Genomic DNA, 241531 nt, shown 5'->3' on the forward strand with positions numbered 1-241531 from the left:
GGAGGATTGTCATGCGGAGATAGCCTCGGATACTTAGTGAGGCCCTTGGCAACTCAGTGAGACCCTGTTTCAAAATAGAGAATAAAAAATAGGGCTGGACGTTTAGTTCAAAGGTAGAATGCCTCTGGGTTCCATCCCCGGTACCTAAAAAAATAAAAATAAAATAAAAATAAAAAAGGAGCCAGGCATGGTGGCACACACTTGTAATTCCAGTACTTGGGAGGGTGAGACAGGAGAAGTGCAGGTTCGCAACCAGCCTCAGTTACTTAGTGAGGCCCTCTGCAGCTTAGACCGTGTTTCAAAATAAAGAATAAAAAATAGGGCTGGGGGGTGTAGCTTGAAGGTAGAATGCCCCTGGGTTCCATCCCCAGTACCACCAAAATAAATTAATTAATTAAAATGAAAAAAGGCTGGGCCTATTACAGCTCAGTGATAGAATACGCCTAGATTTAATTCCCAATACTAAGCCGGGTGTGGTGGCACATGCTTGTAATCCCAGCACTTGGGAGGCTGAGACAGGAGGATCGCACAGGTTCGAAGCCAGCCTCAGCTACTCAGTGAGGCTCTCAGCAACTTAGTGAGACCCTGTTTCCAAATAAAATATTAAATAGGTCTAGGAGTATAGCCTGGAGATAGAAAGCTCCTGGGTTCCTTCCTCAGTACCACAAAAAATAAATAAAAAATAAATAAAATAGGACTGGGGATTTGGCTCAGAGGTAGAATGAGTTTGGGTTTAATCTCCAGCACTACAAACAAACAAAAACAGATAAACAAAACAAAACAAAAAAACTGCTAGTTTTCAAATGAATTTTTTTGTGTGTGTGGAATGAGGGATTGAAACCAGGGTAATTTTACCTCTGAACTACACCCCCAGCCCTATTTTATTTTTATTTTGAAGCAGTGTCTTGCTAGGTTAATGAGATTCTAACTATTTGCCGAGGCTATTCTGGAACCTCTGATCCTCCTGTCTTAGTTTCCTAGGTATTGGGATTACAAGTGTGTGCCACCCAGCTGGCTCCAGATAAATTTGTTATGAGTGCATTTTTTGGTCATCCTTAGGTGGAAGGCTAGACTAAGATCTGGACCTTGTTAGGAATTTTCAGAGGCTTTTAATTCTGTTTTTTAGTGAGAGCCCAAAATGTACTGAATGAATATGTACATGAATTAAATAAGGATTAAACCAACATGGAAACGCCAATTTTGAGAGAGCTTTTGGAAATCTTATTCTTTGAATAGGGGTTCTTGGAAAGCCTGGCTACTTTTGGCATTAACAATAGGGGTTAGGGGACGAGGAAGAAAGTTCTTAGCCAACTTCCTACCTGACCTGTTGATGCCTCTGCCTGCACCTCTAGCTAACCCCTTTATTTTCCTGGTTGGTGGAAGAGGGTGCCAGCAGCCTGCCAAGCATCTTTCTGCCCAAGGGAGAGAAACCAGGTGATGCATGTTGTGAAAGATCGACATCTTTGCTAGTTTTTGTAATAAGGCTAAAGGTAAGCTATCATATGTGTTACATTGACATTTTTCCATTTGTGACTCTTCCAGTTGCAGTTGCCAATACCTATGCCTGTAAGGGGCTAGACAGGATCGAGGAGAGACTGCCTATTCTGAATCAGCCAACAGGCCAGGTGAGTGGGGGTCACAAGGGCTGAGGCTTGCCACCTCGCCTGCCTGCTTTCATGTTTTACTGTTTGGTGCAGGCCGTGCATGCCATACACTGGTGAATACTTACTTGTTCCCTTACTCAGCATCCAGGTCAGGTTGTCCTCCGCTGTGGTACTGGGGATCGAACCTAGGGATATCCTACCTCTTAGCCATACCCCCAGACCTATTTTTATTTTGAACAGAGTCTCACGAAGTTGCTGAGTCTGGCCTCAACCAGTGTTGCTCCTATCTCAGCTTTGTAAGTACTGAGATTACAAGTATGCGCCACTATACCCAGCTGGATCTATTTTTGAGAGACTAATGGCCTACTTACTTACTTCCTGAACCATTGTTGGGTGAAGTCCAGGAGGCAGAGAAGAAATGGCCACCTTTGAGTAGTCTGATCTCTTTTCAGTTTGTGACTTTGTCCCTGCAGAGGCAATGACTCTGTTCAATGACTGTCAAATAACTAGTTCCCAAGCCGGGTGTGGTGGCACAGGCTTGTAATCCCAGCATTCAGGAGGCTGAGACAGGAGGATCGCGGTTCACGGACAGCCTCAGCTGGATACAAAGTGAGGTCCTTTCCAACTCAGTGAGACCCTGTTTCAAAATAAAGAATTAAAAACTAGGGCTAGGAGTGTAGCTCAGAGGTAGAATGCCCCTGGGTTCCATCCCCAGTGCCACACACACAAAATAAATAAATATAAATAATTAAATGAATGAATACAGTGTGGGAGAAATCTGGCTCTTTATCTTCTATGATTTAAGTAAATAAGTCCAGTGTATACGTGTAGAATGCTTGTGTGCACATATTTTAAATTTTCACTTATGTTGCTTGAGATCATTATTACTTTGACAGTCATTTTCCATTTGGGGTATTTTCTTTTCTTTTTTGGTGGTAGTGGGGTGGAACCCAGAGGCTTTCTACCTCCGGGCTATACTCCCAGACCTATTTTATACTTTATTTGGAAACAGGGTCTCCCTAAGTTGCTGAGAGCCTCACTCAGTAGCTGAGGCTGGCTTCGAACCTGTGCGATCCTCCTGTCTCAGCCTCCCAAGTGCGGGGATTACAAGCGCGCACCACCATGCCTGGCTGACTTTTTTTTTTTTTTTTTTTTTTTTTGGTGTGTATGTGTGGTACTGGGAATTGAACCCAGAGGCATTCTACCACCAATCTACACCCCAAGCCCTATTCAGCCTCCCAAATACAGGGATTACAAATGTGCACCACCACACTATGCTCATATGACCGTGTTGTAGGCCAGTGTGAGCTGCTCTTAGTATAAGCATGCCAACATGGGAAATGCCATTCTACAGTAGAGCACATAATTAATGGTTTATCTAGTTAAAACAAAACCAAAACAACTACCCTTGACAAATTAACAAATTCATGTCTGTACCTCATTTGCACCTGTAACAGTCCTTGAGGAACAGTGTTTATAAGACTTTAGACATGGACTTGTCCACACATTTCTCAGTATTCAGTTGATCTGCTTTTGCACTTGTAGGTTGTTGCCAGTGCCAGAGGTGCTGTGACAGGGGCAAGGGATGCTGTGACGACCACTGTGAGTGGGGCCAAGGATTCTGTGGCCAGCACCATCACAGGGGTGGTGGACAAGACCAAAGGAGCAGTGACAGGTGGTGTGGAGAAGACCAAATCTGTGGTCAGTGGCAGCATACACACGGTTCTGGGCAGTCGGATGGTGCAGTTCATGAGCAGTGGAGTAGAAAACGCACTGACCAAATCAGAGCTGCTGGTTGACCAGTACCTGCCTCTCACCGAGGAAGAGTTAGGTGAGGCAGAATGTTCTTTCTCTGTGTGTGTGGTACTGGGGATCAAACCTGGGTTGCTGTACCACTGAGCTACACCTCCAGCCCTTTTATTTTTATTATTTATTTATTTATTTTATTTATTTATTTATTTTTGCGGTACTGAAGATTGAACCCAGGGGCATATTACTTCTAACCTACATCCCCAGCCAGATTTTATTCTTTATTTTGAAACAGGATCTCACTAAGCTGTGGAGGACCTCACTAAATAGCTGAGGCTGGTCGTGAACCCGGATCCTCCTCTCTCAGCCTCCCAAGTACTGGGATTACAAGCGTGTTCCACCACGCCCGGCTTGTTTGTTTGTTTGTTTAGTTAGTTAGTTTTTTGAGACAGGGTCTCAACTAAGTTGCTGAGGCTGGCCTCAAACCTACAATCATCTTTCCTCAGCCTTCCAAGTACTGGGATTCTAGGTGTGCTTCACCATACCTGACTAGGAAATCATAATTTTCTATTTTAAATGAATCTTTTGAAACAGTTACATTGAGGTAGATTTTTTTGGGGGGGGGGGGAGTGTGGGAATACTGAGGATCAAACACAGAAGCAGTCTACCTCTGAGCTACGTCTCCAGCCCTTTTTAATTTTGAAACTTTTTCTTTTGGTGCTGGGGATTGTACCCAAGGTCATTCTATCTGCAAACTATACTCCCAGTCCTGTTTTTTAATTTTGAAACAAGGTCTTGTTAAGTTGTTGAGGGTCTTACTAAGTTGCTGAGGCTGGCCTGCAACCTATCATTCTCCTGTCTCAGCCTCCCAGGTACTTGGATTATAGGTGTATCATTTGCTACCACACTGGCTAAAGTAGATGGTGTGTGTGTTACTGGAGGTGGAACTCAGGGACTTTCTACCTCTGGGCTATACCCCAGCCCTATTTTATTTTTTTATTTGGAAACAGGTTCCCACTAAGTTGTTGAATGCTGCCCTAAGTTGTTGAGGCTGTTCTCAAACTGGCAATACTCCTATCTCAGTCTCCCAAGTACTGGGATTATAGGCATGCACCACTGCACCTGGCTATAAAGTTTCCTTCCTAAGGCATTCTTAAGTTTTATATTGAATTGTACATAGTAGGTTTTAAAACTTGAGGAGAAATTGCCTTGTAAAACATTTTACATAAATGTTTTGTATTTATTAAGCTGCTTTGCAGAATCATCACTTAAAAGAACTATCACACCGGGTATGGTTGGCATATACCTATAATCCCAGTACTTGGCTGAATCGGAAGGATCACAGGTTTGAGCAGCCTCAGCAACTTAGTAAGGCCCTCAGCAGCTTAGTGAGACCCTGTATTAAAATAAATAATAATAATAGGGATGAGTGTGTAGCTCAGAGATAGAATGCCCCTAGGTTTGATCCCCGGAACCAAAAAAAACCCTCACTAATGAAGACACATTAGTGCTTACTGGGAAGAAGCATGCATAGATACATGTAATATATATATCAGATGCAACAATGGTGGATAAGTCCATCTGCAGACTTGATCCTCCTAGTGAAATAAGAATTTACTTGCTAGGTGGGTAGGCAGGATCCACAGTAAGGGTATGATATGATGTAGCTCAGTGGCAAAGCTTGCCTTGCTCCAAAATGACAAAGAGAGATAGAGATAGAGATAGAGATAGAGATAGAGATAGAGATAGAGATAGAGATAGAGAGAGAGAGAGAGAGAGAGAGAGAGAGAGAGAGAGAGAGGAGAGAGAGAGAGAGAGAAACGTTTGCTGGGTGTGCTGGTGCACAAATGTAACCCCAGTACTTGGAAGGCTGAAACAGGAGGATCACAGGTTCGAAGACAGCCTCAGCAATTTAGTGAGGCCCTCTGCAACTTATTGAGACCCTGTTTCCAAATAATAAAATAAAAAGAGCTGGGGATGTAGCTTAGAAGTAGAATGCCCCTGGGTTCATCCCTAGTACTATGGAAAAAAAAAATTACACTGTTAAGACCCAATTTAGAGCTCAGGCCTGAGCAAGGTAGCTATGATCCCATAAGGCTTTTGTTCCTTTTTTCTCACTACAGAAAAAGAAGCAAAAAAAGTGGAAGGCTTTGATATGGTTCAGAAGCCAAGTTACTATGTTAGACTGGGATCCCTGTCTACCAAGTTCCGCTCGCGTGCCTACCAGCAGGCTTTGGGCAGGGTTCGAGAAGCAAAGCAGAAAAGCCAAGAGACCATTTCTCAGCTTCATTCCACTGTTTACCTGGTGAGTAAAGCTTCACTTACGATATCTAAAGTATTTATTTATTTATTTATTTATTTATTTTTTTTTTTGCGGTACTGGGGAAGGAACCCAGGGGCATATTACTTCCGAGCTACACCCCCAGCCCTATTTTTTATTCTTTATTTTTTAAACAGAGTCTCACTGAGTTGCAAAGGACCTCACTAAGTAGTAGATGTGGCTGTCTGCCAACCACGATCCTCTTGTCTCAGCCTCCCAAATGCTGGGATTGTGGGCGTGTGCCACCACGCCCAGCTTCTGAAGTGAGTTTTTATCTTGAGGGCTGAGAGCAAATGTAATCACAAAATCTTAAGAATTACCTTACAAACAACCTAATAGGAAAAGAAAAAAAAAGGACAAAGTATATGCATAACTCACAGAAAATATAAATATCTGAAAATGGGAAACTTGGTAATCTTACTCTGAGGTTCTAATACAGATACCTTTCTTGTCCTGTTGCTCTAGCAAAATTTGATGTTGGTAGTAGAGAAAGAACAATACTGTGTACTGATGGAAGAGTCAAGAGTGAGACCATCTGAGTGTAGTCTCACATGCCTGGAATCCCAGTACTTGGGAGGCTGAGTTTGGAGAATGCCAGGTTTGAGACCAGCCTCAGCAACTTTTCGAGGCCCTCAGCAATTTAGAGAGACCTTGTTTCAAAACAAACAAACAAACAAGCAACAACAACAACAAAAACAGACTAAGGCTAGGGATATACCTTGGAGGTTGACGTCCCCTGGGTTCAATTCTCAGTACCACATACACAAAAATAGAATAAGACTAGGTGGGTGCTGTGGCACACGCTTATAATTCCAGTTCTTGGGAGACGAGATAGGAGGGTCACAAGATGGAGGCCAGGTTTAGCAATTTAGTTAGATCCTCAGCATCTTAGTGAGACCCTGTTTTAAATTAAAAATAAATAAATAAAAGGTCTAGGGTGTAGTAGTTCTGAGATAGAATATTCCTAGTACCAAAAACAAAAAAGAAGAAAATGAAGAATAGGACTCATTTAAAGACCATTCTAGGAAAGTTGTAAACATACCTATATGAGTTCTTCTTTTCGGAATTTACAGATAAATTTTACTTATATTTGTTTAGAGTTGGAAGAGTCAATAGCCTATGTTAACTCTAGGGGACTAATTAATTCAGTACATCACAATAGATGATTGTGTAGCTCTTAAAGACTGCCAGATCATGGGACATTATGTACTGTACTGCTGTCAGAAAAACATTCCTTCCTGGAAGAGGAAATAGGTGGCTGGCAGCAGGGAAGAGGAAGGTTAAATTTCTATTTTCTTCCTTTTTTTTTTTTTTTTGTGTGGTACCTCAGCCCTTTTTATTTTTTATTATCTGTGGTATTGGGGATTGAACCCAGAGGCATTCTACCTCCAAGCTACACCCCAAGCCCTATTTTATTTTGAAACAGGATCTTGGTAGTTTGATGAGAGTCTCACTACTTGGCAGAGGCTGTCCTCAAACCTGCAATCCTTGTCTCAGCCTCCCACGTACTCAGATAACAGGTGTGTGCCAGTGTGCCCAGCTCCTTTTTATTTTTTGAAACCAGTTCTTGGCTAGCTTGCTGAAAGTTTCACCAAGTTGGTGAGGCTGTCTTCAAACCTATGGTCCTTCTGTCTCAGCCTCCCAAGTACTGGGATTATAGGTGTGTGTCACCTGGCCCAGCTTTCTTTTCTTTTCTCTTCTTTTCTTTCCTCCTTTTTTCTTTCTTTCTTTCTTTCTTTCTTTCGGTACTGGGAATGGACCCAGGGGTATTCTACCTCTAAGCTACCCACTCAGCACTATTCTTTTACTTTGAAATAGGGTCTCCCTAAGTTGTGAATGGCCTCACTCCATTGCTGAGGCTGAGTGCTAACCTGAGATCCTCCTGTTTCAGCCTCCCAAGCACTGGAATGATTACAAGCGTGAGCCACCACAACCATTTACTTCCCTTTTTTTATAGTTTTTATTTAACATTCTTGAATGTACAAATTGTCTTACATGTGCTAAGCTGGAGGTAAATTTGGAATCAGTGGCTTAATAGTTAGATAGGGGCTGTAAAGAGCTACTGCTGTTTGTCTGAGTCCCATGTATTGACAGTAAACAGTGATAGTAAGGCCTAGGTATCATGAGCTCTTCTGAGGGTTCCTGGTTTGTATGTGGCTTATTTCCATCAGAGCTGGGGAGCAGCTAACACGAACGTCTGGCTGGCATGTTCTTTTGACTTACTTGCTTCATTCTCTTCTAGATTGAACTTGCCAGGAAGAATGTGCATAATGCCAACCAGAAAGTTCAGGACGCTCAGGATAAGCTCTATCTCTCGTGGGTAGAGTGGAAGAGAAGCATCGGCCATGATGATACGGACGAGTCCCACTGCACTGAGGTAATTGCCCGGGAAGAGCCATTTCCACAAGTTCTTACCAGATTCTTCATTTTAATTTCATTCATCTTTTTTTTCCTTTTCTGGAGATTGAACCCAGAGACATTCTACCTTCATGCTATCTATCCTCAGCCCTTTTATTTGTTATTTTGAAAAAGAATCTCACAGCCGGGTGTGGTGGCAAATGCCTGTTATCACAGTATTTGGGAGGCTGAGACAGGAGGGTCATGGATTCGAGGACAGTCTCAGCAATTTAGTGAGGCTCCCAGGGGCATTCTACCTTTAAGCTACATCTCCAGCCCTGTTTTTTGTTCTTATTTTGAAACACTAAGTATCTGAGCTAGCTGCAAGCCTGCAATCCTCCTGTCTTAGCTTCCAAAGTGCTGGGATTACAAGTATGTGCCACCACACCTGGCAGCATAGTGGTTTTTGACAGGATAAATATAGGTGCTATGAGACTAGATAAGAAAGCCACCTCGTGCAACCAGGGAGTGAGGTGGCTTCTGGAAAAGAGAAATGTAAAGTTGAGAACTAAAAGATGAATAAACCAGGTGAAGGGAATAAGGGGCTAATTTGCAGTCCTAAAAAGTTGTTCTTTTGTATTCTGAAAGCTAGTAGGCTTTCATATTATGTCATCTTATTTGAGGGAGGAATATCTAAATTACTCTACTAACATGAAGTATATTTTTATTCTGTCTGGTTTCCACTGCTTCTTAAATTTCTTCTGCTTAAGATGAACTGTGGAGACTCAGGCACTAGTTCAGATCCCCACTCAGCTCTTTTCCAGCTGTTACTGAGGCGAGTTAAACTCTAAGCTTCCTCTCATAGTTATGAAATACGATGACTGCTGCTGCATCCAGCATTATGAGACTTTAAAAGGTCAGAGGATCTGCATGTGTGATCTCTGGATAGCTGGGACACGTAGCCAGCTCACTGTGATTGAGCTCACGTAGAGCACTGTGGGAACCACTGCTAATTCTTAGGTTTGCTTTATTTTTAGCACATTGAGTCACGGACTCTTGCTGTTGCCCGAAACCTGACTCAGCAGCTCCAGACCACGTGCCACACCCTCCTGTCCAGCATCCAGGGGCTACCACAGAACATCCAAGATCAGGCCAGCCACTTGGGGGTGATGGCGGGCGACCTCTACACAGGGTTCCGCAATGCCGCCTCCTTCAAGGAAGTGTCTGACAGCCTCCTCACTTCTAGCAAGGGGCAGCTGCAGAAAATGAAGGAGTCCTTAGATGACATGATGGATTATCTTGTTAACAACACGCCTCTCAACTGGCTGGTAGGTCCCTTTTATCCTCAGCTGACTGAGCCTCAGAATGCTCAGGACCAAGGTACAGAGATGGACAAGACCAGCCAGGAGGCCCAGCAGTCTCAGCAAAAAACTCATTAAACTTGTTCTTGTCGCCAGTGTGGAATATAGCCAGCCATGTGACACCTTTTGTTATGTTGATATTAGCTTGCTAGATGACTGTGAATTGGAAAAGCAGCTAGCTAGGCACAAGGCCTCCAGTTGCAGTCACTTTCAGCTGGATTAGAAGCTTTAAAGTCTGGTATTAGTAGGTGTGTTCTTTTTACCTGGCTGGTATGCGATGAATTAGACTTGTCAGGGCCTTGCTCGAATTCACAAAAAGTTCAAGTGCACTTATGGTCTCATTCTATGGCTGTTGTGTTGCTACTGTTAATGTCTGTTTGTATTGAATAAAAACACCTTCATGTGGGCTCTGTACAAACTGGTGTCTGCTCCAGTATAGTCTGAGCAGGCTTCATTGTCCGTTTATCTCATGCTTGTACGACTTGATTTTAGTTTTTTATTCTATATGAGGAATGGTATCTTTGAATTCAATAAAGTCCGCGGCAGAATAGATCAGCTTCTCCATGTTCGTTCCATGTGCTTTGTGTGTGGCTTTCATCTTGTTGCTTGTTCTGTATGACAGTGTCGTTAACATACATATGTGAATTCTACTTCTCTCATTGGTGAAATTGGTGGGGCGATAGCATTAGAAGACTAATGTTACAACTGGACTTGATAACAGATTTCAAACCAATTGAAAATAATCTCAGTACTTGGGAGGCTGAGATCGGAGGATTTCAGGTTCAGTGACATCAGTGACAGCCTCTGCAAGTAGTGAGACTCATCAACCTAGCGAGACCCTGCTTTCAAATAAAAGTAAAATAGGGCTGGGGATGTACTTTAGAGGTAGAACACCCAACACCCTTGGGCTCAATCCCCAGTACCACCAAAAAAAAAAAAAAAGAAAGGAAGTTAATGTGAGATCAGGCACAGTGGTGTACCCCTCTAGTCCCAACTACTTAGAAAACTGAAATGGAAGGGTCACATGAACTTAGGCATGGTTGAGACCAGCCTGGACAACATTGTGAGACACCCACTTCCAAAAAGAAAAAGAAAAGGAAAAGGAAAGGAAGAAAGGTGCACATTAGACTTGTACTAGTGAGATGGGGATGGTGTACTCCTATATATAATCCCATCTACCAGGATAGCTGAGGCAGGAGTATCACAGTTTGAGGCCAGTTTGAGTAACTTTAGTGAGACCCTGTCTCAAAAAACAGGGAGGGTGTAGCTTAATAATAGAGCTCCCTGGGTTCCATCCCAGGGAAGGGGGAAGAGAAAAATTATTTATTAGGTGACAGTTTTTCCCTTCATTTTCTTTTTCTTTTTTGTCCTGGGGATAGAACCCGGGGGCATTCTACCTCTGAGCTATACCCCCAGCCCTATTTTTTATTCTTTATTTTGAAACAGGGTCTCACAGAGTTGCAAAGAGCCTCACTAAATAGCTGAGGCTGGCCGCGGACCATGATCCTCTTGTCTCAGCCCCCCAAATGCCCAGCTCTGTTTTTTATTCTTAATTTTGAAACACGGTCTCACTAAATTGCGAAGGGCCTCACTAAGAAGCTGAGGCTTCTGTGAACCTGGATCCTCTAGTCTTAGCCTCCCAAGTACTGGGATTACAAGCATGTACCATCATACCTAACTTCTCTTCATTTTCTAATTTGCTGGACCTCGGGGTAGAATTTTTTTTTTTTTTTTTTTGGTGGTACTGGGGTTTCTGGAAACCCTTCTTCCTCCAGGCTACACTCCCAGACCTATTTTATATTTTTATTTGGAAACAGGGTCTCTTAAGCCAGCACAGCTGGCTTCGAAACTGTGCAATCCTCCTGTCTCCGCCTCCCAAGCGCGGGGATTACAAGCGTGTGCCACCATGCCCAGCTCCTCGGGGTAGATTTTTTAAGCCAGTAGAAAGACCCAGTCATTGCCCACTATCTTGCTGAAAAGGAATCAGAACGGAAAGGAAATGAGTAAGGGACTATTTGCATCAGTTTCACATAAAGATAGTAGGTATTTATTGCCAAGGGGCTAATTAAAGTATGATTCATAAAGTGAGACAGTTCAGTGTCCACTCTCAGCTGTATTTGATTTACTGTATTGTCACATTGAGAGAAGAAATCAATTTTTGGTGAGGTACCATGGGACAATAATTAGAAATGAAAACTTTGGGTCCCCTATAGAAAAGGAATCTATGAGCCAGGCATGGTAGCTCACACTTGTAATCCCAGTACTTGGGAGGCCAAGACAGGAAGGATTGCAGGTTCGGGGCTAGCCTCAGCTACTTAGTGAAGGCCCTCTGTAACTTACTGAGACCCTGTTACAAAATAAAGAATAAAAAATATGGCTGGGGATATAGTTTGAAAGTAGAATGCCCCTGGGTTATAGCCCCAGTACTGCAACAACAACAACAAAAAGAAAGAAAGAGAGAAAGAAAGGAAGGAAGGAAGGAAGAAAGAAAGAAAGAAAGAAAGAAAGAAAGAAAGAAAGAAAGAAAAGGAATCTAGGGATCCTAGGAACCTAGGGTATCTAGACTTGTAACCCTTTAGTGGTTGATCACTCCTTTAGGACCAATCATGAATCTTCATCACAAAGCTTCAGTATGTCACACTGTTTCTTGAAAGGCAATTATAACCTTGTGAAATGGAGCTACGTGCTTCTGCTTGTCCTTGTTAGAAGGTGAGCAGAGCTGCCCTTCAGCAGGACTGAGGCCAAGTCAAGTGTGCCTTCTCTTTTTGTCCTTTTTCCTATGAAAACAAGGACCATGTGACTTTCATGCCCATTTGGTGTGAATGAGTCTCCTGAAGCCATTTACCAAATGTTTCCTCCACGTAACTGAAGGAACCAGTAAGCAGGTGAGCTGAGCTGGAAGGCAGGGACTCCGGGAGATGCCTAAAGCTGCTCTTTACTTTGTTTTGCAGTTAAGTAGCTTCTGGGTGTACTTTCATGTTAGATAGGCTTCCAGGGTGGAGCTACCATTCACTGTCCCAAGTGATTGGCATTTTCTCGACCCTATACCTATACTTAAAGAAATTCAGTCAGACATAGCCCTGCCCCTCTTTTCCTCAGATCTGCAAGACTGGTATTTATTGGTTTATTCCAGTTTTCTGGAAATTCATAATGTTATGGCTATCTGCATACTCTCCTAACTGGAACGTACACTTTTGTGTTTCTCCATTACATGAAGTATAGTGCTAACTAAATTGCCTATGAATAGAAGACTGGTCTGGATTCTGTTTATCCCGAGCAAGGACAGAATGCAATGCAGATGACTTTCAGCTTTCATAACACTACCAGCCCCTGCTTTTGCCATATCTGTGCAGTTGGCTTTGCCTGTCTTTGTGTTTCAAGATTGACTGCAGAAGCGCATTTCATTGCCTGTCACTGTGTGTTGCAAAATGGGTGGCGTCCTTGAATCAGTTAGCTTCATTGTTGCATACACATGCTGAAATTTTAGTCTAGCAGATTTCCTAAGGAGGCCTTTTTTTTTTTTTCCAGTACTGGGGATGGAACCCAGGGGCATTCTACCTTCAAGCTATGTCCCCAGCCCTATTTTTTATTCTTTATTTTGAAACCGGGTCTCACTGAGTTGCAAAGGGCCTCGCTAAGTAGCTGAGGCTGTCTGTGAACTTTTATCCTTCTGTCTCAGCCTTCCACATGCTGGGATTACAAGTGTGCACCACCAAGCCTAGCAAGAGGCCAAGTCTTTTGAGAGAAAAAACTAATAAAGCCTAACACAGTATCTGATCATGGCGGGTTAGCCCTGTGGCTGTGAGATGTCTGGCATGGTGTGCCTGAGTGTTCAGGGATGTTTCTTCCTTTGCATGCAATAAAAGTGTGAACTTTAGTTAGTACTGGCAAAAATATAAGGTATGTGGTGTACTGACCATTAATATCTGAGCCTTCATTTTCTCATTTTTACAGATCTTACTTCAGGTAAAATAAAAACTGCTTCTATGGGTAGAAGTGAAGTGTTAAGGATAAGTTTTTATTTTTCTTCTTTTTTGCAAAACTGAGGGTTGAACCCAGGGGCATTCTTCTACCTACACCCCCAGCCCTATTTTTTAAAATTTATTTGGAACTACATCCCCAGCCTTATTTATTTATTTGCAGTACTGGGGATGGAACCCAGGGGCCTTCTACTTTTGAGTTACACCCCCAGCCCTATTTTTAAAAATTTATTTGGAACTACATCCCCAGCCTTATTTATTTATTTGCAGTACTGGGGATGGAACCCAGGGGCCTTCTACTTTTGAGTTACACCCCAGCCTTATTTATTTTGAAACAGTGTCTCACTGAGTTGCAGAGGGCCTCACTAAGTAGCTGAGGCTGTCTGTGAATCTGATCTTCCTGTCTCAGCCTCCCAAATGCTGGGATTACAAGTGTGTGCCTAACATTATAGTCTTTATTTTGAAACAGGGTTTCATTAAATTGCAGAGGACTTCACTAAGTAGCTGTGGCTGGCCATAAACCTGCGCTCCTCCTATCTCAGCCTCCCAAGTACTAGGATTACAGGTATACACCACCACACCTAGGTTTTTTTTTTTTTCTTCTTTCTTTTTTCTGTCTCTCCTTTTTTCCTTTCTTTTTGTAATACTGGGGATTGAACCTAGGAGCATTCTGTTTCCAAGGTACACCCCTCAGCTTGCTAAATTGTTGAGGCTGGCCTCAAACCTGTTATCCTCTTGTTTCAACTTCCCAAGTACTGGGATTATAGGCCTGTACTGCCACGTTTTGGTTTTTAATAAAAAGTCTCAACATGTTTTGGGTTTTTAATTTTATTTATTTATTTATTCATTTATTATTTATTGTGGTACTGGGAATGGAACTCTGGGGGTTTTTACCATCAGGCCATATTCCTAGACCTATTTTTTTTTCTATACTTTACTTGGAAACTGGGTCTCACTAAGTTGCTGAGAGCCTCACTAAGTAGCTGAGGCTGGCTTCGAACCGGTGCGATTTTCTTGTCTTAGCTTCCCAAGTGCTGGGATTACAAGTATGTGCTACCACGTCCCATCTGAGTTTTTAATTTTTTTTCTGCGGTACTGGGGATGGAACCCAGGGGTATTCTACCTCCAAGCTACACCCCCAGCCCTATTTTTAAATTTTTAAAAATTTTTTTGCAGAACTGGAGATGAAACCCAGGGGCATTCTACCTCCAAGCTACACTACCAGCCCTACTTTTATTCTTTATTTTGGTTTTTTTTTTTTTGGTGGTACTGGGATTCCTGGAAGCCCTTCTACCTCTGGGCTACACTCCCAGACCTATTTTTATATTTTTTATTTAGAAACAGGGTCTCCTAAGCCAGCGCACGTGGCTGGCTTCGAACCTGCGCGATCCTCCTTTCTCTGCCTCCCAAGCGCGGGGGATTACAAGCGTGCGCCACCACGCCCGGCTTTATTCTTTATTTTGAAACAGGGTCTCACTGAGTTGCAAAGGGCCTCATTAAGTAACTGAGGCTGTCGGCAAATTTCAATCCTCCTGTCTCAACCTCCCAAATGCCATGTTTTTGTTTTTAAGAAATAATCTCAGTATGCTGCCCTGGCTGGCCTCAAACTCTTGACCTCCTTCAAAGAAACTGAAACCACAGGGTATAGGGAATCTTCCTCTAATTTGCATTAAGGGCATGGGCACACTGTCCTGTGGACACATGAATTATCTCTAACTTGCCAGTTCAGCTATGAGTACACAATACCAAGCCATGATTAGGAAAGAAACCCTCCTTTGATAAGGCATTCAAAATATTCAAGATCCTAATCCAGTACTTGTAGAGGCTGAGACAGGAGGATTGCAGGTTCATGGTGAGCCTTAACAACCTTGTGAGGCCCTCTGCAACTTAGTGGAACCCTGTTTCAAAACAAAACAAAAAAATAAAAAATAGTGCTGGGGCCAGGCGTGGTGGTGCACGCTTGTAATTCCCACGCTTGGGAGGTGGAGACAGGAGGATCGCGCAGGTTCGAAGCCCGCCTCGCCGGCTTAAGAGACCCTGTTTCCAAATAAAAATATATATTAAAAAAAATAGGTCTGGGAGTGTAGCCCAGAGGTTTCCAGGAGCCCCAGTACCACCAAAAAAAAAAAAAAAAAAAAAAGGAGTGCTGGGGGTATAGCTTGAAGGTAGAATGTCCCTGGGTTCAATCCTCAATACCACAAAAGTAAATAAAATAAATAAATAAATAAATAGCCGGGTGTGGTGGTGTAGTTGAGTGACTGAGGTAGGAGGATTGCAGGTTGTAGGACAGCCTTACCAAGTAGCGAGTCTCTCATCAACCCAGTGACACCCTGTTTCCAAATGAGAAATAAAATCAGAGGCCAGGCGTGGTGGCGCACGCTTGTAAACCCCGTGCTTGGGAGGCTGAGACAGGAGGATCTAGCAGGTTCGAAGCCAGCCTCAGCTACTTAGTGAGGCTCTCAGAAACTTAGTGAGACCCTGTTTCCAAATAAAATAGAAAATAGGTCTGGGAGTATAGCCTGGAGGTAGAAAGTCCCTGTGTTCCACCCCCAGTGACATACACACACAAAAAAAAAGAAATAAAATCATGCTGGGAGTGTAGTTCAAAAGTAGAATGCCTCTGGGTTCAATCCCTAGTACCACTAAATACATACATACATACATACATACATACATACACTAAAGAATAAATCCAGGCGTGGTGGCGCATGCTTGTAATCCCAGCATTCAGGAGGCTGAGATTAGAGGATTGAGGTTTGCGGACAGCCTCAGCTACTTAGTGAGGCTCTCTGCAACTTAGTGAGACCCTGTTTCAACATAAAGAATAAAATATAGGGCAGGGGATGTAGCTTGGACGTCAAATGCCTCTGGCTTCCATACCCAGACCCGCAAAAATAAATAAATAAATAAATAAATAATATAAAATAAAAAATAAAATGGGGGGCTGGGGTGTAGTATAGCTCAAAGGTAGAATGCTCTGGGTTCAATCAGTACCACAAAAATAAATAACAAAAATCTAAAGTTGTCAAGAACTAATGAAGTGAAAGGAGAAAAACAAATTTATTTTATACAAGACAGTTCTTTAGAATATCACTTAGAGCATGAGTTTATAATCTCAGTACTTGGGAGGCCAAGATAGGAGGGTCTCAGCTTCAAGGCCAGCTCCTGCAATTTAGCAAGATCCTTAACAATTTAGACTATTTCAAAATAAAAGAGGGAGCCGGGCGGGCGTGGTGGTGCATGCTTGTAATCCCCGTATTCGGGAGGCTGAGACAGGAGAACGTGGTTCGCAAAGAGCCTCAGCTCCTTAGCCCTCTGCAACTTAGACCCTGTTTCCAAGTAAAAGAATAAAAAACAGGGCAAGGGGTGTAGCTCGGAAGTTGAATGCCCCTGGGTTCCATTCTCAGACCTCCCCAAAAATAAAATAGAAAAATAAAAAAGATAAAATAGGGCTGGGGGTGTATAGCTCAGGGAGAATTTCATCCAGGAGAATTATTGTGTGTGGACCACACACAATAAATACATTAATTAAAAAATAAAAAGGGAGCCAGGAGTGGTGGTTGGTGCACGCTTGAAATCCCAGCATTTGGGAGGCTGAGACAGGAGAATTGTGATTCGTGGACAGCCTCAGCTACTTAGTGAGGCCCTTTGTAACTCAATGAGACCCGTTTCCAAAAATAAAGAATAAAAACGGGCTGGGGGTGTAGCTTGGAGGTAGAATGCCCCTGCGTTCCATCCCCAGTACTACAATAAATAAATAAATAAATAAATAAATAAATAAATAAATAAACTATAAAAAGGGCTGGGAGTGTAGCTCAGAGGTAAAACATCCCTGGGTTCAATCTCCAGTACCACAAAATATATAAATAAATAAAAACAAACAACTAGAGTGTCACAGCCAAGCGTGCTGGTACACATGTGTGATTCTGGTACTTGGAGGCTGAGACAGGAGTTCAGGTTTGAGGACAGCCTCGGCAAGTAATGAGACTCATCAACCTAGCAAGATCCTACTTCAAAATAAAAATAGGGCTGAGGGTGTAGCATGTACGTTTAATGCTCCTGGGTTCAATCCCAATAGCACACACACACACACACACACACACACACACACACACACGATATCACTTAGCTCATGAAGGAAGAAGACAGAGGACAGGTGTGGGCACAGATCTTTGAGACACTGGGCCTTTCTGATTACTGGGAGAACAGCGTGGGAAGAGCGAAAGGGGCCTCTGGCCAGCAAGACTCCTGGCTCTCATGGGCTTGGGATCAGGCCAGCTGGGCCTCAGGTCTGGTCCTCCTCCAGGAGTGATCCAGCCCTGAGGCCTGCACCGGTGATGAGTGAGAGGTTTGTCTTTGCCTCATGAGCTGAGGTATCTATTGCTTGTATCTTGCCCACCTTTCCAACAAGCATGCTGTAACAGAGGTTATCCTGTAATATTTCATAATAGCAACTGGTAAGAATGATATGGAATGCTTCTATTGTTGAGTATCTAAGTTCCCAGGATAACCTATAGCAGCCTGCTTCATCTGAAAGATAAGGAAAGCTGGTAAGGTTGTAGCTTTGGGCTGTTCAGAGAAGATCAAATAAGAAGCCTCCCCAGAAGCCGAGCATGGTGGCGCAGGTTTGTAATCCCAGCATTTGGGAGGCTGAGACAGGAGGATCTCGGTTTGCAGACAGCCTCTGCTACTTAGCAAGGCCCTTTTCAACTCAGTGAGACCCTGTTTCAAAAATAAAAAGACTAAAAAATAGGGCTGGCAGCCAGGTGTGATGTTGTATGCTTGTAATCCCAGCATTTGAGAGGCTGAGATCAGAGGTTTTGTGGTCCGCAGACAGCCTCAGCTACTCAATGAGGCCCTTTGCAATTCAGTGAGACTCTGTATCAAAATAAAAGGATAAAAAATTGGGCAGGGGGTGTAGCTCGGAGTTCAAATGCCTCTGGGTTCTATCACCAGACCCACCCCCCAAAATTTAAAAATTAAAAAAAATTAAAAAAAATAAAAATTAGGGCTGGGAGTGTTGCTTGGAGGTACAATGTCCCTGGGTTCCATCCCCAGTACTGCATAAAAAAAGAAAAGCAGGCCGGGCGTGGTGGCGCAGGCTTGTAATCCCTGCGCTTGGGAGGCGGAGACAGGAGGATCGCGCAGGTTCGAAGCCAGCCGTCCTGGTTTAAGAGACCCTGTTTCCAATTTAAAAAATATATTTGAAAAAATAGGTCTGGGAGTGTAGCCCGGAGGTAGAAGGGCTTCCAGGAACCCCAGTGCCACCAAAAAAAAAAAAAAAAAAAAAAACAAACAAACAACTCTCCAGGACTTCAGTCCGTTTAGGCTGAAGGTGATATTGTGTGGTGGTGCCCTTGCCTCCACATATGTCACACCTTCGCCCCCATGTTTCAGAAGTTACTAACTGAACCTTCATTGTGTAACCTCATTTATATTTTTAGGGGAAATCTGAGGGTTAGGTCTTTTAATGCACTATCCACTTGGGGTGGAGCTGCAAGCAGGGGAAGCGTACTCAGGGGGACAACGTTGACAGCGGTGAGGTGAGGAGACCGGTTGGCTTTGACAAGTGAGGCTGATGATTGACACAATGCTCCTTAGTTGTTGAGGCTGGCAATGAGCTGACTGTGAAGCGACAGGAAGGCAGAGTGAAAGGAAATGGGAGCCCGGCAGACAGCTGCTGAGTGTGCAGGAGAGAGAGAAATGGGCTATCATAGGATGAAAGGCCACACATCTTACAGAGGAGCCTCGTCTTGATACGAAATGCACACTCTAGGTTTTCGAGCATGGTCCTGATTTCATGAAAGTGCTATTTGAGAGACCCATATAAAAGACATCAGAGCCATACAATATTTACATTTAGGGCCACTATTGAAAAATCGACTTGGTATTTTCATTGGGTAGAGACAATATGGATATGTACGAAGCCACATTATTATTAGGAAAATAATTCAGTAGTGGAGTTTTTAATAGTATAAACATGAACTCTGCTCTGCTTTGGATGTGAGGAACAGAAACTGACCTCAAAGACTTCTAAAGTCTTAAAGGTTTGTCACTGAATATTCAAGTAATAACCTGATAGAACGCTGTTTGCTTCTCAACCTTAGTGGCTCAGGCAACTAATTTTTAAATTCCCTATCTTTTTTTTTTAATTATGGTACTGGGGATTGAACTCAATAGTGTTCTACTTCTGAGCTACACATCCAGCTGTATATTATGTTTTATTTTGAGATAAGGTAAGTTTCCGAGGCTTGAACTTGCAATCCTCCTGTCTCAGCCTCCCAAGTATTGTGATTATAGGTGTGTGCCACCATGCCTGGTCTAAAAATTTCTGGTTTTTTTTTTTTTTTTTTGTATTAGAAGCTGAACCTAGGTGCATCCCTATAAGCTATACCCCCAGCCCTTTTTATATTTAATTTTTTACTTACTTAATTGCTTATTTTGTGGTGCTGGGGGTTGGGGATTGAACCCAGGGGCAGTCTACCTCCAAGCTACACCCCCAAACTTAGTTCTTTTTTTATTCTTTATTTTGAAACAGGGTCTCACTAAGTTGTAGAGAGTCTTACTAAGTAGCTGAGACTGGATGGGAACCTGTGATCCTCTGTCTTAGCCTCCCAAGTACTGGGATTACAAGTGTGAGCCACCATGCCTATCTTAATTAATTAATTAATTTATTTTTGCAGTTCTGGGGATGGAACCCAGTGGCATTGTACTTCCAAGCTATACCCCCAGCCCTATTTTTTAGTCCCTTTAATTTTTTTTTGTGTGTGTGTCTGTGTACGTGTGTGTGTATGTGTGTGTGTGTGTGTGTGTGTGTGTGTGTGTGTGTGTTACTAGGGGTGGAACCCAGGGGCTTTTCTACCTCCGGCTATACTCCCAGATGTATTTATATTTTATTTGGAAACAGGGTCTCACTAAATTGCTGAGAGCTTCATTCAGTAGCTGAGGCTGGCTTTGAACCTGTGTGATCCTCCTGTCTCAGCCTCCAAAGCACTGGGATTACAAGTGTGCACCACCCCCGGTTTATTTTTATTTTTGAAACAGGGTCTCACCAGGTTGCTGAGGCTGTCTTTGAACCTTTGATTCTCCTGTCTCGGCCTCCTAGGTACTAGTATTATAGATGTGTGCCACCATACCTGGCTTTAAATGTTCTATTTTAAGAAGACCTCGGGGCTGGAAGCCGGGTGTGGTGGTATACACTTGTAATGCCAGCATTTGGGAGGCTGAGACAGGAAAATCACGTTTTGCGGACAGCCTCAGCTACTTAGTGAGTCCCTTTGCAACTCGTTGAGACCCTGTTTCAAAATAAAGAATGAAAAATAGGGCTGGGGGTGTAGCTCGGAGGTACAATGCCCCTGGGTTTTGTCCCCAGTACCACAAAAAAAATTAAATAAATAAATAAATAAAAAGAAGATCTCGGGGCTGGAGATGTAGCTCAGGTTCAGTGGTAGAGCACTTGCCTATGCTGAAAAATAAAAACAAAAACCCTGCTCCAATGAATCACATGCATAGGAATTAACATCGTTGAGTTTAATGCTGTACAGCAGATAGTTTAATTTTGTTGTGACCAGTGCTAACTTTCAACCTAGCCTGGGTTCTAATCCCTTTTTCAGACCTGTGGGACACAAGCAAGGCATTGATGTCCAAAGCATTCTTCTTTAGAGAGGGAATGTGCACCAGCCCACTCAGCTAGTCCAAATTGTTCATTAAAGGGGAGAGAGTAGAACACAACTAAGATGCTCCTGGCCCTCTAACTGCAAACACAGTCAAGCTGCATATGCGACCTATTAGAGACAGTGAGAGGTTTGTGTTAAAACCACTCTCACAAAACTTGGTCTTCACATTTTTGGTATTATAGCTAACCATTACTTCTTCTTCTTCTTTTTTTTTTTTTTTTTTGGTACTGGGAATTGAACCCAAAGACATTCTACTTCTGAGTTTTACATGCCTCCTCTGTAATCCTTTTTATTTTTGAAACAGGGTCTTAATTTTTTTTTTTTTTTGGTGGTACTGGGGGTGGAACCCAGAGGCTTTCTACCTCCGGGGTATACTCCCAGACCTTTTTTATATTTTATTTGGAAACAGGGTCTCACTAAGTTGCTGAGAGCCTCACTAAGTAACTGAGGCTGGCTTTGAACCCGTGCGATCCTCCTGTCTCAGCCTCCCAAGCGCGGGGATTACAAGCATGCGCTACCACGCCCGGCCTTATTAAATTTTGATGCTGACCTCAAACCTGTGATCCTTCTGTCTCAGCCTTCTAAATACTGAGATTATAGGCATGAGCCACTGTGATCAGATAATCATTGCCTCTTGCTCATTTCTTTTAGCCTTATACATTTATTATTTCTTTTATTTTTCTTTTTATCTTCTTTTTTTTTAATACAAAAGCACAAATCCACTTTTGTTAATTTTCCATTAAGTCCTTGAGGGGTACAGCATCACACGAATTCTGTGTCCAATGGCCTTAGCAGGAAGGTTGCTTCGGAATTTGGCCCGAACCATGCCGCTGTTTCCGTGGGCGCGAGTTACCTTTCCCCAGATTACTCTGGTTTTGTTTGGCTTGCCACCTGGAGTCACTGTGTTGTTTTTTGCTTTGTACACATAAGCACACCTCTTGCCCAAGTAGAACTCAGTTTCATCTCGGGCATAAACACCTTCAATTTTAAGAAGAGCTGTGTGCTCCCTTTGGTTCCGGAAACCACGTTTATAGCCAGCAAAAGTGGCCTTGCACCACAGTCTTCCAGACATATTTGCCTTTTAGAAGTCCTGTTCCCACCCAGCAGGCCCCCACCGGCTCCAAGATGACGGAAATTATTTTTCTTTTTTTTTTTTTTGCCGGTCTGGGGATGGGTCCCAGGGGCCTTTGACCTCCAAGCTACACCCTGCCCTATTTTTTATTCTTTATTTTGAAATAGGGTCTCACTAAGTTGCGGAAGGCCTCACTAAGTAGCTGAGGCTGTCCAAAAACCGCGATCCTTCGGTGTCAGCCTCCCGAATGTTGGAATTACAAGCGTGCGCCACTATGCCCGGCACCTTATACATTTAAATTACTTTTTTCATTTCATTATTTATACTGTATTTCAAAATAAATCATGTTTTCTGACCCCGTATCATATTAACAGCATGGCATGCACCTTTACCAGGAAATTGAATCTCCACGGATGGTGTTTTCCATTCCTGCAGTAGTCTCTCCTATCTGAGGCCCAGGGCTGCCACTAGCCCAGCTTTATGAAAAATTTAAAAAGGCATAACATAGTCAACTTGTTTAGTGCCATCTAGTGGAAATTTGTTATAATAAATATGTAAGCCTATGAAGTCCATGATAGGAAAGGTGCCCCATTTTCAGTTGCATAGTTACTAGCCAGCAAAATGTGTGCAGTGTCCGTGGTGATTCTAGCATAGTCACTTGGTTTTTTCAAAAGAATGTACTGTTGGCCAGGTGTGGTGGCGCATGCCTGTAATCCCAGTACCTGAGAAGCTGAGACAGGAGGATCACAGTTTTGAGACCAGTCTCAGCACTTTAGTGATACTCTCAGCAACTTAGTGAGACCTTGTTTCAAAATAAAAAATAAAACGGGGTTGGGGATGTAGCTTAGAGGTAGAATGCCCCTGGGTTCAATCCCTAGTACCACCAAAAAGGAAAAAAAAATGTATTGTGCTGGCTGTGATGGTGCACGCTTGTAATCTCAGTACTTGGAGGATGAGACAGGAGGATTGCAGGTTCGGGGCCAGACACAGCAATTAGTGAGGTCCCCTGCAACTTAATGAGACCCTGTTTCAAAACAATAAAATAGAGCTAGTTGGGCAGCTCAGAGGTAGAATAACCCTGGGTTTCATCCCCAGTATCATAAAAAAAAGTATTGCTGGCTTTTTGTCCTTGCAAGGAGCATCTATGGTCACCTTATTAGTGTTACAGTATGCATCTGACTCTGACTTTAACCTGCATCCCTGATAAGCATTCTTAGCCAGGAACCCTTTACATTCACACTTTGGCCGTCCATAACTACACTTGTTCATGTCAATGAAACAGGGATTTATTTTATAATCTGTGAAGTGATAGCTTTTGTATTCTACCTCTGAGCTGCATTTCCAGCCTTAAATTTTGAGCTGGAGCTGGATATGGTAGCTCATGCCTGTAATCTCAGTTTTTCAGAGGCTGAGAGAGCAATATTACATGTTCAAGACCAGCCTTGGCAACATACTGAAATTCTCAGCAACCCAGTGAAACATTATTTTAAAACAAAAAATTAAACAGGCTGGGGGTGTAGTTTGGAGGCAGAATGCCCCTGGGTTCAATCCTCAGTCCTCCCCGTACCACAAAAAAGAAAAAAGAAGAAGAAATTTGAGTTGGGCATAGTGACACAAATCTGTAATCCTACTACGGGGTGGGGGCATTGAGTAGGAGGATTCTAGGTTCGAGGACAACCTCAGCAGCTTACTTTAAAATAAAAAATAAGCCAGGCATGGTGGCAATTGTTTGTAATCCCAGTACTTGGGAGGCTGAGACCGGATGTTTGCAGCCAGCCTCAGCTACTTAGTGAGGTGCTCCACAATTTAGTGAGACCCTGTTTCAAAATAAAGAATAAAAAATAGGGCTGGGGTAAGTGTAGCTCAGAGGTAGAATGCCCCTGGGTTCAATTCCCAGTACTGCAAAAGAATGAATGAATGAATGAATGAATGAATAGGGCTAGGGTGTAGCTTGGTAGAATTCCCCTGAGGTTAATCCCCAGTACAAAAAAAATAAAAAAAGTATAGCTTTGAAATAGGGTCTCACTAGATTACTCGGCGCTTGCCTCAAACCTGCTTTCTCCTCTCCAGTACTAGGATTACAGTTGTGTGCCACCACCCCAAGGATTAGTTTTCATTTTAAGACAGTTTCTCATTCAATTGCCCTGGTCGAACTTGTCCTAGTTAGATTTGAATTGCAATCCAATCCTCCCGCCTCAGCTTCCTGAGTGGCTGATACAAGCGTGTGTCACCTGGCTAATAAACCAGTATTTAGGGTGTGTGTGTGTGTGTGTGTGTGTGTGTGTGTGTGTGTGTGTGGTACTGGGGATGGAACCCAGGGGCATTCTACCTCCAAGCTGCACCCCCGGCCCTATTTTTTATTCTTTATTTTGAAATAGGGTCTGAGTTGCAAAGGGCCTCACTAAGTAGTAGCTGAGGCTGTCCTTGAACGGCTATCCTCCTGTCTCACCCTCCCAAATGCTGGGATTACAAGCATGCACCACCATGCCCAGCTTGTATTGAGTAATATTATAATTCATGACCTTTCTTTCCCCTGCCCCCTCCTCTTTTTCTTCCCCCTACTTTCCTTCCTCCTCCTCCTACCCCTGCAACCTAGGGAAACCCTGTTTTAAAACAACAGCATTTGTGTGTGTGTGTGTGTGTGTGTGTGTGTGTGTGTGCATATGGTATTGTGGATGGAACCCAGGGCCTTCTACCTCCAGGCTATACCCCTAGACCTATTTTATTATTTTTTTAAATTTGGAAACGGGGTGTTTGTAAGTTGCTGAGCGCCTCATTAAGTTTCTAAGACTGGCTTTGAACCTGCAGTCCTCCTGTCTCAGCCTTTCCAGTACTGGGATTACAAGCATTAACCACCACACTCAGCCAACAAGAATTTTTAAGAGAGTATTAAATTGGCTTGGTTTAGCTGGGTTTGGCAGCTCTCCCTCTTAATCCCAATACTTGGGAGGCAGAGACAGGAGGATCACAGGTTCGCGGCCAGCATTAGCTACTTAGTGAGACCATCTGCAATTTAGTGAGACCCTGTTTCAAAATAAAGAATAAGCCGGACGTGGTGGCGCATGCTTGTAATCCCAGCATTTGGGAGGCTGAGACTGGAGGATTGTGGTTCGCGGACAGCCTCAGGTACTTAGTGAGGCCCTCTACAACTCATTGAGACCCAGTTTCAAAACAAAGAATAAAAAAAAAATAGGGCAGGGGGTGTAGCTCGGAGGTCGAATGCCCCTGGGTCCCATCCTCAGACCCACAAAAAAAAAAAAAAAAAAAAAAAGGAAAGAAAAGAAAAAGAATAAAATAGGTCTGAGAGCCAGGTGGTACACGTTTGTAATCCCAGCATTCGGGAGGCTGAGACAGGAGGATCTGGGTTGTAGGCCAGCCTCAGCTACTTAGTGAGGCCCTTTGGAACTCAGTGAGACCCTGTTTCAAAATAAAGAATAAAATATAGGGCTGGAGATGTTGCTTGGAGGTAGAATGCCCCTGAGTTCCATCCCCAGTACCACACACACACACATACACACACACACACACACAAAAAAAAAATTAGGGCTCAGGGTGTGGCTTGGAGGTAGAATGCCCGTGGGTTCAATCCCCAGTACGAACCCCCCCAAAATAATAAAAAAATAAATAAATAAAATTGGCTGGGTGTGGTGGCACACTCCTGTAATCCCAGTATTTGGGAAGCTAAGACAAGAAGATTGCAGGTTTGAGGACAGCTTTAGCAAGTAGTGGAACTTTCATCAACCTAGCAAGCCAAACCCCTATTTCAAAATTTAAAAAATAAAATACATTAGTGCTGGGGATGTACCTCAGAGGTAGAATGCCCCTGGCCTGAAGTCAATCCCCAGTACCAGAAAAAAAGTAAACAGATAAATAACTAGAAATACTTTATATCTAATATTTTCAAAAAAGCCCTTAATAAAGCTACCATTAGTTCATTTCTTTTTATTTATTTATTGGTGGTACTAGGGGTGGAACCCAGGGGCTTCTACCTCCAGGCCATACTCCCAGACCTATTTTATATTTTATTTGGAATCAGGGAATCACTAAGTTGCTGAGAGCCTCACTAAGTAGCTGAGGCTGGCTGTGAACCCGTGCAATCCTCCTGTCTCAGCCTCCCAAGTGCTGGGATTACAAGTGTGAGCCACCACGCCTGCCTTAGTTCTTTTCTTTTCTTTTCTTTTCTTTTCTTTTCTTTTTTTCTTTTTTGGTGGTACTGGGGTTCCTGGAAGCCCTTCTACCTCCGGGCTACACTCCCAGACTATTTTTTTTTTTTAACAGGGTCTCTTATGCCAGCACGGCTGGCTTCAAACCTGTGTGATTCTCCTGTCTCCGCCTCCCAAGCGCAGGGATTACAAGCGTGCACCACCACGCCCGGCTTAGTTCATTTCTTTTTTTTTCTTTTTTTTTTTTTTAATTTTTTTTTATTGGTGCAATGTATTCATACATCATAGTGGTATAAAGAAAATACTTTTGTGGACATACATGCACATCTCGCCCAGTTAGCCCCTACCCGATCCCCACCCCATTCCCTCCCCATCCATCCTTTCCACGCTTGGCTTACTGGTTGACATCTAGTATTATAGCAATTTATACAATATTAACATTGATAATCTCACATAACAGTTTCATTTGTCTGGTACCAAACTTTTGATGACTTAAAGATAACATTTCAATATTTCTTTTTGCTTTCTTTCTTACCAGAGAATATTTTTTTCTTTTTTTTTTTTTAGGTGAAACTATCATACATTTATTTATTTATTTTTCAGAAAAAAATCTATCCTGATATGGAATATGGACTCTAGATACCCAAAACAGTCTCAAAGAAGAACAAAGCTAGAAGATGTATATTTTCTGATTTCAAACCATATAAAGCTACAATAATTGAAACAGTGTAGTACTGTTATAAAGGCAGATATATAAACCATTGGAGCTAATTAAAAGCCTAGAGATAAATTCTTCCATACATTGTCAAGTTATTTTTGACAAGGTTTCCATGAACTTTTGGTGGAGGAAATACTAGTCTTTTAACTAAATATTGTTGAAAAATAATAATAAATGAAAAAGAATAAAATTGGACCCTTACCTAACACATATACAAATATTAACTCAAAATAGATAAAAGACCTAAATATAAATCTTAATACTATAAGCTTTTAGAAGAAAATCTGGGTCATAAAACCTCACAACATTGAAATTGGAAGTGATTTCTTGGATATGATTTCAATGGCACAGGCAACAAAAGATTAAATAAACTCCCTAAAAAATAAAAAAAATATTGTATATCCAAAGACAATGTAAACAGAGTTAAAAGTTACTGATCCTCTTCCAAGAGTTCCTCCTATGACCCATTTCTCCCTAACTCTCACATATTAGGGAAAGCATCTGATTTCTTATTTTTTGTGCCTGACTGATCTCACTTAGCATAAAGTCCTCCAGTTCCATCCATTTCCCTGAAAATGGTGTAATTGAGTTTTTTTTGATGGCTGAGTAAAATTCCATTGTGTACATATCCCACAGTTTTGTAATCCATTCATCTGTTGATGGACATCTTGGCTGCTTCCATAGTTTGGCTATGGTGAATTGTGCAGCTATGAACATAGATACACATGCATTAGTTTGGTAGTTTGGTTTCTTTTCTTTTGGGTAGATACCCAACAGTGGTATTGCTGGATCAAATGGAAGATTTGTTCCCATTCTTCTGAGGATTCTCCATACTGTTTTCCAAAGTGGTTGCACTAATTTGCAATCCCACCAACAATGTCTTTTTAAAGAAAAGTTTCCTTAGTACTTTTATGAGTGGGTTGTGGGAATAACTACAAACATCTTTTTTAAAGGAATAGCTTTGGACAAAGCAAGGTTCACCTACATGCAGTATTTAATGTCTCTAGGAGGTGGGTGAGGTTGTGCATACCTGTAGTCCCAGGTACTTGGGAATATGAGGTAGGAGGATCACTTGAGCTCAGAAGTTTGAAGCCAGCTTGGGCAACCTAGAGTGATCCCTGTTTCAAAATAAAGCAAATAAGTCAGGTGTAGTGGCGCACACTTGTAATCCCAGTACTTGGGAGGCTGAGACAGGAGGATCGCAGGTTTGCAGCCAGCCTCAGCTACTTAGTAAGGCCCTCTGCAACTTAGTGAAGCCCTGTTTCAAAATAAAGAATAAAAAATAGGAGCCAAGAGTGGTGGCACACACTTGTAATCCCAGCATTTGGAGGCTGAGACCAGAGGATCGTGGTTTGCAGACAGCCTTAGCTATGTCGCGAGGCCTTTCACAACTCAGTGAGACCCTGTTTCAAAAATAAAAAGACATAGCTGGGTGTGGTGGCGCATGTTTTTAATCCCCGCGCTTGGGAGGCAGAGACAGGAGGATCGCGCAGGATTGAAGCCAGCCGTGTGCGCTGGCTGAGGAGACCCTGTTTCCAAATTTAAAAAAAAAATGTAAAAATAGGTCTGGGAGTGTAGCCCGGAGGTAGAAGAGCTTCCAGGAACCCCAGTACCACCAAAAATTAAAATTAATAAATAAATAAAAAGACTAAAAAATAGGGCTGGGGGTGTAGCTCGGAGGTACAATGACTGTGGGTTCTATCCCCCGTACCACAAAACAAACAGACAAAACACAAACAAACAAAATAAACCCATAGTGTCTCCAGAAGCTCACATGGACCTGACTGTTCACTTCATTAGGTTTGTTTTAATATCCAGGATTCTTCTTTTACAGGTGGTTGATTTCACTACCATAGACTTGACATCTGAGACTGATGATCAAATTCCAGATATTATACCTTTGGAAGAGGAGGATGGAGCAAATCATTCCCATACTAGTGGCCCCGTTCCCTCAGGGAATAACTAACAAAAAAGTTACTTCTTTTGGATGCTATGCAGTCTGTATCACATTAAACTTCATGTTTGCTCATGTGTTTATTTCTGTGGCTTTGAAGAGTATTCATCTATTTTTGGGCTGCTTTATTGTAATTGCAATGAAACTGCGACTGATCTAAGCTTTTGTAAGAGATATTGTTCTGTATCGTGTATAATTTTATATAATTCTTCAAAGCTGAAATGCCTATCATAAAAATTGAGCTGTATTATCTTGGATCAGAGTATTTTTTTTTCTGAACATCTGTTGATTTTTGGCCTCAGGATGCATTACTGCTTCTAAAAGCAGCACACTTGTGTCTTTTGGGGGTCTCAGTGGGCCTGCTGGTCAAGGTTTTTAGCCAGGGGAGGGGCGTGTATACAAAAGCAGGTCATCTGGGAGGAAGCAAAGCATCAGGGGTAAAGGCTTAGACTAGTTTTTAATCTCTCTGCCACTTATTGTGTGACCTTGAGCAAGTTAACTTAATTTCTGTGGCTAAATTTCCTCACCTGTAAAATGAGAATAGTACTAGATTTATTATAAAGATGAATTAACATTTGTGAAAAACAGAGCAGTGCCTCCCACAAAGTCATATTAAATACTAGTTAAATAACTAAATTGGCCAGGTGTGGTGGCGCAGGCTTATAATCATACTACTTGGGAGGCTGAGACAGGAGGATTGTAGGTTCCTGGCTAGCAGCTACTTAGTGAGGCCTTCTGCAACTTAGTGAAACCCTGTTTCAAAATAAAGAATTAAAAAGTAGGACTGATGTAGCTACGAGGTAGAATGTTTCTGGGTTCAATCCCCAGTTCTGAAAGAAAGCAAGGAAAGAAAGGAGGGAGGGAGCGAAGAAAGGAAGGAAGGAAAGAAGGAAAGAAGGAAAGAAAGAAAGAAAGAAAGAAAGAAAGAAAGAAAGAAAGATATAGAGCCGGGTGTGGTGGTGCACGCTTGTAATCCCACCATTTGGGAGGCTGAGACAGGAGAATCACGATTCACAGCCAGCCTTGGCTACTTAGTGAGGCCCTTTGCAACTCAGTGAGAACTTGTTTCAAAATAAAGAATAAAAAATAGGGCTGGGGTGTTGCTCGGAAGTAGAATGTCCTTGGATTAAATCCCTGGTACTGCAAAAGACAACAAACAAACAAACAAACAAACAAACAAACAAAACAGCCCACTAAATTGTAGAAACAATGGCCAGGCAGTAACTACGAACACATCTATTGCTCATATTGTAGTCACAAAATGCCATTTTCCACTAAGGAATGAGGACTTCTTGGGAGAAATGGCTGATTTCAGGTCTGAGGCAGAAAATTTACAAAATGAGCAAAATAAGCCTTAAACTGTGTGTGTGTGTGTGTGTGTGTGTGTGTGTGACTAGTGTTTAAGCCCATGGGATTTGGCATCTGGTATTTGGCCCCAGCATTATTTTATTTTGACACAGGGTCTCACTAAGTTGCAGAGGGCCTTGCTAAATTGCTGAGGCTGACAACCTGTGATCCTCCTCTTTCAGCCTTCCAAGTATTAGGATTATAAGTGTGTGTCACTGCACATGGATAGACTTGAACTTTTTTTTTTTTTTTTTTTTTTGGTGGTACTAGGGATGGAACCCAGGGGTATTCTACCTCCTAGCTACATCTCCAGCCCTATTTTTATCCTTTATTTTGAAAAAGGGTCTCACTAAATTTCGGAGTGTCTTACCAAGTAGCTGAGGCTGGCTGGGAACCTGCGATCCTCCTGTCTCAGCCTCCTAAATACTGGGATTATGAGTGTGTGCAACAATGTTCGGCTTAGACTTGAACTTGAAAGTCAATTTGAAGAAGTTCCTACTGGCCAAATATGAGATTTTATTTTCTATATGGTAATAAATGTAACAGATTGAACCCCATAAGTATGGTTAAATCAGTGAATTCATAATTGTTTATATATGTGCGGGTGAACATTTGTGAGATATGTGGGCAAGCCTAAGAGCTCACTTGAGTTATTATGTTTTTTTTTTGGTACTGGCTTTTGAATGTAGAAACATTCTACCTCCAATATACACCCTCATTCCTTTTTATTTTTGGTTTTGAAAATAGGATCTCGCTAGGTTGCTGTGAGTCTTACTCAATTGTGGAGGTTGGTGTCGAACCTTTGATCCTCTTGTTTCAGCCTCCCAAGTACTGGGATTACAGGTGTGCCACCATGCCCAGCTGGCATTGAGGTTTTGCCAAGTAAATCTGGCAAAGAAAGTGGCCAGAGAGCTGATGTGTTCAATTTAATGATTATAAAGATATGAAGGGAGTAAGGCAGTAATGAGACAAAAGGGTTAGATGTTCTAGTGGTCCAAAGATTGTTGCAATAAGATTTATTTTGGGGGTGGGTACTAGGAATTGAAACCAGAGACATTCTACCTCTGAGATACACCTCAACCCCCCCCCCCCTTTTTTTTTGCAGTAGCGAGGATTGAACCTAGGGGCAATGAGCTACACCCCCCAGCCTTATTTTATTCTTTATTTTGAAACAGGGTCTTACTAAGTTTCAGAGGGCCTCACTAAATAGCTGAGGCTGGCTTCGAACTGTGATCCTCCTGTCTCCCAACTACTGGGATTTAAAGCATGTGCCACCATGCCTGGCTACCCAAGCCCTTTTTAATTTTTGTTTTGACAATGGTCTTGCTAGGTTGTTGAGAGTCTTGCTAAGTTGCTGAGGCTGGTCTTGAATCTGCAATCCTTCTGTCTCAGCCTCCCAAGTACTAGGATTACAAGTGTGCACCACCACACCCAGGTTGGAACAAAATTTACAGGGATTGAGCTAAAATGTTAGGAGAAGAAGGTTGAAAGTGAAGTTATGTAGGTGTTGCAGTATGATAATGCCTGTCTAAGGTTATGTTTTATGAGGATGGGTGGGTGAATATAATGGAAGACCAGGTTATTGGAGAGAGGGTCAATTAACTGAGAGCTCAGGTTATTGAAAAGGTTACCTAATCACCCCAAACTCCCAGGGACAATGCTTAAGAGACAGGGAATTAACATTTGAGTCTCAGAATGAAAGGGGTCGTGGTGATTTATGTTTGTAATCTCAGCACTTGGGAGGCTGATACAGAAGGATTGTAAGTTTGTGGCCAGTCCCAACAATTTAGTGAGGCCCCCCCCCCTTTTTTTAAAGTATAAAATAGGACTGGGGGTGTAGCTTGGAGGTAGAATGCCTCTGGGTTCCATCCCCAGTACTAGGGGGGAAAAAAATCTTTGAATGAGGTCCTGCTATCCAAATGTCTTCTAGGGAACCTCTGCAAGGAAAAGTTAGGGGTGATTGCACAAACTTCAAAGGAGCTGGTGGTTTTAGTGAGGCCAGAGGCAATCAATAATTTCCAGAAAAGGCAAAATGAGATAAGTAGAGTATGTCCCACTTCTAGGCCCTGTTGTATATGGAGTGTGCAAGAGAAAACAGTCATCAATTGAGTGCTGCAGGAGGAAACTTATGTTTGCTAGTTGGATTTCAGTTACAGTGAGATGAACATTCTGCATTTGAGAAGTGTGTGTGTGTGTGTGTGTGTGTGTGTGTGTAATTTTTTTCATTATCATGACAGGACGGCTCAAAGAGACTTGTTCACCAAGTGCATTTCTCATATGTGACAATCATCCTCTAAGGTTTTATCTGACTTAACAATCATGTATGAGTAGCAAGACAGGCAAACATTAAGAACTGGAAAGGTGAGGTGGGGCGTGGTGGTGCACTGTTAAAATCCCATTACATGTGAGGTTAGGACCGGAGGACAGCAGGTAACACAGGAGGTCCAAGGGCAGCCTCAGCAACTTAGCAAGACCCTCAAGAATCTAATGAGACACGGTTTCAAAATAAAAAAATATAAAAAGTCTGGCGTGTTGGCCCACACCTGTAATCCCAGTACTTGGGAGACTGAGATAGGGTCGCAGGTTCAAGGATAGCTTCAACTACTTGAGGTGAGACACTCGGCAACTTAAGACCCTGTTAAAAAAAAAAAAAAAAAAAGCCGGGCGTGGTGGCGCACGCTTGTAATCCCAGCATTCGGGAGGCTGAGACCTGAAGGATCGCGGTTCCCGGACAGCCTCAGCTACTTAGTGAGGTCCTCTGCAACTCAATGAGACACGGTTTCAAAATAAAGAATAAAAAATAGAGCAGGGGGTGTAGCTCGGAGGTCGAATGCCCCGGGTTCCATCCCAGACCCGCAAAAAAAATAGGATTGGGGGTGAAGCTCAGAGGTAGAATTCTGTCCACAGTCCTAAACCCAAGTACCAAAAAAGTAAAAATAGAGAATGAAAAGAGGCGAGGCCGCAGGGCCTCGGTAAAATAAACACAGAACCACCACTCGTGCGACACAAAACGCCTTGCAGCCTTTGTAGTTTCTCAGCAAGGCACGATGGGAAAAGACAGGAGGGCGCATTGCACGCCGGGAGGTGTAGGCGCCGGAAGTCCTTCCTTTCCCGGAAGTCAGGCCGCGCAGGCGCACACCGCCCTTCTATTAGCGCGGGAGTCTCGGTTTGTGCTGATTTCGCCGGGGCAGCTGTGCCCGCTTTGTTGTTAGAGGCTCCAATTTCCGGAGACCTCTCGGCCGCAACGCGAAACGGCCCCGGGCGAGAAAGCTGCGGGCGGTGGCACTGGAGGGGTCCCCGCCACCTCGGGCTGCCTGTAGGAGGGATCCTGAGGGCCCTTGGGGTCGCTTGGGCCTGCGCTTTCTTCCTGCAAAGTCGCCGTGCCTATCGCGAAGATGAGCTCGGCCTGGGTCTCGTTCGAGAAGCAGCATCTCTGGATGTACCTGCAGGCGCTCGGCTTCGAGCCGGGCCCGGCCACCATCGCCTGCGGGAAGATCGTGTCGCACACGCACCTGGGAGTGTAAGGAGGCGCGGGCCGGTGGGGAGCGGGGCGGCCGGCGCCTTTTTACTTTTCGAATTAGGAAATGAAGGCGTCCCACATCAGAAAACAGTGGAGAAGTTTTTTTTTTTTTTTTTTTTTTTTTTCCGGTACTGGGGATGGAACCCAGGGGCACTCTACCTCCGAGCTACACCCCTAGCCCTATTTTTTTTTATTCTTTATTTTGAAACAGGGTCTCACTGAGTTGCAAAGGGCCTCACTAAGTAGCTGAGGCTGTGAGCCCACCCGGATCCTCCTGTCTCAGCCTCCCAAATGCTGGGATTACTAGCGTGCACCACATCTGGCTGAGAAGAATATTAAAATAAAAATTAAAAGCCCCATTCCTTTTCAACTTCTGTAGTGGCTGTGACTCAAACTATATATTTTGCTTATGTTTTTGTGTCTAACTTCAATGTTTTTTCCCAACTGAAGAGAAAGAGGAATGTGGTATATGTTGTTCACCTCCTGCTCTCAACTAATTTGCTTTTTGTAAATTATATGTTATAGCTGGGCGTGGTGGTGCACGCTTGTAATCCCAGCTCTTGGGAGGCTGAGACAGGAGGATCGCACAGGTTCGAAGCCAGCCTCAGCTACTTAGTGAGGCTCTCAGTAACTTAGTGAGACCCTGTTTTCAAATAAAATATCAAATAGGTCTGGGAACATAGCCCGGAGGTAGAAAGTCTCTGGGTTCCACCCCCAGTACCCCCCCCCCCCATTATATCAGTTATTTTAGTTGCCTTTTTTGTGTGGTACTTAGGATTGTACCAGGGGTATTCTACCTCTAGATACACCCCGGGCCTATTTTTTATTCTTTTTTAAAATTTTTCCAGTTCTGGTGATGGAACCCAGGGTATTCTACCTCCCAGCTACACCCACAGTCTTACTTTTTAGTCTTTATTTTGTGAAACAGGGTCTCACGGAGTTGCAAAGGGCCTCTCGAAGTATCTGATGAAGTTTGTGAACCGTGATCCTCTGGTTTCAGCCTCCCAAATGCGGGGATTACAAGCAAGGACCACTACTTCCGGCTGTTATTTATTTTTGAAACAAGGTCTCATAAGTTGTAGAGAACCTCACTAAGTAGTTGAGGCTCACCTGTGATCCTCCTTTCTCAGCCTCCAAAGTACTGGGATTACTAGTGTGTGCCACCATGCCTGGCAAGTTGCTGTGTTTTTAAAAACACGCTTAGACTTCAATTTCTTGATTCATCAATCTCAAAAATAAAATTTTCTTCCAACAGTGCAATGAATATAGCTATGAATATAGCTATTATTTATTTTGTGGTACTGGAGATGGACTCAGGGTCATTCTATCTCCGAAGTACACCCCCAGTTCTATTTTATTTTATTTTATTTTATTTTATTTTATTTTAGCGGGTCTGGAGATGGAACCCAGGGTTATTTGACCTCCGAGCTACACCCCCTACCCTATTTTTTATTCTTTATTTTGAAACAGGGTCTCACTAAGTAGCTGAGGCTGTCCACGAACCACAATCCTCTGGTCTCAACCTCCTGAATGCTTAGATTTCAAGCATGTGCCACCACCTGGCTCCCAGCTCTTATTTTAATTTTACTTTGAAACAGGGTCTCCCTAGGTTGATGAGAGTCTCACTACTTGCTGAGGCTGTCCTTGAACTTGTGATTCTCCTGTCTCAGCCTCCCAAATGATGGGATTATAAGTGTCACCACACCTGGCTAAACCTGTGATCTTGTCTCAGTCTCCAGAGTACTAACTGGGGTTTTTGGCCTGTGCTGGTTCCCCTCTTGACTTTTTGTTTGTGTGTTACTGGGGACTGAACTCAGGCCATTCATTGTACCTCCAAGTTACACACCCAGCACTTTTTTTTTTTTTGTTTTGAAATAGGGTTTCATGAGTTGCTGAGGCTGACCTTGAACCTGTGACCCTTTTGTCTTAGCCTTCCAAGAACTGGGATTACAGGTGTGTGCCGCCATGCCTGGCTTCCTGAAGCATGAATCATATTTGCTTAAATATTGATTGATTGATTGATGCTGGAGATTGAATCCAGGGGCATTCTACCTCTAAGGTAAATCTTCAGCCCTATTTTATTGTTTATTTGAAAACAGGGGCTGGGTGTGGTGGCGCATGCTTGTAATCCCAGCATTTGGGAACCTGAGGATCGAGGTTTCTGGACAGCTTCAGCTACTTAATGAGGCTCTCTGCAACTTAGTGAGAACCTGTTTCAAAATAAAGAATAAAATAGGGCAGGGGGGTGTATCTTGGAGGTAGAATGCCCCTGGGTTCCATCCCAGACCCACACAAAACAAAACAAAACAAAAAAAACACCAAACTAAAAAAAACCCCCAGGGTCTTGCTAAATTGCTGAAGCTGTTTGTTTTTTTTTTTTTTTTTTTTTTTTTTGGTGGTACTGGGGTTTCTGGAAACCCTTCTACCTCCAGGCTACATTCCTAGACCTATTTTATACTTTTTTTTAAAGATTTGGAAACAGGGTCTCTTAAGCCAGCGCGGCTGGCTTCGAACCTGTGCGATCCTCCTGTCCCTGTCTCCGCCTCCCAACCACGGGGATTATAAGCAGGTGCCACCACGCCCGGCCTGAAGCTGGTTTTGAATTTGGCATTCTTCAGTTTTAGTCCCCCAGTAATGGTATTAAGGGCGTGTGCCACCATGCCCATCTCTAAATATACTCTGAACATAAGACCCAGTAATCCCATTTGCCCAAAAGTTTTGCAGTTTGGTAAAATCATACTTGGTTGCATTACTAAGGTAAAGGTGGGAATGGAAAAAATAGAGGTGATTAATTTGTTCATTCAACAGATATTTGTTTGTTTATTCATTGGTAGTATTGGGGATTGAACTCGGGGCATTCTATCTCTGAGCTACATCCCAGCCTTTTTTATTTTTTATTTTGGAGTTGTTGAGGGTGTCCTTGAATCTGCAGTTCTCCAGTCTCAGCCTTCGAAGTACTGGGATTATAGACATGTGTCACCATGCCCAAATTGTTTTACTGGGGATCAAATTGAGGGCATCTTGTAATTAAGTGTTCTGCCACTGAGGTACATCCCCAGCCCTTTTTAAAAACTGTAAAATATTTGAGACAAGGTCTCAATAAATTGTCTAGGCTGTCTTGGGATCCTCCTACCTCAGCCTCCCAAGTACAGAGATTATAGACATGTGTCCCCATATCCAGTTTAGGTGATTTATCAAATCAGTGCTGTTATACTTCCTAGTTGTGTGATTTTGGACAAATTTCTAACTTCTTTTAGTTTCCTCATCTATATAAGCATGATCAAACTACTGTCTAGTATTAGGATTAAATAAAATCATCCATGTTAAAGCAAATAGCATTGTACTTAACTTTAAATGATAATAATGAAGATTACATGAACAAGAATGGTGACATATGGCTGCAGTACTTGAGAGGTGTAGACAGGAGGATTGCAAGTTCAAGGCCAACCTCAGCAACATAGCGAGGCCCTGTTTCAAAATGAAAAAAATAAAGTCGCTGGGTATTTTGGCGCATGCTTGTGCCAAAATCTCAGCATTTGGGAGGCGGAGACAGGAAGATCCTCCAGTACTGCAAAAAAAAAAGGGGGGGGGGACTGGGGTATAGTTCAAAGATAGAACCCCTTTAGGTTCAATCCCCAGTAGCACTAAAAAAAAAAAAAAAAAGAGTAGATGAATTACTATCTGTAGAAGGCCTAATATAATGCCAACAGATAGGAAACTCAATAAATGTTAGCTATTTTTATTGTTTTTGTAGTAAATGTTGGTTGGTATCATTATTTTCATCAAATCGTATGGCATATCCTCATTAGGTTTTTTTTTTTTTTTTTTGTGGTACTGGAGGTGGAACCCAGGGGTTTTTCTACCTCCAGGCTATATTCCCAGACCTATTTTATACTTTATTTGGAAACAGGGTCTCACTAAGTTGCTGAGAGCCTCTTAATAGCTGAGGCTGGCTTCGAACTTGTGCGATCCTCCTGTCTCAGCCTCCCAAGTGCGGGGATTACAAGCGTGCGCCACCACGCCCGGCTCCTCATTAGTTTTTAAAATTTTTAAAATTTTTTCCTCATTAGATTTTTCTTCTTTTTTTTTTTTTGTGGTACTAGGGATTGAACCCAGGGGCATTCTACCATTGAGCTACACCCCCAGCCCTATTTTTTATTCTTTATTTTGAAACAGGGTCTCACTAAGTTATAGAGGGCCTCACTAAGTAGCTGAGGCTGGCCATGAACCTGGATCCTCCTGTCTCAGCCTCTCTCAAGTACTAGAATTATAAGCATGTTCTACATCGCCCAGCTGGCATTCATTTTCTATATGTTTTTATTGCAGTAAGAAACAAGACCAGTTTCTTTTTATTGGATCAATATTTGTGGAATCAGAAAATATAAACTTGAATGTTCTTAATTGATTAGAAGTGTATATGTATGAGAAAAATTAAAATTTAATTTGCCCTGGCTTCTTGAGAATGAAAAACTTAAATTGCATCAAACACCTATACTGTATTGATGATGTTTAATTTTAGTAATTATTTTCCTGCTTCTTTTTTATTTTAAACCACTAGGAACATGTTTGATAAGCAGAACCGAGATGCCTTTCACATTGTGTCTTACTTTTTGTTTCAAATGCTGGACCAGTCTCTCACAAAAGAAGTTTTCAAGTAAGAAAATATATATTTTTCAAATGTGAAAATGAAGTATGTCTTGATGTAAATCAGAATTTCCCCTTGGCTTTAACTCTTGCTTTAAATGGATGTCATAAAATTCAGGTTTAAGCCTTCAAAATTTAATGCTTAACCTTTATGTAGCTGAGTGATTTTTTTTTTTTTTTTTTTTTTGGTACTGGGTATTGAGTCCAAGAGCATTCTACCTCTGAGCTAACTGCCAACCAGCCAGCCAGTTAGCTTGCCTTCCTGCCTGCCTGCCTTCCTTTCTTCCTTCTTTCCCTTTCTTTCTTCCTTTCCCCTTTCTTTCTGACTGGGGATTGAACCCAGGGACATTCTACCTCTGAGCTACACCCTCAGCTTTATTTTATTTTTATTTGAAAACAGGGTTTCACTAGGTTGATGAGTCTCACTACTTGATGAGACTGTCCTTGAACCTCTGATCTTCTGCCTCAGCCTCTGATGACATTGCCTGGCTATTTATTTTTATTTTTTATTTTATTTTTTTTGTGGTACTGAGGATGGAACCCAGAGGCCTTTCACCTTCTGGCTTCACCTCAGCTCTATTTTATTTTACTATTTTGAACTGAGTTTTACTAAGTTGCTGAGAGCCTCAGTAAGCTGCTGAGGCTGGCTTTCTGTGATCCTCCTGTCTCGCCTTCCAAGTACTGGGATTACAGAGTGATCTTTTTTTTCATACCTCGAAATTACTGTATTTTGTATAGGCAATACAAATTTTATTTCATAAAATTAGTTTCTAATAATCTTCATGATCGTTTTGTTTTGTTTTGGTACTGGGAATTGAATCCAGGGATATTCTATCTCCAAATTACAACCCATTTCCTTTTTTTAATTTTACATTGTTTTTGTGGTGCTGGGGATTGAACACAGGGCATTCTACCTCTAAGCTACGCTCCCAGCCCTATTTTATTTTTTTATTTGGAAACAGGGTCTCGGTAAGTTGGTATAAGCCTCAGGGAGTTGCTGAGGCTGGCTGTGAACCTGTGATCTTCCTAACTTATCCTCCCAACTATTGGGATTACAAGTGTGTACCACCACACTTGGCCAGTAGATTAATTTTAAAGTATAGTAGTTTTGGTCAAAGCTGAAGTAAAACTTTATTTCTGTTTTTCTTACATGTTGTTGTTTAGGCATAAAACAGTAGCACTCACAGACTGCTATGGCTTATCTCTAGGAGTCAGACTATCATGTATTCCTTTTCCTCTGCTAATCATGTGGACCTAGAGTTTTCTTTTTGCCTAGCTTAATACACTAATTTATGCCATCTTTATGCAGTCGTCCAGTGATCCATTGATCACTTTAGTTTATTTTCAGTTTTAATAGCTGTTCATTCTCCTCCTCCTCCTCCTCCTCTTCCTCCTCCTCCTTCTCCTTCTTCTTCCTTCTTCCTTCTTCTTTCTTCTTCTTTGTGGTACTGGGGATAGAACCCAGGGATATTCTACCTCTGAGCTATACACCAAGCCCTATTTTTTTAGTCTTTTTTAAAATTTTTGGAACAGGGTCTCACTGAGTTGCGAAGGGCCTCGCTAAGTAGCTGAGGCTGTGGAGCCACGATCCTCTGTTCTCAGCCTCCTGAATGCTGGGATTACAAGCATGCACCACCATGCTTGATTTTCTTATTTCTTTAATTATTATTTTTAGTATTTGGGATTGAACCCAAGGGCATTCTACCTTCAAGCTACATCTCCAGCCCTATGTTATCTTACATTTTTCCTTTTTTTCCTTTTTATTTTTTGTGGTACTGGGGATTGAACCTAGGGCATTCTACCTGTGAGCTACACCCCCAGCCCTGTTTTAGTTTTGTTTTGAAACAGGATCTCACTAAGTTGAAGAAGGCCTTCCTAAGTTACTAGGCTGGCCCTGAACCTGCAATCTTCCTGTCTCAGTCTCATTACTGGGATAACACATTTGGGCCACTTTACCCAGTGTGCACACGTGTGTATTTTACTGGGAATAGAAGCCAAAGCATTCTACCTTTGTGTGACACTCCCACCCATTTTTATTTCTTGTTTTTTGAAACAGGGCCATGCTAGGTTGCTAAGAGTCTTACTACTTGCTGAAGCTGTCCTCAAATCTGTGATTCTCCTGTGTCAGTAACCCAAATACTGGAATCAAAGGTGTTTGCCACCATGCTTGGCAGCAGCGGTGGCTTCTCTTCCCTTCCTCCCTTCCTTCCCTTTCCTTTCTTTTCCTTTCCTTTCTGTCCGTTCGTCTGTCCGTCCGTCCATCCCTCCCTCCCTCCCTTTATTTTTGTGGTACTGGGATGGAACCCAGGGGCATTCTACCTCTGAGCTACCCCCTCAGCCCTATTTTTTATTCTTTATTTTTGAAACAGGATCTCACTGAGTTGCAAAGGCACACTAAGTAGCTGAGACTGTCCTTGAACCGCGATCCTATTGTCTCAGCCTCCCAAATGCTTGGATTACAAGCGTGTGCCACCATGCTTGACTGTTTTTCTATTTTTGGTACTGGTGATTGAGTCCACTAGTATTCTATCTCTGAGATATATCTCCATTCTTTTTTATTATTTATTTATTTTTGTGTAGTATTGGATATTGAACCCAGGGCTATTCTACCTCAAAGCAATATACCCAGCCCTTTTTATGCTTTTGTTTTGAATCAAGGACTTAAGTAGGTTAATTAGATTCTCATTTCATTACTGAGTTTGTCTTCAAACCTGTGATCGTTCTCTCTCACCTTCCCAAGTAGTGGGATTACAGGCATGTGCTATTATGCCTGGCTTGTAATTTTTATTTGGAAACAGGTTCGCTATGTTGAGAACCTTGCTGTGTTGTTGAGGCATTCTCAAACCTGCATTCTTCTTGTTTCAGCCTCCCAAATGCTAGGATTATATATAGGTGTGTACCACAATGCCTGGCTACATTTAATTTTTTTTTTTTTCCCTTTGGTGCTAGGGATTGAACCCTAGGGGCATTCTACCACCGAGCTACACCCCAGCTCAATTTTTTTTGTGTGGGTCTGGAGATGTAACTCAGGGGCATTCGATCTCCAAGCTACATCCCAAGTCCTATTTTTTATTCTTTATTGAAACAGCGTCTCACTAAGTTGTGGAGGGCCTCACTAAGTAGCTGAGGCTGAGGCCGGGCGTGGTGGCACACGCTTGTAATCCCCGCGCTTGGGAGGCAGAGACAGGAGGATCGCTCAGGTTCGAAGCCAGCTGCGTGCGCTGGCTTAGGAGACCCTGTTTCCAAAATAAAAAAATGTAAAAATAGGTCTGGGAGTGTAGCCCGGAGGTAGAAGGGCTTCCAGGAACCCCAGTACCACCCAAAAAAAAAAAAAAAAAGTAGCTGAGGCTGTTCGCGAACCGCTGTCCTCAGGTCTCAGCTTCTTGAATGCTGGAATTACAAGAGTGTGCCACTACGCCCGGCCCCAGCTCAATTTTTTATTATTTATTTTGCAACAGGATCTCACTTATTTGGGGAGGGCCTCACTAAGTAGCTGAGGTTGGCCATGTACCTGGATCCTTCTGTCTCAGCCTCCCAAGTACTGGGATTACAAACATGCGCCATCACGCCTGGCTACATTTATTATTAATTTATTTTTATTTTTATTTTTTTACCTTTTCTTTTTGTGGTACTGGGGGTGGAACCCAGGGGCTTTTCTACCTCCAGGCTACACTCCCAGACCTTTTTATATTTTATTTGGAAACGGGGTCTCACTAAGTTGCTGAGAGCCTCACTAAGTAGCTGAGGCTGGCTTCGAAACTATGTGATCCTCCTGTCTCAGCCTCTCTACGGCTTGGATTACAAAGGTGTGCCACCACGCCCAGCCTACATTTAATTTTTGAAACAGGGTCTTTCTAGGTTGCTGTGAGTCTCACTATGTTGCTAATACTGTCCTTGAATCTGGATCCTCCTATTTCAGCCTCTTATTTACTGGGATTATAGGTGAGCACCAACATGCCCAGCTTCATTCCTGTAAGATATATGTTCATTAGTTATTTGCATTAACCATAACTGAACTCTATAGAATATAAAGAAAAAGATTAAATTTCTCACAGATTGATGTCTGTCTAGCTAAAATCTAAGAATATTAGATTTAATCCATTTTGCAATTGAGAATGGTGGTATACCCTTGTAATCTCAGTACTTGGGAGGCTGAGACAGGAGGATTGCAGGTTTGTGGCCAGCCTGAGCTACTTAGTGAGGCCCTTTGTAACTTAGTGGACCTTGTTTCAAAATAAAGAATAAGAAACAGGGCTGGGGGTGTAGCTTGGAGGTAGATGTCCCGGGTTCATCCCCAGTACTGCAACAAAACAAAACAAAAAACTGTTGAGTCCATTTTGCTGTACCAAGTGTAGGACATAAATTGGCTGTGTTTTTAAATTTTACTGAGTTTGAGCCACACTTGTAATTTCAGCATTTGGGAAACTGAGACAGGAGGATTGTGGTTTGCGGACAGCCTCAGCTACTTAGTGAGGCCTTTTGCAACTCAGTGAGACCCTGTTTCAAAATCAAAAAAAAAAAAAAAAAAAAAAATATATATATATATATATATGGCTGGGGGTGTAGCTCAGAGGTAGAATGGGTTCCATCCCTTGTACTATAGGGGGAAAAATTTTACTGAGTTTTGATTTTTTTGGGTTTTTAAGTCTGATGCATTTATTTTGTTTTTAAGATTTTGCTGGCCTCCATTTGATCAAAAAAGTGACACTGAATTCCGCAAACAGTGCTGTGAATGGTTAAAAAAGATTTCTGTAAGTATTCTTCTTTTGGAAGCTGCAATTTTAAGTAATTACATACTATAGTGAGTCTTTTGAAAACCTTTATGCTAACAGAATATGCAAGAAAATATTAGCTAGAATATTCTTTTTGGAAACAGTCTCGCTAAGTTGCTGAGGCTGTCTTCAAATCTGTGATCATCCTGTCTCAGCTTCCTAAGTATGTGATTACAGATGTGCACTGTCGAACCTGGCTAAAATAATAATATTTGAAGCTGGGTCCAGTAGGATACTCACAGTACTTGTGAGGCTGAGATAGGGGAATAGAAGTTTCAAGGTTCAGTACAATTTAACTTAAGGAGACTCTTTTCTCTTTTTTTTTTTTTTTTGTAGTACTGGGAATGGAACCCAGGGGTATAATCCCTCACCCTATTTTTAATTTTTTTTATTTGGAAACAGGATCTTACAGAATTGCAGAGGGCCTCACTAAGTAGCTGAGGCTGTCCACAAACCGCGATCCTCCAGTCTCAGCCTCCCAAATACTGGGATTACAAGCGTGTGCCACCATGCCTGGCAAGGAGACTCTGTTTGAAAATAAAAAATAAAAAAGGCTGGGCATGTAGCCCAGAGGTAAAATATTTCTAAGAAACCAGCTTTGCTTTATATGTGTACTGAAAATGGGTTTTAGGTTCTAGGTAGTTCATAGCACTGTTTTTGTGTGAAGAATATTTTTTCCTTTCCTTTAGTACTTAGGATTGAACCCAGGAGTGCTATACTGTTGAGCTACATCTCCAACATTTAAAAAAAATTTTTTTATTGGTGCATTATATTCATACATCATATTGGGGTAAAAACTTGTGTGTACATACATGTACACATCACTGATTTAACCCTTACCCAATTCCCACCCTTTTTTTTGGTACTGAGAATTGAACCCAAGGGCATTCCACCTCTGAGATATACCCCAACCCCTTTTTATTTTTTTGTTTTTGAGTAGGACCTTGCTAGGTTGCTCATTCTTCTGCTGAGACCATCCTCCAACCTGCAATCCTCCTGTTTTAGCCTTTGAAGTACTTGGATTACAGGTCTGTACCACCACACTTGGCTAAACCTTTTTTTTTTTTGGTGGTACTATGGGTGGAATCCAGAGGCTTTCTACCTCCGGGCTATACTCCGAGACCTATTTTATATTTTATTTGGAAACAGGGTCTCACTAAGTAACCGAGGCTGGCTTCAAACCTGTGCGATCCTCCTGTCTCAGTTTTCCAAGTTCAGGGATTACAAGCGTGAGCTACCACGCCCGGCTTCGGCTAAATCTTTTTATTTTTGTGATTCTAGGGACTGAACCTCTGAGCTACACCCCCAGTCTCCCCTTTTTCTTTTAATTTTCGTTTTGAAACAAGGTCTCGTGCCAGGTGTGTTGGCGCACGCTTATAATCCTAGCATTCGAGAGGATCACGGTTCTCAGGCAGCCTCAGCTTCTTAGTGGAGCCCTTTGCAACTTAGTGAGACCTTGTTTCAAAATAAAGAATACAAAAAATGGAATTAAAATCTTATTTTTCACCATTCACAAGAGTCAACTGGAGATGGATCAAAGCGATGGAAATTAGACCGGAGACTTGGAAGTTACTAGAGGAGGCCATAGGTCCAGCATTCCAACATATAGGCACAGGTAGAAGCTTTTTCAGTGAGCCATCCAAAGCTCAAGAAATTAAAACAAGAATTAATAAATGGAGTGACATTAAACTAAAAGGCTTCTGCTCTTCTAAGAGAACCATCAAGAATCTAAAGAGAGCCTATAGAATGGGAGAAGATCTTGGCCATCTATCCTTCTGATGGAGGGCTAATATTTAGAATATACAGAACTTAAAAGAAGTAACATTAAAAATACAAATAACCCAATCAAGAAATGAATAAGCCAGGAGTGGGTGGCACATGCTTGTAATCCCAGCATTTGGGAGGCTGACAGGAAGATTGCAGTTCGTGGGCAGCCTCAGATACTTAGTGAGGCCCTTTGTTTTTTTTTTTTTTTTTTTTGGTGGAACTGAGGTTCCTGGAAGCCCTTCTACCTCCGGGCTACACTCCCAGACCTATTTTTAACTTTTTTTTATATTTGGAAACAGGGTCTCTTAAGCCAGCGTGGCCGGTTTTGAACCTGCGCGATCTTCCTGTTTCCGCCTCCCAAGCGCAGGGATTACAAGTGTGCACCACCATGCCCGGTGTTAGTGAGGCCCTTTGTAACTCAGTGTTTCCAAATAAAGAATAAAAAATAGGGTCAGGGTATATATTGGAGGTAGAATGCCTCTGGGTTCTATCCCCAGAACCGTAAAAAAAAAAAAAGAAAAAAAGAAAAAAAGAAAATGTTGGTGAGGTTGGAAAACTGGAACTTCTGTATACTGTTGGTGGGATTGCAAGTTAGTTCAGCCACTGTGGAGATCAGTGTGAGGATTCCTCAGAAAATTGGGAATGAATCTAGCATGTGATCCAACTATGCCACTCCTGGGTATCTTTCCAAAGGGACTGAAATCAGAAAATCATAGTAACATAAGTATATCCATGTTTATCGCAGCACAATTCACAATAGCCAAACTATGGAATTTGATAACATTATTTCAGCTTATTTTCCCAAATAGTACCAATAGTTGTAGCTTTATTATTATAATTATCTTTTGTGACCAAATCGACTTGAAGTTTAGAAAAACCTAACAATTCGATTTGTGGTTCAAAAGAATAATGTCCATCAACAGATAAATGAATTACAAAATTATGGGATATAGACACAGTGGAGTTCTCAGCAATAAAGAAGGAACAAAATTATGTCATTCGCAGGAAAATGGAAGGACCTGGAGAACATTATGTTAAGTGAGATTTGCCAATCACAGAAAGTAAAGGATCGTATATTTTCTCTAATTTGTAGAAGCTAGGGAGTAATTGGGATACCAGAGGGACTCCAGATAAAGAAGGAAAAACTTCAGTGGAGCCAGGGAGGTGGTCTAAGGGGGGAGTAAGAGAGGATCAATGAAGGAATCCTTTCCGTGGACATGGTCATATGTGAGAATACCAGTGCCAATCTCAGTACCCTGTATGGGGAAGGGGAGGAGAATGGGGGGGGGAGCCAGGGGAAAGCCTGCCAAGTGCTGTGTGCATGTAGGTCACTCTCACGATGATTTACATTATGCTATGAGACTATAGTACACCATTAAAAGTAAAAAAAAAAATAGTAAGACGTGAGGAGAGGGTGAGTCGAGGGTGCTGGCTGGCCAAGGCTTCACCCTTTGTCCATTTTCCACTCTGCAGTGAAATTGGACATATCTAAGCCACTGTGCTAGGAAGAGGGCTACTGGTGGTTAGTGCTAATGGTCAAGCTGTTGCTGCCCATACTGTCAAGCGCTTACAGTGTGCGGCCTCTATTGCAAGACTGTCACACTTTTTGGAAGACAGTGTGATATAAATATGAGATTGATTGCTGACATGGTCTTCATCTTATCTCTTCTCTTCACAGGCTGAATGTGGAAGTAGCTTTCCTCAAGTTGTTGGCTCACTGTTTCTTTCTCCTGGTGGTCCCAAGTTTATTCATCTTATGTATCACTTTGCAAGATATGTTGCAATAAAATATATAAAAAACAATTTTAAAAGTAAGTTAAGCATATAGTAGGAATATGTTTTCTTCAATTGTTATTGATTTTTTTCTTTCTTTTTTTGGTACTGGGGATGAAACCCAGAGGCTTTCTAACTCCGGGCTACACTCCCAGACCTATTTTCTATTTTATTTGGAAACAGTCTCATTATGTGTCTGAGAGCCTAAGTAGCTGAGGCTGGCTTTGAACCTGCTTGATCCTCCTGTGTCAGTCTCCCATGTGCTGGGATTACAAGGGTCTGCCACCACGCCTGGCTGATCTTTACAGTTTTAAAATCAAGAGATTTTAATAGAGCAAGATGAGGTTAAAACATTAATTTACCTCAAAAAGCAAAAGTTAATATTCTACTAGAGCTGTAGGTTGAATCTTCTCATGGTGAACCTTGGCTATTATAATAAATGTTTTGGGCTTTCTGGGCTACATAGTGCCTTTGTTGGATATTTCTCTTTATTTTGTTTTCATAGCCCTTAAAAAAATGTAAAAATCATTTCTACTGTGCTGGACTCTCAAAGATAGCCATTGGGCCGTATTAGGTTTGCAGATTAGAGTTGATCTCTTGAGAAATTTGTACTTTTTTTTGTTTTACAAGTAATTGGACCAATGGACATTCGACCTCTTAAGACACACCCCCACCTTTTGACTTTTATTATTTATAGTACTATACTTTGAGCTACATTCTACTTTGAGCTACACCCCCAGCCCTATATTTTATTCTTTTTTTAAATTTTTTGGTGGTACTGGGGATGGAACCCAGGGGCCTTCTACCTCCGGGCTACACTCCCAGACCTATTTTATATTTTATTTGGAAACGGTCTCTTAAGCCAGCTGAGGCTGGCTTTGAACCTGCACAATCCTCCTGTCTCAGCCTCCCAAGTGCAGGGATTACAAGCGTGTGCCACCACGCCCCACTTTTTATTCTTTATTTTGAAACAGAGTGTCACTGAGTTGCAAAGGGCTTCACTAAGTAGCTTAGACTGTCTACTAATTGTGATCTTCCTGTCTCAGCCCCTAGAATGCTGGGATTACAAACCGTGTACCACCACGCTCAGCTTTAGCTTTCTACTTTTAAGAAAGGTTATTTTGCTTTTGTTTATGTTCTGTCTTTTTTGTGTATGTGTCATAGTAGCTTTCATGAAGTTGTTATTTGCATGTTGCTGTTAATTTGTTGTTGTTTTTGTAGTACTTGGAATTGAATTTAGGGACATTCTACCTCTGAGTGATACCTCCAGATCTGTTTTATTCTTTTTTTTTTTTTTTTTTTTTGGTGGTACTGGAAGTGGAACCCAGGGGCTTTTCTACCTCCGGGCTATACCCCCAGATCTATTTTATACTATATTTGGAAACAGGGTCTCATTAAGTTGCTGAAGCCTAAGTAGCTGAGGCTGACTTCGAACCTGTGGGATTCTCCTGTCTCAGCCTCCCAACCATAGGGATTATAAGCTTGCTCCACCATGCCTGGCTCCTGTTTTATTCTTTATTTTGAAAGAGTCTCACTAAGTTGTAGAGGGCCTCACTAAGTAGCTGAGGCTGGCTGTGCATCAGTGATCCTCCTATCTCAACTTCCCAAGTACTGAGATTACAGGTGTGTGCCATCTTGCCTGGCTTAATTTCTTAAAATTAATATTTATATTAATATAAATGTATTAAAAATTTTTTTTTGCGGTACTGGGGATAGAACCCAGGGGTATTCTACCTCTCAATGACACTCCAGCCCTAATTTTTAATTTTTTATTTTTGAAACACGGTCTCACTGTGTTGCAAGTGGCCTCACTAAGAGGCAGAGGCTGTCTGCGAACCCAGATCCTCTAGTCTCTGCCTCCTGAATGCTGGGATTACAAGTTTGTGTCACCACACCTGGCCTTTTGGCCTTTGACTTGTTTTTTTTTTTTTTTTTTTTTTTCAGGTCTTGGGATAGAACCCAGAGGCATTTGACCTGTGAGCTACACCCCCTGCCCAATTTTTTAATTCTTTATTTTGAAACAGGGCCTCACTGAGTTGTGGAGGGCCTAAGTAGCTGAGGCTTTCTGTGAACCACAATTCTCTGGTCTCAGCCTCCCCAATGCTGGGATTACAGATTACAAGGGCGCGCCACCGTGCCCGGCTTTGATTTTTTAACACTGGTTTTTTTCTTTGTGTGTGTGTGTGTGTGTGTGTGTGTGTGTGTGGTACTGGTGATTGAACTCAGGGGCATTCTACCTTGGAGCTACAATCCCAGCCTTATTTATAAGTGTAAGGTCTTTCTAGGTTGATCAAAGTCTTACTGCTTGCCAAGGTTGTCTTCAATCCTGTGATCTTCTTGTCTAAGCCTCCCAAGTACTGGGATTACAAGTGTGCACTACCATGCCTAGCTCAACATTAGGTTTTACTGTGTTGACTAGGTTTGTCTTGAACTCCTTGGTTTAAGTGATCTTTGTGTCTCAGCCTTCTGTGTGCTGGTACTACAGGTGTGACCTACTGTGCCTATTTAAAATGTTTTTAGCTGGGCGTGCTAGTCCATGCTTGTAATCTCAGTACTTGGGAGGCTGAGATAGAAGAATCGCAGGTTCAAAGCCAGCTTCAGCTACTTAGTGAGGCCCTCTGTGACTTAGTGTGATCCTATTTCAGGATAAAGAATAAAAAATGGGCCTGGGGGTGTAGCTCGGAGGTTGAATACCCCTTGGTTCAATCTCCAGTACTAAAAAAAAAAATTAAACATTTTTGATTTTGGTTTTATTGACTTATAGGTCTGTTTTCTGTGATCTTGTCTTTGTAGATTCTCTGCATTTTGTAGAAACATTTAATGTAAAGCCACAAGATATGCACAAGTGCATTGCCAGATGGCATGTAGCACGCAACAGATTTTTACAAATTTTGCAAAGAGAAGATTGTATTACTAAAAAATATCAGGAAAATGCACAGTAAGTAAGTTTTAATAGAAAATAATTTTTTATTTTGTGAACAAATGTCATCAGTGTGACTTCAGTAGAAATAATCTATGCCTACTTTAAAACACTGGCTGTTATCTTTGCATTTAAAGCCAAGTAACTTCTCAATAAAATATTTTAAAATTTCAGGCATATTGTAAATGAAAATTTAAGGCAAAGGAAAAGATCATTTTAAGTTTTTTACTTGCTTTTTCTTTTTATATGGATTTAATTATTTAGTGGTACTAGGGATTGAGCCCAGTGGCACTTTACCACTGACCTACATTCCTAATCTTTTTTTTTTTTTTTTAATATTTGAGACAGGGTCTTGCTAAGTTCCTGAGGATGACCTTCAACTTGTTATCTTCCCAGCTTAGCATCCCCAGTAGCTGGAATTATATGTGTGCACTCTCAGAAGGCTGCAACTATTTATATTTTTATGCTTTTTTAAATTAATTTTTTAATTTGTGCATTATAATTATCCATAATAGTGGAATTCATTATGACATATATGTACATGCACATAACATAATCTGGTCAGTTTAATTCCCTAGTTACTCCCCCCCCCCCACCTGATACATCCTTCCTTTAGTCTACTACTCTCTCCTTTTTTTTTTTTAAAATATTTTTTGTGGTACTGGGTATTGAACCCCAGGGTCTTCTACCTTTGAGCTATACCCTCAGCCCTGTGTGTGTGTGTGTGTGTGTGTGTGTGTGTGTGTGTGTGTGTGTGTATATATATATATATATATATATATATATATATATATATATATATATATATATATACACACACACATACATACACATACAGGGCTGGCTTACTTTTTATTTTGAAAAAAGGTCTCAGTAAGTTGCAGGGCCCTCACTAAATTTCTGCGATTGATTGCTAACCTGTCTTCCACTCTCAGCCTCTTGAGTACTGGGATTAGAAACATGCACCATTGCACTTGGTCTTAGTGTATTATTTTAAGATCTAATAATTTGAGTGAGCCTTTTGTTAGATAGATATTAATTCCTTCAGGTAGGTATTCTATACTTTAGACCTTTCATAGTATTTTATATTCAAGTTCATCTATTCAACATTTTTGCGGAGTTTCTTTTCGGTGTGCCAGATATTCTGGGGCACAAAACAGTATCACAGCATTAAACAAGACAGACAGAGTTCTTATTCTCAAAGAACAGGTTATATATAAATTTTTACAACTTTACATTATTTACATTGTGCCCAGCTAAGATAACTTTGGAAATGATTGTTTTCTATTACTAAAACTATAGAATCCATTGAAATTTACCTTAAAATTGAAATGTTGCCTGACTGTATTAGATAACATTTAAGCTTACCACCTAGATATGTGAGACAAAAGGAAGCAGAGTAATTTTACTGACTTCCATTCCAATTTGAGAAGTCAGAACCAGGGATAGCATATGCCTGTAATCTCAGTACTTGGGAGGCTGAGACAGGAGGTTGGAGGTTCAAATCCAGCTTCAGCCATTTAGTAAGGCCCTTAACAACATAGTTAGTCCTTGTTCCAAAGTAAAATAGAATACAGCTGGGAGTGTAGCTTTGAGGTAGAATGCCCCTGGGTATAATCCCCAATACAATAAAAAGGAAAAAGAAAAATGTTTGAGAAACCAGGCAGGGTGTCACATACCTGTAATCCCAGTACTTGGGAGGCTCAGATAGGAGGATTGCAGGTTTAAAATCAGTCTCAGCAACTTAGCAAGACTCTGAGCAACTTAAGTTCCTGTTTCCAAACAAAAAATACAAATGGCTGGAATTGTAATGCCTGTGGGTTCAATCCCCAGTACCAAAAAAAAAAAAAGAAAAGGAAGAGAATATACTTGGTTCATTTCGTTAGTACCCTGCGTGTTCTAGTCTCATGCGATTGCTAAAGGCGTCTAGAGTCCTGTAGGTGGGTGACCACGGAGGTCTTGAGCAAAGATAGGAAGAGGGGAAGTATCAAACTTAGCTGTACTGGTTCATGATAAAATAACTATCGTCATTTTGTATGTTTTCTTCTAGGTTATGTGTTAAGCAGGTACGGAATTTGAGATCAGAATGTACAGGACTGCAAAACCAAATAAAAAAGTAAGTGACTTTTTTGGATCTGGAATTTGCCTTAGATATTAGTCTAGTTCATGTATTTTATAGGTGAGGAAAAATTCCCAGAAACATTAATCAAAATAATATTTCAGCTGAGACAGGATTGATCACAGGTTTGCAGTCAGCCTCAGCTACTTAGTGAGGTCCCCTGCAACTTAGTGAGATCCTGTTTGAAAATAAGAATAAAAAATAAGGCTGGGAGTGTAGCTTGGAGGTAGAATGCCCCTGGGTTCAATCCTCAGTACCAAAAAAAAAAAAAAAAAAAAAAATTAGTAGCTAGATGATGATAGGAATAGAGTACAGTTGTCCTAAAAAGTTATTATTGTGTGAGCTTAAATTTTAAAATTTTTTTTTTTTTTTTGTTTTTTGGTGGCACTGGGGGTGGAACCCAGGTTCTTTTCTACTTCCGGGCTATACTCCAGACCTATTTTATACTTTATTTGGAAACAGGGTCTCACTAAGTTGCTGAGAGCCTCACTAAGTAGCTGAGGCTGGCTTTGAACCTGTGCGATCCTCCTGTCTCAGCTTCCCAAGTGCGGGGCTTACAAGCGTGCGTCACCACACCCGGCTGAATTTTATAACTTTTGAATTGCAATGGCTATTAGTAGATTGATTGGCAGACCAATTAGTTTTTTGGATATTGCCAGGAAATTTTTATATGACTAATTGGATTATTTAATTTTTACTAGAATGGAACCCTGTGATGACCAAAGCAATATACAAGAGAAAATTCAAAAGGTGAGACAACTTTTAAACATACAAATTTAATAATTTTGAATTTTGTAATTTGCAGTGTTGGATTCTTTGGTACTGGGTGTTTGTCCTAGGTGCATTCTCCTGAGGTATACCTCCTAATTTATTTTTATTTTATTTTTTTGGTACTGGGGATTGAAACCAGGAACATCCTGCCCCTGAGTTACACTCACAGCCCTATCTTCCTTCCTTCCTTCCTCCTTCCTTCCTTCCTTCCTTCCTTCCTTCCTTCCTTCCTTCCTTCCTTCCTTTGTAATAGGGATGGAGCACAGGGGCATTTTTACCTCTGAGCTACACCTCTAGCCCTATTTTATTTTTTTAATTTTGAAACAGGGTCTCACTGAGTAGCAAAGGGCCTCAGTAAGTAGCTGAACTGTACACGAACTGCAGTCCTCCTGTCTCATAAGCATGCACCACTATTTTATTTTATTTTTTGAAAAAGGATCTCACTAAGTTGCAGAGGGACTTACTAAGTTGTTGAGGTTGGCCATGAATCTGTGATTCTGCTGTCAGCCTTCCAAGTACTGGGACTACATGTATGTGCCACCATCCTTGGATTGGACTCTCTTTTTAAATACTTTTTTTCCCCCAAAGAAATAGGATATTGCTATGTTACCCAGGCTGGCCATGAATTTTTGGGCTTAAGCATCCTCTTCAGCCTTTGGAGCAGCTGGGACTATAGCTCTGTACTACAGTGCCTCATAGCTGGACTTATATACTCTCTTTGCCATTTCCTTCTGTCTTACTATTACTTTTTTTAAATCCTCATATATAAGTGATATGTAAAATTAACATGCCTTTAAAACACTTGAATATAATGTAAAATCAGTTTATAATTTATAATATTATATACAGAAGTTATTTTATTTTATTTTTTTTGCTTTACTTGCGATTGAACCCAGGGCATTCTACCTCAGCACTACAGCCCCAGCCTGATTACCTATCTCTGTCTGTCTGTCTGTTTGTCTATCTATCAATTTATCTATCTATCTATCTACTTATTTATGTGGCACTGGGGACAGAACCTAGGGGCAGTATACCTCCAAGCTACACCCCCAGCCTTATTTTTTATTCTTTATTTTGAAATAGGGTCTCACTAAGTAGCTGAGGCTGTCTGCAAACTGCGATCTTCCTGTCTCAGCCTCCCAAGTACTAGGATTATAGGCATGCACCACCATGCCTGGCTTAGAAGTAGTTTTAAATGTGATTAATTTAAAATCCATTTCCAACAAGAAAAGTTCTGATTGTGACTTGGCCAATGATACTATTTTTTTCTAAATAAAATAAAGTACCTGAAGGGAGATGGTAAATATGGGAGAAAAATAAGGAGCCAAATTGAGTCTGGCTTGGCACTAGGGATGAGTCTGGCAAATGTAAAGTATTTGAAGCAGGCAGAGATTGGCTTTGATGTGGGAAAGTGTCTCCTTAAGCTTTCTTTTTATTTAGATGAAATCTCTCTTAAGCTCTTTATTGTGATTCTGTGGTTTCCAAGCTGCTTTGGAAATTTGGCTACTTTGTTAATTTGGCTTCCCAGGAACATTGGCACTAGAAAAGGTGCGTGCCTTCTTCAGGAAACGTTTAGCTATTCATTGAGTATTTATTGATCACTTGCTATGTACCAGGCATCTTTTAGATATTAATGAGGTTTGTAGCATTGAAGAAAATAGGCAAAGTCATTTCTTTCATGGAATCTTTAATTTAGTGAATAGGAGCATTCCTGCTATTGAATGTAGTATCTTGATTGTAAATTTAATAGTTTGCTACGAAACCTTTTAAAGTTTCTAGATCATTTTGTTCTGAATGTGACTAACAATCTAGTCAACTTTGAACCATTGACAGGATGAAATTCTAGTCTTGAAAAGTTTGAGAACCAGATGCTGGATGGTTATAAATTATCAGGGAAACACAATCCTGTCAGACCACCAAACTGCCACCCAGTGGTCTTTCTGTGGGGAGAGTAGTAGCTTGTCATGCAACACTTTAATCAGAGATATTCATTATCTTATTTCTATTGTGGGAAGACACAACTCTAATATGGGTATAATTATCACATCTTACTATCTCCTTCCCACTTTTGTAAATTCTGTTTAAACATACATATGTATATAAAAGCATGCAGAATGTAGCTTGACAGATTTTTACTTACTACTTACTTACTTTATGTATTTATTTATGTATTTTTATGTATGTATGTATGTATGTATGTATGTATGTATGTATGTATGTATGTATTTGTGGTGTTGGGGATTGAACATAGGGGCATTCTACCTCCGAGCTACATCTCTAGCCTTATTTTATTTTTTATTTTTTATTTTTGAAACAGGGTCTCACTAGGTTGCTGAGAATCTCACTTTGCTAAGTTGATGAGTTTACTTGCTGATGCTGTCCTTGAACCTGCAATCCTCCTGTCCCAGTCTCCCAAATACCGGGATTACAAGCATGTGCTACTACACCTGGCTGAAATTTTTATTTTAGTTGATACAGTGATTGTGTATATTTATGCAGTACAATTGATGTGTTTTCTACATTATATAAAGATTCTGTCAAGTGATAAATATAGCCATTGCCACACAACTGTATCATTTTTGTGATGAGTGATAAAAATTTAGTGATTTTGAAAGATACAGTATTTATAACTGGTCATAAATGCAGTATAATAAGATATTGAAGTTAATTCCTCCAGTCAAACTAAAAAACTTGGATCTGCCTCCTTTTGTGAGTATTTTTGTCCATAAATTTTAGGCACCATAAGTTAATATATGCATAAGAATTCTTATTTCTTTTTTTTTTTTGGTGGTACTGGAGGTGGAACCCAGAGGCTTTCTACCTCCGGGCTATACTCCCAGACCTATTTTATATTTTATTTGGAAACAGGGTCTCACTAAGTTACTGAGAGCCTCACTAAATAGCTGAGGCTGGCTTCGAACCTGCGCGATCCTCCTGTCTCAGCCTCCCAAGCATGGGGATTACAAGCGTGTGCCACCACGCCCGGCTATAAGAATTCTTATTTCTTATAGCCTGGGCATGATAGTGAATGCTTATAATCCCAGTACTCGGGAGGCTGAGACAGAAGGATAACAGATTTGAAACTAGCCTTAGCAACTTAGGCCCTTTGAACTTAGTGAAATTCTCTTTTAAAACAAAACTGCCAGGGTGGTGGTACACCCTTGTAATCCTAGTACTTGGGAGGCTGAACCAGGAGGATTGCAGGTTCCCAGCCAGCCTCAGCTATGTAGGCCCTCCACAACTTAGTGAGACCCTGTTCCAAAATAGATAATGAAAAAATAAGGAGCTAGAATGCCCCTGGTTTCCATCCCCAGTACTGTCAAAAAAAAAAAAAAGGAGCTGAGTGTCACTCAGAGGCAAGTGTCACTCAGGCAAAATGCCCCTGGGTTCAGTTCCTAGCCACCTCTTCCCCCCAAAAAAATAAATAAATAAAAAAAAGGACATATTCACATACATTTCTGAAACCTGAATGACTTAAAATTAATATTTTTTTGTCTTGAGATTTTTTTATTCTTCCTGAAAAATCTCTTATTAGATTGAAACAAGATAGAATACAAGAAATGTTTATTGTATCTTGGTATGGTATAAAGATTTCTTTTTTTTTTTTTTTTTTTTGTGGTACTGGGTTTCTGGATGCCCTTCTACCTCCTGGCTACACTCCCAGACCTATTTTTATATTTTTATTTGGAAACAGGGTCTCAAAAAGCCAGCAAGGCTGGCTACGAACCTGCGCGATCCTCCTGTTTCTGTCTCCCAAGCGCGGGGGTTACAAGCATGAGCCACCACGCCTGGCTTTGTATAAAGATTTCTTTGAAAATCATAGTGAGTTAGAGTCTTGTGAGAAATTCTTTAGTTTTCAAGCCCTTTTAGAAGTCGTATGAGGTTTTTTTTTTGGGGGGGGGTGACGTTGGATGGAACCCAGGGAGATTCTATCTTTGAGGTATAACCCCAGTCCTGTAATTTTTACTCTTTATTTTGAAGCCGGGTCTCACTTAGTTGCGAGGGCCTCATTGGGTTGCTGAGGCTGGCCGTGAACCTGCGATCCTCCAAGTACTAGGATTACAAGCATGCCTCACTTGCCCGGCTATATTAGTGCTATTAAGGGATCAGAATTTAGTATTTCTTTTTACCAGAATCAGCCCAGAAATAGTTATTTGTACTAGGGCTAAGCAAATATTTATTGCTTATGTTTCTTCAATATTTGTGTTGGTTATGTATAGATGTTTATACTTTGTCTTTTCAAAGGTTCGGTCTTTGTGGACTTCAGTGAATGAAACACTCATGTTTTTGGAAAAAGAGAGAGAAGTTGTTAATTCAGTCCTTAGTCTTGCTAAACAATATACTTTAGATGGAACTAATATTGCTATTAATATTCCAAGGCTCTTAGTTGACAACATTGAGAAGCAAATGTGTCAGGTAAGCATTTGATATTAAGGAAATTTAGCAAAGCATCCATTTGTTTAATATATTATGTATTGCTTTTCTCAAATGTTTTTCTGCTGTTTTCAAAAATAATTTTTGTGACTACATCTAGTTAAATCTTTATAGAGAGGGCACTGTGAAAGGTGGTTGTATTGCTGGGTGTGGTGGCACATGCCTGTGATCCCAGTACTTGGGAGAGTGAGACAGGAGGATTGCAGGTTTGAGGTCAGTCTCAGTAACTTAGGCCCTGAGCAACTCAGTGAGACCCTGTTACAAAATAAAAAAATAAACAGGCCTGGTGTTGTTGTCCAGAGGCAGAGTACCCCTGGGTTCCATCCTCAGTACCATAAAAAAATACATGGGTATATTTATATCCATTAACTTATATTTTGTTCATGCCTTGTACAGTCCTGCGTTGTATAGTTTAGAAAGGAAAAGAGTATTTACTTAGAAGATGTTCAAAGAGAACAACAGTGCTTTCTTGTTGTCAAATGTCCTTTTATTTATTTATTTTGGTGGTACTGGGAGTGGAACCCAGGGGCTTTCTACCTCTGGGCTGTACTCCCAGACCTATTATTTTATATTTTATTTGGCGCCACCACACCTGGCTTTAAACGTCCCTTTATAAAGTTTTCATTCTGAGCCAGGTGGGGTGGCACATGCTTGTAATCCCAATACTTGAGAGGCTGAGGCAGTAGGATCTTAGGTTCGTGGCCAGCTTCAGCTACTTAGTGAGGTGCTCTGCAACTTAGTGAGATCTTGTTTCAAAATAAAGAATAAAAACTAGGGCTGGGGGGTGTAGCTTGGAGGTAGAATGCCCTTAGGTTCCATCCCTAGTACTGCCAAAAAAACCACATTTTTTTTCATTGCTTTTCTCTTTTATCTTGCTGCTGTTCAGCATCCCCTTCCCCCCCTTTTTTTGATGGCAGTTGGGGAGGGGGTTGAACCCAGGGATGCTCTACCAACGATCTACATTTCCTTTTTTGTGCTAGGGATTGAACTCAAGGAGTTCTAGACTTCTGAGCTTTTCCCCCAGTCTGCTTAATTTTTATATTGAAAAGGGCTTTACTAAGTTGCTGAGGCTGGCCTCAAACCTACCATCCTTTAGTGTCAGCCTCCCAATACTGGGATTACAGTTGTGGGCCAAAACACCTGGCTTATTTTCCTTTTAATTTTGAGGCAGAATTTTGCTAAGATGCGAAGGCTGGTTTTGACTGTAATCTTAATGCCTCAGCCTCCCAAGCAGCTTTGCAATGTCAATCTCTCTGTTTCCCTTTGTTTTTATAGACTTCTCATTTGAGTTTTTCCCCACTGGTTTCTTTTTTTTTTTTTAATCTAGATTTTATTTGTTTTTTATTTTTTTGGTACTGAAGATTGAACCCAGTAACAGTCTACCTCTGAAGTACACCCCCAGCACTATATTTTTTAATTACGTAGTTTTTTTTTTTTTTGGTGGTGGTACTGGGGTTCCTGGAAACCTTTCTACCTCCGGACTACATACACTCCCAGACCTATTTTATATTTTTATTTGGAAACAGGGTCTCTTAAGCTAGCGAGATCCTCCTGTCTCCGCCTCCCAAACTGGGATTACAAGCGTGCGCCACCACGTCCAGCTCTACTTAGTTTTTGAAACAGGGTCTCACTAGGTTGGTGAGTCTCACTACTTGCTGAGGCTGTCCTCAAACATGTGATTCTCCTGCCTCAGCCTTCCAAGTAGTGGGATTACAGGCGTGGGCCATCACACATGGCTTTATTTTTTATTTTGAAACAGGGTCTAACTAGGCTTCTGAGTGTCTTGCTAAATTTCTGAGGCTGGCCTGGAAGCTCTGATCCTTCTGTTTCAGCCTCTCAAGTACTAGGATTACAGGTGTTTGTCACCACCCCTGGCTTTTATGTAGCTTTTAAATGAAAGGATTCTTGGTTGTTGTTGTTGTTGTTGTTTTTTAATGCCTGGGTTTCTTTCCCTGTTTACAAATTTATCTGTATTAGTAATTCCATGTCTTCAACATCTTCTCATACACTAATTTCACTGTTTTAGTCTCACTGCTAAAATCCAAAGACTTGACCAGGTAACTTAGAGGAAGGAAGATTTATTTGCTCATGGTTTCCTTGGGGATTTGGGGGTTCAGCCCGGGGACTGCAGATTTCAGGGCAGAACTGTGGGAAGAGAGCCAGAGAGAGCACAAGGCGCTCTGACATGAGGAGGCCGGAAGCAGGAGGGAGCAAAGGGAGGCAGAACCACATGTAATCCCCAAGGCTGCAGCCCCAGAGACCCGCCTTCTCCAGCCACACTCTACCAGCCCAGGCCACCACCAGGGAATCCATTCAGTGGATATCCATTGCTGAGATTACAGCATGCCCACTGTCAACATTGCTTGTTTCCTGAGGGCTATAGGGACATTCTGTTTCCAAACCATTACCATTACCAAATTGGTATTTCTACTTACTCCACTTCAACCTAAAGTCTAGGTACTTTTTCCATATATGTTTGGGACATTTCTATCTGGATAGTTTGGTTTTTTTCCCTTTAGTAAGCACAAGTTATTTAGCATCGACTATATATATGGTATTAATTTTAAGGGTTATAAAAATTGCCTATTGTTGTGACTCTGAAGAGCTTTCTCTTTATTTTTTGTATACTGGGGCCGGAACCTAGGGGCAGTCTACCTCTGAGCTATATCCCTAGCCTAATTTTTAGTTTGAAACAATATCTTGCTACGTTGCCAAGGATCTTGCTAAATTGCTGAGGCTGGCTTTGAGCCTGTGACTCAGCCTTCCAAGTACTGGGATTCCAGAAGTGTGCCACCAGGCAAGCTTTCACTTTAAAAAGTAACATGACTGGCCGTCAAATTCAGAGTACATACAAATCAATATGTTTAAATTCAGATTCCTATAGGGTATAAGTAGGTAATAGATATGTAACACATTAATAATGTGGAATGATAGGAGAAGGCAGAGAATGATAGTCTTCAGAGAAAATTTCTATAATATTCTTGTGAAATTTATTATTTAAAAATACTGGCAACTAGGGAGTAGGGATGTAGTTCAGTGGTACAGCACTTATATAGCATGCATGAGGCTCTGGGTTCAGTCCTCAGTGCCATGAGGAAAAAAAAAAAAAAAAAGTGAGCTGGGCTTGGTGGCACACACTTGTAATCCCAGGACTTGAGAGGCCGAGACAGGAGGAACATGGGTTCTTGGTCAGTCTTAGCTACTTAGTGAAGCCCTCTGCAACTTAGTGAGACCCTGTTTCAAAATGAATAAAAAATCGGGCTGCGGATGTAACTTGGAGGTAGAATGCCCCTGGGTTGCATCTCCAGTACCAAAAAAAAAAAAAAAAAAGCAAATCCAAGAATACTGCAGGCCACATAAACATGCCTCAAGTTATGATACGGCATTTAGGAGATTTAGGAGTCATTGATTTGCAACTTTCATTAAAAAATGAATTTCTCAAATCTGCTCTTTCTACTCAGTCTTTATTTCTCTTTTCATCTATTTGATTTCTTTTGTTCTAGTTTTCAACCTTTAATAGGATATAAAAATGTAGCATGAAGCTGGGTGTGGTGGCACATGCTTGTAATCCCAGTACTTGGGAGGCTGAGATAGAAGGGTCGCAGGTTTGCAGCCAGCCTCAGCTACTTAGGCCCTCCGGAACTTAAGTGTGACCCTGTTTCATAATAAAGAATAAAAAAATAGGGCAAGGGGTGTAGTTCAGTGATAGAATGCCCCTGGGTTCAATCCCCAGTACTGCTAAAAAAAAAAAAAAAAAAAAAGGTAGCATGACATTTAATTTTTTTAGTTTCACTTAATTTAAATTATATAATTTTATGGGGTAGTGGTAATTGGGCTTCTTTCTTTCTTTCTTCTTTATTTATTTATTTATTTTGGTGGTACTGGGGTTCCTGGAAGCCCTTCTACCTCCGGGGTACACTCCCAGACCTATTTTTATATTTTTATTTGGAAACAGGGTCTCTTTAGCTAGTGCGCTGGCTGGCTTTGAACCAGCATGATCCTCCTGTTTCTGCCTCCCAAGAGCGGGGATTACAAGCGTGCACCACCACGCCCGGCTCCCATTCTCTTTAAAGGTGGGATTTTTATATAATGGCAAGAAGCATAAATATATTTTTGTAACAGTATATTATCTGAAAAACCTATACTTCTCTTTTTTCCCTGTCTGAATTTTTAGTTGCATATAGGAAATGTTTATGAGGCTGGAAAATTGAACCTTTTAACAGTCATTCAGTTGCTAAATGAAGTCTTGAAAGCAATGAAATCTGAACGTTGTCAGGCTGGCCAAGCAAGATTGACAGTAGACCTTCACTACCTTGAAAAGGAGACCAAGTTACAGAGAGAAAGATTATCAGATCTGAAGCATATGAGGTATACTAGAACAATCTTCTGTTATTTTACTATGGGAGGAGAAGGGTGGTTTTCTCAGCAAAACTTTTGCATGGCTAAGAACTTTTCAGCTTTGGCAAAAAGTGTGAAATATTTACTAGTACTCAAAAGCCTTAGGTGATCACCTCTCAGAGAGATATGTGAAATAGAAAGGAAAGATAATGTAGTTTTCTCTATGGGAAATTAATTATTTGCCCTGAGTGGTAATTCTTAAAACTGAGTCTCAGAAAAGTGATTTATTGAGCAGATAGACTGGGAGTCATAGGCTACCCTTAGAAGTGGTCAGAGAATAGGAGTAGAAATCTGATTATAGTTTAGAGCCAGGAAATAAATTGCATTTAAAAATAAATGAAGTTTGATGACCAGCTTCAACTTAGTGAGAGGCCGTCTGCAATTAAGTGAGACTGTTTCAAATTAAAAAGTAAAATAGGACTAAGAGTATAGTTCTTAGGTAGAATGCCCCTGTATTTCCCCCAGTACTGGGGGAAATAAACAAAAATAAGTAAATAGGTTAGATGCTTTCTGGTTTTAAAAGGAGAAATATTTTTAATATTTACTTAGGGTATTTGGTTGATGCATGCTGATTTGGTTGAATTTTCAGGCGTATTTCCTTCCCATTCCCTGCTATTTATTGTTATTTCCATGCATTTTACTTCATACTTTTTTGTGTATTCATGTTCTGATTAAAGTTACTTTTATGCTATCATAGGCATAAAATAAAAGAAGATCTCACAACTGTAAGACATTCAATTGTTGAAAAGCAGGGAGAGTGGCATAAAAAATGGAAAGAGTTTCTTGGTCTTTCTCCATTCAGTCTGATTAAAGGTTGGACTTCAGTAAGTAAATTTCACCTGTCCTTTGGAGAGTAGTTTAATTTTTGAAGTCTTTGATTTACTACGTTACATATGACCTAGAAACATAACGATTATGTACGTTTGTTATCTGTAAATCTAAAGTTCAAATGTTTTGAACTCTAATTTTTCTAAATACGTAACAGAATTTTTATTAGGCTGATATCATTTATACTATATTTACATATACATTCATATATATATATATATTCATTCAGAGGGTTATAGTAAAAAGAAAAAGAAGCTGGCTATGGTGGTGTGTATCTGTAATATCAACTACTTGGGATCCAGAGGCAGGAGGATTGGGGAATTTGAGGTCATCCTGGGCAACACAGCAGAACTGTCACACACACACACAAAATAGAATTTATGTATGGCAGTGCATGCCTGTAATCCTAGAACTTGGGAAGCTGAGACAGGAGGATTGCAGGTTCACAGCCAGCCTCAACTACTTAGTGAGGCCCTCTGCAATTTCATGAAACCATTCCCAAATAAAAAATAAAATAGGGCTGGGGGTGTAGTTTGGAGGTAAAATGCCTCTGGGTTTAATCCTCTGCACCAAAAAACTCACACACACACAAAAAAAAAAAAACAACAAAAAAATGAGCTTTCCTTGAGATACTATGATGTTGTATAAACATAGTTGGAGGACAAATTAATTTCCTTGTTTCTAATATTGTACTATGGTTTATAAACTAACTGATATTCTCGTTGTTAGGCAAAAATCGTTCATGTACTATTTTAGCATTGTATTTGTAGTAACTAGTAAGTATGTTACTTCAAAATTGTGAATTCTGTGTTTTAAGGCTGTGGATCTTTTACCACCTATGTCTCCCCTTTCGTTCGATCCTGTCTCAGAGGAAGAATATGCAAGGAGTATTCTTTTTCAGTATCCTGCTTCACTTCCAGGTTGGTTATTTATCTATTTATCTTTTTCTCTTTTAAAACTCCTGTCTAGCCGGGTGTGGTGGCGCACACTTGTAATCCTCGCGCTTGGGAGGCGGAGACAGGAGGATTGCGCAGGTTCGATGCCAGCCGCGTTGGCGTAAGAGACCCTGTTTCAAAAATATAAAATAGGTCTGGGAGTGTAGCCCGGAGGTAGAAGGGCTTCCAGGAACCCCAGTACCACTAAAAAAACAAACAAAAAACAAAACAAAACAAACTCCTGTCTCTCATTATTTCTCATAATAGTCTTATATATTCATTGTTTTCCCCCAATTCTTTTTTATTGTAGAAATGCACATAACATAGTCATTTCAGTCACTGTAAAGTATATAACACAGTGACATTTAGTAAATTCAGTGTCGTTCAATTATCGCTCTTTTTTTTTTTTTGGCGGGTCTGGGAATTTGACCAGGGGCATTTGACCTCTGAGCTACAGCCCCTGGCCTATTTTTTATTCCTTATTTTGAAACCGGTCTCACTGAGTTGCAGAGGGTCTCACTAAGTAGCTGAGGCTGTCCGCGAACCGCAATCCTCCGATCTTAGCCTCCCGAATGCTGGGATTTCAAGCATGTGCTACCACGCCTGGCATCACTACGTTTTGTTCCAGAACATTTTCATCAATTTCAAAGAAAGCCCTTTATCCATTAAAGTAGTCTCTCCCCATTTCCTCCTCCTGTAGTTTATGGCAGCCACTATATACTTTTTGCTTTTGTGGATATTCTGGATCTTTCATATAAAGAGAATCATACAATATGTGGCCTTTGCGCTTAGCTTCTTTTTCTTGCAGTTTTTTCACTTTCTATGCAATTTTTCTAAGGTTTATCTATGCTGATTAATGTATGGCTGAGCCCTCATTTCTTTTCTTTCTCTTCTCTCTTTTATTTTTTATGTTTTGGTACTGGGGATAGAACTCAGGGACATTGTACCAAACTTTATTTCCAGCCCGCTCACCACTTTTTTTTTTGGTGATACTGGGGATGGAACCCAAGGGCATTCTACTTCTGAGCTATATTCCCAGCCCTATTGCTCATCTTTTTTTGTTATTTTATTTTGAAACATGGTCTCACTAAGTTGTAGAAAGCCTAAGTGCCTCCAGCCTGTGAGCCTCTTATTTCAGCTTCCCAAGAACTGGGATTACATGTACTACTACACCTGGCTCTTCCCAGTCCTTTTTTTTTTTTTTTTTTGGTGGTACTGGGGGTAGAACCCAGAGGCTTTCTACCTCTGGGCTATACTCCCAGACCTATTTTATACTTTATTTGGAAACAAGGTCTCACTGAGTTGCTCTGAGCCTCACTAAGTAGCTGAGGCTGGCTTCGAACACATGCGATCCTCCCGTCTCAGCCTCCCAAGCGCGGGGATTACAAGCGTGCGCCACCACGCCCTGCTTTCCCAGTCCTATTTTTTAATAATTTAATTGGAAACAGGATCTCACTAAGTTGCTAAGAGCTTTACTAAGTAGCTGAGGCTGGCTTTGAACCTGTGCAATCCTCCTGTCTCAGCCTCCCAAGCACTGGGATTACAAGTGTGCGCCACTATGCCCGGCTTCCCAGCCCTTTTTATTTTTGATTTTTGAAACAAAATCTTGCCAGGTTGCTCAGAATCTTGCAACATTGCTGAAGCTGCCCTTGAAACTGCAGTTTTCCTGTCTCTTTTTCTTTCTCCTCCTCCTCCTTCTCTTCCTCCTCCTCTTTCTCTCCCCCTCTCTCCTTCCCACCACCTTTATATCTCTTAGAGTTAACTAATTATCTTTTAGTTATGCTTAATTTGCCCTTTGACCTATCCGTGTGTGTGTGTGTGTGTGTGTGTGTGTGTGTGTGTGTGGGTGTGTGGGTGTGTGTGGTACTGGGGATGGAACCCAAGGAATTCTACCTACCAGCTATACTCCATCCCCATTTTTATTCTTTATTTTGAAACAGGGTCTTACTAAGTTGCAAAGGACCTCACTAAGTAACTGAGGCTAGATGAGAACTGTGATTCTCCTGTCTCAGCCTCCCGAATAGTGGGATTACAAGCATGTGACACCACGCTTGGCTTGACCTATCCATTTTTAATATTTAATACTCATTAATGTCTTCTTTATTTGCTTTTTAAAAACTATCTGATCTTTTTTATGGTCTTTCTTGCCTTTCATTATGGCTTTTTTCTTTTTTGCTAATAATTTAAGATGTATTGAGCTTATCTTTTTCAAGATTTTTCCTATCTTGATCAGTTATTTCTGGTTCTATGTCCTCTGCTTGATTTTCATGGTTGTTTCCTTCCTTTTGAAGTGCTTGGTTTGCCATGGTGGCACACACTTGTAATCTCAGTACTTGCAAGGCCGCCACAGGATTGCAGGTTCTCAGCTAGCCTCAGTAAATTGTGAGGCCCTCCAAAAACTTATTGAGGCACTGTTTCAAAATAAAGAATAGGCCGGGTGTGGTGGCACACGCTTGTAATCCCTGTGCTTGGGAGGCAGAGACAGGAGGATCGCACAGGTTCAAAGCCAGCCTTGCTGGCCTACGAGACCCTGTTTCCAAATAAAATATAAAATAGGTCTGGGAGTGTAGCCTGGAGGTAGAAGGGTTCCATCCCCAGTACCACCAAAAAGAAAAAAAAAAAAAAAGAAAAAGAATAAAAAACAGGGCTGAGGGTGTATCTCAGAGGTAGAATACCTCTAGATTTAATCCACACAATGTGTGCGTGCACACACATACACACACATGCACGCGCGCATGCACGCACCAAAAAGCAAAACTTTATTGTGATCTCAACTTTAGTGGTCTCTTTACCTTTAGAGGACTCTTGTGGGCTCTTTATAAAATAGCCTTTACAGAGTACCGTAGGGACCTAGATATTTCCTTTCAGTTAATGTCTGGTTTTGGATTCCTACAAGTAACCATTATAAATTTAGAGTTTTATATACCATTTCATCAGCTGAGGTTTTAAATTTCTTTTTAATTTTCAATTTTTTCATCCAGGTAGAAAGAAACTTCCTTGCTACTTTTCTGGTCCAGCTGGTAGAATTTTTTTTAAATTTTTTTTGCGGGTCTGGGGATGGAACCCAAGGGCATTTGACCTCTGAGCTACACGCCCTTTCCTATTTTTTTTTTATTCTTTATTTTGAAACAGGGTCTCGCTAAGTAGCAGAGGGCCTCACTAAGTAGCTGAGGCTGTCCGCGAACCACGATCCTCCGGTCTCAGCCTCCCGAATGCTGGGATTACAAGCATGTGTCACCATGCCTGGCCAGCTGGTAGAATTTTTATAATTTCCCTTTACAGGGTCAGAGCACCTGCAGTGTGCTGGGAAGCTAAGGTGTTCTTGTTAACTGGTGGGTGGGCATAAAGTCTCCTGTGTTTGGCCCCATAAAGCTTGAGATTACTATTCTGATTAAACTTTCTGTCTTTGGTTCTGGCTTATAATGACATTTCTTTAGGCAGTTTTTCCTTTTTCTTCCATTGTATTTAGCAGTTCTAGTGTATTTGTAGTAAGAGTTACTGTGTTTCTGCTTGGTTTGTTCTGCTGCAAGTTTCTTTTATTTACTTATTTTTTAATTTTTTACTTGAAACAGGGTCTCACTATGTTGCTAAGAGCTTCAGTAAGTTGCTAAGGCTGGCTTTGAATCTATGATCCTCCTGTCTCAGCCTCCTAATTATTAGGATTACAGGCATGCACCTGCATATCCGACACGTTAACTTTTAAATGCCTTGTTTTGTCTGTCCTTTTTTTCACATCTTATAGTATTAGACTTTAGTAGTAGTTGTTCTCCTCCTCCTCCTCCTCCTCCTCCTCCTCCTCCTCCTCCTCCTCCTCCTCCTCCTCCTCCTCCTCCTCCTCCTCCATGCTGGGGATTGAACACGGGACTAGCACATCACTGCTTGCTTGAAATTGTGTTCTAACTTGCTACTCTGTTTTCAATATTCAATTTATTCCATATTCCATATGACAGTTAGTGAAAGTTTCTGTAATGTACATATGATCCTTTTCATTTTTTATATAAAACACACAATGGCTTCCTATCATCTTTAGGGGCAAAAAGCTAGATATGTTTTTCACTGAATAGCTTTTTTCTTGCAAACTTTCTTACGTGCTGGAATAAACATGTTTCAGTTTTGTCTGCTAGCAACAGATGGTGTTTATAGTTATATGCAACAATTTGGTTTCTGATTTTCTAGTTTTGTGACAGAGTTGTAGTTGTGTTTTATTTGGGAGATGTTTTATAAGGAGTGGCAATTTCATTCAATTAACAGGTATAGAGGGTGTTGAAAATGTTGTAAAGTGGCATACTATCATGATAGATTTAAAGGATAACTTTACATAATATTTTTATTGGCTTCTTATGCAGTGACATTTTGGGCACATGCACATAATAAGGAAAGCCTTTCAGAAGCTAACATGTTAGAGGAGGAGGAGTCCTTGTAGCATCAAGTTTTTTTTTTTTTTTTTTTTTGCGGTACTGGGGATGGAATCCAGGGGCATTCTACCTCTGAGCTGCACCCCCAGTCCTATTTTTTATTCTTTATTTTGAAACAGGGTCTCATTGAGTTGCAAAGGGCCTCACTAAGTAGCTGAGGCTGGCCTTGAACTGTGATCCTCCTGTCTCAGCCTCCCAAGCATCAAGTCCTTTTTAACATAGCTGTGGCTTTCTTCACGTCTCCTTTCCCACCATACCTTCATGATATGTATTGCTACCAAATACTGTAGGACAGAATCCTCATGCCACAGTATACTACTTACTCTCTCCAGACCTTCATGCCTTCTTCCCTGGATGTCTCTCCTCTGCCTCCTTGCATTTTGTTTTTACTCTGTCATAATAATGTAGTAGTATAACAACACTTTACCCCTGGCTAGACTGACTGCTTCCCCATGGGTCATACAGTGGTGGCACACAGTTAATCAGTGGTAGAATAACAAACATATAGGATGGCTGATTGATATCTAAAACCTGTGCTCAGATATGCTATGTGCTGTAACTTTTTGACTTTGATGGCCTGTGTGTTAATTATAATCTATGCACTTAAACAGTTGTTTTAGATTAAGTTACCAGTCTTTTTTTTTTTTTTTATTACTGGGGATAGACTCAAGGCTGCTTGCATATACCAATCTTAAAAAGCCTCCTGCTCAGATATTCCCTAACTATTCTGCCTATCACTTTACCTTAAAAATTGGATAATTATCTTTTATTAGTATTTATATATATGTATATATATGTATATTATATATTTATATATATATATATATTTTTCCCCCCCCTCCTGTTTAGAAGCTATATGGGCCAAGAGGATGGAATACAGCTCAGTGGTAGAGTTCTTGCCTTGTATGTGCAAAGCCCTGGTTTGATTCCCAGAAAAAAAAAAAAAAGCCTCAAAATTTTAAAATCCTTGAATATTAATGTACAAACATAATTAGAGGATTTTTTTTTCTACTTCCTTAGATACACCTAAGCAACATAACCAAGAAAATGGTTGTAGAAGAGGCATTGATACTTTGGTAGCTACATGTGATCTAAACAACAGGTAAAACAAATTTGATATTCATATTGATTTTTTTTGGTATGGTACTGGGGATGGAACCCACGGGCATTCTACCTCCAAGCTACACCCCCAGCCCTATTTTTTATTCTTTATTTTGAAACAGGGTCACACTGAATTGCAAATGGCATCAGGAAATAGCTGAGGCTATCTGTGAACTGTGATTCTCCTGTTTCAGCCTCCCAAATGCTGGGATTATAAGTGTGCATCACCACATCCGGCTTCATATTGATTTCTTATATTAATTTTAGTGCCATCTTAAGCCAGTTTCCAAACTTTTGTACTATGGAATACTATATTACTTCCCCTTCTTAGGCAGATAGTATTTTTTCTAAATAGTTTTTTAGAAACACATTTTTAGAAAAGATTCAACACTTGTGAGCATGGGCATTTTTCCTTTTCTTTAAATATTGGGTTTCATGGAAGATTATCTGAATTTTAAAGAAAAAAATTATGAAAATTATCTAAGGTGAGTTTGGGAAATATATATTTATTTATTTTGTGTGTGTGTGTGTGTGTGTGGTCCTGGGGATTGAACCCAGGGGCATTCTACCTCTGAGCTACACCCCTAACCTGATTTTTAAATTTTTATTTTGAAACAGAGTCTCAGTAGCTCAGGCTGTCTGAGAACCTGGGTCCTCCTGTCACAGCCTCTCAAGTATTGGGATTATAAGTACTGTTTACCATGCCTGGCATATTTTTTATGCATGGTCTCATGCCAGGCCTCGTGGTGTATGCTTATAATCCCAGTACTTGAGAAGCTGAGACAGGAGGATCACAGGTCAGTGGCCAGCCTCAGCAATTTAGTGAGGGTGAGGCTCTCTACAACTTATTGAGACACTGTTTCAAAATAAAGAAATAAAATAAGGCTAGGGTGTAGCTCAGAGTTAGAACACTTCAGGGTTCAATTACCAAAGAAAGAAAGAAAAAAGAGAGAGAAAGAAAAAGAGATATGGGTGGACAGGAGGGGAGGAAGAAGAAAAAGGAAAGAAACAGGGTCTTTTTTTTAATATTTTATTTTATTTTATTTTATTTTTGGTGGTACTGGGGTTCCTGGAAACCCTTCTACCTCCGGGCTATACTACCAGACCTATTTTTATATTTTTATTTGGAAACAGGGTCTCTTAAGCCAGCGATGCTGGTTTTGAACCTGCGCGATTCTCTTGTCTCCGCCTCCCAAGCACGGGGATTACAAGTGTGCGCCACCACACCTGGTTGAAACAGGGTCTTTTAGATAAAGGTCTACTAGGTTGCTGAGGTTGGGTTCAAACCTGAGATTCTCCTGTCTCAGACATCCAAGTACTGGGAGTATAGGTTTTCATCAGTGTGTCCAATCAAAATTTTATTTTAAATGTGTGACTATAGCTGGGTGTGGTGGAGCCCACTTGTAATCGCAGCATTCAGGATCCTTCTGAAACCAGAGGATTGCGGTTCACGCACAGCCTCAGCTACTTAGTGAGGTCCTTTGCAACTCAGTGAGAACGGTTTCAAAATAAAGAATAAAAAAGGGCTGGGGGTATAGCTCAGAGGTAGAATGCCCTTGGCTTCCATCCCTGGTACCGCTAAACAAAACCCGGGTGTGGTGGCGCACCCTTGTTATCCCAGCATTCCGGAAGCTGAGACCGGAGGATTGCGGTTTGCGGACAGCCTCAGCTACTGCTTAGTGAGGCTCTCTGCAACTTAGTGAGACCCTGTTTCAAAATAAAGAATAAAAAATAGGGCAGGAGGTGTAGCTTGGAGGTCAAATGCCCTTGGGTTCCATTCCCAGACCCCCCAAAAAAAAAAGTGTGACTGTTATCCTGATGGAGATTATAGTTTACCATAGCATTACAGCACATATTCTGAGGTCAAACTGCTTCAACTCAAATACTGGCCCTGCTTTATTCTGTGTGATCATAGGAATTTTACTTGAGATATTCAATCTTAACCAGGCATGGTGGTTGAATTTTTATACTTTTAAGATTTTGGGGACTAATCCTAGTACCCAGGAGGCTGAGATAGGAGGATGGCAGGTTCAAGGCTTTTCTCAGCAATTAGTGAGATCCTTAGTCATTTAATGAGATCTTCTTTCAAAACAAAAAGTAAAATAGGACTGGGAGTAGAGCTTGGAGGTAGACTGCCTCTGGATTTTCTTGTGTGTGTACGTAAGAAAAAGTTGGGGGTTTTTGCACCTATAATTCTAGCTACTCCAGTGTTGAAGCAGGATTGCAAATTTGAGGCCAGCCTGGGCAAATTAGTGTGATTCTGTCTCAAAATGAAAAGGACTGGAGATATAGTTCAGTGGTAACACATTCTTGGGTTTAATTCATAGTACCAAAAAAAAAAAAGAGGAATTTGGGGGAACTTTGAAATTTAGTCTTAAGACTATATTCTACTTTAATTTTTGTTGTTATAGCTGCATCTGATTTGGCCTTTGCTGGTCCAACCGTTTCCCACTTAAGTCTGAGCAGCTCTTTCTTTTATCTGTATTTATGTAGAGGTTTTTGATAAACCACTTGATAAAAATTGTTGATACTTTGAAACTTTAAAAAATTTGGAAGACTTTGAGCCAGGCGTGGTGGCGCACGCTTGTAATCCCCGCCCTTGGGAGGCTGAGACAGGAGGATCACCCAGGTTCGAAGCCAGCCTCAGCTACTTAGTGAGGCTCTAGCAACTTAGTGAGACCCTGTTTCCAAATAAATTATAAAGAAAAATAGTGCTAGGGGTGTAGTCTGGAGGTAGAAAAGCCCGAGTTCCACCTCCAGTACCACCAAAAAAAAAAAAAAAAAAAAAAAAAAAAAAAAAAAAAAAAAGGGAAGACTTTGATTTACTCTAACCCCCAAATTTAATATATGAGAAACCTGAACTTGTTGGGCATAGTGGTGCTTGCTTGTAATCCCAGTACTTGGGAGGCTGAGACAGGAGAATCTCAGGTTTGCGACCAGTCTCAACTACTTAGGCTATTTGCAACTCAGTGAGACCCTTTCAAACTAAGGAATACAAAATTGGGCTGGAGGTGTAGCTCGGAGGTAGAATGCCCCTGGGTTCAAACCCCAGTACCGCAACCTCAATCTGCTGTTTTGACTTCCTTCATGAGTAGTTCTATTTTCTTTCTTTCTTTCTTTCTTTTTTTTTTTTTGCGGTACTGGAGATGGAACCCAAGTGCATTCTGCCTCTAATAGGTGAAGATTTCAAGACTGCAAGTTTGAAGAAACTTGAAAAATTGTATTTGCTATTATGTAAAATATTTGCATTATACTTCTGCCTCTGAAAAGAAGGTACAGCACCAATATGTTTAGTGTTGACAGTAGTTTCTGTGGTAATCCATTTTTTCCTAGGGTAGAAAAGCTTTTGGCCTTTCAGTTGAAAAGATCTTCCCAGATCAAGATAACATAATTTCAGGGCGTGGTGGTGCACCCTTGTAATCCCTGTGCTTGGGAGGCGGAGACAGTAGGATCACGCAGGTTTGAAGCCAGCCACGCTGGCTTAAGAGACACTGTTTCCAAAAATAAAAAAGTATAAAATATGTCTGGGAGTGTAGCCTGGAGGTAGAAGGGCTTCCAGGAACCCCAGTACCACACACACAAAAAATTATTATTATTATTTTTGGGGTTTTTTTTGGTGGTACTGGGGTGGAACCCAGAGGCTTTCTACCTTCGGGCTATACTCCCAGACATATTTTTTATACTTTATTTGGAAACAGGGTCTCACTAAGTTGCTGAGAGCCTCACTAAGTAGCTGAGGCTGGCTTAGGGAGTGACTTAGGGAGACCCTGTTTCAAAATAAAATAAGGCTGGGAGTATAGCTTTCAGGTAGAATGCCCCTGGGGTTAATCCCCAGTAAACACACACACACACACACACACACACACACACACACACACACACACACACACACTCTGCAGTAAATAAAAACTGAATAACCATATGACTTTACTGTATAGTATATATATTTGATAATACTTTGGGGATCAAACTCAGGGGCATTCTACCTCCGAGCTACACCCCAGTCCTATTTTTTGGGGGTGGGTGGTACTGGGGTTCCTGGAAACCCTTCTACCTCAGGGTTACACTCCCAGACCTATTTTATACTTTTTTATTTGGAAACAGGATCTCTTAAGCCAGTGAGATTCCTCCTGTCTACACCGCCTAAACGTGCAGATTACAAGCGTGCGTCACCGTGCCCGGCCCCAGCCCTATTTTTTATTTTTTTATTTGAATATTTGAAACAGGGTCTTACTGAGTTGCAGAGTGCCTCACAAGTAGTTGAGGCTGGCCAAAAATCTGCGATCCTCCTGTCTTAGCCTCTCAAGTACTGGGATTACAAGTGTGTGCCACCACACCAGCTTGTAATACATTTCAATAGAGCAAAATCCAGCATATAAGAAATTTATTTTGGAGATGTGAATACTTATCAAAAGGATTTTAAAGACTGCTACAATGAAATTCTGAATTCTGGACCTAGAGGACACTGTAATAATGCAATTCTAGCTAAATGAGTTTGTTTTTAAGCTATACTTAACTTTTTCAGTCAATATGCCAGTTAACCTTTTATTTATTTATTTATATTTTTGCAGTACTGGGCATCGATGGAACCTAGGGGCATTCTCCCTCCGAGCTACACCCCCAGCCCTATTTCATTCTTTATTTTAAAACAGAGTCTCACTGAGTTGCAAAGGTTCTTGCTAAGTAATAGCTGAGGCTGTCAATGAACTGTGATCCTCCTGTCTCAGCCTTTCAAATGCTGGGATTACAAGTGTGTGCCACCTTGCCCAGCTTGCCAGTTAACCTTTTTAAAGAATACTATTTCCTAGCCAGGCGTGGTGGTGCATGCTTGTATTCCCTGAGCTTGGGAGGCAGAGACAGGAGGATCACGCTGGTTCGAAGCCAGCCTTGCTGGCTTAAGAGACCCTGTTTCCAAATAAAAGTATAAAATGGGTCTTGGAGTATAGCCCAGAGGTAAAAGGTTTTCAGGAACCCCAGTACCACAAATAAATAAGTAAATAAATAAATAAATAATAAAGAATACTATTTCCTCAAAAATATATATAGCAAGTAAGCTGGGCACAGTGGTACATGCATGTAATTACATTACTTGTGAGACTGAGGCAGGAGGCCAGCCATAGTAAATTGTTTCTTAATAAGAAGTAAAAAGAGCTGGAGTTGTACTCAGTGGTAGAACACCCTTGAATTCCTTCTGCAGTACCCAAAAAATAGCAGTGTGTGTGTGTGTGTGTGTGTGTGTGTGTGTGTGTGTGCGCGCGCGCGCGCCCATACATGTATATATAGATCAAGTAAGTAAAATATTCATAATTGGGAGGCGGATACACAAATTGGGCTGAAATATTGCTCTAATTGTCACCATACCTCCCTAGATTAAAATGCCTTTTGATGACCGGGACGAATTGAGTGAAATCGTAACGGACAGATGCGGGGCAGACAATTTTATTTGGAATATTAATATATAGCAAGTGAAAATATTTTTAGAATATTCAGCCAGTGAATGAAATTCTTTCCTTCTTAGAACTTTTATTTGCAATTTTTTTTCCTTTTAGCCCTGCCTCTTTTCTGTTGCAGCCAGCTTCATCATCAGGTGGTAACCATGTTACAGTACTTGAAAAGGTACGTTCCAAAACAATGGTCAATTAATTCTGACTATACTAATTATAATAAAAAATTAACTTAGTTAGTAAATGTATATTTATATTTTTATATTTCCCAGTATTTGTACATTTTGTATTGTTTCTGTTTATATATTCTCTTTTGCATAGCGGGAATATTGGAATTACTTAACCCTGACAGCGAACATATAACCTCATCATAATAGTAACAACCTTTTATAGGTTTGTGATTTTGCATGAACCTTTAGTGAAGGAAGCTTTAAGTTGAACCGAGATTAAGGTTTTAACATTGCATGTCTGTTTTCTTTAGGATATGAAGATAAGTCCCAAAGAGAAAAATGAAACAACTTCTAAGAAAATAGCAGAATTTGAAGTGGAAGACTCTCCATTATTAGATGCTGCAAAGAATATAGAGACAAGTGCATTTGGAAGGTCTCTGCCTCTCTCTAAAAGTGATCCATTCCAAAAAGAGCAAGATCATCTGGCAGAAGAGGTTAGAAAAAGACTGTTTAAAAACATTCTATTTTCTCAGTGATGTTTGGATCAGAAATGTAGTACAGTTAATTACTGAGTAACTGGTTTAAGTTGGGGGAAAGAAGTGCACAGATAATTAAAATCATGGTTAAAGCAAACTTGACCACAGAAAAAAGTAGATTTCATATAAGCTTACCTTAGGATTACTTGATTACTTTCCTGTTTTCAAACCCTTTCCCCATTCTTTCTTTTTTTTGGGGGGTACTGAGGATGAAACCCTGGGGCATTCTACTTCCAAGGTGCACCCCCAGCCCTATTTTATATTCTTTATTTTTGAACAGGTTCTCACTAAGTTGCAGAAAGCCTCACTAAGTAGCTGAGGCTGTTTGTGAACTGCAGTCCTCCTCATCCTCCCAAGTACTAGGATTACAAGCGCACCCGGCTCCCTTTCCCCATTCTATAAATAACATCCAAAAGTATACAATAATGCTAGTGTTATATTTTGGGGATTCATCATTATGTGAATTGTCTCATTATTATATCAGTATTATATGTTTCTTGGCTTCCTCATTTTTGAGTATTAAAACAAAGGTATATAAAGCCGGGCGTGGTGGCGCATGCTTGTAATCCCTGGGAGGCTGAGACAGGAGGATCGCGCAGGTTCGAAGCCAGCCTCAGCTACTTAGTGAGGCTCTCAGCAACTTAGTGAGTCCCTGTTTTCAAATAAAATATGAAAAAATAGGTTTGCGAGTGTGTATTGGGGGTAGAAAACCCCTGGGTTCTATCCCCAATACCATACATACAAAAAAACAACAATAAAACAAAAACAAAGGATATATAGTATTATTACTGAGCAAAGATTTTGTTCTTTTTGCTTTCCAAATATTTTCTGATTAAATGCATTTCTGTGACCATGAAATTGATTTTCCTAGCTATCCCTGTTTCTTAATGGTATCCTGCTTTAAAAAGAAAACTTTTTAGCTGGGCATGGTGGCGCACGCTTGTAATCCCCACGCTTGGGAGGAGGAACGCTTGTAATCCCCACGCTTGGGAGGAGGAGACAGGAGGATCGCAGAGGTTCAAAGCCAGCCTTGCTGGCTTAAGAGACTTTGTTTCCAAATAAAATATAAAAAATGGGTCTGGGAGTGCAGCCTGGAGGCAGAAGGGTTCCATCCTCAGTACAACCAAAAAAAAAAAAAAAAGAAAACTGTCTTAGTGCATATTAATGTAGGCATCCGTGTTCCCTTCTTACCCTGATCCTGATCAGACTCAATGAGCATCATCCAAATGAGAGAACTGGGTTCTGATCATTTCTCTTATTCGTAACATGTTGACCAGTTTCTTGATCTCTCAAGTACTTTAATGTCTCTCAAGTTCTCTTGATTCTCATCGACTAACTAAAAGATTGTCAGTTTTTCTCTCCTTATTAATTATGAAAGTAAAGGCACATTTTGGATAATAGAATTTAGGTTAGCTGTAGAGTGGTATGGTATTAAAGAGGAGAGTCCTAAAATTTCATAAAACTCTGAAAGTAAGATAATTTTTTTTTTCTTTGTTACTAGGATTGAACTCACAGGCATTCTACCTCTGAGTTATACCCCCAGGCCTTTTATTTATTTTGAAACAAAGTCTCACTAAGTTGCTGAGGTTGGACTTGAACCTGAGATACTCCTGTCTCAGTCTCCCAAGAATATATTCTGACAACATATTTCTTTTTCAGAAACTTCATTATCATATCTAAAATAGCAAACAAAGAACAGGAATATATTCTAAAATAAGTGCAATATGCAAATAGCACTCTTAACTAAGTATCAATAAAACTAGAAAAAAACCTTGCAAATTAAAATCTGTGCCCCTTGAGATTACTAAAAAATAAACTTTCTGAAACTGTAATCAAATTTACTGAAGAAAACACTGGATGGCCCTTGTAGTAGTAAATACTATTAATAAAATTAATTTTTTTCTTTTTTTTTGCAGTACTGGGGATGGAAACCAGGGGCATTCTACCTCTGAGCTACACCCACAGCCCTATTTTTATTCTTTAATTAATTAATTTTTGTGATCCTGGGGATGGAACCCAGGGACCTCTACCTCCAGGCTACACTCCGAATCTATTTTATATTTTATTTAAAACAGGGTCGCTCTAAGTTGCTAAGAGCTTCATTATGCTAAGGCTGGCTTTGAACTTGTGCAATCCTCCTGTCTCAGCCCCCCAAGCGCTAGAATTACAAGCATGCATCACCATGCCCGGCAATAAAATTAATTTTAATTCAAGTGGTGGTGCATGCTCGTAATCCTAATATTTGGGAGGCTGAGACAGGAGGATTGCGGGTTCATGGCCAGCCTCAGCTACTAAATGAGGCCCTCTGCAACTTAGTTTCAAAAATAAAAAATAAAAAATAGGATAGTGGGTATAGCTTGGAGGCGGAATGCCCCTGGGTTCAATTCCCAGTATTGCAAAAAAAAAAAAAAAAAAAAAAAAAAGAAAAGAAAGTATGCAGCACAGTGTTACACACCTGCAATCCCAGTACTTAGGAGGCCGAGACAGGAGGGTATCAGGTTTCAGACCAGCCTCAGCAAATTAGTGAGGCCCTCTGCAATTTAGTGTGACCATGTGTCCAAATAAAAGAATAAAGTAAGGCTGGCGGGGGGTTGTAGCTTAGAGATAAAATGCCTCTGGGCTCCATCTCCACAGAAACAAACAAGGATAGTTATTTTGGTGGATGCAGAGTTGTTAAGGCCAAAGATGTGGTAGATATTAGCTTGGTCACTGTGCAGTTAACTGCCCCTGAATCTTTCCAACTGTTAAGAATTTTTATCTACTTTTTTCTTTGGATTTTTTTTTTTTTTTTGGCAGGTCTGGGGATGGAACCCAGGGGGGCATTCTACCTTCAAGCTATACCCCCTACCCTATTTTTTATTCTTTATTTTGAAAAAGCGTCTAAGTTGCGGAGGGCCTAAGTAGCTGAGGCTGTTTGCAAACCGTAATCCTCCAGTCTAAGCCTCTGCTGGGATTACAAGCGTGCGCCACCACACCTGACTTTACTTTTTACTTTAAGATAATGAAACACTCAGCTGAGTGGGAGGCTGAGACAGGAGGGTTGCAGGTTTGAGGCCAGCTTCAGCAACTTAGTGAGACCTTGCTTTAAGATAAAAAAAAAATAAAAAGAATTGGGACTATAACTTGGTGGTAGAATGCCCAGTACTCTCTCCCCCCCAAAAAAAAATTAATGAAAAAGTAGTTTTGTGTTCCATTTTACTTTATAGAATACCTAGATGTTGGGAGCTCCTTTATTGCTTGATTTTGTGCCATAGGAGGAGCTGCTAACTGTAAAGTGGTTTTTTTTTTTGGCCCTGGTACTTGGGAGGACTGAGCCCAGGGGCACTCTACCACTGACCTATATCTCCAATCGTTTCTGGTTTTGAGTCACAGTCTTGTTAAAGAGCTGAGGCTGGCCTCTATGTTGTAATCCTCTTGCTTCAGCCTCCTGAGTAACTGAGATTTCAGCGGTGCTCCTGTTCCTGGTTAGTTATGTTATCAGAGTTTTTGTTGTGTTTGACCAGTCAGCTTGGTAATTTTTTGCTAACTTTTCTGTTTTAGGTTGCCAGAGCAGTTTTATCTGATTCACCACAGCCCTCTGAAGGAAATGAAATAAAACTACAGGAATTAATTGACTCTCTAGTTTCTAACCCTTTTTTAACAAGGAAGCAAATTCCCAGAACTCCAGAAAACTTGAGTAAGTTAGTAATGCTTTCTGTCCCATTTCCTTTTTTTCTTCTCTTCTTCTCATCTGATCTTTTTTTTTTTTTTTAAATTTTTGTACTTAGGATTAAACCCAAGGGGCATTTTACCTCTGAGCTACACACCCAACCTATTCTTTTTTTTTTTAATTTTTGTTTTTATTTTGAAATAGTCTCACTAAATTGCTGAGTCTCACTGTGTTGCTGAGACTGGCCTCAAATTTGTGATCCTCCTGTCTCATTCTTTTTTTTTTTTTTTTTTTTTTTTTGGTGGTACTGGGGATGGAACCCTTCTACCTCTGGGCTACACTTCCAGACCTATTTTATACTTTTTATTTGGAAACAGGGTCTCTTAAGCCAGCACGATCCTCCTGTCTCCGCCTCCCAAGTGTGCAGGGATTATAAGCGTGAGCCGCCACGCCCGGCTCTCCTGTCTCATTCTTGTATTGGATATTACTACTCTTGGATCCATAGTTGGACAGATCTCCCTCCCTGCCTCCCTTTCTTTCTTCCTTTATTTGGTGGTACTGGGGATTGAGCCCAGAGTCATTCTACCTCTGAGGTCTATCCTCAGCCCTATTTTATTTTTATTTTGAAACAGGGTCTTGCTAGGTTGATGAAATTTCTCTAGTTGTTGATGCTGTCCTTGAACCTGTGATTCTTCTGTCTCAGCTTCTAAGTACTGGGATTAAAAGTGTGCTTTATCATGCCCAGCTTGGACAGATTTTTTTTTTTTTTTTTGGTAGTACTTGAAATTGAATCTAGGGTCATTCTACATCTGAGCCACACCACTTGCCTTATTTTTATTCTTGGAACAGGGTTTCACTAGGTTATGGAAGGCCTCACTAAGTAGCTGAGGCTGGCTGCAAACCTGTGATCTGGACTCCTGTCTTAGCATCCTGAGTACTGGGATTATAAGTAGCACCACCAGACCTGGTTTCAGATAAATCTTTTGAAAACAGATTTTAAAACTCTTTACTCTATCTTTCAGAGTAGTTGGCAGCTCTCTTTGTTCTGATATAAGGGAATTTTATTTATTGAAGTATTCAGTGTGGATACTCTCACTTTATAGCAGTCTTTCATCAGTATTATTTTGTGCCTTTAGTGTATTGATATATTGGTATAACTGGCCCTGGTAATACCCTGATAAACAAAACATTTTTGTGTGTTACTTGTGTATTTTTTTGGAAAGTATTTAATCACTTAGAAAAAATTTCTTCAGATCTGACCACATTTAAAGACTATGGAAGCTATATTCTCCTGGTCAACAACCAGAAACATTAGCCAGAAACCATGTGCACAAATCTTTAGCCCTTCCAAAATAAGAGTATCAGATATTTTTTTCCTATAGTTTGTATAGGCAAAGGTGTGTGTGTGTGTGTGTGTCACTGGGGATTGAACCTAGGGGCATTCTTCCTCTGAGCAACACCCCCAGATCTATTTTATTTTTATTTTGGAACAGGGTCTTGCTAGGTTATTGGAGAGTTTCACTATTTGCTGCAGCTGTCCTTGAACCTGTGATCCTCCCATTTCATCCTCCCAAGTACTGGGATTACAAGTGTGTGCCACCATGCCTAGCTGTAGGCAAAGTTCTTATTGGTTTATTTTTTTGAGACTGGATCTTGCCAAATTGTTCAGGCTGGCCTTGAACTTGGAATATTTCCACTTCAGCCTTCTGAGCAGTAAGGATTATAGTTATGTACAGTCATGCCCAACTGGCAAAATTCTGATATTGGTTTCTTTTTTTTTTTGGTGCTCGGGGTTGAACCCAGGGGTATTCTACTTCTGAGTTATACCTCTTGCTCTATTTTCATTATTTATTTTGAAACAGGGTCTCAATAAAGTTCTTTTTGGACTAATAGATTTAATTCAGGTTGAACTGAGCCACAGCCTAGATTGGTGGTCAGGAAACCATAGTCTGTGAGCCACAACTGGTCCTCCACCATGTTTTTTTTTTTTTTTTTTTTTTTTTTTTGCGGGTTTGGGAATGGAACCCAGGGGCATTTGACCTCTGAGCTACACCCCCTGCCCTATTTTTTATTCTTTATTTTGAAACCAGATCTCACTGAGTTGCAGAGGGCCTCACTAAGTAGCTGAGGCTGTCTGTGAACCGCGATCCTCTAGGTCTCAGCCTCCCAAATGCTGGGATTACAAGCGTGCACCACCATGCCTGGCCTTCCACTATGTTTTTGTAAATAAAACTGTATGGAACACAACCTCGCTTATTTGTTGACGTATTGTTTTGAGCTACTTCATGCTACCATTGTTGGACTGAGCATTGTGATCAGTCAGATGGCCTGTAAAAGTCTTTTTTCTTTTGTTTTACTAGGGATTGAATTTAGATGTGTTCTACATCTGACCTACACCCTGCCCTATTTTATTTTATTTTATTTTATTAATTAATTTATTTTTTTGTGGTATTGGGATTCCTGGAAGCCCTTTTACCTCCGGGCTACACTCCCAGACCCATTTTTTTATTTTTATTTGGAAACAGGGTCTCTTAAGCCAGCACAGCTGGCTTCGAACCTGCATAATCCTCCTGTCTCCGTCTCCCAAGCGCGGGGATTACAAGTGTGCGCCACCACGCATGGCCCTATTTTATTTTTTATTTAATTTAATTTAATTTAATTTTTCCAGGTCTGGGGATGGAACCCAGGGGCATTCAACCTCCGAGCTACACCTCCTGCCTTATTTTTTATTCTTTATTTTGAAACCGGGTCTCACTGAGTTGCAAAAAGCCTCACTAAGTAGATGAGGCTGTCGGCGAACCGTGATCCTCCGGTCTCAGCCTTCCAAATGTTGGGATTACAAGTGTGCGCCACCACGCCCGGCTTTTATTTTTTATTTTAAGACAGGGTCTTGGATGAGTTGCTGAGGCTGCCTTTGACTGCTATCCTCCTGTCTCAGCTTCCCCAGTACTGGGATTACAGGTGTGTGTCATTGTGCCCAACTGAAAAATAACTTCCTGGCCGGGCGTGGTGGTGCACGCTGGTAATCCCAGCATTTGGGAGGCTGAGACTGGAGGATCACGGTTCGTGGACAGCCTCAGCTACTTAGTGAGGCCCTCTGCAACTTAGTGAGACCCAGTTTCAAAATAAAGAATAAAAAATAGGGCAGGGGGTGTAGCTCAGAGGTTGAATGCCCCTCGGTTCCATCCCTAGACCCGAAAAAAAAGAAAAAGAACTTCTTAATGCCTGTAATTCATATTTGCTGTGTAAACGTATAGGCACGTTTTAGGAACAGCTTTTGTTTATACGTGTTTGTGTTTTATTAGTTAGAGATGGGAGTCCTTGGATATTGTTGGAGTTTGTTATATTGTTATCCTACTATAGTATATTTATGGAAAATAAATAAAACTAGTAGCTTTATTTTTTATTTTTGTGGTAACTGGGAATTGAGCCCAGGGGCATTCTACCTCCAAGGTACACCCCCAGCCCTATTTTTATTTTGAAACAGGATTTTTCTAGGTTGATGAGTCTTCCTCCTTGCTGAGGCTGTCCTTCAACCTGTAATCCTCCTGTCTCAGCTTCCCAAGTATAGTGATTCTGTAGCTTTATTTTCATTACTAGAAATAAAAGGTATTTCATATTCTGTGTTTGGGGATATTAGTAAATTTTGTTTTTCTTCCCTTTGTTTAGTAACAGAAATTAGGAGTTCCTGGAGAAAAGCTATTGAAGTAGAAGATGACAGAAGTATAGAAAAGACTCAAATGGAAACTGAACATAAAGAAGCACTGTCAGAGTCTGTACCTGTGGTGCATAATAAGCCAGGGGAATTTAGCATGGCCAGTTTTTTCTCAGATTTTGACCAGTCTCATTTGCCAGAAGAGAAGGTTGTTTCAGATTGCTTCAAGGATGTGCTTCAGAAACAGGTGGTGACCAGTCATAAAACTGAACCTCCAACAGAAGACCAGTCATATTTGTTAAATAAGAAAATAATTTGTAAGCAAGACCTAGAACATACAGCTTCACCAACCAAGCTTTCAGAAACTAGCCACGTAAAGACATTTTCCCCTGCTATGGGCAGTAGGCTAGATATAATGGGTAGAAGTGAAGAAGAGTATTCTAAAATATTGGACCACTCACAAGCTTCTTATAATGAACCTTCTATGCATAAAGCTACATTATGGAACTCCTTTCAAGTATCAAGTGGATTTAGTTCTAAGAGTCTTAAGGATATGGATTTTGGCATATTACATGAAACTCTTCCAGAAGAAGTTGGTCACCTAAGTCTTAATAGCTCTAGTAGTTCAGAGACCAATTTTAAACTGGTACAAAATAGTCCTGCATACAGTGGCATTTTTCCGGATGACGTGGCAGACAGACAGACAACTCCAGATTTAGACTTCAATTTACAGGCTATTCGCAATAGTTACGAGGCTCTGAAGAAATCTCTTTCCAAGAAAGGGGAAGAATCTTACCTCTCTAATCCTGAAACACTTGAAAAACACAAACCAGAATTGAGCCCTACACCTCAAAACATGCAATCAGATGATATGCTTAACCTTTTGGACACTCATGATTTGCTCATTGAGTATAAGCCATCTTTACGCAAGTCCCTTGGCGAAAGAAAACGGTCTTTATCACCACTAATTAAGTTTTCTCCAGTGGAGCAAAAATCGAGGAACACAGTTCCATGTAGTCTTGGAGAACTGCTACCTAATTTAAAAGGTAAGACTTAACTAGACCTGTGCATATTCACCTGTTGAAGTTTTGTCTCAATTTTTCATAAAAATAGTACACAGAGCCAGGTGTGGTGGCACACACTTTTAATCCCAGTACTTGGGAGGCTGAGACAGGAGGATTTGGGTTCATGGACAGCCTGGGCCCTCTGCAACTTAGACCCTATTTCAAAATAAAGAATAAAAAATAGGGTTGGGGGTATAGCCCCTGGGTTCCATCCCCATTACTGCAAAAAACAAAAAACAAACAAAAAAGTACACAGTGAGTGCTGCATGATCCTGGTTGTCATTGTGATAAAATATACCTATTTCTTCACCTAGGGTAAGATGAGTGACCCTCATTTTAGTGGTTACTTCCAGAGTCTGTATAGAGTTTACATTTGGTTTGGGTCAAGTCTAGAAAAAACCCTAAGCCCTTAGACTTATATTTACATAAATGATTGGAAGTGAACCCTCATCAAAATTTTGTTTGAAGCCAGGCATGGTGGTGCACACTTGTAATCTCAGCATTTGGGAGGCTGAGACAGGAGGATCATGGGTTGTAGGCCAGCCTCAGCTACTGAGGCCCTTTGCAATTTAGTGAGCCCGTGTTTCAAAATAAAGAATAAAATATAGGGCTGGGAGTGTAGCTCAGAGGTACAGTGCCCCTGGGTTTCATCCCCAGTACTGCAACAACAACAAAAAAATCTTGTTTGAAAGCCGGGCATGATGGTACACGCTTGTAATCCCAGTACTTGGGAGGCTGAGACAGGAGGATCGCACATATTCGAAGCCAGCCTCAGCTACTTAGTGAGGCTCTCAGCAACTTAGTGAGACCCTGTTTCCAAATAAAATAGAAAATGGGAAAATATGTCTGGGAGTGTAGCCTAGAGGTGGATAGTCCCTATATTTCCATCTTCAGTATCCCCTCCCCCTCGCCGACACACACACACACACACACACACACACACACACACACACACACACAATCTTGCTTGATGGAAAGTGGTTTTAAAAAGTTGAGAAACAACTGTTTTAAATATCACTGTTGCAAAGGTATAATGTCTGGGAATTTGCAGGAATGGGGAACAGAAATAAAACAAGGTTGGACAGTGTCTTGTTTCCCAGAGCAGTCATAACAGAGTGCCACAAACTGGTTTGAAGTCTGTTGTTTCTAGAAAACTAAGTTTTGGAGGCTTTAGAAGTTCAGAATCTAGGCCACCACTGGGACATGTTCTCTCTGAAGTTGTGGGCAGCGTATTCTTCTTTGCCTCTTCCAGTCTCTGGTAGCCTCCAGAGTTCCTTAACTTTGACAGCATAACTTTTGTCTTTGCTTCCATCTTTACATGGTTTCTTTCTTATATGTTTGTCTCTTCTTCTAAGGGCACTAGTTGTTTTAGTTAACTAAAGGCCCACCCTACTCCAGAAGGACCTCAACTTAGCTAATGGAATCTCCCAGCCCTATATTTTATTCTTTATTTTGAAACATGGGCTCACTAAATTGCAAAGGGCCTCACTAAGTAGCTGAGGCTGGCCTACAACCCATGATCCTCCTGTCTCAGCCTCCCAAATGCTGGGATTACAAGTGTGTGCCACCATGCCCAGCTTCAAACAAAATTTTGATGAGGGTCCACTTCCAATTGTTTATGTAAATAAAAGTTTAAGGTCTTAGGGTCTTTCCAGTTGTTACATTATGAGGTACTGGGTTTAGAATTTCACATACCTTTTTAGGGGATACAGTTCAATGAATAACAGTTAGCATTGGATTAATCATATTTTACTTATATATGTTTGCAAAGTTTTATAAAAGGGTTAAAATTGTTCTTATGGTATGTGAGGATACATTTGGATCTGGTGACATTCATTCCATATTGACTTGCCCTATAAGTAAACACTGGTAATTTGAAAAACATTTTAGGAGGAACATACTGATCTTTGGTGAGAACGTACTTCAGTGAGAAAAACAGTAATTTATCATAGTTTGAGTATTTGCAGAAATTGAACCTTCTGTAAAGAAATTTGCTACTGCTGGAATCTTTCCTATTTTTCTTTTTTTTTTTTTTTGGTGGTACTGGGGGTGGAACCCAGAGGCTTTCTACCTCCGGGCTACACTCCCAGACCTTTTTTATATTTTATTTGGAAACAGGGTTTCACTAAGTTGCTGAGAGCCTCACTAAGTAGCTGAGGCTGGCTTAGAACCTGTGCGATCCTCCTGTCTCAGCCTCCCAAGCGTGGGGATTACAAGCGTGCGCCACCATGCCCGACTCCCTGTTTTTCTTTATAATTGCTTATAAATCTTTATAATTGCTTTATAATTACTTATGATTGCTCATCTCTTTTTAAAATCAAATTTGCAGAAGGAGAACTCTTGAATAAAAGCCTTGATGCAAAGGAATCTGACTTGACAAGATGAAGCAGCACCCAGTTAACTTAACTATGATGCACTTAAATTGAAGCTACGTCCGTCACAAAAGACACTGATTATAACTCAAATACAAGTTGAAAGTATAAATCCTCTTTTTCAAGGTCTAAACAATCCTGAATTCCTTGTAGCCTCTTGTAATGTTTTTAGGTAAGGAAAGTATGTTTGGATTTTTTCTTTGTAGAGATAAGAGGTTGAAATGTGAAGTACTTGTAAAGTAAACATCAAGTTATGGAAAGCCATTTTGATTTCTTAAATAATTTTGTAAGCATTAAGTAAGTGACAAAAATAGTTTAATTTATTATGCTATAATTTCATTTAATAAGCATAAGGATGAGTAGTTGTTGATATACTTTTCACTAAGTGGTTAATATATAATAGCCACTGGATATACTCATCTTTCATTTTATAGAAGTAAACTACTTTTTTTGGTTCTTTATGGAACATTCTGGTATTAACAAAAAAAAGGATAAAAATAGCGTAGGAAGTATAGGCAGGATGACAAATTTAAAGATGTGAAAAGCTCTAAACGAGCTTAATAGTTTTTTAAGTAGGTGGATTCTCAGAAGTGATGCTTGGTGGAATAAAGTGCATGTGATGATGAGGTGAAGACTGGGCAGAAGACCGTTGTAAAAAAGCAAAAATGTGGAAGATGAACGAACGCTTTGTCAAAACTATAAATCCATTTAGTAGGCTGTGTAACAGATTTATATTTAGTCTATTATTAGACTGAGAATTTAATCCTAGTTTATATTTCAACAAAAATATAAATTAAAATTCATTAGACTATTTTATTGTTGTTGGTTTTTCTAGGGGGGAGGGGATGGGTGCTGTTTTGAGTAAAAGCAACTAGGTTTTCTTTTTTCTTTTTTTTTTTTTGGTACTTGGGGTTGAACCCAGGAGTATTCTACCTCTGAACTGTACACCCACCCCTATCCACCCCTATTTTTATTATTTATTTTGAAACAGACCCACTAATTTGCGGAGGATCTGAGTAGCTGAGGCTGGCTGTGAACCTGTGATCCTCCTGTCTCAGCCTCCCAAGTACTTGTAAGTGTGCACTACCATGCCCAGCAGAAAGCAACTAATTTTGATTGTGTTACTAAACTTTTTAGCTCAAAAAATCACTGAGTTCCTTAGTGCCTATAGAGTAGTTCCAAAATAACCTGAGAAAACTGCTTGGATTTAAATAATTGCCCCCTGACAGGAAATGGGCTTGTCTCTAACATCCAGGTGAGTACATCCCACTGCCTCTGTGAACCAGGAGGATCACCTTCAGTACTCTGTAGGGCTCCATCAAAATCATCTCTAGCCTCCAAGAAGCTGACAAGGAGAAAAGTTGAAGGGAGGAGTTCCGGAAGTAGATGGGCTTCAAAGATCACCTCCCTTCACCTACTTATCTAGTCTTTTTGTGAAAAGACAAAGCACAAAAATACTTACTTTGCTGTCTAAGGTGTCCTGTTCGTTAGTTGATAAATTAATGACTCTGCAAGTCTACTGGGAAACCATTCTCTAGTGTGCTTTAAGAAAACCTAGTACCTGTAAATCTTATAGGTACTGAGGATTCCTAAAAGTAGCATGTTAGGGAGGAAGCAGGACTATCATATTAGCATCTGCAAAGTGTCAGGGGCATCAGTGAGACCCTGTTTCCAAATAAAAAATATAAAATAAGCCAGGTGTGGTGGTGCATGCTTGTGATCCCAGCATTTGGGAGGCTGAGACAGGAGGATCGCGGTTCGCAGACAGCCTCAGCTACCTAGGCCCTCTGCAACTTAGTGAGATCCTGTTTCCCTGTTTCAAAATAAAGAATAAAAAATAGGGCAGGGGATATAGCTCGGAGGTCAAATGCCCTTGGGTTCCATCCCCAGACCTGCCCCCCGCCAAAAAAACCCCACACATACACACTGTGTGTGTGTGTGTGTATGTGTGTGTGTGTGTGTGTGTGTGTGTGTGTGTATGTATGTATGTATGTATGTATGTATGTATGTATGTATAAAATAGGTCCTGGAGTATAGCTTGGAAGTAGAAAAGCCTCTGGGTTCCACCCCCAGTACCACACACACAAAAAAATGATCTTCACATTTAGCCATGGGCTACTTTTAAGAAGCAGGCACATACTTGCATACATTCTGCTGTAAAGATGGTTAACTATTTGATGAAGAAGCTCAAGTTCCTATAAGGTGTGGGAAATCCTTAGTTAATGAGAATCAAAAGAGTAAATGTCTCTGGGCATTGCAGATTTATAAAATCTTAAGTTTACCTGTGATAGGCTGAAAGTTTTTGACATTCTTTTCCTTCTGTGCCAGTACTATACAAATCTAAAATTTTACTTACTAAAAAACCATCATATTTGCAACTTGTTACCTTAGACCTCTTCCTCCCTAGGTCCTCGACCATAAGGAACTGCTTTGAACACCTCATATCCTTGCTTCATCGGTAAGCCGGCAGTGTTGCACTCCTGTATTCCCAGTACTTGGGAGGCTGAGACCGAGATCATAGTGTCATGGCCAGCTTCAGAAACTTAGTGAGGCTCTCAGCAACTTAATGAAATGCTGTTCAAAAATGAAACAATAAAATAGGGCTGGGGTGTAGCTTGGAGGTAGAATGCCCTGGGTTCAACCCCGATTTGGAAAAAAAACAAACCGTACACATATACCCTATTGCTAATTCTAGAACTGATGTAAAATTTAAAGGCATATAAGATTTCCTACATATATTTCCTCTATTCCCTCTTCCACTGTGATACTCCCATTTTTTACTGAAATGCTTCGGTAAGCATGAGTCTTTCAAAATGATTCATAACCCTCTGAATCTAGAACACCTTACACTGTACTACCTTACTGCAGCTCTAGCTCCTTGAGGCTTGGAACAAATTTCACTTCCATCCTAAAGTCTTCATCTGTTCTTTCCATATCCATGTACCTATCCAGTCTATGAAATCTATGGTTTATCTTAGGTTTTTGTTTATCATTTCATTAACTCTTTTTTTTTTTTTTTGTGGTACTAGGGATGGAACCCAAGGGCATTCTACCTACGAGCTACACCCCCAGCCCTATTTTTTATTCTTTATTTTGAAACAGGGTCTCACTGAGTTGCAAAGGGCCTCACTAAGTAGCTGAGGCTGTTCATGAACTGTGATCCTCCTGTCTCAGCCTCCCAAATGCTGGGATTACAAGTGTGCCACCCACGCCTGGCTTGTTTCTTGCTGGTAAACCAGTTATATACATACATAAGTATGTAGATGTGGGGGGTATGCATGTGCATCCACACACATACCTACACCCCAAGGGCCACATGTCATCATTAGCAAATATTTAGGTTTGGAATTTTGTTTGCTTCCTACATGATGGAATAAAAGTAATGGTAAAGAAGGCTTATGGCTGCATTTTTTTCTCATCAGGATACACAGAATGTACCATTTTCACTGAAAGATACAAAGGTATATAAACTGATTTGTAAATCAAGCTGAAATTTTAGATAATGTCAATATGTCGCAATTATTATCATTTTTGTGGTGCTAGGGATTCAACCCAGGGCTTCACACATGCTCAACATACATTCTTCCACCACTGAGCTCTACATGCTTAGTTCTATTTTAAGTGTTTAGAGGACAAATATGTAATGTTAAGCAACACAAAAAATTATCAAGTAGAACAAAGAATAGTTGAAGGTAAAGAAAAATATTTTAGGGGAAATTAATTATAAAACTGATATATAGCCAGGTGTGCTGGCACACACTTGTAATCCCAGCTCTTGGGAGCCTGACACAGGAGGATCACATAGGTTCAAAGCCAGACTTAGATACTTAAAAGTGAGGCTCTCAACAACTTAGTGAGACCTTGTTTCCAAATAAAGTATAAAAATAGGTCTGCGAGTATAGCCTGGAGGTAGAAAAGCCCCTGGGTTCCACTCCCAGTACCACCAAAACAAAAGAAAAACTGATGGGTATTTCAAAATCTTTTCTTAGCTGAAGTCAATTTTATCTAAAGGAAAAATTGGAATTTTTGAGACCTATATAAATTCAAACCCTATTTTTCCTGAGTATACCAAAATTCAAATATGTTTAAGGATATTTTCTTTAATGTAAGGAAACTTGTCTGCTAAAGTCAGAAATATAGTCGTTCTGGCCAGGCATGCGTCGTGGTGTATGCTTGGAATCCCAGCATTTGAGAGGCTGAGACAGGATTGAGGTTTGCCTACAGCCTCAGCTACTTAAGCTCTTTGCAACTCAGTGAGACCCTGTTTCAAAATAAAGAAAAAAATTAGGCTGGGGGTGTAGCTCAAAGGTAGAATGCCTCTGAGTTCCATCCCCAGTATTGCCTCCCCCCAAAAAATATATATTTCTGAAGATCATCTATGCTTCGTACACTGGCAAGCTCCCACCCTAAGTTTAAAATATTTTTGAGTTCTGTATGAGTCTTACCTGTAAGAATGTTCCATATACTACTGTTTTGAATATTGTACCATGTCTCTGGAATTTTCTATATTAGACTCATGTTTTGTAAACCAAGATGGTCACAAAGGTTTATTAATATCATGATCAACAAAATAAACTTCAGAGGTTCAGTGATTTCAGGTAAGAGTATTTTGTTACTGCGTGTGTGTGTGTGTACCAAGGATTGAACCCAGGGCAATTCTATCTCTGAGCTACACCCCCAGCCCTTTTGCTAAGTTACTGAGGCTGGCTTCAACCTGCAATCCTGTCTCAGCTCCCCAAGGTTTGGGATTACAGGCATTTACCACCACACCCAACTGTTACTGCCGTTTGAACTATTAGATACACTGGGATTTTGTGTGTGTGTGTGTGTGTGTGTGTGTGTGTGTGTGTGTGTATGTGTGTTACTGGTAATTGAATTCAGGGATATTCTACTTCCATGGTACAACCTCCAGCCCTATTTAAAATAAGGTCTTTTTAGGTTGATGAGAGTCTCACTGCTTGGTGAGGCTGTCCTCAAACCTGCCATTCTACCTCAGCCTCCCAAGTACTGAGATTATTAAGTGTGCGCCACTACACCCAGCCTACATGGTCTTTAAAATGGTTTTAAAAAGCATATACCATTAGTTTTATCTTGTCAAGTCTTAAAAACTGACTATAATGATTGTGTCGTTCATTTTAGCTTTCTCTTCATGGGTAGGGGCTCTATCATATCTGCTAAAGAGGGTTTAATAAATGCCAAATAATTTTATGAAGCTTTAGCACTTAAATTTACTCTCTATACAAAGTTATTACCTTGCCTGGTGTCGTACATGTCTATAATCCCAGTTCTTGGGAGGATGAGACAGGAGGATCACAGATTCGAGGATAGCCTCAGCAACATAGACTCTCATCAACCTATGGAGACTGTCAAAAATGAAAAGGGGTGGGGTATAGCTTGGAGGTAGAATGCCCTGGGTTTAATCCCCAGTACCAGGAAAAAAAGATACCACCTCATCTCTAAAATGAGGCTTAAAGGAGTTATCAGTGGTTTCTCAGTCATTGAAAACAATGAAACAATGTATAAGACTGATCTTATTAAACTAGGATGGGGTATTTTAGCCCCCCACCCCATTTCTGTATACCACATTGCCAATCCAAATTCTGAGGAACCTCAGAATAATTAACTGAAAGTAGGAAGTCTTAAGAATCCGTTCAGCTGGGCATTGTGGCACATGCCTATAATCAGTACTTGAGCATCTGAGCCAGGAGGATCACAGGTTCGAGGACAGCCTTATCTACTTAGCGAGACCATGTTTCCAAATGAGAAAAACAAAGCAGGGCTGGGGATGTAGCCTGAAGTAGAGTGTCCCAGAGTTCCATCCCTAGTACCACACATGCAGAAAATAATCTGTTCAGTATTATCCAATTTTCAGATAAATACAAATGGGAAAGTGATCTTACCTATAGGGAACGAACACTGTTCTTGAGAGAAGTCAATCTCCTGAGCTTCAGCTTCAAATGTGTAAATTGGAGTTACACAAAGTAATAATCTGTACCTAAAAAGCTAGGGTTTAGGGGAAAGTGTATATTATCTTGACTTAGCCGTATGATCTTAATAAGGTCACACCAGTTTTTCAGCTATTAAAATAGATAAAATAACTATCGTATGTTGTGAGACTAAACATTAACGCATATCTTGAGAATACCAGGAGGCATTTCAGAGGGCTCAAATATTTGGTCAGACTTCACAGAGAGTAACTTGGGGAGGAATGGCTCACCAGGTGTTAATGGTAGCTAACATAGTACTTAAGTGTGTATTAGGCACCATTATGCTGTTTTAATCCTTTCCTATATTAGTGGTATTCACATCTTAGCCACATCCACAGTGAAATTTAAGCATCTTGCCAAAATTCAGAGTAAGGGAAAGGACCAGAGTACTAGCTGAGGTGATTTAGCTTTAGAGACCATGCTCTTAACCACTCTGCTACAGGTGCTCTAAAATATTGCTAAAATGATAGGGGCTAAGCTCAGACAGTTGTTTGCCAGATAAGCAATACTAATGGGTCATCAGAATCTTATGGTGCTGGGGATTGAACACAGAGGTAGTCTGCCTTCATGCATTAAAGATGAACGCATATCTTGAGAACACCAGGAGGCATTTCAGAGGGCTCAAATATTTGGTCAGACTTCACAGAGAGTAACTTGGGGAGGAATGGCTCACCAAGTGATAATGGTAGCTAACATAGTACTTAAGTGTGTACTAGGCACCACATTATGCTGTTTTACTCCTTTCCTAGGCTATACTTTTAATTCTTTCTTAGGCTAGTCTATACTCCTAGTCCCAAGCCCCTTTTTTTGGTACTAGGGATTGAACCCAGAGGCATTTTACCTTCGAACTATAGCCCCAGCCCGATTTTCTTACTTGGAAAAAGGGTCTCACCAGGTTGATGGAGTCTCAACTACTTGCTAAGGCAAGTAATCCTGTTATCCTCCTCTCTGCTTCCTAAGTACTAGGATTAGAGACAAGCACCATCACCTACCATGCCCAGCTCCCTTTTTTTTTGTTTTGGTGGTACTGGAACCCAGGGTCCTTTTACCTCCAGGCTACACTCCCAGACCTATTTTATATTTTTATTTGGAAATGGTCTCACTAAGTTGCTGAGAGCCTAAGTAACTGAGGCTGGCTTTGAACCTGCATGATTCTCCAGTCTCAGCTTAAGTACTGAGATTATAAGCCGGTACCACTATGCCTTCCTAAGTACTAGGATTGTAGGTGTGCACCACCACGCCCAACTCAGGATCTAATCCCCCCCTCCCCCCCAGGGTACTGGGGATCGAATCCAGGGGCATTCTGTCTCTGACCTACAATAACAAACAACCTTATTTTATCTTTACTCTGAAAAAGGGTCTTGCTAGGTTGATGAATCTCACTACTTGCTGAGGCTGTTTTCAAACCTGCAATCGTCCAGTCTCAGCCTCTCAAGTACTGGCATTACAGGTATGCACCATCATGCGCAGCTGAGAATTATTAAGAACCTTCAAATTTTTTCAAATAAGACCATACTTTAAACTGCTAACAGTAAATGTTTATTTGTGATTGAAGCCAAGAATTTATAAATGCATTTTAATACCTTGCTGATAAAATAGTAACATTCCATCTTTGCAATCTGGATAATACAGGAAGATAGTGGTAAAGGCTTTGATGTGAATATCTATTATATCAGGTAATCAGAACACACACAAACCACCTACTTTAGTGTTACATCATACCAACTTTTCAGAAAGGCCATCTTGAAGCTCTAATGGATAGCTGAGTAAATAGTCAATGTTTAAAGACTAGGGACTAGGGGAGAAAGAGGTGAAAGCAATAAGCAGCACACATTTCAAAGCCCACTTTTAAGCACACAACATTAAAAACAAAGGATGCAAAAAAGGTAATTTAGCATTTTCATAAAGAGCATTTGGCAATATTCAACGCATGAGAAGACTGTGCTTGGGGCCATCCACTCTCTCCAGCTTCTCAAAGTGTTTCCTGGCATTGCGAATGTTGATCAGAGTAGCTGCGGAAGGGATGGACGGATCTGACATAACCACCATCACATACGTGTTTGAGGTGAAGATGTCGATGAAAGCAGCGAAGTTAGAATTCCTAACTTCCATGCTCTGGAAAGAAGCGGCCAATTTACTGCAGCTCAGCTTGAACTGCTTAATGATGTTGCTAATCTTCTCGAATCGGTGTACGTCACGCTGTTCTTTGCACTGGTAATGGGAAATCACCAAGAACGTAGCTCTCTCGAACAGCAGAACTTCATCAGCTTCAATAATCTGGGCAAAATTCCTTAGGTTCATTTCCAGCTGCTGGACGTTGGGAATCAGCTGATACACAATACTGGACCAGGCTTTGTAGAGCGTTTCATCCCAGATGGATGTTCGAAAACAAGCGCACTCCAGTGGTCGAGACAAACGCCTCAGGTCTTCCTCTCGCTCTTTAAAAATCAGGTCACGTTGATCCTCCTGAACCAGATCCATCTTGTGCACCAGGCAGAAGATTTTGGCATCAGGTGAGTTTTGGAGGATGGCCTCCAGACATGACTGGTAATAATGCATGTCCTTTTCCAGTTCACGGCTCTCTACGTCAAACACGTAAATCAAAACCTCGACATTACGGAAGATGTTGTCTCGCTGGCTGGTGAAGTAATTTTCCATAAAGGTGTCCTGACCGCCACAGTCCCACAGGTTCAGCACCAGGTTCCCCAGGAATCGGACGTGGGAGTGCTCCACATCAATGGTGGCTCCCAGGCGCCTGGTATCACGAGCAATGTAATTTGCAAAGATAATCGACCTCATGCTGGTCTTCCCCGACCCGCTCTTCCCCATCAACAGCACCTTTTTCTTCATGGCTGTATTGGGCATCACCCGCCGGGGCCGCCGCGCACTGGGCCTGAGGGCGCGGCCTAGCTGCAGCACCGAGGGAGGGCCGGGCAGGGGCTCGGCGGCCGGGCTGCGGTCCGCACACGGCCGGACAGCGGCGCAGTCGGGGCGCCGAGAGCGCGCGGCTGGGCTGCGAAGGCCGCGGCGGGGCTGGCTCTTCCTCACAGGGGTGCGCCGGGGAAGACGGCGGGAACTGCTGCAAAGGAGCGCTAGCTCTCGGGAGAAGTGAGCCGCCGCGTCCCAGCCACCACCCACTTCCCGCGGAGATCTCGCGAGAGGTTCGCGCTCGCGCCACCGCCCACTTCCGACGTTGTGATATCGCGAGAACTCAGCGCCCAGCGGCTTCTGCCCCCGGGATGCTGAGAAACTGTTCCCTCAAAGGAAACCCTATAGAGGCGACGAGGGAAATATAATGGAGGAGAGAGCCAGAGTCCAGGGGTGTGTTGTTCTATTTAGGCTAGGCTTGCGGTTGCAAGCGGTTCGTGTGTGGTTGGTCGGAGGAATGCCGCCCTCTCGTGGCCCAGAGTCGCCACGACCTGTCACAGCCTCTCGCCTCAGCCAGCTGTGCGCAGCTGGAGGGGGGAGGCCCAACGCGGGACAGGGAGAATACCGACGAGGGAAGAGACCTAAGAGGTCGCTCAGTTCCACCCAGTTAGATGGCAGCCCATCCCCACCGGGAGACATTCTGACGAGTTAGTGCTTTTCCTCATGTGCAGCAAGATTCTTCCTCACATCTGATTTTCCTGTAATGTCAGACTCGAGAATCTATAAATCATTCAAGCCCGAACCCAGGCGTGTTGGAGCACGCCGGTAATCCCAGTACCTGAGAGGCTGAGACTAGAAGGTCTCAGGTTTGGGGCCTGCTCAGCAACTTAATGAGACGTTTCAAGACAAATAATGACAAAGTCAGACGGGGTGGCACACGTTTGTAATCCCAGTATATTAGAGGCTGAGAGATAAGAGGATCGCGCAGGTTCGAAGCCAACCTCAGCTACTTAGGCTCGCAGCAATTTAGTGAGACCCTGTTTCTAAATAAAATATAAAATAGGTCTGGGAGTGTAGCCTGCAGGTAGAAAGCCCCTGAGTTCCATCCCCAATACCACAAAATACATACATACATACATACATACATACATACAGCTGGGGGTGTAGTTCAGATAGAATGTTCCTGAGTCCAACCCTGGTATCATAAAATGAAACAGTCTGGGGAAACCCAAAGACTTCCAAAGCTAGAAGAAACCGCCCTGTGGAACACCATACATTCTCTCCATTCTCATAATAACCTCAGTCTTAGCAACACTGTTCCATTATTTAGCTTTTAAGCCTGATACCTATTTAGCATTTTACCCTTTTGTTTTCTTTAAAAACTTATTTTCTGAGCCGGGCGTGGTGGCGCACGCTTGTAATTCCCGCGCTTGGGAGGCTGAGACAGGAGGATCGGGCAGGTTTGAAGTCAGCCTTCACTGGCTTAAGAGACCCTGTTTCCAATAAAATATATAAAATAGGTCTGGAAGTGTAACCTGGAGGTAGAAGGCCCTGGGTTTCATCCCCAGTACCACAAAAAAATAAAATAAATAAATAAATAAATAAACTTATTTTCTTTTTTTATGGCTGTATTTTATTTAAAACAAAAAGACAACAGTATTTACTTATATTTGTAACATGTAGGACAATAAAGTACAGTAAAATTATTTGATATAGAATGATACAGTAAGGATGGAAATATTTATGTATGCTGTTTGTTTATCTTCATGTTTTCTCTTTCTTTTTTTTTTTATTGGTGCACTGTATTCATACATCATAGTGGGATATAAACTTTTGTAGACATACATGCACACATCGCCCAGTCAGCCCCCACCCGATCCCCACCCCATTCCCTCCCCATCCCTCCTTCCCATGCTTGGCTTAGTGGTTGACATCTAGTATTATAGCAATTTATCCAAAATTAAAAATGATAATCTCACATAACAGTTTCATTTGTCTGATACAAAGCTTTTGATGACTTAAAGATAACATTTCAATATTTCTTTTTGCTTTCTTTCTTACCAGAGAATATTTTTTTTCTATTTTTTTAGGTGAAACTATCATATATTTATATATTTATTTTTCAGAAAAAATCTATCCTAATATGGAATATGGATTCTAGACACCCAAGACGATTTTGAAAAAGAACAAAGCTAGAAGATATATATTTTCTGATTTCAAACCATATAAAGCTACAATAATTGAAACAGTGTAGTACTGTTCTAAAGGCAGATATATAAACCATTGGAGTTAAATACAAGCCTAGAGCTAAATTCTTCCCTATATTATCAAGTTATTTTTGACAAGGTTTCCACGAACATTTGGTGGTGGAAATAATAATCTTTTAACTAAATATTGTTGAAACATAATAATTACATGGAAAATAAAATTGGACCCTTACCTAATCCCATATACAAGTATTAACTCAAAATAGATAAAAGACCTAAATATAAATCTTAAGACTATAAACTTTTAGGAGAAAATCTGGGTCATAAAACCTCACAACATTGAAATTGGCAGTGATTTCTTGGATATGATTTCAATGGCACAGGCAATAGAAGAGTATATAAACTCTCTAAAAAATAAAAAAATATTGTATATCCAAAGACAATGTAAACAGAGTTAAAAGTTACTAATGGAATGGGATAAAATATTTCAAAATGCTGTATCTGAAGGTATATTAATATTCCAACTAGACATCCTAAAAATTAACAACAATAAAGGCAAACAATACAATTTAGAGATAGGTAAAAGACTAACATAAATAATGAATCTCCACAGATAACCAATCTTAGTTGTCTGTTGGATGGAAAATCTTGTTTCTCTGTTTCTGGTGTGTGTTACCTATTTCTTCTTTGTAGTTAATCTCTTTGAGTATTTTCTCTAGTGCTGGTTTTGAAGACATAAATTCCTTCAGTTTCTGTTTGCCATGGAAGCTTCTTATTTTTCCATCTAATTGGATAGAAAGTTTTGCCAGGTAGAAAATTTTTGGCTGGAAGTTGTTTTCTTTCAGAGTTTGGAATATGTTACTCCAAGCCCTTCTGGCTCTCATGACTTGGTTTGGGAAGTCTGGAGTGATTCTAATTGGTTTGCCTCTGAATGTCACTTGGCCCTTTGTTTTTGTTGCCTTTAAGATTCTCTGCTTGGCTTCCACATTGGTCATTTTGACAATTATGTGGCGTGGGGATCCTCTTCTCTGATCCTGTCTAAAGGGAGTTCTATAAGTTTCCTGGACCTGTGTATCAACCTCTTGCTCTATGTTTGGAAAATTTTCTGCTATAACTTCCTTGAAGAGATTGTTTATCCCTTTGGTATCACTTTCTTTTCCTCCTCTATTCCAATTATTCTTAGGTTAGCTATCTTAAAATGGGTCCATATTTCTTCAATGTCAGATTCCTGCTGTCGGATATTTTTTCCTAGATTAGAAACTATGCGTTCATTTTTGAATGATCATCTAAGAGTGAGAGTCTGTTCTCCATGTAGTCTAATCGGTTGTTTGTGCTTTGAATTGAGGCCTTTACTTCATTAATTGCATCCTTTATCTCTTTTTGGCTCTCTCTGAGTTCTTTTCGAAGCACCTCTATTATTTCTACAGTTATTTTCCTGATTTGATCTTCTAGAAATCTCTGATTTTCTATTTTATCGGGTTCTGATGTTGTGGGGTTGTGGGCATTCATTGCTCCAGTGTTATTCTTCTTTCCCATGATTTCGGAAGTTTGTGCCTTCTCTGGGTTCTTCCCTTGGGTCACTATGACTTCACTTAAGGTGCTCTGGATCTCGAGTCTGTAGTATCTCAGACCCCACTACTCCTTTACTGGGTTGTATCACAGAGTCTCCGACCCAGAGAGTCGATAGAGGCTGCTTTAAACTATGGGGGGTGCCAGGTTGCACGTTCTCCTATGGTGTGATATCTCTGCCACTGCCACTGCCCCACTGGGTCAAGTCCCAGGAAGTACAGTACTGGGATTTCTCCTCTGTGGCCCGCAATTTGACTCACTGTTCTTGAGTACACAGATGTAGCTCTACTGGACTCGTTGAATTCGCTGCTGCTGCCACTGGTGGCAATATGGTGCCGTTGCTACGCCCTCGGCCGTGAGGCTGGCTTTTTTCTTCTTGGTTTTGAATTCCACTCTGAGTCCTCGCAGTGTGTGCTGAGCTCAGCCACTGGGAGCTTTAGATGTTCCCTGCGCTGAAAAATCCCACCTGGCTGTTCCGCAGCGGCTCACCTCAGCTTGCTGTAGCCGTCTGGGGAAGTTGCCGCTGGCACTGGCAGTATGGCACTGCTGCCGCGTCCTCAGGCGTGAGGCCGGTGTACCTCCTCTGTGGCTCTGAGCTCTGTTCTCAGACCGCTTTCTCTCTGGAGCCTGGTGATTTTTTTTTTTTTTTGTTTCTCTGGTGATGATGTTTTCTGGCTATGAAAGGCGCTGATTTTGTGGTAATGGAGATTGGTTGTTAGCGGGGCTCTTAAGCCCCGCTTTTCTTGGTCGCCATCTTCCCGGAAGTCCCAAAACTTATTTTCTTTAAAAACTTAACTTTCTCATTATTTCTGATATCCTGAAACTTGATTGTCATTGTGATGGACCCTCTAATGTGTCCTTTATTCTGGAAACTATGTGTTTTAATTCTGGGAAATACTCTTAATATTTTTTTGTGGTACTGGAACTGGAACCCAGGAGTGTTCTACCACTGAGCTATACTCCCAGCCTTATTTACTTTTAATTAAGTAAGTAATTAACTTATTTTGTAGTATTGGGGATTGAACCTACTTCCATGCTGCACCCTGAGCCTGATTTTATTTTTATTTTGAAATGGTCTCACTAGGTTGATGAGTGTCTCATTACTTGCTGAGACTGTCCTCTAACCTGTGATCTTTCTGCCTCAGCCTTCCAAGTACTGGGGTTATAGATGTGTGTCACCATGTCCATCTTTTAATATTTTTTTTTTCGGGTCTCGGGATGGAACCCAGGGGCATTCGACCTCCGAGCTACACCCCCTGCCCTATTTTTTTTATTCTTTATTTTGAAACTGGGTTTCACTAAGTTGCAGAGGGCCTCACTAAGTAGCTGAGTCTGCGAACCGTGATCCTCTGGTCTCAGCCTCCCGAATGCTGGGATTACACGCCTGGCTCCATCTTTTAATTTTGAAACAGGGTTTTGCTATGTTACCCTGTGCTGGCCTCAAACCTGTGATCTACCTGGTTAAGCCTCCCAAATACTGGGATAACAGGTGTGTGTCATCACACCCAGTTTGATAGACCTTGTTTGCTTGGTTTTTGTTACTGGGGATTGAGCCCTGAGGTGTTCTACCTCCGTACTACCCCCACCTCCACCCTGAGCCCTCCTCCTCCTCCTCTTCTTCTTCCTCTTCCTCCTCCTCCTCCTCCTCCTCCTCCTCCTCCTCCTCCTCCTTTTTGTGGGTTTGGAGGTGGAACCCAGGGGCATTCAACCTCCAAGCTACACTCCTTGCCTTATTTTTTATTCTTTATTTTGAAACAGGGTCTCACTAAGTCGTGGAGGGCCTCACTAAGTAGCTGAGGCTGTCTGCAAACTGCGATCCTCCAGTCTCAGCCTCCCAAATGCTGGGATTACAAGCATGTACCACCATGCCCAGCTAGCCCTTCTTATTTTGAATCAAGGTCTAAGTTGTCAAGGCTGTCCACGAACCTGCGATCCTCCTGTTTCAGCCACCTAAGTACTAAGATTACAGATATGTGCCACTGTGCTGATCTCGTGTGTGTGTGTGTGTGTGTGTGTGTGTGTGTGTGTGTGTGTGTTACTGGAACCCAGACATTTTGTACCTACCGAACCTGGATCCTCCTGTCTCAGCCTCCCAAATGCTGGGATTACAAGCACGCACCACCACACCTGGTTCTCATTTTTTAAAATTTTGAGACAGAGTCCCTCTAAGTTTCCCAGGCTGGCCTCATACTTCCCATCCTCCTGCCTCAGCTTCCCAAGTAGCTGAGATTATAGGCATGTGCCAACATACTGTACTAAAAACAAAATTATTAAAAGCCAAGTGGGGTGGCTCCTGACTTTGTTGCAGCTCCTTGGAAGGCTGAGGTAGCAGGGTCATTTGAGTTTACCACTTGGAGATGAGCCTGGGCAATTAATTGAGACCTCGACCTTGTCACAAACAAAACAAAAGCATAATGGGGAAGTGTTCTAACACCAAGCTGTACCCTAGAGCCCCTTAAAATTTCAACACGATATTACGTGTGTGTGTGTAATGCTAGGGATTGAATCCAGGAGCACTCTACCACTGAGCAATACCCCTGGCCCCTTTTATATATATTTTGTTTTGAAATAGGGTCTCATGACATTGTTGAGGCTGACCTCAAACTTGTAAATTTCTTGTCTCAGCATCCCAAGTATCAAGATTATAGGCATTTGCCACCATACCCAGCTAATAATATGTGTGTGTGTGTGTGTGTGTGTGTGTGTGTGTGTGTGTTATTGGGGATTGAACCCAGTCCTTTTTATCTTTTATTCAGAAGCAGGGTCTCAAAAAGTTGTTGAGAAGTTTGCTAAGTTGCTGAGGCTGGCTTCGAACAGACGATCCTCCCGTCTCAACCAAGTACTAGAATTACAGGCATGAGACACTACACCTAGCTGTAGCTTTTTTTTTTTTTTTTGATGATGTCCTGTATTAAATTGTGGAAATTTCCTTTTCCTAATTTGTTGACAATTTTTTTAAGTCTATAGACTTAGATAGTACACATTTAAATTTTGTGGGTCAAGAGACAAAAATCAGAAATATTTCCACAGAACTTTTGACAAAATTCAAACCTTTAGATATTGAATTTTGATTTTTTTTTGGTGTGTGAGGTACTGGGAGTGGAACCCAGGGGCTTTTCTACCTCTGGGCTATACTCCCAGACCTAGTTTATACTTTATTTGGAAACAGGGTCTCACTAAGTAGCTGAGGCTGGCTTTGAACCTGTGTGATTCTTTGTCTCAGCCTCCCAAACTCAGGGATTATAAGCGTGCACCACCACACCTGGCTACAGATAATGAATTTTGAATTTCATATTGTTATGGGTAATGTAAACTTATTTTTCCAACATTTAAAATGTAAAACTAAGCTTGTAATCTCAGTACTTGGAAGGCTGAGACTCGAGGATTGCAGGTTCATGGCCAGCTTCAGCTACTTAGTAAGGCCTTCTGCAACTTAGTGAGACCCTTTTTCAAAATAAAAAATAGGCACCATAGCCAAACTATGGAACCAGTCAAGTTGTCCATCACCACATGAATGTACTTGGGAGGCTGAGACAGGAGGATCATAGATTCGAGGACAGCCTCAGCAAATAGTGAGACTCTCATCAACCTAGCAAGACCCTTAAAAAAAAAAAAAAAAGGGTTGGGGTTTGCCTTGGAGGTAGAATGCCATAGGTTCAATTTCCAGTACAAAACCAACCAAACAAACAAAAAACCCCCCAAGCTCTGCTTTCCCCATTCTGTCGGGCCTGGTTCCTCTTGGCCTTCAAGGCAAAACTCCCCAGCCTCAGACCTACTGGACTAGAGACTCTGGGGGTGAAGGCGACAATTTATTTGGTTTTATCAAGCCAGGTGGTTCTTAAGATTCTAGAGGCACACCGCTAAGGCACCTTTATTAGCGCCCGGGAAGCAATGGAGCACCCCTGTGAGCAGTAAAGGCTCTGCTTAGCTTCTTTGTTCTGAAGGCGCAGGGCTGAGCGTGAGGGCAATCCTAACAGAAACCTGAAGCCCAAGGCGCGAATTTCCATAGAAAGACCTGGAAATGTTATTCAAGGCCAGGCTTTGGGCCGAGGCGGGAGCATTTCCATAAGAAGGGAACCATCCTAGGCATAAAATGTATTGCTTCAACGTGAGTTTTCAGGCCCTTGGCACTTGCGCCCCTGAACTTTGCTCTCTTACGAACCAACCTGCTTTCCGAAGCCGTCCATCACGTCCTCCATCTTTCTTCCAGGGTCAGTGGGAACATCTGTCTTGGCCCAGCCAGGTGAGGCGCTGGGAGCTTCCTGACCTCACAGACGGCCAGTGTGACATCACGGACACCCCGAGGCACGCCCGCCGGCTCTGAAGCCGTCACAGAGCACCCGGGGTGCTGGGCCGGGCGGCGCTGCAGGTGCCTGGGTCCGGGCGGCAGAGGCCGGGTCGGCGGCCGGCACAGGACGAGGTCACCCGGGCTGGCGCGCTGTCCATGCTCGGTGCTGCTCACTCGCTCAGAGCAAACGTCAGGAAGGGAAGAGAAGGCAGGGCTTCGCAAAGGGCCGCTTAAATTGTCTTTGGAGCAAGTTTTCAGATCATCTGCCCAGGCCCTCTAGACTTGGCCCGTCCCCGCCAAGCGGTTGGGGTCCACGAGGAGGCTGCTGCTGGAGATGCTCTGAGCGGACCAGCCCTCAGGATGTCCCCACTGAAGAAGAAGTGCATCTGCGAACTGTGCTCCTGCGGGTAAGGTGGCCCGCTAGGGCGAGGCTGGGGGCAAGGCCTCTTTGCTGGAAGGTAGGCCAGGCCTCACCTGTTAACTAAGGAGGCAGCATCACAGTGACTCCGTCCATCCGTCAACTTATTTGGCTGCATTGTTTTTAACACACAGCACACGTTTAACACAGGAAAGTTTAACCAATCTTTGGGAACGTGGCTGGTTCTCAGGCTTCCTCCTGTGTTCTTTCATATTTGAGCAACAGGTTGAGAGTGGGCGTGGCCCTGGCCCTGAATACATTTACTCCCTTCCCAGACTAAAAGTGTCAGACAAGCCAGGTTTGGTGGCCCACACTTGCAATCCCAGCATTTGGGAGACTGAGATAGGATAAAAAATAGGGCCGAGGGTATAGCTCAGAGGTAGAAAGAATGCCCCTGGGTTCCATCCCCAGCACTACACACAGGAAAAAAGTCTAAGTTGTGGGTAGCCTTAAGTTGCTGAGGCTGACTTAAAACCTGTGATCCTCCTGTCTCAGCCTCCCAAGTGCTGGGATTACAAGTGTGCACCACCATGCCCAGCTTCTTTGCAATTCTTAGTTGGTTCCTTTTTATTCCCATTGTAATTTCCCTGGTTCTCTTATTTTTGTTTGGAAACTGACCCTAATGTACTTTTAAAGTTTTCTCTATGGTTTCCTTATATGCAACCATTCCTCAAATTGGATGGGGCTTTTGGCATCCCTTGAGCCCTCTCTGTTCCTTATTCTTGTTTTCCACTCAAGTGTCCTTTCCTCTTGCCTCCTGATTTTTTTTAAGGTGGTTTTTGTGGAAGGTAACTGGGAATCGGATCCAAGGACATTTTTTTTTTTTTTTGTGGTACTGGAGGTGGAATCCAGGGGCTTTCTACCTCCAGGCTATACTCCTAGGCCTATTTTTATATTTTATTTGGAAACAGGGTCTCACTAAGTTGCGGAGAGCCTCACTAAGTAGCTGAGGGTGGCTTCGAACCTGTGCAATCCTCCTCTGTCTTAGCCTCCCAAATACTGGGATTAGAAGTGTGCGCCACCACGCCTGGCTTCCAAGGGCATTCTACCACCAAGCTAAACTGCAGGTCTTTTTATTTTGAAACAGGGTGTCATTAAATTGCTGAGGCTGGCCTTGTACCTGCAACCCTCCTGTGTTTCTCAGTATTAGGATTGTAGGTGTGTGCCACCATGCCCAGCCCTCCTGATCTTTGGGGACCTGCTTCAGTTGCAAGTCTCCCATTAACCCAGCCCTGTTGCTCCTCGTAAGAGAGGAGGATCCCTGTTTCCTATGCTTTTGTTGCCTGGCTATTGTCTGCATACTTCTTATCCCCTATTGATGGGAAAGCAAAGACCATTTTTTGTGTGTGTTTGTGTTGTGTAATACTGACACATTATTCTCTGTATGGAGGTCAAAACATCAACTTGAGTGGATGGAGCTTTTGCTTGTGAAGGTGATACTATGCTGCAGTGGGTTAGGGTTGCAAGTTTTAGGTCTACAGTAGTGCTGTTGTTACATGTGGCAATTTTGTTTCACTGAGTTACAGTGAAATCAGAACTTTAGTTCCTCAGTTGTGTTCACCGTATTTCAAATGTTCAAAAACCATGTGAAGCTGGACGTGGTGGCACATGCCTGTAATCCTAGTACTTGGAAGATGGAGACAGAAGAATCAGGTTCAAAGCTGGCCTTGGCAAATTCACGAGACTGTTTTGAAATTAAAAAAGACTGTGGTTTTAGCTCATGGCAGAGCATCTCTGGGTTCAATCCCTAGTAGTAACACACACGCCCAGTCATGTGAGTCCAGTGGCTATCATACTGGACCGAAAGAGATGGAACATTTCTGTAATTGAGGAAAGTTCTATTGAACAATACTGCTCTTGAATCTCATTATTTGAAAGTCTTCATTTTCCCTATCCCCACTCCAATTAAATCTGCTCAGAGGCAAAATTCCAATGAGGTATTTTGTAGGCACTCTTTAAAAAAATTTTTTTTTTGTGGTACTGAAGATGAAACCTATGGACCTCTATCTCTGGTCTTTACCTCCAGACCTATTTTATTTTTTTTGGTAACAGGGTCTCACTAGGTTGTTGAGAGCCTCACTAAGTGGCTGAGGCTTGCTTTGAACCCGTGATCCTCCTGTCTCAGCCTCCCAAGTACTGGGTTTAAAGTGTGTGTCACCTCACTGGGTTCTGTAGACGTTCAGGCTACAGAAGTCTAGGATTTTTAACTTCTTCAGTCTGAGATTATAGGAAAAACTGAGCAGAAGTCTGAAGGATAGGCATGTGTGAAGAAGAAATCACTTGTTGTGGAGAGAGGCCTTCGGGGAGGGAGTGGGACCTCTCAGTCATTCCATCTCTCTGGGCTTTGATTCCTTTATGAATATATATGTATGTATTTATGGTACTGGGATTGAACTCAGGCCCTCATACTTGCAGGCTAGTGGTCTGCCACTTAGCTACATTATCAGCTCTTACCCCACTTAAAAAAAACCAAACAAAACCTAGATCTGGGCGTGGTGGTGCACACTTGTAATCCCAGCATTTGGGAGGCTGAGGCAGAAGGATCAAGGTTCACGAACAGCCTCAACTATTTATGCCCTTTACAACTAAGTGAGACTGTTTCAAAACAAGGAATATTGGAGGTACAATGCCCCTGGGTTCCATCCCCAGTACTGTGACCTCCCCCCAAAAAACAGGGCTGGGGGTGTAGCTCAGAGGTAGAATGCCCCTGGGTTCCACACCCAGTACCAAAAAAAAAAAAATGAGATTTGTGAAGAATCAAGGCTGCTAGGGAGAGAGGGAAGCCTACACCCACCCTCAGCCCTTAGATTTTGAGTAAAAATTTCTTTAGTACGTCTTCAGCTGTAGATTTTTTCAGCGCTATGGATCAACTGTAGCTCATGAGAACACAGTAATTGTACTTGCTAATGAGGAGGCTCTGGGGATGCTCCGAGGGCTGGATAAGAAGGCTTCCATCTGCAAGAGTCCTTGTCTTTTGGGGACCAGTCTCCAATCAGCAGGAGGAAGTTCTTATATTTGGCCACAAGATGTCAGCCCTCTCCTGACCAACTCTCTCCCTGATGGTTCAACCAGACAGCCTAAGTGGAAAACAAAACCTTTGGGGTTCTGGGTTTTCCTGAGATTTTTTCTGAGTTTTATTTTAACTTTTTTTTTTTTTTTTTTGTGGTACTGGGGTTCCTGGAAACCTTTCTACCTCCGGGATACACTCCCAGACCCATTTTTGTTTTATATTTTTTAAAATTGGAAACAGGGTCTCTTAAACCAGCGTGGCTGGCTTTGAACCTGCTTGGTCCTCCTGTCTCTGCCTCCCAAGCGCAGGGATTACCCAGCAGAGCTCAGGAAGGTGGTATGACTTGAGGAATAGGTCACAGATTACTAAGTGTGTGTGTGGGTTTCTTGCCAGGTGTGGTAGCACACACTCATAATCCCAGTACTTGGGAGACTGAGACGAGAGGATCGCAGGTTCACAGCCAGCCTCAGCTACCTAGTGAAGCCTTCCACAACTTAGTGAGACCCTGTTTCAAAATAAAGAATAAAAAATAGGGCCAGGAGTGTAGCTCGGAGGTAGAATGTCCCTGGGTTCCATCTCCAGCACTGTAAAACAACACCACCAGCAACAATACAACAAAGTGAGGGGGTTTATAATATCTGAACCTAAAGATTTCAATTGCTTAGAAAACACTTTAGTGGGCTTTACTGGTTTAAGAAAACCAGACACATTTCACTGTATCAAACTGCATGGTCTCTCTCTACACCACTTTCCATTCTCTTCCTTGAAAAGGAAAAACCTGGCAATTGGAATAGAAAAGGAACAATCTTGCAATTGGAATATCATCACAAAATTTCATCTCCTTTTAATAAAATTATTATCAAATAAAACATTCATATGTTGTAGAAATATAGTAACTAACATCAGTTTTTTTTTTTTTTGTGTGTGTGGTTCTGGGGATTGAACTTGTGGGCATTCAACCTCTGAACTACACTCTCAGCCCTATTTTTTATTCTTTATTTTGAAATAAGGCCTCATTAAGTTGTGAAGGGCCTCCCTAAATTGCTGAGGCTGGCTGAGAACCTGTGATCCTCCTGTCTCAGCCTCCCAAGTACTGGGATTACAAGCATGTTCCACCATGCCCAGTTCTTCTTTTTTTTTTTAATTTTGAAAGGTTGTCAATAAATTCCTAAGGGCCTTACTAAGTAGCTGAGGATGGCCACGAACTGTGATCCTCCCGTCTCAGCCTCCCAAATACTGGGATTACAAGTCCACTGGGACTGTTGTTTTGAGTGGAGGGACCCCACATTTGTATAGGAGAAGCTAATACTTCCAGTTACATCTGAATATCTCCAGCATTTCCTGTTATTGAAAAAAAATGCCACAGTTGTACATAAGTATACCATCTTATACTTCTATAGTGCTTTGAAATTTTCAAAAGTGTTTTTTATACCTTATCATACTGGGGTCCATCAACATGGGAGGTGTTGCTTACTTTGGAAATGTCAGTCTTTGATTTTAGCCTGTTTTCCGTTTACTGAACTGTTCTTTCCCTGACACTAGTGGTGTCAGTAGATAAAGTAAAATGTTAATCAGCTTTTTAAAGCTACAAGGGATTTTAGTGGTCTCTACCTTTTTTTACAGAGAAGGAAATGGAAGTACTGGGCTTAATTTTAACAAAAGGGAACACAGTTTGTTAACTTTTAGGCACAATATAGGTCACTTTAATTTTACTTATCTTTTACTGTGTATCAGACACTGCTACATGTTGCAATTTACTGTTGTCTATTTTCAAGTGGCACTGGGAGATTTTTCACTACAGATTACAATAGGAAGGCTCCTTCCAATTGAGAAATATTATCTGATGTAAAAGATAAAAATAATTCTAAAAGCTTTTTTAGTAAAGTAGTAGAAAAATCTCTCTTGAGATTAAAATGTGGTAACATTACTTTTTATAAATTCTGGTAAAAGATAGTTGTTAATGGAGGGATTGACGTAGCTTGCTTTTATATTTGATTATTTTATGGCTTACAGTGCACCATTTAAAAGATTTTGTGCAATCTTGCAGGAAATTCCAGGACTGGTTAGTGTATCATGAAATATTTATGTAGCATTGGTAGTATATACAGCATTTCATAAAAAGGTAGTCCCATAGAGGGCTCAAGAATTGCTGCAAAGGATGTGGATTCGGCCTTTTCACAGTGCTTTGGGAGGAAGGTGATCCCTGGGGCAGCCGTGTATCTGCAACTTAAATCAGTTATGTTAACCAGGGAGGAACTTGTTATTTTAATTTTGGAAAATATTTTCTTCACATTGATGGAAATTTCCTTAACCTTAGATTTTATTTTCTTTGAGTCTCTGTTACAAATTAAGAGGAAGGAAAAAAAAAATTGAGGACCTGGTTTGATATTACATATTTCAAGAAGAATTCTTGTTTTAATTTAAATAATATTTACTTCATAAATTCTGATGAAGAAAAAAGACAAAGAACAGCCTTTCACAGATATTTGCTGCTGATTTTTTGTCTTCAACAGAATCCAGAGAGAGAAGCCAACAAAAGACCAGCTCTTTTTACTTTAACACTGAATTATTTTTACTGTGCATTTTATGTACTTTTCCTGTTAAGCTATGTTATATTCTCTTTGATTCTAAAACCCAAAAGGGCCATACTTTTTAATGGTTAATTGTTTGTATATACCTTTCATCTTAAAAAATGACTGTCACTGTATATAATTTGTCAAATTTCAGATATTGAAATTATAGAGTACATATTTGTAGTAATTCAAATTGCTGCATTAAAATGATGTATTCCATCTTGCATTCTGCAAATGGATTGATGTAGAGTATGCTTTTTCTTTTTCTTTTCTTTTCTTTTTTTTTTTTTTTGGTGGTACTGGGGGTGGAACCCAGAGGCCTTCTACCTCTGGGCTATACTCCCAGACCTATTTTATGTTTTTATTTGGAAACAGGGTCTCACTAAGTTGCTGAGAGCCTCACTAAGGTAGCTGAGGCTGGCTTCGCACCTGTGCAATCCTCCTGTCTCAGCCTCCCAAGCGCGGGGATTACAAGCGTGCGCCACCATGCCCGGCTAGAGTATGCTTTTTCTAATTCCATTCTGAGCAGGCAGTTTTAAGTACCATTCCCTCCACTGATAATAAAATGTTTGACTGGCCTTCAAGTGACTTATGGTTTCTTTGAGAGGATGACACATTTCCTGGGGGAAGGGGAACAGCTAACTTTCAAATGAATGAGAATAAAATAAGTGATGGAGAAGATGTATGACTACAATGTACCAATAATAATGATAAAAAGGCAGCCAGGCATGGTGATGCATACTTGTAATCCCAGCATTTGGGAGGCGGAGGCAGGAGGATTGCAGTTCAAGGACAGCCTCAGCTACTACTTAGGCTCTTTGCAACTCAGTGAGATCTTGTTTCAAAGTAAAGAATAAAAAAATAGGGCTGGGGGTATAGTTCCGAGGTAGACTGCCCCCTGGGTTCCATCTCCAATATTGAAAAAAAAATTTTTTTTGATGGTGGACTTCAGAGGTGGGAGAGGCCACTTTATGATGAGGGGGCCAGGGCCTGTGGAAGGGGAGCGGCTTTCTGGGGTGATGAGGGAAGTGGAGCTGGAATCGGAATCCTTGGTCTTGGACCCTGGCTCTGCCCACCTGTGTGGGCTCCTGCTCGCAGTTATTTCTGTATGACAAGGGTAAAGATGGTGTGTTATTCTGAGGTGAGGTGGAGAGGAGACAGGCCCTGAAGGAGAGGTTATGGGGGTGGGCAACACCAGCTGCAGAGGCAGGGGAGACATCTGAGCCCAGGGCCTTGGAGGAGACACTAGGCCTCTGTGCAGGCGCCAGCCGTAAACACCTAAGTGTGAAGTCAGCGGGGAATAGCATGGACAGCAGCCTTCTCCCTAGGAGAAATCTTAAAGAGACCATTGTTTCTTTTTCTGTTGAAACATCCAATATCCAAATTAGGTCAACCTTAAATCTGTTATGCTTTAGATCTTCTGAGTAGATTTACAGATTGCTAATATTTCTTTAAAGATATTTCATTTCATTTGTAATCACTACTGCTTCTCTTTCTCTTTCTTTCTTTCTTTCTTTCTTTCTTTCTTTCTTTCTTTCTTTCTTTCTTTCTTTCTTTCTTTCTTTTTCTTTTTCTTTCTAGCACTGGGGATGGAACCCAGGGACATTCTATCACTGAGCTACACCCCCAGCCCTATTCTTTATTCTTTATTTGAAGCAGGGTCTCACTGAGTTGCAAAGGGCCTAAGTAGCTGAGGCTGGCCATAAACCCAGACCCTTCTGTCTCAGCTTCCCAAATGCTGGAATTACAAGTGTATGCGACCACTCCCGACTTCTGCTTCTTCCTCCCACCCCCCCTTCTTCTTCTCTGTCTTCAGATTGAGCCTGGGAGTGTTCTGCCTCTGAGCTACACCACTAGCTTAACCCTTTTTATTTTTAATTAACTAATGGTACTAGGGATTGGACCCAGGGGCATTCTACCTCTGAGCTCAGAGGTCCAGCCTCTGTGCCGCCTGGTGTGTTGGGTTGCCTAGGTTCACAGTGAGGATTTGACTCCTCCCTGCCTCAGTGTGCCCATCTGTAAGGTGGAGACAGTAGGGGAGCCTACCTCATAGGATTGTTGTGATGACTGAGTCAATCTTAAGTATTAAACAAATAGAACAATGCCTGCTATACACAGTAAGGCAGAGATAGGTGTTATTAAATACATGTAAATAAAAGTGTGAGTCTCTGTTCTGGGCAGTGAAGCCTAGGAGGGGTAAGTAAGGTTTCTGCCCTCTGGAGAATTTGTACTTTAGGTAAGAGAGAGTTAAGTTCATTTACTAAGGAGCAGAGAGTGGGAAATGCTCCACAGAGAATTAACCTTGGGAGAGGTACTTTGTACATGGGGGGCTGGATTAAATTTGGATGATAAACTGGGTACATACCTGTAATCTTAGTACTTGGGAGGCTGAGACAGGAGGACTGCAGGTTCGAGGACAGCTTCAGCAAGCTGTGAGAGTCTCATCAACTTTGCAAGACACTGTTTCAAAATAAAAATAAAAGTAGAGCCAGAAATGTAAAAATGTAGAATGCTCCTGAATTCAATCCCAGCATCACCCACCAGGAAATAAAACAAAAACAAACCTTTGCCCCCCAAATGGAGAGGTTAAGGATTGTGTTCAAAGATGTAATTTCTTTGCATATTGGCATGCCCTCTGCCCTCTTGGGGTGGCTGTACTTGAATCTAACAATTATTATACTTGAGTTCAGACTGACATCAACAAAAATCGTCTGTTCAGATCAGATCAGTCTTGACGACATGGCTCTGGGGATGGAGGGTACCCTCCTTGAGGTGCGCAGTCCGCCACTTCTGTTTAAAAAACTGGCTTGTTCGCCGGGCGTGGTGGCGCACGCTTGTAATCCCCGCGCTTGGGAGGCGGAGACAGGAGGATTGCACAGGTTCCAAGCCAGATGCGCTGGCTTAAGAGACCCTGTTTCCAAAAATAAAATAGGTCTGTGAGTGTAGCCCAGAGGTAGAAGGGCTTCCAGGAACTCCAGTACCACCACAAAAACAAAACAAAACAAAACAACAACAACAAAACACCAAAAAACCAAAAACAAAATTTTATTTTATTTTATTTATGTTATTTTTTTTAATTTTATTTTTTATTGGTGCACTGTATTCATACATCATAGTGGGATACAAACTTTTGTAGACATACATGCACACATCGCCCAGTCAGCCACCACCCGATCCCCACCCCATTCTCTCCCCATCCCTCCCTCCCATGCTTGGCTTAGTGGTTGACATCTAGTATTATAGCAATTTATCCAAAATTAAAAATGATAATCTCACATAACAGTTTCATTTGTCTGATACCAAGCTTTTGATGACTTAAAGATAACATTTCAATATTTCTTTTTGCTTTCTTTCTTACCAGAGAATTTTTTTTCTATTTTTTTAGGTGAAGCTATCATATATTTATATATTTATTTTTCAGAAAAAAAATCTATCCTAATATGGAATATGGATTCTAGATACCCAAGACGATCTTGAAAAAGAACAAAGCTAGAAGATATATATTTTCTCATTTCAAACCATATAAAGCTACAATAATTGAAACAGTGTAGTACTATTCTAAAGGCAGATATATAAACCATTGGAGTTAAATAAAAGCCTAGAGCTAAATTCTTCCCTATATTGTCAAGTTATTTTTGACAAGGTTTCCATGAACATTTGGTGGTGGAAATAATAATCTTTTAACTAAATATTGTTGAAACATAATAATTACATGGAAAAGAATAAAGTTGGACCCTTACCTAATCCCATATACAAATATTAACTCAAAATAGATAAAAGACCTAAATATAAATCTTAAGACTATAAACTTTTAGGAGAAAATCTGGGTCATAAAACCTCACAACATTGAAATTGGCAGTGACTTCTTGGATATGATTTCAATGGCACAGGCAACAGAAGAGTATACAAACTCCCTAAAAAATAAAAAAAAATTGTATATCCAAAGACAATGTAAACAGAGTTAACAGTTACTAATAGAATGGGATAAAATATTTCCAAATGCTATATCTGAAGGTATATTAATATTCCAACTAGAAATCCTAAAAATTAACAACAATAAAGGCAAACAATACAATTTAGAGATAGGTAAAAGACTAACATAAGTAACGAATCTCCACAGATAACCAATCTTAGTTGTCTGTTGGATGGAAAATCTTGTTTCTCTGGTTCTGGTGTGTGTTACCTATTTCTTCTTTGTAGTTAATCTCTTTGAGTATTTTCTCTAGTGCTGGTTTTGAAGACATAAATTCCTTCAGTTTCTGTTTGCCATGGAAGCTTCTTATTTTTCCATCTAATTGGATAGAAAGTTTTGCCGGGTAGAAAATTTTTGGCTGGAAGTTGTTTTCTTTCAGAGTTTGGAATATGTTACTCCAAGCCCTTCTGGCTCTCATGACTTGGTTTGGGAAGTCTGGAGTGATTCTAATTGGTTTGCCTCTGAATGTCACTTGGCCCTTTGTTTTTGTTGCCTTTAAGATTCTCTGCTTGGCTTCCACATTGGTCATTTTGACAATTATGTGGCGTGGGGATCCTCTTCTCCGATCCTGTCTAAAGGGAGTTCTATAAGTTTCCTGGACCTGTGTATCAACCTCTTGCTCTATGTTTGGAAAATTTTCTGCTATTACTTCCTTGAAGAGATTGTTGATCCCTTTGGTATCACCTTCTTTTCCCTCCTCTATTCCAATTATTCTTAGGTTAGCTCTCTTAAAATGAGCCCATATTTCTTCAATGTCAGATTCCTGCTGTCGGATATTTTTTCCTAGATTAGAAACTATGCGTTCATTTTTGGAATGATCATCTTCTAAGAGTGAGATTCTGTTCTCCATGTGGTCTAATCGGTTGTTTGTGCTTTGAATTGAGGCCTTTACTTCATTGATTGCATCCTTTATCTCTTTTTGGCTCTCTCTGAGTTCTTTTCAAAGCACCTCTATTATTTCTACAGTTATTTTCCTGATTTGATCTTCTAGAAATCTCTGATTTTCTGTTTTATCGGGTTCTGATGTTGTGGGGTTGTGGGCATTCATTGCTCCAGTATTATTCCTCTTTCCCATGATTTCGGAAGTTTGTGCCTTCTCTGGGTTCTTCCCTTGGGTCACTATGACTTCATTTAAGGTGTTCTGGATCTCGAGTCTGTAGTATCTCAGACCCCACTACTCCTTTACTGGGTTGTATCACAGAGTCTCCGACCCAGGGAGTCGGTAGAGGCTGCTTTAAACTATGGGGGGTGCCAGGTTGCACGTTCTCCTATGGTGTGATATCTCTGCCACCGCCCCTCCCCCACTGGGTCAAGTCCCAGGAAGTACAGTACTGGGATTTCTCCTCTGTGGCCCGCAATTTGACTCACTGTTCTTGAGTACGCAGATGTAGCTGTACTGGATTCGGTGAATTCTCTGCTGCTGCCGCTGGTGGCAATATGGCGCCGCTGCTACGCCCTCGGCCGTAAGCTGGCGTATTTCTTCTTGGTTTTGATTTCCACTCTGAATCCCTGTAGCTTGTGCTGAGCTCAGCCACTGGGAGCTTTAGATTTTACCTGCGGCGAGAAATCCCGCCTGGCTGTTCCACAGCGGCTCACCTTGGCTTGCTGTAGCCGTCCGGGGAAGTTGCCGCTGCCACCGGCAGTATGGTGCTGCTGCCGAGTCCTCGGGCCTGAGGCCGGTGTATCTCCTCTGTGGCTCTGAGCTCTGTTCTCAGTCTGCTTTCTCTCTGGAGCTTGGTGATTTTTTTTGTTTCTCTGGTGATGGTGTTTTCTGGCTATGAAAGGCGCTGATTTTGTGGTAATGGAGATTGGTTGTTACCGGGGCTCTTAAGCCCCGCTTTTCTCGGTCGCCATCTTCCCGGAAGTCCAGAATAATCCAAAAACAAAATTTGAAAAACACCAAAAAACCAAAAAAATACAAATGAAATGAAATATCTTCAAAATAACCTTAATGTTTCTACAATTGCTTCTCTATAAGGAAAGGTTAATGTTTCTAAGTGGCTATCAAGTTAACCACTTAGCCAAATACATCCTTATGTTTTAAATATTCAGATATCTCAAAGTCTCTAGTACTAATGTTAACAAATTAAGTTTGTAATGTACAGGATCTGTTAAGCTCCTGCCTATTCTGGTCAATCACTTAATTTTAGAAACGTTATCCTTTACATGATGATTATTTTTAAAAGTCACAATCTTTATAACAATTTTCTTTTTCAAATATAATGCATTTCTGCCCTGTTCTCCAAATAAAGAAAATCCACATGAAATCTATGAAGAACACAAAATGAAAAGCAAAGAATTAACTGGAAACCTTATTCTTCTATCCTACTTGAATTGAAAGAGCAGTGGGAGGGCAGGGAAAGAATTGGGGGATGGTTAGAACTTTTTGATTCCAGTCCTGAGTTGGACTTAGAAGCTTTGTGGACTTGTTCAAGTCCATTAACATCTCTGAACTCTTAAACATAGTGATCTTCAAGCCAAGCATGATGGTACTGCCCTTAATCCCAGTACTTGGGCGTTTGGGAGGCTGAGACGAGTATTGCAGGTTTGAGGGCAGGCTCAGCAACTTAGTGAGACCCTGTTTCTAAATAAAATATAGGGCTGCGAGTATAGCTTAGACATAGAACACCCCTGGGTTCAGTCCTCAGATGGACAGACAGACTCACACACGAAATGATCTTTAGACAATGAGGTAGTCCCTATTTTCTACAGTGGCGTTTTTTATTTTTATTTTTGGTACTGAGGGTGGAACCCAGGGGCTTGTCTCTGGGCTAGACTCCCAGACCTATTTTATACTTTATTTGGAAACAGGGTCTCACTAAGTTGCTGAGAGCCTCACTAAGTAGCTGAGGCTGGCTTCGAACCTGTGCGATCCTCCTGTCTCAGCCTCCCAAATGCTGGGATTGCAAGCATGTGCTACCACGCCCGGTTTACCATAGTGTTTTTCTAGGCTCAGAATTTCAATTCTTAGTTGTGCGTGGTGGCACACGCTCATAGTCCCCGCTCTTGGGAGGCGGAGACAGGAGGATTGCGCAGGTTCCAAGCCAGCTGTGCTGGCTTAAGAGACCCTGTTTCCAAATTAAAAAAAAAAAAAAAAAGTATAAAATAGGTCTGGGAGTGTAGCCCAGAGGTAGAAGGGTTTTCAGGAACCCCAGTACCACACACACACACACACACACACACACACACACACACACACACACACAATTCCATCCTAGGGCTCTGAAGGATGGGAACCTCTGCAGAGTTTTTCTGGAGCCTGTGTGGGTGACCTTAAAGAAGAAAAAGGAAGGACCAAGCTGAAAATGGACTGATGTTTTCCTGGCTTTTCTAGAAATGGTTTAATGGCAAGTTAGAATGTATGTCTTTTACACCAGGTGTGGTGATGCACACTTGTAATCCCAGCATTTGGGAGGCTGAGACAGGAGGATCCGGGTTCATAAACAGCCTCAGCTACTTAGGCCCTTTGCAACTCAGTGAGACCCTTTTTCAAAATAAAGAATAAAAATCGGGCTGGGGTGTAGCTCAGAGGTAGAATGCCCCTGGGTTCCATCCTCGGTACCACAAAAAAAAAAAAAAAAAAAAAAAGAGAAAAAAAAGAAAAAAAAGAAAAAGAATGTATGTCCTTCTCAAGCCTCGTGGACTCTTGGGGCATGTCCGATTCATTTTCATCAGAACACTCTGACTTCCTCTGGCACATCGGCATCTGTGGGCGCCTCACCTCAGCCCAAACCTTACTACTTCTCATTGCAGGTGACTCAAGAGGTTAAGTAGACTTCAGTGTACTGTTTGCGGATTCCATGGGAAAAAGGGCCTGGTTGAGTGGGCCAGTGATGTGGTTCCTCTGGCATGCAGGGTCCTTCCTGTGGTCCAATTAGCTGAGCTCTGGGAGGCATGGGGTTTCATAATACCAGCCAGGCTGCTGGAGGAGGGCACTGTTTTGTGTAATACAGGTATGGGGAGGAGAAAAGTGATTAAAAGAGGAAGCAATTGGCCTTCTGAAGACTCTTGCCAAGATATCCTTGTAGATAAAGTTAGTGAAAGATGGGTTGGATGATAGTATAATTATGTGGATTCCCAGCTCATTGAACAACAGGCCCAAAGAGTGTTGATGGCTTTTTGCCTACTTGGAACAATATCTTTAGAATCATGCCATAGCACTCCTTCCTCAGCCTTGTCTTGTTCAACATTTTCTTTTTTTGTCAAAACTTGGATGAAGACATGGAAGGAGTCCTTATCAAATCTACTGAAAACACCAAACAGAAGTATGACAGATAACAGAATTGAGATTCAAAATTATCTTGACAGGCTGGAATGCTGGGCCAAAACCAAGCTGAAAGTTAGCAAGGGTCAACATGTAGTTCTATGTTTGGGATGAAAAATCAATTACATATATTCATAATGTGGGAGGTTTGTCTTGGCCATAGTTTGTGAAGAGATCTTTGAGTTTTTACTTAACCACAAGTTTAATATGATCTTATGGTATATGTGGCAGTGAAGAAGCATGAACTCAGTTTTTGGCTAAATGGAAATAGGGTGTCCAGGTCAGCTGATGTAATTACTTTATTAGACTTTGGCCTGGTTAGCCACTTGATTTTTTTTTTTTAAATACCAGCAGGTGACTGAATGGCCAGGTTACAGGGAATGCATTTTGGAATTGACAAAAGTTGACCTTGAGAATGTGAGGGATGGACTGGCGGTCATCTGGTGTTGGAGGACTGGATTCTGCAGAGGAGGGATTTACACTTGTCTTGGGTTGTTCAAAGGTAGAACTAAGACTGGTGAGTGGTTGTTTCATGAAAACCAATTTGGGGTTCACATTATTGAAGAATTTCCTAGCAGTTAGAACTACAAGAACTTGAAATGGACTTTCTTTGACCCTTGAGCTGGGTGTGTGCCTGTTGGGATGCTGTGAAAAGGATTTCTGTGTTGGGCAGGAGGTTTGACAAAATGATCTCTAGAGTCCCTTTTAACACTGGAAACCCAGATTTCTGGAAAGAGGGAAGAGCATTTATTTTAATATGATGATTGAACTTGAAAGGCTACTACAGAGCAGAGAATGGTGGATGCATGTGAGATGATGAATAAGCTGAGACCCATATGCGTCTGCAAAAACAAGTGGGTTCAGATGGTTCTGAAGGCGTCTATTCTGTAACATAGAAAGCACATGTTCAGACTGTAGCCTCTTGTCTCTAGCCACTGCTCCTGTGGTATTTGCTGTTTTACTTGGTGACCTTGCTTTTCTGAGCAACCTTTGATAACCTTTGGGTGGTGCATAAGAAAGATTCACCTCTAACTCCTACTACTTTCTCTGATTTTGTCTATATGTAGCAATTCATGTTAAGGAGGCTTTTGCAGGCCAGCCCAGGACTCCAGCCACCGTGTGAATTGATGATTCAGTGGGAATGTATTTCAAGTTTCCAGTGGGTTTTTGAAACATGCTCCAATGCAAAGCTGCAATGACCTATATTTCTCTCTCCCCTTATGATGTCTCATTTCACATCTACCTTACCATTTTCTAAACCGGGCTCTGGTCTTAGAAGCCTTCTTCACTCCTTGCTGTTAACTGTAGCATTTCCTGAAACTCGGACACATCCATGAGCCAAGCCTTCTTGTCTGTCTTCTACTGCTCTATTTAGAGGTGGGTTTTATTAAGATGATTTTCTTTCCCTAAAAGAATTTGAAGCATATATAAATAACTTCAAATGATATAGTAAACAAACAACCCCAAACAAATCCATGGTGAATAGTTCTTTGTCATGTATGCCAAAAGTGCATGGTGTGTATGCCCCAAATCATCTTTGTGTATGGAGTTAGAAGTTTTTTTTTTTTTTTTTTTTGGCAGCACTTGGGTGGAACCCAGGGGTAGTCTTACCTCTGAGCCACACCCCCCAGCCCTTTTTTAAATTCTTTTTTTTTTTTGAAACAGGGCTTCACTGAGTTGCAAAGGGCCTCACTAAGTAGAGTAGCTGAAGCCATCCTTGAAACAAGATCCTTCTGTCTCAGTTTCCCCAATACTGCGATTACAAGCATGTGCCACCAGGCCCGGATTAGGTGTGGATATTTTAAAACAATAATACTGGTATTAACAAAGGCTCCTAGAATAGTTATATCATACAGGATTCTTTTTTTTTTTTTCTCCTGTGGATGGATGGAACCCAGAGCATTTTACCTCCGAGGTACACCCTGAGCCCTAATTTTTATTCTTTATTTTGAAACAGGGTCTCACTGAGTCGCAAAGGGCCTCACTAAGTAGCTGAGGCTATCTGAGAACCGTGATTCTCCTGTCTCAGCCTCCCAAATGCTGGGATTATAAGCATGCGTCACCACGCCCGGCATCATACCGGATTGTTGATTGAAGCAACTGAAATGGACACTGGATGGTTTCAGCAGGTTTAAACAAATGAAAGGCTATAGGGCAGTAGTGTACATATATGCAGGGATCTGTACAACCACAGTCTTGTACAAGTGAGGCCAGGAGGCAAGAGCCACAGCAAATTGCTACAAATTGCTCTGCGGTGACCAGCTGGTAAGAATGCTGCTGTGCATGCTCCGGACTCAGGATGTCCTGTTACTGCCGCCGCCACTGCCGGACATAGCCCCAACACCACAATGTCCCTGCCTGTAGGAGGCTTTCTTCACTGTTACTCTAGTTTTCTTTAAACATTCCTTGTTCTAACATTAAAATCTCCAGGAAGAAGCTTCTGGGTGTCCAGACCTCAGTCACTCCTAAGACCTTACTGAAGTAGGGTTGAGTTGGAGGTGGTGGTGCACGCTTGTAATCTCAGTACTTGGGAGGCTGGGACAGGAGGATTGCAGGTTTGCAACCATCATCAGCAATCTAGTGAGGCCCTCTGCAACTAAGTAAGACCCTGTTTTCAAATAAAATAACAAGAAATAGGGCTGTCGGTGTAGCTCAAAAGGTAGATGCCCCTGGGTTCCATTCCTAGTACTGGAAAAAAAAAAATGGGTTGGGAGGAGTGTCGCACTTTTTGGTTTCTGTAGTGGGTGTGGGCACTGGCTCCCATAGGGTTAATATAGTGTGAATTTACCAAGTACAGGAAGGAAGTGAGGCAACTAAAATATGACTAGATAAAAATTAATAATTTATGTTTAAGTTTATATATTAATTTATTAAAATAAAGGCTTGATTTAGAATAGAGCAGGGATTCTCATCTGTGGTGCGTATGGAGGCTTTTATCTTGGGCACTTATCCGGTGCACTGTAGGATGTTTGGCAGCATCCCTGGCCTCTGTCCACTAGATGCCAGTACTACCCATCCAGTTACAACAACCAAGAATGTTTACTGACATTGCATTGCCAAACGTCCTTTGGAAAACAGAGGCTCAAAATTGCCCCAAGCTGAGAATCCTGGGGCTAGAGGAATTCCTAAGTCATGGATTAAGATTTGGAAGTAACGATAGCTTTATCACAAGAGTGGAGCTCATCTTAACTGTCTTTGTAGCCACACAAGGCTTTTCTCATGAGCCCTTCACCTGCATGTTTACTCTAAAACCCCACTGTTTTCAACCCCGCATGTCCACAAGAATCAACTAAAGAGCAATTTGAAGAGTGCACATTTCTGGGCCCTTTCTCCATTTACTTTGAGTCTGTGGGTCTGAGGCCCAGGAATCTGCAAGTTTGAACAATGACTTCAGGTGATTCTGAAGCTACCTCGTGGGCAGTGGACCAAACTTAGATAGGCACTACGTCATTTAATGAAGTAACCTCAAAAGCAAAAGGTGTGTGTTTCTTCATAGAGCAGAGGTGTGAATGTAAGACCTTTAAATCTGTCTAGCCATTGATTAAAGAGAAATGAGGTAAAGATGCTATCTGTTCTTAGAAGAGTGTTTTGGCAGAATAGTTTGGAACCAAGTTCAGCAGTGACACCAGCGTTCATCGCCCTCTGTCACCATCGGCAGGAAGTGCGTTCTCTTGTTTTGAGCTCTTACTTGCTTGTTGATCCTTGGGAAAGATACTCCACCCTCCCCAGTATTAGTTAAGCCTCACAGGGTGGTTTTAATGCCTTCTTGCTCTCACTGGAATATTCTGTGGTCTTATTTATTGACCTAACTCCTGCAGAATCAGAGAGCACTGGATCATTGTATCACTGGCTTTATTTTTTTGTACAATCCAATATTCTAATTGTATGTGGAACAAAGGAGGCATCTGGAAATACCGGTGACAGAGCTGTGGCCCTTCTGAGCCTCTAAAACTCTCTCAGAGGAAGTCTTCAACCTAAATGAGAAAATCCCATCCACCCACAAAGCAGCCTGTGATTTTTTTTTTTTTTTTTGGTGTGAAACTTGGGATTAAACCTATGGATATTCTACCTCCGATTTATACCCCCAGCCCTATATTTTTTAAATTTTTTAAAATTTGAGACAGGGTTTTGCTAAGTTTTCATGTGTTGGCCTTGAACCTGCAATCCTCCTGTCTCAGATTCCCAAGTATTGGGATCATGGGCATGTGTCCCCATGCCTGGTACAGCCTGTGATTTCTAAACATCTGTAGGATCTTCCTTGAACTTTGTTTTGTGTTCCCTGTTCCTGCTCTGTTTGAGACTAGTTCAGTGCTATTTCTTGAAAACTCAGATAATGTGACTTTGACAGTTTCAATAGCTCTTTATCCTTGACAGTTTTTTACTATAGATTGCAGAACAAACTTAACCCTTATGCAACCCTTCCCCTGCCTTATTATACCAGCCATTCCTTGACTTGTATCCTGTGCCCCAGGCTCGCCTCATTGATGGCTCTGCCTGCTACATACTGACACCCTGTATACTCACCACACCAACCACCTGGATTTCAGATTCACCCACCTATCCTGCACAACAATGTGCCCAGTTCTCAGACTGGGTGACTGACAAATATATATTTTCTAAAAAAGTGCAATTGGTTGCTAACAATATGTGAAACTTCTTAAGTTTTAAAATAAATCTCCTGAACAATCAAAAGAAGTGTCAGTCGTGTGACCATGTTCCCAAATGGCAGTGGCCATCTCTTGCCTTGAGATGGGCTACCTTCTTTCCAAAGTGTTCACTAAGGAAAAAGATAAGGGGAAATACCATGAACTTCATTCTCTTTCCCACAAGAGGGCAATCTATTATCTAAAAAAGTAAAAGGAATGAGACTTTGTCACTCCAGTGTGAAGAACTGGTTTAGGTGCCCACATGTTTTTGCATGTCGAATCTGAGTACAGCTGGAGGCACTCTATTCTCATTTCACATGTTGACAAATGCCGTTCCTTTGGCCTGGTCCCCTCTAACATCCCCCAAAGCCAGTTTGGTGGAAATATATGCTCTGGAGCCAGCTTCTGTGTCAGCTGATTTGGAAGTTGTAGATGTTTGACAGGGGCCTGATCCACAGAAACAGCTTTCCATCCTAGCATTACTCCATGGCACTTGTTGGTACAAAATGTTGAGTTTTGTTACTACCCCAAGACAGAGCAGTCACCCCCAGGCATGCCCTAATACTAACCAGGCCAATGGAGATTGCTGTGTAAACCAAAATGTTTATTTGTTAATTTAGAATGAGACATACTGGCTGATGAGGCTTAGAAACTCATTTTTGCTAACCAGAGTGTTTTTTCCTTTTAGAAACATCAACAGTGGAAGCTGAAATATAATCGAGAGTTTACTTGTCTGACTCTTAAATGAGGGGAGTGCCATGGTTTGCATGCTGGAAGGGGCCCTTTGTGATATTCTGAAGTCCTTCTGTACCAAGGGACTGGATGGGTGTGCTGCCTCCCCAGGCCTCCTTGTGCCAACAGTGCTGTGGGTGACTGGCTAGAGCACTCTTACACTTTGACTGCGTTCACCTCCCCCACTCTTGCCCAACGTCCACACTGGACTTTCCAGTATTCATTCTACTTTTTTGTGGTATTTCCCTCTTTTGGTCTTGTTTATATCTCATCTTTTTCAAATGGTTTTAATAATTTAGGATGAAGGATTTGGGGATTTTGGGAGGATCACATCTAGTTGCGGGAGTGAGGGCCTTTAGCAACTCTGTTCCAGATGACATTCTTACTGCTGTGATCCAATAAGCCTGACCACACAATTTAGAGGGAGGAAGGTTTTAGAGATTTGGGGGTTCAGTTCATGTTAGGCTGGGTCTGTAGAACTCAGGGCATGATGGCAGGAAGCAGAAAGGAGGAGAGAGCAAGGGCTTTGCTTTCACATCATGGAGGCAGGAAGCAAAGGAGACCAAAGGGAGTAGAGAATCATTTATAGTCCCCAAGGCCACCCCCCCACCCCCAGGAACCCATCCTTAGCAACCAAGCCCTGCTTCCTATATTGCTGCTTTGTTTCCATGAGGACTGGGGGACATTCTAAATTCAAACCATTACAAACTCTTTAAGTGTACTACCAGAAGCCATTGCAAAAGTTTAAGAAGATCTAGTTCTGTAATCCTAGCTACTTGAGAAGCTGAGGTGGGAGGATCAAAAGTTTGAGGCCAAGCCAGGCGTGGTGGCGCATGCTTGTAATCCCCACGTTTGGGAAGTGGAGACAGGAGGATCACGCAGGTTCGAAGTCAGACTCTCTGGCATAAGAGACCCTGTTTCCAAATAAAAATATAAAACACAGGTGTCTGGGAGTGTAGCCCAGAGGTAGAAGGGTTTCCAGGAACCCCAGTACCACCAAAAAAAAAAAACCAAAAAAACAAAAAAACAAAAAACAAAACAACAACAACAACAAAAAAAACAAGTTTGAGGCTAGCCAGGACAACTTAGTGAGATTCTGTTTCAAAAGAAAAAAGGGCTGGGGATTGGTACTTGGGAGACTGTAATTGAGGCTGAGACAGGAGGATCACAAGTTTGAAGCTAGCCTCAGCAACTTAAACCCTGTTTCCAAATAAAAAATAAGGCTGGGGTTCAATCCTCAGTACTATAAGAAAGGGTGAGCTGGGAATTAAGGACCCCTTGGTTTAATTCCCAGTACTGCCAAAAGAAAAAAGTCCATCCTTAATACTGGAACGATTTGAAATGGTCTAATTAGAATGTAGAAATATAGGAAAGAGGAGGAAGAAAAAGAACTGGAATGATTAGTAGTATAAATAGGATCCTGTGTTATTTAAATGTCTTTAGTCATCAAAAACATGCAATTTCCCCCTTTGTATCCATGTGGATTGAATAACCTATCTATATTAATTAGATAAAGCCAGTATGAATAGGATATATGAGTGTATATAGGCATATTTCTCTTTCTACGCACAACCCCCCCCACCCCCGAATCTCGTTTTTGGCCCTAGTTTCTATTAATATGTCTGTAATTGGGACTTAGCTCTGGGCACACAAGGAACCTACATGCTTATTAAAAATGTAATAATTATTTATATACTCTCTTTAGTTTAGGGGGAATCTCATGTGCTCCACTTATGTCTGCTTCAGTCGCATCCTGTTAAGATCATCCATAGCTCCGTGGATCCTAGTGCTGAAGGGGGATACAAGTGTCTGTCGACATCATGGTTGTGCCTGTCCCTGTTGCCCCATCAGAAAAGGTGGCTGTGGAGTTTGGTGCCTCCTTAGGTACTTTGGTAGTTTTTGAAGAGTAGGGTAGTTAGAAAATGAGTTATTTGATACTAAAGTGCAGTCAAGCATGCATTTAAAGGCCTTTTTAGTGCTCTGAACCTGGCTTAGGTTCATATGCTATTAGGCTAAGTAGAAGACTTAATTCCTATTTTTAGGGATCTTAAAATCTGGGCAACTAAAACTTCTACATAAAACAGTTGGAGAACAATGTAGACCCCATAGTGTAGTGAAAGGGTTAGAGACTTGGGTTAGGAAGACCTGAAAGCAATTTTTTTTTAGCTTTTCTGAGCTTCAGTTCCTTAATATTTAAATTGGAGATATAAACATTATATAAGGTAATATATGTAAAATACTTAGCTAATAGCCTGGCATGTGGTTGAATGTTCAGTAGTTGGTAATAATAATAATAATTGAGTCTAATAAAATGCTTCCTTTATGCAGTCTTATTGAGAAGGGAAGTGCTTCCCGTACTCACTGTTCCTGTTAATTATGTTTAAAGAATTTTCCTAAAATACATTACATGTCTTCCTGATTTCTTTTATCAACTTAATTTTTTTGGTGGTACTAGGGATTAAACTCAGTGGCATTGTACCTTTGAGCTACACTTCCATCTCTATTTTATTTTATTTTGAAATAGGGTCTAAGTTGCAGAGTACCTCATTAAATAGCTGAGGTTGGCCGAGGAACTGTAATCCTCTTATCTCAGCCTCCCAAATTCTAGGATTAGAAGCATGCGCCACCATACGTGGCTAACATTTTTTTCCTGGCAACATAAATATGGATCCATTGATCCAGTTTTCTTTTTTGGGGGGGTTTTGCGGTACTAGGAACTGAACTCAGGGGTGTTCTACCCCCAAGCTACACCCCCGGCTCTTTTTATTGTTTCATACTTTTATGGTGCAGTGTAATGATACATCATAGTGAGATTCAGAGTGATACAAACATACATGTACACATTACTTGGTGTATTTCCTTCCACATACTCACCCCCTGCTTCCCATTCTTTCCTCCCCATCCATATTCATGCGACTAGTACTGAAACCTTCTTGTATGGACATAACCTTATTTGAACTGTTCTCTTTCTCAATCCTCATGTTCTCTCTCTACCTCCCTCTCCCAATCCCCTTCCACTATTCTACTAGTCTCTTTCCTCATTTAAGTAAAATCATTTAGCTTTCTATTTTTGTTCTAGCTTCCACATATGAGAAAACATAAGGTCTTTGGCTTCCTGAGACTGGCTGGTCTCAGCAGAATATTCTCTGGTTTGATCCATTTTCCTATAATGACATAATTTTGTTCTTTATGGCTAACTAAAATTCCATTGTGTATGTATAGCACACTTTTTTTTTTTTGTGGTGCTGAGGAAGGAACACAGAGGCTTTCTACCTCTGGTTTACACTCCCAGACCTATTTTCTATTTTATTTGGAAACAGGGTCTCACTGAATTGCTGAGAGCCTCACTAAGTAGCTGAGGCTGGCTTCGAACCCGTGTGATCCTCCTGTCTTATCCTTCCAAGTCCTGGGATTACAAAAGTGAGCCACCACATCCAGCTATAGCACACTTTTTTGTTCCACTTGTTTGTTGATAGATACCTAGGTTTCCATTATTTGCCTATGTCAATATAATATTATAACTTCAATTCTTTTGGAAAGATACCAATGAGTGTTATGGCTGGGCCTTTTCCTAGACTTTTGGGAAGCCTGTCTATTGATTTCCAAAGTGGTTGTACTAATTTACAATTTACAATGTCACCAAGAGTGTATACGAGTTCCTATTTCCCCACATCCTCACCAGTATGTATTATTATTTTCATTTTTGATGATTGCCATTCTAATTGGAGTTTAGATGGACTCAGGGTAATTTTGATTTGAATTTTTCTGATTGCTAATGAGGTTGAACATTTTTTTATATATAGGGCATTTGTATGTTTTTGTAGAAGTGTCTATTCATCTCAGTAGACACTGTTTTTTTATATTGGAGATTGAACCTAGGGGCATTCCACCTTTAAGCTATACCCCCAGACCCATTTTAAAAATTGATGCATTGTAATCATACATCAGAATGATAGAGGCATACATGCACACAACACTTGGTGAGCCCTCCCCAGTTCCTACCTCATTCCCCCCTAAAGCTTCCCACGTATGACATTGTGGTTGACATTGACAAGTTTGTGTATGAACATCATGTCCACTGTTTTCCTCTTCAAGTGTTCCTCCCTGCTCCTCCCTCACTCCACTAAGGTTTATCCTTCGTCTGAAGTTCCTCCTGTGTCCCAATTTCTCCCTAGCTTCAACATATGAGGAAAAACATTCTAGGTGTCCATCAACAGATAAATGGGTTACAAAATTATGGGATATACACACAAGGGAATTCTACTTAGCCATAAAGAAGAAAAAAATTATGTCATTTGCAGGAAAATGAATGGAATGGGAGAATATTTTGCTAATAAAATTAGCCATAAAAAAGTGAAAGGTTGGATGTTTTACCCAGCCCAATTTTATTTTTTATTTTGAAGTAAGGTCCAAGTTGCTGAAGGTTTTACTGTATAGGTTCAACAACCTATACTTGAACTTGGAATTCTCCTGTCTCAGCCTCCCAAGTACTAGGATTGCAGGTGTGTACCATCATGCTAGCTAGCCAATTTTTAAATTGTGTCACTTTTTTTGGGGGGGGGGTACTAGGAGTTGAACCCAAGGACATTCTACCTCTGAGCTATACCCTCCATACTAGTTTATTTTTATTTGAAAACAAGATCTTTCTAAATTGCCGAGGCTGGCCTCAAGTCTATAATCCTCCTGTTTCAGCTCCCCAAGTACATAGATTACAGGTATGTGCCACTATGCACAGTAAGTAGTGTTAAGTTTCTTGAGTTCTTATATATTCTAGATATTAGTCCTCTGTCAGAGGAGTAGCTGGCACAGATTTTCTCTCAATCTGTAAGCTTTCTTTTCAGACTCTTGTTTCCTTCATAGTAGAGAAGCTTTTTAACTTGATGGCCTTTTATTTATTTATTCTCAATTTTATTTCCTGAGCTTTAAGGGTCTTGTTTTTTTAATTCTTTTTTTGTGGGTCTGGGGATGGAACCCAGGAGCATTTGACCTCTGAGCTACAACCCCTGCCCTATTTTTTATTCTTTATTTTGAAACAGGGTCTCACTAAGTTGTGGAGGGCCCCACTGAGTAGCTGAGGCTGTCCACAAACCACAATCCTCTGGTCTCAGCCTCCCAAATGCTGGGATTACCAGTGTGCTCCACCACACCCAGCTTCCTAATTTTTTTTTTTATTGGTGCATTGTAGTCATACATCTTAGTGGAGTACAGATGGTATAGGCATACATGCACTTATCACCCAATTAGCCCTTACCCAATTCCTACCCCATTTACTCCCCCTCCATCCTTCTCATGTTTGGCATAGTGATTGATATATTTGTTAATGTACATCATGTACATTAGGGAATTCCCTCTTCCCCCTCCCATCCCCTCAGGTCACCTTATTTGTTCATCTATATTATCTCCTTCATCTAGAGTGCCTCCTATGACCTATTTTCTCCCTAGCTTCGGCATATTAAGGAGAGCGTCTGATTTATTATCTTTTGTGACTGACTAATCTCACTTAGCATAATGTTTTCCAGTTCGATCCATTTCCCTATTATATATAATTCTTTTTTTTAAATGGCTGAGTAAAATTCCATTGTGTACATACATATCCCATAGTTTTCTGTATTTTTTTTGGTGGGTCTGGGGATGGAGCCCAGGGGCATTTGACCTCTGAGCTACACCCCCTGCCCTAGTTTTTTATTTTTTATTTTTTGGTGGTACTGGGGTTCCTGGAAGCCCTGCTACCTCCGGGCTACACTCCCAGACCTATTTTATATTTATGTTTGGAAACAGGGTCTTGTAAGCCAGCACGGCTGGCTTCGAACCTGCGCGATCCTCCTGTCTCCACCTCCCAAGCGTGGGGATTACAAGGGTGCGCCACCACGCCTGGCTTTATTGGCCATTTGAATTTCTTTTGGGAAATGTCTATTTAGTTCACTTTCCCTCTTTTTGATTGGGTTATTTGTTTTTTAGTGCTAAATTTCTTACATTCTCTATATATTCTAGATAGTAGTCCTCTATTGGAGGAGTAGGTGGCAAAATTTTCTCTCATTTTGTTGGCTCTTAGTTGAGGATCTGGATAGTTTCCTTTGCTGTACAGAAACTCTTCAGTTTAATGTAATCCCACATACTGATCCACTTTTTAAATTCTTGTGCCTTTGGGGTCCCATTCAGAAAGTTTTTGTTGGGAATCCAGCCCAACAGCGGCGGGGCTTGACGAGATGATGAGTACCGACGACTCGAACACACACAACCACGAGCTGGGAGTCAAGTCAAGCAAGATCTCCTTTATTTCTCTCCAAACAATCATGTATATAGCACCAAGCCACGAGGGGAATTCCCAAGAGAAATAGCCTAGCCTATCCAGGATAAAGATCACTAGCACGTAGTTTACAGCCAATCCCAGGCCAGTACATGAGCCATTCATGTGTGCGGAAAGCTCCTTTAAAGGTAGAAAGGGAAAAACTGCTCAGTCTCCCCACCCATAACGAATGGGGAAACCACGCCTTTGTAGCTTCCTCCAGGCGCCATCTTTAGCCCATTTTCTGCTGAATCACTTTACTTAAAGTTTTGCCTTAGGCTGCAGGCTGCTCAGGCCGAGGGAGGCTGAATCTCCTTAGACGCTGTATGGACACACCCCATCAAGTTTTTACGTGTGTCTGTGTGTTACAGTGTTGGACCTATGCTGTCTTCAAGGAGCCTCAAGGTCTCTGGTCAAATTTCCAAATCTTTGATCCATTTTGAATTGACTCTTATGCAGGGTAAGAAAGTGGAATTTATTTAGATTTATCTGCATATGGTTAACCAATTTTTCCAATACCATTTGTTGAACAGGCTCTGTTTTTTTCAGTGTATGTTTTTGGCTCCTTTGTAAAAAATCAATTGGCTGAGTCAGGCGTGGTGGCACACCCTTGTAATCTCATCATTTGGGAGGCTGAGACCAGAAGATCGCAGTTCATGGACAGCCTCACCTACTTAGTGAGGCCCTCTTCAACTTAGTGAGATCCTGTTTCAAAAATAAAGAATAAAAAATAGAACAGGGGCTGTAGCTCAGAGGTTGAATGTTCCTGGGTTCCATCCCCAGACCTGAAAAAAAAAAGAAAAACATCAATTGGCTGTCAGTGTGTGGATTTGTTTTTGAGTCTTCTATTCTGCTCCATTGGTTTATGTATTTGTTTTGTGCCAGTACCATTACAATGGCTTTGTAGTATACTTTAAAGTCAGGTATTATCATTCCTCCTGTGTGGTTTTTGTTGCTGAGAACTACTTTGGTTATTCTGGGTTTTCTGTCATTCCAAATAAATTTATGGACTGATATTTTTTATGTCTGTAAGAAATGACCTTGGTAATTTAATGGGTAATGTATTGAATCTGTAGATCATTTTTGGAAGTATGGTCATTTTGATGATATATATTTTGCCTATTCATGAACATGGAAGATCTTTTTCCATCTTCTAAGGTCTTCTTCAATTTTTTTTTCAGTTTTATAAATTTGTTTTGTAGAGGTCTTTAACCTAAGTAGTAGTTGAGGCTCTCCACAAACCGTGATCCTCCTGTCTCAGCCTCCCAAATGCTGGGATTACAAGTGTGCACCACCACGCCCGGCTTGGACTCTGATTTTTAATCCATTTTGCCACTTTATATATTTTTATTGGGAAGTTTGACACCATTTATGTTCAGTGCGATTATTGAGAGATGGTTTTTAATTTCTAACATTTTGAGTTTTAACTTCTGTATGAGGTAGTTTGTTCTTAGTGGCTTAATGGAAATTGTTTCTCTGGTTCTGGGGTATTATTTCTTCTTTGCAGTTAATTTGAATATTTTCTCTAGTGCTGGTTTGGAAGATATAAATTCTTTCTTTTTTTTTTTTGTCACAGAAGATTTTTATTTCCCCATCTAATTTGAGAGATAGTTTTGCTGGGTAGGAAATTTGGGGCTGCAAGTTGTTTTCTTTCAGAGTTTAAAATATGTTACTCCAGGATTTTCTAGCTTTCATGACTTGATTTGCGGAGTCTGGAGTATTTCTAATTGGTTTGCCTCTGAATGTCACATGGTCTTTTGTTTCTGTTACCTTTAAGATTCTCTCCTTAACATCTAGGTTGGTCATTTTGACTATCATGTGGCATGGTGAACCTTTTCTCTGATCTTGTCTAAATGGGGTTCTATAAGTTTTCTGTATCTGTATTGACCTCTTGTTCTATGTTTGGAAAATTTTCTGATATTCTTTGAAAAGATTGTTTGATCTTTTTGTTTTCACCTTCTATTCCTTTTTATATGCCTATTATTCTTAGGTTAGCTTTCATAAGATGGGCCCACATCCCTTCAATGTCCAATTCATACTCTTAATTGTTTTCTCTAAATTATATACTATTTGTTCGTTTTTGGAGTGATTCATCTTCTAAGCATGAGATTCTTTTCTCTATGTGGTCTAATCTATTGTTTATAGTTCGAATTGATGCCTTCACTTCAAAGATTACATCCTTTATTTCTTTCACACTCTCTAAATTCTCTTTGGAAGCCCTGTGTAATTTCTACCATTACATTTCTGATTTGTCTTTCTGGCGATCTCTACAATTCTGTGTTGTCAGGTTCTGTTATTGTGAGATTGTGAGAGCTAATTGCTTCCTTGTTATTCTTCCTTCTTATGATTTCAGAAATTTGTATCTGTTGTTTTTGATAGATTTATCTTAGTCTCTAGGTGTCAGATGGTCTATCCAAGGGCAAGTTGTGTTGTATTCAACAGTGAAGGTTGAGTGAGGAGGGAAGTAAAGTTGTAAATGCAAGAATAGGGTAAAGCCGCAGATAGGATAAAATAGAATGAGAGTATGAGTTTGGTAAGGTAGTATATAGTAGAGATTAGAGATAGTGAATATGTAGTAGTATTCTCATAAGCAATGTATTTAGTATAGTGATATGAAGTGGATTTAATACAAGAGGAAATAAAAAAGAGAGAAAAAGGGATGGAGAGAAGAGAGTAGGTATGCACAAGGAAAGGAGCTTAGAAGAGGGTTTGGAAAAAGAGCAAACAGAGAAGCATACACACACACACACACACACACACACACACACACACACATGCACACCAAACAAAACAAAAACAAAATAATGCAACCCTACAAATACATGAATATTCAGCAGACTGGGCCTCTGCAGACTCACTGTGTAGACATTGAGTGCCACCAGCACCTTTTCTGCTGCAAGCCTGGTTCTCTGAGTTTTTTTTCAGTCTATGCAGATGGCTGGTATCAATGGGTTGGATCTAGTGTTAAGTATAGGTCACCCTCCATGCTTTCCATGGATGTGGAGCCTGAGTCTCTCCCTGCCTGCATAGGTGGCAGGTGCTTCAGGGACCAAATCCAGTATAAGAATCTCTCTGCTCCACAGGTTGGGCTGGTCTGGTCTGACTTCTCCCCATTCATCACGATTGGGTGATCTTTGCTTATCCCAGAGACCTTACTAGTTAGATATAGTGTTAAGCATAGGTCTCCCTCCACACTTTCCACTGATGCAGAGCCTGAGACTCTCCGAGTCTCTATGTCCAACAGCAGACTCCATTCCCACCTTCTTCAGGTTAAACCATAAAGTCTCAGGCCCAGGGAGTTTATTGCAGTTGCTGGAGTCCCTGGGGACACCAAGCTGGGTGTTCTTCTGCAGGGATAGTGGGTTCACTTATGGTGTTGTTGAGTGCTGCTCTGGGTCTCTGGAGGGCATGGTGAGCTCAGCTGCCACTGCTGCAAGTTGTAGCCAGTGTTTGTGCAGGAGTAACCAATGGCTTACATTTCCAATGATCTGCAGCTGCTTACTTTGTTTCAAGTCATTGATTATTTTTCTTGTGAGTCTCTGGAGTTGGGTGCAGTGAGGCCACTGTGGCGCCCATGGCCAAAGCTGTTGAAGGCAGGCAGGGTTCTTTTCTGCTCTCTGATCAGTCTTCTAGCTTTTTTTCCCTGTTGCCTTTTACTTATCATGTTCTTTTTAAAGTTATGGTGATTTCTTGCTTTTGTAAGAATGCTGTTTTTAAGGCAATGAAGATTGGGTGTCAGTAGGACTGGTATTTGCTGCTTTCCTTGGTTGCCATCTTCCTGGAAGTCCCGGAATATAATTTTTCAAAATAATTACTAATGATCCCCTGGATTTATATACTGTCTATGGGAATATATATATTTTATCTTTTATTCACATTATTTCTCTTTTGGTTAGATTGGCTTTAAGGGTTTATCAGTCTTATTTATCTCCTGAAAAATACAACTCAATTTGATATTTTGTATTTTTTTTCTCTATTTGATTAACTTCTACTCTTATTTGAATTATTTCTTGTCTTCTATTGGCTTTGGGGTTAGTTTGTTCCTATTATTTTTAGGGTTTAGATATGCATCATTAGGTTGTTTATTTAGATTCTTTCTTGTTTCTCGTTCTCTTTTCCTCTCTTCAATGCCATAAACTTTTTTCTTAGAACTGCGTTCATAGTGTCCCAGAGATATTTGTAAGTTGTGTATTCATTTTCATTTTATTCTAAGAATTTTATAATTTCTTCCCTTATTTGTTTTATGATCCAATGATCACTCCAAAACATATTGTTCAGTTTTCATGTATTGGTATAATTCTTCTGCATCTTCTTGTTGTTTTCTAATTTCAGCTCATTATGATCTGAAAAGATACAAGGTATCAATTTTTAAAATTTGCTAATACTTGTGTGTGTCCTGGTATATAATTTTTTTTTTTTGGTGGTACTGGGGGTGGGACCCAGAGGCCTTCTACCTCTTGGCTATACTCCCAGACCTATTTTATATTTTTATTTGGAGACAGGGTCTCACTAAGCTGCTGAGAGCCTCACTAAGTAGCTGAGGCTGGCTTCGAACCTGTGCGATCCTCCTGTCTCAGCCTCCCAAGTATGGGGATTACAAGCGTGTGTCACCACGCCCAGCTCCTGGTATATAATCTTTTGAGAAGATTCCATGATCAGGTGAGTAAAAAATGAATTCAGCTGCTTGATGTTATATTATGTAAATATCTGTCAGGTTTATTTAATTTATAGTATTCTTTAGGTCTGAAGAGTCTTTAATGATCCTTTTTTGGAACGCCTGTCTAATGTTAATGCTGGTGTATTGAAGAACTTCCAGTATTATTGTATTGGGGACTATCTGAGTGTTTTATGTAGTATTTGTTTTGTGTAAGTAGATGCACCAACATTTGGGGCAGAAATGTTTACTATCATCATATCTTCTTGTTGGATTGTTCCCTTAATCAGCAAGAGGTGACCTTTTTGTGTCTCTAATCAGTTTTGTCTTGAAATCTATTTTTTCAGATATGAGAGTAGCTACTCCTGCTTGCTTTTAGTCACCATTTGCATGGAATATTTTATATACTTTTAGCCTATGAATATCTTTGCCTATAAAAATAATTTCTTGTAAATAGCATATTGTTAGATTTTTTACTTTTAATCTACTTTGCCAGCCTATGTCTTTTAACTGGGGGAATTGAGACCATTTATATTCATTGTTAATATAGAGAGGTATTTATTGTTTCCTGTCATTTGGAATTCTATCTTTTGTTTGATTCAGTTTTAGTTTTCCTTTACTTAGTTGCTCTTCTAATAAAGTTGTTCCTTCTCTGGAGTCCCTTCTCTAGAGTTTATTTTTTATTCTCTGTTTTATTTCTTTAAGTGTTTTATGTAGAACTGGCTTAGTAGTCATAAATTCTTTGTTTCTGCTTGTCATGGAAGATTTTTATTTCTTCATCTATTTTTTTAAATTTTATTTTGTTTTTTTGTGGTATTGAAGGTGGAACTCAGGGGCTTTTCTACCTCTGGGTTATACTCCCAGACCTATTTTACACTTTATTTAGAAACACAGTCTCACTAAGTTACTGAGAGCCTCACTAAGTAGCTGAGGCTGGCTTTGAACCTGTGTGATCCTCCTATCTCAGCCTCCCAAGCGCTGGGATTACAAGTATGTGCCACCATGCCCAGCTTAATTTTTTAAATTTTGAAACAGGGTCTTGAAAGAAAAGATGGCAGCAGCTGCAGTCAGTGGTGACTCTGGCTGCAGCAACAAAAACTGTCAGTGGCCAAATAGGACATGTATTTCTCTGAGAAAACCCAGATATCACATTTTGGTTTAATATCTGATTGGGACAACATATAGAGACATTTATAGCCATGACTTCTGACCTAAAATATAAAAGAGACAGACCTAGATGACAGAGATGGTGGCAGAGGCAGCCAGTATTCAGGAGAGGTAGATAAATCCAATTCAACCCGCCTTGAACTGTTGGGGAAATCTACCCACCCCCAAAAGACCGCTCCTGCCGCACATGTTCAGGAATTCTGGAAAACATACTATGTAAGAAAAATGCTCTGGAGAAGGGCCAAGATTTTGACAGTGGCAATGGCCAGTATTGGGGAGAGGCAGGTAGATTCATTCTAATCCATCCTGAACTTTTGAGGAAATCTCCCTGAAAGTAGACTGCACCTGCTCCACATGCTCAGGAGCTCTGGACAACATACTATGTAAGAAAAATGTTCAGGGCACATCAGATGGAGCCCCACATAATCAGGCCTGCTGGCGCCACATGTCCCAGGAGCCAAGGGCACTCCTGGCTGCAGCACTTCTCTGTGCAGTGCTGGGGCTGGGTGCACTCAGAGCAGCAGAACCTACTCTTCATGGTGAACCTGTGGGCCTCCACTCTTGGTGAGGAGATAAAACACATGGCTACTAAGTACTTGGCCCACAACTCCTGCGAAGGTCACATACTATTTTCTTTTATTAAAAAATATTGAAGAGGGCTGGGCATGGTGGTGCACGCTTGTAATCCCCGTGCTTGGGAGGCTGAGACAGGAGGATCACACAGGTTCAAAGCCAGCTTTAGCTACTTAGTGAGGCTCTCAGCAACTTAGTGAGACCCCTTTTCCAAATAAAATATAAAATAGGTCTGGGAGTATGGTCTGGAGGTAGAAAGCCTCTGGGTTCCACCCCCAGTACCACCACCAAACAAACAAACAAATATTGAAGAGGAAGGATGATGGCAGTGGCTGCAGCTACAGCAGTGACCGTGGCCAAAGCGGTGTAGGTTGGCAGCAGCTGAATAGGACATGCATCCCTTTGAGAAACCCTGGACAACAGATTTTGATTTATTAGCTGATTGGGACAACACACAGAAACATTTCCAGTCATGACTTCCTATCTGAAATATAAGAAAGAGAGTGGAAAATGACGGAATTAGAGGTAAGACAACAGTGCGGCTCCCACCACTGCAAGAAAAGTGGTTTTTGGAGGGATATCCCAGTAGAGATCAGAAAGCAGACTGCTCCTGTCACACATGCACAGGAATACTTAACAACAACATACTCTAGGAGAGAGCAAGAAGGTGGTGACAGTGGCCAGTATTTAGGAGAGGCAGACAGATCTAACCAAATCCACCTTGAATTTTTGAAGAAACCTCCCCAAAAGTAGACTATTCCTGCCCCACATGCTCAGGAACTCTGGACAACATACTATGTAAGAAAAAGTTTTGTGGAGATGGACCAAGATGGTGGCAGCAGCACTGGCCAGTATTCGGAAGAGGCAAACAGATCCAATCCAATCCACTTTGAATTTTTGAAGAAATCTCCCCAAAAGTAGACTGCTTCTGCTGCACATGTATAGGAATTCTGGATAACATATTATGTAAGAAAAATGTCTGGGGCAAGTCAGAGGGAGCCCCGCCCATATTGCTGGGCTGGCTTGTTGTGTCAGTGTCTCGGGAGATCTCAGCTCATGGCCGCCATGCTCATCTGCGCCATACTGGTGGCCAGGGTGTGCTTGGAGCAGCGGATCCCACTCTCCATGGTGAAGCTGTGAGCCTCTGCTTTCTGTGGGGAGATAAAATCCATTGCTGCTAGGGAATTGGGCTCCCATCCCAGCTTCTGCAAATGACATGTGCTGTTTTCTCCTATTTAAAGAAATATATATATATATATATATATATATATATATATATATATATATCCTCTTTAAACGTCCTGCCCACAGTGACAGGGACCAGAGCCTGCTGTGTGGCGAGGCTGGGTCTAGAGCCAGCGAGGCCAGGCCCAGAGCCTGTTGCGCGGCAGGCCTGGAACTGGGGCCTGCTCCACAGCAAAGGGCCAGCAGGTTTCTTCAGCTGTGTGGCCAGGAAGCACTAGAAGCTGCTGATTACTCACCTAATCTCTCAGCAGATTTCCAGATCCAAGTGACCTCTATTAAAAAAAAAAAATTAGTTGTGAGTGGATCATCTTGTCAAAGTTACTCACCTTCTTGCTTACAGGTTTTCAGTAAGTGTGAATAAGTGTGAAGAAATAGAAGCCCTAATACATTGTTGGTGGGATTGCAAGTTGGTGCAACCACTTTGGAGAACAGTATAGAAGACCCTCAGAAGAAGAAAAACTATCTTACCATATGATCCAGCAATACCACCTCTGGGTATCTACCAAAAAGAATGAAAACCAAAATACCAAACTAATGCATGAACAACCATGATCGTAGCTGCACAGTTTACCATTGCCAAACTGTGGAACCAGCCAAGATTTCCTTCAGCAGATGAGTGGATTTCAAAACCATGGGATATATGCACAATGGAATTTTGCCCAGCCATAAGGGAGAACAAAATTATGGCATTTACAGTGAAATGTCACAAAAAATAAGAAATCAGATGCTTTTCCTAATGTGCAAAATATTAGAGAGAAATGGGTAACAGGAGATGAAGAAGGGACCCTATAGAGGAGGAATGAAAGTGACATATCTGAGAGGATACAAGGGAAGATAAGGGAAACTCTGTAAAGCACATGATATACTTAAACATATCAAAGTCAATCAGGCAGCCAAGCATGGGTATGAGGTAGGGGGAGAGAAGGGGTTAGAGATTGGGTAGGGGCTAATTGGGTGATGTGTGCATGTATATCTCTACAAGTTTTTTTTTTTTATCCCATTGAGATGTATGACTATAATGCACCAATAAAAATGTATATATATATATATATATATATATATATATATATATATATATATATATATATATATAAGAAATAGGGTCTTGCTAAGTTACCATATGCTGGATTCAAGTCTGCAGTCCTCCTGTCTCAGCCTCCCACGTACTGGGATTATAGGCATGTGCCACTGCACCCAGCTTATCCTATTTTTTAGAAACATATTTTTCTTGCCATCAGTGTGCCTACCTACAATTCCTTAACAGACAAAAACAAACAAACATCTTGTTTTAGTCAGGTGCCATGACACATGCCCATGACCCAGTATTTGGGAGTCTGAGACAGGAGGACCAAAAGTTCAAGTCAAGCCTCAGAAAGACTCTGTTTTATTTATTTTTATTTTTATTTTTTTGTGGTATTGGGGATGGAACTCAGGAATATTCTATCTCCAAGTGACACCTTCAGCCATTTTTAATAGGTCTGGGAGTGTAGCCTGGAGGTAGAAGGGCTTCCAGGAACCCCAGTACCAAAAAACCAAAACCAAAAACAAAAACAAAACAGGGTTTTACTGAGTTGCAAAGGGCCTCATTAAGTAGCTGAGGGTGTCTGTGAACTGTGATCCTTCTGTCTCAGCCTCCCAAATGCTAGGATTACATATGTGTACTGCCACCTCTGGCTAAGACTCTGTTTTTAAATAAAAAGAAAAGAGCTGGTTGTGGAGGCACACACTTGTAATCCCAGTACTTGGGAGGGTGAGACAGGAGGATAGAAGGTTCAAGGACAGCCTTAGCAAATAATGAGACTCTCATCAACCTAGAGAAACCCTGTTTCAAAATGAAAACAAAGCTTGGACATGGTGGCACATGCTTGTAATCCCAGCATTTGGGAGATTGAGACAGGAAGATCCAGGTTTGTGGACAGCCTCAGCAATTTAGAGAGGCCCTTTCCAACTCAGTGAGACTCTGTTTCAAAATAAGAATAAAAATAGGGCTGGGGGTGGAGCTCAGAGTAGAATGCCTTTGGGTTCCATCCCCAGTACCACACACACACACACACACACACACACACACACACACACACACACACACACCAAAAAAAAAAAAAAAGAAAGAAAAGAAAAGAAAAGAAAAGAAAAGGAGCTGGGGTTGTAGCTCAGAGACAGAATGTGCCTACGTTTAGTCCCTGATACCCTGGCCCCCCAAATTTAACCTCCTCACACCCCCCCTTTAAGTAGAATAAAATTAAAGAACATAAAGAACAAAGAAATCAAATAAAAATTAACCTATTATAAATTGAAACCTAACCATAGCCACAATAATATTGTGTGTAAATGTATAAATGTACCAGTTAAAAGAAGAGATTTTCAGATTGGATTTAAAAAAATTTTTTAGTGGTGCATTGTAGTCACACATCTTAATGGGGTGCAAGATGGTAGAGGCATACATGCACACATCACTCATTTAGCCCTTCCCAATTCCCATCTCATTTCCTCCCCCCTTCCAAAACCCTGTCTTTTATAAGGTGTTTCTGTTCTGGAGAGGAAGCTAACCACGCACTGTATTTCTATATAAAGTAAAAAAGAGTACAAAAGGCCTATACCAGGACTTATAACTAATGGGTTTGGAATGACATCATAGTTTTGGGCAGTCAGTCTTGCTTCTAAGTTTCTTGCTTGTTTTTAAAGCCTGGGTTTCTGTGGGCTTGATTAAATGGAGTGTTTAGTAGGATCAGAGGTATACTGAAACAGGGAGCACTCCCTAGATTATCTTTCTTCCCATGAAGGGTGAACTTGGGGGATAGACAGATTCTGTGTGGGCTGACCCTGTGCTGGAGCTGTGCATCCACAGCATGAGACACTGGCTTACTGGGGACATTTAGATCCTCCCAGGAAGAATAAGGGGCAGGGTGAATGAAAATGAACTTACTGGGTCTCAGTTTATAGAAGTTTTATTAATTTTTTTAAAGGTTGAAAATATTTGTAAAAAAAAAACCTCTAATGGGTGTCACCTCTTTCGAGGGTGAATAGTCTCTTCGAGGTGATGGAAATTGCAGGAGTAAAGGAAAATCTGACTGGCTTTGGTAATAGAAGAGCATAAGAATGTCAGGATGCTTGCAGCTGTTTTAGTCAGCAGAATACTTACACTGGGGGAATAACACTGTGAGAAACCCCCATTTTCCCTGATGTTTGCTCCATTTCATCCTGTGTTCTCCTCTCCTCACAGATTTAAATGCCAAATTGCTTCTATTACTTCACAGTTTCCACCTAGGGTCTCAGGAGTTTGCACAGAGCCAACAAGGCATGTGACGTTCCCGCTCTTTGCCACACTTTCCAACTGGGGCTTCCTTCTGAGCTGGTTAGGTCATCACCGCTCTCTGTCTGGGTATTCCTGGTTGAGTTTTTAGTTTCCACTGAACTGTAACTCCAGAAGTGTCGGGACTCCCCCTGCCTGAAACCCAACATCGGCTTGTGGGGTTTCTGCTGTGATGGTTTAGGTGACTTCATTTCATAATTCCCCCTTTTACCTTTCTTGAGCTGTGCTTGGCATTTCTTTCTTTTAACTTTTAAGTTTGGCAGATTTTACAAAATGTGTAAAGGTAATTTTTTTCCTGTAGATAAAGAATATAGCTTGAGTACAATTTTGTGTGGCATTTTTTTCTCTGAACACAGGGATAGAAAATTATGGGCATTTAGATTCAATTCTGTCTGCCCATGCTGGGGGCACTGATTAAAAGTAAGCATATTTGTTTATTTGAATGGGAACTAGGGAGTTTTGTTTGGTGGGAACAGAGTCTGGTGCATCTGTGAATGAATTTAACTTTTTGTGTGTGTGTGCTGTGGATTGAACTCAGGGGGCATTCTATCTCTGAGCCATATTCCCAGACCTATGTTTTAACTATTTATTTTGAAGCAGGGTCTCACTATGTGGAAAGCCTCACTAAGTACCTGAGGTTGGTTGTGAACCTGTGATCTTCCTGTCTCAGCCTCGCAAGCACTGGTATTACAAATGTATGCCACCATACTAGGCTTTAATTTTTTTCTTTGAAAACAGGGTCTCACTAAATTGCTAACAGACTCACTAAGTTGCTAAGTCTGGCTTTGAACCTGTGATCCTTCTGTCTTGTGTGTGTCACAATGCCCGGCCAAGTTTGGCCATTTTGACTAGATTGATCTGTCAATCTGGGCGATCAATGATTTTCAATTTGGGGATTACTAAATTTAGGGTGCTGTGGCCAGAATTCCCCTCACTGAGTTGCTAAGCTGGCTGCATGTTGAGATATATTTCAGAAAACCGGTCTGTTTGCCAGACAGAGTGCTCTTGGACCTATCCTTCTTGACAAAGTTCCCACAGTGATTTTCTGCTTGTTCTATTCTTCCTCCAACACCTCATGCAGGTAGATGAGTGGATGGTGTAATAGCTGACAAGAAGTAAGAGGCAGCCGGCTGGGCTGTGAGGGCTTGGATGTGAGACCTGGGAGCAGTTTCCCAGCTTCTGAATGGTCTTTGCATCTCTTGTAGCCCTTGTCTCTCAAGAGTTTCATGCCCTGTGACTTCTGTCCTGCCTGCCCCTGTGTCAGACTTCACAACTACTTCTCTCTTCTTTCCTGAGAGATCCTTCTTGCCATTTGCATGTTGCATTTTAAGTGAGCAGCGATTTATTCTGTCTTCCTGGTTCCTAAGACAGAGACACATAGGCGGGTCTTACTTGGTATTTAAATGAATAAATGAAGACATATATTAGTCTGTTGATGGAAAGCAGTCTGACTACATTAAGCTACATTAAAGCAACAATGACCAGAGTCGGGTGTGGTGGCTCACGCTTGTAATCCCTGCGCTTGGGAGCCTGAGACGGGAGGATTGAGCAGGTTCCAAGCCAGCCTCAGCTTGTTTAAGAGACCCTGTTTCCAAATATAATATAAAATAGGTCTGGGAGTGTAGCCTGGAGGTAGAAGGCCCCTGGGTTCTATTCCCAGTACCACCAAAAAAAAAAAAAAAAAAAAAAAAAAAAAAAAAAAAAAAGCAACAATGACCAGCTGTCCTCAAATATTTCATGAATAATTATTTCAAATATTATAGAGAATTTATGCCCGAGTTTGTAACATATGTACCATTAGCTTATTATTTTTATTTCATCAGGGGAATTTTTTTTGTAGTACTTGGGATGGAACCTAGGGGCATTCTATTGAGTTACACCCTAGTCCCATTTTATTCTTTTTTTTTTTTTTTTTGGTGGTACTGGGGTTCCTGGAAACCCTTCTACCTTCGGGCTACACACCCAGACTTATTTTTATACTTTTTTATTTGGAAACAGGGTCTCTTAAGCCAGCGTGGCTGGCTTCAAACCCGCACAATCCTCCTGTCTCTGCTTCCCAAGCGCAGGGATTACAAGCGTGTGCCACCATGCCTGGTGTTTTATTTTGAAACAGTCTCCCTAAGTGTCAGAGGGCTCACTAAATTGCTGAGGCTGTTTCTGAATCTGCAATCCTCTGGTCTCAGCCTTCCAAGCACTAGGATTACAAGTGTGCACCACCATGCCCAGCTAAGAAAAGAGTTTTAATGGAAATATAAATTCATGGTTTCAAAGTTCCAATAGTCCCACATTTCTTTTTTGATTTATTATGCATCTTTTCTGAGATAAATTATAAATATAAAAGCATATGTCTCTATATTGCAGCCCACTTTAAAAAAAAGAATATGCCCACTTTCTTTTTCTTTCTCTTTCTTTCTTTCTTTCTTTCTTTCTTTCTTTCTTTCTTTCTTTCTTTCTTTCTTTCTTTCTTGTTTTTTTTTTTTTGCACTGGGGATTGAACCCAGAGACATTCCACTTCCAAGGTATACTCCAGCCCTATTTACTCTTTAATATTTTATTTATTTATTTATTTATTTATTTATTGTGGTCCTAGGGATTGAACTCAGGGTCATACTATCTATGAGCTAAACCCTTGGCCCTTCTTTTATATTTTATATAAATATAAAAGCATATGTTTATGTATTGCAACCCAAATCAACTGAGTATTGTGTTAGCATAACAGAAAGTCCAACGTGGCTTGATGATGCAATTTGGCTTGCTTAGAGTTGATCACTTAGTGATATTTTAGGATTTGCAAGATGGTGTAGTTTGGATCTGGAATGACCCCTAAAGTCCTATATGTTAAAGGCTTGGGCCTCAGTGTGGAACTATTAGGAGGTGATGGAAATTTAGAAGTGGGGCTCAGTGGGCAGTTTCATTTCACCGGGGTGGTGTACTGGGGGTGCTTCATGGGACTGGGTCTTCCTCCGTCTCTTTCATATCCTGGCTATGGGATGAGCTGCTTGTTACACCAAGTGCTGTGGCCATGATGTACTGCTAAACCATAGGCCCAAAGGCAATGAAACTTGTAGTCAAGTATGACCTGGAGCCCTTGGGACCATGAGTCTAAAGAAACCTTTTCTCTGTATAAGTTGATTATTAGCTCAGTTATTTGTTATAGTGATGGAAGATGATTAACATACAGACCCCCTTTGTCACAAATGCTCAGCTCAGCCTTTGTAGTGCAAAAGCAGCATGGATTACATTTATAACAAACCATGGCTGTGTTTCAATGAGACTCTGTTATCACACAAATTGAATTATGTATAACTCACAAATTTGAATTAGGTATGTTTTCATATGTCATGGAATATTGTTGCTGTTATTTTTTCCAATTATTTTAAAATGAAAAAACATTCTTAGCTCAAGAGCTGTACAAAAACAGGTGGCAAGACAATTTGATCTAAGGCAAAAATTAAATTTGATTCCTAATTTAGATGACATTTATAGAAATAAGGACAAGACGGTTATATTGCTATTTATTTATTCATTCATTCTTTATTTTGAAACAGGGTCTTAGTAAGTTGCGGAGAGCCTCACTAAGTAGCTGAGGCTGTCCATGAACTGCGATCATCCGGTCTCAGCCTCATGAATGCTGGGATTACAAGCATGTGCCACCACGCCCAGCTATTAATTAATTAATTAATTAACTTACTTATTTATTTAGTTTTTTTGTGGTACTGGGGATGAAACCCAGAGGCATTCTACCTCAAGGCTACAACCTTAGCTCTGTTTCATTTTGTATTTGGAAATAGGGTCTCACTAAGTTGATAGGAGCCTACTAAGTTGGGGAGGCTGTTCTTAAACCTGTAATCCTCTTGTCTCAGCCCCCAAATAATAGGATAACAGGTATGTGCCACCAAGCCTGGCTATTTTGCTGTTTTAAATAGAAGTTTGTTACATAGGGTGAAATTCTAGAATGAAACAAGGGGAGAGAGAGTCTAAAATTTTAGAAGAACTGAATCAGATTTAGTTTTGGGGATATAGAGTTTAAAATGCTTAAAAATATCCTCACTAGATACTGGGCATGGTGGCACACTCTTCTAATCCCTTGGGAAGCTGAGACAAGCATTTGAGGCCAGCCCCAGCAATTTAGTGAGCTTCTCAGCAACATAGCAGGACCTTGTTTCAAAATAAAAAAGTAGGATTGGGGATGTTGCTCAGAGATAGAATGCCCCTGAGTTCAAGATCTATTAATGAACAACAACAAAATCCAGCCCCCTCAAAACCTCCAAAACTCACTAGATTATAAAAATGTTCTATTTCAGAAATTATTTTAATGTGGTTATATAAAAAACACTTAAAGAAATTTTAAGCATTCAATTCATTGGCATGAAAACACTTACAAATATGGTACAACTGTTTCTAGAACTTTCATCATCCCAGACAGAAACTCTACCTGTTAAATAATCCCTGTAACTTTTAAAAGTTTTGAAATCAGAAGTATGAGTTCTCCTTCAAGATTGTTTTGGCTATTTGGGGTCTCTTGAAATTCCATATAAATTTTAGGATGGGTTTTCTGTTTCTGCAAAAAATGTAGGGGATTTGATAGGCCTGTATTAAATCCATATATTGCTTTATTTAGTATTACATCTTAAGAGTATTAAATCTTCTTTGAACCCAGAGACATTCTACCTCCGAGGTACACTCCTAGCCCTATTTTTTATTCTTTGTTTTGAAACAGGGTTTCACTAAGTTGTGGAGGGCCTCATTAAATAACTGAAGCTGGCCACAAACCTGTGATCCTCCTGTCTCAGCCTCCCAAGTACTGGGATTACAAGTGTGTGCCACCACACCTGGCTCAGTATTAAGTCTTCTAATCCATGAACATGAGGGTATTTCATTTATCTATATTGTCTTATATTTCATTCACCATTGTTTTATAGTTTTTATTGCACAAATTTCACTTTCTTGATTACATTTATTTCTATTTTATTTTTATATTGTTGTTATTATAAAGTGAATTTTTCTAATTTCCCTTTTGAAAATTCAGCTAATTATTGAGTGTTGGTTTTGTATCCTGAAATCTTGCTTAATTCATCTATTAGCTCTAACAGATTAAAAAAATTTTTTTAGAGGAATAGATGTATAATTTGAGATCATTTTACTTATTTCCCATTTCCCATTGGATGCTTTTTTTTTTTTTAATTGCCTAAGATCTCTGGCTAGAACTTCCAATATTATGTTGACCAGAATCAGTGAAAGTGGGTATTCGGTTCTTGTTTGTGATTTTTTAATAAAAGAGTGCTAAGTTTTTCATCACTGAATATGTTTGCTGTGAGTTTTTCTATATGTTTTTTTTTATCATGTTGTAGACCTTTTGCTTTATTCTTAGTTTATTGAGTTTTTTTTTTTTTAATTTGGTGGTACTGGGGATTGATTTCAGAGGCATTCTACTTCTGAGTTACATTCCCAACCCTTTTATTTTTAGTTTTTGAAACAGAGTCTCTCTAGGTTGCTGAAAGTCTTGTTACATTCCCAAGACTATCCTTGAACCTGTGATTCTTCTGTCTTAGTCACCCAAGTATTGAGGAGTATTATTTTATTTTTTAAATTAAAGATATTGAACTTTTTAAAATGCTTTGTCTGCAGAGACGTGTATTGAAGTAACTAGAATGATTTCTGAGATTTACTTCAAAATGCTATAGCAAAGAAAAAAGGATTTGCTGGATAGGGTGGTGCATGCCTGTATCCCAGTACTTAGGAGGTGGAGACAGGAGGATCACAGGTTTGAAGCCAGCCTCAGCAATTTAGGGAGATACTCAGCAACTTAGTGAGAGTTTGTTTCAAAATAATAAAGGGTTATGGATTAGCTTGGAGGTAGACTGCCCTTGGGTTCAATCCCCTGCACCAAAAAAAAGAAAAGAAAAGAAAAAGGAATTGATGAGAAAAGTCTGGCAAGGTTTGAATAATTGTAATAAATGATACTTATTTGGGGGTTTATTAAACCACTATTTCTAATTTTGGATATTTTTGGACATATATGCGTGGTACTTGGGATTGAACTCAGTGGCATTCTACCTCCAAGCTACACCTCCAGCCCTATATATCTATTTTCTTGGTGATACTGGGGTTCCTGGAAACCATTCTACCTCCGGGCTACACTTCCAGACTTATTTTCTTATATTTTTATTTGGAAACAGGGTCTCTTAAGCTAGCGAGACTGGCTTCGAACCTGCGCGATTCTCTTGTCTCAGCCTCCCAAGTGCGGGGATTACAAGCATGAGCCACTATGCCGAGCTCATAATAAAAATTTTAAGAGAAAAACTTAAAGTACTCTATTTCTTGTTTGCATGCCCTTACTAATAAAATATCTTTCTGATTTTATTTTATTTTTTAATACATATTTTTATTGAAAATAAATGGTATACATTTAAACTTACTTGGTGCCCTCTACCCCTACCCCCATTTTCCCTTCCCCATCTCCCACCAGTGATTGTCCAGGGTAACCATGCTATATTCATACTTTTACACATATTCGGATGTAGACCCTCATTAATCAAGTTCAGCCTTCTTCCTCTTCTATCTTTCCATTCAAACTTTGCTGATATTTCCCTTCCATTATTTGGAGTCCCTCTGGTATCCCCTGTGCCCCCTAGTTTGGGCATATTAAAGGAAAGATATGTCCCTTCTCTTTCTGTGCTTGGCTGATCTCACTTAACATTATGCTCTCCAGGACTTTCAATCTTCTTCCAAATGACATGATTTTGTTCTTCTTTATAGCTGAATAGAATTCCATTGTGTGTATTTCCCATAACTTTGCAATCCATTCATATGTTGATGGGGATCTGGGTTGGTTCCATATTTTGGCTATTACGAAATGTGCTGCTATGAACATAGGTATGCATATATTGCTGTAGTTCTCTGATTTCAACCCCTTTGGACAAATACCCAGGAGTGGTAGAGCTGGATCATATGGTGGATCTATTCCCAGTTTTCTAAGGAATCTCCATATAGATCTCCATAGTGGCTTAACTAGTTTGCACTCCCACCAACAGTGTAAAAAAGTTCCTCTTTCCCCACATCCTCACTAGCATTTGTTGTTGTTTGATTTCTTTATGCTTGCCACTCTGACTGGGGTTAGATGGAATCTCAGTGTAGTTTTGATTTGCATCTCCCTGATTGCTAATGATGTAGAACATCTTTTCATGTTCTATTGGCCATTTGTATCTCTTCTTTTATAAAGTGTCTATTCAGTTCAATTTCCCATTTCTTGACTGGGTTGTTTGTTTTCCTAGTGTAGACTCTTTTGAGCTCTTTGTATATTCTGGATATTAGCCCCCTATCATAGAGTGGTGGCTGGTAAAGATCTCCCATTCTCCAGGCTTCCTCTTTAGGTTCTTGATGGTTTCCTTTGATGAGAAGAAACTTTTTAGTTTGATGCCATCCCACTTGTTAATTCTTGCTTTAATTTCCTGAGCTTTGGAGGTTTTGTTGAGAAAGTTACTGCCTGTGTCAATATGTTGTAGTGTTGATCCTATGCCCTCCTCTACTAACTTCACAGTCTCAGGTCTAATTTCTGTCTCTGATCTATCTCAAGTTGATTCCTGTGCATGGTGAGAGGTAAGGATTTAGTTTCATCTTTCTAAAAATGGTTAGCCAGTTCTCCCAGCACCATTTGTTGAAAAGGCTGTCTTTTCTCCAGCGTATGAGTTTGGTCTCTTTGTCAAAGATTAATTGACTATAGGTGTGTGGATTTGTTTCTGTATCTTTCATGTATGTTTCATGCCTCCTGCATGATCCTTATTGCTGAGAATTGCTTTGGCTATTCTGGGTCTTTTCTTTCTCCATATAAAGTTCATGATTAATTTTTCTAGGTCTATGAAGAATGTCGTTGGTATTTTAATGGGAATTGCATTGAGTCTATAGATTACTTTTGTCAGAATGGTCATTTTGATGATATTTATTCTGCTTATCCATGAGCATGGGAGATCTTTCCATCTTCCAAGATTGTCTTTAATTTCTTTGATGTTTTATAGTTTTTGTTGTAGAGGCCTTTTACATCTTTGGTTAGGTTTATTCCTAGGTATTTTATTGATTTTGAGGTTATAGTGAATGGAATTGTTTTCTTTATTTTTTTTCATTGTGGATTCATTGTTGGTGTAAAGAAAAGCCACTGACTTTTTTAGGTTGATTTTGTATCCTGCAACTTTGCTGAATTTGTTAATCAGCTCCAGAAGTCTTTTGGTTAAGTTCTTTGGGTCTTCTAGATAAAGGATCATGTTATTTGCAAATAAGGATAATTTTAATTCCTCTCTTCCTATGTGAATTCCTTTGATTTCCTTCTCTTGTCTTATTGCTGTGGCAAGAGTCTCAAGGACTATATTGAAAAGGAGTGGTGATAGAGGGCATCCTTGTCTTGTTCCTGATTTTAGTGGAAATTCTTGCAGTTTTCCCCCATTCAATATAATGTTGGCTTTGGGTTTATAGTATATTGCCTTAATGATGTTGAAGTATGTTCCTTCTATTCCAATTTTCTGCAGTGTTTTTAACATGAATGGGTGTTGGATTTTGTTGAATGCTTTTTCAGCATCTATTGCTATGATGATGTGGTTTTTGTTCTTGGTTCTATTTATGTGGTGAATAACATGTATTGATTTGCATATGTTGAACCTTCCTTGTTTTTCTGGGATGAAACCAACTTGGTCATGGTGTATTATTCTCTTGATATGGTTTTGAATGTGTATTGCTAGTATTTACATTTTGCTTCATGCCCTTCCCCCTCCATTTTCCTCCCCCCCAATAGAGAGTGTCCAGGTTAATCATGTTGTATTTATGCTATTACACATATTCGTATGTAGCTCCTCCATTGAACAACCTCAGCTTTCTTCCTCTCCTATCCTTTCATTCAAGCTTTGCTGAGATTTCCCCTCCATGTGGAAGAATTTTTATCGCCATTTCTATTTCTTTGTTTGCAATTGGTAGGTTTAGGCTTAGTTTAGGTAGACTAACTGTGCTTAAAAATCTATCAATTTTTTCCATGTTTTCTAGTCTATTGGAGTATAAATTTTAAAGTAGTTTCTGATAATCCTTTGAATTTCTCCACTATCTGTGGTGATGTCTCCTTTTTCATTTCTAATTTTAATAATTTGAGTTGCTTCTCTTTTTCTTTTGGTTAGGTTGGCTTTTCTTTTGAGGCCTTTTGGAATGTTCAAACATGCCTTGTTAGCACACTAACAAGTCAAAGTTAGAGAGGGAGGAGACAGATTCTGAGGCCCCCAGCCACCGAGATTAGCCCCATCACACCCTGGAGTTACTGTGGAACTGCTAACAGGTTCCAGTCTTTTAAAAATCCAGGTTTCAGGGGGTAGAGATCTGAATCTTTTGGAGCAGCTCCTTTGTAAGCGATGACAGAATGGAGGCTCCTGAAAGAGGTCTGCTCACTGGAGCAGAGCAGCCTCCCACCGAGCTGGTGGTTTCCATTTCCTTGGGCCTCTGTTAGGATCCCAGCACCTTCAAAACACATCACACACTTTCCCACCGGAAGCCACATCCTCCAGCGGTGACACCCAAACTTAGCCCCCTTGGTCTTTTGCTTGTTTTGGAGAGATGCAGTGTGACTGCTTTTATTTTTACAGCACTGGGTGGTCTGCCAGGGAGCACATAGTATAAATAACAACTAATAAATAATTTTATGGCAAAAGTCCTAAATCTTTCCAGATAGTGCACTGGTGCATGGCTGTCAAATGCCAGACAGATCCTAAGAAAACAGTAACTTTAACCCATCCGTCTTTTACATTCATGGCACATTGTTGTCATAAAACTCTCCTAAGGTTTTAATCGCATAAGTGAAAAAAAGTATGTGTGAAAACACACGTACACAAACACACCCACATATGCAGAGTTACCTTCATTGGTTGTGTGATTCCTTCTTATTTATTTTCTTTTTGTGGTGTTGGGGAATCAAACCCAGGGCTTTGTGCATGCTGGGCAAGTGATCTACCACTGAGCTACACCCCAGCTCAAATTCTGTTTTTAAATACAACCCATTGAATGCCTGTGAGTTTTTCTCCCACTTTTGTTACAGTAATTTGCTTTATTTTGCTGCAGTGATTTTGAGCAGACTTGATTTTTTTTTTTGGTTTGAAATAAAATTCCTCTGATTTTTGCCTTCTGGACCATGTTCTTACTCGTTCTTATGGGTTTGACTACCTTCCTAGCCTCTTGAGAGCTAGCTACCTGAGTGGGGTGCTATTGAAGACCTTTGGTTTTGCAACAGAGGTGGGGTTATGACTCTGGTTTTATCACTCTCTGGAATTTTCCAAGCTTCAGATTTTCAGCTGTGCATTGGGGATGATAATACCTGTGCACAGGGCTTTTTGAAGGATTGAAAGTGGTAGTTGCTAGAGAACTCCTAGCATAGTGTGTCCATGTGGAGTTCTCACAGGGTATTGGTCCTTTTTGCCCTTTTTATTTGAAGCTTATACTGTGTTCTGTTGAAAAGCTGACTTTCTTGAAGCCACCTTGAGTTGGAAGTCATGCTGCTCTGTATCTGTACACTATAGAAAGTCAGGTGTGTATTTATTTGGCAGTTAGAAGAGAAAATGAAGTGTGTGAGTGCTGAGTGGCATGTAGAGGTAGGCAGTGCTAGGCCCAGGCATGGGCTTCATTCTGGCAGTGCATGGCATGGGTCCAGTTAGGCAGAGCGCCAGCTTTCTCCTTTGTAAAGCAAAGGTGATGATACCATCTAAGTGGCTGTTTTGAGGTCTGAGTAGGATAACATAGGTAAAGAAACGCCTTTGTGGTGCATAATAAAAAAAGCCGTCTCCTTTCCTCTATCTTCTCTTTTCCTCAAAGGGTACAGTCCACAAAACCAATAGCTCAAGGATGGCCACTTCAGTCGTAATGTGGAGGTTAGTTTTGGATAGGCAAAGAGCTTATTTTACCCCTTGAGCTGCAGTCCTCAGAAAGCTGTCCACCAGTTGCATACTGAGAACCTTTGAGTGACACTGTTGAGACTAAAATAATTATCTCAGCACAGTCTAAAGTGAACTTGCCATTCTTTTTTTTTTTTTTTTTTTTTGGAACTTGCCATTCTACTTCTTGGCTTTTTTGGTGATTGCGTGTCTTCTGAGTTTATTATTTTTATTTTTTTAAAGGCCTGAAAGTACTAAATATTTGAAGAATGAAGTATCATGAGATGTATTTATGTGTGTGAATAGGGCTATCAAAGTAAAATTTCTTATAGCTCATGTTCTTCAATTATGAATTGGTCATCTATAAATTAAATGTATATTTTTGAAGTTCCCTATGATAAATATGCATTAATAACTATGGCCACTTGAGCACTTAGGGTTCAGATAATATCAATAACCTAAAAAATCTCGAAGCTCTTTATAAACATCAATGCAGACTGTTTTATTAGCCACATAAAACAGGACTTGAGCTTCAGCTTAATTGAATTAGTTCTTTGATATCAGATGAGGAGTCTGCTCTCCAGTTTTGCTTAAAAAGCACCGGGCCAAGCAAGGAAAGAGCAGTAGAATGTTATGCTTTGGCATCCTTTTATTTGTTTTATTAATTTCTAGATTCCATTAAAGGAGGTGGGATATTTGCCATTTTCCATGAAGGTAATGATAGATGATAGGAGAGATCCTTCAGGCCTCATTATAATAAACAGATCTCATTCTATATTTGCTTTGTGTGCCCTAAAAGTCAGCTAATCTTATTTGCTATTGAAATGAAAAAGTAGATGGTGTGGTGGCGTGTGCCTATAATCCTAGTACTTGGGAGACTGAGACTGGAGGGGATCTCAGACTTGAGACCAGCCTTAGGAACTTAGAGAGACTCCTCAGAAACTTAGTCTGTTTCAAAACATAAGGGGCTCAAGGTATAGCTCAGAATTAGAACGGTCCTGGGTTTAATTCCTGTTAACACACACACATGCTCGCACACACGCACATGTGTATAAATGTCCAAAACACAGGAACTTTCCACAAGTTCTTTTATCTCCCTCTACTTAGTAATTATTGGCACAAGCTATTTCCAGGTACACCAGGGTTTGAGTTGCTCGGGGTTTGGAGGCCAGTATAAAGTGAAGCATAATAAGGCGAATCATATGTTCTTACAGAAATCTAGTTTTAACTATGGATTTTTTTTTTCTGACAAAGTGTTCATCATGAGCTGGGTGTGGTGGCACATGTTTGTAATCCCAGTACTTGGGAGACTGAAACAGAAGGATTGCAGATTTGTGGCCAGTCTCAGGTACTGAATGAGACCCTTTGCAACTTAGTGAGACCTTGTTCCAAAATAAAGAATGAAAAATAGAGCTGGGGTTGTAGCTCAGAGGTAGAATGCCTCTGGGTTCAATCCTCAGTACTGCAAAAAAACAACAAAAAAAGTGTTCATCATGTAAGTCATAAACATGGACATTAATATATTACAAAAGTAAAGATATAGCAACATATATCACTGTAATAAGTTAAAATAATAGTATTAAACTACTAGTTAAATAAAATGGTAGATACATTGGTTATCCAAAAGGCCTGAGTTCTTTATAAAATATATATTTAGCATCTAAAAGGTACAGCTTTGCCATGGTTTAATGTATATGAAATAATAAGTAATAGAATAGAATAGAATACAATCTAGATGTAAGCTGAAATTTTATTAGCCTTGTGTATATAGCCTAACATATATATATAATGAGACACTACTTTTTTTTCTTTTTTGGTACTGAAGATTGCTTTCTACCTCCGAGCTATACGTCCAGCCCTTTTTTCTTTCTTTCTCTCTTTCTTTCTTTCTTTCTTTCTTTCTTTCTTTCTTTCTTTCTTTCTTTCTTTCTTTCTTTCCTGTGGTACTGGGAATGGACCCAGGGGCATTCTACCTCTTAGTTACACCCCCAGACCTATTTTTTATTCTTTATTTTGAAACAGGGTCTCACTGAGTTGCAAAGGGCCTCACTAAGTAATAGCTGAGGCTGTCCTTGAACTACGATCCTCCTGTCTCAACCTTCCAAATGCTGGGATTACAAGTGTGTGCCACCATGTCTGGCTTTTTTTTTTTTTTTTTAACAACACATTCTCCTTATGTTGCTGAGAGTCTGGCTAAGCTTCTGAGGCTGATCTCAAATGTTTGGTCTTCCTGTCTCAGCTTTTCAAGTACTGGGATTACAGGTGTGTGTCATTGCACCTGACCATAAGATGTTAAATGTCTAATTAGTAATATTTTTTCTCAGAATTTGGAAGGACTTTGGTAGATGTGACTTATGGCTTAGGATGCATAGGGGAGCTTGAATGGATGCTTTTTTTCTTTTGTTAATATTTCCTTATACTTGTTTGCTTTGTTTCAAAATGCTTTCATGTGTTTCATAATGTAATCATCATACTAACCTTTCAAGAGGAACCATTTTCTCCTTATTGAAGAGGAGGACACGGTGCTCGCTGGAGGTGCTCACAGGAGGCACACGCTCTTTACCACTTTTGCTTCTTGTCACACATGAATGCTTTTCACCTTCAGGGTCCCTCTGCTGCTTGGAAGTTGCAAAATCCAAGAGAAAGCCATTCTTTTTAGTGCCTTGTGTGCTCCTGCCAAAGGCCTTACATATCCCCTGTAACAGATGCTCTTTAAAATAACATTAGGGAGCCAGATATGGTGGTGCAGGCCTATAATTCTGGCACTTGGAAGGCTGAGGTAGAAAGTTCACAGGCTCGAGGACAGCCTCAGCAATTTAGGGACACCCTGTTTCAAAATAAAGAAATAAAACCAGGCGTGGTGATGTACACTTGTAATCCCAGCATTTGGGAGGCTGAGACAGGAGGATCTGGGTCCGTGGACAGTACTGGGGATGGGAACCAGGGGCATTCTACCTCTGAGCTACACACCCAACCCTATTTTTTTAGCTCTTTATTTTGAAACAGGGTCTCACTGAGTTGCAAAGGGGCTCACTGAATAGCTGAGGTTGTCCGCAAACCGTGATCTTCCTGTCTCAGCCTCCAGAATGCTGGGATGATAAGAGTGTGCCACCATGCCTGGCCAGCCTCAGATACTTAATGCGATACTTTGCAACTCAGTGAGACCCTGTTTCAAAATAAAGAATAAAAAATTGGGCTGAGGGTGTAGCTCATAGGTAGAATGCCCCTGAGTTTCATCCCCAGTACTGAAAAAAAAAAAAAAGGAAAAGAAAAATGTATTTGCTCTCTACCTGTGAATGTACACACACAGTATTTCAGAGTAATTATCTAAATGCAGATATCTCCAGAGCATTGAAATTTATGTGAGTTGTTGGAAATAGAAAAAAAAAAAAAAAAAACGGTTGGGGGGTAACTTGGAGTTAGAATGCCCTGGGGTTCAATCTCCAGTACCCAAACAAACAAGCAATAACAAAAAATGCTCTTCACTGCTGTCTGCTAAAATACTGCTATAATAAAAATAGAAATTGGACACTTCCAGGAAGATGGCGACAGAGAAAAGTGGGGCTTACGAGCCCTGCTAACAACCAATCTCTATTACCACAAAATCAGTGCCTTTCATAGCCAGAAAACACCATCAGCAGAGATACAAAAAATGTAATTTCAAGGGACAGATAAAAAGAGGGCTGGAAAAACAAGACACCAGAAACCAGACTGCAGTGCTGCAGCCAGAGCCGCGGCACAAAGTGGTGGGCGCCATTTTCCCTTGCAGCACCAGGCTCCAGAGAGGAGGGGAACTCATAACGGGGCTCAGAACCAGAGAGGAGATACACCGGTCTCACGCCCGAGGATGAGGCAGCAGCGCCTTACTGCCGGCGGCAGCGGTGAGCTCACCAGACGGCACCAGACCAATGCACTCAACAGCCCACCAGGCTCCAGAGAGGAGCGGCGGACAGTGAGCTGAGATCAGCCGCTATGGATCAGCCGGGAGGAATTCGGCAGATTTCTTGGCGCAGGGAGCATCTAAAGCTCCCAGAGGCTGGGCTCAGCACACCCTTCAGGGACTCAGAGCGGAGCTCAAAACCAGAGAAGAAATATGCCAGTCTCACGGCTGAGGGCGTGGCAGTAGCACCATATTGCTACCAGTGTCAGCAGCAGCGAATTCACCGAGTTCGCGACAGCTCCATCTGTGCACTCAACAACAGTGAGTCAAATTGGGGCCCCTAGAGGAGAAATCCCAGTACTGTATTCCCAGGGACTTGACCCAGTGGGGGAGTGGCGGTGGCAGAGATATCACACTATAGGAGAATGCCCAACCTGGCACCCCCCATGGTCTAAAGCAGCCTCGATTGACTCCCAAGTCTGAGACTCTGTGATACAACCCAGTAAAGGAGTAATGGTGACTGAGATACCACAGACTCGAGATCCAGAGCACCTTAAGTAAAGTCGTAGTGACCCAGGGAAGAACCCAGAGAAGGCACAAACTTCCGAAATCATGGGAAAGAGGAATAACAATGGAGCAATGGATGCCCACAACCCCACAACATCAGAACCTGATAAAACAGAAATTCAGAGATTTCTAGAAGATCAAATCAGGAAAATAACTGTAGAAATAATAGAGGTGTTTTGAAAAGAACTCAGAGAGAGCCAAAGAGAGATAAAGGGTGCAATTAATGAAGTAAAGACCTCAATTCAAAGTACAAACAACCGATTAGACCACATGGAGAATAGAATCTCGCTCCTAGAAGATGATCATTCAAAAAATGAACGCATAGTTTCTAATTTAGAAAAAAATATCTGACAGCAGGAATCTGACATTGAAGAAATATGGGCTCATTTTAAGAGAGCTAACCTAAGAATAATTGGAATAGAGGAGGGAAAAGAAGGTGAAACCAAAGGGATCAACAATCTCTTCAAGGAAGTAATAGCAGAAAATTTTCCAAACGTAGAGCAAGAGGTCGATACACAGGTCCAGGAAACTTATAGAACTCCCTTTATACAGGATCGGAGAAGAGGATCCCCATGCCACATAATTGTCAAAATGACCAATGTGGAAGCCAAGCAGAGAATCTTAAAGGCAACAAAAACAAAGGGCCAAGTGACATTCAGAGGCAAACCAATTAGAATCACTCCAGACTTCCCAAACCAAGTCATGAGAGCCAGAAGGGCTTGGAGTAACATATTCCAAACTCTGAAAGAAAACAACTTCCAGCCAAAAATTTCCTACCCAGCAAAACTTTCTATCAAATTAGATGGAGAAATAAGAAGCTTCCATGACAAACAGAAACTGAAGGAATTTATGTCTTCAAAACCAGCGCTAGAGAAAATACTCAAAGAGATTAACTATGAAGAAGAAATAGGTAACACACACCAGAACCAGAGAAACAAGATTTTCCATCCAACAGACAACTAAGATTGGTTATCTGTGGAGATTCATTATTTATGTTAGTCTTTTACCTATCTCTAAATTGTATCGTTTGCTTTTATTGTTGCTAATTTTTAGGATTTCTAGTTGGAATATTAATATACCTTCAGATATAGCATTTGGAAATATTTTATCCCATTCTATCAGTAACTTTTAACTCTGTTTACCTTATCTTTGGATATACAATTTTTATATTTTAGGGAGTTTATTTACCCTTTTGTTGCCTGTGCCATTGAAATCATATCCAAGAAATCACTGCCAATTTCATTGTTGTGCGGTTTTATGACCCAGATTTTCTTCTAAAAGTTTATAGTATTAAGATTTATATTTAGGTTTTTTATCTATTTTGAGTTAATATTTGTATATGTGTTAGGTAAGGGTCCGATTTTATTCTTTTTCATGTAATTATGATTTTTCAACAATATTTAGTTAAAAGATTATTATTTCCTCCACCAAATGTTCGTGGAAACCTTGTCAAAAATAACTTGACAATATAGGGAAGAATTTAGCTCTAGGCTTTTATTTAACTCCAATGGTTTATATATCTGCCTTTAGAACAGTACTATACTGTTTCAATTACTGTAGCTTTATATGGTTTGAAATCAGAAAATATACATCTTCTAGCTTTGTTCTTTTTCAAGATCGTTTTGGGTATCTAGAGTCCATATTCCATATCAGGATAAATTTTTTTTGAAAAATAAATAAATAAATGTATGATAGTTTCACCTAAAAAAATATTCTCTGGTAAGAAAGAAAGCAAAAAGAAATATTGAAATGTTACCTTTAAGTCATCAAAAGCTTGGTATCAGACAAATGAAACTGTTATGTAAGATTATCATCGTTAATATTGGATAAATTGCTATAAAACTAGATGTCAACCACTAAGCCAAGCATGGGAAGGAGGAATGGTGAGGGAACAAGGTGGGGATTGGGTAGGGGCTAACTGGGTGATGTGTGCATGTATGTCTACAAAAGTATTTTCTTTATACCATTATGATGTATGAATACATTGCACCAATTAAAAAAAATAGAAATTGACAATATCCTTGAAGGGAACAGTGCCCTCTTAAATGTGTTTCTCTTGTGCAGTACACAACCTGTGCAAGTATACATGGCAGCCCTTTCCCCTTTGCTTCCTACTATTGAATCTTTCTGATACTACACAGATTATTATTTTTTGGTGGTACTGAGGTTCCTTGAAACCCTTCTACCTCTGGGCTACACTCCCAGACACCTATTTTTTATATTTTTATTTGGGAACAGGGTCTCTTAAACCAGCATGGCTGGCTTCGAACCTGAGCAATCATCCTGTCTCTGCCTCCCAAGTGCGGGGATTACAAGCATGCGCCACCACGCCCGGCACTCCACAGATATTCTGAAGTTATCTTTCCATCTTTGTAAACATGGTGAGATATCCTTTTTTAAAATGAATATGACTTTTGTTCTGTTTCTACACCACTTTCTTAGATAGAGATGATCCCTCATCCATCTTTGATCTAGTTTATTATAAAATGTGATCTGCTTTCCTCCATTGTTGGTTTCGGTTCTTTGACTCTTGGCTACATTTTAAAAATATGGATTTAGTCCGGCATCGGAGCCTGCCTTGAGGCAAGGCCGGTACTGGGGCCTCCGAGGCCAGGACAAGAGCCTGCCGAGGGGTTAGGCCGGTGCTGGGGCCAGCGAGGCCGGCATCGGAGCCTGCCGTGAGGCAAGGCCGGTACTGGGGCCTCCGAGGCCAGGATAAGAGCCTGCCGAGGGGTTAGGCCGGTGCTGGGGCCAGCGAGGCCGGCATCGGAGCCTGCCTTGATGCATGACCAGTGCTGGGGCCTCCAAATCCGGGATCGGAGCCTGCCAAGGGGTTAGGCCAGTGCTGGGGCCAGCGAGGCCGGCATCGGAGCCTGCCTTGAGGCATGACCAGTGCTGGGGCCTCCGAGGCCAGGATCGGAGCCTGCCAAGGGGTTAGGCCGGTGCTGGGGCCAGCGAGGCCGGCATCGGAGCCTGCCGTGAGGCAAGGCCGGTACTGGGGCCTCCGAGGCCAGGATAAGAGCCTGCTGAGGGGTTAGGCCGGTGCTGGGGCCAGCGAGGCCGGCATCGGAGCCTGCCTTGATGCATGACCAGTGCTGGGGCCTCCAAATCCGGGATCAGAGCCTGCCAAGGGGTTAGGCCAGTGCTGGGGCCAGCGAGGCCGGCATCGGAGCCTGCCTTGAGGCAAGGCCGGTACTGGGGCCTCGAGGCCAGGATAAGAGCCTGCCAAGGGGTTAGGCCGGTGCTGGGGCCAGCGAGGCCGGCATCGGAGCCTGCCGTGAGGCAAGGCCGGTACTGGGGCCTCTGAGGCCAGGATAAGAGCCTGCCAAGGGGTTAGGCCGGTGCTGGGGCCAGCGAGGCCGGCATCGGAGCCTGCCTTGAGGCACGACCAGTGCTGGGGCCTCCGAGGCCAGGATCGGAGCCTGCCGAGGGGTTAAGCCGGTGCTGGGGCCAGCGAGGCCGGCATCAGAGCCTGCCGTGAGGCAAGGCTGGTACTGGGGCCTCTGAGGCCAGGACAAGAGCCTGCCGAGGGGTTAGGCCGGTGCTGGGGCCAGCGAGGCCGGCATCGGAGCCTGCCGTGAGGCAAGGCCGGTACTGGGGCCTCTGAGGCCGGGATCGGAGCCTGCCGAGGGGTTAGGCCGGTGCTGGGGCCAGTGAGGCCGGCATTGGAGCCTGCCTTGAGGCAAGGCCGGTACTGGGGCCTCTGAGGCCAGGATAAGAGCCTGTCGAGGGGTTAGGCCAGTGCTGGGGCCAGTGAGGCCGGCATCGGAGCCTGCCGTGAGGCATTACCAGTGTTGGGGCCTCCGAGGCCGGGATCGGAGCCTGCCGAGGGGTTAGGCTGGTGCTGGGGCCAGTGAGGCCGGCATCGGAGCCTGCCTTGAGGCAAGGCCGGTACTGGGGCCTCCAAATCCATGATCGGAGCCTGCCAAGGGGTTAGGCCGGTGCTGGGGCCAGCGAGGCCGGCATTGGAGCCTGCCTTGAGGCAAGGCCGGTACTGGGGCCTCCGAGGTCAGGATAAGAGCCTGCCGAGGGGTTAGGCCGGTGCTGGGGCCAGTGAGGCCAGCATTGGAGCCTGCCGTGAGGCAAGGCCGGTACTGGGACATCCGAGGCCGGGATAAGAGCCTGTCGAGGGGTTAGGCCAGTGCTGGGGCCAGCGAGGCCGGCATCGGAGCCTGCCGTGAGGCAAGGCCAGTACTGGGGCTTCCGAAGCCAGGATAACAACCTGCCGAAGGGCTAGACCGGTACTGGGGCCAGCAAGGCTGGCATCGGAGCCTGCCGTGAGGCGAGGCCAGCATCGGAGCCTGCCGTGAGACATGGCCAGTGCTGGGGCCTCCTAACCCAGGAACTGAACCTGCCGAGGGATTAGGCCGGTGCTGGGGCCAGCGAGGCCGGCACCAGAGCCTGCCATGAGGCAAGGCTGGTACTGGGGCCTCTGAGCCCGGGATTGGAGCCTGCCGAGGGGTGAGGCCGATGCTGGGTCCAGCAAGGCCGGCATTGGAGCCTGCCGTGAGGCAAGGCCACTCCTGCGGCCTCCAAGGCCGGGACCGAAGCCAGCTTAGGGGTTAGACCGGTGCAGGGGCCAGCGAGACTAGACCTGGGGCCTCCCATGAGGCAAGGCTGCTGCTTGAGCCAGCGAGGTCTGGATCAGTCCACTGAGTAGCCAGGCCACTACTGGGACCGTCAAGAGTGGGATCGGTACTTGCAACGCAGCATGCACAGAGAAATATCGCTGAAAATATAAATCAGACGCTTCTCTTAATAACTAGGAGGAAAAGGGCAACAGGAAGAGGTTGAGCTATAGAAAGGGCCCTATAGTGAAGCAACTAATGTGACCAGTCAGAGGGAATGTAATACTGGAGGACGGAGCCTCTTTAAAACGCAGGAGGTACATAAACAAATGTATCAAAGTAAATCACCAAAGAAGTGTGGGATGGAGGGAGGGGGAGGGAATGGGATGGGGGCTGGAGGAGGGCTAATTGGATGATGTGTGCTTATATATCCTCTCAAGTCTTGTACTCCAATGTGATTGATATATGACTACAATGCACAAATTTAAAAAATAAATTAATTAAAAAAAATAAAAAAATAAAATAAAATAAAATTTTGAAACAAGAAAAAAAAAATAAAAATATGGATTTACCCTGTTATAACAATCCCTTTTTATTAAAAATCTTTTTATTCAAGTAGGTCCTTAACAGAACATCCTCTGAGTGATAAATTCCTGCTCAGGGGCTAAAAAGGATTGCCATTATTAGGGAAAAAAGATTTTGTTTGCCTGCATTTGAGGTAGATCAACCCAACAGGCAAGGCTGTTATGTAAGTGAACAGATGAATAGATGCATTGTGAAGGACATCTAATCTTAACGGCAAACCAATTGCTTTTTGAAATCTATTTTATGGTTGCATGTTATCACAGGAGAGCCCATACCTAGAAAAGCCCTTTACTAGTTCTTGGAGTTAAGGATCTATGCTCAAAGCGAGAGAGCAATCATGTGTGAAGAAAGGATAGCATGTTTAAAAAAAATTCCAGAGCTGGTCTAATTGCACTTTGATTACCCTCTCTAGGGAGTAATTCTTAGTCCATGGTAGGAAACCACGAGCAAGTCTGACCATTTGGTTTTGTGAAAATAAACTTCGTTTAATTTATTGACACGTCAGACATACCTGCCAAAATTTCTCATGCTTTTCCCTGACATGTGTCTTGCCTGGTGGAGTCACTGCAGTGCAGTCTATGTGTTTTTAAAGAAATCCTGTGTTGCGCAGGAATGTATTGAAACTGTTAAACCGTGTTGCACCTTGTTCTCATTAGTCTCTGGAATGCAGCTGCTGGGCGGCGGGGCAGGGAGGCCCGGTGTGGCTGGGACGCCAGCTCCTCACCTCTGCTCCTCGCAGAGCCCTCTGGGCTCCATCTGGAGCTGCCGTCGCCACCTTCCAGGGGCAGCAGAGCCTGGAGAGTGCAGCCTGGGAGCTGTGTAACCCAAGCCCGTTGCTGCTCTGTCCAGCTGAAACTCACCTCTAGGACAATCCAAGGCGGTTGTTGTACCGGGTGCAAGTCCATCCCCAGCATCTGGGTTTCCACTGACGCCATTAGAGGGAGGCCTGCCTGTGAACACTGAACAGCATCCAAATGCTTCATGTCCTGATAATCCTACTTCCCTACCCATCTCTCTTCTCAGTGGCACCTCCCAGTCCCAAATGCCTCTTTGGTCCAGGAGCCCAAAGGTCTCTTGCTTGAACTGGTACAATAACCTCCTAACGGGACTCTCTGCTCGTCTTAGTCATTTTTTGCATGCACTGTGGCCTGAGTGACTTTTTAAAAATGTCTAGCCTTTTCTTCCCATCTGTGCTCAGAGCTCAACAGGGTTCCTCACCATGGACAGCATGAAAAGACCACTCTTTTGCAAGTCCTTTAAGGCCCTTTGAGACTGCCTTCTACTTTGTCTATCATTATCTCCCAACACATGCTCCTCATGTTTTATACTTCTGGAGAAAAGGGTAACTTTGGAATGTACCTTGCTCTCTCTCACCTCTGCACCTTTGCTCTTCCTTGAATGTCCATCTGGCTAACTCAGCTCACATGCCTGCTTGCCTTTGAACACTGCCCTTCCTGATTTCCTCTCCGGTTTCAGGTGTTGAGCACCTCATGCTCCCATCAAGCTCAGTGTAAATATAGGCATCAAAAAAGTTACCTCTAGCATAAATACTTATTTCTTTAATTGGATTCTGAGCATCTTGAAATAGAACACTGTAGCATTTAATTATTATTATTTTTTTGCATTTTAAAGCTGTAGCTTTTAATTTGTATATTTGTAAAAACTATTTTAGGCTTGGTATAAAGAAGTTGAGTGAAGACTCTTTCCAATCTTTCCAAGCTTTTTTTTTCTTCTTCTTCTTCTTTTTTTTTGTCTGAGGATGAAACTCAGGAGCATTCTACTTATGGGCCACACCCGCCCCTCCTCCCCTGGCCCTATTTTTTTTTATTATTTATTTGGAAACAGGGTCTCACTAAGTAGCTGAGACTGTCCATGAACCACGATTCTCCCATCTCAGCCTCCCAAATGCTAGGATTACAAGCGTGCGCCACCACGCCCGGCATTCTTTCCAAGCTTTTTTAAAAATGCCTGGCCTTCTCTTCTGTGCTCAGAGCTCAACAGGATTCTTCACCACTGACTGTATAAAGTGAAAAGTCCTTTGCATGTCATTCAAGGCCCTTAGAGACTTGGCCTCTGCTTCTTATCCATCTTAGTCTCCTAACACTTTTCACTTCTGGTTTATGCTTCTAGAGAATAAGGTCATTTTGGAATGTACCTTGTGCTCTCATACCTTGGTATCTTTGCTCTTCCTCAAATATTAAGGAAGATTGCCAAGGTATTGCTCAGTGAATCTTCAAAAGCAGTTCTTAAAAGGCAGACATCTCTAAATCCAGTCAGTTAATGTAGGCCAATGGAATGGCTTTGATAAGAAAGCCCAGAGAGCTTTTTCCTTTTTTAAAAATATTAATATTTTATTTATTTATTTATTTATTTATTTATTTATTTATTTATTTATTTGGTGGTACTGGGGTTCCTAGGAGCCCTTCTACCTCCGGGCTACACTCCCAGACCTATTTTATGCTTTTTATTTGGAAACAGGGTCTCTTAAGCCAGCACGGCTGGCTTCGAACCTGTGCGATCCTCCTGTCTCCGCCTCCTAAGTGCAGGGATTACATGTGTGCGCCACCACGCCCGGCCAGAGAGCTTTTTTTCAATGAAAAGCCACCAATTGCTTTGTCCACCTCAATGTGTAGATTTTCTGGTTACGTTGGTGTTATCTCTAAAGCTTCAGGAAGGAAGGCTGTGCATGGGGCCACCCTGCTGGTTTGGTGACTCTGTTCAAGTCAGCCCACAGCACAGGACCGTGGAGGCAGCAGCTCATGTCCTTCTTCAGTGTACTTTACAGAGGTTTCCCCAGGAGACTGGCTGCCTGCCCCAGCGTGCCAGCTCTCCTGCCAGGGCCCAGGTTTGGGCTCTCTTGGGCCCCCTTTCTGGGAAAGGAGACTTTTATTGCCCAATACAAATTGCTATGGAACTCAGTAAATGGAACATCTAAATCCATCAGGCTGTTTTACAGTGAGACATTTTCCTGTCTTGGTGCCTGGGATTGCTGGCCAATGGGTTTGAATTATGTCCAAGTTTGGGGACAGCCGTATCCTCATTGTTTGAATGTCTTAGTTTTGTGGCTTATGTCTGGTTTGAGCTGAGCTAGACAGAGAGGGCTCTGAGATGGGAGCCTGCAGGCTTCTTGGGTGAGTGAGGCTCTTCAGTCTTTAGGATGGAGCCCTGCCTGGTCATAGGGAGTCCAGGAAACCCATGGAAGGTTGTCATGGGTACTGCTTCCTTTAGTGGATTCAGAGAGGGCTGCAAGTCAGGGAGCCTTTGCTGGGAATTTTTTTTCTTCTCTGGTGACAGTGTCTAGCTTACTCAGTCTGCAAGAGCCAACTGCTTCTAAATTCCAAGAGTGTGGCAAATGTAGAGGAAAAGGGTTTTAGCGTTGAGCAGAGCTGAGTGCTGGCACTCACTGTAGGACCATGGGCAAGATACTGAGCCCCTCTGATTTGTTTTCTTTTTCACTTGTGAAGTAGGGCCCGCCATGCTTGTGGGATGACTATAAGGATTAATCATGAGGGCACTTGGTAGAGCTCCTGCTGCATTCCAGGCCCTCAAGAGTTATTTCTCCCATTTGTGAATATTGCATCTGATGGTGCATTTGAGAAGTGCATGGAGACACAGAGAGGGAGTGAGGTTTTGCTTCTGTGATCTGGATTTGTCAAAGGGTTGAAATTCCTGGTATTACACTGACTCAGTCTTTCCAGAGGATTCATTGGGGGCCCTGCGAGGGCAGGCACAGAGCTTTAAGTCTAGTCCTCTGCAACCAACCTCCTATCTGATCTAGGTGAGTCACTTGCCCTCTGCCTGCCTCCATTCTCAGGCCCCTTTGAAAACGCCTGTGGACCGGCCTTGAAATCAAAGAAGAATGTAGATTTGAAAGGTTTGCTTTGAGATCGTCTTATGACAGAGCAAGGGCAGGGGGAGGAGGTCACTTCCTTTTTCTTTCTTTCCTTCTCCTTTCCATTAGCAAGCTCTTTAATTATTAAATCACAAAGAAATAACTGAGAAGCAGGGAGGAGGTACACTTCTGCTAAAGCAATTTCTTGTAGATAGCATCATATCCATTTCCCGAGGTTCTGAAAAAAGACTTTGAAGTTGGTTTAACACTTTACACCTGCTTTGCTGTCAGGTGCTGGGCTTGGGTTGGTCAGACTTGAATTTCACAAGTGCATGAGTCAATTTATTCCTTAACTCTTAGATAATGCTCTCCCAACTCTTAGATAACTATATTTTCCAGGTGAAAATCTCTCAACTATGTTAAAAATGCAAGTGGAAAAGACTGGAAGGTAGTATACCAAAATGTTAACTGATGGGTAGGAGTAGTGTGGTTCTGAGCGAGGTTTTTTTTTTTTTTTTTTTTTTTTTTGGTGCTGGGGATTGAGCTCAGGGTCATTATACCTCTGGGCTACACTCCCAAGCCCTATGTTATTTTTTTTTATTTGGAAACAGGGTCTCACTAATTGCTGACAGCTTTACTATCTTTTTTCTTGATACCCTCTGTCTGCTTTCAAATAATAGATTTTGATACCTTCCAAGATTTCAGTAATATATTTTGCTTTAACAAAATACGCATGCACCTTTTCTCACAAAACAAATATGGTTCTATTATGTAATATTATGAAAAACATGGGCTTTTTTTTAAGAGCTTGTGACTTTTGGAAGTAGACTAAAGAGGGTTAGTATTGGTGGAAAATCTCAGAAGGCAATCATGGCCCAGCCACTCTGGGAAGCTTTTCTGTAACCCAGGCATGGTACAGCAGACCACCACCTCCTTCTCCCTCCTCCCTCCTCCCTCCCTCTTCCCATCTTCCTCCTCCCTCCACCCTCCCTCCTCCCATCTTCCTCCTCCCTCCTCCCTCCTCAGAACCCAGGGGAGGTGGGCAATAGGCCCCTCTGGCCAGGCTTCCTCATGAGTTGGATGTGTAGTGAGCTTGGGTCTGTAGGATTAATGAGCTCCTAAAACTCAACTTCTTCATCTTTTGAAGTTTCCTTTCAAATTAGATTCCAAAGACACCCTACCCCACCTCCCACCGGCTCTGGATCTGCATGCATAAGCACACCCTGAACAATGCCTGCTCATGCCTGCTGTGGAGGCTGAGGGTTTAGGCAGAAAAGGTGCCAGAGACACAGCTGCATGATTGAGGCGGCAGCCACCCAGCACGAGAACAACTCCAGGACAAGCTGGTTTTCAGGCCTCCCCTTGAACTAAGCTTTTTAATTACTCTAATTTGCTAATCCTGAAATATAAACACTCGAGCGAAACAGAATGTTAAAAAAAAACAACCTGAAATATTTCCTTTCTCAAGCAAAACTTCCTCTCTGACCACCCCATTTCAGGCAGCAGTACCCCCAGGCTCTCCATGTGCCTGGTCTGCCGCCGAGTTCTGGTGACATAGCTCAAGTTGATGCTTCACTTTCTACTTCCACACTCTGGTGTGGCCCTTTGTGTCGCGTCACTAGCCAGCTGTAATTAGAGGCCCCTCTTCTAGACCTTCAGTCCTCCGGCCCATACACTGTTGCAGGTTCATCTTCCTGGAGAATAGAGTTGACCAGCTCATTCCCAGCCCACAACCTTTATCAGCTCCTCACTGCTCTCACCTAACTAAAGGAAGCCAGCCTTTCCCAGTGTGTCTCAGCCTTGTGCATCCCAGATTGGGGGCTCTCGCCAGAGGAGGGCTGTGGACGGTCCAGTTAAGAGCCCAGCATTCCTCTTCCTCGAGTCTGTGCTCAGTCCTGTTAAGATTCCCCCTTCACCTCTGTTCTTTCATTTCTCACATGCAAATGTCCATCATCCTCAGCTCTGGTACTGTTTCCTCATGAAGTCTAAATTTATTACTGACCCGTCACTTTCCCCTCACATGAAAACCACTAAGTTCTAATTTCCCTACTGTAAGGTCTATTTAGCCCCTGGTGAAAGCTCTCTCTCTTTAGTCCTGTGTTATATAATTTGAATATGAATCCACTTCATTGATTGAAAGGCAGATGGGATGAGACCATCTTAGTCTTTTGCATACTGCTACAGTGTTTAGCCTGGTGTCTTGAACTTATATTTTCTGAATGTAAGAGAGTAGTAGGCATTAAAATACCTTTTAATGAGGATCTAGAATAGATTTAAGAACTATAATCTCACTTATCTTTATTAAGCAAAAACTCCTATGCTACCCTTCTTTTTTGGTACTGGGGTTGGAACCAAGGGGTATTTTATCTCTGAGCAACACCTTCAGCCCCTTTTTAGTTTTTGTTTTGAAACAGGCTCTCACTGGGTTGTTGAGAGTCTTGCTAAGTTGTGGAGGCTGTCCTCTAATCTGTGACTCTTCTGTCTCAGCCTCCCAGGTACTGAGATTACAGGTGTGCGCCACCACACCCAGCTATACTGTTCTATTTCTGTAGAGCGCTGCAAAATGATATTCCTTTGCAGCTATGACCTGGGAATCTTTTCCTATTTTCCAACTTGAGGAGACTTTCTTTGAAAAGGGAATTACTTTAGGTTCAGAAGAAAGTGTTAAAAAAAAAAGATGGAGCTAAAAAGATGGGGATGTGGAAGTGCTGTGGTGTTAGCCCAAAACAGAGTTCTGGTTCTCCATCTGCAATTTGTGGGTGATATCTTCCTAAGCCATTGTTGTTGATGATGGATGTCAAGATCTAGAACCATGTCTGGCACATGGTAAGCATGCTCCACATGCAAGAAGTACAATTATTTTCTTAGGACCCTTTATGGTTCAGTGAGGAAGGGGTGGGGCATCAGCAAATGCAGCTGCACACTGAAACCAGGTTATTGCAAAAGCTTACCTTGCCATCGGCTCTTATTAAAAAGTGAGGTTGTTTATAAGGCAGAAGTTACTAGACAGCTGATCTCGAAACCAGGGCCTGAGCTCACGTGGGAAGGGCCAGATGCTGTCTGCTCCATGCTGGCATCTGCTCCTCAGCAGGCGAGCGCTTCATGCAGGGCCAGCAGATGTTTGGCTTTCTGGGGTGAGCAGGCAGGATGGGTTTCTGTTTGCTCTTTCATAGTGTGAGTGGCTGTGGAAGGCTGGCTCAGGAATGGCGCTAATGGAGCTCTCACACGTGCAAGGATTGGAAACAGCTTTGACATAGTCATCAAGCTCACTGTATGTCCCCTAGGGGTATGCCGCGTGGGGGTGGGGCTGACCCAAGAAGGGCCCAACAGAGAATTGGGTCAACTGGATGACTGCAGTTGGATACCTCTTATGTAGTGGACATTGTTTTTAGGTGCTAGGGCAATGATAGAATGGCGGTTCAGAATTTAAGGTGGAAGATCTGGTCCCAGTAGACTCTAGAACATTCTTAAGCTTAAAAAAAAAAAAAAGGAGTCCTGGATTCCTTTGAAAATATGGCAAAGGTTTTGAGCTTTCTTCAAAGCAAACATATGCATACATTTCCCGTACAATTCCAAGGTGTTCATGGATTCCCCGAAGCTCGTTGAAGGAATGCTGAGTTAGTTCTTTACTTAGTAAGCCAGGCATGATGGTGCATGCTTGTAATCACAGTACTTGAGGGGTTGAGACAGGATCACAGGTTGGAGGCTAGCCTCAGCAACTTAGCAAGAGCTTGTTTCAAAATAAAATACTTTACAAGCTGGGAGTATAGCTCAGAGATAGAATGCTCCTGGGATCAATTCCTAATACTCCTCCCTACAAAATAGTTTGTTTTACTTAGTAACTACAGTTCAGTAGACAACATAAGCATGGCCATTGGATTCAGAAACATGTGGGTCAAATTTGTGTTCCACTCCTTGCCTGCTGTGTTTCTCACTGACCAAATAGAGGATCTTGAATAAATTAACCTAAGAGGAAAATTAATCATAGAGGAAAATCCTAGCAGCAGCATCTCATGGGGCTGTAGCAAAGATGAAAGAAGTTAAAGCCATTAGGTCTATGTCTGATGTAAGGTAAGTGATCAATGCATGGTAACACAATTATTACTAGTGAGCCTATTGGAAAGGGAAGTTTAGCAGGAGGATTAATTCCTATTGGCATCTGGGAGGAAAACATGAACCACAGCTTTTAGCTGAGGTTTTCTTATGTAAAGGAACTGTGCAAAACAACATGGGGAGGGTTTCCCTCTCATTATAGACAACAAATTTATGGCGACTTCGTCTCGTGCCAGATTGGAAAAGAAGGCAACCACAGCAGCGTTCTGTAGGAGTTTCGGTGGTTATGTAGTTCATGAAAATGACCTCACTGGATGGAATCAATCTCTCGCAGTGACAGCTAGAAGCTGACAGTTACAGTGCACCAGCAGTAGTGAAGAAGGAGGGCCAGCAATGAGGATAGCAGTGCTGAGCTGTGGAGGGGTTCCCCAGTGCCAGGCATGCTGCTGAGTGCTTCCCACTTGCTGTGGTTTGGGGCTGTGGGTGGAGGGTCCTGGCTGATGAAGCTTGAGGACTTTTACCTGGTGGAGCTGGGGGCAGTGGCTGTGTGTGTACCAGCAAAGGTTTCTTATCAGCTTTCACTAGCTTGACTGCTTTCAGAGCCATAAGTCTTAACATTTTGGAATGCGCCTGTTGCAGAATGGAGGTTTATCATGCAGAGTATAAGATTACAACCACAAGATGCAGAAAAGGGTTTCTGAGCATGGGGGAGAGTTACAATTAACCTCGTAAAGAGTGCAGATGAAAGTCTTTCCCATCGTTACAATCAAAGACACTTTAGGCCCTCGGTCCCCACAGGAATAGTTGCTTTTTATGGCATGTTTTAAAGTTTAATTTCAAAAGCAGTCAGCATCTTAGAGCCGGATGCTCTATGCTCCCCAGCCTTCACTTAAAATGTGCTTTCAGTTTTCTCAATCACATCACCAAGCTTCTGGCTGTGGTGTGAGCTGCCGATGTGCTCCTTGCAAGAACTCTCTCCCCAACACCTCTGGCTCTCATTCTGAGGGGAGAGTCAGAGGCAGCATTAGGACGTCAGAGAACATCGCCCTATTCAGGCCTCTCTCTCCTTCAGTCAGTGAAACTGAGACCCGAGAAGAGATGAGCCCTAGTTTCATCCAGTTCTCTTTTTGCTCTCCCAGTGCTTAACTGTCTCCAGGTTTCAAGAAGCCAGTTTCTTGCCCATTTCCTAGCTGTGATGTCCCCCTGGTTTTGCCACACGTCAGTGTGCAGACATCATTCTTTCCGTGCATGTGTCCTGTGTGCTTTATGTGTAAGTACTTCAGTATCACGTGTCTCCTTCTAAGACACAGACTGAGGAATTGCCTTTCACAGAATCTTTTGGTGGGTGCCAAATAGTGCCAGAAGAGCCCAGTGTCCTGGTAGTGGCCACCACAGAACTGCATGGTGGCTTGTTTGCAGGGCATTCCCGGGTGAACGACACTGATGCCATCTCTCCCAATCCTTTTACTCCCATCCTTTCTCCCTGGTCTCCCTCTCCTCAGCAGCTCCCAGCTTGCCCAGGGCTCTCTTGTCCAGGAGTTCTTTATCCCACTTCCTCCCCCACCCTCTGACCAGGTCAAGGCAAATGCTTGGGCTTCCACCCAGTTGGGATTCCATTGTGTGTGCGGCTCTCTTTTCTGTAGTCACAGGACTATCATCACGGCCTTCTATGAGTCACAGTGCCTGCAGTTCATTTCCTTATCAATCAGCACTGGTGTGGTGTTAGTTCTGTTGCGGAGCAGATCCTACTGAGCCACGTATTAAAGCCCCTCCCAAACTCCCAGCACCTTGAGTGGGGAGGCAAGAGATTCTATTTCAGGCACTAATTCCAGATAAGTGGCAGTGGCTGTCTGAAGGGTAATGAAGTCCGTGGTCAGTGGTGTCTGATGTGTGTGGGAGAGAAGGGTAGCAAGTACTCCATGCCATCCCTGCCCAAAAGAAGACAAGGTGTAAATGTCTAAGCATGGCACTCCAGGCTCTTCTTGGTCAGGTTTCTGTTCACCTTTCAGAACCATTTGCCACCCCTCATGCACTGCTCCCTGCCACACCAACATGGCTTTGCATCTGCCCAACTCCTGCCAGAAACCCTGGATCCCTTGATTCTTCATTGCCACCTCATCTTCCAACACCTGACTCAAGTATGGCTGCCTTTCTGCCCCTCAGCCGTACCCCACGAGTCACTTTCTTTTCTCCAGCTGCTTACTGCATTCATGTATTTAATACCATTAACACTTTCTATTATAACATAATACTTTTCCTCTTCTCCTATTAGATGATTTGGTAGGAAAATCAATATTAAACTAGCTTCTTCAATGTACCAAGCACAGTAGGAGCACTGGTCATAACGGAAGCCCAATGGGTAGTGTGTGGTACTGGGTTTTTTTTTTTTTTTTTTGATGGTACTGGGGATTGAACCCAGAGGTATTCTACCTTGTTAAATTGCCAAGGCTGGCCTTGAATCTATATTACTCCTAACTCAGCCTCCCAAGTATTGGGATTATAGGTAAGCATGCTCTGCTGGATGTGAGGATTTGAACCTGATTCTCTGATGTGAGCCCTTCCTTCTTTCTGTGAGGTTATTTCTTTGAGTGAGGCTATTCACATTGTAATTTGAACATTATTTTTATACTGCAAGGCTGTTGAGGGTTTAGAAATAGTGAAATCTTAGTAGGACTTGCAAGTCCTGAAAGGGTAATTTTATCACTGATTATCTAGTTTATTTTTTGACCTGTTCTGTGAGGCACAATATGATTTTTTTAAAAAATGATGCAACTAAAACTCAAAATTTTCCCTTAGTGTCATAGATCAACAAATTATTACAGTTTTAAATTCAAGTCAAGCTGGGCGTGGTGGCGTGTGGTTGTAATCCCCATGCTTGGGAGGCGGAGACAGGAGGATCACACAGGTTTGAAGCCAGCCTTGCTGGCTTAAGAGACCCTGTTTCTAAATAAAAAGATATAAAAAATAGGTCTGGGAATGTAGCCTGGAGGTATAAGGATTTCCAGGAACCCCAGTACCACCAAACAAACAAACAAACAAACAAAAAAACCCCCCCAAAAAACTCAAGTCAGATTAACTTCAATGTTTTTTTCTTTTTCTTTTTTTTTTTTTAATTTTTTTAATTTTTTTATTTTTTTTATTTTATTTATTTTTATTGGTGCACTGTATTCATACATCATAGTAGGATACATACTTTTGTAGACATACATGCACACTTTTCCCAGTCAGCCCCCACCCAATCCCCACCCCATTCTCTCCCTATCCCTCCCTCCCATGCTTGGCTTAGTAGTTGACATCTAGTATTATGGCAATTTATCTAAAATTAAAAATGATAATCTCACATAACAGTTTCATTTGTCTGATACCAAGCTTTTGATGACTTAAAGATAACATTTCAATATTTCTTTTTGCTTTCTTTCTTACCAGAGAATATTTTTTTTCTATTTTTTAGGTGAAACTATCATATATTTATATATTTATTTTTCAGAAAAAATCTATCCTAATATGGAATATGGACTCTAGGTACCCAAAACGATCTTGAAAAAGAACAAAGCTAGGAGATATATATTTTCTGATTTCAAACCATATAAAGCTACAATAATTGAAACAGTGTAGTACTATTCTAAAGGCAGATATATAAACCATGGAAGTTAAATAAAAGCCTAGAGCTAAATTCTTCCCTATATTGTCAAGTTATTTTTGACAAGGTTTCCACGAACATTTGGTGGTGGAAATATTAATCTTTTAACTAAATATTGTTAAAAAATAATAATTACATGGAAAAGAATAAAATTGGACCCTTACCTAATCCCATATACAAATATTAACTCAAAATAGATAATAGACCTAAATATAAATCTTAAGACTATAAACTTTTAGGAGAAAATCTGGGTCATAAAACCTCACAACATTGAAATTGGCAGTGATTTCTTGGTTATGATTTCAAAGGCACAGGCAACAGAGGAGTATACAAACTCCCTAAAAAAAAAATTGTATATACAAAGACAATGTACACAGAGTTAACAGTTACTAATAGAATGGGATAAAATATTTCCAAATGCTATATCTGAAGGTGTATTAATATTCCAACTAGGAATCCTAAAAATTAACAACAATAAAGGCAAACAATACCCTTTAGAGATAGGTAAAAGACTAACATAAATAATGAATCTCCACAAATAACCAATCTTAGTTGTTTGTTGGATGGAAAATCTTGTTTCTCTAGTTCTGGAGTGTGTTACCTATTTCTTCTTTGTAGTTAATCTCTTTGAGTATTTTCTCTAGTGCTGGTTTTGAAGACATAAATTCCTTCAGTTTCTGTTTGTCATGGAAGCTTCTTATTTCTCCTTCTAATTTGATAGAAAGTTTTGCTGGGTAGGAAATTTTTGGCTGGAAGTTGTTTTCTTTCAGAGTTTGGAATATGTTACTCCAAGCCCTTCTGGCTCTCATAACTTGGTTTGGGAAGTCTGGAGTGATTCTAATTGGTTTGTCTCTGAATGTCACTTGGCCCTTTGCTTTTGTTGCCTTTAAGATTCTCTGCTTGGCTTCCACATTGGTCATTTTGACAATTATGTGGCGTGGGGATCCTCTTCTCCGATCCTGTCTAAAGGGAGTTCTATACGTTTCCTGGACCTGCATATCGACCTCTTGCTCTATGTCTGGAAAATTTTCTGCTATTACTTCCTTGAAGAGATTGTTGATCCCTTTGGTTTCACTTTCTTTTCCCTCCTCTATTCCAATTATTCTTAGGTTAGCTCTCTTAAAATGGGCCCATATTTCTTCAATATCAGATTCCTGCTGTCGGATATTTTTTTCTAGATTAGAAACTATGCGTTCATTTTTGGATTGCTCATCTTCTAAGAGCAAGATTCTGTTCTCCATGTGTTCTAATCGGTTGTTTGTGCTTTGAATTGAGGCCTTTACTTCATTAATTGCATCCTTTATCTCTTTTTGGCTCTCTCTGAGTTCTTTTCGAAGCACCTCTATTATTTCTACAGTTATTTTCCTGATTTGATCTTCTAGAAATCTCTGATTTTCAGTTTTATCGGGTTCTGATGTTGTGGGGTTGTGGGCATTTATTGCTCCAGTATTATTCCTCTTTCCCATGATTTCGGATGTTTGTGCCTTCTCTGGGTTCTTCCCTTGGGTCACTATGACTTCACTTAAGGTGCTCTGGATCTCGAGTCAGTAGTATCTCAGACCCCACTACACCTTTACTGGGTTGTATCACAGAGTCTCCGACCCAGAGAGTCGATAGAGGCTGCTTTAGACTGTGGGGGGTGCCAGGTTGCAAGTTCTCCTATGGTGTGATATCTCTGCCACCGCCCCTCCCCCACTGGGTCAAGTCCCAGGGAGTACAGTACTGGGATTTCTCCTCTGTGGCCCGCAATTTGACTCACTGTTCTTGAGTACGCAGATGTAGCTGTACTGAACTCGTTGAATTCTCTGCTGCTGCCGCCGGTGGCAATATGGCGCCGCTGCTACGCCCTCGGCTGTGGGGCTGGTGTTTTTCTTCTTGGTTTTGGTTTCCACTCTGAATCCCTGCAGCGTGTGCTGAGCTCGGCCACTGGGAACTTTAGATGCTCTCTGCGCGGAGAAATCCCGCCTGGCTGTTCCGCAGTGGCTCACCTCGGCTTGCTGTAGCCGTCCCGTGAATTCGCCGGCAGTATGGCGCTGCTGCCGCCGCGTCTGCCGCGTCCTCGGGCGATAGGCCAGTTATCTCCTCTGTGGCTCTGTTCTCAGTCCGCTTTCTCTCTGGAGCCTGGTGATTTTTTGTTTCACTGGTGATGGTGTTTTCTGGCTATGAAAGGCGCTGATTTTGTGGTAATGGAGGTTTGTTGTTAGCGGGGCTCTTAAGCCCCACTTTTCTCGGTCGCCATCTTCCCGGAAGTCTGTTTTTTTCTTATATATCCAAAAAAGTTTTAAATCTTTAAAATTGTGAAACAATAAAAATTTTTGTATTCCCTTAATATTGCTCAGATTTTCTAATTATTAATATCTCATTTTTGAGGTCTCTCTCTTTCTCTCTATACACAGGTATATAGGCACTTTTACTATTATACTTATCTTTTCCTAATATGACTCATTACTCTTTATTCAGGGACATTCTACCTTTGATGTATACCTATAGCCTAATTTTATTTTTTATTTTGAAACAGGGTCTCACTAAGTTGTCAAGGTTAGTCTTGAACCTGTGCGCCTCCCAAGTTCTATGATTACAGGCATGCCTCACCATGCCTGGAGACTTGTTAATTTTTTTTTTTTTTAGGTGCTAGTGATAGTACTCAGGGGTAAATAAGGACACCCCAAGCCTTATTTTATTGTTTATTTTGAAATGGTCCAAGTTGCAGAGGGCTTTGCTAAGTGTCTGAGGGTGGCCTTGAACCTGTGATCCACCTGGTTCAGCCTCCTAAGTACTAGAATAACAGGCATGCACCACTGTGCCTGGCTGACTCACTACTCTTATTAGTTTTAAAAACAAGGATCTCTCCTCCTGCATCATTGTTGTGCATCCATTCCATTCCAGGAGATCAGCATAGGTAGAACACAGCCTATTACACACCACAGAGACCCTATTCAGAGTTCACAAGCCGGGCATGGTGGTGCACGCTTGTAGTCTCAGCATTTGGGACAGCCTTTGCAACTTAGTGAGACCTTGTTTCAAAATGAATAAAAAATAGGGCTGGGAATGTAGCTCGGAGGTAGAATGTCCCTGGGTTTATCCCCAGTACTGCAAAAAAAAAAAAAAAAGAATTCACCAATTGTTCTTCCTCTTTTCTGGTCCAGGATTGCATTAGTTCCCATGACTCATCAGTATCTTTAACGTAGAAGAGCTTCTCAGGCTTTCCTTGAGGCTTAGGCCCTTGACAGGCCTTTTTTAAATTTTTTTTTCTGTAGGACAGCTTCCCACTTGATTCTATCCAATGCTTCCTCATCAGACTCAGGCCTTAGATTATTGGGAGGCAGCTATGGAGATGATGCTGAGATCTTGGTGTCATATCAGGGGACACATGATCCCTCTTAGCACTCATGACATTAACTTGACATCTGGTCATGTTGGGGTCTTCCAGATTTCTCAACTCTAAAGACATAAATAACTTTTCCTTTGATTACTGTGGAGACACTTTATGTTACTATACCCGTTTCTTGTCAAAACTTTTAAATGAATTCAGCATCACCACCATAGTGGTTGCCAAAAGGTGCTAATCTATTTCATTTCTTCTACCTTTATTGTTTGGCATTCTACTAAGAAAGAACCTTCCCTTGTACCCATTTAGGCATGTATGTATTTCAGGATGGACTTGTGGGTCTATCTTATTCAATAGGTTCTCACCTGTGACAATCATTCATTCATTTGTTCATTCATCCATCATGATACTGGGGATTGACTTCAGGGGCATTGTACCTATGAGTTATACCCCCAGCCCTATTTTATGTTATTTATTTATTTTTGGTACTGGGGATTGAAACCAGGGGCATTCTACCTCCAAGACATACAACCAGCTCTTTTTTTTTTTAAAAATAATTTCAAAACAGGGTCTGTTTAGCTGCTGAGGCTGGTCTAAAACCTGCAATCCTTCTGTCTTAGTCTCTCAAGTTCTGGAGTTATAGGCATTTGCCACCGTGCCAGCTCCTATTTTATTTTAAAACAGGGTCTCACCAGATTGCTGAAGGCCTTGCTAAGTTGCTGAGTCTGGCTTAGAACCTGTGATCCTCCTATCTCAGTCTCCAAAGTACCAGGGCTACAGGCACGTGCCACCACATCTGCTCCATTACTTTGATGTTCAAAATGTTCTCCATTTGAACTCCTTGAAATTGGCTCCCTTGTCCTTCTGACATATGCCCATCACTCATTAAGCATTTTCTAACTTTGTGGCACAAGCTATTCCAAGGCTCATCTTGTGTATTATCTGCCCCTACCTTATTTTCCTAATACCTCTGATTCCTTTATGTGGAGAATGATATTTAGAAAGGAAGACCTGATTGTTCCTGGACTCATTACTTCTACACAGTCATACACATACATATAAATATATGAAAATGAGCCATTTCTGTATTTGTATCTAGATTAAAACAGCACCAATTCCTATTCAGACAGCCAATTCCCATCCAGCACATCAGAGGTCTTTCTAGCCTTCATTCAATGTTTAGAAATCCCTTCACAGACTGAGAAACCTGGCTTACTTTATTTTCAATATATTATTCAGTTTACCTAGTCTTCTTAACTATTTGGCTGCTGCTTCTGTTTGCCGCAAGAGTTCTTCTAACTCCTATCTACTTTTCTTGGCCATTTGGTACACCACTGCCAATGTCTTTATGACTTCCAAGAATTTTGGATATTGGGCACTGATGTCAAGAAGGGAGAAGCATGTGATAGATTTGTACTTTTAAGGTTGGAATCTGATCCAGGTTTGGTGGCACATGCCTATAATCCACGTACTTGGGAGGCTGAGACAAGTAGGATCGCAGGTTCCAGGCCAACCTCAGCCACTTAATGAGCCCCTACTTCAAAATAAACAAAAAGGGCTGGCAGTGTAGCTCCTGGTTTTATTTCCTAGTGCAAAACAAACAAAAACCAGAAAAACAAGGAAAACTGAGAATTTGTTCATTTTTTTTTCTAATCCTAATATCCAACACAGTGCATACCATATAAGAGGAACTGTTGAATGCCATATACATGAATGAATAAATGAAAAAAATAAATAAGCAAATAACTAAACAAATTTGTGCACCTCTTTTGCATTGTTTAATTTTTGAATGTAACATAGGACTCTCAGAAGATGAGGATATAGTAGGTTTGACCAAAGAATCCTCAGAAAGATGTATTCTGAAAGGTTTTGGACTTTTTTTTCACTCAAGCAAGCAGCTTTGGAGGGCTACAGAAGACAGGGTATAGATATGGGTATTCTTGGTCCAGCCACTTTATGAGCTGAATGCAACCCTGGTCTGGAGTCAGTTGGCAGACAAGGCAGCTTATCTCTTATCTGCACGCGGCACATGAGGGCCCCTTACCAGGAGGAGAAATGATAAGCACAAAGCCCTTGGCTTTAGCTGCTTCCTTTCATTTGTGATTGTGTGTGTGAGCTAACACAAGGTAATACCCCAGAGAAAATAGTTCCTGTCCACTGCGTGTTTTCTGACATTTCATTCAGCTTGCAGTGTCCATGGTGCCCTTGGCCAACTTGCCTGGGGTGTGCAACTTTTTCATTTTTTTTCTTTTAGGATTTTGTTGGTGCAATATGATAATACAGGGTAGCAAAATTCAAAGTGATACATTCATATGTGTACAACATTTCTTGGTGTGGTTTCCTTCTAATCCCATCTTACCGCTCTTCTTCCTCCCTGTACATGTTAGTAAGGTTGTTAGTGACACCTTCATCTATGAATGTAGTATTATTTGACCCTTTTCTTCAGCTTATGGCAACTGTGTTGAGTGCTGCTCTGAAGGCTAATGATTTAGGATGGTTATTCCTCTCCAACAGTGTGCAGTTTACTATTAACTCTATGTATAATTAAAGTCAGTTATTAGGCCAGGCGTGGGAGTGCACACCTGTAATCTCAATACTTGGGAGATTTGGGGACAGCCTCAGCAAGTAGTGAGATTGTGTCTCAAAATAAAAATAAACTAGGGGTGGGGGTATAGCTCAGAGGTAGAATGCTCCTGGGTTTCATTCCCAGTGCCCCCTTCCCCCACAATAAATAGAACCAATGATCATCTTATGAATTTTATTTTATTTTATTTTTTTTGCAGTACTGGGGATGGAACCCAGGGGAATTCTTTTCATTCTACCCCCAGTCCTATTTTTTATTCTTTATTTTGAAAAAGGATCTCGCTGAGTTACAAAGGGCCTCAGTAGCTGAGGCTGTCTGAGAACCGTGATTCTCCTGTCTCAGCCTCCCAAATGCTGGGATTACAAGTGTCCACCACCATGCCCGGCTGTACAAATCTTTTTGCATGCAGATTATATGCATTTATGAACAAAGTGTAAAGGTCCCATGGAGTACAGTTTTCAGCGAGTCTAATAGAAATGTATGGTATTTGTCTCTTCATTGATTTGAGAGGAAGAGGGTTATTTTGCAAAGACTATAGAGTTGAAAATTTTATTTTTTCACATTTTAGTTTTTGAAAAGAAAGGCTATCTTCCTGTAGCTCTTAAAAAAAGGGGGAGGCCACCTTCTACCAGAAATCAAAAGTGCAGTTAACACCCATAGTGTATATATATCTGCCTATTCTCTCCCAACACCTCCTCATTCCCTAGAACTTTGCCAGCATGTGGGAGGTCCAGTACGAAATGCTCCTTAAATCCCCTGCATTCTTTCAGAAGCCCAAGGGGTTTAACGAGTCCTGATTTTAGCTGAAATGTAGGAAAAAGAAAAGTACAAATTTTCCCTTTAACTTTTTTATTTTGCCAGAAATATTTGTGTACTTGTCAAATAAAAAAGCAAAACCTGAGTCATTTGTCATTTGTTATTGGTCAATCAGTAGAAAGCAAGACATTTGCATGGAGATTAGAGAGTGGGTTGTCATCCACCCCCATTGAGCTTTTGTTTTCCTTTTTTAATTTGTGCATTGTGGTGAGACATAATAGCAGGATTCCTTGTTACATATTTGTACATGCTCATGCATAATTTTGTCAATTGTTTTCCTCAGTACCTCTTTTGCTCTTTTTTCTCCCTGACCCCCTTCCTCTACTTGACTGGTCTCTCCTCTCTATTTTTACAAGATCCTCCTCTGTTTCTTTCCTTTTTTCTCCTAGAACCCAAATAAAAGTGAAAGCTTGACTGAGTCTGGTTTATGTTACATAATATAACGTTCTCCAGGTTCATCCATTTTTCTACAATTGACATAATTTTGTTCTTTATGGCCAAATAAAACACCATTGTGTATATATTACATTTTGTTTATCCATTCATCTGTTGATGGACATCTAGCCTGGATCCATGATTTGGTTATTTTGAGTTGCACTGCTGACTGGTATTGTGAATTGTGCTGCTATAAACATAGGTATGCATATATTGCTATAGTAGGATGTTTTTAATTCCTTTGGATAAATATTGAGGAGTGCTACTGCTGGATATGGTGGTTTCATTCATATTCTTTTGAGGAACCTCAAAACTGATCTCCATATTGATAGTAATAACTTAAAATCCCACCGAGTATAAGTGCTCCTCCCCCCACATTCTTACCAGCATTTATTATTATTTGAATTCTTTGATTGCCAGACTGAGCATAATGAAATCTCAGTGTAGTTTTGATTTGTATTTCTCTGATCACTAAGGATGTTGAACATTTTTTTTCTTTTCTTTCTTTCTTTCTTTTTCTTTGGTGGCACTGGGGTTCCTGGAAGCCTTCTACTTCTGGGCTACACTCCCAGACCTATTTTATATTTTTATTTGGAAACAGTGTGGGGATTACAAGCGTGCGCCACCATGCCTGGCCGAACATTTTTTTTTCAAGTCCTTTTTTTTTTTTTTAGTTTTTTATTGGTGCATTATATTCATACATCCTATTGGGGTAAAAAACTTGTGTGTACATACATGTACACATCACTGATTTAACCCCTACCCAATTCCCACCCCATTCCCTCCCCATCCCTCCTTCCCTTACTTGGCTTAGTGGTTGACTTCGATATGTTTAAGTATATTGCATGTTTTAGAGAATTTCCTTCTTCTCCCCTCCCATCCCCTCATTTAGGTTGTCTGGTTTGCTCCTCTATAGGATTTCCTTTTTCATCTAGTGTTCCTCCTATGACCCGTTTTTTCCTTAGCTTTCACATATTAGGGAAAGCATCTGATTTCTTATTTTTTGTGACTGACTAATCTCACTTAGCATACATAGTGTCCTGTCCTCCAGTTCCATCCATTTCCCTGAAAATGATGTAATTGAGTTGTTTTTAATAACTGAGTAAAATTCCATTGTGTACATATCCCACAGTTTTGTAATCTATTCATCTGTTGATGGACATCTTGGCTGGTTCCATAGTTTGGCGATGGTGAATTGTGAGGCTATGAACATAGATAAACTTGCATTAGTTTGGTAGTTTGGTTTACTTTCTTTTGGGTAGATACCCAGAAGTGGTATTGCTGGATCAAATGGTAGATTTGTTCTTATTCTTCTGAGGATTCTCCGTGCTGCTTTTCAAACTGGTTGCACTAATTTGCAATACCACCGACAATGTTTTAGAGTTTCCACTTCTCCACATCCGTGGCAGCATTTGTTGTTTGTGTTTGGAATGATTGCCATTCTAGCTGGAGTTAGGTGAAATCTCAGGGTAGTTTTGATTTGCATCTCTCTGATTGCCAGTGATGTTGAGCATTTTTTCATGCATTTATTAGCCTTGGCACTGGGCTTACCCCTTGGCAAGCTGCAATCCATGTCTCGGAGGCCCCAGCACCAGCCCTGCCTCTTGGCAGGCTCCAATCCTGGCCTCGCTGGCCCTGGCACTGGCCTAACCCCTAGGCAGTCTCCAATCCTGGCCTCGGAAGCCCCAGAACTGATCTTGCCTCATGGCAGGCTCCGATGCCGGCCTCACTGGCCCCAGCCCTGGCCTAACCCCTCGGCAGGCTCTGATCCAGGTCTTGGAGGCCTCAGGAGTGGCCTTGCCTCACGGCAGGCTCCGATGCTGGCCCCTGGCCCCAGTACTGGTCTAACCCCTTGGCAGGCTTCGATTCTGGCCTAGGAGGCCCCAGCACTGGCCTTGCCTCACGGCAGGCTCCGATCCCAGCCTCACTGTTTCCAGAACTGGCCTAATGCCTCAGCAGGCTCCGATCCTGGCCTTGGAGGCCCCAGCACCAGCATTGCCTCACGGCAGGCTCCGATCCCAGCCTTGCTGGCCCCGGCACCAGCCTAACCCTTCGGCAGGCTCTGATCCCTGCCTCGGAGGCCCCAGCACCAGTATTGCCTCACGGCAGGCTCCAATCCCGGCCTCGCTGGCCCCGGCACCGGCCTTACCCCTCAGCAGGCTCCGATCCAGGCTTTGGAGACCCCAGCACCAGCCTTGCCTCATGGCAGGCTCTGATCCCAGCCCGGCTGTCCCTGGCACTGGCCTAACCCCTCAGTAGGCGCCGATCCTGGCCTTGGAGGGCCCAGCACCAGCCTTGCCTCATGGCAGGATCCGATCCCGGCCTCGCTGGCCCCAGCACCAGCCTAACCCCTCAGCAGGCTCCTATCCCGGCCTCGGAGGCCTCAGTAGCGGCCTTGCCTCACAGCAGGCTCCAATCCCAGCCTCGCTGGCTCCGGCACCGGCCTAACACCTTGACAGGCTCCAATCCCAGCCTTGGAGGTCCCAGCACCGGCCTTGCCTCAGGGCAGGCTCCTATCCTGGCCTCACTGGCCCCAGCACCAGCCTAATCCCTCAGCAGGCTCCAATCCCAGCCTTGGAGGCCTCAGTAGCAGCCTTGCCTCATGACAGGCTCCAATCCTGGCCTCGCTGGCCCCGGCACCGACCTAAACCCTCGGCAGGCTCTGATTAAGGCCTCGGAGGACCCAGCACTGGCCTTGCCTCATGGCAGGCTTCAATCCTGGCCTCGCTGGCCCCGGCACTGGCCCAACCTCTTGGTAGGCTCCTATCCTAGCCTTGGAGGCCCCACCACTGGCCCTGTCTCATGGCAGGCTCCAATCCCAGCTTTGCTGTCCCTGTCACCTGGCTCACCCCTCAGCAGGCTTCGATCCGAGCACCCTCTTCACCCAGCAGGTTTTCCAACGTTCCCAAAGGTGCGTGGTGGTAGCATTCTGCCTCTGGAGTTATTTCTTCAAAAGTTCCAGGTGTAATGCATCAGATCTCTGCCTCCCCTGAATACTGGCTGCTGCCATTGCCACTGCCTCCACCATTTCAAATCTTTCCCAAGCTCTTTTTCCACTCTGCATGTCGTCCAGTGTTCCTAAACATGCACGATGGTAGCATTCAACATTTGGGGTAATTTCTCCAGAAGATAAGGTTGGTAGGATCATATTTCTGCCTCTCCTGAATACAAGTCTCCACCACCATCGCGGCGACTGCTTCCAACACCGCCTTCCTCCTAGGTCTCCACTAAACTTTCTCCTTACAGGTGATGTCCAGAATTCTTAAGGATTTAGAGAAGAAGCAGTCCTCCTTCACGGGGAATTATTCCAAAAGTTCCAGTTCAGTTGGATAAGTTTTGTCTGCATCTCCAGTATCCTGGCAACTGTCGCAGGCATCTTCAGCCATCTTGTTGACCCCTCTCCGATAATTTTATTTTTTCTTTTTCTTTTCCTTTTTTTTTTTTTTAAATAAGAGAAGACAGTATGTGTGGTTTGAGGAGGTTTTGGGATCAGGCACTCAGTAGCACTGTGGCCCGGGCCCTGGTTCTTCCGGGGGTCCGGTGTGCCCGCACGACCCCTTCCCGGGACCCAGGGCCTTGCGACCTGGGCTCCGGTTCTTCCAGAAGTCCTGCATGCCCTGTGTGACCCCCGCCCAGGGCCCCAGGGTCCTGAGACCCAGGCCCCGGTTCTTCCGGGAGTCCAGCTTGCCCCACGCGACCCCTGCCTGGGGCCCAGGGTCCTGTGGCCCGGACCCTGGTTCTTCTGGGAGTCCAGCGTGCCACGTGCAACCCCTGCCCGAGGCCCAGGGCCTTGTGACCCGGGCTCCGGGTCTTCCTGGCAGGAGGTCCGGCGTGCCCTGTGGAACCCCTGCCCGGGGCTCAGGGTCCTGCGGCCCAGGCCCTGCTTCTTCCGGGGGTCCGACGTGCCCCACGCGACCCCGCCTGGGGCCTAGGGCCTTGCGACCCGGGCCCCCAGTTTTTCCAGGGGTCTGGCGTGCCCCACGCAACTCCTGTGGCTCGGGCCCCAGTTCTTCCGGGGGTCCAGTGTCTCCCGTATTATTTCTATAGTTATAGTCCTGATTTGATCTTCTGGAGATTTCTGAATTTCTGTGCTATCAGGTTCTGATCTTGTGGGGTTGTGGGTGTTCATTATTCCACTGTTATTCCTCTTTCCAATGAATTCAGAAGTTTGTGCCTTCTCTGGGTTCTTCCTTGGGCCACTACGACTTCACTTAGGGTGCTCTGGATCTCGAGTCTGTGGTAATCTCAGTCACCACTACTTCTTCACTGGGTTGTAATGCAAAGTCTCAGACCCAGGGAGTTAATTGAGGCTGTGCGAGACCATGGGGGTACCAGGCCTGGTGTTTTCCCATGGGGAGCTGTGACTAGGGTGTGGTATTTTTGCCACTACTACTCCTTCACTGGGTTGGACTGCAAAATCTCAGACCCAGGGAGGTTATCAAAGCTGCATAATTCCCTGGGGGTGCAGTACTGGAATTTCTCCTCTAGGGGCTGCAATTTCACTTACAGTTATGAGTGTGCTGATCTGGAGCTGTCGCGGGCACAGTGAACTTGCTGCCACCTCTGACAATATGGCACTGCTGTCACACCCTCGGCAGGCGTGAGGCTGGCGTATTTCTTTTCTGGTTTTGAGCTCCGTTCTGAGTCCATGGAGGGTGTGATGAGATTGGCCACTGGGAGTTTTAGACTTTCTTTGTGCTGTTATATACATGAGCAAGTTGTGTTGTATTAAAGGTTGAAGGTTGAGTAAGGAGGAAGGAGCTGGAGTAGTGGATGCAAGAATAAGGAAAAGTAGCAGATAGGATTGAGTAGAATGAGAGTTTGAGTGTAGTAAGATAATATATAGTAGATATTAGAGGTAGTGAATATATAGGAGGATTCTAGTAACCGGTGTAGAGTATTTAGGTATAGTTACATGAAATAGATTGAATTCAAGATAGAAGAAAAAAGGAATGGAGAGAAGAGAGTAAATATTAAAGAGGGAAGAAGTTTATAAAAGAACTGGGGAAGAAAGCAAACAAGCACACACACACACACACACACACACACACACACACACACACAAAACAATGACAAAATGACCCTACAAATATATGAGTACAGAGCAGCCTTGGCCTCTGCAGTACTTTTGGGTCTGTGTGGATATTTTCAGCCATTTAAGTTTAACTTTCTATATTAGGTTCTTGAACATGTTTCAAACACTCTCATTTGCTCTGTAACCTATAGCAATGATGTCAATTTGTAGTCCTGATTTTTGGTCTCTTTCAATGATACCCTGGCCTGTTGTCTCTGTCTATGTAGTGCTGAGTGCCACTGGTACCTCTATTGCTGCAGGCCTGGGTCTCTGAGCTCTCCACAGGGCCTGTCCCTGAGTCTCTGTCTTTGCAGGTGGTGGGTATCACTGGGTGTCAACTTTTTCCTGCATCTCTCCCCATCTATGTAGGTGGCGGATGCCACTGGGTCCAGTGCATACATAGGAGTCTGTTTTCTCCACAGATAGGGCTGGGTTGGTCTGACTTCTCCCAGTCGCTACGATTGGGTGGCCTAAGGAGGCCCTTCTAGGGAGCTGTGCCCTGAGGACTGTAGGCCTTTTTGCCTTGTTGACCCTGGGGGCTGTCTGCTAATCTGTGCTTCTTCTGTATCTGACAGCAGACTGCACCCCCACCTTTATCAGGATGAGTAAAAAATTCTCAGACCCCGCAATTCTATTGTTTGCTGAGTGGTCTTCTTGGGGATGGCTAGTTCACCTATGCTGTTGTTAAGCACTGCAGTGGATCTCTGGAGGACAAGGTGGGCTTAGCCACTGCTGCCACTGGACACCTGGCTAGGTTCTAGCCAGGTGTCCGGGCAGTAGGATCTCAGTGGAGTGTGGAGTGAAGTGCTGACTGCTTATAATTCCAATGAGCTGCAGCCACTTACTTTGAATCAAATAATTGGCTTTTTTGCTGGGGGTTTCCAGAGGCCCACAGTCTTGATGTAGTTAGGCAAGATGGCACAGACATGACCCTCAAGGCCAAAGCTGCTCCCCAGGGGTACTTTTCTGTCCTCTGTTCTGTCCTCTGGCTTTGTTTCCACCACTTTTTGATTTTTTGTTGCTCTGTTCAAATTTTTAAATGTTTTTTTTCCTCTTGTCAAGATGCTACTTTCATGGTGATAGAAATCAAGTGTCAGCACGACTGAGATGTGCTGCTTCCCTTAGTTTTTATCTTCCTGGAAATAGTCTATTTCTTCTTTTGAGAAGTATCTGTTTAATTTGTCCATTTACTATTGGATTATTTTTGGGAGGCTTTTTTCATACTTTTTTTGGGGATGGTACTGGGGATTGAACCCAAGGGCATGCTAACTCTGACATACACCCCCAACTATTTTTATTTTATTTTTTTTTTTTATTTTTTTTTTTAAGGGGAGTAAAAGGTTTATTGGAAGCAGCAGGGAATGGAGAAGGGTGGCTGAACACCCCAAAGGGGCTGGAACTCTGGGGTCCAGCAGCTGCCTTCAGGACAATACTTGAGAGCAGCCCATGCCAAATTGCCTTCAGGTGCAGGCTGCTTTCTTCCAGAGTCCATGCGATCTGCCAGAAGGGAATAGAGAAAAGTGGCCGAACACCCCAAAGAGGCTTTCGGGTCTCTGTTGTCCAGTAGCTGCCTTCAGGTCACTACCGAAGTGTCGCCTGAGCCAAGTGCCGTCAATTACAAACTACTTTCTCCCAGAGTCCATGTGATCTGCCAGAAAAGAGGTGCAGGTCACCCCTAGGGGCCCTGGTCAGCCTTGATGTCCAGCAGAGGCCTTCAGGCCATTACCCGAGAGCCGCCCGGGCCACGTGCCATCAGTTGCACTCTGCCTTCTCTCAGAGCTAACACAACCTGCAAGAGAGAGAACGGCTCCCCAAAAGGGGAGTGAATCCCGAGAGGGGAAAAACCCAATTTGCCAGCTGACTAAGGCCAAGGCCTGATCATTTGCGACCTCTTTTGGTTAGGGTGACTTTGGGAATTCTGGGAAGCAGCTCTCAGGATTTGCATAGGGTATTTGCAAGTCCTTGAAGAATCTCCTTTCAGCAGTGCCAGACTTGTTTGGTGGGTTTGTTGATTAGTAAACAGATGGCTTTTGTGAAGCTCTGGTCCTTCTTATCTCTGAGCCTTTGGAATTTCAGGTATTTGTCGCCCCTCTGGAAACTCAGGAAAATAACTTTTTTCTCTCGAGGCCTTTTCCCTATCTGCCTATTTCCTTTCTATCTCCTCACATACTCTCCCAATCTGTAACATTTCCCAGATTAAAAAATTAACGGAGCTGGGTGTGGTAGTGCACACTTGTAATCCCAGCACTTGAGAGGCTGAGACAGGAGGATCCAGCAAGTTTGAAGCCAGCCTCAGCTACTTGGTGAGGCTTTCAGTAACTTTGTGAGACCCTGTTTCCAAATAAAATATAAAATAGGTCTGGGAGTATAGCCCGGAGGTAAAAGGCCCCTGGGTTCCACCCCCAGTACCACAAAAGAAGAAAAAAAATTAATGGAAGTTGGGCATGGTGGCACAAGCTTGTAATCCCAGCACTTGAGAGGCTGAGACAGGAGGGTCGCGGTTTGCAGACAGCCTTAGCTACTTAGTAAGGTCCTTTGCAACTCAGTGAGACCTGTTTCAAAAATAAAGAATAAAGGCCGGGTGTGGTGGTGCATGCTTGTAATCCCTGAGCTTGGGAGGCGGAGACAGGAGGATCATACAGGTTCGAAGCCAGCCGCGCTGGCTTAAGAGACCCTGCTTCTAAATAAAAAATAAAAATATAGGCATGGGAGTGTAGCCTGGAGGTAGAAAGGTTTCCAGGAACCCCAATACCACCAAAAACTAACTAAATAAATAAAAATGTAAAAAAAAGATAGGGCTGGGGGTGTAGCTCAGAAATAAAATCCCCCTGGGTTCCATCCCCAGTGCTGAAAAAAATAAACTGGGCGTGGTGGCACACACTTGTAATCCCAGAATTTGGGAGGGTGAGATTGGAGGATCACAGGTTCATGGCCAGCCTCAGCTACTTAATGAGGCTCTCAGCAACTTAGTGAGACCCTGTTTCCAAACAAAATATAAAATAGGGCTGTCTCAGCCTCCCAATTGCGGAGATTACAAGCATGCGCCACCACGACCAGCCTTATTCTTTTATTTTTTTTTTTAATTTTATTTTATTGGTGCACTGTATTCATACATCACAGTGGGATACAAACTTTTGTAGACATACATGCACACATCGCCCAGTCAGCCCCCACCCGATCCCCACCCCATTCTCTCCCCATCCCTCCCTCCCATGCTTGGCTTAGTGGTTGACATCTAGTATTATAGCAATTTATCCAAAATTAAAAATGATAATCTCACATAACAGTTTCATTTGTCTGATACCAAGCTTTTGATGACTTAAAGATAACACTTCAATATTTCTTTTTGCTTTCTTTCTTACCAGAGAATATTTTTTTCTTTTTTTTAGGTGAAACTATCATATATTTATTTTTCAGAAAAAAATCTATCCTGATATGGAACATGGACTCTAGATACCCAAAACAATCTCGAAGCAAAAAAAAAGCTAGAAGATGTATATTTTCCGATCCCAAACCACACAAAGCCACAATAATTGAAACAGTGCAACACTGCCCCAAAGGCAGACATATTGACCATTGGAGTTAAACACAAACCTAGAGCTAACTTCTTCCCTATATTGTCAAGTTATTTTTGACAAGGTTTCCACGAACATTTGGTGGTGGAAATAATAATCTTTTAACTAAATATTGTTGAAAAATAATAATTACATGGAAAAGAATAAAATTGGACCCTTACCTAATCCCACATACAAGTATTAACTCAAACTAGATAAAAGACCTAAATATAAATCTTAAGACTATAAACTTTTAGGAGAAAATCTGGGTCATAAAACCTCACAACATTGAAATTGGCAGTGATTTCTTGGATATGATTTCAATGGCACAGGCAACAGAAGAATATACAAACTCCCTAAAAAATAAAAGAAAATATTGTATATCCAAAGACAATGTAAACAGAGTTAAAAGTTACTAATAGAATTGGATAAAATATTTCCAAATGCTATATCTGAAGGTATATTAATATTCCAACTAGAAATCCTAAAAATTAACAACAATAAAGGCAAACAATACATTTTAGAGATAGGTAAAAGACTAACATAAATAATGAATCTCCACAGATAACCAATCTTAGTTGTCTGTTGGATGGAAACTCTTGTTTCTCTGGTTCTGGTGAGTGTTACCTATTTCTTCTTTGTAGTTAATCTCTTTGAGTATTTTCTCTAGCGCTGGTTTTGAAGACATAAATTCCTTCAGTTTCTGTTTGTCATGGAAGCTTCTTATTTCTCCATCTACTTTGATAGAAAGTTTTGCTGGATAGGAAATTTTTGGCTGGAAGTTGTTTTCTTTCAGAGTTTGGAATATGTTACTCCAAGCCCTTCTGGCTCTCATGACTTGGTTTGGGAAGTCTGGAGTGATTCTAATTGGTTTGCCTCTGAATGTCACTTGGCCCTTTGTTTTTGTTGCCTTTAAGATTCTCTGCTTGGCTTCCACATTGGTCATTTTGACAATTATATGGCATGGGGATCCTCTTCTCGGATCCTGTCTAAAGGGAGTTCTATAAGTTTCCTGGATCTGTGTATCAACCTCTTGCTCTATATTTGGAAAATTTTCTGCTATTACTTCCTTGAAGAGATTGTTGATCCCTTTGGTATCACTTTCTTTTCCCTCCTCTATTCCAATTATTCTTAGGTTAGCTCTCTTAAGATGGGCCCATATTTCTTCAATGTCAGATTCCTGCTGTTGGATATCTTTTTCTAGATTAGAAACTATGCATTCATTTTTGGATTGCTCATCTTCTAAGAGCGAGATTCTGTTCTCCATGTGGTCTAATCGGTTGTTTGTGCTTTGAATTGAGGCCTTTACTTCATTAATTGCATCCTTTATCTCTTTTTGGCTCTCTCTGAGTTCTTTTCGAAGCACCTCTATTATTTCTACAGTTATTTTCCTGATTTGATCTTCTAGAAATCTCTGATTTTCTGTTTTATCAGGTTCTGATGTTGTGGGGTTGTGCACATTCATTACTTCAGTGTTATTCCTTTTTCCCATAATTTCGGAGGTTTGTGCCTTCTCTGGGTTCTTCCCTTGGGTCACTATGGCTTCACTTAAGGTGCTCTGGATCTCGAGTCTGTATTATCTCAGACCCTACTACTCCTTTACTGGGTTGTATCACAGAGTCTCCGACCCAGGGAGTCGATAGAGGCTGCTTTAAACTATGGGGGGGTGCCAGGTTGCACGCTCTCCTATGGTGTGATATCTCTGCCACCACCACTCCCTCACTGGGTCAAGTCCCAGGAGGCACAATACTGGGATTTCTCCTCTGTGGCCCGCAATTTGACTCACTGTTCTTGAGTACGTAGATGTAGCTGTACTGGACTCGGTGAATTCACTGCTGCTGCCGCCGCCGGTGGCAATATGGCGCCTCTGCCACGCCCTCGGCCATGAGGCTGGCGTATTTTTTCTTCTCTGGTTTTGATTTCTACTCTGAATCCCTGCAGCGTGTGCTGAGCTCAGCCACTGGGAGCTTTAAATGCTGTCTGCGCCAAAAGATCCCGCCTGGCTGTTCCGCATCAGCTCACCTCGGCTTGCTGTAGCCGTCCGCTGAGTTGGCCGCTGCCGCCGGCAGTATGGCGCTGCTGCCGCGTCCTCGGGCGCGTGTGTCTCCTCTGTGGCCCTGAGCTCTGTTCTCAGTCCGCTTTCTCTCTGGAGCCTGGTGGTTTTTTTGTTTTTTTGGTGATGGTGTTTTCTGGCTATGAAAGGCGCTCTTTTTGTGGTAATGGAGATTGGTTGTTAGCGGGACTCTTAAGCCCCACTTTTCTCGGTCGCCATCTTCCCGGAAGTCCCTATTTTTTGTTTTTGAAAGAGTCTATGTTGTTGGGTAGTTTCACTATGTTTCTGAGGCTATCCTCAAACCTGTGATTCTCCTGTCTGTCTTCCAAGTTCTGAAATTACAGGTGTGCACCACCTGCTCATCTGTGCAGAAGCTTTTATATATTTTTTTATTTTTTTTATTTTTATTTTTTCGGGTCTGGGGATGGAACCCAGGGGCATTTGACCTCTGAGCTACACCCCCTACCCTATTTTTTATTCTTTATTTTGAAACCGGGTCTCACTGAGTAGCAGGGGGCCTCACTAAGTAGCTGAGGCTGTCCGCAAACCACGATTCTCCAGGTCTCAGACTCCTGAATGCTGGGATTACAAGCGTGTGCCACCATGCCCGGCCTATGTGCAGAAGCTTTTAAATTTGATGCTATTCCACTTATTCTTGGTATGATTTCCTGGGGTTTGAGTCCAATTAAGAAAGTCATTGCCTGTGCATATATGTTGAAGTGTTGAGTCTGTGCTTTCTTCTAGCATTTACAAAGTTTCTTATCTAATTCTTAGATTTTTGATCCATTTTGAGTTGGCTTTTATACAGGGTAAAAGATAAGGATCTAGTTTCATTTTTCTGAATATATTCAGTTTTCCTAGGATCACTTGTTTGCAAGGCTGTCTTTTTTCCAATGTATGTTTTTGGCACCTTTGTTAAGAACTAAGTGACTCTATCTGTGGGTTTGTCTCTTGTTTCTTCTATTGGCCTATTTTTTTTTTTTTTTTGAGGTACTGGGATGGAACTCAGGGGCATTCTACCTTTGAGCTATACCCCCAGCCCTATTTTTTACACTTAAAAATTTTTTTTGAAACAGAGTCTCACTGAGTTGCAAAGGGCCTTGTTAAGTAGCTGAGGTTGTTCATGAACCACAATCCTCCAGTTTCAGTCTCCCAAATGCATGTGCCACCACACCTGGCTGGTCTATTTTTTTTAATGCCTGTACCATGCTGTTTTTATTACTATGGCCCTGCGGTATAATTTAAAATGGGTTTTGTGATGCCTCTGGCATTGCTTTTTTTTTTTTTGCTTAGAATTGTTTGACTATTCTGGGTCTTTTTTTTTTTCTTCCATACAAATTTGTAGGACGTATTTTTTTTAGTTTTGTGAAAAATGGCATTGGTATTTTGATGGGAATTGCATTGAACCTATAGATTGCTTTTGGCAATATAGCCATTAAAACAATATTAATTCTAAGCCAGATATGGTGGTATATACCTGTAATCCCAGTACTTGGGAGGCTGAGACAAGAGAATTGCAGGTTTGCGGATAGCCTCAGAAATTAGTGAGACTCATCAAACTAGTGAGATCCTGTTTCCAAATAAAAACTTAAATAGTGCTGGGGGTGTACAACAGAGGTAAAATGCCCTTGGATTCAACACACACACACACACACACACACACACACACACACACACACCACACCAAAACACAAAACCCAATGTTCTGCCTATCCATGAACATGGGAGGTTTTTCCATTTTCTAGTGTCTTTCTTCAGTGCTCCATGATTTTCACTGAAAAGGTCTTTTACTTCCTTGGTTAAATTTACTTAGGTATTTAACTTTTTGAGGATATTATGAATGGAATTATTTTCCTGATTTCTTTTTCAGCAGATTCATGATTAGTGTATAGGAAAGTTTTAGTGTGTTTTTTTTTTTTTTGTATGTTGACTTGGTATGATAGTATTTTGCTGAATTTGCTTATTATCTCTCTAGATGTTTTCTGGTAGAGCTTTTTGTATCGTTTAAGTATAGATTTATATTATCCCAAACAGTGATAGTTTGACTTTTTCTTTTCCTATTTGTGTTTGTTTCTTTAATTTCCTTCTCTTGCCTGGGAGGAGTGAATGTCTTAAATATTATGTTGTATTTATTGAATGGGTGGGCTTCACAGTACAAGTAAACATTAATTTTTTTTGGGAGAATATATTGAAAAAGTACAGTTAAAAAGGAATGATTTAAATTTTTTCCTTTGGGCCAATTTTTTTCTATTTGAGGAGAAATAGAGAAAAAAATCATTAATGAAAGCAGGGACCACTCTGACATATTGAATTATGAACATACAGCACAGGGAAGTAGTTTCATTCCAGCTGCTCAGCTATGGCAATAATTAAACTTGAAGTCCAAGCTTTCTTTTTTTCTGGGGGAGGGGTGTCTTATAACAGTGATTTCAGTTACCAAGAATGAAATACTTGTTTAGAAGTATTTATTGTACTCAAAGGAATGAATTTCATGAAATAACACTATTTTTTAAAATTATTCTACTTATTGCTTAAATTATTTTTCTTTTACATTAATGACATTATAGGAGATTTTGCTCAAATGCTGAAAAGCTTTATAGAGGCAGAAAGAAAAAAAACCTGTAGATCAGCACCGATTAATCTTTTCTGATGGAGGATACAATAGTTGTTGAAATTCTGGCTATCAACTGAAAATTTGAAGGCTTCAAAAATTGAAGCAAGCAGCAACGGTGCTTGGGGAATATTCACTTTATGGTAGTCAGTGGCTTATGAGCAGTGGAGAAAATCTGCAATTTGAATTAGGCATTGGCTACTGGCTAGATCTTTTTTCCTGAGTGTCTTGCTCTGCTTCTTGCTGTGGCCAGTGGGGTTCTGGGGCTTGTTGGGTAGGAGAGGTGGGGCAGACCAGACTGAAGTGTAAGAATCCAGGGGGCCATTTTCTCTCCACTTCCCATAGCATGAGACAGAGCCAGGTTTAGAGGTGGAAAAGGGCTCTCAGAAATCATGACTTCCTTGGCATTAAAAATCTGAACATCTATCCAGGTGTGGTGGCGCACGCTTGTAATCCCAGCATTCGGGAGGCTGAGACTGGAGGATCGCGGTTTGCAGACAGCCTCAGCTACTTAGTGATGCCTTCCACAACTTAATGAGATCCTGTTTCAAAAAATACAGAATAAAAAATAGGGCAGGGGGTGTAGTTCAGAGGTCAAATGCACCTGGGTTCCATCCCCAGGCCCACACACACGAAAAAATTAATCTGAACATCTGACATGGAGTCTCCCATACCTCAGTAACAGGTTTTGGGGCTCACTGGAAGTACCTGGTAAATCGCTGGAAGACCTATAGTTCAGAAGGAACTGGTGGACCCCAGGTTTTTTAGTGACTTGTACAGACCACACAAATCGTGATGGCACCACAGAGAGGGCTGAACCTGGGACGTTTGGACACTGGCAGGAGCTGGGGTGCAGCTGTTAGGAAGTCCTGCTCTGTTGGCTCAGGTTGTGCTCATCTGCAGACACTTAAAGCAGAGATCAGGGGCCATGTCTCCTGTGTATGTGGGTGGGTTTGGGTAGGAGCAGCAGTGGCTACTGCAGCCCCATGCCAGTGTTTATTCATAGACTCACCCAGAACTTCATTATTTCCTCAAACCTGGAAGCAAGGAGAGGAGGAAAAGGAGTCTTTCACGAACTCTGCTTGGAGATGCTCTGACCTCAGAGCTAACAGCCCAGGGTAACCCTCCCAAGGGTGGGAGGGAAGCATAGCACTTGTTTGTTATTTGTGCAAAGAGAAGAGGCCTGTTGTGGGGAAAGAAATTAGGAAACAAATTGATACATATGGACTGGCTGATATGGGATGGCTGGTAGAAATGAACATGGCTGCTAGCATAACTGTTATATTTTTTTACCTTAATTAACAAGACATTTAACGTGTTGGCACATCAAGTGGAACATCTGGGGTTTTATGGATGGTGGTGTTTATCCAGCTATTTGCTCTCCTGCTTTCCAAGTAAGATTCATGCTCAGTGGGACCTATTTACTAGTAACTTGGGAAGAGGCCACATACTCCAACTCTGAGCTGGGTGCTCATGGGTAGAGGAGAGAGTCTCATACTCTGAACAATCAATTTGAATTTTCCTTAAAAAGGAATTTGATAGGATGAGAAGATCATCCCCTTAGGAGTCAGAAAAACAGGCTCTGGTCTTGGGTTTTTTTTTTTTTTTTTTTACCACTGATTGCTCCATAATATCAAGTAAGTCTTTCATCCCCTTGGCATGGCTTTCTTATCTGGGATATTGGTGTTTGGGTAGGGAAATAATTTCTGCCCTGCTGATGTCTCAGGATTGCAGGAAGAAAAAGACAAGACCAGCCAGGCATGGTGGCGCACACTTGAAATCTCAGTACGTGGAAGGCTGAGACAGGAGAATTACAGGTTCACAGCCAGCTTCAAGTACTTAGTGAGGTCCTTCGCAACTTAGTGAGACCCTGTTTCAAAATAAAGGATAAGCCGGGCGTGGTGGCGCACGCTTGTAATCCCCGCGCTTGGGAGGCGGAGACAGGAGGATCGCGCAGGTTCGAAGCCAGCCGCGCTGGCGTAAGAGACCCTGTTTCAAAAATATAAAATAGGTTTGGGAGTGTAGCCCGGAGGTAGAAGGGCTTCCAGGAACCCCAGTACCACCAAAAAAAAAAAAAAAAAAACAAAATAAAGGATAAGTAGATATGCCAATCCTCTGGTCTTAGCCTCCCAAATGCTTCCAGATATGTGATACCATGCCTAGCTTAAGTGGTGATTTAATAGTGAACAAGATACTCCTCTCCCTGCAAGGTACTTAGATGGGGTAATAGGCATCTTTGAAGGGATAATGCTAAGATTAATCACAGAGGTGTTATGCGAGTAATCTCAGATAAGGGTGAGATAGTGGCTCAAAGAGAGTCATTGTTTTAAAAGTAGGATTAAAGCTGGGCATGGTGGCACACACTTGAAATCTCAGTACTCGGGGTTGGGGGAGGGTGCAAGGGGAGAGGCTGAGACAGGAGGATTGCAAGATTGAGGTCAGTATACAATAACTTTGGTGAGACTCTATTTCCAGGTTAAAAAAAAAAAGGGCTGGGAGTGTAGTTCAGTGGTAGAATGTCCCTGGGTTCAAATACCCAGTAGCACAAAAATAAATAAATAAATAAATAAATAAATAAATAAATAATAAATAAATAAATAATAAATAGATTAAATGCATAAATAAATACTGGGATTAAAGAAGCCTTGGTTGTTTTTTGCAATGCCTGGAAGAGAGCCTTGGGAAGATTTCTTGAGCACAGCTGCTGGGTTTCTCCGAAATTCACAGGGTACTAGATTTCTTGAGAAGAAAACAAAGCGAAGGTCCAGAAGGGAAGCTCGCTTCTTTTTGGCCAGGGGACACTCAACGGCTGTGTGGGAACAGGTCCGGCGCAGCTGAGCGGCTTCAGAGTGTGAGAAGGGAGGCTAACTTTGGTTGCTGGCTCTGCACTTATCATCAGCTTAAATCAAGAGCTGCTTTGTCCCAGGAGGTTGGACAGAAGCCGGATTGGCCTCAGGGGAAGCTCTTGCTTAAGCGGATACATGCTTGTTCCTCATAGGCCTTACCTCTTAGGGATTTGTTTTCATATTTCCTTAATTTAGAAAAATTTTAAGTCTGACAAAAGAGAGGATGGAGCAACACCCCCACGTGTCCAACTCCCAGCATCATAGAGATGGAGGTTTTGTGACCTTGAGTTCATCTGTGGGAGCCATCATGTCATCCCTGGAGACCTGGCGCTTCTCAAAAAGAATGGGCATTTTCTTATGTAACCACAGTGCCACCATTTCATCTAAACATCTGGAGCTTAAAAAGCTCTTATTTTGTGCCCTGTTTCCCCCCTGTGCTAACATTTTTATTATGAAGAATTTCAAGCATACCACAAGGTTGAAAGAATTCTTAAGTGTATGGTTACATAACTATTACCTAGATCCTGTCATTACCTTTAACACCTCTCTACCTATTCATCACACTATTCATTCTTCTACCAATCGTTCTTGTTAGTATTTTTTTTTTTTTTTTTGCAGTACTGGGGATAGAACCCAGAGGCATTCTACCTCTGAATTATACCCCCAGCACTATTTTTTATTCTTTATTTTGAAACAGGGTCTCACTGAGTTGCAAAGGGCCTCACTAAGTAGTAGTTGAGGCTGTCCACAAACCCGGATCCTCCTGTCTCAGCCTCCCAAATGCTGGGATTACAAGCGTGCGCCACCACACCTGGCTCTTCTTGTTAGTATATTTATGTATTTCAAAGTACATCATAGAAATCAGTAAACTTCTCCCCTCAGTAGCTCAGTGTTAATGTCATCAGCTATGGTTCAATAGTAGTATACTCTTTTCTTTTGAAGTAAACTTTGCAATGAAAAGTTCAAATCCTCAGACATATTTTACGAGTTTTGACAAATGCATGTAGAAAGTCCTATATGGCGGTTCCTATTCAACCCCTTTTCTCACTTTCCAGAGGTACCTTCTGAGTTTTCCCCCCACTAAAGACTAGTTTCCTGTATTTTTGTTTTAAAATTTTATTTTTTTACTTATTTTTGTGTAACTGGGAGGTTGAACCCAGAGGCATTATAGCTACACTCCAAGTTCTTTTTAAACAGATTTTCACTTGGTTTTTGAAACAAGGTCTTGCTAGGTTGCTGAGAGTCTTGTTAACTTACTGAGTCTGGTCTTGAACCTGGGATCCTCCTATTTTAGTCTCCAAAATACTGGGATTACAAGTGTGTGTTACCATGCCTGGCTTAGTTTTTTTTGTTCTAGAATTTCATATGAATGGTATCACTCCCCTTGCCACTCACCCCTCAGGACTGATTCTCTAAGAGCTGGAATGAGAAGGCACCCTGCAGATTGGTGTGTTCCTTTCTGTGTCTTCTTTCCAGACTCAGTGGGCCATTTCCAAATCCTGCCTGCCCGCTGACCCTAGGGATGCCTTGATGAAGTATATTATTTCAGACTCGTTCTTCTAACTTCTTCCTCTCCTCTTAAATCCTCTCTTTAAACGCATCTACTTTTCCCTCTCACTCTGTCCCCTTGGCATTCCATATTCTTGCTCTGTCAGTTATTTTTGCTCCATTCTACCTTTCCTGTTGCTTTTTGCCACCAGATTTTCAGAAGGGTGGTCTCTCCTCTCCCTCGCCTCTTCAGCAGCACCAATTCCCTGCTCCCATCCCAGTCACTCGGTTAAAGCTGCTTCTTAGTCACCAAATGAGATGGCGTTTTCTCACCCTTGATGCCCTTTTATTTTTTGGTGGCATTTACTATTGAACTCTTAACATTTTTTTTTTGTTTTGCCTATAAATTTCTACTCTTTTTATCTATCTGTTTCTTACTTTCTTTTTCAGCCCCCCAAAATGTACTTTTTTCCTTCCTAAATATGGTGTTCTCCAAAGTTTTGTGTTTATTCCATTTTCTTCTCTTCTTGGCAACTTCATTCACATTTTTATGGCTTCATTGTCAGTCCAGATGTCTTGCAAAGTGTGATTCCTGCAAGTCATCCTTTCCAATAGCCTGTAGACACATCTACTAGGATTCTCTTCCCTCTACCTCTCCTCTGATGCCCTTGGCAGACATGGCTAATCAATCCAAATGTTCTTTGCCACTGGACTTGTTTGTGTGTCCTTGGCATCTTTTCATTGTGGCACCCAGGCAGCCTCTGCTAGTTGCAGTATCATTTGAAGCTACTTGTCATATGAACATTAAATAATCTCTAAGGTTACATATCTCTGATACACATGAGAGGGTTATACTCTGCTTTCTGTTACCTAAAATCTGTTCCCTAGAAGATTGAAGTTTATCATTTGGGTAGAGTATACACTGAAACTATTTCTGTTTTACACACTGTTTTGATCCTTTAAAGATTTGTACAAATAAAGGCTGGGAGTGTGAGACATTTTGTCTCAAGATTGGATGAAGTGTGTGTGTGTGTGTGTGTGTTCAAAAGTTGTTTTATTCTGTACTTCATAAAAGTTTGTAAGAACTCATTTGTCTGTTGGCCTCTGAGTAGATTTTAAATACAAGAAAAAATTGCAGTAAATAAGTATTTAAAAATTTCATAAGCAGCTGGGCGTGGTGACACATGCTTGTAATCCCAGCATTTGGGAGGCTAAGACAGGAGGATCACGGTTCATGGCCAGCTACTTGGTGAGGCCCTTTGCAACTCAGTAATAACCCTGTTTCAAAATAAAGAATAAAAAATAGGGTTGGGAGTGTAGTTCAGAAGTAGAATGTCCCTGGGTTCCATCCCCAGTACTTAAAAAAAAAAAAGTTTTATAAGTTACTGCAGGTATATTAAAAAAAAAAAAAAAAACACTTCATAAGCTACTTCAGGTAACTGTTGGTTGGCTTCACCCATTTTCAGAGGCAAATGGGGCTGGTTTTTCTGGAACCACGAAGAAAAAAAAAATCTAGAGACATGGATTATCTTCTTGAAAGGTTTCCATTTAGCATCTTGAATTTCTGCTATTGCAGCCACCCTGGAATCCTTTTGAACTACTGGCATGGAATGATGACTTTTATGACCTGAGGTTTGGCGGCCCTTGCTGCCTTCCCTCTTCTAGAGTGAGGATGCATTTTCTGTATCAAGTGTTTTCCTCTCTTGCACAGCAGCTGTGACTGCTCACAAGCTCCCATCTACTGGGAGAAAGGAAAAACAGGCTGCAAATCCTTTAAGAGCCTGAATTTTGTGTTTTAAATTGGATTATAAATGGAAGTCAGTTTTGTGGGTGGTGATATGGCCCTGGGGTAAAGAACAGCTGTGTGACCTTGGGCAGTGACTTGACATCTCTTTGTCTCAGCATTCACATCTGTACGGTAAGTGGTAGGGCCAGCTGATCTCTACGGTCCTTCTAGGTCCAGTGTTTTGTGGACTATATTTTTTTGGTAGTTATTTTTATTTTATGACAGGCTCCTGTTAGTAAAGAAAGTTCCAGGGAAAGATCAATGTTTTCAAAGAGCCATTGGAGTTGTATTTGTTGGTTTGCACTGGGATATCTTCAGTAGGAAAGGAAAGATGTACTGTCTTGGAAGACTCTGAGTATATCTGAAGTCATTTAGATGGGGCTGACCTAAGAGGTGCCTATTAATTGACTTGCCCTTAGATTTACCAGAGCAATCAGGAAAGAAGTATTTGTTACAGGCTATCATCTCATTAAGTGACATAGTATGTAGCTGAGATTAAGAGCACAGGCTTTGAAAGCTGGGTTCTAGTTTTGGCTTCATCCCTCTCTCGTCAAAAGGCCTGGTGCAAGGTAACTTCTCCTAAGCCTCAGTTTTCATATTTGTAAAATAGAGTCAACCATAGTGCCTCTTTCATAGCATTGCTATGAAGACTACCTGGGAGAAAAGATAAAATGCTTCCCCTTTGGCACATAGGAATTACTCCATAAATGCTGCCTATTAATTTCAGAGTGCTTGTCTTGGACCAGGCTAGGCATTTTACTTCCAGTGTCTGATTTAATCCACACAATCATACCATGTACCAGGTTGTCATTCACATTATGTCAGAGAAAATTGTAGTTCAGAAGGGCTATTTTCTCAGTGTCAGTACTACACAGGTAGTCAGTGCTAGAGCCAGTATTGGAAACCAGATCTTCCTGCCTCCGAAGACCCTTTGTACTCTGCCTTCTCACATGAAGGCAAACCTTCTTCACCAGGTCAGGCTCAGTGGATGATTCCAAAAGATCACAGTGGAGGTGAGGCAAGTCACTGATACCCACAGGTGCTGTTCTCCTCATGAATAGGTAGGTTCTAAAGGACCACTGGGAGATCTTTGTTTTATGTTTAACACACTGTAATTTATTATCCTTGTTGCACAATTATTGTGGTGTATGTGTGTGTTACCGAGGAGTTTAAAAAAATTTTTTTAATGAAGCATTATATTCATACATCATAATGGGGTAAAAATTATTTGTGCAGACATACATGCAAACATCACCCAGTTAGCCCCTACCCAATCCCCACCCCATTCCTTCCCATCCCTTCTTCCCATGCTTGGCATAGTAGTTGACTTCAATATGTTTAAGTACATCATGTGTTTTAGTTTCCTTCTTCCCCCTCCCATCCCCTTAGTTAGGTTGTCTTATTTGTTCCTCTATAGGATTTCCTTTTTCATCTAAAGTTCCTCCTATGGCCCATTTTTTCCTTAGCTTTTACATATTAGGGAAAACATCTGATTTCTTATTTTTTGTGACTGACTAATCTCACTTAGCATAATGTCCTGTCCTCCAGTTCCATCCATTTCACTGTAATGATGTAATTTTGTTCTGTTTTATGGCTGAGTAAAATTTCATTCTGTACATGTCCCACAGTTTTGTAATCCATTCATCTGTTGATGGACATCTTGGCTGGTTCCATAGTTTGGCTATGGTGAATTGTGCAGCTATGAACATAGATATACATGCATTACTTTGGTTTCCTTTCTTTTGGGTAGATACCGAGAATTGGTATTGTTAAATCAATCAAATGGTATTTTTGTTCCAATTCTTCTGAGGATTCTCCATACTGTTTTCCAAAGTGGTTGCACTAATTTGCAACCCCATCAACAATGTTTTAGAGTTCCCACTTCTCCACATCCTCGCCAGCATTTGTTGTTGTTTGTGTTTTAAATGATTGCCATTCTAGTTGGAGTTAGGTGAAATCTCAAGGTAGTTTTGATTTGCATCTCTCTGATTGCTAATGATGTTGAGCATTTTTCATGCATTTATTGGCCATTTGAATTTCTTCTTTCATGAAGTGTCTATTTAGTTCACTTGCCCATTTTTGATTGTATTATTTGATTTTTTAGTGTTGAGTTTCTTTTTTTTGAAGAGTTAAAGGAGTTTATTAAAAAGATAGAAATATAGAAGATAGTTACATGAAATCACCAAAGTACAAAACACAGAACAGCCTTTTTTTTTTTTTTTTTGGTGGTACTGGGGTTCCTGGAAGCCCTTCTACATCCCGGCTACACACCCAGACCTATTTTATACTTTGTATTTGGAAACAGGGTCTCTTAAGCCAGCACAGCTGGCTTTGAACCTGCGTGACCCTCCTATCTCTGCCTCCTGAGCGTGGGGATTACAAGCGTGTGCCACCACGCCCGGCTGGAACAGCATTTTTATAGACATGACTTCCTCCATCTTGTTCTCTCCTACGTAACTATGACATAGGTAAAGTCCTTGTAAAGTTCCTCCCTTTACTTTTCCCCCTGAACTCTTAGTTTATGCTCAGATTTTTCCTTTCCCAAAGGTTGACCCCACTCCTCCCATCCAGGCTAGATTATCCCATTATTATGTAAACCTGTCTTTAGAATGAGGAAGTCCTACTTCCCTCTCCTATTGACTTTCTAATTACCTTTAATAGCTAGGTTTATTTACATTAGAATAGTTGCCTGCTTCTTGGCAGAAACCAAGTTCTTTCACAGATCTGCCCCTCACCCAATTTTTGAAATATATTTATTAATAATCAGAGCTTTCTCAAATCTTCCTAGGCCATTTCCAATATTGGTACATTCCCCCTCTGTCTAGTAACTTCCTGACACCTGTCAGGCCGAAGGTAAATACAGAAAATGTTACGGATTGGGAGAGTATGGTTGTGGGGAAACTGTTCCCCGGGAACCTCTGTGAGGGTCCTGGACATACTTTCCCCCAACCCATAACAAAACCCAAAATGACCAAAACCAGAAAAACCGCAGGTTCTTGTCCTAAGCTAAGAATAAATATGCATAGCTTGGACAGTTGCTTAAGATTTAAAGAAGTTTATTAAAAAGATAGAAATACAGAAAATAGAAATACAGCCCCATGCCAAAATGGCATGAGGGGGGAGGGTGGCCCAGGTCAACTCACCACTCCCCAGATACAGCATGTGGACCGGACTTTTTATACCCATGACCTCCATCTTGTTTGCGTAATTCTGACCTAGTGAACGTCTCTGTAAGGTACCTCCCCTTAACCCTGTAAGATACCTCCCCTTAACCCTGTAAGGTACATCCCCTAGCAAGGTGTGACAATGTGTCTCCTTTCATGAAGGTTGACTCCTCCTACCATCTTAGCTAGCTTATCTAATCATGTAGATCTGTCTTTAGATAGAGAAAGGCCTAGTTCTCCTCTCCTATTGACTTGCTAATTACATTTATCTAAGTCAATCCAAGTTTCAATAGCTGTTTGCTTCCTGACCAAAACCAAGTCTTTCTCTCTCCAGGTCTGCCACCATTTTGACACAATTATTTTTGAAATATATTAATAATCAGAGCTTTCTCAAATCTTCCTAGGCCATTCCCAATACTGGTACAGAAAATACATTTTGACTTTTACAATTCTTATTAACAGTTAACATGAGCTCAATCCTCATCAATTTTTCTCCCATTTTCACTACATGCATGTACCCCTTAGGAAAGGAATAAGGATGCCAACTCAGTCATTGACTTCTTCTAGCTGAACAAGGGTGACGTAAGGGGGGGGCCGGCTTTAGGGTAACATGCATGCAGGGTGGTGGTGAGGGAGTCAGATGGGTGAGTATGTCTCTATGGCCATCCAAAGGGCTTTATTTGATGTTCCTCTTGTTTGTAACACCATCAGAAGTCTGAAAGCTTCAAGCCTATGAGACAACACTCACAATACAGTTTAGCAGACATGGCCAAGAAAAGCAACATGTCAAGGAGAATGAGAAGAATTACAAAGGGCATAAGCCATGCTTTCCATGATGAGTCATATATTAATCCAGGGATGACTAGTAACAGCAGCCTTGGAAGCCTTTAGGGATGATGGAATAAAAAAATTAAAACAGAAAATGTCGTATGATTGTATTTGAGATTATACGGCATGGGTCCCATATGCAAACAGTTTTACAGGACAATTTTTGAGGTTGGAATGGGGTCTTCCACCGTTTGAATGTAAACCAATTAAATGAGACATTAAAACCTGTTTTTCTGACTTAGGCTGAAACATACAAAAGTGGAATGTATTTAGTTTATTTTGTGCCATGTGAATCCAGAAATTAGTAGTGTGGAGACCTGAAATAGGCTTTGGGGTAATTTAAATAAAGATTTTAGATGATTTCTTATATGTTATATCATCAGGGCACTGTTTTTGAATTTTAATGCACCTATAGATGCCAGTATCTAATATAGTGTTTTGAGGCTGAATAATAGAAAAATTGGTATTAGAAGGCTTTGACTGATTTGTTAATTTTTTTTAAATCTCAACTGCTGAGCCATGAGAAAATATTGTTTTTGATTCTTTTACCCATATTACTGGTCCTATGGGAGAACTATGATTTGCCCAGCACTGTAATATTAAGGAATTTCCTATTGCCACTGTGTCACTGTTGTAGGTACAGGCTGGAAGATAGCATCCTTTAGCAATTAAACACATTAAAATCGGAAAAAGACCAAAAATGAACTGCCTCATTGTTTATTAATCCAGAAAAATGAGGATAATTAGGAAAAGTGAAAAGACACAAATTTGAGTGCCTGTATAATCCTGGAACTTAATGGTTTTAATTCCATTGAAGACAAGCTTAACCACATAATTTAGAAACTATGGGCCAACCATAAGTTTAAATAAAATGGCCTCCAGAAGTCTAAATAGAGGTAGGCTTACTAGAAATCTTTCTTTTAATAACCCATCTTCATATGCAAACAAACATACCACAAACTCTTTACAACTTTGCTTAACCCTCTGATTTTTATCCTGGTATTTTCTTTCCATTTAGGAAAAATCTTAGGATAAACCTTACAAGAAACAAACGTTCCACAAACACTTTACAACTTGCTTTAACCCTCTGATTTTTATCTTGGTCCTTTATTTCTCATTTGGGACAATCTTAGGATAAACCTTACAAACAAACAAACATTCCACAAATGCTTTACAACTTGTTTAACCCTCTGATTTTTCTATTCTGGTCCTTTCTTTCCCATTTGGGACAATCTTAGGATAAACCTTACAACATGCTTTCTTATTCTTACAAATTTCATATTTTTGTATTTATCAAAATATAAAGAAATACATCTACACACTATCTGCATCTGTCTTTTGTTCTTACATACAAGCTAAACAAAAAAATTACCATTTTATGGGCAAATGAACTAAATAGACACTTCACAAAAGAAGAGATACAAAGGGCTAATAGATACATGAAAAGATGTTCTTCATCACTGGCCATCAGGGAGATGCAAATCAAAACTACACTGAGATTCCATCTAACCCCAGTCAGAGTGGCAAGCATAAAGAAATCAAACAACAACAAATGCTGGTGAGGATGTGGGGAAAGAGGAACTCTTTTACACTGTTGGTGGGAATGCAAACTAGTTCAACCACTATGGAGGTCTGTGTGGAGATTCCTAAGAAAGGTGGGAATAGATCCACCATATGATCCAGCTATACCACTCCTGGGTATCTTTCCAAAGGGGTTGAATTCAGAGAACTACAGCAACATATGCATACCTATGTTCATAGCAGCACAATTTGTAATAGCCAAAATATGGAACCAACCCAGACCACCATCAACAGATGAATGGATAGCAAAACTGTGGGAAATACACACAATGGAATTCTATTCAGCCATAAAGAAGAACAAAATTATATCATTTGCAAGAAGATGGAAAGCTCTGGAGAACATTATGTTAAGTGAGATCAGCCAAGCACAGAAAGAGAAGGTACATATGTTTCCTCTAATATGCCCAAACTAGGAAACACAAAGGATACCAGTGGGACTCCAGATAATGGAGGGGAAATACCAGCAAAGTTTGAATGGAAAGATAGGAGAGGAGGAAGGCTGATCTTGATTAATGAGGGTCTACATCTGAACATGTGTAAAAGTATGAATAAGACATGGTTAACCTAGACAACCATTGGTGGGAGGGGGGAAGGGAAAATGGGAGCGGGAGGAGAGGGCACCAAATATAGTTTAAATTTATACTATTTATGTTCAATAAAAAAATTGTTAAAAAATAAAATAAAATAAAAAAAATAAAAAAATAAAAATATTTTGATAACTGTAAAAAAATTACCATTTTATAATGTTGCTCATATATCAACAATTAAAAAACCCATATAAAAGACTTCAGTGTTACTTTAAACCTTATGAAGTTAAGAGCATTTTATTTTTTTTTATTTTTTTATTTTTTATTTATTTATTTTTTATTTTTTATTTTTTAATTTACTTTATTGGTGCACTGTATTCATACATCATAGTGGGATACAAACTTTTGTAGACATACATGCACACATCGCCCAGTCAGCCCCCACCCGATCCCCACCCCATTCCCTCCCCACCCCTCCTTCCCATGCTTGGCTTAGTGGTTGACATCTAGTATTATAGCAAATTATCCAAAATTAAAAATGATAATCTCACATAACAGTTTCATTTGTCTGATACCAAGCTTTTGATGACTTAAAGATAACATTTCAATATTTCTTTTTGCTTTCTTTCTTACCAGAGAATATTTTTTTCTATTTTTTTTTAGGTGAAACTATCATATATTTATATATTTATTTTTCAGAAAAAATCTATCCTAATATAGAATATGGACTCTAGGTACCCAAAACGATCTTGAAAAAGAACAAAGCTAGAAGATATATATTTTCTGATTTCAAACCATATAAAGCTACAATAATTGAAACAGTGTAGTACTATTCTAAAGGCAGATATATAAACCATTGGAGTTAAATAAAAGCCTAGAGCTAAATTCTTCCCTATATTGTCAAGTTATTTTTGACAAGGTTTCCACGAACATTTGGTGGTGGAAATAAAAATCTTTTAACTAAATATTGTTAAAAAATAATAATTACATGGAAAAGAATACAATTGGACCCTTACCTAATCCCATATACAAATATTAACTCAAAATAGATAATAGACATAAATATAAATCTTAAGACTATAAACTTTTAGGAGAAAATCTGGGTCATAAAACCTCACAACATTGAAATTGGCAGTGATTTCTTGGTTATGATTTCAATGGCACAGGCAACAGAGGAATATACAAACTCCCTAAAAATAAAAAAAAATTGTATATCCAAAGACAATGTAAACAGAGTTAACAGTTACTAATAGAATGGGATAAAATATTTCCAAATGCTATATCTGAAGGTATATTAATATTCCAACTAGAAATCCTAAAAATTAACAAGAGTAAAGGCAAACAATACCCTTTTGAGATAGGTAAAAGACTAACATAAATAATGAATCTCCACAGATAACCAATCTTAGTTGTCTGTTGGATGGAAAATCTTGTTTCTCAAGTTCTGGAGTGTGTTACCTATTTCTTCTTTGTAGTTAATCTCTTTGAGTATTTTCTCTAGCGCTGGTTTTGAAGACATAAATTCCTTCAGTTTCTGTTTGTCATGGAAGCTTCTTATTTCTCCATCTAATTTGATAGAAAGTTTTGCTGGGTAGGAAATTTTTGGCTGGAAGTTGTTTTCTTTCTAAATTGGGAATATGTTACTCCAAGCCCTTCTGTCTCTCATGACTTGGTTTGGGAAGTCTGGAGTGATTCTAATTGGTTTGCCTCTGAATGTCACTTGGCCCTTTGCTTTTGTTGCCTTTAAGATTCTCTGCTTGGCTTCCACATTGGTCATTTTGACAATGATGTGGCGTGGGGATCCTCTTCTCTGATCCTGTCTAAAGGGAGTTCTATAAGTTTCCTGGACCTTTGTATCGACCTCTTGCTCTATGTTTGGAAAATTTTCTGCTATTACTTCCTTGAAGAGATTGTTGATCCCTTTGGTTTCACTTTCTTTTCCCTCCTCTATTCCAATAATTCTTAGGTTAGCTCTCTTAAAATGGGCCCATATTTCTTCAATATCAGATTCCTGCTGTCTGATATTTTTTTCTAGATTAGAAACTATGATTTCATTTTTGGATTGCTTATCTTCTAAGAGCGAGATTCTGTTCTCCATGTGTTCTAATCGGTTGTTTGTACTTTGAATTGAGGCCTTTACTTCATTAATTGCATCCTTTATCTCTTTTTGGCTCTCTCTGAGTTCTTTTCGAAGCACCTCTATTATTTCTACAGTTATTTTCCTGATTTGATCTTCTAGAAATCTCTGATTTTCAGTTTTATCGGGTTCTGATGTTGTGGGGTTGTGGGCATTAATTCCTCCAGTATTATTCCTCTTTCCCATGATTTCGGATGTTTGTGCCTTCTCTGGGTTCTTCCCTTGGGTCACTATGACTTCCCTTAAGGTGTTCTGGATCTCGAGTCAGTAGTATCTCAGACCCCACTACTCCTTTACTGGGTTTTATCACAGAGTCTCCGACCCAGAGAGTCGATAGAGGCTGCTTTAGACTGTGGGGGGTGCCAGGTTGCACGTTCTCCTATGGTGTGATATCTCGGCCACCGCCCCTTCCCCACTGGGTCAAGTCCCAGGGATTTTTCCTCTGTGGCCCGCAATTTGACTCACTGTTCTTGAGTACGCAGATGTAGCTGTACTGGCCTCGCTGAATTCGCTGCTGCTGCCGCCGGTAGCAATATGGCGCCGCTGCTACACCCTCAGCTGTGGGGCTGGCGTTTTTCTTTTTGATTTTGATTTCTACTCTGAATCCCTGCAGCGTGTGCTGAGCTCGGCCACTGGGAGCTGTAGATGCTCTCTGCGCGGAGAAATCTCGCCTAGCTGTTCCGCAGTGGCTCACCTCGGCTTGCTGTGGCCGTCTGGTGAATTTGCCGCTGCCGCCGGCAGTATGGCGCTTCTGCCGCATCTGCCGTGTCCTCGGGCGCAAGGCCGGTGTATCTCCTCTGTGGCTCTGTTCTCAGTCTGCTTTCTCTCTGGAGCCTGGTGATTTTTTGTTTCACTGGTGATGGTGTTTTCTGGCTATGAAAGGCGCTGATTTTGTGGTAATGGAGATTTGTTGTTAGCGGAGCTCTTAAGCCCCGCTTTTCTCGGTCGCCATCTTCCCGGAAGTCCTCCTAAAAGCATTTTAAAGCATTGCATTTTACATTTTCCCAACTTAATAATTGAGTAATTGATTACCATGGAAAATTAAGACATTAGGTAAATATCACTAATTACCTTAAAACCTTAATTTTGCAGAAGGAATAAAATTAAAGACAACGCATATCACATTTGATTATATAACTTAATAGCTGTATTATAGATTACCACAGAAATCCACGACCTCATATAAGCATCACTATTGTCTTAAAACATTAATTTTGTCAAAGAAAAAAAGAACTTTAAAAGCAATGTATATTGTATTTAATCACATCACATAGAGGTCTAATTGGTCAGCTTTTTTTTTCCTCAGAAGTTACCATTTTAGCTAAGACTGATTGAAAAAAAAAAAAACTTTGAGCAGTAACTTTAGTGATGTCAGCAAGAAAAAAGAACAGTTGGTTTTCTGACATTATATTGTTTTAACAGAGGAGCTTAAATCTCTAGTATAACTGAGAATGGGAGAATTGGAGGTCATCCTGAAAGCTGTAGGCTGAGTATTGGGTAAAAATTATAGTTTAGGGGCTGGCCTGATATGCCCTTCACTTTAAACTTTTAGACCTTGGGCCAGGAAAGAAGGGTAATGCCTTAAATCTTGCCTCTGTCTGAGATCTCACTTTGATCACCTAAGGCTCTTTAGTCTTAACTCAAGTGGTGGGAATTGGGAGGAATCACTGGGAACCTAGGTCTGGGGACCCCGGTTCCCTCCAGAACTGGGGGCACTCAACCCGTTTAATGGTCCCCCTTGCCCTATGGGCCAGGCCTCAGAAGGCTCTTTTTGGCCTCATGGTTGAGGGCATTTATGCCAGAGATGCCCTTGCTCTCCATCCCTAAAACAGACTTGAGCCCAGGCTTTTGTGGGATTCGTGTTCAGCCAGAATTCTTTTCTCCTGTCTCTCCCTTTTCAAGTCCCTATTATTATAAACTGAACTGGCAGCCTGCAGTAGTGAAATTTGTCTGAGGATGGTCTCCCCTTCTACCAGGTAAAGAATTAACTAAGAATGCCAGCACCTATTGTTTGAGTTGGTGATACAGCTTTAAACTCAGCCTATTAAAAAAAAAAAAGCTGCGTATGGACAAATCATATGAACAGATCAAACTGGTGAAATATTCTATATGTGTCCAACAGGTCCATTTGATTAATGGTTCTCTTTAGGTCTGAGGCATCTTCACTGGCCTTTTGTCTAGAAGATCGGTCTAATGGTTTTAGAGGGGTGTTGAAGTCTCCCAGTATTATTGTATTGGGATTTATGCGTGACTTCATGTCACAAAGTTTGTTTTATGAAAGTAGCTGCAACTATGTTTGGGGCATAAATGCTGATTATTGTTATTTGCTCTTGCTGGATTCTTCCTTTTACCAGTAAAAAAAAAAAAATGGCCTTCTTTGTCTCTTCTAATAAGTTTGGGCTTGAAATCTAACTTGTCTGACGTCATAGTTGCTACTCCTGCTAGCCTTCGAGTTCTGTTGGCATGAATTACCTTGCTCCATCCCTTTACCTTAAGTTTACTATCTTGTATGGTGTGTTTCTTTAAAGCAGCAGATAGATGGGTTCTGTTTTTTTAATCCATTTTGCTGCTTTATGTCTTTTTATTGGGGAGTTGAGGCCATTTACATTCAGTGTGATTATTAAGAGATGATTTTTAATTCCTAATATGCTAAAATTTATTTGTTTGAAATACCATTTGTTGTTCTTTGCTTATTGTCTGCTGGATGGAAATTTTTGTTTCTCTGGTTCTGGCATGTTGTTTATTTCTTCTTTGTAGTTAATTTCTTTGAGTATTTTCTCTTGTGCTGGTTTTGAAGACATATATTCCTTCAGGTTGTGTTTGTCATGAAAGCTTCTTATTTCCCCATCTAATTTGAAAGATAGTTTTGCTGAGTAGGAAATTTTTGGCTGGAAGTTGTTTTCTTTCAGAGTTTGGAATATGCTACTCCAGGCCCTTCTGGGTTCCATGACTTGCTTTGGGAATTCTGGAGTGATTCTAATTGGTTTGCCTCTGAATGTCACTTGGCCTTTTGTTTTTGTTGCCTTTAAGATTCTCTCCTTGGCTTCTACATTGGTCATTTTGACAATCATATGGCATGGGGAACCTTTTCTCTGGTCTTGTCTAAAGGGAGTTCTATACGTTTCCTGAACCTGTGTATCGACCTCTTGCTCTATGTTTGGAAAATTTTCTGCTATTATTTCTTTTTTAATTTTAATTTTTGGTGGTACTGGGGTTCCTGGAAGCCCTTCTACCTCTGGGCTACACTCCCAGACCCATTTTTATATATTTTTTATTTGGAAACAGGGTCTCTAAAGCCAGCGAGGCTGACTCCGAACCAGTGCGATCCTCCTGTCTCTGCCTCCCAAGTGCGGGGATTACAAGCGTGCGCCACCACGTCCGGCTGCTATTACTTCTTTGAAGAGATTGTTGATCCCTTTGATTTCAACTTCTTTTCCCTCCTCTGTGCCTGTAATTCTTTGGTTAGCTCTTTTAAGGTGGGCCCATATTTTTTCAATGTCCAATTCCTGCTGTCGAATTGTTTTTTTCTAAATCATAAACTATGCATTCATTTTTTGGAGCAATCATCTTTTAGAAGCAAGATTCTATTCTCCATGTGGTCTAATTGGTTGTTTATAGTTTGAATTGATGCTTTGCCTCAATGGTTGCATCTTTTATTTCTTTCAAGACTCTCTCTAAATTCTTTTAAAAAATCCTGTATTATTTCTACAGTTACATTCCTAATTTGATCTTCTGGAGATCTGCATTTCTTTGTTATCAGATTCTGTTATTGTGGGGTTGTGAGAGCTAATTGTTCCATTGTTGTTCCTCCTTCCCATGATTTCTGAAGTTTGAAACTGTTGCTTTTGATAGATTTCTCTCAGTCTCTAGGTGTCAGCTGGTATATCTAAGGGCAAGTTGTATTGTATTCAACAGTGAAGGTTGAGTAAGGAGGGGAGTGGAGTAAATGGAAGACTAGGGCAAGGTCTTAGATAGGGTTGAATAGGATGGGAAAATGAGTTTGGTAAAGTAGTATATACTAGAGATTAGAAATAGTAAAAATGCAGTAGTATTCTAGTAACCAATGTAGAGTTTCTGGTTTGGTGATATGAAGTGATTTAATATAAAACAAGGAAGAGATAAACAGAATAAAAAGGATAGAGAGGAGAGAGTAGGTATGTACAAGGGAAGAAGTTTGGGAAAGGGTTTGGTAAGAGGGTTAAAAAACACACACATAAACCAAAACAACCCCACCCCCCCAGAACCCCTACAAAAACCCCAAACAAACAAAAAGAAAAAAAAACCAGCCAGGTATACACTGTCACACACACAAAAGGAACAAAAAAACTATAACAGCCCCAACAACAAATTAATGCAACTCTACAAATAAATGACTATTCAGTGGATAGGTCCTTAGCAGTCTCTCTCTATGTAGATACCAAGTGACACCGGCACCTTTCCCTCTGTGAGTCTGATTCTCTGAGTCTTCTCAGTCTATGCAGATGGTTGGTGTCAATGGGGCTGGATTTGATATTGAATGAAGATCACCCTCCACACTTTCCACAGATTTGGAGTCTAGGTCTCTCCCTGCTTCTGTTAGTAGTGTATTCCTCTGAGACTAAACTTAATGTAGGAGTCTCTGTTCTCCACAGCTAGGGCTGGGCTAGTTTGACTTCCTCCTGTTCACCACAATTGGGAAGTCTGTGGTGTTCTCGGAGATCCTACTCATTGGGTTTAGTGTTAAGCGTAGGATTCCCCCCACACCTTCCACTGATCAGAGCCTGAATCTGTCTGAGCTCTTGATCTGATCAACAGCAGATCCCACTTCCACCTTCTCTGGATTCTTCTTCAGGTCAACACGGCTTTACTTATGGTGCTCTGGATCTCTGGAGGGTGTGGTAATCTCAGCTGCCACTATTTCTTTACTGGGTTGTATCACAAAGTCTCAGACCCAGGGAGTTAGTTGCAACTGTGTGAGACCCTGGGGGCACCAGGGTGGGCATTTTTCTATGGGGAACTGCAACTAGGGTGTGGTAATCTCTGCCACCACTATACCTTCACTGGGTTATCAGACCCAGGGAGTTTATCAAAGCTGCGCGAGCCCCTGGGGGCACAACACTGGGATTTATCCTGTAGGGGCCTCAGTTTTACTTAACGATTTTGGTGTGCACTGGTCTGGAACTCTGGTGGGAATGGCGAACTTGACTGCCACTGGCAAGATAGTGCTGCCACAGTGCCTTTGACCATGAGGCTGGAGGATTTCTTTCCTGGTTTGAGCTCTGCTCTGAATCCCTGGAGTGCGTGGTAGGCTTGGCTGCTGGAAGTTTTAGCTGGTCTTTGCACAGGAAGGACTTATGAATTACAACGACTCATCTGCAGCTGCTCACTGTAGCTCCTTGTTTTTCTTTCCATCTTTGGAGTCTGGTGCTGTGAGGCAAGATGGTGTCAGTGTGGTGCCCGCTGCCGCAAGGTGGGTAGATTTCTTTTCTGCTCTCTGGTTGTTCTTCTAGTCTTCTTTTTCTCTGTCCCTTGTATTTATAGTTTTTATTCCTCTACTGATAGTATTTTCTGGGTATGTAAAGTGCTGTTTTTGAGACAATGGAGATCAGGTGTCCGCAGGACTTGTAAATGCTGCTTTTCTCAGTCGCCATCATCCTGGAAGTCCGGAAGATCATTAAGAGCTCAAAATTATACCAGCGTATGTGTGTGCTGATCATTGGTGGTAGGAACAGCCTTGCTCTTACTTTAATGAATAGCTTTGCTTGCAGACATGAACATTTATGCAAGGGAAAACAGAAGATAAAGGGTCCTAAATGAAGTTGAGTACAGTAACTGCAGTCAACAGTATTTAATTATATTTTTCATAATAGCTAGTGGAGAGGATTTTGAATGTTAAATGTTTGAGGTGATGGATATACTAATTACTGTCATGTGATTATTAACACATTGTATACTTGAGTCACAAAATATCATAATCTATCCTATAGATATGTACAGCTGTTATGTGTCAATGAAAAATAAAAGTTAAAAATTAAATTATGAAAATAAAGATGGTAAAAGAAAAAACCCCAAAAGGTAGAGATATTAACAGTAGATGTTCTGAGCAGAGAGAGTGTCACAGCCAGTAAGTATCTAGTGGAATCATCAGTAGCTTTGTGGGGTGACAGGGGTGGACACAATAGTTGCCATTCAAGATGGACCTTAAAAAGGAAAGCATTCTGGGAAAGTGGAGTGCCAAAAAGTGTGCAGATGGAGGGTGAGTTACAGGTGCATAGAACTGGAGCTTGGCACTTTAGATTGAGGTTACTCATGGAAAACTCCTTTCTTTTTCATGTCTTTTAATGCCTCTGATTATGTGACATAAAGGCAGATTATCAAGAGACAAATATCCAATTAGTCAACAAAAACATTTCTAAGCATCTTTTTCTTTCCTCTACTTTATTTTTTTTTTCTTGTGTTACTGAGGATGGAACTCAGGGCATTCTATCTCCGACCTATATCCCCACTCCTATTTTTTATTCTTTATTTTTGAAATGGGTTCTCACTGAGTTGCAAAGGGCCTCACTAAGTAGCTGAGGCTGTCTATGAACCGTGATCTTCCTGTTTCACCTTCCCAAATGCTGGGATTACAAGAGTGCACCACCATGCCTGGCTCTTTCCTCTACTTTTAGGGAAAATGTTTCTCACTTATATGTTTGTAGCCCTTTTATCTTAACCTTGAATTCTAGATCTGCCCTTTGCAATAGAGAAACCAATACCACATGTAACTATTCATCACTTGACAGACATCACTTGCCAGTCCAAACTGAGATGAGGTATAAATATACAGCACATACTAGATTTTGAAGAGTATAAAGTAAAATAACTTATTAATACTTTTATGCTGATTACATGTTGAAATATTTTTAATATATTGAATTAAATAAAATATTAAAATTAATCTGACTTGTTTCTATTTACCATTTTGATGTAATATATGAGTCACATTTCATTTTTACTGAATGATGCTATGCTAGAGATACCTAAAATATACTTAAGTCCTGCCGTTCATTGGAGGGTTACCTGAGTCCCAGATGGCTCAAGCGAGCTGCATGTCACAAGTGTACCAGCCATTCAGATGTGATAGAGGCCTGTGGAACAGCCATGGCTAGATCATGTATATTGTTCTGAGCTTCAAATTTCTCATTTATATACTGGAGATGTAAGAGCAAATATCCTCTATAGCCTATTTCAATTTTAAAATTCTGTGATTCTAGCTTGGAGTCAATGCTCAGAGTCAGCTATTCACTTTTTCTGAGTTTTGTCCAAAAGTCTCTGTGACTCCCTTTACCAGAGAAAGCTAGGACATTTCCTTTTTCACCTGGAGTAGTAAATTCTGGAGAGACTTCAGAGATTAAAGCAACCTCCTCCTCCTCCTATTTTTACTCTGTGCCTCTTGGCATCACCTGGATTTGATGGAGTACTCACTTGAGTGAGGTGGCCAAGGTAGCTATTAGATGATATAGAAGAGGTCTTGGTTCCTTGGTGAGTGACTGTCAAACCTACTTTTAAATGCATAAACCTACAGACTTTTTTTTTTTAAATACATTCACTGTCTCCATAAAAAACAAGTTAAGTTGTTACCCTTTTGGTTCTACTTATAGAACAAATCCTCCACTCTTCTTTTCCTGATGACTTGCAAATATTGTTCTTTAGTGGTTATTTCTCCTATCTATGGTCCAGCTATCTGTCCATCTGACTATTAAGTTTCTAAGACTGGCTTTGAACCTGCAATCCTCCTGTCTCAGCCTCCCAAGTACTAGAATTACAAGTATCTTACTATTAAATAAACATATCAGATGCTGGGCTAGCTTCTAGGATATAGAAATTTCAGTCTTTATTCTACGGAGCAGGATAAACAATGAAAGGACATGGGGCTTGGGTGTTATGGGTCAGTATGGAAAAGAGAACAAACTCAGGTAAGAAATATTTTTGGATAAGAGTGTTCACTGTTTCAAAGTGAGACATGGTTTCAGTCGATGAACATTAAGTCAAATAAAATTTTTTCTATAAGCCGGGCCTGGTGGCACAGGCTTGTAATTTCAGTACTTGGGAGGCTGAGACAGGAGGATCACAGGTTTGCAATCAGCCTTAGCTACTTAGTGAGGCTCTCTTTAGACTCTTGTTTAAAAAAAAAAAATAAGGCTGAGGTATAGCTTGGAGGTAGAATGCCCTGGGTTCCATCCCCAGTTCTGCAAAACAAAACAAAACAAAACAAAAAAACTTTCCTAAAAATATATGCTGATATAATTCCATTTAATGAAACTATATTATCTAGTTGAAAGTTTATTATACTGAAATCCACTCTCATGATACTGACCATATTGCAGTATTTTGCAATTAAACTCATTTTTTGGGATAAATACAGCATGTTACATTTTAAAAAAGTAACTATGGAAAGGGGATATAATGGCAAGTTTTACTGGTTTAGAAAGCAGGGGCATTGGAGAGGGAAAATATTGTTATGCCTACAGAGTCCATTTTATTGCAAATGCCTGACTCCAAATAATCCTTAGTAAAATTTGATTTTTTCTTCAGTGTATGAGGGAATAAAATACATAGAGGTATTTTTGTTAAGCTGTACTGCTTGGTGTTTGATCTGAGGTTTGTAGGAATCCTAAAATGATATAATACTAACTGGCTCAGACTGAAATACCAGATAATTGGACTGACTGTGAGCACAGAAATGGTGATATTATCTAACATTTCTATACAGGGGAAGATGTTTATTATGTTTACTATGCAAACATATTAGTTTATCTCTGGATCAAATAAAATATTTTAATGTACCCATCAACTATTTACCAACAATTAGGAAATATTTTATTAAATGTATGTAAATATAGTCAGCTTTGTGCATAAAATGTGCATTTTGAGAAATGGGAACTAAATTTTTATTGATGGAATTTCAGGTACTTATACAAAAAGGACAGCATTTATATGGAAGGTTTCCTTGAAGATAATTAGGAATATAATACTCTCCCCTTCTCTGTGTTTTTTATTTCCTTAGTTTCAGTTACCTGTAGTTAACCACAACCTAAAAATAGTAAATGGAAAATTTTAGAAATAAGCAATTCATAAGTTTAAATTACATGCCATTCCAAGTAGCATGCTGAAATCTATCCCCATCTCAGTCCTATTTTGGCCACAAATCATCCCTTATCCAGCATATCCACACTGTATTTGCTACCTGCCCTTTAGTAACCATATCAGTTATCAGGTAACTAGACGTGTTTATGTTCAAGTAAACCTTATTGTACTCAATGATGACTACAAAGTCCTAATGTTGGAGATTCAGATATACAAAAAAAGAAAAAAAAGCTGTGAAGAGCTTCCTTTAAATGAAAAGGTGAACGTTCTTGACTTAATAAGGAAAGAAAAAATATCATAGGCTGAGGTTAAGATCTGTATAGTAGGTTAGTCTCTTACTGTGCCTTAAGCTTTATCATAGATATGGTGAATAGGAAAAAATAGTCTACATTGGGTTCAGTACTGTCTCTGTTTCTGGCATCCACTGGGAGTCTTGGAATGTATTCATAATGGAGGAGGCAGCATCTAAAATATTTACCACTTGAAATCTGTTATAAAATAAAAATAATAAAAATTAAAAATATTTACCACAAATCAACAGTTCTTTTATAGTAAAAATAAAATGTAAATGAGAATTTTATACGATCTTAAGGTTTTTACTACACTCACATCTACAATGAGAAGAAAATGGGTAGGACTATCTTTAAAGGTCCTCGTTAATATGCGCTTCTATTCATATGGCGATACATGTGTTGATAACTTTTTTCTGAGGGTGGGAAGCTTAAAGAGATGCAAAGAACACCAGTGGTGGCAACAATATGTATGTAAAGTGTTGGGTTTATTAATAGCAGAAGCAGCATGCCAATTATTGCCTGAGAAATAGCTTACATAGCTTCAGGGAGTTGTCTCTTTTTCTTAAATTTTTTCTACTCTTCCCCATGTGCTACCTCAGAGTTCTGTGTATTTTAGTTTCTATAATTAAAATGTAAAAACAATTCCACGTCATTCCTTGATATAATTAAGTTGAAAATCACTAAGGGTTTTTGCTGGTGTGCTGATGCCTGATGATTCGAAGTAACCTGCTGGCTCATAAGGATTGTGTGTGGGCACACAAACAATTTCTATGCTGCTTGCTCAGTTTTTGACAGCTTCAACTTGAGCTGCCCTTTGTCTAGCTGAAAGGAGATTGTTTCACTTATTACCATGCATTTTAGATGGAAAAGCTCATTATTTAAAATATCATATATTATTTGCTTAGTTAATTTCTATAATGTATATTTATAAATATTCACTCAATAAGTGTTTACTGAATGTCTACTATGTGCCAGGAAGGATATGAGGTAGTAGGGATGTAGCAGGGAATGAGAAGGTCCTGAGCTGGACAGACAATAAAAGACCTTACAAACAGCTATGCCAATTAGAGGTCACAGTAAGTGGTGAGAAAGGCACATGCAGGGAGGAGGGGAAAGTGGTGGGGTGCCCAGGGGCAAGAAAATCAGTGGAAACCTTTCTACGGATATAATAATTGAGGTGAGACCTGAGAGATAAATGAGCACGACTTTCAACGTGAAAATGGTTTCACATAGTTAAAAGGTATTTGGTGGACTTTTGGAATGCATAAAAATGCTGTGTGAGACAGTGACAGTCTGAACCAACCAGTTAGGAAAGGTACTAGCCTGGACCTAGAACAGAGTCTTGGAGCCCCCCCCCCCCTTAGGTGAGCAGGAGGCCCTCAATTGACAGGTTGTTGGGTGGCCTCAGGAAGGCCAGAGGGCTGCTATAGCCATTGGCTTATTGTGCTGTGGAAGTATTTTAAGTGTTTACAGAGTATTGTGGTATCTAAACATTGACTGTACTAGTGTGTAATTTTATGATCCAAGGCACTTGACCAATTTCAGTTAGAGACTATCTTTTAATTATTTATTTTTAATTTTTAAATATTTTTGTGGCACTAGGGATTGAACCCAGGGGTATTTTACTTCCAAGCTACATCCCCCAGCCCTAATTTTTATTCTTTATTTTGAAAGAGGGTCTCACTAAGTTACTAAGAGCCTCACTAAGTTGCTGAGGCTGGCCGCAAACCTGAGATCCTTCTGTCTCAGTCTCCCAAGTGCTGGGATTATAAATGTGCACTACCATACCCAGCTATAAACTACCTTTTAAATTCTGGCTACTTCTCATAGTCTAGGAGAGAAAAGGAAGGATTAAGTTCTGGCTTTTAATGTTGACAGGCATCAGATTTGATGCTCTGACATTTGGAAGATGTGGTGTGGTCCTGCTGCATGCAATATTCCCAAGAAGGAACCTAACGGAGCTCTGTGTCTTTTCTAGGCGGCATCACTGTCCACATGTCTCTACCAAGATTTATGATAAAACAGAGAAACCATGTCTTCTCTCCGAATACACCGAGAACTACCCTGTCTACCACTCTTACCTGCCCAGAGAGTCCTTCAAGCCCAGACGGGAGTACCAGAAAGGGTCTATACCAATGGAAGGCCTGACCACAGCAAGGTAAGGACAAGAAGTGTTAATGTGTGAATGTGCAGCACTAAAGCACAGTGTAATGTTAAGGTAATATGTATAGTATAAATGTACTAATGTACAGTATTAATGTATGGTAAAAATGGCTTAATGTACTAATGTATAGTATTAATGTATAGTATACATGCCTTAATGTCAGTGTAGTATATCTCTGAAGGAAAAATTTGTATTTATTAACCTACTTAGTTGTTGCCAAACCCTCTCCTAAGGAGAAAGGAAATGAAGCCAAGGGATCTTTGAGCTTGGTGGGAACAGCTGGGTGCGGCAGCTTAGGAGGAGAGCTAGCCAAGACCTTATCTGATGCTTGACCTGAATCAGATTACTTTTATGCTAAGCAGTTACCTTAAATGACTTGGTTTAAGCACAATGTTTCTGGGTCCTGATGCATTGAAACTTGCTTTCCCAAAGTATAACTTTTGTAAAGTGTCTATTTAGTTTACTTGCCCATTTTTTGATTGAGTTATTTGTTTTCTAAGTGGTGAGTTTCTTGAGTTTTCTGTATATTCTAGATATTAGTCCTTTATCAGAGTAGTAGTTGGCAAAAATTTTCTCTCATTCTGTTGGCTTTCTGTTGAGGTTCTTGATAGTTTCCTTTGCTGAATAGAAGCTCTTCAGTTTAATGCAATCCCATGTATTGATCCACCTTTTAATTTCTTATGCCTTTGTGGTCTTGTTGAGAAAGTTTTTACCTGAGCCTAATGTGTTGAAGTGTTGGAACTATGCCTTCCTTGAAAAGATTCAAGGTCTCTGGTCTGATTTCCAACTCTTTGATCCATCTTGAATAGACACTTCACAAAAGAATTCAAATGATCAATAAATTTATATAAAAACAATCAGATTATAAATCAAAACTTCCCTGAGATTTTACCTCATTCCAATTAGAATGACAATCCTAAAGAACACAAACAACAACAAATGCTGGCGAGGATGTAGAGAAATGGGAACTGATATATTGTTGGTGGAATTGTAAATCAGTACAACCACTTTGGAAAACAATATGGAGGATCCTCAGAAGAATGAGAATGAACCTATCATATGGTCCAACAATATCACTTCTGGGTATCTACCCAAAAGAATAGAAACCAAATTACCAAACTAATATATACCATACATATATATGTTCATAGCTGCACAATTCACAATTGCCAAACTATGGAACCAGCCAAGACATCTATCAATAGATGAATGGATTACAAAACTATGGGATATGTACACAATGGAATTTAACTCAGCCATAAAGAAGAACAAAATCATGTAATTTGTGGGGAAATGGATGGAACTAGAGAACATTATGCTAATTGAGATTAGTCACAAAAAGCAAAAAAATATTGGATGCTCTCCTTAATATGTGGAAGCTAGGGGGAAAAAGAGTCATAGGAAGAACTCTAGACAAAGAAGGAGAAACAACCATAGATGAGCAAATAAGGAGACATAACTGAGGGAGATGGGAGGAGGGAAGAGGGAAATTCCCAGATGTACATGATGTACATTCACAAACATATCAAAGTCAATCACTAAGCCAAACATGAGAAGGAGGGAGGGGGAGGGAATGGGTGGGAACTGGGGAAGGGCTAAATAAGTGATGTGTGCATGTATGCCTCTACCATCTTGTACCCCATTAAGATGTATGACTACAATGCACCAATAAAAACAATAACCAAGAACCCCCCCCCCAAGTATAATTTATTTAACAATGTGGGGCTTCAGTTTGCCCAGAAAACAACATCTCTAAGGACTTAAGAGATGTGGGCCATTCCTGAGCATCGCTTTTCATTTGAGGAAACCACAGGCGACACCAATGATGAGTCCTAGGCACATGTAAAAGGTATTAATTCATAGAACAGGATGAGAATAGTGTCAAGGAACAACCTGTAAACTTTGTCTTCTGTGGATCTTCTCATCTTTTTATATCTGATTTGCAGGAAATCGGGAATATCTTATGAGATGTAAACTTATCAGCTTCAGATATTGTTATCTTAGGAAGATGTTTCTTGTCCTAGAAGCATAGAAAAGGGTACTTTCAGGGTTGGATGTTTATTGCACAAATTTTAGAACAAAGAAAAACCCTCACTCTGGCACAAGCCCCTGCCCCATGGTCGGCTTGGAGGCCCCACATAATCTCCCTTCACCTTATGGTGCTTTGCAAAACAAAACTTAACCTCTAACCTGTCCTCATCTCATGTCACCTATAATAATAAACAGATCACCCAGAAGGCCCACGTGCCGGGCCACAGCCAGAACAACAATAAATAGAGTCTACAACAATATGTGGCTAAAGGGGCAGAGTGCAGTTACTAAAAGAGTTTCTAAAATAAGCTATTAATGATCATAAGGGCTTCAAAAAGGAAAAGTGGTGGAAAAAGGGTTACCCATGGAGAGGAAAAGGACAAGACATGAGTCTCTGCTCCTCTTTATTTTCTAAGGCAGAAAGAGAAGTCAGGAGGAAATGAACAGAGAGCATCTCTTCTCCCTTATACCTCAATTTCATGATCTCTCAGCCTCATGCCGCCATGTTAGGCACCAGTTTTAATAGACCAAGAGGAAAACTATGCAACTTTCAGGAAATGTGGATAAGCCACCATTAGGGTGCTCCATCAGAGGCTGTTAGGGGAAGGAGTGGGTCAGCCCTGTATCTGCATAGCTTGGGGTCTGCACAAATTGTCACCCTCTGCCCCTAGGACCCTTATCACTACAGCATCCCACTGACTTCCCTGTCTAAAGGTTGACTCTGAGCTGGGCATGGTGGCACATGCTTGTAATCTCAGTACTTGAGATATGGAGACAGGAGGATTGCAGGTTCGCAGGCAGCCTCAGCAACTTAGTGTGAGACCCTGTGCAACTTAGTTAGACCCTGTATCCAAAAATAAAACATAGGGCTGGGGATGCAGCTAAGAGGTAGAATGACCCTGGGTCCCATACCTATTAAAACACACACACACACACACACACACACGCATGCATGCACGCACGCACGCACGCATGCATGCACACACACACTCAGATGACTGACTCTGTTTTGTTTCTGAGGCTGGACACAGGGCTCCCACCTGCTGAATGATAGTCATGTGGCCCAGGGCCTGGCTGGGTTGGTGATTAAGACCAGACACAAAAAACACCTGGTTTCTGGAAAGGTTATCATCCCAGCATGAGGCGTGAGTACAGCTGCACACAACTCTTACTGACCGTAAATCTCGGGGATTTACAGCAAGTGCCAGAAGGAGAATGCTTGAGATTTCCAGCTCTTCTTAGTGTGAAACAGTTTCTCGTAGCCCTTGGCTATTCTCTTGCATAGGACTTACCTTTGGTTCAGATGTATCTGAGATCAATTTATGAATAAGAGGTTTGCACTTTAAGCCTCATTTCCCTTTAAGCACGTCTCCCTGTAAAACACTTGGGCCCCATCTGAGACAATATTTCTCTTAGCTAAGCCAGGTCCCTAAAGATGGACAAAATGAATGGCTTCAGAAGAAAGTAAGTCTTCGGTGGTGTTTGACTGTTATCTGGAAAGGAAGGGGGACCATGGGTAGAGGGCGATGGGGAGACAAAGGCTTAAGAGAATTGGGTTCAGACCTGATGACTCTGGCCCAAAGGCCGAGGACAAGGAGTTAGTAACATAGATTCTTTCATTTGTCAGTAAAACTTATTAGCAAAGGGGGAAGTGCTCCAGCCCTTATGGAGCACTTCTCCCTATGGAGAAAGAGTGTTTGGTGTTCTTTACACAAAAGCCAGGGCAGAAGCAAGAATGTTGGTACCAGGCTTGAGTCTTCACCAACCTATTGAGTTTTATACAATTTCTGTTCAAATATAGAGTCAAATTCCCTACTCAGAGTTATACCACTGGGGATATCCTTCTCTTCCTTCATAGATTAGGCCTGAGATGGATGACATAGAGATCAAGTTCTAAGCACTAGAGTCACCTAAGCAATTTCAGAGCCTTGAAATCATTTTGAGCCAGGCATGGTGGCACACACCTATAATCCCAGTACTCGGGAGGATAAAACAGGAGGATCACAAGTTCGAGGATATCCTCAACAACTTAGTGGGACCCTGTTTCAAAAATAAAGAATAAAAGGGGCTGGGAGTGTAGCTCAGTGGTAGAATGCTTGTGGTTCACTCCCCAGTTAAAAAAAAAAAACCCCAACAACTTTGATACTTCAATAATGTGCATCTTTGATTAAATTTGTAGAAAATTTGGTTATTATTTCATCAAATATTTCTTCTGTCCTGGATGCTTTATTTATTTCTTTAATCTGTTCCCTCATCTGTTTTCAGATTAGTTCCTATTAATCTATCTGCAAGTTCATTGGGCTTCCCTCCCTCATCTCCATTCTGCACAGCCCATTACCCAGTGAATATTTTACTTCAGATCTTGCATTTTTTTCAGTTGTAGATTTGCATTGGGTTTTTATATGCTTTATATTTCTTGTCTGTGATTTTCTATCTTTTAATTCATTATGTCCTTATTTTGCTTTTTTTGTTGAACATAGTTATAACAGCTTATCTGCTAATTTCTTATAATTTTTTTTGTGGCACTGGAGATTGAATCCAGGAGCATTCTACCTCTAAGCGACATCCCCCTCAGCCCTATTTTATTTTGAAACAGGGTCTTGATAGGTTGGTGAGTCTTACTACTTGCTGAGACTGTCTTCAGATCTGCAATCCTCCTGTCTCAGTCTGCCAAATACTAGGATTACAGGCATGTACCACCATGCCTGGCTTATCTGCTAATTTCAACATCTGAGTCCACTTGGAGTTGGTTTCCATGATGATTCCTTTTGTGTGTGGTACTGGAGATTGAACTCAGGAGCATTCTACCTCTGAGCTACATCCCCAGCCCTTGTTATGTTTCCTTAAGGAGACTCTCAGCCATTTAGCAAGATGCTGTTTCAACATAAGGGCTGGGGACTGATCCTCCTGTCTCAGCTTCCCAAGTACTGAGATTACAGCTGTGTGGCACCATGCTGGGTTGCTCGCTCTCTCTCTCTCTCTCTCTCTCTCTCTCTCTCTCCCCCCCCCCCTCTCTCTTTGTTTATCAAGCCATTTTGGGTCAGTTCTGGACATTGCCATGTTGTGTTGTGGCTTTTTGTCTGTTTACTTGTTTATCAGGGAGATAACTTTATTGGACTCAAAGTACCACTTCATGTCTTGGGAGGCTTCGCAAATCTCAGTCTGGCCCTCTATTTTTACCATGGTTGCTTAAAGTCTTCCCCAGGCTGGTGGGTCAAGCAGAGCTGTGAGTACAGCTGTATATGGTATTTTGACTTTCTGCCTTTGGAGTGCTCCTTCCCAGGATCTCTTTCTTATTTTCAAGTTCCTGCAGTTGCATCGTATTTGGTCCTCTGGTTCTTTAGTCAAGAAAGAGAATAAAGAAGTGCTTAGCTTGTAGCTGCCTGGCCTGGCACAGCCTGGAGCCTGCCTTCAGGCTGGGAGCTTAGAATCCAGCATTTAGAGCTGGGTGTGGCGGCACACACTTGTAATCCCCGTGATTGGGAGGCTGAGACAGGAGGGCCGCGCAGGGTCGAAGCCAGCCTCAGCTACTTAGTGAGGCTCTCAGCAACTTAGTGAGACCCTGTTTCCAAATAAAATATAAAATAGGTCAGGGAGTATAGCCCGGAGGTAGAAAACCTCTGGGTTCCACCCCCAGTATATTAAAAAAAAATCCTTAGCAGTTAGTGGAAAACTTAAGCAGCGAAGACTCATCCAGAGCCAAGTACTTCTCTTACCTGTTGGCTCTGCTCCAGAATCTGCCTGTATTGATAACTCTTAATACATTCAGGTGGTTTTAGTTTATTTCTTCCCCAGAGTTTATATGAAGCAGTGGCAGATGTTAGCTGGGCCTTATTAGTAAGTAGCATCTGAGAAGTTGAGGGTAGAGGAGGAGAGAGATACGGTCTAACCTGAATCCTGGAGGTGTGTACCAGAGGCCATCTGTCTCAGGGATGATGAGGACTCTGTGTCCCACCAGGCTCAGTGCCAAGAATCAAGTGTAGTGATTCAGCCTGGGGCTCTTCCTCACTGGTCTGGGATGGGCTGCACAGCTTGCCTGCTTACTGACATGGCCTCCTGAGAAGGGTGCCTTTGACCCCAGGGGAGTTTGAAAGTCATATGTGGAAATGTAACAAATTCACTAACAGATTAGCATCCCCTAGAGGAGACTGAACAAGAGGAGGACATCCTTAGCAAGACCCTGTTTCAAAATAAAAAATAAAGCTGGACGTGGTGGTGCACACCTGTAATCTCAGTACTGGGAAGGCTAAGATAGGAGGATTGTAGGTTTGAGGCCAACCTTAGCAACTTAGGCCCTCAGCAATTTAGCAAGACTGTTTCAAAATAAAAAGAGCTGTGGGTTGTCTCAGAGGTAGAATACCCCTGAATCCAATCCCCAGAACCAAAAATAAAGTAAGCAAGTAAAGGAGAGGGGAAGAAGTAAATCTACAGGTAGGAAATAGTCCCTCGTCAAGGTTCCCAAGAGAGGGAGAGGATTCAGGGTAAGGGTGAAAGAGAATTGCTTTGGCAAGAAGAGGGAGACTCCTCTTGACATGGATTCCATTTTAATATGAATTCCTTGGGCACTCTAACAAATTCTGAAGTTTGCATATGTATTAAAAACAGCTTTTATTTTTTAAAAGTATTTCACGACCCGTTTTTGAAATGGTGAAAGTCTCTATTTCCCACTTCTAGGCTTCTGACCTCACTTAGCTGGTATGCTATTTTTATTTTCTCTTTCCTTTGTCAGAGTCTTGTCAAACACCTTTCCTTAGTTTTGTCAAATAATCTGAAGTCAAGTTGTTAGGGCGCCCTCAGCAGGGCCACTTTAACCTTTACTTAACTGTGAGGTTAACTTCTGGCCTTCCATACTATATAACTTTTATAGCTACTTACCTGGAAGAAACTTAGATCTTTGACAGATTTCTTTTTCTTTTTTTTTGGTTCATAGTCACAGTGGGCACAGGTTCTGGGAAATACAGCACAGGAAGAGAGAGAGAGGAGATCCACTGTTCTTTAAGAAAAAAAAAAAAGGAGTCACTAAAGCTGAGCTATTTCTGGGAAGAATAAAATACTTTTCTTTTACACGAACTTAAAGGCTATAAGATTATGTGTGATTGGGGACAGGCATTTATGTTGTGGTTAATGATAGGTTTCAGTGAATGTCCTCAACATAAAAACATAATGAGAAAACACATAAATTCTGATTAAATTGACTCGTAAGCCATAGTGAGTCTTTTGGGGGTAAGCTGTAGATGAATCAAACATTGTTTTAAACTTTTCCTCTCTTCAGAAGCAGATAACTTCTCTGCATAATAATTTGCTTTGCCGGGTGTGGTGGCGCACGCTTGTAATCCCCGTGCTTGGGGAGCAGAGACAGGAGGACCGCGCAGGTTCGAAGCCAGCCGCGCTGGCGTAAGGGACCCTGTTTCAAAAATATAAAATATAGGTCTGGGAGCGTAGCCCAGAGGTAGAAGGGCTTCCAGGAACCCCAGTACCACCAAAAAAAAAAAAAAAATTTGCTTTACTTCTAGTTGGTCAGTAAATTCAACCATAGATGCACATTTACAAAGAAACTTGAATTTTGTGCTGAAGTAGGTTCTGTAACAATTCCATCTCCTACACATGGTGAGCAAGAATTTCCTGCATCTGCTTTTGACTTGGAGAGACCGACTTCAGGGTATTCTATGGCTTGGTGAGTTTGTTGGTGAGCCTTTGTTTGCTCTTTTTCTGTGAAAGTGGCAGGCAGTAATTGTACCTCAGTTGTCAGAGCACCTGGCAGCCCTTAGGAAAAGTTCTCTGAGAGGAAGTTGGTGTCTTTGGTAGGAGTGACAGCAGATTAGAATGTGTGGCCTCCAGGGGTGGGTGCCTGGTGCAGGTGGGCTCTGTGCAGCCCAGGCTTCTAGCTTTGCTTTTTACTTTTGCCTTTCACACCTCCTGATGTTTATTCCCTGGCAGTGAAGAGGGCCTGGCTTGAGCAGCCATCAGTGAACACAGGTTTATGAGGGCTGAGGGATATATGGTTTCAGGTTGCCTCAAAACCCCACTGCATCCTTTCCGGAAGAGGGAAGAAGTCACTTCCCTTGGGAGAATTCCCTTTAGGACACAAACTTTCGAACAGAAAGTTAACTTTCCAGCCAACTGTTTATTTTTTTGGGGGGCATTTCCACCTATCTCTGCAGCCTAAAGCCTTACCCTCCTGGTTCCCTGCTGCAATTGGTTTAGTCTTGAACTGGCACCAGGATGAGCTGTCACTAAGAGGGATTGCTCCAAGGAGTGGAGCTGACCTTTGCTTTCTCCCTTAGCTCATTCTTAAGTCCTGATACATATGGTCAGCTTCCAGAGTCTTAGGCCTTCAATTCCCCCTTGTTTGCCAATAGTGGGCCCCTGGAAGGGCAGCCCAGGCTGCAGGACCTGCACTTGCCAGTGAGATGTATTTTAAGAACTATCTGGAGGATATTATGGGAGTTCCACTGAAGCATCTCCCATTTCCCCCTCAGAGCCCTAGAGAGACTAATTCTCCAACTTCCTAACTCCTTCCTCCCACCCCACCAAGCATTCTCAGGACCTGGTTTGGGTTTATTGACAACCCTGTGCATAATTCATGCAAGACAGGTTACAGTGGAGTGTGTTACCTTTGCTAGTCAAGCATGGCTCAGTAATGCTGCTCCAGATTTTGACCAGGAAGTAGGTTTTATTGGTGTTTGGGCCTAATGTTTTCCTGTCCGGAAACCTTCCCCTTCCTTTGACTGGGCTGCTCTGGCAAGCGCTATTGGGAAAATCTACCTTCCCCTGTCCACTTGGATGAATGGGTTCCAGGCAAAAATGGCCTGTTGGGTAAAGCAGAAGCCCTTGAGAGAAAATGTTAGCATACAGAGGTGGAAGCTGAGACTGTCCTGGTGGGCTCCACAAGCCCAGGCTTAGCCGGGTGCTGCCAGGATGGCTCCCGGTGTGTGGCAGTGGCCCTGGGCATAGAGTGTGATGCTGTGGGAAGGCCTTGCTTTCTGATGAGTAAAAACCATCTTGCTTGTTTGATCCTTTTCACGGTGCCCGCATAACTGAGGCACTAAAGCCAGCTAACAAAGAAATGGAAGACTTAGGGTCTCCAATTACTGCCATCTTTTCTGTGTTTTCTGGAAGGTCAAGTAGATGAAGGAGATAAACATTAGCAGGAGAAGCTATTGGGAGAGCAGAGGAAAAGGTGGGACCTATCTGAAAAGTGGAAGTTAGCTCTGCAGCGTGGGGGTGGAGGGGCGGGCTGGGTGAGCAGCTGCGCAGCGGAGGGCCTGGCACCAGTGCCTCCCTTAGAGTGAGGGTGGGTGGGTGGGGGCGGGGGTGGTGAGGGACAGGAGTGAGGCAAGGGACAGGTCCAGGGCAGCTTATAAATCATTCTAGAAAGTTGGGTTTTATTTGGAAGACTTTATTAAGCTAGAGAGAGTTTATTCCGGCCATGCCATGGGGATTGAAGTAGAAGAGGAAAGAATGGGGGAGGAAGCTGGCGTGTGGGGGCGGGTAGGCCATCGCATGATCTGAGGAGTAAGAAATACTCAGGGATGAGTAAAAGCCAAGGACGAGGAGTAAGAAATGCTCAGGGTATGAACCAAGGGCGAGAGAGAAACTGAGGTGCTGGAGGGGCCACTCCTAGTGAATTAGAGACTACGGAGCTAGAAGGGGATGGTCAGGGTGACGTTCAGGTGTCTGGAGTGGGTGGGAAGGGAGTGGGGTGCCTTTCTCCAAAGTGGGGAGCAGAAGAGAAGAGCAGTTGAAGGACAGAATAGAAAAACTCTTCTTAGCAAATGTTGGTACAGGTGAGTTGAGTGGAAAACAGGAGCCTTATTCCAAGGTTAAACCCTCATGATGTGTACTTGTTTTACTACCAGGAGAGATTTTGGGCCTCACAAAGTGGTGCCAGTGAAAGTCCACCAGCCCGACCAGTTCATCCCAAGTGAAGAGAATATGGATCTAGTCACGACATATAAACAAGATTACAACACCTACCCAGTCAGCCGAGTGGGCCCCATCAAACCTCGGGACAGTAAATATCCATGTGGTGACAAGATGGAGTGTCTGCCTACTTACAAAGGTGGGGAGTAGTGGCGGAGCAGGGTGGGGGAAGGGTGAGCCGAGACACCAGGGCAGGAGATGCGCTTTCTATGCACATCCCCTAAGTGCAGAGGTTACCTATTCCTGCAGAGACCAAATCTGGTCAGCGGCCCGTTTTGGTATAGCTGGAGAGCCAAGGATGGTTTTAAAATTTTTAAATAATTGAAAAAAAATTAAAAGATTATTTTTTTTGAAACATGCAAAGACGACATGACCATCAAAGTTCAGTGTTCACAAGTAATCTTATTGGAACACACAGCCCTATTCATTCATCTATACATCACCCATGGCTATTTTTGCACTATGTGGCAAAGTGGAGTAGCTATAACAGACTCTACAGACCACTGGGCCTAAGATATGTAGTATCTTGCTCCTTATTGAAAATATTTGTGGACCCATGCCTAAGCTTGATGTTTGAATCCTACAGTGGAGAAGCATTTCAAATGTAAGCCAGTTAGGTTCTCCTGACTGTTTTATTCATCCACTTAAAAGAATATTTTAATGTAACATATATACAGAGAAGTATATGAAATTTGATTGAACAATTACATAAACCGTTCTTGGATCAAGAAATAAAATATTAGTACTAGTACTTTTCAGTCACCTCCCCAACAAGAATGTGGCCATTTGGTTGACATTTAACACCTTAGTTTTACCAGTTTTCAACTTTACATAAATGGGATTATTTATTTTCTGAAATGGTATATTTAGTTTTCATTGACACATACTAATTTTTTGTATTTATGGGGTAAGATGTGATGCTTCCAAAATACATGCATATTCTGTGTAATGCTCAAATTGGGCTAAAAACATATCTGTTTCTTCTAACACCTATCATTTTCTTATGGTGAAAAACATTCAAAATCCTTCTAGATTTTTTATCTTTTACTTATTTTTATTTATTAATTTTTTCTTCTAGCTTAAAAAAATATAATGCCTGTGGTCATGGTTTATGGAGCTGTGAAGGAAGCAGAGTGACCTGCCTCTGACCCTCTATTAGGGGACACAAGATATGGGGCCTGTGTGGTATAGGAAGTATAATAGTCACTGCCAAAGACAGACCAGTGAGTGGAGGCTAGGTTTGTGATCAGTAGCTCTCATGCATATCATACACGCTGTCGTCCTAGGAAGGCATGCTCGACTGCATCTGTGAAAAGCTTGCAGACTTCTAAAGGACTGGGATAGGGGTTATTTTTATTTAACCAGGTCAAGCATTGTGGCTGGAGGTGGGAAGGCTGGAGGGATGGAAAAATCTTCCTTAAAGAGTTCTAAATCTATCTGGAGGATGCCACAGGTAGTTGAGTTTCTTTGCTTCTTTCAGGAATTGATATCCAGGGCTGAACTGGCCCAGCCTCCTCAGCAACCTGGTCTCTGTCTTATACTCATCTTTAATGTCTTCCTCCTGACTCTCCACGGCTATCTTCTGTCAAGCTGCACTCTAGGTGTAGCATACCCCACAACGACCCCACGTCTGAAGCCTTTCTGCACCCCAGTGTCCTGTCCTGGCTTGCTGCTTCTCTATTTCCACCAAGAGATTGGCCTCGCTGGGACCTTGGGTCTGTTGATGGCTCATCCTTCTTCTTCACCTTCAGCCCTTTCTGTATCACGCTTTCACATACATCCTCTTCCAATGTCACTGCAGCCTGTCTTTATCAATGCCCTCAACACTCTCTCCCTTCCGGCTTTTTGTTGCTTCTTTCTGGTAAAGCTCGAATTCTGCCTTCTTCATGTCTACACCTGGGCATGCATTTGAGCCCTCCAGCCTATCACGCTCTTATCCATTTCCACAGAAAAGAACCAGGGAAGTCTTTTAAAATGATACCTAATCTGACATCATCTCTACTTAAAATACTCAAATAATCATTGTGGTTCTTAGGATAAACTCTCGAAACTTTCACTGACTCCTCTGTTGCTTTGTAGGATCTGGCTCTTGCTCCCAGAACCCTCTGCTTCAGCCTCGGGGCCTTCTATCTGTCTTTCCTCCAGTTCTGTTCTGCTGCAGAGCATTTAGCACATGTGATTTCTTCTCTTTTCTCTGTCTAGCACTCATTCTTTTGCTCATGTATACAGTGGCACATTCTTTTTTTTTTTTTTTCGAGTCTGAGGATGGAATCAAGGGACATTCTACCTCCAAGCTGCATGCCCTGTCCTATTTTTTTTATTCTTTATTTTGAAACAGGTCTCACTAAGTTGTGGAGGGCCTAAGTAGCTGAGGCTGTCTGCAAACTGCGATCCTCCGGTCTTAGCCTCCTGAATTACAACCGTGCCTGCCTATGGCACATTCTTTAGAGGTCTTCCCAAGACCATCTTTCATATCAGACTGGATATGCCAAGGGTACCTTGTACTCTATTGTCTTATAACTCATTGTGATGTCTTGTTTTGGTTAATATTTGTTTTGTTGGCAGACTGTAAGCTCTAAGGGGAGCAGGGACCTGTCTCTTGTTTTATTTGCCATTTACCTCCATCATAGCAGGCTTTTAGGAGTTAATACAACCGGGACACTTGCCTCTGTAGGGTGTGTTCTCCTTTTTCATCAAGCATTTACATGAAGGTAGAAATGGGGTGCTATGGACACTGGGAGAGTAGGACAGAAGAATGAAAGTGGAGCAAATGTTTACCTCCAATGGGGTGGGATTGGGGACTCTGAGTGGGTACATCCAACTACAAACTCTCCTTTGCTCTATACCCTCCTAGTGGGATCCCTTGTTTATAAATCTTGGTATACCTAAGAGGATCTTCAGAGCAACTGCCTGCTAAGTTCAGTTCTCTCTTCCCCACCTTGCCTTAGGTGCAGGAAGAGGTCTGGAGATGAAAAATGCTCCTTGCTTGTTGTCAGAGTTAGTAACTACAATGGTTTATTCAATGAAAACTGCTCCCTATTCCTCCCCAGCAAACTCTTTGCTCCTCAAAATAAATACACACACAGAGAAAAACACAAAACACAAAACAACCCCAAACTCGTGCTTTAATCTCTTCTACCTCCAGCTTTTCCGTATTCCCGTATTTCCAATATTCCCATATTCTTTGTCCAAACTGCCCTCTGCAAACTATAGCATAGTGTTCTGCTGTGAAAACTAAACCATGGGTCACATTTCCTTATTGCTAAAGTGAAAGTTGTAAAATACTGTTTTCTTTTTTATTGTTTTCTTAAACTTCTGAGACTTGTTAACTGCTTACCAACTTAAACAGAAGTAATAAACAAATATTTGTCAAGCATCATCTGGACTGCCCAGGATGAGGGTAAAGATAGGCAGGGTTTTTGTCCTAAGCACATATGAACCTGAGGTTGGATGTCGTAGTTTTCCTCTAAAGTTCAGATTTAAAAGCAACTCAGTATGTGTAGCTAGATATGACTCATAGATGCTAGTTTGCAACATATATCTTAAGTTTTTTGAATAATGCTATCTATCTTAGACTCTTGTGCTGCTATAACAATAAACCGGAGACTGGGTAATTAATAAACAATCAAAAAATTTTTTTTCTTCTGGAGGCAGGGACCCAGCAGACTCAGTGTCTGGTAAGGGCCTAGTCTTGGCATCCAAGATGGTGCCTCATTGCTGTGTTTTCACATGGTGAAAAAAAAGGGGGGGGGCTAAGCTAGTTTCTTTCAGTCTGTTTATAAGACATGAATCCATTCATGAATACAGAGCTCTCATGACTCAATTATTTTCCCAAATTTTGGGAGACATTCAGACCATAGTGAGTCCTTTATTGAGTTATTTGGTCTTTTATGACCCTATCATATCATGGCTTCTGGAATTGGACCATAAATGCCCAGTATCTGTATTGCCAGACCTTAGAAAAGGGAATGGAACAACCAAAAGTTTGTTAAAGAAATTAATGATTTTTTTTTCATTTTGTATTATGGATTGAATTTAGGGGCATTCAACCTCCGAGTTACACCCCAGTCCTATTTTATTTTTATTTTGAAACAGAGTTTTCCTATTTTGAAGAGAGTCTCACTACTTGCTGAGACTATCCATGAACCTGTGATCCTTCTGTCTCAGCTTCCCAAGTACTGGAATTACAAGCATGCACCACCATGCCTGGCTATGAGTGAACGTTTCTGAACCACTGTTTACACAAGAACTTCAGGAGATAGTGTTTGGCAAAAAGTCTACACAATTTTTCATCTAGCCAATTACCCTATAGGTCTGGCCAGGAGCAGGAGTGAAGTTAGGGGAAGGCCCATAACATTTATCTTGCCGTTAGGTCAGTCCTGAAGCATTCATGTGTGTATGGAGGGCTGTACCCTTGCTTTACCTCTTATTGTGTTACCCCTTGGATGATTTAATTCTTGTGAAAATTTGCTACTTTTGCTTTTCCCATAGCAACTTTCACTTTAAGGCCATACATTGATTCTTTTTGCAAAGGTGGTGATGGGTGGAACCAATGACTAAGGTCATTAGATATGTGTATTTCAGTGAGTGCCACTATATTTTGTCTATATGCTCTGCTTATATTAGATCTGTGAGAAAAATATTCAAACTTTTTCTGTTCTCAGCCAGCACCTTTTCTAGGATCCAGAAAACCACCAATAAAATATGCTTCAGCAAGCATTTGGTTGCAATTTGTGACATTTTCAAAACACTGTGCAATTGGAAAGATTGAGAGGGTAATTACTTGATGCTCAGCTTTAGGTTTAGCTGATTTTTTTAAAAAAAGGCACATTATTGCATGGAATCCTTTTTAAAGAGGTTCTTGCCAATTACCCGCATGACACTCTAGCCCTGAAGGGTTTTACTGGCGTGTGAATAGTTTGTCTTGTGGAATTCTGAGGTTTTTCAGGGCCTTGTGGAGGTTTTTTTGTAATAAATATTGGGTGGAGGAAGTCAGGAGGCTGAATAATAATGTGGTTTCAGCTATATTGTTGGGTATCAGAAATCACATGAGGCAACTTTGAGTTAAGGACTCTGTTTTCTCAACACTTCATCTATCACAGAAGAGGGTCAGAAAAGTCTTGTCCTCTTCACCCCCGAATACCTCGAGGCAGTGTGCAGGTACGTACAGGTAGATGCCTCGTTTCAGTGAGGCCTTAAGTCTGGGTGGAACATGTGGTTTATATTCAGCAAGATGGCTCTCTTTCAGCCCCCTAATGCTTTCAAGATGCTGATAGAGCCATTAATGGCTCCGGGAGAAAGATTAGATTTTCAATTAAAATGAAGTCAATTTTGAATAAATAGTTGGTAGTATTACTGGCCTAATGTAAACTGAAGAATGTGCCTGGGGGTGGGAATGTCAGGAGTTCTGGAATGGTGGAGTAGGGAGTTTGGCAAATCCTTTCCCCAAGAAGCAATGATAAAATTAGACAAAGTGGTAAAAAAAAAATCTACCATTTCTAGACTCTGGAAATCAATCCAAAGTATATGACAAGTTGAGAGCCTTCATTTAAGAAAAACTATCGAGTCTAGGTTCTGAACAGTGGGCATCTGTGGGCTTTATCAGAGTCACCTGTTTTTCTACCTGTGCCCCAGTGCCGTGTGTGATGGTCCGGCCTAGGCAGGCTAGGCTGTGCAGAAGGAAGCTCTGCTGCCAGCAGGGTCTGAATTGATTGGAATGGAGTGCATGCCCAAGGGTTTTGAGAAAAAGAGTAGTGATCGCAATAGAAAATAAAATAGAGGACAACTTCTGCAACTAGTCTGAGGTTTGCAATACTAACTGTGACAAGCAACAGTTAGAGAAATTGAGCAGGAAGATCTGGAGAATGAGACAAGCACAGTGGGCCTTGATAAAGTCATACATATTCCAGGTGGTCTGGAAGTTTGTGCACAGGGCTGTGTTGTGTTACAGGCTTAAGAGAAACCAGAAAGAGGCCAATCTATCTACTGCCCTCTCCTGCTCAATGTGAGGCCTAGTGTTTGTGCAGAGGAGGCATGAGAAATTTCAGCAGAAAATGAAATCCAGTGTAGATTTGAAGGCTATCTGATCTTTGACGGTGTTCACTAGCTCACATATGATCCATCGGCAAAAGGTGGAAGCTTTACTAAAGTTCCTAAGTGATTAAGTATAATTTCTATTCAATCACTGGCTGATGTCTAAACTAGGCCGACACAGGGTGAAGCCAGGTTTGAAAATAGAAACAATTAAAAATCATTAGCAAATAGATCAGTGACCATACTACAGGAATGATAAGATGAAATTAGTGCAAATATTTTAACCAAACATAAGCAAAAAAGAGCTCCCAGTGGAAGGGTTAGAATTCAGCGTTGCTGCAGACTGTTTTATAAGGTGTTGAACCTTTAACAAGAAATTATGAGACATGAACAGAAAGAAGGAAGTATGGTCCATGTATAGGGGAAAGAAAGCATTAAGTAGAGACTATCTTTGAGGGATCTCAGATGTTGGACCTAGCAAATAAATGTTGAATAAACATATTAAAGGGATAGCAGAAAACCATATTTAAAAAATGAAGGAAAGTATGGTAACAATTGCCTATCGAATAGAAAATACCAATAAAGGGAAATTGTATAAAAGAACCAAATGAAAATTCTGCAGTTGGGGAATAACCAAATAAGAAAATTTGTTAGAAGGGCTCAGTAGTAGATTTGAGCTTGCAGAAGAAAGAATCAGGCTGGGCGTAGCAGCTCATGCTTGTTATTCCAGTGCTTAGGGGGCTAAGAGAGGAGGATCACAGGTTTGAGGACAGCCTCAGCAAGTAGTGAGACTCTCATGAACATAGCCAGACTTTGGTTCAAAATAATAAAAAACAATATGGCTGGGGTTGTAGCTCAGAGGTGGAATGCCCCTGGGTTGAAATCTCCAAAAAAAAAAACAACAAAAAAAGGGGAAAATGAACATGTCAGAGATTATCCAGTCTGAAGAACATAAAATAAAAAACTGAATGAAACTCAGGCTTGTACACTGGGGGAGGGCACAAGTCTTATTCCAGACAACATATTACTGGATGCAAATCCTAAGATATCCTCCAAAGCCTCTTAGAACTAATGAGTTTATGAAAGTGTTAGTCTTGAGGAGAAATATAAAAAAAATTCCATCAAGTGTAACAGCATACTCAAAATGGGAGCCCTCAAAAGAAAAAAGGACATAAAAATATTTAAAGAATTGTTCAAACCTCACAAAGATATTTATCCATACACCCAGAAGGTGCTATCCAAATAGGATAAACACGGCTTCACACCTACTCACCTTACAGTCTATTGAAAGACAAAGATGTAGAAAGGAGCAAAATGAAACATCATATAGAAGGTAATGACATTGTGAGTCACAGAGATTCTCTTCAGAGGCAATGACAGACAAGGCAGTGAGCTAACGTATTTGTAGTAGTAAAAGAAAAAAAATGTTATTCAAGAATTTTTTTAATCAAGAATTTTATATCCATGATATGTTTCAAAAAATGAGGCAAAATACAGACATTCTCCAAAAATCAAAAAGTTGTATAACTTAACTGCCTTACCATAACAATCAAGCTAGTCCTTCAGGCTGAAAGGAAATGATACTAGATGGTAACACATCCATACAAAAAAGTAAAGAGTAATTGTAAATATAGCTAGGTTAGCATAGAGGTTTTTCCCCTCTTAATTTAAAAGGCAATTATGGAACAAATGATGAAACTGAAGGGTTTCAAGAATGCAAGGTTAATGTAACATCAGAAAGTCAATTAATGTAATATATCACATTAATAAAGAGACAAAAACCACATGGCTGATAAAGAGGAAACATTTGGCAGAGTCCCATACCCATTAAAACTCTCAAAAGGCTAGCAATAAACCAGGTGTGGTTTATTACACATGGTAATAAACAGGCGCATGCCTGTAATCAGTACTTGAGCGACAGAGTCAGGAGAAAGGATCATAGGTTTGAGGCCAACCTCAGCATTCTAGTGAGAACCTGTTTCAAAATAAAAAGGGTTGGGGGTATAGCTTAGAAGTAGAATGAATCCTGGGTTCAATCCCCATTTTTTAAAAAAGTTAAGAATAGGAGGAAACATCTTTAGCCTGATAAAGAACATAGACAAAAAATTCCATAGCCAAGATGATTCTTAATGTGGAAAGGTTAAATGCCTATGCCCTCACCATTTCCATTCAGTGTTGTTTTGGAGGTTCTAGCTAGTGGAATAATACAAGAAAATAAATGCATCCAGATTAGAAAGGAAACCATGAAGATTTTTTTTTATTCCCAGACAACATAATCCTGCATGCAAAAATCCTAAATAATTCACATAAAACTTTTAGTACTAATAATAAATTAGTTTATCAGGACATCAGTTTTGGAGAGCAATGTATACAAACCATCCACATTTCTATATACTAGCATTGGCAATACAATGAAATTAAGAAAGCAATTCTCAGATTTGGGAATGTAGTTTAGTGGTGGAGTGCATTATAGCATGTCTTGTATGGCAAGCCGTGGGTTCAATCCTCAGCACCATAAACACGAAACAGTGTTATTATAAGAAAATAGTTCTCTTCCAAATAGCCTTAAAATGTTTTATCCATACTTGGGATACATTTTAAAAATCAGTGTTAAGACTTGTACAGTGAAAATTATCAAAATGCAGAAGAAATATTTAGACATGTGGTGAGACTATGTTCATGGACTAAAGGATTCAATACTGTCATGATGGAGCTCCTTCCAAATTTTTTGATTCAATGCGATTCCTATAAAAGTCCCAGAAACCATTTTCTTTTTAGAAATTGGCAAAGTAGCTAGGTGTGGTGGTACACACCTGCAACCCTAGTATTTGGAAGGGTGAGACAGGAGGATAGCAGATTCAGGATCAGCCTTAGTAACTTAGTAAAAGACCCTGTTTCAAAAACACAAAACAAATAACAAAAAACCCACCACCACCACCACCAACAAAAAAACCCAACCAAACAAAACAGTAAAGCAATACAACAAAACAGAAAACTAAGCTGGGCATAGTGATACATGCCTATAATCCTAGTACTGGGAAGGTTGAGATAGGATTATAGGTTTAAAGCCTGCCTCAGCCATTTAGTGAGGCTCTCAGCAACCTAGAGAGATCCTACTTTCAAATAAAAAATAAAACCAGCCTGGGGGTATAGCTTTGAGGTAGAATATTGGGTTCAATTCCCAGTACCAAACAAACAAAAACCCTCCAAGCCAGGCGTGGTGGCGCATGCCTGTAATTGCCATGCTTGGGAGGCTGACAGGAGGATCACACAGGTTCGAAGCCAGCCTCAGCTACTTAGTGAGGCTCTCAACAACTTAGTGAGACTCTGCTTCCAAATAAATATAAAAAGGGCTGGGAGTATAGCCTGGAGGTAGAAAGCCCCTGGGTTCCACCCCCAGTACCACCAAACAAACAAACAAACAAATAAAAAAACCAAAACCAAAAAAAAAAAAAACCCAAACCTCCCAAAACTAAAAAGGCAGGTGTATAGCTCAGAGGTAGAACACCTCTGGGTTTAATCTCCATTACCATCCCCTCCCCAAAACACACTAAAAAAAGAGGAACAAAGTTGAACTTAAATTTCCCAATTCTAAAACCATGGTAATTATTTTAAAACCATGGTAATTAAGTCTGTGATACTGACATAAAGACAGGTATAATGACAGTGTTACTGAATTGAGAGTGCAGAAACAAACCTTTTGGTTTACTGCCAATTTTTATTCACAAAGATGCGTAGGCATTTCAGTTGGTGAGAGGGTAGTCTTCTTGATGAGTGGTGCTGGGACAGTTGGACAGCCACATACAAAAAGATGTACTTGAGTGCACATCATACTGAAAAAGGATCAAAGATCAGTATAGTTCAGTGGTACAGCACTTGCCTCACATGCACAAGGCCCAGGGTTTGATCCCTGATTCTGGGGTGGGGGTGGGGAGAGGATCAAAGATGTAAATATGATAGTTAATACAGAAAATCTTTGATAGTTTGGCTAAGGCAAGAGTTTCTTAGTGCATTTTTTGTTACGCAAATGATACCCCAATAAAGCTGTTAAAAATGTGTGTGTGTGTGGACTCCACTGACGCTGGCTATTTACAACCGAGGCTCCTGGGAAGCTGCACTTGTTCTAAACCTTTGCAAAGCTGTAAGAGAGTACCCTGTGGATTCAGAGCGCTCACTAGGTCCACACAGGCTCCTTCAGGCTTGGTAATTTATGAGCACAATGGGGCAGTGTAGGTCTTGGTGATAAGCCAAGTGTTTTGAAAAGGCAGCAGTGTGAGGTGGTCCAACTGCAGTGCAGACTGTTTCGTTCATCTCACCTGGACTTTCCAGTGATGGAGTGGTCCTGAGGCTCTGTGTGGTGAAGTCGCTTTGGCAGCCCCCGTAGAGCTGCCTGGGGACTGTCTGCTCCTCAAGATTGTGGGGCCGTCTCTCGTGCAGACTTCCTTTGGGCCCAGGCCTCCCTTTATCTTGGCCTTTCCAGCCCCCAGCAGAGATTTTTCTTGAGATTGAAGTCTCCTAAAGATAGCTGGCCAATATTTTCCATTTTTCAAACATTCTGTTCTCCTTCTCCTATACATATTCCCTGGTTATTAGTTTTGAACCTTCACTCTCTCTATAAAAAGTGTCAGTACTCCCAATTGTCTGGACATGGCTTTGAAATCAAGTGTATGGTTTAAATTTTCCTCTTATTTTTACTTTGTGTCGGTGTATCCAGAATAGTGGACTTTGCTATGGCATATTTGTATATGCACATAACATTATCTGATTAGTTTAAGTCCCCAGTACTTCCTCTTCCCCTCCTGATCCCTTCCCCTCACACCAATAGACCCTACTCTACTGGTCTCCTTTCTATTTTCATGATACTCTGTTTTACCTCTGGTTTGTAAATATAAGAGAAAAAAAATATGATCTTGGACTTTCTGGGTCTGGCTTATTTCACTTAACATGATGTTCTCCAGTTCCATTTATTTTCTTACAACTGACATAATTTTGTTCTTTGTGACTGAGTAAAGCTTTATTGTGCCACATTTTCATTGCTTATTGATCTGTTGATGGATACCTCGCTAATTCCCAACACTTGGATTTGTGAATTGTGCTGTTGTAAGCACAGATACTGGGGTATCACTACAGCATGCTGACTTTAACCCTTTTGGTTAAAGTCTGAGGAGTGGTGCAGCTGGGTCATGTGGTATTTCCATTCCCAGTCTTTTGAGGACCCTTCATATTGATTTTCATAGTGAATGTGCTAGTTTACAATCCTGCCAACAAGATAAAAGTATTCCTTCTTTCTCCACGTCCATGTCAGCATTTTTAAATTACTTTTATTCTTGATGATTGCCATTCTATCTGGAATGGCAATGAGATGAAATCTCAGTGTAGTTTTGATTTTTATCCCCCTGATTACTAAGAATATTAAACACTTTTTAAAAAATTCCAGTCCTTAACTCACTGGCCATGTAACTTTTGGGCAAGTTCCTTGGCATCGCTGAGCCTTGCTTTTTGATATTTGTAAAATGAAAGCAGTCATATTCTTCACAAAGGGGTTTCATGAAGATCAACCAAGATCATGTTTGGAAAGGCTTGAGCAGAACTGGTGCCTCATAGTCAGGATTCCTTGTTAACCAGAGTAGAGTGGGTCAGGCCTTGGGTTCAGTTTCTAGCCAGGGAAGCTGGGACAAATTCTCTAATTTCTCTGTGCCTCTGTTTCTTCACCTATAAAATGAGTACTTTGATCACACCCACTTTATTAGGGCTACCCAAAGATTAAATGAGTTAATATATAAAGCACTTAGAATGCAGCCTTATAAGTTTTAAACAAGTGGCAGCTATTGTCTTCTCATCAGCCAACACAATGTTCTTATTCCCTTGGGGTAGCACGTTTAATTTACATGGCTTAGATGTGAAGTTACAGGGACATGATGGCTACCCTGCAAGACGACCAGGTAGACCTAGTGGGTTTGGCTGGCCCTCCAGTGGTGGGTGTGAATCCCTGCCTCACTACCTTCATTACACTGTATTTTCCTGCTCACTGCATAGAGGAAAGGAACTAACTGCCTTGGGCCAGAGAAGGCGGTGGTTGGAATTCTCTGCTGGAATGAATTCCCGAGTCTCCCACAATCATGGCTCCTCTAAAATCCCAATATGCAATTTTGTGGGGTTTGGTGAGAACACATTTGTCCATTTATCTTGTCTACACTGTTCTCTTCTAATGCTGCAAAGTGGAAACACCAGGCTTTTGAGATGGTAGCAGGGATCTGCTTTGGACTCCTCCTGTCACAGAATACCTCCTTGGAAACTGGCTCATGGCTTTGGGAACCTCTAGAATGCATCCAAGTTGGGTGATCTGCCTTATTATTCATTATGTATTCTGCTTTAATTTCAGCTGATTATTTACCTTGGAACCAACCAAGACGAGAGCTACTTCGTCCGGATCACAAATACCGGCCAGCATCCACCAGGTTCGACAATAGGACTACACACCAGGATGATTACATCATGAAGAGCCTCGTGAGTACCAGAAGCTGCAAACCTCCAGCCATACCGAAGCTGTGCAACATCCCCTTGGAGGATCTCACTAACTACAAGATGAGCTACGTGCCCCATCCTGTTGAAAAGCGCTTTGTGCATGAGACAGAGAAGTTTCGACCCTGTGAAGTCCCCTTCGAGAGCCTCACCACCCACAAAGAGTCGTATCGGGGCCTGATGGGGGAGCCTGCCAAGAGCCTGAAACCCCCAGCCAGGCCTCCTGGGCTAGACACACCATTCTCCAACACCACTGAATTTCGAGATAAGTACCAACCTTGGCCGACACCCCAGATGTTCTCCAAAGCTCCTATCTCCTATGTTCCTCCTGAAGAGAAGATGGATCTCCTGACGACTGTGCAAGCCCATTACACGTACCCCAAGGGTGTTCCTGCTCAGTCCTGCCGACCAGTACTCCCAATTAAAAAGAGTGGCCGCTTTGAAAGCTCCACCACCAACAAGGACGACTACAAGCAGTGGAGCAGCATGCGCACAGAGCCCGCCAAGCCCGTCCCCCAGATGAGCATGCCCACCGAGCCCTTGGACTGCCTGACCACCACCCGGGCCCACTATGTGCCCCACCCACCTAGCAATACCAAGAGCTGTAAGCCCCCTTGGTCTGGCCCTCGGGGAAATATCCCTCTGGAAGCTCAGACTACCTATGGCATCAGCTTCACTCCCAAGGAAATGGGCAGGTGTCCAGCTTCCTACCTGGAGCCCCCTGGCTTCGTCTTTGAGGAAGTGGATCCTTCAGGGCACAGGATATATAGGCCAGTTTCTCGGACAGGTTCTCGGAGGGCCAGCTGTCTTTCTGTAGGTGATGCAGAAAACCCTAACCAGAGGGAGTTGGCAGTGTCGGCCTGATTTTTAAAAAAAATGTTATTTAGAAATTGCACAATACTTTAAAAAGCAAACTATTGAGAATTATTCACATTGGAAAAAACTGAATTCCCCAAAATGGGAAGGAAGAAAGAAAGAAAAAGAAAAACGCAAACAAAAGAGCATCGTCACCAATTCCAGGACACTTGAATAAAATGAGAATAGCTTGACTCAAGGGAAATGACATTTAATCATGGGGTCGTTAGCTCCTTGCCACCCTCCCCTGCTGTCTCCCCCTCTTGTCTCTTGAGTCCCTCACCCTGCATTCATGGAATCAAAGCTGGTCTCAGGTTTTCTCTGATTCAGATGTATCTTATCAATGCAATCATTGTATAAATTGACACAATGACTAACCCTTGTCAAGTTTAAGTGCCAAAGAATAAACTTTATTCTAGGCGGGATTGAATCTGC

General features: G+C 41.4%; 5 protein-coding genes across 7 annotated transcripts in view; 3 read left to right on the forward strand and 2 right to left on the reverse strand.

The window, feature by feature from the left end:
- The window catches only part of PLIN2 (perilipin 2), a gene marked incomplete at both ends in the record, with an annotated part of 9972 nt that extends 523 nt beyond the window's left edge, over window positions 1-9449 (forward strand). The window contains 5 exons of the mRNA XM_080708593.1: window positions 1543-1625; window positions 3150-3435; window positions 5477-5658; window positions 7916-8050; window positions 9048-9449. Coding sequence (XP_080564719.1) covers window positions 1543-1625; window positions 3150-3435; window positions 5477-5658; window positions 7916-8050; window positions 9048-9449 — 1088 coding nt within the window. The remainder of the gene's footprint in view (window positions 1-1542; window positions 1626-3149; window positions 3436-5476; window positions 5659-7915; window positions 8051-9047) is intronic.
- A 12317-nt stretch (window positions 9450-21766) lies between these two features.
- LOC308272211 (large ribosomal subunit protein eL33-like) lies at window positions 21767-22147 on the reverse strand (the record flags this gene model as incomplete). Its single annotated transcript, XM_080708976.1, has 1 exon — window positions 21767-22147. Exon 1 carries the CDS (start codon window positions 22097-22099, stop codon window positions 21767-21769), a length of 333 nt encoding a protein of 110 aa, XP_080565102.1. The 5' UTR covers window positions 22100-22147.
- Window positions 22148-33676: 11529 nt separating this feature from the next.
- On the forward strand, window positions 33677-85581 carry HAUS6 (HAUS augmin like complex subunit 6; the record flags this gene model as incomplete). 3 transcript variants are annotated; one of them, XM_080709257.1, is made up of 17 exons in its annotated part: window positions 33677-33801; window positions 38360-38455; window positions 43118-43196; window positions 46663-46795; window positions 49551-49695; window positions 51728-51793; window positions 52498-52546; window positions 56813-56983; window positions 61176-61369; window positions 62097-62223; window positions 63045-63147; window positions 68598-68679; window positions 74228-74294; window positions 74604-74786; window positions 78369-78504; window positions 82147-83178; window positions 85526-85581. In XM_080709257.1, 17 exons carry the CDS (start codon window positions 33677-33679, stop codon window positions 85579-85581), a joined length of 2844 nt encoding a protein of 947 aa, XP_080565383.1. The 3 variants fall into 3 exon arrangements, with proteins under 3 accessions (XP_080565383.1, XP_080565384.1, XP_080565385.1); XM_080709258.1 differs by having other exon boundaries at window positions 74610-74786; XM_080709259.1 differs by having other exon boundaries at window positions 62202-62223.
- Window positions 85582-93478: 7897 nt separating this feature from the next.
- On the reverse strand, window positions 93479-94420 carry RRAGA (Ras related GTP binding A; the record flags this gene model as incomplete). The annotated part of the gene is made up of 1 exon (XM_080709524.1): window positions 93479-94420. The coding sequence occupies one exon, from the start codon at window positions 94418-94420 to the stop codon at window positions 93479-93481; it is 942 nt and encodes a 313-aa protein (XP_080565650.1).
- An 8373-nt stretch (window positions 94421-102793) lies between these two features.
- On the forward strand, window positions 102794-241105 carry SAXO1 (stabilizer of axonemal microtubules 1; the record flags this gene model as incomplete). Its single annotated transcript, XM_080709564.1, has 4 exons — window positions 102794-102894; window positions 217547-217726; window positions 227623-227825; window positions 240102-241105. Exons 1-4 carry the CDS (start codon window positions 102848-102850, stop codon window positions 241103-241105), a joined length of 1434 nt encoding a protein of 477 aa, XP_080565690.1. The 5' UTR covers window positions 102794-102847.
- Between the last annotated feature and the right edge of the window lie 426 nt (window positions 241106-241531).

The sequence above is a fragment of the Muscardinus avellanarius genome (genome assembly GCF_963383645.1).
Source record: "Muscardinus avellanarius genome assembly, chromosome: 13".
NCBI classification, from domain to species: Eukaryota; Metazoa; Chordata; class Mammalia; order Rodentia; family Gliridae; genus Muscardinus; species Muscardinus avellanarius.